General features: G+C 40.7%; 3 protein-coding genes across 4 annotated transcripts; all 3 read right to left on the bottom strand.

The window, feature by feature from the left end:
- Positions 1-1,172: 1,172 nt before the first annotated feature.
- Positions 1,173-213,041, bottom strand: LOC102797264 (protein unc-13 homolog B-like). Of its 2 annotated transcripts, XM_087849490.1 has the most exons (58): positions 212,780-213,041; positions 196,647-196,676; positions 181,710-181,809; positions 168,470-168,587; positions 165,671-165,794; positions 161,512-161,570; positions 161,032-161,089; positions 159,844-159,879; positions 159,235-159,427; positions 140,098-155,772; positions 138,544-138,831; positions 137,948-138,035; positions 86,413-86,462; positions 85,864-85,939; positions 83,486-83,491; positions 76,779-76,853; positions 71,148-71,367; positions 70,838-71,065; positions 63,099-63,240; positions 60,860-61,029; positions 60,598-60,713; positions 59,303-59,466; positions 56,632-56,782; positions 42,686-42,754; positions 41,431-41,520; positions 40,559-40,699; positions 39,584-39,822; positions 37,992-38,077; positions 37,824-37,859; positions 37,019-37,060; positions 35,099-35,225; positions 33,506-33,602; positions 31,196-31,339; positions 27,095-27,172; positions 26,730-26,807; positions 25,773-25,793; positions 25,413-25,451; positions 24,853-24,885; positions 24,710-24,724; positions 24,545-24,574; positions 21,905-21,931; positions 20,049-20,093; positions 19,464-19,478; positions 19,347-19,367; positions 17,032-17,058; positions 16,825-16,845; positions 16,114-16,134; positions 14,084-14,110; positions 9,665-9,753; positions 9,373-9,510; positions 7,205-7,328; positions 6,650-6,694; positions 6,271-6,342; positions 5,927-6,074; positions 5,763-5,819; positions 5,177-5,260; positions 3,657-3,816; positions 1,173-3,569 (listed from the first exon to the last, which is right to left on the bottom strand). In XM_087849490.1, exons 1-58 carry the CDS (start codon positions 212,799-212,801, stop codon positions 3,287-3,289), a joined length of 20,958 nt encoding a protein of 6,985 aa, XP_087705616.1. In that variant the 5' UTR covers positions 212,802-213,041; the 3' UTR covers positions 1,173-3,286. The 2 variants fall into 2 exon arrangements, with proteins under 2 accessions (XP_087705616.1, XP_087705618.1); XM_087849492.1 differs by lacking the exons at positions 14,084-14,110; positions 16,114-16,134; positions 16,825-16,845; ... (25 more) ...; positions 196,647-196,676; positions 212,780-213,041 and having other exon boundaries at positions 76,779-76,850.
- Positions 213,042-219,568: 6,527 nt separating this feature from the next.
- LOC102796671 (uncharacterized) lies at positions 219,569-220,778 on the bottom strand. Its single transcript, XM_006797764.2, has 3 exons — positions 220,547-220,778; positions 220,414-220,466; positions 219,569-220,315 (listed from the first exon to the last, which is right to left on the bottom strand). The coding sequence occupies exons 1-3, from the start codon at positions 220,558-220,560 to the stop codon at positions 219,705-219,707; spliced, it is 678 nt and encodes a 225-aa protein (XP_006797827.2). The 5' UTR covers positions 220,561-220,778; the 3' UTR covers positions 219,569-219,704.
- Positions 220,779-224,151: 3,373 nt separating this feature from the next.
- LOC148100343 (uncharacterized) lies at positions 224,152-225,982 on the bottom strand. The gene is made up of 3 exons (XM_087848798.1): positions 225,966-225,982; positions 225,826-225,878; positions 224,152-225,746 (listed from the first exon to the last, which is right to left on the bottom strand). Exons 1-3 carry the CDS (start codon positions 225,980-225,982, stop codon positions 224,152-224,154), a joined length of 1,665 nt encoding a protein of 554 aa, XP_087704924.1.
- Between the last annotated feature and the right edge of the window lie 6,949 nt (positions 225,983-232,931).

Genomic DNA, 232,931 nt, shown 5'->3' with positions numbered 1-232,931 from the left:
ATTGGCAATCAAAACACTTTACATAACTTGTGCATTCACCCATTCACACCAGCACATTGTTCTAAGTAACATTCACATACATTCATACTCCGATGGATGCATCGGAGAGCAATTTGGGGTTAATATCTTGCCCAAGGATATTTGGGAAGCCAGGAATCGAACCACCAACCTTCCGATCAATAGATGACCTGCTCTACCAGCCTCAGCTCCTTTCTTCTGGGAATTTGCTTCACCGGTTATTTTTCTGAACGTGATCAAAAATCTTTTAATAATCATTAAATTAAGAAAAATAAACTAGTTTTTAAATTTTTTTTTTTTACTAAAAATGTAACATAAAATAAGGATGGCATCCAAAAAGGAAGTGGATGTAGGTGTCAGTCATTCAGGTCTGGGCTCATGTTTTTTTTTCCTGTCACCTGTGGATTACCTTTAAAACAACCAGAAAAAAGCATCAACATAAGGTAAATTGGAATCAAACGCCACAGCAGTATTGCTCACCTGATGATTCACGCTGTGCTCATTCGAACGTGTAGTAAACTCTGTGCTGTGACATCTGGGGAATAGTCAGTTATTTTCTCTTGAGGTTATTTATTTCTTCCAAATTATAAAAAAAGTAATTCAGACTGAAATGAGCAACTCTCCCTGACTGTATGTTCATCAACGACCGGCTGAGCAGGATTACAGTATTAATGCATCATAAAGATGAGCTACAAATCAGACAAAATTAGAATCGACCTGCATGTATACAGCGCTTTTGCAGTCTTACTGGCTACTTTGAGTGATTTAGACTACAATACATTTACCCACCCATTCATACAGCACTTTATGCAATAAGTACTTTAAGTACTTATCCAGCACACAACCATTTAAAATCACCAGTGCACTTAACAGTCTCTGAGTACCCAGAATAATAGAGCCTGCACAAGCCACACAAAACATCCCAAGCACCGCTTCCCCAGAACACCCACAGTACCCGGGGCCTTGTGGTTTGTGCTCTTTAGTTTAAACTTTTTTTTTTTCTGTGAATTTTTACAGCTAAACCAACAGTTACCGTGATGAAGACTGAAGGTGTGTGTTTGCAAAGACAGAAAGATTAAACCTGGAGAGCAGGTAAGGCAGGAATCGCTGAGCGGGAACAGCGAGCTCTGTGACCAAAGACACGAGGCGCTGACTTGATTCATAAATATTTTATGTACAAAATAATGTTACAAGTATATTCAACATATGTCACATTAGAATAATGATAAGTACTTTACATACAGTCTTCATATTTCACAGTACATACATGGGAGGAAAGAAATCACAATTCTAGCTGATGTTTACAATAAATACATGCTCTGGATGTAGGCATTGGTTCATTTCTTACAAACTTACAGTGAAACAGAGTGCAAGAGTTCGGGTGTAACTACAGATGTGGCTCACTTCTACAGTTGCTTTCGTGCAGCCAGTTTGGAAAAGTAAAAAGTGGGATGTCTGCAAAGGCCACATCTGTCAAATACAACCCGAAACATGAGAGAAAGCTGAATGAGGCTCGCTGAACACGGAGGTCCTTGGCACATAAACAGACAAGAGGGTGGAAAAAACCCCACTTACAGTCAGCCTGTTTGCTCTGCCTGTATTTTCTTTTAAAGTTTTACGTTAATGCAAAATGCCACCTCGTGTTTGGAAACACAAGAACAGTCAAATATGTGACGGTGCACGCACGGCGAGGCTGCAGCGGCTGATTGTATCTGTCCTAGTTTGTAAAAACTGTTAAAGTAAACAAAAAGGAATGATCATGTTTGGTCCTATATTCGTGTTCACGCTGTGTAACACTTAAAAGGGTTTTTTAGCTGTTGTTTCCATTCACAGCATTTTGTCACCATCACAAATTAGCATTAAATCAAAACCTCAAACACCCAACGGCCCAGCAGTCAGTCAGAGCTTTTGCTTCTGAATAACATCTTTTCTTTAAATTTACAAGTCAGTGTTGTCATATTTCAAGTCTCTTAAAGCAGGCTAGCTTCGTTAGCTAACTCATCTGCTTATTTTAAGGCAACGCAATCCATAAAAACTTGCTACAAAATCAAACCACAGCCCGTATTAGTGCTCCTGCAGGTTTCATAGGTCAGTCTGAAGCTAACATCAAAGGGAAAAACACGTCTGAGACATTTCCTGTTTAATTACCTGCAAATCATCAGGATCCGACGCTGTATCACAACATTTCACACTGTTAAATTTGGCTGCAAATGTGTGACGCTCACTCTGTGGATAATGCATATCCTGACTACTGTGTGATGACTTTCTTAAGTTGTGTTAATTAACATATGTTTGTTACAGTTACAACTTCGTCTATGACTAAATTGTGTATCAGTCTTAAATGTTTCGGCTTTCTGCAACAAATCAAATAAAGTAAACAAATAAATTTGTTCACTTTAGTGTGTTTTCATGACATCAGGTTTTGGATCCAGAGGTTGTTCCAGAGTCACACACGAAGTTTAAAGGCCTCAAAGGCTCAAACATTATGAGAAGAATATGGGCTCGTGTAATCTCAGTGATACTCACAGTCAGTTCACCAGCAAGGACTACACCCTGAAACACATTTAGTTTATAGAGGGTGAGCAAAGACCTACAGGGGTGTCGGCCTCACTGAGGGTCGGCAGGGGCCCCTGGAGTCATGAAAAAACAGAGGGAGGTTGTTTATAGACGCATGAGTGAAAGGGGAGTGTTTGAGCTGTCGTCCTGCTGCTAAACTTCAGAGGTTACTGTTTAGGTCTAGTTTTAAAATGTGTCGCGCGGTCAAGTATCTCAGTGGTATTTGAAAGTCAGAATGATTTTATCCAGATTAACTCACTAAAATATTAAATTATGAAATGACACCACAAACAAAAGCAAAGTTAACTGGATGGATGCTATGCTGAGCTTCCCTTCACCTGAAACGATCACAGCAGATGGCTGCCGTTCCTGAGAACGTTTCCAGAAGTTTCTTCCTGTTAAAAGAGTTTTCTGTCGTTGCTAAGAGCTTTCTCGTAGGGTTGGTTGGATTGGTGATTCTCTCTAAAATCATCATCTGATATAAAATCCACTGATAGGACTGTTTTTTTTTTTTACATTTTGAGAGACGATCTCTTCCTCAAAATTTGCCCTTTTTAACAAATCCATTTTTCTCATTCCAACTCTGATAAACTCGTTGTACGTCATCAGGCAGAAGGGTCTCCGTCAGTTAAGGATGAAGGTGAAACGCTGCTCACAGAAAACAGACAAAGCTGCGCTTCTAAACCTCGCTTTCAGTAAAGCCCGTTTCGGCTCATCTGCCTTCCTCCGCGGGACGAGTTTCCGATTTCAGCTTGACAAACTCTTTGGCCACCTCGTCAGCAGGACGCTGGGACAGGATACGCATCACCGTCATGCCCGTCTCGTCGGTGTGAATGCGTGGCCCGAGAGGACACCAGCACACGCAGCTCTTGCGGTCGGCCACGTCGCGCAGCTGAACGACGGCCACGCCGACCACCCGGTCCGCCCGTCCGAAGCAGTAATCCTTCACCGTCACCTGCAGCTCGTAGCAGTCTGGGGACTCTTTACCCAGGACGCTGCGAGCAGAGGAAACAATTAACCATCTGCGGTATCTCGACCCACTCAACAATCTTACTTGCTGCCGCTTCAGATTTCCAACTCACAACTGGAAAGCCTCGTTGAATTTAGCCGTCCAGCTGTTGTTCTTGGATTTTGTGGTGAACTTGCGCTTCTTGTCAGCGAGGAATGGACCGACCATGGAGACGTCGACGAAAGGCCGAAACATCCCAGATGTCTGCCACTTCATGTCGTTCACCACGATGACTGGAGGGGAGATGAGAGAGAGGGTGAGCAGGTAAAGGACAAGAGAGACAAACACAAAGCAGTGGGGGTGATGCTACTGCATGCACGCATATCTATTAGGGCTGCCACAAACGATTATTTTGATAGTCGACTAGTCACCGATTATTTCTGCGATTAGTCGACTAATCAGATCATCATCCATTGGTCATAAAACGTACAGCTTATTGCACCAGCAGCATCTGCTCTTATATAACTATCATTAGCTTACAGCTTTAAGTGTTTAAGGTATGTGCTAACTAAAAATAAAGACAAGATGATAGTTTATTAAATTTTAATGAAGTTTGCAGATTGTTTCGGTGAAGTTTAATAAACTCCTTGCTATCTAAAATATAACAGGACACCGGAGTAAATTCTCGAGCATCTCACACTTCTGATAATCAGCTGTCTGCTTGATGTTTATTCAGCTGTGTAAAAACTATAACTTTAATCTCAGCCAAACCGATTTACTCAGGAACAAATAAAATACTAAAAAAAAGCCAAACAATAACATTTTTAAGTTATCTAAGTGACTTATATATCATGTTTAACCTGAGTAGTGAAAGACGGCGGTGGGTTTGAAAACAATTAGCCGGGAGTCCGGTGTTCTCACGGCTCTAGTTAGCCTAGCCCCCGGCTAACTATCGAGCTAGTGGGTAACAGACGTCTCTGAAAACGTCGGAGCGCTTTTGAAAATATGTGGCGTCTTGATAAACTGAGCAGATATTTGAGGTTTACACAGCTACATTCTCGCCTGAAAATATGTAAAACGTTTATTTTGTGACCCAGAAAGAATAATAAGAGTAACATTAAAACTAACTAGCTGCCGCCATTGTTGGAAACTAAGCTGGGCTGCGCTATGAATTCTGGGACACAGCTTCTTCTTCTTCGGGGTTTAACGGCAGCTGGCATCCTTGTACATGCAGTGCTGCCATCTTCTGTTTCAGTCCGTTATTACACTCTTAAATCCTACTACTTATTCCTGCGTCTTTTGTGATCTTACAAAGCTTCAAACGACGCGTCGACTATTAAATCAGTCGACGACGATTTTGATAGTCGATGTAATCGTGGCAGCCCTAATGCACGCATGTAGATCTACAAACACATCAAGTCACCAAAAATGTGTGTGGTGGTTTCTTTTGTTTTGGACAGCCTGTGCTTTGGACAAGAGTAAAAAAATGATAAGAAACTATTTAAGATATAAGAAAGTATTTCGAGTTCACCCCAAGTTTACTTGATTTGGTCAAAATTTGTTCCTCGCTATAAGTTTAAATTCAAATGTTTGAACAGATCTGCTTCATGTGTCTGTTGTTGTCATTTAAACACGTGTATGCGTGTGTCTCACCTTTGACGTTGACCTTGCGCTCTTTGCCGAGCAGCATGTCGATCTGCAGCAAGGCCTCTCCGATCGGCTTATCTACCCCCGAACCTGCACGACACAGCCGGAGCGGTATCACACATTAACACGATTAAACACATCTTTAAACTTCACTCACTGTGTAATTCACTTCTTATGGCGGCTTCAGTGACCCATTTTCATCTCTTTATTTCAGCTTTGGGCAAGCTTGTTAATTTAATCTCCACAGAAGCTGGTAATGGAGAGTTGGGTGGCAGAAATGTTACACAACCAACAACAGCAAATCACCAAAGTCCAGTCAAATACAGCGAGGAGGAGAGGAGGCATGCGCTTTGCTTCAAGGGTACAAAAGGACCTTTCATTAAAGCTCATCGCTGTGATAGCAACATTTCCAAAATTCTCCAAACTGTTCTCATTATTTTCCTCTTTAATATTAACTGTGAGCTGCGAGGGGCTGCAGCTCTACATGAGTGTGAAGGTGTTGGTTCTGTTTCTGTGCTGAGGAGCACTCCACCTCCTGGGGTCTGTTTTACTCGGAGTTTAGCGAGTTCTTCTTGTATCAAAGAAGACTTACCCCTATCAGGTCTGATCTTCTCATTGGCGGTGATTCTGATGCCCATCCCATCATGCACTGAGAGGACAGGGAAGAGGAGAAAAGTTTAAGGTTTGAACCACAGAGAAGACAAAAATCATCCACACTGTGTGTGCAGCGAGTGGAGTTTGTGTGTGTGCGATCACCTTGGGAGTGCTGTGTGGTGACGAAGGTCTTGATGAGAGCGTCGGTGCTCTGGGAGTAGAGGGAGAGGGCGTAACGCAGCGATGCCAGTTCAGGACTTTTCTCGACGAACGCCTTCTTCAGCCCATTTCCTCCTGCGTGGAAATATTGCTGAAAGGAAAGGAAGTGGCAAGGTGGAAGTGAGGAAATGCTCACTTTAGAGGAACATCTCAATAAAATACTGAAGAGTAATGAAGAGTAATACAATTTTCTTCTTAACCCTAAACTCTAAGCTCATCCGGGCACTTCAAATACGGCAGCGAGACGGAAAAATGAAGCTGTAACAGAGATGCAGGCGTTCACCTACCTTGATTGACTCGAGGCTTGCATCAATAATTATGCACTGCTTGGGCGTCAGGGTTTTGGCTTCACCTCCTCCCTAGTTACACATCACAGATACACAAAAGCAGATCATGAGCACACAGCACACATCAGTAAGTCCTGATGCTGGACAATAACTACAGCGAACTATTATAGAAAGTCTGGAAGTTTGCAGTTATGAGCTGTGAAGGTGGTAAAATGGATTTGAATGTACTGCGACTTGTGCAGGTTTACTGACTTTATCTACGATTCAAACTGCAGATTTTACTGAACCGTTAGCGAGCAGGGTTATTATTGAACTGTAATAACAATTTACAATGAAACATAAAGGCAGCTTCGCCCTTTATCGACAGTCTGTGTGTTACCTTCAGGTTAGAAAGTCCTTTAGCTGCTGTGAGGAGCTGAGCTCCCTGCAGAGACAAAGACAGAGAGGCGGAATATATGAAATCTTAATAACCTTCATTTTTTCATTATTACTGCAACATTAAAGAAATCTACCAGCAGCAGTGATTTTGTAAAAATGCTGACACTAGATGGCAACACAGGGCTGCATCTGCGTCACGCTTAAAGCATGGTCATGTATAAGCTCGCTGTAAACTCTATTTACTTTGTTTTTTTCTGTAAAAAATTATTTTTGTAAACTAATTTAGTACATTTAGGAAAATTAGTATGATGCCGAGAAGACAGAAAAACATAATAAATACAACTGTCTCTAAATTTGGTTAGATTTGACCCCCAGCAAGAAACAACTCAGACATAAACCAAAAAAGTTTTTAAAAGAGAAATCAATACAAATTGGGACAAACTGTCCTGAATGGTTGTACTTTCATAAATGTCCTTTCCTTTACTGTCCCCAGAGTAAAAGTATGTAAAAGCTGGACTTTTTAAGGCCACTCGGTTGTGCTGGTAAATGTGCTCACCAAGCTGTCATTGCTCTGAGGCAGCACGATGGTCTTCTCCAGGCTGCTCAGGACGATCTTCCACAGATCCTTTAAGATCCTCTTCAGCACCGTCTTCTCACAGATGTCAGCAAAAATACTGAGACTGGATTACAAGTAAACACGGAAAAATGTGAGGGACCGTGTGCAGAGATTGGCCTTAAAGCATTCTGAACTCACTCTGCAGCCTCTGTGCTGCACAAAAGACTGACACAAACACAAATAAACACACAACTAACGAAGAAAAACTAACATGATGACAAAGGATACATCTGGCTTCTTCAAAATGAAAATAAAAAATCCAGATATTCCAGTGAAACAGATAAGAAGCAAATATCAAAATCTTTTTGTTCTGATTGTACAGCTCAATCTGTCTCATAGCTGAGGCCTCATTAATCGAAATTATTTGATTGCTATGGAAGCAAAGATACGGCCTGATCAGGTGACGCAAAAAGATGAAACATTAAGATGTCATGACGCTGGATTTCTGTTAAATCTCTCCCTGTTTTATTTAATAATAATAATAATAATAATAATAAGTTATATCATTAATAACCATGATATATTGAGAGCTGTGCAGTTCTAAACAGATGGACTTTGAGGCGCGATTTAAAAATAGAAAGTTGGTCTGGAGATCTGGTGGAAGTGTCCTCCAAAGAAAAAACTAAAGGCTCTGAGTCCTGCAGTAGTTCAGACGAGCAGACAAAACAGACAAAAAAAAGAAGCTGAAGAGGAGTAAAGCATTCAGCTCATTTGATCAGAGGTAGTGATGATAATTCTCTCAGGATGAACACAGAAGCATTTTAACTTTTCTGTTTCCATTGATTTTCTACCACTTTGTCCAGTTGAGGGTCTCTGAGGGACCGGAGCATATTGTAGTGAGTTTTGGGATTTGGGGAGCATGGTCATTTTTTAATGACTCATCTGTTTTCAGTCAATGAGCAAACGGTGGATAATCCTCCTTTATTAAACTATAATGTTTTATTCTGAAATGAGTGAGACCTTCAGGTCATCAGGAAGGTGTTTACATGACCTCACAGCCAGCTGTTCTCCCAGACACAGGTATTGCCCCCTAGTGGCCACTAAAAGAATGCAGCTAGGTCTATCTTTTCTACTGTGTACATGTTTTACATCAACTTCTTTTTAATAAGCTCTTGTAGTGGATCTGTGTGACATCAGGTGGGGCAAAACTTAAACACCAGTCTTAAGTATTATTAAGTTGTACTTTTCAATTTTTCAATTCAGTTTGATTTAAAAGTGCCAAAACACAACAGTTGTCACCTTAAGGCTCTTTATACTGTAAGGTACAGACGCTGTTCAGCTTAAAGACACTGTAGGACACGCCCCTTTGTTACCAACAGGCCCCTCCTCTTACTCCATACGTTTGTACTTTAAAACGCTGTCTGTAATTTGTCACACAACGACTTCAATGAAGGCCACAAGCTGACACAAACGCACGCTGGTTGATGGTCAAGTCGTTTTATATACTACAAGTGTTTCTGGAGCTTTAACCGATTCAAATTCCCCTCATTCAAAATTGAAATGTCACCAGTCGTACCCAGTAATCTATCTGCCCTTCAAGCCAGTGACTCCCTGATCTTTAAATTCATTGTGAGATGTCTCTGTGTTTAAGGCTGCTTATTGTGCAGCGCTCGTCCTTTCCATCTCCACCTCATCTGGGTCGTCCTGACTCCATCAGCCATCTGTTTACACTGCTCCACCAACACAAGTGTCTCCGGTGACTTCAGTCACTATCTTGAACCTTCGGCTGGAGCCTTTGCTCTGTATCACCACTTCAATTTTGCATACTCATATTTTGAATCTATGTTTCCCCCGTACTGCAATACTGTTCATATGATATTCCAAACAGCACACTGTACCAATAAATAATGAGACAAAACACACATATGAGTTATAGCAGCTTGCAGCCATAAAATATTAAGGTAAAAAAAAAGTTTCTACCTATGAGCACTGCGGTACCGCAAAGCTGGATCGATTTTAACTCGCAGAAAGTAAAAAATCATTTGGGTTAATGGAAATACACATTTCATTTAATCCATGAAATTAATGACTTAAAACTTCAAGAGTACATTCAAGTTAAGACAATCACCCTGGTGGTGAACTCTGATATAATCTACTAAGCTACTTACTTCCCATCCAGAAACTCCATGAGGGGCCTCAGCATGGTGTCAGCGTCTGCCTCAGCGGTGCTGTGGTTGGGGGGGCCTTTCATCTGGTAGAGAATCTCAGCCATCTGACGCATGCAGCCGTTAATGCGAGTCTGGAAACTGGAAGCAGAGGCCGAGGCAAACTTAGAGGAAAAGGACTTCTGCAAAGGCGGTGAATGCTCAGTCATTCAACTGTGTGTGTGTGTGTGTTAGGTTCCAGCTTAGTCAGGATAAGGTTGGCTTGATTAAGAGACCAGGAAATGAGCATTTTTACCTCTTAGCAAACACGGTGCTGAAATTGTCCAGGACGGTGCTGAGCTTCACCTGCAGATCGTTCAGGTTGTCAGCCGCCTCAGTATCCAGCTGCAGCACACATAAAAGAGCCGGAGCAGAAAGGAAGAGGAAGAGGAGGTGTTCACAGGTTATTTCAAACTTTTATTAGCAGTTCCACAGTCTGCTCGATAGACTGCAAAAACCTCATGCATGAATGGGATGCAGCTTCATGGCTGAGTATCCTGTGCTTCTGCAGCACGGCTGCCAAACTCGTTTTCATTTAACGAACTAGAAGGAGCCCAGTTTGATCTCGAGCGGGCCGGATCGCTAAAGCCAACCCGTAATAACCTTAATATACATATATGCTACATGTATGCATAGGAAATATAAAGAAGTACATTCAGAAATCATTTACATGTATTGAGTCATAAATTTATAAACAAATGATAAGATTGAAATGAGAAAAATTTAAATGAATCCAATAATCCATGACACTGTTACAACCTGTGAGCCAGGCTCAGTAAATATGTATGAACCAGACTGGAGTTAAAAGAAACGCGTGCACGAGCTCTACTGCAGGAAGCGTGCTGAAAAGATGACGAGCTGTGTGTAGCGCCACATTTCTTTCACGGTAGGTCAGACACTGATGACTGCGAGCGCGTGAGTCACACAGTGACTTGTAGTTTGGGCGTATTTGCAGTTTGATAGGTAGGCAAACAGGAAGTAAATGCTGACTAAAATGCACATTGGAAAGGCCGAGTTGTAAAGAAATCACATATGTAATGGGCGATACGGATGAAGAGTGCCTCTTAAAAGCTGTTTACCAGCGTGAAAGGAACACTTCGAGCTGTAGAGTGCACGCCACTTCCTTAAGTGTAGAGAATATATGAATACACCTCTGAAGTTTGAAGTCTGTAGTAAAAACTATTTCACCTTTTCTTAGCAGGAAGCTGTCACCTGTTTTTCATAAGGCTTCCCATGAGTCAACTTTGTGAGGATACAAGTGTTTTGAACAAAACAGACGATAATAAACCTGATGGCTGACGTTTAGAGCAGAAACAAGGAGGAAGCTGCAAACACAGCAGCCGAATATTAAATGACTTTTACACACTAATGTTGTAATGATGTAGGATAAATGTTATTTTTATGTTGGTATATTTACTCCCAAAAATTACTCCTTTTGTGCTTATCTCCTTTGCTCTTTGCTTCAGAGCATCTCCAGATCTTCCCAGTACTCAGAGTCTGGAGTGGGTTCACTTTAGCACTTGACTGGAGCGTGTGCAAGAAGACCTCTGGGCAACAACGCACTCCACGCTAACCTCTCTTTTAAATGGACTCACTGAAATACGAGCGCTGCACATTTCTGGGTTTCAGTTGCGCCCTGTAGGTAAAGCAGCCATGATTTAATTTGAAAAATAAAATAGATTTTTACTGTTTTGCCTCGAACACAGAAACCAGTGCGCGCACAGTCGGAGGTCCGTGCTTTCGAAAAGTGGAACTCTTTTAATATTTTATGTTTTCTATGTTCTCTTTTAAGCTTCAGCAAGTACGTAACTAACATCTGTATCTAATGTGTGCCATGTTTTCAATTTGCACACATGTAAATGGCAGAGAAATCTGCAAAAAATGACCCTTAACTCCAACCCAAATGCCACAAAAAACGTAAATATGCGACTGCTCGAAACTACCAAAAAACCCCCCACAAAGCACAACAATTTACTGTTGCTGCGCATCACACATCTGGGCACCCTCACAGGTTAACACATGAAAGCTAGCTTTTAAAAGGCCCTACGGACTCGTGCATTTTTATGGTTAAACCTGTGTGGCGTGTGTGGACTGTGTGGGCGTGTCCAGACCAGGTTTTGAATTGACACATCTCTCTTCTGTTGAGACCATCGGGGTGGGACTAATTAAAAACCAATAAATCTTATGGGAGTTTGGTGACATGACATAAATTTCAACATAGCAAAGCAAAGGTCTCATTAGGCTGTGATTGAATAACTGTGGCTACAAACCCTCAGCAACAATCGACTGTTTCGACAAAAATGCAGAGACTGAGCCTGCAAGATAAACTGGCCTTGAGAAGCCTGGTAACAGTCCTTCAATAAAACTAAAATACAACCTGAAGGTTTAAGCCCATTAGTATGCTGGACCTCAAGCATTCACCGCGTGTTACACCAGTCAAGTGGCTAGACGACTACAAGATAAGGCATCCCATCCCATCTTTGCAGAAAGCGTGCCATCAATAACTGTGGAACTGTGTTATTAGCTAGAAGACATTGGGCATACTGCCAGAACATATAATTGGACTAAAGGAGGGTCACGACTTTCAAGTGACAGTGTTTTAGCGTTTTGCATTTTAATTGAGAAATGTTGCAGTGAGTGAAGTGAAAGGTTGGACTGCAAACTCAGGCCTTTCAGAATAAATCTGTTCTGGTCTGAATCCAAAACGTAAATGCACCGCGGCGTGGACGTGAACGCTAAAGTGATGCACATAAACATTCTGACAGAAATTTGTAAGTGACCGTGCACATTTGAGATGTCCTTGAAAACTCCACGACATCAACAATCCTTTGTAATATTATTAGGCAGTGTAATAAGCGGAGAACGTGTAATGACTAAAACTGGAATAGTAGATAATAACGTTTATATGTGGTATATAAAGTTGTTAAATTACCATACAATGCACTCATTAACAAGGTAGCAAAGCATATCCTGCTTTATGGTTTATGTTCCTTACTGTAATTCATAATTTACCCAGTGAACATCATGCTATAGTAACTCAAACTGAATAGGCCACAGATCAAGCCAGCATCAAGTCATTTTTACACAGTCATCTATGCAAACACACTTATTTGTTCGGGCCATTAGAACAACACTGGCTTTCATTTATCAGACCTGGAAGCTGTGCTCGTCTCTTATATACACACTTAACCCTCTGCAGAGTGCTACCATCATTAGCTTAAAAGAAAAAAAAATCAATATTAATCTCATGTTTCCTGCCAAATTTTGTGTGTTCAACTAACTGCTAAGAATGACATGCTGTGTTTTTACATTACATTTCGCATTTACTTTCTTTACAAACCCAACAGCACTGTTCATCATGTGTTGGTGTCATCTACAAATCATCAATTCTCTAAGTATAATTCATGTGAACTTTGGGAGGAGAAAGAAAGTAACTATGAGGAAACTTGCTTTCAGGTTAGAAAAGTACCTGTAAGCTTGAATACACGCACGCACGCACACACACAAGTCAGGTATTCATGTCTTGTGGGGACCTCTAATTGACATATTTGACCTAAACCATGTAAAATACATTCCTAACCCTCAACTTTACCCTAAACTAGGGATGCACCGATACCGATACTGGTATCGGGTATCGGGGCCGATACTGTAAAATGTGTGTGTACTCATACTCGTAAAAGTTAACCGGTACCATGAACCGATACTAACTTATTTCATTAATCAGAGGGTGGCTTGTCATTTCTGTTGTAGTTTTTTAGATTGGCCACTAGGGGGACATCCCGCGCTAAACAGGCACAGGGTTAGGCGAGTGAGACTGGCAGCTCCAGATAAAAAAGAGAAACTGGAGGCTGCTGTAGCTAGGCTAAACAAAATGTCAGCAGTGTGGACCGGAACAGCCAACTTTAACTCAGGTTTTGGAAAAGCGATGAAAAATGTCAAGAGAAAATCCACGGGCAGTTAAAATAACAGAGACTCGACTCATTTTATCGCTCTGGATGACCAGCCAATGCCGGTCGTGGAAAACATAGGATTGAACCGTCTTCTCAGCATACTCGAGCTGCGATATGAAATATAATAAAAAAACAGAAGTGTTTATTTATTATTCTGAAAGCTCGAGACAGTGCCAATAGTTCAGTGATATTTTGTTAAATTATAATGTGGAGACTCTGCAATAATTTAACAGAAGTGCTTATTTTTCACTTGAAATTTTTTTGTGGTCATTTTTATTAAGATATTCTTTTTTATCGGCAGAGAATAAAATAAAACCTGTCTTCCAATTAATTGCATTTGTGTGTGTGTGTGGTAGAAGTATCGTTTTTTGTACTCTGTATCGGCAAGTACTCAGATCCAAGTATCGGTATCGTATCGGTTTGAAAAAATTGGTATCGTTGCATCCCTACCCTAAACCTAACCATAACCCAACCCTGACACTAAAACCACATTTTGAGTCTCAAAAATGGCTTCAAACTCATGAGGACAGGCACTTTTGTCCTCACAAGTGACTGTTGGTCCCCACAATTGGTGGGCCCCACAAAGATGTCTAAACAGGTACACACACACACACACACTCACAGAAACACTCCTCTCTATAGAGTCACAGCCTCAAATTAGAGGTGTCCTTTACAGGCACTATGTGTTTGTCAGACTCTGATCCTTCTCTCACACCCAGCCGTACCTTCTTGGTCGCAGTGGTAGCTTCAGTCTTGCCAGATAGACAGAAAGGCAAAATGAAAAGGAAAAATACAAAAAAGTAAAGAGAATAATCACACAATAATGTGCAGGAGATTTAAAACACAAAGTACACAAACACAGGGCTGTGTTTTTACCTCATTATTATTATTATCATAGCAGGTAAAAATAGGGTTTATTTTGGGTGGGCTTTTGTAATGTCAAGTGGATTGGGTACGGATGAGTGGGTGATTTTAATAAAAGCTTTTACTTTATTGCCTCTGGTTTATTGGGATGCTACAAGGGACGCAAAAGAGGACACTGACATTGAAGGTAGGAGTCCAATGTTTCACTGCTGTCTGCTCAGGTACGCTGCTCAGTGCCTTCTTTTTTTGGCAACTCATATAATAAATGATATCCGATATTAGCATACTGCGAGTGAGGCCTTATTTCTCCCAGTGTTTATTTGAAGCCCCACAGAAAACATATATATACTATGCACTTAGACAAACAACAGCTGCTATATGTTACCTGACAAAATCTGAAGAATATGGACTAGATGGCAGATTTGAGCAGAATAAATGCTTGTCGACTTTAAATACACAAAGTAGACATAATTCACATGCAAAATGTCGCTACAGGGAGGCCAATCAGTGCTCTTAGTTTTGTAAAAAGGCTCCCAAAATTTCAAGATACCCAGGAGGTAGAAGAGAGCACACTAAATGTTTTTCATCCTCTGTTATTGTAGCACACGCCGTAAATTTGTTTTAAAAAACAGAAACTGTAGAATAAAGCCACGTCAAACGGGAGAGGCTACAAATGAAATAGATTGGTAAATATATAGCACCTTTCTAATCTAACTGAGCACTCAAAACGCTTTTTATTACAAGGCACTATATTTAATATTCGAGGCATTTAAGCACTTTCTAACATCACACACACACAAAATGATGCACTGACGACAGCTTAGAGTAAAGCAGGCGACCTGTCTTACTTCCTGAGCTACAGCTTTGACTTACAGATATCTAAGTAGTAAATAAAATTAAATAGACCACTCTTTGTCACATCTCTTTGTCGTACTTTGAGATCTATCAATCAATCAATCAATCAAAGCTTTATTCGCCACATGCAGGTTGCCCTGCAGTGAAATGGGACCCCCCCCCCCCCGACCTTACACACACAACACAGACATTACATGGGGATACAAGTCGGAGATCGGTAGCGTTACAGAAAAACACTGAAATATACACTACAATGGGAAAGTACAAGAGGAAAAAAAGAGACCTCTACTCATGCCGTGCTTCCATGGTAGGTAGATATCTATCTATCTATCTATATATATATAGATATGATTATATGAAGTGTGACTGCACTTCATATAATCTATATCTATAGATATATATATATCTACATATATATCTATCTATATCTAAATCTATATCTATATATATATACACACACTCACGATGAATCAGAGCTTCCATTATGAAATTAGATGAGTTCAGGTGGAGCACCCCCCCATTCAGCTTGGCATTGTTTAACAGTTTCTTGTCTTCCTTCCAGTTTAACCGCTTTTGAAGTCAAATATTTTTCTTTTTTTATAGAAGAAACAGTTTTGCTTATCTATGCAGGTAGAGAGGTTAGGTCAACTGGTAACTCTGAATTGGCAATACATGTTTAGCATGTGTATATTAATATATGTTCATTTGTTCTTCATAATGTCCACTTAAAGCCTAAACTTTCACACATACTCTGTAGCACTGCTGCTTTTTCTGGCCAGTGAATCAAAATACATAAAAACCCCTGAAATATAAAAAAAAAAGCATAAAATATTTATTCGCTCTGGAAGTGTCTGCCTATCCTTCACAACAGCAAGCTCAATTCTGCTGTCACTACAGCAAAATAAATGTTGCATGTTGGGACAACTATGAGGCAGGGATGCATATTAGCTACGATTTTAAAGTCAGGCAAGGCATTTTGGAGGGGCAGCAGAGGACAGAGGTCTACAGGGGAAAGAGGACGACTGAATAAACAAACCTTGTTTACTTCCTCCTTTGTCTATGAGGAAAAAAGCAAAAAAACATCAAACTTTTTTTTTTTCATTTGGTTTCCTGCACAAACACAAATCTGCTAGCCAAACACTGTCAAATATAGGCTGTTACACACACACACACACAGTCAGTATAACACACACCTAATTTTGTAAGATGCGTTTGCAGTTCTGGACTTGTACAGCATAAACAGCTAATGTAGGTTACAGCTGTCTCAGACCGCCTCTCCAACCATTAAAAACAAACATCAGCCAGATATGAATTTGTGAAAGTGGTTCCTTATATTGACACACGTCCATTTAAATTGAGGACAACTCAAAATGCTCTCTGAATTAGCTTAATGAATATTCATTAGGCTTAAAAAGACCCAGGAGGCAGAGCTAGAGTTCAAACATGTTGATTTGATGTTGATTCTCTGTTGTTTGTTTAATGGCTCGATTCCTGCTGTTCTTCTGCTGGGTAGCTGCACTTTAACCAATTTATCCTCAATTTTAGGTCCAATAACTGGCTGATGTTAAGTACAAAGTGGGCCGGAAAACCAGCATCCATGCCATTTAAACAAAGCAGGATAAAGAATCATCAGCGCTGCCACTCTTTTTGAATATTATAAAGCCCTGGAAGACTTCCAGGTCTTACAAATCCCTGTACTCACTGCACTGGTTGAGCCAAAGACATAAGCTGTGTTTTAAACACCCACCTCTTTGCTCTTGGAGTCGTCCTTTGGGCAAAGATGAAAAAAGAAATTAGGAAAAGAAAGTCGACACCATTAATCTCTCTTTTTTTAAGTGAATTATTTTTTAAATCTGAACTTCGATTGTAGTATTTTCAGTAATGTAAATCTGAAATGTTCACATAGCACAAAGTGGAGATGAAGGGCGATGAGTGATATTACAAACGAACCAACCTGCTTCTCTTTGTCTGTCTTTTCAGCCTGCAAGGATACACATTTGTGAGTGAGCTAATGCTTAAATTCACACACTAACCCTGCAAAAAACACACTTGTTTTTACATTTGATTAGATTCATCTCACTTCTCCAGGCAGACTCACATATTCATTGCTGCCTACAGGTAAAACCCTCCCAGCTGGACTTTTGCCGATTCACAATTTTCTGTCCAGACTCCTCTAAGCTGAAGAGTTAAAACGAACCCCGAAATTTTAAAGGCACAAGGTGTTTCCACAGTATTATGCATGAGCTCACACAGGATTAAAACCTTCAGCTACCTTCAGATAGACCCTGTCATTATCATAATTTCAACCCCTTTGATCATTTTAGGATCATTAACACCATGTACGCAGATAGCTAGCCCCCTGAGATTTGAACACACTTAAAAGTCTAGAGCTCTGAAGTGTCTGCAGTCTCTCCTCATAAACATGAAATCATTTCAATAATTACATGCTCCCTCTGTGCTTGAAGGTGTGGTAATGTGGAAGGAGTTGAAAGGGAAGCCTGCAGACTCTTGGACCTTCATGGCACATAATTGGACCCCACTGGTGTGTACTGGGACCTGTGCACTGTCCAGAAACTTCTACTGATGAGGAACAACTAAGTCTAACAGCAGTTCATTTAATGGTCACAAAGTTTTGTTTGTTTGTTTTCATGTTTGTGGACACATTTTTCTTTTCTTTTCTTTTGGACGCAAAAAATGATCTCATACCAGCGCTTCCAGTTTGAAAGAACAACTAAATCCATTTAATCAGGGACATGGTATGCAGGTTCTGTAAGCTGCAGGATTTCGTTCAGACGATTGAGGTTTAAATGCCAACAGTAACTTTATTTTAGTCTTTCACTTGTTTTACTTTTATGCTTCCATTGGTTAGTTTTGGCATCACAGCTAATTGGTTAAGTTTGGAACAGTTTTCATATAACGACGGAGGTATATGTGCTGGTCAAATGATCAGGCTTCCAACTGATGTCAGTGAGAGTGGATAGAAAGATGGAGCCGAGTAAACATCACTACAGGTCACAGTAAGATAAATAAGAATTATGTTGAGCTCTGAATCATGAAATGCTACTTTAGCTGAGCCAAGAATAAAAATGGCTTTATAAATGTGGATAAATACATTTGTATATATGTGTGTGACTTGGCATGCTGGTACATTTTAGGCCCATGAAGGTTCTTATCTATATCAGATATTATGATGTCAACATGTTGCCTAGTAACTGTGTAGCAGTGGGCTAATATGACCTAAATGTAGTATTTATGCACCCATCATACCTTACTAACCATTGCATAAATTATATACACAAAAACTGAATTATGCACAGTGTATCATGAGGCCATCAGGTTGCCTGGCAACCATCTAGCCACAGGTTACAATGACCTGTTTTTAGCATTTATGCACCTGTAACACCCTTTAACGCACTGTATCATTTTAATGCCACGGCCAAAAGAGCATTATCTAAATGTGCTTTTTTTAAATGCACATTTATTTACATTCATTTTAATATGGGGTTATTAAAGAAGAGCTCACTGAGACATAAAAATCAATAACCAAACCTTTATATTAGTATACATGAACGTGACTATTTCATAAACTGCCATGAGACCGGGCTGATTTACCACTCGTGTTAGCCACCGTGGTCTTTGTCTTCCACAAATGTGGGAGTTTCAAGACAGGTATGATTTTTTTTTCTTCTGTAGTTTGTTTTCTTTGATCAGCTAATTGTGTACAGTCAGTACGCTTCACATTAACTTTCCATTATTAACGCTGACGGCCATTCTGACCTCCTGCAGCTCCCTTCAGCTAATCTTTCAGGAACCAAGGTACAGACTTTTAAGGCCACTGACTCCAGTTCTGTGTAAAGCATCTCTCCTAAATATAAAAGAGTAAACAAACACCACTCAAAACCTTTTTTTAAGGTGGAAGTAAAGATAAATTATACAATTTGGGATTTTGGCGAGAAAAACAACACAGCAGTGATATGAAAATGCTGCAAATTAAAAGGTTTACAACATCTTTTTATTCATGTCTGCTCTGAAGCAGCATTAACTTGTGTGTTTATGTTTCTAAATGAAGGTCAAGTATTTACTTTCAGTTCTCTGTTTTTTCTCTTCATATCTCAAAATATCTTGTTTGGCAGGTTTTTTTTAAAGCCTTTTGTAACTTATTTTTTTTTATATAAAATAACAACTTAGGCTGCACAATCACAAATGAGCACAAAGACAAAGTACTTTAAAAAAACAAAAAACATGAACACAGTTTAGTTGAAAACACACCTTTTCCTTCTTGGACTCAGACTAGAGAGGTGTGAAAACAAAAGAAAAGGCAAATAAGACAAATGTTAATGAAATAAAAAGAAACTGAGCTGTCATGTGGTTCTTGTTATGGCTCACCTTCTCTTTGTCCAGCTTTAGAACAAAAAGCAATAAAAATATATTTAAAATTAAAACAACAGAAAACAAAAAAGGCCGGGGAGACAAAAAGTGAATGGTGCACAAGGACGTACTTGTATGTATACATACGTGGATCATATGTATACCCGCTCAGACATAAACATTAACTCGTACACACAGGAATGGTAAACTAACTGGAAGGCTTATGGTTCAGTCACACAAGAGTAAAAACAGGATGGCAACCCCCTTATAGAAAAACTAGGGAAACAAATCAGTGACTAAAAACATCTGATTTATAAACACAGACAGACTGACAGCACATTGCAATCAGTCTGTCTGCACTGATGAGCACAAACTGTCTTTATAATAGTGAACTCGAGTGGTTTCAGACCAGATCCCCATCTTTACAGCAACAATTTCTGAGGTAATAAGAGTTTATAACACGAGTTGTAATAATTTTGGTTGTCCAGCAGTTTCCCAAATGTGACTGCAGCATTATTAACCATGTGTAATGATTTGAGTTAGTGATGTCTGTCAGCAGGAGAGGAGAGTTCAGTTATGGAAACACTGGACATAGAGCCAAACCTTCTCCTGCTCCTCCTCACTGTCATCATAGGCTGAGGACTCATCCTACAGGAGCACAGAGGGTAAACAGCTGCTTTAAAGACAACACAGTCACAAACTAAAACGTCTACTTCCAGTACAAAGTTGCTCTCTCTCCACAAAACTATTGAAGTGTCAGCTCGGTGAAAATGACAATTAATGGTATATCTTTGCTGAACAAATGTTTTTTACATTTCAGTGTGCTGTCGCCTTGTTTTGAAAAGGGAAGGCACGCCGTGTTGCCCCATGAGAGCTCTGCGTTTTCATTTTTAGTGCTGGTTTAAAATATCTCATGTTTTCGCTTCCCACTCCAGATTTTCAATCTCGTTGGCTTTAATAGCAGGAGTCGTGTAGCACCCCGCGCTTTTCCCAAAGCATCTTTTTAGTGCTGCTCGATGGGAAAAAAATAGACATCTGGTGGAAAGAGGCACTTAATGCATCGTCACCAAGAGACTAATGCAGAGAAACAGATGTGATGGAGCATCTATGGTGTGTTTGATCTGTTAATGACTTAATTCTGTAACAATCTAACACCCAGTTTCATTTGTGATTTTGCTGGAATAAATATTTGATTGTTTTTGCACAAAATCTGCATCTAAACTGCTGCAGGCAATATCTTAAAGAACATCAGTGCAAAACACTAAAGGCGACGAGACTGTTTTAGGAGACAAACTAAGATCCAACTGATTTTCCTGAATTAGAATCAAGAGTTGGATGCAGACGTCTGGGTGGAAAGCTGAAGTTAAAGGATTGGAAACTGGATTATTCTTCCTGGGCTGATGTTGGTGAATTTTCTTGCGTAGGGCTTTCTTTCCTCTGACTTTCATTTGGAGTTTGGTTGTCCACCTTCTAACATAAAACTATCAAAACGTTACACTTGGCCATGATTAGAGCTCCTTCAGTGTCACGTCTATGAAATGCTTTCAGCTCTCCTAAGTTTGAATCACTTCCTGGAAGTCCTGTTCTGACCACTTGCAAGTGCGTCTGTGATTTCACACGCATTTCAAATAAAATGAACCCAGAATTTGTGTTGTGAGAAGTCAGTCGAGTCTCCAGCTACAACTCAGAGACCAAAATGAAGTTTTCAGTATAAGAGCCTGAAGGCTTTGCAGCAGGTGAAGCGTGTGACCAGAAACATGACTTCCACGGGGCTGTGCACCATGTTGTTTGTCACACGGGGTCAAACTGTCTACTATAACCTCCTGAGGTATCCAAGTTAGAACAGTCAGTGTAAATACACCTGTACTATGCAAACGTGTGACCACTCACAGCAAACTGAAAAGGTTGGTCGAGTTCTCTGACATACTAGTTCAATTTTCAATTCAATTCAATTTTATTTATATAGCGCCAAATCACAACAAAAGTCGCCTCAAGGCGCTTCATAGATACAGAGAAAAACCCAACAATCACATGACCCCCTATGAGCAGCACTTTGGCGACAGTGGGAAGGAAAAACTCCCTTTTAACAGGAAGAAACCTCCGGCAGAACCAGGCTCAGGGAGGGGCGGGGCCATCTGCTGTGATTGGTTGGGGTGAGAGAAGGGAGTCAGATCTAGTCAGATCTTGTTCCTTACACGTTCTTTCTCTTCCCCAAAATAAAATCATAATGACGAGTCTTTGCTTTGGTGTCGGAGACTCACCACACAAACATGCGCATGGAAGTGGTCGAAAAGGAAACTCAGGGGCGCAGTGAAAAAAACAAAGCTAGTAGGAGCAGCAGACGAGGAAATTTGCAGGGAATCGTAGCTAAATGATACTTGATTTTAACAGGTGGAACTTTTTGATTGTAACTTCTAATCAAACCAACATAAACATACGGTCATTATGCACAAACTGACCTTTTTGTCCTTCTCTCGGTTGTCAGCCTAAGAGTGAGCAGGAGGAGTCAGAAAGGATAAATAGGAAAGGAAAAGGAAGGTTTTATCATTATAACGAGTAGATCAGAAGGAAAATGTTCCTTTTTCATAAGGAAGGAAATCCTTTAATAAAAATTTAAGGTTGGGTGATCCAAGAATGAAAAAGTCATAAAACTAATATAAACATCATTGGATTTGAACTGTTTTTACATCCTCGACCTAAATCTTAATATAATGATGCAGCATGCTGCCCTGCAGACACACTGCCGGCTGACTGAGGTTGGGACTCTGAAGATATCAGCCGAGACAGACTTTATCCAGCCTCACCTCTGACACGCTACTCTGTGCCACAAAGAAAACAGCTCCCTCAGACATGAACACATACACAAAACACACACTGACCTGACTATCAAAGTCATTTCAGCAAACCATTTAGTGGCGGCTAAATACAACATGTTTATACTCCATCAAATTCAATTATCTGGCAGCCCACTGTCTGGTCTATTATGTACTCACTGGAGGGGAGAGGAAGGAGTCTGCGTTAGGACACGGCTGTAAATGTGTAAAGAGCTTTGCCAGCATGTGGTATCAAAGACTTTAATGAATATTTTGGCATCACGTCTGCAGAGGGATTTATCACAAGTATTTAGGAAGAAGCACAATTTTCTGACAGATTAAAAACTACAGAAGACTGTATATAAAAGATGGAGCTGCCAGAATCGCGTTTTCAAGATTTTGGTTGTTTTTTAAAAAATATTTTATTTTGTAGTCAGAGTGATAAACTAGGAGTGGATCTGAGATCCTGAGGACACTGAATCTCATGCGAGCGGTTAAGTCCTAAAACTAGCTGCCTATACTGCCTGCACTCACTGGTTGCATTTCTAGGTACACCTGTTAAGGTAAGTGTCGGATCGGCCAATCACATGGCAGTAACTCAGTGCATTTAGGGATGTAGGCATGGTCAAGACAAGCTGCTGAAGCTCAAACTGAGCATCAAAGTCTGAAAGAAAGCTGACTGTGGCATGGTTGTTGCCAGCACACAGGCCTTGTTGAGGTCAGAGGAGAATAGCCAGACTGGTTTGAGCAGACTGAAATTGAACACTAACTCAAACAGCCACTCATTACAACCAAGGTATACAGAAGAGCATAGGGGCAGACAGACTCCTCAACAGTGGTCAACAGAAGAATAATGTTGGTTGGTCTGACGTGTCTCATTTGGATGGTTGTTGTATTTGGATGGTGAGCTCATAATTTGGGCGTTCATGTCCACCGTGGTTGCTTCCAGCAGGGGAACATACATACAAATCATCTCAAACTGGTTACTTGAACGTGAAATTAGTTCTCTGTGAATGGCTTTCCACAGTCACCAGATCTCAGTGCACCTTTGGGCTGTGGTGGAATGGGAGACCAAATTATGGATCATTAAGGACAAACATCTCTTAATAATGCCCCTTGTTGAATCTGGATAACATTGAAGCAGGTCTGAAGGGTCCAACCCAGTACTAGCAAAGCGTACCTAATGAAATGGGCGTGAGTGCATTTGACTGTATAAATGGTAATATAGGAAATACTGACAGAGACTAAAATCATCAAGGCTTTACTGGGGTCAGAGATCAAGTGCATTGTATCGAGATGAGTCGCCCCCTGCTGGACAATATACAGAGCGGCAGTTTTAGGAATTTAACCCTTTAAAACCGGTCGGAGCGGGCACGCTCCGTTTTGCGTAACTATTTTTAAATCCCGGTAGCACTGCAACCACGTGAGCTAGCGCAATAATTTTTTTTGCCTATGAAACCAGAGAAGTTGTACTTGCATCTTATGCCATCAGCTTGTCCTAGGTCACAGTTTCCTTCCACATATGGCTTTGCAAAAACTCATATTGCACTGCTGGAAATAGTTTATTTTGATGCATATGCTGCTTTTTTGCGAATTTGCATTATAATATTTATTTTCGTTTTTCCTGCAGTATATAAAAATTGGTGTATTTCAAAAATAAAACTATGAAGACACTCAAAATAAATTTCCTGTGGTGGGAAACTATTTTGTGCAACTTTTTTGTATTTACAGTTTTGAGGGATAAGCCTCTTAAATTTCTCTAACTAGAAATATATGTTAAAAAAACAAAAATGATTTTCAATTTTTTTGTAGTTTATTGCACTTTTTTGCAATTTATGTAATTACTATGCACTTAATGCAGACATATTATTAAAATCTGGGCTGTAATGGTTGTATTGATGTATAGCAACTTGAAATGCTCCCAAAAATGGCTCCACAGCATGTAAAAATATAATATAAGCTCTGGCGGACTTGGTTCTATGGTAGGTCTTAAAGGGTTAAAGGCTTTTCAAATGACGACTCCATCCATCTTTTATATACAGTCTGTGCGTTCACACCTTTCAAATATTACACCTGAGCTTGTTCTGAAACCGTTTTTGTCTCCGTTACATTGACTCTACATGACAACAAACTACCGACTGCAGTTTCAGCGATTGAGTCTACTTCGTCAGAACTGAATGTGATGATTGTGTTAACAGCAGTCAAATCTCCTGTTTTAATCTCATACAGATTTCTACTTTAATATCATCGCAGCTCTGAGGAAGAGTGTGATATTCTCCTCCTTACCTCAGATCCCTCAGAGTCTGAGCAGCCAGACTGACGTTGCCATCGACAAATTAAAATAGAAACATAAGAAAACGAGGTCAAATGAGACAAATGAGAGAAAAAAGGACATTTGAGGAAGCTATATGAAATATAAATGTTGGCTGTGACCTAGAAACCTTATCTCACCTTGGTCTCCACTGACTGTTAGCAAAAAGGATCAAACCCACACAAATGCGGTCATTTAAAAAACACAAGTAACATTTTATAATAACAAAAACAGACTAAAGTAGATTTCAGGAGTTTTTTATCTGCTGTTGTGGCCTACCCACCATGTCATCGCCGCCTTCGTTGTCAGAGACAGCCTGGTCCAAATATCATAAGGAAATAAAAAGAAGGTGCATAAAATATATGAAAAAAGAAAACGACAAACCCACAAAGGAACGATCTCACCAGGAAATAATCCTCTGCTATGGTTTAGTAAGGACATGGATAATGAACTATAACTTTCAGCTTGGGATTTTAGAAAAAGGTTTTTTGCTTGTCTATAGTTCATCCGGCTTAACGTTTCCCATTTAATTTAGCGTTTTATTTAATATGTAAGTGTATTTAAAGTGTTTGTCTATTATGTATATTATTTGTTCATATAAAAGCCTGACTACAGCCAGCAACAGCTGTAAACTCCATTGATTTAAACTGTGTTGTTCCCATCAAAAAACCTTCACAACAATAAAAATAAACTGGTCTTTTTTCGAATCATCTTAAATTAAAAAATAAAAATAATTGTCACAGCAAATATTTGGACTTTCACAGAAAAAAGCAACGACGACGGCAGTCAGACACAACAGGGGAACAGAAACAAATCAAACCAGTCAGAAAGAAGTCGACCCACCTCCTCATCACACTCATCGGGTTCCTCCTCATTCTCAAGCTTTCGAGAAAAACAAAAACACCACGAAGAGAATGTTTTGTTTTTTTAAAAACACACATCTACATCATTTATATCAGCTGGAGTTGATTTTGAGGAGTGAAAACTGGGAGTCTGGGAAGAAGGAGAGGAAGCTCTAGCTGTTCTCTTGTTTATGAGTAAATTGGGATCAATCTAAAAACAGACACACGCACTGCTAGGTGGAAAAAGGTTTGATGACAGGAAAGAGGTGTGGAGTGGGTTTTACTGTACTCAACAGATCGTTTTGGGTGGAGGTGGAGCCACAGGGAAGCAAAGCAAAAACAAAACCCCACTGAGACATACCATCTCCTCCTCAGCTGTTAACTGCAGAAAAAAAGACACACACTTAACTCTCGCCTTCTTAAATCTGTGATTATATACATGCAGGCTCACACTTGCTGCAGCTTTTGCACCTTTGTATTTTTTACACCTTGAAACTACAATCACAGGCTGAGCAGAAGGAAAGATTCCTGCATCCACAGAAGGTTCAGCTCTGCTGCTTCTCCTTGTGGTGACTGATGAACCCAAATACATACCAAATGGGTTCATTGTAGAAATTAGGTCACACCTGGAGGACGGGGAGGCGACCCAAATAGGTCCAGCAGTGGACTTCAACACACCAACAGACAAAATGGATTTCTTTGTGGCTCATAGAGCTTTCAGTGCATCAGTGCTCCACCAGATAGATTTTTAAACCTTCGTCCTATGTGCTTTTTGAGTATGACTGGAACTGGAATGCTGACCACATTCGACTGCAGTGTGCACCTAAATTAAGTTTGTAAAGTGAAGGTTCCCCTTTGTCTGTTCGGTCAACCTACGTTTGTAACACACTCTGTTCTGCACAGGTGTTGTAGCTCAGGAGATAGAGCAGGTCATCTACTAATTGGAACATTGGTGATCCCTGGCCGCTCCACTCTGCATGCCAAATATCCTTGGGCGAGATACTAACCCAAAGTTGCTCTGTGATGCATCCATCAGGGTGTGAATGTTAGAAAGAAAACACTTAAGCATAGAAAAAAGTTTGTTTGAATGAGGCATGTTGTATAAAGCGCTTTGAGTGCTCAGCTGGAGCAGAAAAGTGCTATAGATGAACCAAATCCATTTACCATTTTTCACTTTCACACTTCTGAACAGAAAAAAGTGTTTTTTCTGGCATTTTTCAGTCATGTACTTCATGGAAAAGTCTTTAAATCAGCATTTTGACCTTTTAAGTGATTGAAATCAGTGTGTGTGTGTGTGCATACACCTGTTAATGCTCACCTGTTTTGCTCCCATGGACTCAAACATCTTCTCCAAAAGGACTCTCATCTGCTGGATGTTGTTCATCAGCACACACGGCTGGAGGAAGATAAATCAGGGAGGCAGCGTTTGTAAGCAGACCAAACATAAATGATGAATTTAAAAAAAGAGGAAAAGTCAAGAATATAAAATTAAAGTAGATTAACAAGATAAAAGGGCGATGACAGGAATATTAAAGACTGAAGTTAGATGAGTAAGAAGCAACCACTGAAATATTCATCCACTCCAAAGAGAGTTTACTAGCTTTCAAAGTGTCTCCCTCCAAATCAGAGATGAGCCCTGAGGGAGGTGTTTTGGTAGCAGAGTGGTGACGCAGCAGTACTCACTATCTTCTCCTTCTCACAGTAGGAGGGGAAGCTCTTGGCCAGCAGAGCAGAGTACTGCAGGAGCACTTTGGTGATCGTCTGTGGAAACAAGATAACACTCACATGGGACGTGCTTTCCCTGGAACACTGATGTTTAGCCTTTTAGTCTGTTGAGCTGAGAGCACTGCTGTTTGAACTCAGGTAGCATCAGACACTCGCACTGTGCTAACTGAAAATGTCAGTCTGTCTGCCTTAAAGAGCTGCGTGTAGTTTCAGGACAACACGAGCTAATCTAACGTTAAAGATAATAAAGAAGATGCCTCATCGTTTGACTGATCTACTTTTTGTAAATATATGTCAGATATGTGTATGTCATGGAAATCTGAGCTTCTAGTGAGAAACCAAATGTCATATTTTGCGTGATTAGCCATTAAACAGTCTTCACGGCGCCCGCTTCATAATAACACCGTGTGATGTCTTTCATGAGCCCACCTGAGAACAGCTGCCACCAGTAGGCTCCGCCCAAGCACTGGAAAGTCACTCACACTGCACTGCATTGTGATATTTTGCATGCCAATATTGTATTGATACAGGAACACCAAATATTAATATCTTATTATATAATTTGCAAATATAAATGAAACAATGTGTCAGAGTTCATGTGACATTGTGTGATGCACACAGTGCCATCAGCTGTTGGAAGATCTTGCAGAAAATCGCTGCTGATAAATCAGAGACGTAAAGAAGCGCCCTTCCTCTGTTTAAGCACTTTTAAAAGGTGTGCAGTTGTCAATCACTGGCCTCACTGCATGTTTCTTGTTTAGTTATCGCATCCTTTATATGAGAAAACACATAATAATCAAAGGAAAGAGATGAGATTTGCATGAGCTTTATACTCTTCAGCACGCAGGCAGCTGGACTCTGTAACGTGCTCGATGAAGACGCCCTGCATGAATAAAAGCTGAAAAAATCTTTCTAACATTTATAATGTCCAGCCAGAGAACTGGTTGCTTTTTGATGGGAAACAATGAATGACATGTTTGCTTGCAATAAAAACTCAACAGGGCACTTTTAAATAAATCACAGAGTTAATTTGTCATCATCACAGTGGTAACTTGTGCCTCACAGCACCGTGGGCTCACCTACTTTCTGCTGACTCAGCAAGATTACAAACTATTGCATTAAACATGCAGCTTGATAGTTGCCTGCACGGCTTTGTGCGGCTTTATATCACTCAAGTTCTGCAGCCGTCTCTCTTTCCTCACACTTCTAATTATTGTTTCTTGCATAGGGAAGCAGAACAATGTGAAACTGGAGGGTGATGAAGAGATGAGGAAGAAATAAAGGCAGACATAGACGGGAAAGTAGGAACACAAAAGACAAGAGTCCCAGGATTGATGGGATGGGTAGAGATGAAAAGACTCAGGAGGAGATTAACATGAGCGGAGCGGCACAAAATGAAAAGCGAGTCAGGGGTCGGGGACAGAGAGATGGACAGCTCAGAGTGATGGCTTACATTAGCCTTTCTTTATTTAATGAGTCCCGTATCGATCGAGCCATAACACCAGACACGTGCACACACAGTTTCTCTGCAGAGGTTGGTTAGATTGAACGGCTCTGCTTAAAAGGACCTGCCTTAAATTACATTAAAAAAAAAACATAACCCTAAAACAGTTCAAACATTTACATGCGGATGGTGTTTTCGATAGTTTTCCCAACTTGTCTTCTCGTTATAATCTCCCTATCACCCATTTGTTTCGCTATTTTGAAATTCAAAATTTTGTTGCCAAGCGTTTCCCAAATTTCCCCTCTTTACCTCCAGAACAGCAGTGGGAAACTACGCTATCATTTATTCCTCATCACAGAGGAACCATTTCGAAACTCTATGATGCTATTCTGTCTTTTAGTAACCACTCTAATGTTAAGCTTAAGTGTCCATGGGAAGGAGAACTAGGAATTTGAATACATGAGGAGTCTTGGGAACAGGCTATAGCGAGGGTACGATCTTCCAGCTCCTGGACTTATTCAATTGAAGGTCATACACGGTGCATTTCTCTAAGTCTAGACTTTCTGAATTGTATCCAGAAGTGGAAAATAAATGTGATAAATGCCATGGTTCTCCTTGTCACCTTAGCCACATGTTTTTTCTGTGTCCTGAGCTACAAAGTTTCTGGACAGGGTATTTTGCTATTATGTCAACTGTTCTTGGGGTAACTCTTCGTCCTTGTCCTCTGATTGCTGTATTTGGGATTCCTGTTCGCTTACTTACACTTGATTCCACACAAAAGGATATTATAGCCTTCAAATCCCTATTAGCGAGGCGTCTAATATTGTTGCATTGGAAGTCTGTTAAGTATCCTACTATTTCCCGGTGGCTTAAAGATGTCATGTTTTTTTTTTAAACTTGAAAAAATTAAATATACGTTGAGAGGTTGCACAGCCAAATTTTTTCACAAGTAGCAACCCTTTATCTCTTATTTTTCTAGTCTAGAGGTATTGCCTGTTTAAATGTACTTCTGTTACTGTTATATTCCTCTAATATGTTTGATGGTTGTGTTGATCTGTGTGGGACTGGGGGGGGGTGGGGTGTCTTTGTTTTAGAATGCGTTGTTTTTTTTCATATATATATATATAAGTTTATTTACTTAGGAAAATGAAGAAAGGTTGATTGTATTTCGGTAACTGCAAGTACTGTTGTTTTCTTTTTTCAATAAAAAAAACCCCCCATAACCCTACACTTTACGCCCTGTTTGTATGTTTTACAGAGAAATACCTGAAACTCGTTAGTGAGTTAGAAATGATTCAAGAGACTAAACAAAGAAGACTCGAGTAAAGACCTCAGTAGGAGTCATGATCTAAAGCTGCACCGAGCAGGAACTTTCAGGTACAGAATCTCACCTCTGCACCACTGATGGATTACAGTCATGAAAAACTCCAAACAAACAACTGCACACCAGAGTCACATGCTAGTAAAGAAATAGACATGAAATTCTTTAAGTGCAAGAAAATTCTGATCTCAAAGCCTTCTGCAAAATAAATGTCTACATTTATACGACCTCTTCCCTTTGTATGATGTATCGGGGACGGCTGGAGCTAAACCAGCTAATATTTCTGTCTTGAAATCACTCAGAAACAATTCAGTTTTACTAGATTATAAAAGGAGGAAACCGTCTTCTAAAAAGGCTGATGCTTTTGAATAGAGTCAGATGATCTTCTTGATTAACTGATCAAACCACGCTACCCACTATCCCACTTTAACTTGTCCAAATATCCAAAACAAAAAATGTGTGTGTTATGAGCAGTGAGGTGCAGGGAAATTCAAATATTTGAAAGGATAGAGCAAATATGAAGTTTTTTCACACAATCTCTGAGCATGAGAGAACAGTCGCTGTTAAACCCGAGTCTGTGCTATATCAGATTGCACTAAAGTGCAAATAGTGCAGCAAATATTCTGGTTTCACTCTGAGCTAGTGGTCATCATCTCTGCGTATTTCCCCAAGTGCAAGCGTGCTTGACGTGAACCGACTCTGCTGCTGCAATACTCCAGAAATGTACAGAAACCTATTAGAAGGGTTTGAGAAATTACTGAGGAAAATTATAGAAAAAACACTTTTAGCTCATTAACTGGATTTAATTAAACAGAAATATTCTGTTAATTTAGAGTAAATTATGTTTACTCTTGTTTAAACTTCATTTCTGTCAGAAGTTTATCCAGTTTATTATGACAGGCCATGCTCGATGTTTTATAAACTGACAGAAATTCAGTTTTTCTGCTTTTCTTCTTTTGCAGATTTCACACTTTCAAACTGGGCCTCATTAGACCCATCGGTGGGAGGATTCTGGCCTCACTGGCTGCATGCGTGATACGCCTGCACTAGAGGTAAGAGCCAGTGAGTATTTTTGTAAAGCGCTCTTAAAGAGTAACCTGACCTATCAACAGCTGTTCTTGGAAAGCAAAAGGATGTTTTAATATGCTCATAATGTGAGTCATGGCCTCTGCATATGTTCACGTTTACCCAGAAAACAGAGAATTGAATAAAAAACTGTCAGATCTGAGATGTTTTTCAGTGCTCCAGAGACCAAAGTTACGAAATGGGCTCTAAACAAAGGCACAGGGCTCACCTTGGCAAAGCGTCTGTTGTAATGTGCCACCACCGTGGGGTCAGGGCAGTCCAGCTTCTTGATAATCTCAAAGCTCTGATTGAGCTGAGTGAAGATGTCCACCACCGAGCTGGAGAACAGAGCATGCTCAGATGTCTGTTGAAACTACAGACAGAGGAACAAGAGGACATTTTTTTACTTTGACACAAATAAAAAAACAAACAGTCTCCCTACGCTGTGTTCCTCCTTCCTGACTCGTCCTTCCCTTCTTTCATTTAATGCACCGTATTCTTCAAATACTAATATTAAACCTACACCTTTTCGATGTATTGCTCTTTTTGCATCTTATATACTCCACAAAAGGTTCAGCTCCAACTTGCAACTATGTAACCTCTTTTTACCACTTTCTTAATGATTTTTATGAGTCAAGATAAAATGAGAAAAACGTATCTAAATGCTTAATCTTTGCTGTTGTTGTCCTCTTTCGATGTTTGAAAATGCACATGCAGGCCAAGCCGTGTGAGCATGACTGAAAATAACCACCTGCTCAGGCCACAAAAAGGGCCAAACCTCCTTTAGGACACACAATAGCACAATAAACCAACAAATAGGACGGCAGAGTGCAGCTTGGGGATCAAGAGGAGGCAGACAAACACTTGTTCATCATTCTTCTAATCTACGAAAAGTCGGCCAAAAGCAGAAGGAACCAAAGGGAGAATTTGAACAAAAGGTCATGAGTCTGAAGCTGTCTTTTATTCTGTCAGTACTGCAGAAAGCTTTCCTTTTTACTGCATCGTTGTTCTACTGCGGTTGCACTCTGGTGCCATGACAACAACATGATCAACAACTCTTCCTCTGTGCTCTCAGCTGCTGGGCGCATCAAGCACAATCAGGTTGTATCTGTTATGTGATATTAGATGTGCTGTTTTGTAGGTTTATTTGAACAACAGCCTGATAATATATATTTTTAATCACAGGCACAACCTGCAACAGAAATGCTCACATTTAAGCAGCTTTCATGCGACCTTTTATCAGGATGTCTGAAACTTCTGGAGTGATTTATATTTGTGCTTTTTCATTTTTAAGATGTGCGTCACCTTCCACTTTACATCTCACGTCCCCTCCTCTGCCTCATGTAAGCACCGTGACCTCAGCAGTGTCCAAATGGCAAGAAAACATAAATTCATCACATTTAGGCAAACCTTGTAAAGTAATATCGCTCATAATGGACGAGATCACAAACATAACGTCTCATTTTCACGAGCGAGAAGCCAGCAAATTGTTCCCGTTTCCCATGATTCAATTCTGTTTTGTGGTAAAGCAATTTACAGGAAATACAGAAACGTTCACTGAAGCTTTATAGAATTAAATTACACATTTTCTTCAAAGAGGACAGTTTTTGATGCTCGGATAACGACGTTGTTGAAACTGACGAGAAAAACAAGGAATGCATAACTAAAAATCTCTCTTGTTTATTACACGCGGAGAAGTACGCATACCTTTATTTAGAAAGCGTAGCCATGACGTTCATAATGTCCCCACATCATCAGTTCTCATTCACACGGCTTCACTAGCAATAACATCTCCCCCACCAGCTCCTCACAAACAAACAGGATCGAGAGGCACACCTGAACAAAGGCTGGAACCCACGTGTACGCTGTGCCAGTGCTCAGCCCAGATACTCGAATGTGCCCGAAGCCTCAGCGTTTTGACTTTCAGCTAAGGACAGTGTGGGAGATCTCTAAGGGGTCGGGGGCTGACAGTGAGGCTTGACACAACGAAACCGTGTAGGGCTAAAAGCTCTGACGTAAGCCTTTGTTCAAAAACAGCAGCAACAAAAATAATACGGTTGTTGTGCACACACACATCTGATTTTTGAGCATGAGCATCACGACAACGACGTGGAAAAAAGCAAGATCAGGATCAGAGCTGCAAGATGACGTTTTTGTCCACAGATTATTAAACAGTTTGTGTTTTTAAAAAAATATTCATCCACTTAGCAAAAAGTCAAAAATGATGCTGGTAAAACTGGTTTATGTTTACATAATCAATGGACTTTTTAGCCAGATCAGCCCATCACAGCCAGCCTGCTGATACTCCACCACCCCGAAGATTTCTTCAAACATGACATGAAATGAGCTCTTCTGGATTAAAAACCCGTGTTTGACCGAGCACTACCTCCTCTTCCCTGCGTACATCTTCATTCAGACTCTAACAGAGAGCTCTGACGATAAACTTGCTTATTCAAAGGAGTCTGTGACACTTTTGTTTTGCTCACGATGACGTGACAACTTTCAGCAAACAGAATAATTTCTCCGGAGTCTGACTCACCCCTTCTCTCTTGTCTCTCTCCAGCGCTCCGTGCATAAACTCCATGGATACCTCCTCATTCTCAGCGAGCCAGGCAAGGACAAACTGGAGAAACCATCTGAAGGAATAATAGGAAACAGACAAAGCTAAACAAAGTTTAATCTTCTCTTTGACAGCCTGAAAAACTGGAACGTTTGCAGATTGAAAACGTTTTCAAAGCTCATCTGTCCATGTACGATCTGAGCCTTGAAAAGATCCGATATGTGATTAGTAATAACAGCGGTAAGTTTTACAAGGTGTGGGGGCAATTCCTGAAATACTTTTCCAGCCTCCAGGTTGCGAACCTGACTTCCAGCATTACTCAGTAAGTCCTCCCCCCCCTTCTTCTTTTTTTTTAAATTTTTTAAATTTTATTTTTTTTTTTCTAGTCATGTGTGTTTGTCTTATTTTTGTTGTGGTTGTATTTGCAATTTTTTTGTATTTTTTATTTTCATGTGTGTGTGGTTTTTTGTTTTGTTTTTTGTTTCTGTTGTTTGTTTTTTCTTTTTTCTTGCTTTGTTTATTTTATTTTTTTCTTTTTGTTTTATTTTGTTTTATTTATTTTATTTTTTTCTTTTTGTTTTATTTTGTTTTATTTTGTTTTATTTTTTTATTTTTGTTTTATTTTGTTTTATTTTTTTATTTTTGTTTTATTTATTTATTTATTTTTCTTTTTGTTTTATTTATTTATTTATTTTCCCTTTTTGTTTTATTTTGTTTTATTTATTTTATTTTTGTTTTATTTATTTATTTTTTTTCTTTTTGTTTTATTTTGTTTTATTTTTTTTTTCTTTTTGTTTTCTTTTGTTTTATTTATTTATTTATTTTTCTTTTTGTTTTATTTTGTTTTATTTTTTTTTTCTTTTTGTTTTCTTTTGTTTTATTTATTTATTTATTTTTCTTTTTGTTTTATTTTGTTTTATTTATTGTATTTATTTTCCTACCTGGCCTGAGGGATAGGGGTTCTAAGTGGTATGGGTAGGGGGTAAACTGATGTAAGCAATTACAAGACATGTGAGTGTGTCATTAATCTGTATTCTAATATTTCAGTTCAAACAGTCACTGTGAAACTTACTTGTCTGTTGTTTAACGGTTCTGTGTGTATCTGTTTTTCTTTGTTGCTTTAAATCAATAAAAATATCTTTGAGAAAAGAAAAAAAAAAGCTCATCTGTCCAAAAGTCATTTCATTACAGTTCTAATTTACCTGATTTGTTTGGCGTTTTATATTTTACATCCACATGTTATAGTTTGTAGAATAGAAATAATTAAGTGTAAAAACGTCTTGTGCCTTTGTATTAAAAGGTCATTTCTCTGTGAGCCTATTGAATTTTGGTTATCTAAACTGTGAAACAGAGCAAAGGCCTTGGGAAAAAACTGCTCGCTGATAACTCTTCTGGCTAATGTTATTATTCTGTCCTCCATATTTCTAGTGTCAAAACCCAGAGAGAAATGCTTCGAGTGTGTGTTTGGTATGCAACATCACACCAAATCTAATTGGAAAGTCAGAAAAATCAATCAACAAGAGCTCTTCTTTGTCTGAAGGAGAAATAATGAGAGAGAAAACATGGTCTCACGCAGGGTATTCTGGCACAGCGTCGATGAAGGCGGGCAGCTCCTTAACGTACTCGTTGTGCAGCCACTTGACCTTAAAGTGCAGGTTCATGTAGTCAGCAGTCTTACAGAGCTTATGCTTCTCGTGTTCTGTAAAACAACAACAGCCACAACAGCAGAAGTAAAGACAGGTTTAAAATCTATGAGGATTTTGATAAAAGACTAACCAAACTCATCCGAGAATCTTTTATTTATTCTGAATACCTTTAAAGATTTTTTTAAAGAGTGAAGTGAAGAGTGTGAAGTCTGTTGTTCAGGAGCCAGCAATAAAAAAGTGGAGCCTTACTGTGCTTCCTTAAATACATCGTAGATTCTTAATCTTAAACAGAGATAAAGTCCTTCCACGTTTCCATGAAGTTCATCACATACTCTAAAGCAGCGGTCCCCAACCCCCGGGCCTCGGACTGGTACCGGGCTGCGAGAGTTGAGGCTCAGGTGTGAAATGTATAGTTTTCAGGGTTTTTATCGGTTTTCAGCGTTATTTTGTTATCGTTTTTATCGTTAACTCGGTTTTCCTGGGTCTTTTCACGTGTGTTATGAATAAATCTTTTTTTTTTTTCCGTACTGGTACTAGTTTTATTTTGTTGTATTTATCCGCGACACCTTAAAGGCTGGTCCGTGAAAATATTGTCGGGCATAAAGCGGTCTGTGGCGCAAAAAAGGTTGGAGACCGCTGCTCTAAAGCAGTCTTTGTCCCCAAAGACTGCTTTAGAGTATGTGCTTTTAAACGTACTTTTAAAAGCAGCACTGTAATCCATCATAATCCAAATGTCATTTGTATGAAATGAACCAACCAAAAACAGCCAAAGACTAAAAACTGTGGTTTCAAACACTAATTTCACTTTGTACTTTATTTGTAGAATCACCATTTAAAGTAAATAAACACTTGAAAAAAGAGTCAAATTAATAGAACAGCTCCAGCAGTGTATTCTACTTCCACTGTATACTCACGTTAGCTTTTTCTACCTGTGAACTTTCCATCTAACATTCAGCCTCCTGTGAACACACAGGAGAGCAGCTCGGGGCGTCCAGACTAGACCCACCAGGGACTGAACCTCCACCCTTCCCATTAGTAGCGAGAGCTGCTCTGCCTCCTGAGCTACATCCACTACACAATATACAACAGCTGTATCCTGTTTTCAGTCTGTGACTTCTAATAAGAAGCTTCATTGTCTCATATGTTTGGAGCCATGTTATGGCCATCTATACACAGTACAACCAATGAGAGCTTTTTCATGTTAGGATATCTTCCTGGTTTGTCCAATTACACCCTGTGGAAACGACCCAGTCAGCTAGACGTTAACAACGTAAAGGTGAGAGAAGCTGATTCAGACTGTAACCTTCACACCGCTCGTCTTAGATTCTCGGCATAATTCTCAATAGAAACGCCGTCAGAAACAAACATTTTCTCATTAAGATCCTCACACTGATTACGTTACAGAACATTTGATAACATGTTGAAAATTAATAATTATACCAGTATTATAGACTGTTATAAGCTGTTTTTACCGGGTTGAACGTGGAGATGCCTGCTCTTTTCATATCAACACTCCAATACTCAGACTGCTACACATGTGTTAGTAAAATACGTCCACTAGGCTAATAGTTTTCATGATTGCAAGTTGATGCACTCGTTTTTCTCCGTTATTGTCTCACTCCTAAAAAAAATGGATAAATTATACAGAGAAACAACATCTGCATCATTTATGAAGAAGGATGTACACACATGGATCGAATAAAGGGGGAATGTTTGTTCTAATTTAATTAAGTAAAAGATAAATGCAGTTAAACAACTTTTACTGGTGCAAAAACAAAAACCCTTAGTAAAATATTGAAGACAAAAGAAATGTGTCCATGCACACTCATCACAAACACACTCTTACCAGCGTAGAAGTCAACTTTGCGGATATGAAATGTGGCAGGAGCTGAGATGGCAACAGAAATATGACAAAAGCAATAAGAATAGAAACTGAAAGAGAAGCAAGTTTGTGGCAGCAATAACTGAGATGAGAACGGCTTCAGAAAAACACGTTAGAAGAAAAATACTAGAGGAGCTGGAAAGTACACTACGCACAAAACAGAAGGCTGGAAAACCAGCCACCAGTCAAATTTGCTACTAAAGTCTACTTTTTCACAAGTTTCTCTTTGTTGCTGAGAAACAACTACAACACTAAACTCAACACACAGGGTTACAGCCAAGTTTTAAACACCTCACTGCTCAGGTGATGTGTTTTAGGACACTAGCTTTTACAGTTTCAACAAGTCTGACGTGAGACACAATCAGAAGTCAGAATACTGAGCAGCTAAGCAGATCTCAGCTGACTGTTAGGTAGCGAAGTTAGCTCATTATGAGGACTAACCTATATGCACTTATCTTGAAAGTCCACACATTTCTAAAGTGGAGGCTCCTGGGAAAATCACTGATGTTATAAAAATATCAACATAACACCTGCTTCCTGTATTTTCCCCTTATCAGCAACAGTCTCAGAACTTTGCACACACTTTTATTTGATATTACGATGAACATTTCTTACTCTCTGATGCTTACTGTCAGTGTGTTTTAGCTCAGTGCTGAGAGGCTTGAACATGTTTTTATAGAAATGGTCTCAGGAGATGCTTAACCCTATTCTGGAATCCTGATTACTGACTTTTCTGACTGTATCTCCATATTTTTGTCTCTAATCTCACCATTCTTCCAGTGGTAGTGGTCAATCTTATCCAACACTGAAGGAGATGATGGATTGAAGAAAAGACAGTGTGAATGCAGAAGGGAAGGAGTTGGTTTCTCTGAGATGTCTCTGTCACACACACACACACACACATATACTGTCCAAGTATGCAAAGATATAGTCTCACCCTCTAGGGCATATTTCATGTCTTGAGCGAAGAGCATCCACATGACCTCTGCGCTGACTTTACCCACATTGAGCTCTTGAGGAAACCTGGAGGAATAAAGAAGTAAAACAGTAAAAATACTCGTTACTCTGCAAGTAACGGGGGTCACTGCAGCCCCTTTCTCTTCCAGTGTAACTGGAATCTGAAGGATTTTTGGAAATGTTGTTAAATGTTGCCCTTTAAACTTGTCTTGATCATCTGGTTGGCTGCTGTTACTTTGCTTATGCTTCCACTGAGCCCAAACATACGATTGCGGGTTTATCCAGGATATCATTTAATATCTCAACTTGAACACAATATCTGTTAAGCTCTAATCCAAGCTAACAGCTGACCAAAAAATAGTTATTTGAGTTTAGTAGCACCCACAACCTGTTGGTTTTATCATCATCATCATCGTTTATTTATATAGCACTTTAAAAACACACCTGGGAGACCAAAGTGCTGAACAATACAAATATAAACATAGGAATAAAATAGCAAAAACCAGACGGAGCAATAAAATGTCAGTTACCCACAGAGTTAAAAGCCAGGGAATAAAAATAGGTTTTTAATAAGGACTTAAAAACTGGCACTGATGGAGTTTGTCTAATATGGAGAGGAAGGTTATTCCAAAGCATTAGAGCCACAACAGAGAACGCTCGGTCCCCTCTAAGTTTCAGCCGTGACTTAGGGACTGAAAGCAGCAGCTGCTCAGCTGACCGAAGCGAACGAATGGGGACGTGGGGCTTCAACAAGTCAGACAATTAAACAGGTGCCAGACCATTTAGAGATTTAAAAACCAATAAAAGGACTTTAAAACGGATCCTGAATTCAACTGGAAGCCAATGTAGAGAAGCCAAAACCAGAGTGATGTGCTCGAATTTCCTTCTGCCAGTTAAAAGTCGTGCCGCAGCATTTTGCACTAGTTGCACGCGTGCAAGTGTTTTATGTTGTTAACTATTAAACCTTATTGATCAAAAGCTCTGGTTCAATCATGGCCATGTTGGTTTTTTTAAAATGTTACTTCCCTTGATCTATAGCAAACCAGAAGTAGATTTACCCGGGACTTGTCCTGGTTTTGCAGTGCCTTGTGGCAGTAAAAATAGCTGAATAAATAAAAATAAAAAAAGATTGTTTATAACAAAAGAAAAGATTCTGTTGCAACGTACAAAGCTTTTGTGTTTTGGAGATTTTTTTAATCTAGCACCTCCACAGACCACACAGTTTGCTCAACAATAAAAGTGTTATTTATTTTGTTATTATATTTTTTTATTAAAAAATACTTTAGTTCCTAGTTGATCTTTTATACTTTTGTAGTAAACAGTCTTTTTTTTTTTTTTTTAAATGTATTTAGCTGTTTTCACTGCCTTAAGGCAAAACCTACACAGGTTCTTATGTTTTTATTTTGTGTTAAGCACAATGAGCTTACGTATGAATAAAATGTGCTATATGTCTTTAAAAATTCATTACAATAGATATATAAGTTAAAAAATATAATACACTTGATAATTCTGCTCCATGAAGACAACTTTTGCAACAACACATTTCCCAGAAGACAAAAGAAAACCACTGACTGGTTAATGATGGGCGTGTACGAGTTCTTATCCTCCTCAATGATGGACACAATGAGTGTGATGAGTTTAGGCCAAAAGTCCAGATTCTGGATGCTTGGGCCCTGCTCTTCCGGTTGACTCTCCTCTTTCTTCTCCTCCTCTTCCTCCTCTTCTTCATCCTCCTCCTCTTCATCATCATCTTCAGCTTCCTGACCCTCTGCTTTTTCCTTCTTCTTCTTCTTCTTCTTGTCTGGCTCGGGCTGCATACGTGAAAAACAATATGAAATAAAGGAAGAATTGACTTGCCTGACATGTTTCAGTTCTACACAGAAGCTCAAAACAAAACAAGTTCAGAAGTTTGCTCGACAGTTGAAATTTCGATGAATAATTTATCATTTTTTTTCTCTATTTTACTAATATGACACATTCTAAAAAATGTTCTTGCTCCATATTTATGTGAGAAGGTTTTGTACACTCCACGAAGCTGAAAATGACACCATTAACACATATTTTTAATTTATTCGGGAACTCGAATGGTTTAATGACTTTAGACACACTAATACAAAAATCTTTCTTGGCAAGGTTAAAAATTTCGCTTGTTCTGGAAATATTTCTGTGGCTGCTACAGATAGGGGCTCATTAGAGCATCGCTTAAACCAGGCTGCAGTGCAGATTAATGTGATTAATATTGAAATTTGAGGAGTTGATGTAGAAACTGAGAGTTAAATCTGGTGTTTGCTTGATTTAAATATTGTTAAATCAACCACAGAATAGGGAGAAACCACTGTAGTCACATGAAAAGTAACTCATAGATAACATACTACAACACTGACAATGATAAAGAGCAAACTACTGCTTTCTATCACTCTAACAGACATATTGTTTAGGGTTTGGTTGTAGCTGATGGGAAATACTGTTGTATTATCACTTCTCTCAGTCAGAAGATGTATTGATCTGTTGTGGAAGCTTTAAACATGTCGATACTTAGCCACTCACTGCTTGGACGGCGGGTTGAAACTGGCGGTTGAAGAGCTCCAGACAGTTGTTAAAGATATACTCGTAGGTGGAGTTCAGGCAGGCCTTGACGCAATCTCGCACCACGTTGGCTGCACGGGGAGGACTCTGCAGTTCCAAGACCTGCGTGAGACCGGGCATTGGAGTGGGAAGACAGAACACAGTGGGTGAATATCAATGTTATCATGTTATTAATCTAGAATATAAACTTGTCTGATAAAAAGCAGGACGCTATAATCTCCAGAGAGGAGACGTGGGGTGGCAGTGCAGTGTTTCTGTATAGTATACATTGTTACTGTATTTTACATTCTTTTCTTTATTTTACCAATGCTTTAAATTTTGTGTTTGCAGCTGCACCGTAGTACCAGCAAGAACTAATATAAGGCCCTTGGAGGAGGGACAGCCTTCCCAACAAGAGAGCGAGGAAGAGACAGAGGAAGGTGTAATTAAAATTATAAGAAAATAGATGGAAGGACATAATTGGAAGAGAGATTCAAGTAAAATAATTAGCTACTTTGACCATGCGCTACTGCTAACAGCTAAAGTATAGCTTTTAATTGTCGCATGCTGCACTACAGTGCAACTATGATGTCCTAATCCAACAGCAACCCTAACAACCTGATTACAAAGGGAAAAAAGAATGTAAATTTCATATAAAGTGTATCAAAAACATCTATTTATCCATCCATCTACATCATCTCTATAAACAAGTTAAAATCTATAAAATAAATTTAATAATTTGAGTCAATACTTCATCATTAAAGGTATCTAACCTTATAATATAACAGCAGTGTTTTATCTGTTTGGTTTTAGTGCTATGATATTAGTGATTATACACTATGAGCTGATTCTACCTTCATTCTGAAGAAAGTGATGCTGGTGAGAAGATCCACAGTAGACTTGAGGTCACTGAGGCGAGCCTTGCTGCTGGCTGGGAAGTTATTCTGCACATAAACACACATGAACACTTGGTTAATTATGTTTCTTCTAAAATGCATCAGGCTATTTAGGTCAGGCTCTTCTAGGCTCTTATATTCACAAGTAGGGCTGCCACAAACGAATTAGTCGACTAATCAGATCATGCATCCATTCAATGTAAAAGTACAGCTTATTGCACTAGCATGTATCTGCTCTTATATAACTATCATTAGCTTACAACTTTAAGTGTTTAAGGTATGTGCTAACTAAAAATAAAGACAAGATGATAGTTGATTAAATTGAATTATATATCATGTTTAACCTGATATGCGAAGGACTGCGTGGGTTTGAAAACGATTAGCCGGGACTCCGGTGTTCTCACGGCTCTAGTGAGCCTTGCCCCCAGCTAACTATCGAGCTAGTGGGTAACAGACGTCTCCGAAAACGTCGGAGCGCTTTTGAAAATATGTGGTGATAAACTGAGCAGATATTTGAGGTTTACACAGCTACATTCTCGCCTGAAAATATGTAAAACGTTTATTTTGTGACCCAGAAAGAATAATAAGAGTAATATTAAAACTAACTAGCTGCCGCCATTGTTGGAAACTGAGCAGGGCTGCGCTATGAATTCTGGGACACAGTTTCTTCTTCTTTGGTGTTTAACGGCAGCTGGCATCCTTGTACATGCAGTGCTGCCATCTTCTGTTTCAGTCCGTTATTACACTCTTAAATCCTACTACTTATTCCTGCGTCTTTTGGGATCTTACAAAGCTTCAAACGACACGTCGACTATTAAATTAGTCGTCAATGATTTTGATAGTCGACGTAATCGTGACTAGTCGACTAATCGTGGCAGCCCTAATAACAAGCAAAACGTTTGGCTACAAATGGAAACCAATGCTATATTCACAAATTTCTGTAGGTCCAGAATTAACTTAAAATTAAGAAAACGGACAACAGCTGGGTGATTTTTTTTATTGTTATTTTTGGCAGGAAATAAGGAAACTGCCTTACAGCAGAAGGGGGTGAAATATGTAGTAAGTAGTCCGTGCAGTCTAGTTTGACTTCTGCCCTCTATCATGTGCTATCTTGTGAACGACTGAAAACACAAATTCTCCTGAGATCCATTGAAGCCGTATTCTCTGTTTGCAGTTAAGAAACTATTATCAGCAGCTGGAAGCTCCGACTCACTCTGTACATGGAGAGATCGATACGCAGGGAGTTGTGCAGCTGATCCAGGAGCTTCACAAAACGGTCTTTCTGTTGGGAAAAAGAAGGAGAAACTCAGATTCTTGTACTTCTGTCAAACAGTGAGGAAGACAGACATGAATGTCCTCAGTCTGTGTGTCTCTACTGAACATACTGTATACAGAATTTGAAAGCAGAGAAAGAAGAGATGTGGAGATAAAAGAACGATGCGTCTCACAAAAGTGTCAAAAAGGAGATGTGCTTTTTCTATGCATGTGCAAAATACAAACTGAGCTGCATGAATATATTTGCAAGTTGGAAAGTGGGTTTGGCACTTTCTGGTACTTTGTACTTTATGACCTCTGCTGAATCGAGGAAAAAACTTGGATACAAAAATTGATTGGCATTTATATCAGTGGTTATATTAAACCACTTTATTCATTCACATACATATTCACATATTCATGGATGATCCATATGTCGCTCCTGTACTGCAGGAGCCAGGGATCATACCACTCACCCATCAATTAATGGACAACGCTGCTCTACCTAATGAGCCACAGCTAACCATAGCAACAACCATTCAGGGACTTCCTCCTCTCTTGTTGAAAATACTTGAGACGTACAGTATAAGCAGTATAAGTACATAAATATAAGACTTCCTGTGCAGCCTGAGAGAACGCAGAACTTGTTTGTGATCATCCTATGAGATTCTCCAGCAGAATCAGAACTACAGGCAGAGGTTTTCACCTGGTGAGCATGAAAAGGAATTTACAGATGATCAGATACAATGTAGGAGATGACTGAGTAAACTTATTTGCAATGTGTAGTTACCACTCAGGGAGCAACGCATGCAGCGTGAGGCAGAATTCACAGGATGGTGAAAGTGCATATTTTCATTCTCCTGAGAGTTTTGAACTTTGTTCGGAGAAAGTTTCACATTAAATTCTCACAGGTGAGTTTGTTTGGCTGCACTTTTAAACAGACGCATCTGTTATTTCTCTTCTTTTGCATATCAGACAGCTACTCAAGACATATGTTCCACCCCTGCTGTGGACTACAGTGCGTTCTGGAGGATCATTCTGTTATTAGGTATTACCGAATACACCAAGAGAAGAATTTACTTGCTCTGCATCTTAGTTAAATACAGGAAGACATCTGGACGGGAAGAGCCAGGAATCAAACCAGCCTGTGATCGATGGCCAGTCAGCCAGTACAGGCATCCCCAATGCTTATTTTTAATTTTTCACCTCTATCTTCCTTCACATGCTTTGGCACCAGAGATGTATTTACATGGAAAGGCAATAAAGCAACTTGAAACTGGGAGAGGGACAGAGTCCTCTGCTGTGCTGGGAGTCACGACGTGGCTGATAAACTGAGGAGGTGAAAATATTGAGTTTAATCGAGAGAAAATGAGGGGGCAGAAGAAAGAAGTGCAGGGTTTCTTGTTAGTCATTACAAATGATTAAAAAACCCAAACATTTATCTAACAGGTAAGGACAGAGGTGGATACTAAAACGGGTGCATTGCGATTGTGTAATGATTCTCAGTGTTTCGTGTCCTAAGAAAAGCAAACCCTCATGTTTGCATAACAGCTGAATTGTTAACATACTGCAAAGGGTTTCCCTTTGTTTTAATCCTGGGGTGCAGCGATGGACAATAGCCAACAATAACTGGCACAAACGAGCAATTAAATAAAAGTGACTGTGCGTTTCTTTGATGGCAGGAGCAACAAAAACAGTTAATGACTATGTTTGAAACAGAGACAGATACACAGTGTGGTGCAGCTTTGTGAGTCACAGTTAAGAAAGTAAGAAGACGAGTTTGGTGATGAAGGAGAAAAGATGAAGGAGAGGGAGGAGAGAAATCCACTAACTAGTACAAATACATACCCACGATCCAATCTGACTTAAAAAGCTTCAGCCTGCTAATATTATTTATTTTTACTTTCCAAAACTCTATGAAATAAAACATTTTTGTAACTTTTTCCCCCTGAACCAAAGAGCTGTCGTCTACTTTTAAAACCACTGAGCCATATGACACATCCCTTCATTAGGAACATTGTTTTCAGTCATTCCCACACAGACCCTCCCGCTGCTGTAAATACAGTTATTTGCTGGGGAAACTTGGATGCACCAATTTATCTGTGCAATACTATTAAAATAACCTAATTAAGACGCCAAATACTGAACCCACAAGAGCGCATCTTGTTTCTCCAAAATAGATTTTCTCCAATTTAACATAAGGTCAGCGATCAGTCGGACGCTGTTCAAATCATCTTTTAAAGCCATGGTTGCCAAGGTGCTGGAGCCTAAACGAGGGAAGGGAAGGCTCGAATTAAGAAGCACTGCCTCGCTGCGGTGCACATTAATGATATCTGCTTATAGTAATCCTTATGATGATTAGATTTTGGAGTTTTATTATATTGGTGCTCCCCTGGATAAGCCTGAGGAAGTGTCTGAGGGGGAGGAGGTCTGGGCTTCTCTGCTCAGGTTGTTGCCCTGTGACCCAGCCCTGGATAAATAAAAGCAAATGGAAGGACTGATGGATTAAATCTGCTGAAAGCAAGAAAATTAAACCAAAAAGTGCCAAATACATCAGGTCCTTGTGGCTATTTCCACAGATGAGTCAGTTCCCAAAGCCTCCCATTTTAAAATGTCCAACTTCAATCAATCAATCAATCAAAATTTATTTATATAGCACATTTAAAAACAACAGTTTTGATCAAAGTGCTTCACAACTAAAAAAAGAAAAAGAATAAATAAATAAAAATAAAATAAAATAAGACAAATACAACGCAAGACGAGACAAACATAGAAACCAACCAAATGATAATCAAACTATCTTACGTCAAAGCCAGAGTAAAAAGATGGGTCTTTAAACGAGATTTAAAAGACTGAACAGTTTCAGAAGAGCGAATGACAATAGGGAGGCTGTTCCACAATCTAGGAGCTGCAATAGCAAAGGCACGGTCGCCTCTGGTTTTCAACCTAGACTTAGGTTGCATTAAGAGCATCTGATTAGAAGATCTTAGTGCTTTTACAGGGTTATACAGATGAAGAAGATCTATTAGATAGCTAGGGGCAGTGTTATTTAAGATTTTATAAGTGAATAAAAGAATTTTAAAATCAATGCGAAATTTCACAGGGAGCCAGTGTAACTTGGCTAAAACTGGAGTCATATGGTCATGCATTCTGGCACCCGATAAAAGACGTGCAGCAGCGTTCTGTACTAATTGCAACCGGTGAAGAGAGGAGTGGGGGAGGCCTAAATAGAGGGAGTTACAATAGTCCAGTCTAGAGGTAATGAATGCATGAATAAGCTTTTCAAGGTCCTTGGGGGAGAGGAAAGGCTTAACTTTAGAAATTTGACGTAACTGATAGAAACCGGATTTAACCACAGTAGATACTTGTTTCTCTAATTTGAAAGAGCTATCCAGGAGTACCCCAAGGTCTCTTACAACGTTGGAGAGGTAGCTAGCAAGTGGGCCAAGGGTAACAGTTAGTCGGTTCAATGGAATATGGCTGTCAAAGACAATAACCTCAGTTTTACTGTCATTCAATATTAGAGAGTTTTGAGATAGCCAGGTTCTCACATCATGAAGACAATTAAACAATGTATGCAATGGATCTGTGACATTCAAACTCAAAGGGAAATAAATTTGAATGTCATCGGCATAACAATGGAAAGAAATATTATATCTTTGGAAAATAGATCCCAAGGGCAACATGTACAGAGAGAATAGCATAGGGCCCAAAACAGACCCCTGGGGCACACCACAGAGAAAAGGAGCCGAGGAGGAGGAATATTGCCCCATAGTGATAGAGAGCGACCTCTCTGAAAGATAAGATTTAAACCATGATAAGGCTGTGCCCTTAAGGCCAACTACTTGCTCTAACCTTGATAATAAAATGTTATGATCTACTGTGTCAAACGCAGAAGTCAGATCCAGTAAGACTAGAACCACAGAGCAACCTGAGTCAGTGGTTAAAAGGAGATCATTAAAAACTCTTAGCAAAGCTGTCTCAGTACTATGTCGAGGCTTGAAGCCCGACTGGAATTTTTCAGAGATACCATTGGAATCTAGGAAGGTCTGAAGTTGTTTACAGACCACTTTTTCCAGGATCTTTGACATAAAGGGAAGCTTAGAAATTGGTCTATAATTTGAAAGAACACTGGGGTCGAGATTAGTCTTCTTAATAACGGGTTGAACAACAGCATGCTTGAAGGCAGACGGTACACAGCCCGAAGACAATGATGCATTCAAAATTAATAAAATACAAGACCCAATAGTATTCAACGCTTCCTTAAAAATACGGGCAGGGAGAATATCATGCGGGGAATTAGAGATTGTTAAGTGGTCAATTATTTCCTTTACATCAGAAAGAGTCACAGGCTCAAACTGCTGAAAGACAGCAGAGCATTTAGAAACTGAAACTTGATGTGGAACTACCGATAAAAACGGGGTTCTTAAAATAGTGATTTTTTCAATAAAATACCTTAAAAAACTTTCACAAAGAGCCGGAGAAACTTCCTTGTGTGCTGTAGCACGAGGATTAATCACGGAGTTAAAAATCTTAAAAAGAGCGTGGGGCTTGTGACAATTGGTCGAAATAAGACCTGATAAATAGGCAGATTTAGCAGCTTTGACGGTCTTCTGATATTTTGACAGACAATTATGGAAGATTTCCGCTGACACTACGAGCTTATCCTTTTTATACTTCCTCTCAGCACGACGACATTCGCGCCTGAGAGCACGGGTAGTATCATTCAGCCAGGGTTGGCATGACAACTTAGTACGCTTAGTCTTATGTGGAGCCACAGTGTCCAGAATAGAAGAACATGTGGAATTAAAAAGGTTGGTAAGCTCGTCAGTCGATAAATCCACAAGACAGACGGAGTCGGGGAGCGCAGAGTTGGCGAAAAGAGTAGAGAAGTTGGTAATGGTTTCAGAATTAATCGAGCGCATCTGACGGAATGGACCCTGGCTGTTAAGCTCCATATGTCGTAGCACAACATTAAACATAACCACGGAATGATCAGAGATCCCAGAGTCCTTGATATCCGTTATACAAATATCCAGACCGTAGGACAAAACTAGGTCAAGCGAATGACCTTTTAAATGCGTTGGTTCACTTACCCATTGCGTAAGATTAAAAGTGTCAAGAAGGGCAAGGAAATCCTTTGTTAGTGTGCTTGCCTCACAACAGACATGTATATTAAAATCGCCAACAATTAAAACACGATCGTAGCGTAAAAACAGGCTCCCTAGTAGTTCAGAAAACTGAAAAATAAAGTCCTTAACAGATTTCGGGGGTCGATACACCACAGCACAAAGAATTGGGGGAGCACTGTTCAGTTCCAGTAGCTGCACCTCGAAGCTGGTGAAAGAGACGGGTGGTAGTTCCCGGCATCGAAATTTGTGTTTAAAAATCGAAGCCAATCCTCCACCTCTGCCAGAGATCCTAGGAGAGCTAGCAAAGGCACAATCTGGGGGAAGAAGTTCTGAAAAAGCAGAAGATTCCTCAGGACGAAGCCAAGTTTCCGTCAGATAAAGAAAATCCAGCCCAGTTGAGACGAAAAGGTCGTTTAAAATAAAAGTCTTGTTTGCCAGTGATCTAACATTTAGCAAAGCCATCCGAAGTGTAGTCGGGTTGTTGTTAGTTGGAACAGATCTCAGCAGGCGAAGATTGCTGTAGTTCACACCACCTCTGGAAAGCCGCACCCAGCTCCGAACCGGTGGGCACTCGGTCAGGGAGTCTAGGTGAGCGTAGTGTTCAACAGGACTTATCCAGCGATGGCAGGGCAATCTATAGCAGAAGCGGCCCCAGAGAGCATGAGAAGAAGATAGAGTGTTTACAAATACGTGGTAGCTGGTCGCATCAAGTGAGTTTAAGTAAGCCTTGAGGCGAACACGAATACCGCTCCGTTTACCCCGTCGCCTATGACGTTTCCTAGGTGGAAGGGTAGCTGGAAAGCGGCGTAAATGATCAGAGATATCCGTCGAAGTTGAGAAAAAGTTCCCTGATTGCCACTTGAAACCAGGCGTTTGGTGAGTCAATGGCTGGAGATTCAGAAGAGTTTGACGATCATAGGTAAGAAGCGCAAAGGCGTCAGGATAACACAGAGAAAATAGGATAGCAGACAGTAGACAAAACTCGAGGAGACGGCTTGCCGCAAACACTGGCGCCATCTTTGGTCGATGTTTAGGTGCAGTAGTGCACCTAAACATCGACCAATCTTCCTTCTGGAATGGAATTATCTTCCATAATTCTTTACAGAAGAGATGAACACGTTAGCGTTTAAGCGCCTTGAGGCGACATTTGTTGTGATCTGGCGCTATATAAATAAAATTGAATTGAATTGAATTGAAGTTAACAGGTTGGTCCCTAAAGCTAATTTTGCCATTAGGTCGTGGCTGCTTCTGCTGACAGATCATAATCACAGAGGAGCAGCAGCAGGCAGTCGTCTGCGAGGCTTCACCTCAACTAATTCAGCTGAACCTGACCTCTCAACTGTGTCGGAGCCTTACTCTGAGCTCAGCTTCACTAAAAGCCTGTTTTGGTGAGAGAATTCTAATATTTCAACATTTTAACAAAAACAAATAAACCCCCAGCAGGTTTCTGTCTCTGTGTGTTGTAGCCAGTCTACAGAGACACCAAGCTATCCAAGCTGCCACTGATCTCTGCACACAACCTTCTCGTACAGCTGTAACCAGCCTAGACCTTAACTTAAAGTGATGAACATGCAAAATGTCACCGCTTTGATTGTGTGAAACACTTTTAAGCTAAAAAGCATGAAAAAAGGACAAATCTTAGTTTTGACCTTTAAAACATCCCACTGTCCCCACGGTGTCCTTCCCCAGAGCAAACCCATCTTTGTCCTCCCACCGCACTCGCACAGCCGCTCGTCCTCTCTTGGTAATGATTATAATGTGCGCCTTGTTATTGTAGCTCCTCCCCACATGCTGAGGGGCAGGTTAACGCCTCCCTGTCCTCAGCTGCTGTCACAAGTTTTTCTGATGAAAACAGACATATGATACATACGTAATACATTTGCATTGTAATCCATATTCTTAGAAGACGGCCGTGTTAGCCACTGTGATATTAAGGTTTTTCTGTCATTTGTATTATGACTGAAACTGTATTGACCATATTTGGTGAGCCTGTTTTTTCTTAGATCACTATTATTGCTTCTGGGGTCCTGTGGGACATTCAGGTGCTGCTCAGCTGGAGACCTGTAGATAAGTTGCTTTGAGTTCTCCTGTTTTTGCTTATTTATTACTTTAAATGCAGATATTTAATTTTAAACTTGTAACACTGTAACGGTGTGACGTCTTGACAAAGAGGCGTTAACCTCAAAGGACTTCCTGGTTAAATAAATGTTAAATAAAGAAATGACACTTTTGTGTAATCAGATATGGAATAACAGCACGGTTTAGAAATCTCTCAGTAACAGTGAGATTAAGGTTGCAGACAGCCATGAAAATCACAGCCACGAAGCCCATCACAGTCCTGACTCTTTATTAACAGTAAGTGTTACAACGAGGGTTACTCTGTACTCGCAGTATGAACGGTTACCTTCTGTTAGAAGATGAAGAGCTTCTCTGTGCCTTGTTCAATCAGTGATCTGTGCAGCAGTCTGTACTCACAAGGTCACTGAGTGCAGCATAACAGTTATACTGATGTTTAGCGTTACTCAGATTGTGGTTTGTTGTGCTTTGCATGTATAATGTGGCTGTACTGTTTGGAACTTGGACCTTTAAACTAGAAATACATTTCCTCTTTGGGATCAATATTCTATTCTATTCTCTCTACTGAACCCTTCTTCTTCCTGACCAGCAGACGGTGTCCTTCTTCTGCTTTCGACCGAATCTTGGGAGGTCTGAGAAAGTTTTGTGTAAAAACATTATTTTTGGTAACTTTATGACTCATGGGGTTAATCAAAGTGATCAATCTCAGCGTTATCTATATATGATATATTCCTCCTTCTGAAATTTCCCCACACATTAATGAAAACCGCTGCGAGCCGCTTTCAGCACCACAGCTTCTGCTTTTCCCGTGTGGAGCAGCTGCACGCTCACCACGAGCCAATAAAAGGCACCTTAAACAAGTTGCTGCAGGCTGATGACATCAAATTATCTTGGAAGGAAAGTGCTTGTATTGCTCTGGTCGTGCAAAGACTGTCGCCCAAAGCAGAAAAACACTTCAATAAGTCTACAAGCCAAACAGAAGTTGGTAACAAACCATGAATAATTCGACTGCCAGACACGCTCGCAGGCTTATTTAACCCTAGACAACCTGACGACCCATGTACAGACTGCTCTGTATCGTGCTGCTAAAGCTCCACCGGTCACCCTTTTCAGATATAATGGAGGCTTGCCAGTGCACTTTACTTCTGTAATCATTTTGAAAGAGTTGCAGAGGAAAACTGAAAAAGGCCCTGCAATGATGAAAAGCCGGGACATTTGTTGACATGAACTGATTGACAACATTTTGTTTTTCCCTTTGGGCATTTATCTTCTGAACTACACGACTTTGGTTTAATAACACAAACAAACACACCGGGAAGTCACATCCTGTTCAAAAACTGTGGAACGATGATCCCACAGCACGTTTCCCTGTAAGGAACCAGTTTTATTTGTTTGCATATTGTAAGTAACTTTTGCACAATCAAGCCTTACTAATAAAACCAACATATTCAAGTGGTTTTCCTTTTTCTTCATTAAATACACACCAACAGCAGAGCCAATCCACAGAGAGCTTCTTCACCTTCAGCCAATTGGCTGCAATTCCCCTACAGGGCGCTCAAAAGATAAACAGGAGCAAATGAAGATTAATTATTTGACAAAATAGACCACATTGATGGTGTTTTTAAAGTTCAAACATTGCCCTGTTTATGTTTACTAAATAAAATGAAATATTAATAACGTGTGTTTTTGTCTGACCCATGAAATGATACTTAACAGTAGTTCTTCCAGGAAAACTGCTGTTCTATAGACTGTTGTATTTTAAGCCCACAGTGCCTCTGCTCCCACTCACATCCAGCCACACTGAGGGTCTAAAATGGCCCAAAATGACTCAGAAAAATCAGCATGAAAGAACCACTTCAGAGGAGCGAATGTAAGTTTTGCCATTATCCAGTAAATTTGCAGATAAAACATTTTACACTCAGCTTACATGAACCTATTCAATTTCCCGTGACCTGCTCCACTGCAAAAGTGCTTTTAAAGAGCAGGAATTGCTCATCAAGTTTGCTGCTGCTCCTTAAGGTTTCTTTTTTTCTGATTAAAGTTCTTGTCAAACAAGATATTCACAGCATCTTCAACTTTACGGGCTGACGGCCGGCGAGATCCCAGATGTGAACATGTATAAGAGCTTGGGGGGCAAAGCCAAACGGGAGCACACTGTAGATGCTCAGTAATTGTTCCCCAGGAAAGTTGGTCTGTGTGAAAGCGAGCAAACAAAAACTCCAGCGAATCCTGTTCCCATTGACAGAATGTGCAGCTTCACCCGCAAGAAACAGGTGGGAGGTGTGAGGCACCAGCATGTCTGTAGATATTTGTACCAGCTAACACACACACACACTCAAGGGCACAGCCACACACCTGCTCTTCTCAACAATGGCATTAAAACTATCAGCTGATGACATGATTTCAGAGATGAATTACAGCAGAAGCAGACGGGAGGAACCGATCGATACGATGGTATCTGTTTCCAGACGGAAGCAGGTCAGGTAGAGAAAATAGGAAAGAGAAGATGGAGACGACGACGTCTGGCCCGTGGATTATGTTTCAAAGATGACAGCGAACGGGTCTTGGGGGGTCTGACACGGTGTAGTTCCCAGAGCACTTCCTCCTTTTTGCTTTCTTTGTATCGAATGGAACGGCTCAAGTGAAGTCGTACAAATCAGAAAAGCACCTCATTGCCATGGCAACAGGTGCTTTTGGACTGGCTAAACATTCAAGGCAACAAATAAATAAATAAAAGCAATAAAATCCCAGGAAACGGAAGGTGGAGGTAAATAATGCCTAAGTTTTCAGAGTGCTGCGTATCTTAGAGGAAGCACAGCAGCACTGCAGAGGGCAGAAACACAAAAAAAGCTCCAGCAAATGAAAAGAGGGCAAAAGACACGAGTGTCACCGAGCAGATGGTTTATAAAGAGAGAAAAAACAAACAAAAGAAAGTTAGTGGTGATTGTGGTTCAGTCTAAAACTACAAAAAAAGAAAGAAAATAAATAAATAAACAGAGATCAAGTCGATGCAAATAATTAAACACAGCGACTCAATGATTTCAAGAAGATGTGACTCATTAATAAATGCATCTCTATCCTTTAAATATATATTATAAATCTAGACATACTAACCGTAACTGGATATTCAGCAGTGAGTGTGGAAACATGATGGGGCGAAACCATCGTTCATTCAAGGCAAAGGTCACCAGCATGTCACGATCCCGGGTCATGTGACCCAGCGCTTTGAGTTCTAATATATTTTGATGTTTAAGTTTAAGTTAATTAGTTTATCTGCACTCATTTGTATTATGTTTAGGTTGCCGTCATAGTTCATGTTTCTTAGACGCCCTTTTTGTTGTCACCCCTGTGTTTACGTTTCCTTTGTTTATTCTAATCAGCTGTTTCTCCGTGTGTTTCCTGCTCACCTCCTGCGTGTTTTCACTCATTCCTCGTCGTCTGTTATTCTGCTATGTTCATGGCATGTTTTCCAGGATTTTCATGTACTTTTGCCAAGTCTTCACAGTTCAGGTTTTTCATGTTCACGCTCAGGGTTTTTTTTTATGTTTAGCATTAGTTCACCCAGTTTAGGCTAGTTCTTAGTTTTGCCTTGTTTTGTACAGTTGAAACCAGCCTTTAATAAATGGCTCACTTTCAGTTAATATTACGTTTGTTTCTGCGCTTTGTTTTGGGTCCTTTATTCTCCACACAGTCGCTGTCACACAGCAGGAATCAAACCAGGGGGCAGTGAGATGCCCAGTGCTGGGAATACATGAACAGGACAGTTAATATTTTTATATTTATAGATTTTTATTAATACTACTAGTAATAATAATCAGAAATGAACCAGAAATGCGGGTAAGGTCCAAGACCACCTCCTCCTCCAAAAAAAAAAAGAGCCCCTAGACATGGATCAGAATTGGTCTGCAATTATTTACTTGAGAAGATCGAGACCCATTTTTCTTAACCCCCCTTTTCATTTGATATGTACTTGTAGACTTAATTTGAAAAAACTATTAAATCTCAGAGGTCCTGTCTCAGCTTAGAAAAAAAACTCATCCAAATCCATCCACACAAACCATTTGGAGTCAAAGAAATGAACCAATCACACGCAGCCACTTTGGCTGAAGTACGAATGGTCACTAAAACACCTTTTATTCAGTCCCCAATGAGAAGGAAGCTGCAATTATATCCGCTTCAACCAGCTGTTTTTGGAAAACTGAACACTGTATGTGCTCAGTCTCATCAGTAAAGCAGAGTTTGATATGATGTGCTTTACATTTGTGGTTGTCATATCAGTTTATTTGTGCCTCCTGTTCAGTAGCTTTAAAGCCTTGTTAAATCTTTTTAAAGAAATTTTGCAACCACCTGCAATGAAGTCGCCTTATTCAAGCACTTTGATGAATTTAGACGAGTTAAATTAAGAACCTTCATATTTATGTACGAAGCGAACATTTTAATAGCAAAACATTCATTAGTGCGAGTTGCAGAGACTCGACTGAATATTCCATGCACAAATTCAAACTTTAATATTTCGCCGCTGTGCATCAATTACTGTCAAGTCCTTCAAATATTACTGACGCCCTCTGTCATCAAACAGGGAGAGAAAACAGCCTAATGAAACATTCTTTATTTGATACCCACACAGAAAACGAGTCAATTTAGTGAAATTAAACGAGATAAGTAAACTTTACCAGGCTGGCAGCTCAGAAACAGACCTGCAACGCCGCGGCCCACAGTGAGAGCAGGTCTGTCTGCTTCCCCGGACCCTTTAAAGTACGAGCACTCAGCCTGAGGATGCTCGTATATCGTTAGCGCCCGAGCGTGACCAGTAGGAGATTCGCTACTTGGCAACCATCCCAGGAGTCATTAAGCTCGGCCTCTAACTGTCATTGTCCCCCTGCCTGTGGCTCCTCTGGGGTCCACGAGCCAAATTTGTGCCACCTCAAAGTTCAGAGCCATTCCAAAGGTCCAACAGCGATATGACATTACCTTTTAATGGAGCAGATTATTAGCAGAATAGAGATAAACCTGCTGGGTTTGTACGGCCGCTCTCATGGATACATACATGAAATAGACTGCGAGGCTTCAGGCGTTACCTGGGTCACCTTCTGTGAGAAGACTTTGCTCACTTTAGGTCAAACTGTAGCTTTAAAGCTACATCATCAAATACCATCTTAAAAGATTAAACTGCAGTCAAGATTCTCTAAAATTCGGTTCTTTTGTTGGTTTTGTATCTTCTTTGCTCTTTTTGGTGAATATGGTTCACTTTTTACTCCTAAAATGTTATTTTCCAGTCGAGCTCACTGAGCTCCTGCACCAGAGTTTGCAGAGAGAGAGTTCGTTTCAAAGTCGATGCCAACACAGCAACTACAGCCGGTGTTGATCTAAATAATCCTGATCATATGTGGAAAAAGAAGCACACTGTAGACATGATGTGGTGGGAATTACTGGAATAACCACACTGGCACTTTTGTTGGTGGCTATGCAATTACTTTAACTCATTTTCCCAGGCATGTTTAACCAAAGTGTTCAAGGAAATCGACACTTAAAATAATAATAATTATTATTATAACCAAGAAACTGGAGTTAAAGTGATGGCATTGAGCAAGGATGAAAGGGCTGATTTCATGGTTATGTAATACGTTTGGCACATGCATTAGTAAATAAATGGTTTCAGCCTTGTGCAGAATATTTGCTTTGAAGAGCAATAACAGAACCAGCCGCCATTTCTGAATTTGTTTGAGTGACAACAGCGATCTGTGCTACAGCACAGGATGTTTCAAACATGTCCACCTCATGGATTACTCACTACTTGACAAACAGGCCACAGCGCTTGAGACTGAGCAGTGGTCCGACTGACTTGGTGATGTGCAGTACCGGAGCCCCTCGGGGGACTGCGCTGTCTCTACTCTCTACTTTGAGCACAACTTCAGGTCAAACCACCTAGAGTGGTCGGACGTATTAGTGATGTGCAGGAGGAGGAGGTTGATTTGACTGACTGATCTGCTTCCAGACACCAGAGAGATGGATGTTGACCTCAGAAGGAGGAGGATGGCTACATGTCTTGTGTCTACCCTGTGACAGGATGCTGATGGAGTACACAAACAACATCGACATTGACAACAGGCTGAACTGAAAGACCAACAGAGGTGTTGTATGTCTGTGCAGTGCATCTACAGCTGTGGTCTGCTGGGGGAGCATCATCAGCTGGTGACACCAACAGACTGAATAAAGTAATTGGGAACACTGGCACATGTCTGAAGCTTCATGGATAATCCTCACTGCCTTCTGCAACACTTACTGGACAGTCAGCAGAGCATCTTGTCTAACAGACTGATTCAGCTCCACTACCACACGGACAGACACAGAAATAATACTCGAGCTCCATTATTATGTAACTTTTTGAAGAGAAACAGCTAACAAAGAGAAAACGAGCCAACGACTGCTACCCAATATTTGACACTTAGAATTACAAACGTCTCATCTCAGCCTTCAGCTTCATTCATTCTAAGCCTTTATTCTGAGTCATAGTGTGTGTTTAATCAGCTTGCCTCTCATTGAAGCTCTTGACAGTTAATCCATCATGTTAATAAACTATTTCTTTAGTCTTTTTTAGTTTAGCATGAGAATTACTGCAGTTTTACCGCGTCCCAAAATGTTCTCACTGGATGATAAACTTTACATTTATATTTTATCGTGATGGGTGTTCACTTACCCCGAAGTTGGAGGCTGCGAATCTGGCTGGAGCAGAGACGTTGGTGGAGGCGGTGGGGTGGGCGTAGAAGGCATTGATGTTGGCCAGCAGGGTGCTCATCACTGCCGGCACCCCTGACAGCATGTACTTAGAGGACAGGCAAGAGAATTGGCTGAGGAGGAGAAGAAATGTGGGGAAACGGGCAGGGGAGAAAGAGAAAGGAAGATTGGGGATATAAATGCAGTTAGCAGGTTAAAAAAAGGCAGAAGTGGTTATGGAGAGGCGGGAAGGAAGGTGGGTAAGCAATTAGGATAAGACAGGTGAGGACAGAGGGAAAGAAGGTCGAGAATGAGACATAAAGAGGCCAGAGGGGGAATCGGTGGAAGGAGGAGGAGGATAGAAATTACGGAGAAAAGGGAGAGAGTAATTGAAGTGGACGCAGGAAGGCAGGGAGGAAATAGCGAAACATAATGAGAAGGTGAAAAACAAAAGACACAAAGAGAGACGGACGGGAAATGATCAAAAAATTCAGTCAATGAAGATGAAGAAAGAAGGAAACTTCTTGTGTGGACCCGAAATTAATATTGCCAATGATGATTTAACATCATACAAACAGTATTTCCCTTTGAAGACCCAAAAATAAGCTAAAGGAAACTGGATATGGACGGACCAAATGGATTTGAGTTGGGTGCAAACATACCCAACCATTTTTCTGTCCCCATAGCTACATTTGAATCAGTTTTGGTCCACTTGGTCTAAATATCTTAGCAACAATGTAGCAAACACAGAATGACACAAAACAGGAAAGCTGATGCTGAAGGCAGGAGAGGCTGGAGAATGGGAACTCCTTTATTCGCTCTAAAGACTGGCCCCTGTATCCACGCGTCACAAGATGATCTCATATCCTTTGTGTTGTCATTTTGAATCCACACACCAGCAAAAGATGTGGAGTCATGCGAGGGGGTGGAGAGGTTTCAGAAAGCCACTGAACTGAAAAGATGCATGCAGCTACAGCAAAAACTGTCTTTGAGCCAAATCTCAAAGTGATGAAAGCAGGTTTCACTGTCGCAGAGGAAATCGCTCATTCAGAGGAAGATGCTGCAAAAAGAATATGAGTATTTGCGAGTGGAGGCTTTTTCTGAGAAGCTGAGGCTGTAAAGAGCATAGAAACTACATGATAAAAACAAACTTTCTCACACAGAAAGCAGACACTACACTGAGTTGTCATATTGAGGGGAAAATAATATATTACATTTAATTAAATAGCCAGTTGTAAGGTAACTGTGCGGCAACCTTCACGTAAAACGTAATCAGAATGCATTTTTTCAGTTGACTAACTTTTTTATGTGTTAAGTGGAGCATAATGTATGTGAACAAGCTTTTAGGGAAATTGACATTTAATTTCTTTTTCCTGAAATAAAGCATCTGAGAAGCTACAAGTGTCTGGCCCCTGATGTCATCGATGTTTCCCGGTGTGGAAGTTTGAAGCGGAGCCCTTAGAAGCTCACTTTTGCATCCCTGCTTTCCAGGATGCCAAATTGCTTCTAAACTTATCCACAAAATTATAAATTGTTTGGTACAAACAAATACTACGGAGCCCCGCAGGGGACATGGGAGAAAAAAAAATTACGATTTTGCGAGATCTCGCAAAACAAACTCGGGATCTCGCAAAACTTTTGCGAGATCTCGCAAAACAAACTCGGGATCTCGCAAAACTTTTGCGAGATCTCGCAAACGTTTTAGCCGCATTCTTCGGACGCTGGCTCGAAGCCGACCGGGCGGTCGAGGCACGATGTGCCGGGAAAGCGGTGTTCCTCCCGGCTGTAGTAGGTCTCGACCTCCCATTAGCTCGAAGCTAACGGGAGGTCGAGACCTCCCGTTAGCTTCGAGCTAATGGGAAGAATGCGGCTAAAACTTTTGCGAGATCTCGAGTTTGTTTTGCGAGATCCCGAGTTAGTTTTGCGAGATCTCGCAAAAGTCCGTCTTAATTTTTTTTTCTCCCATGTCCCCTGCGGGGCTCCGTAAAATACACACGTATCATTTAGAGTGTGAAATACTAGTCAGGGTCCTAAAAACAGGTGAATAAATTAATTTCCTCAACGGTGAAGGAGCTGTTCGGTTCACCGAGTTCTTAGTGAGACTTCTATAATGGCCACAGTGTTCTTGTATATTCCAATCACCACTTTCATTTGGCTGTGTCATTGAACGGCTCATATCCACATTTCCGCTGGGACAGAGTCTGGCCCATTTCTGCTTACAGCTTCACTTCACTCAATATTTCCCCACATGATTGCGTTGTGTGATTGCGCTCTTTTTCCCAGCACACAAAACCAACACACGTCCCTTTAAGCCCAAATTCGGACATTATTAATGCAATTAAACCAGGATGTGTGTATGAATGCTTGCTGAGTGCTTCTGTGCCCCTGCCTGCAATGATCCAACCAAACAGCAGGGAACTCTCTGAGGTCAGGGGTCATCTTTTCTCATTAGGTGAGATAAACTAATTTGCATGTTGTTTATAGTTCATGACATTAATGCCTCCCATCACATTAACATGCAGGAAACACACAGGTCCATAAATAATACCAGCGAGCACACTAATACAAAGCCCCTCCTGATAAATCTACCTCACATCACAGTCTGCTGGATGGACTGTAGTCAAGTGTTCGGTAAGTGTGCAAACAGAGCTTACGTCATGGCCTGGAAGATGGACTCAACACCGTAACGCATCGCGAACTCATCCACAACTTCCTGTTGCACTTCATCGAAGTAAACCTTCCACGCGTCGTCTCCCTGAGCAGCTGGGATCTTCACCGCGCCGCCTCCTTCGACATCCGTCGTAAAGTGAAACATATTCTAGAGAGAGGATTTAAAATTTAAAAATGTAACTAATTATTAACCACATGAAATAACTTTGTTTACTTTATTGAGGAATCTGTTTTGTGTTAGCAAACAGACTCAGACGTGTGTCTACTGATCCTCAAAAAGTATTTATGAATATTTCCATTTCAAACAGAAAGAGAAAGAGGTGTGAAAAATGTTCCAAGACTTTTCGCATAACCAAAAACAATCAAAAGTCCTTCAGTGCCCTCCTCTCCCCTGAAATCTGAAGGTGATCAGTCTTTCTCGGTTGCTGCCCCCAAGCTGATTTGTTTTTATTGATGTTTCCGTATTTTCAGTAAGAATGGAGTAAAAATGGCATCAGTGGTTTATCAGTGATTGCACAGATATTTTTCTATTTCAGCAACCAGTTGCAAAAAGCTGCAGTGACCAACTGATTGGCAGAGGTTGAGTGTGCAGCTCCCTCAGCCTCTGGGTGACTGGTGGGAGGCAACCTGCTTCCAAACAATCCAATCTGCCATCTGATCAATAAATGCAGACAGACTGACTGCGATGAGTCTCTTTACAATAGCAGACGTGACTCAGCTGGTTATATTCTGGTTGCATTCATATAAAAACAAGGTCACCGAGCGCCCGTGCCATTGCGCAGTTACACTGCGTCTCTATTTGTGGAGGAACTTCAGTTTCAAAGCTGTGAGGTTCTGGCTGGACTCTAAATGTAAGTAGCTAATTTGAATTTCTGTTTAATTCAAATTAGCTACTATTAATTCATTTCTCTGTGTACACAGCACTGATTTATCACGGCTGACTGCAGCATTGTCACACACAGACTGCATGTAATTGTCAACCTGACCTCGTTCAATTGTAAACAGACTTATCGCACACGACCACAATCGTTTTGCTCGTGCCGCGGTCTCTAATCGCTGTTCTCTCCAGTGTGACTGCAGCATCCTGTTTATTCATGCACCTCTTTTATTATTTCATCTCAGTGTTTTTATATTATTTTACCTACTGAATAAATTTTTATGTGGTAAATTGTGGAAGCTGTTTTAACCATTTCTTTTTTGATAGCGTCATCTGAATAGAAACTATAGTAGAGCAAACAAATACAGTCAGTGTCCCCACGACATGTTTGATGTCCTTTACCTCATGAAGGCACATGTACTGCACGTGGTAGGGCGCCACCTTCTCCTCTCCCTCAATCTCCACGCTGATCTGAAGACGGATGGCACCAGACACCGCCGACTTGTCCGTCCTCTTCTCTGTAAGAGAAAAACACAGACACAATTACTCTGAAGTGAAACATCACTCAGAGTTGAATTTGAGATGCTCTTCAGGTCTTAGATGACAAACAAACACTCGGAGACATTTATTCCCATAATCCTCTGAGTTCTGAGTGACTACATACCCAGGTTATACCACACGTCCATCTCTCCGCTGAGCGTTCGGACCTCAATGATGCTCTGTCCCAGGAAGTCGTCCGACTCCCTCTTCAGACGCTGCTTCACTCGCGACTTGATGTCATCGTCCTCGTCCCAAACCCGCAGCTTGATCCGATCTGAGGAGTTGTGGCACTCGCTGTGCAGACAGGGAACAGGTGGGTGGGCTGTTGCTTTAACACATGTGGCAGCACGCAGCTGAGCTGAGGCATACGCAAGCCCAGAGCAAATAAACATATGTTTGAAATGATTTAAGAACCACAGGCTTTATCACTCTGCAGCCAGCAGCTCCTGACTCATTAATTTAATAATTTATTTCCCTTTGAGTTTGAATGTCACAGATCCATTGCATACATTGTTTAATTGTCTTCATGATGTGAGAACCTGGCTATCTCAAAACTCTCTAATCTTGAATGACAGTAAAACTGAAGTTATTGTCTTTGACAGCCATATTCCATTGAACCAATTAACTGTTACCCTTGGCCCACTTGCTAGCTACCTCTCCAACGTTGTAAGAGACCTTGGGGTACTCCTGGATAGCTCGTTCAAATTAGAGAAACAAGTATCTACTGTGGTTAAATCCAGTTTCTATCAGCTACGTCAAATTTCTAAAGCTAAGCCTTTCCTCTCCCCCAAGGACCTTGAAAAGATTATTCATGCATTCATTACCTCTAGACTGGACTATTGTAACTCCCTCTATTTAGGCCTCCCCCACTCCTCTCTTCACCGGTTGCAATTAGTACAGAACGCTGCTGCACGTCTTTTATCGGGTGCCAGAATGCATGACCATATGACTCCAGTTTTAGCCAAGTTACGCATTGATTTTAAAATTCTTTTATTCACTTATAAAGTCTTAAATAACACTGCCCCTAGCTATTTAACAGACCTTCTTCATTTGTATAATCCTATAGAAGCACTAAGATCTTCTAACCAGATGCTCTTAATGTAACCTAAGTCTAGGTTGAAAACCAGAGGCGACCTTTGCTATTGCAGCTCCTAGACTGTGGAACAACCTCCCTATTGCCATTCGCTCTTCTGAGACTGTTCAGTCTTTTAAATCTCGTTTAAAGACCCATCTTTTTACTCTGGCTTTGATGTAAGATAGTTTGATTATCATTTGGTTGGTTTCTATGTTTGTCTCGTCTTGCGTTGTATTTGTCTTATTTTATTTTTTAATTTGTGAAGCACTTTGATCAAAACTGTTGTTTTTAAATGTGCTATATAAATAAATTTTGATTTGATTTGATTTGATTTGAAGAAAAAAAAAGGTTTTGTCTTGGCTATATTTATAAATAAAAAAAATTGATGTCCTAACCAAAAGCTGAAATATAGCTTGAAGAAGACAGAATATATAATTAAAATCAATTTGAAGTGCATGTGACGCAACTTTACATCGTGCATATTTTAAACGTCTTAACTGCACAAAGTGACTGGGCTACCAATGTTGCACCAGGCAATAAAAGCTAATAAGACGCATTAGTGCTAACTGACCCACACTGGTCTGCAGCTGTTCAAATATTCCTCATTTATTAATCAAGCTCATGATCAGATTATATAATAAAGTCAATGAAAACCAAAGGAGGGCATACTAAATTCTATCTAACAGAACATCCACAACATTCGACCCACTGACAGGTGACGTGCTTAACATGACTGCTGCCTTTAAAAGTTGGATTTTCCTGGGAAACTTTGGTCTAGACATTGACGTGGGTGTTACTTTGAAACGTACCGCCCACTGCTGCAGCACAATCACACACCTCACATGTCAGGCCTCCCTCATGGAAACAATGTTAGACCACAACATAAAAACTTGATGAAAACCAGGCATTAATCTTCCCATATTCCGATATGATCCCACGACCACAACCCATTGGACCCAAAGGAACCACAGATACTGATACTACTGCTGTCCTCCACACCTTTACATCTGTTCCACTGGGCTCCATGTACTTAAAAAAGATGATGTGATCAGGAACAACACAGCAAAGATGATCACGAGGAATACTCTGTGCAAACCCACACAGTGTTGAAAAGACCTCTAACAAACCAAGTGAAATCATCTGTGTGGGTTTCCTATGGATGTGCGGGACCTTCAGGAAAACTATTACAAATCATCTTCTTGCACAGCAGGGTCACCGTGACAGAGGCACGTAGCTTTCAGCTCCAACTACGTTTTAAACCTGGAGGAAAACAGCAACTTGCACTTACAAGCTGAACTTTTCCTCCCAGACTGGGTTCAGGTTGCCGTAGATCGTCTTTGTTCTCTTCTTGGTTTTACCCACTTGGATGGTCACATAAGGATCGCTGGAACCTGTCCTGTCCTTGGCCTGGAGACCCTGGGCACTGACGACTGACACACACACGCACACACACACACACACACACACACACACAAAAAGAAAATGACTATGAAAATTGCATAAGAACAACAAACACCTACTCCCTACCATCATCTTTCTGTTTCTCATTCACACACACATCGAAACACACAATATCACCCACACAGTTATGCAAAGCCTCGTAACACAATACTCGTGACTCACAGGCAGATGTTGGGTAACATTTTTTACTAAATATCTTAAATAACCGCGAGGTTCTGTGCAACAAGTGGTGAAAGTAGGCTTTAAAAACCCCTGAGGCTATGATGTGGTCCCACTGTTGCACTAGAGCGTAGTGAAGCCTGCAGTGTCAGCAGCACATGGCATGCAATCTTTTTTATCTCCTTTCTGCACATTGCATTCTGTTGCTGTATCTGTAGCTTACTCTCCTAAAACAACCAAGCAATACATGAAAAGCCGTTTCTGTGACGCCTGGCTCTGTTTGGCTTCTCTCCAGTCAGCCAGCACAAAACTTTTTTGATAGACGGATGATCTGAATTGTGTCTGGAGACATTTATCAACAACGGAAGGTCAACAGGTACCAAGGAGGGACAACTTCATTTCTGCCATCCCTCACTGTCACTTTAATCCAGGTGAGAAGGCAAGCGGGATTTCTGCAGCACATACTAATGAGGGGAACTATTCATAGCTGCAGACTTTAACGCGAGCTGAAGCCTGAGGACAAATAAACTAAGCAACATGCACATTTTCTAGGACCGGGAGGAAGGTTATTGACAGAAATTCGACATGCAGGGTGAGCTCAGGGTGAGTCTCATCGTTCAGAATGTAGCAAATGAGGCCGATTTCACAACCTGTGTGTGTCCGAGGCCATAAATAGCTGTTGCTTAACAGCAAACACTGACTGTAGTTAAAGAGTGTGACATGTTTTCCGTGTCTAATATTTGAAAAAAAGCCAGTTTGTGCATCAGATTGACAGATTATTGGGGTATGAAATGTAAACAGGTGATCACATCTGTTTTTAATTTTAAAAATAGGAAAAAGAATAACACATTTATGCCATTTATGAATATCTACACTCAACCATTTTATTAGGTACACCTGTTAGAGTGCTTGTTAATGCAAATGTTCAAATAGAGCAATCACATGGCAGCAATTCGATTCATGCAGGCATGGAGACATAATCAAGATGAGCTGCTGAAGTTCAAACTGAGCATCAGAAAGAGTAAGAAAGGTGATTTAAGGGACTTGGATGGTTGTTAGTTGTGGACAGGCTGGTCTGAGGATTTCACAAACTGCTGATCTGCTGGGATTTCCTGCACAGCTTCTCTACAGTTTACAGAGAATGGCCTGAAAAACTAAAACCATCCCACGAGCAGCAGTTCAGCAGAAAAAAATGCATTGTTGATGCCAGATTCACCAAAAAAGCTGGGACGCTGAGTCAATTATGATTCAAAACAGAATCTTTGACAATCGCATACCCAGATTTTATTTATAATAGAACATAAAAAACAAATAAAATATTTGAGCTTAGAAAATGTACCATTTTAAGAATAAAAGAAAAAAAAGGTCATTTTAAACTTGAGGGCAGCAACACGTCTCCAAAAAGTTGGGATGGAGCAACAAATGTCTGGAAAAGTAAATGGTGCTAAAAATGACAATCAGGTTAATTGGTGACAGGTCACTGACCTGTCTGTGTATAAAGAGAGAGGCAGAGTTTTTCAGAAGTAAAGATGGGCAGACGTTCACCACACTGCAAAGAATGATGTCTAAAAATTGTGGAACAAATTCAGAATGATGTAAATCCCATTATTAGTGCCTAATATCACTGAAAGATTCTGAGAAACTTGAAAAATCTCTGTGCACAACGGGCAAAGCCTTTTAACTGCATTCACGTGCATGGCTCCGTGGGCTCAGGAGGTTTTAGCTCAACATCTGCTCCCAGCCAGATGACTTTCTCCTGCTTCTCTCCAGGGAAGGTTTTGTGTATTTCAGCAAGACAACAACAGCATGGCTTCACAGAAGAAGAGTCTGGGTGCTGAACATCTGGATCATCGTGAAACTAAAACTACAGCAAAGAAGACCCAGGACTGTGAAGCAGCAGGAATCTTCCATCAGACAACAACGGGACAACATTGTTCTCCTGTTAGTCCAGCAGGTGGTCTCCTCACTTCCCAGATGTTTGCACACAGTGGGAAACATGATGTCATCAAATTGAAAATTACCCAATTTCTTTAAATGGTCCGTTTTCTCACTTTAAACATTTGTTTCCTGTTTTTTCCCAAATAAAATGACGATTAACGAGATGTACGTTCGAATGTACGATTAATATGCTGCTATGAGCCATAACGTTCCAGTCATATATTTGCCGTCTGTTCATTTAGTGGCCACGTCTCTGTGCTAAAGAGCATTTTGAATATAAATCGGTTATTCCCCACTGGAATCGAGTGACTCTTCAAAGAGCTCTCTGTGAAGCATCTCCTGTCAGTCCAGAGGGGTTCGAGTTAAAAGCGCTTCGAGTTGTATTTCAGACGGATGACATGACTGACGTTTTAGACAGCTCGATCAGTTTATAGACATGCAGCCTTTTTTTTTAATCATGTTTAAAAAGTTCACTTGTTTAAAGGGTTTTATCCCATTTACAACTACAGAGAAAAGCTTTTCTGTGCTTACAAGCAGCCACACTGATAGGAGGACTACTGTGCAAAGAGATGCTTCCAAAGCTTCTGAACATGTACTTTTTAAAAATTCTATTACTGTAATTGTCGGGCTATAAGCCGCTACTTTTTGCACAAGCTTTGAACCCTGCGGCTTTTAGTCAGGTGCGGCTTTTAGTCAGGTGCGGCTTTTCTAAGGATTGTCCATGATTTTTGTCATATCGTAAGATTTGTTTTGTTTGTTCCGCTGTTGTATGGCACTACGTTGCCTGGTGGAAGGACATGTGATCAGATACAGAGTATCGGGGTTCAAGAGTGGTATGTTGGTCACATGTCCATCCGCCAGGAAACATAGTGCCGTACAAGTAGCGTGAAAAACAAACTTCAAAGTAGCGCTACGTGTTCAGCTGGAGGCGTGGATGACGAGCGGCGATAAACTTGCGAAAAGCAAGTTATGCTCAACTCCACCAGTGGATTCTGACAGCGTGGAAAAGTGTGAAAACATCCACGATCACCAACGGATTTCGAAGGGCTGGACTGCTGCATGATGGAGAGGAGGACACCGCCACGGCCCTTCAGAGGGTGTTCGACTCTGACACTGACAACGAGGATTTGTTTGGTTTTGAAAGTGACAACGAAAGAGAGAAGCAGAGAGTGGATGACGAAGCCATCCTGAGCCTGTTCTTATCCGACACTGGAGAAGAGGACTTTGGTGGTTTTAGTGCGCAGGAAGAAGAGAAAGATGGTGGTGAATGACTGACTTTTCTTCTTGTTAAAGCCGTGTCACTGCACCTGAGCCTAAAAGGTAGGCCAATCTATTTTTCTGGTGTGCTGTAGGTTATTGTTATGTACTACATTTGTTACTCGTTTATGAAGCACAGTACATGTTTTGTACTTGTGCATATACCTAAAACGTTATGCAAATATGTACCCATAACTTGTTTTTCAAAATATTAATAAAAGGGGTGTGTCTCCAAACAGCCATCTCTTTCCTGACAATTCCCTTTGTGCATATTCTCTTACATATGATAAGTCAACATTGAAACACCTGCGGCTTTTAGTCAGGTGCGGCTAATGTATGTACAAAACAGGATTTTCCCCTGATTTTAGCTTGTGCGGCTAATATTCAGGTGCGCTTTGTAGTCCGGGAAATACGGTACTTGGGTGGGCACGGATCTGGGAGACACAGTTTACCACAACTAACTCCAACATGTGGCGGGACTTCTGCTGGAAGAACATTATACGCTATTTCATAACGCCTAAACAGAAGTCTAAATTCAGTGCCACACCTGCGTTTTGCTGGAGGAATTGTGGGGAAGACATGGCTGATTACGGTCATATATTCTCACTCATACGACCCTTCTGGACGGAAGTTGTAAAGATAATTACAGAGGTGTTGGGATTCCACGTGTCTTGTACATTTACCTCATTGTATCTGGGATATTTTACAGACGATTTAGTTGCAGATGATGTTTATCTTCTGAAAGTTCTCTTGGCTTCTGCGAAGAAGGCCATAACAAAACGCTGGCTCTGTAGAGACCCTCCCACTGTAACACTTTTTACCTCTACAGTGGAAGACGTCAAATTGATGGAATGTATGACTTTCACTCTGCGACTGCAGGGAGTTCTGGGAAGGAGACGATGGAGAAAATGGCTGGACTTTACAGCTTGTGGCAGCAGCCTTTAATGCATAGAATTAGTAATGCAGACTTGCTGACGTATGTATATGTGGATGTGCAGATGTATGTACGGGCGTATGTTATCTTCCCATGACCTCATGCCCTGGAGGACGGGGCAGTGGCCCCCCCACACCCTCTAGCAGATCATTACATGAAGGAACCTTTTAAAAAAAAGCGCATCCATGCTCACAGGTGTACACATGGGTGATCACACACACACAAACGACACCCTTTTTGGCTGCTACCTCAAAGCACACTGTGCTGTCGATCTTACGTGCTGCACAATAATGTTTAATATTTAGTATTTACTGTCATATTCCCATATATCATTGTGATGTTGTTTATTCTATTACTCTCGTTTTCTTCTGCTTGTTTTCTTTTTTCTTTCTCAACAGGTGATCCAGGTGATCGATATATGGATTTTTTTTCTGCTTATTCTGTTGGTTTTTGTTTTTTGCCCTTCTCCCTGTTCCTCTTCTCAGCTGTTTTTCTTTCCCTCTTTCTTTCTCCCAGTCAAGTCTGTCCCATATTCAGCAAGTGAAAATAAAATAAACAGTAAAAGGTGAATCAAATGGACCAATACGGCAAAGCTGGGATGGTCAATTTGGTAAAGTAAATCCGTTGGGCATCTTTCTTCGGCTTTAGACAATAATTTTGATGGCAAAAGAGCCAAACGGGACAGGCAAAAAAAAAAACTTCCCATAACCTCATATTGTTTCTGTTTTTTCTTTTTCTTTTTTTATTTTATCTTGTTGCATAAAAATGTTCCTAAACAAATAAAAAGTGTCAAAAATAAATAAATTCTATTACTGTCATGGTCCTGGGTCGGTGACCCAGCGCTTTGAGTCTATTATTATTATTTTCTAGTTTATTCTGATTTTGTATTAGTTCTTTGGGTTTGGTTGTTGTGTTTATCATCCCTACCTGTGTCTCCCTCTGTGCTCTGTTCGGGTTTTGTGTTGTAAAACAGTTTGTGTGTTTCCTGTTTTACTTTACTCTTACTGTAGGTCTGTGTCTCGTTATGCCCATCAGTTCCAGCTGTGTCCCCTCCTGTGTGCTATTTCCTGATTACCTGCTGTGTGTATTTATAGTATGTGTCGCGTCGTCTGTGTTTCTCTGTGAAGCTTCTGCATCATTTTGGTATATCTCCGTGTCTCTCTGTTCTTCGCCTCATGTCCTCTATTTGTGTTCGTTTTCCCGGTTTAGGTTTATATTCAGTTCTGTCCTCACCTGGTTTTTCACTGTAAATAAATCTCCACCTGCATCTCTGCTGCCATCTGCATCTTGGCTCATTCATTCCACCACACGACCGCCGCCCCAGCCGTGACAATTACTGCATATCAAGAATCGGTCGAGTATGTTTGTCAGACCTCGTTCAGCAGAAACGTGAATGACAGCCATCAGGTTATGAATGATTTTCAGCAAAGCAGCAGCTCCACGCCCGTCCCTGTATCTCATCTTTAAACGAGCTCATCTCTGCTGATTGGGGAGACAAGGTGTGATGGCTGCTATGGAAACACTGCTGCCAATATATGGTGTGATATGTCTGGTTGCTTTGGTAACAGTGGCAGTCCTGATGATGTGCGGCGAAGAGAGGTGGGGATGTGAATCCGTTCAAATTAGTAACTCCTTCCTATAAACAGTTAAAGTTTCAGCACAGCTCAGGAGACGGTGTGAGGAAAGAAGATGCTTTATGAATATGGGTGGAGATTTTTTAGCAACTGTCGCACTCCGGCTCAGCGACGCTCTGCTTCACTTCTACACAGCTGCAGGTTTACACAGGTGTCGACGAGAACTGTGCCAGCTTTCCTAACACTCATCGGATTTGAATATGCATGAAAAAAACTGCTTTGCTTTTCCAACTTTCTAACACCCACAGTCACTCTGTTGGGAAAGTGTCGGAAATTGTGCACTGAGGTCTGGTTGACTAATATTTAGGCCTCCTTAAAGGCACTGTGTGTTTTTTGCATTTACCAGGAGAATTTATTTACTAACGGACATTAATGACACCTTGGGGACTCAGCCAATCCCAGGTGATCCCAGCCTATGGCTGTATCCCAATTCAGGGTCTGCAGCCTTAAAGGCCGCATTTTAAGGCCAATTACGTCACAGCGACGCGACGAAGGCTGTCCCAATTCAAAGGCTGCTCGAAATGCGGCCCTCAAATGCGTCCTTCATTTCCCTGAATTTTAAGGACGTGGCGGTGTAGACTTCGTGGCCCAACATATCCCAGAATGCATAGCGCGGCGGTGGGTGTGAATAATTTTGCCAAAAAAAAAAACAGCGGATGAGGGGCGCCGAAGAGTAAACTTTAAGTAAGTACTGAATATTATGTCACTTATTTATGTGCAAATGTTTAATAACGAAGATCATTAAAACATTACTGTTGGCCACATGTCAGCAAAGTTATGTGACATTAGTGACGTTTGTACTAACTTGGTTTTAAAGCCTTTACTTTAAAATATACGCCGTTCAATAGCTGAGCTTAATCAGAGAATGATCAAAGCTCATGTAGAAACAAACAAATGAACAAAAGATTTTCTCCTTCTTTTCTGTCAAACAAAGCTGTATGAAACGTTTCCAGCTGTTAGTATCATGGTTGCTAGGCAACCTGGGCAGCGCGACGGAGGCTAGACCGTCCCATTTCACAAGCCTCGCACTTCCGGCCTTAGCGGTCTTTGAGTACGCGGCCCTTGAGGATCGTTGAGGCTGCAGACCCTGAATTGGGATACAGCCTATGTTAGCTGACACCTTAGCTGAAACCCATTAGCCTGACTAAAGCTGCCTCTGCAAGACACTTTGCAACCCACCATCCAAACCACTTTCATATTTGTCACTGATGCCTGTGGAGGTCTTGCTGGTGCCGTAACTACTGTATACTTTCCACGTATAAGCGGAGATCCTTTTTGACTAATGTGGGGCCTAACTAAAATACACTAAACTAAATGTGGCTGAAGTCAGTGTTAATTATAAAAAGGGAACCTTCACATTTTACTAGAGTGAAAAGAATCTGGGAATTACTTTTCCTGGATGTCTGCCAGAAATTTGCTCCGAACAGGAGTCTGAAAATGTTGGGGAGAGTTTGTGCAAATGTGTTTTTATCTTTCAATAACTGAAAGTCAGACAAAAACGGAGGCAGATTAAAGATGCCTTGTAGTGAAATGTGGCATTTGCACTCCAGTTTAAAACTACTTTAAACATTTCAATGGTCTCTGTAGAGAAAATAGGCAACTGTTTATGTTTTTAACTTTAAGTAAGAAGTAACAAGTAAATACCATTGATGGTGATCTTGGCTGACCACTTGGAAGTGCCATCCAGCACACTTTGCTTAATGTTCTTCATGTTCTGGGTGTGGACCATCTTGGAGATGTTGAACACTTTACGGATCTCCTCAAAGATCTCTGGCTTGTTCCTCTCGCGGATTTTCATCCGGTCTTTCATGGCCATGATGATGTGCTGCGTCCGGTCCTCCGCCCCGGTCTTGGAGCTCTTCTCGGCCGCTCCTGAAGGCGATGCAGCGAGTTCACAGGAAGCAATAATAAATATGACAATTCAGCTGTCAGGTAGTTTAATAACTTTACTTACTTTGCAGGCAGTCGGCGTTTAGCAGCTCTTGGCATTTCTCATGCACTTTGACCCCGCACTCTGCACAGCGCATTCCCTGCCGGGCGATGCCCCACAGCAGACCCTCGCACTCGTAGCAGTAAGTGGGTGTGGTGGCGGTCCACACTTCAAAATTGTGCGGCGTGGTGCAGGAGATGGGGTAGATGAGAGCCTGCAGGGTCTTCTTGTATACGTGGTTTTTCTGTTGGAGGGAAAAAGAGAGAGAGGAAGCGATAAAGAGAAGGTCAGTCACAGCCAGAGCGTCTGAACGAAGCATAAAAGCGAGTAGGACTGGTTTTTAAAACATTTTCCAAAGAAAGTAAACGGAGGGAGCAGAGATGGAGCAAAAAGGCGAGGATGCATAACAAGGCAAGACAGAGGACGACGAGGTCAGTGACAGAAATGCACAAAAGACTATTCGCACTTAGTAATACATAATTATATAAAAGTATATATTAGCTAGTTGTGTTCACTGTACTCTGATTTAAGTAAGGTCTGCAGAAGTAATTCAGGAAAGCTGTGAAAATTAACCACAGCGTAATTTTACGGAAGTATCATTTAAAATGACAGCGAGCTTTGATTATGTACAGCAGTTAATTTGATTGAAATTCTACGACTTTCCTCTGATGAACTAAATTCTGATGTTGTGGGAGGAGCGTGGGAGGAGGTGAACAATCTACACAAGACCAGAGGACACTTTGACAAGAAGCCCAGTTTGATTTGGTGAATTTTGTACAGAGGGCAAGTGAGTCATTATTATTATTGTTAATGCTCTCTTTATTCTTTTCTTTATAATTATCATGGTAGAGATGCTGGTGCAGTGGAGTTACTAATAGAAATGACTGTTTTGTATCAATAATTTCACTTTTATTGATCTGACCTTCTGATTTCACTTTGTTCTTTTCTGTGATTTTATCACCTTTGATTTCCATTTGTCGGCGACTGTTTTTGGTACTTTTTGGCTGTTGATGACCAAAAAGGACGAACCTTTAGCGGCACATTTTTAAAGTTTCTTTTCACACTGTCTGACTGAAATAACAGAACCGTCAGCATTGCACACGTTGTTTATCTCAGTGTTTTTCTTTTCTTTTCTATGAACCCCTTACACCATGCACACCCACACGAACATGTGCAGAGTACTCTTCTATAAATGTTTATGTAGGTCTGTATTTTCAAGTAATAATTAAATGCATGCTCTAAATGACCAGCTCACTTTTAAAGCCTGCACATCGTTGGGCTCCAGGCTTTCTGTCTGAATTGATGAGAAACATAAACTTGGAATCGGAATCCAACAAAATAAAAAGAGTCTGCAACACAAGTCATGACGGTTCATATATTGTAGGAAAAAAGGTGAGAGACCATCAATACGGTTCAGTCCACCAACACAACCTATGGCCTTAAAACTAAAGTCACTCAGTTATAAGGCGAGCCGGTATTTATTGCATGGTCTACTTTTAGCATTGCACTTGAGCTGCACATGTTTGTGCACAAGTCTTCTACACTGTAAGACTTTTTTTTTTTTTTTTTTTTTTTTTTTTTTGCCTGTCCCATTTGGTTCTTTAGCCGTCAGAATTGTTGTCTGAAGACCAACAAGGATACCCAATGGATTTATTTTGCCAAATGGATCATCATGGCATTGCCGTATTGGTCCATTTGATCGACCTTTGTTTTTATTATTTATTTTATTTTATTTTCAGTTGTTACAGACGGGACAGACATGAGTGAGGGATAGGAAAGGGAGAAAGAAAGAGGAAGGAAAAGAAAAACAGAAGGGGAGAGGGACAGTGAGAAAGGGGGGAAAAAAATATCTCCGGGATCACCTGTTGAGAGAAAAAGAATAGAAAACAAGCAAAAAAACAAAACAAAGCAACATACTAAACACAACACCATCGCATTAATCTAGCTAAGTGTAAACAGCAGTAAATACTAAATATTGAATGTTGTTGTGCAGCACGCAGGACAGACAGCGCACAATGTGCTTTGAAGTAGCAGCCAAGAAAGGTGTGATTTAAGTCTACAAACAGTGAACACCTGTGTGCACACCTGTGTGGATCGGCGCGCTTGTATTCAAATGGTTTCCCCATGTAATGGTCTGCAAGAGGATGTAGAGAGCCATAGCCCTGTCCCCCAGGGCATGAAGCAGGCATGGAGGAGATCCAGGCCCCAGACATCCAGAGGTCCCAGAGTGCAAGAGCCCAAGGAGGACCACCGGAGGGGCATCCGTGCCACCTTCATGGGAAGGGCTGAGGATCCCCAGACGAGGGGTCACCCAGTAGCCACCGGGCAGAAACTAGAGGGGGCTGCACCGGCGTGCCCGCCGGCTCCGCCGGCAGCCAGCTGTGCCAGAGTGAACCGAGCCGCAGGCACAGAGGCCAGAGGCCCGAGGGCCCCCCGCGCCCCGGAAGAGGCCTGACCGAGCAGCAGGCGCCAGGCCCCGCCAAGTAGCCACCGGGAGTGAGCCGGTACATACCCGAGCGCCCAGCCCCGGACACCAAGAACCAACAATGCACCGACCCCTGAGGGCATCAGTCACCGGCAGGGAGTGTGGTGAGGGGAGATAGGCCTCCACACTTTGGAGGGCCTGGGAGTTCCCAGAGAGGTGGAGTCTAAGACCCGACCTGACATATAGACACAGACAAACAGGCACACACAGACACAGACATGCATTCCCACCCTCATGCACACATATACAAACACTCAGCACTCACCCAACGTAGGAATAAACGTAAATGGACACGTACACACAATCACACTCCCCAAACATACTCTATACCCCGGGTCCAGGTATCCACCCCCAGAGATGGAAACGGCACCCAGACCCAAGAGATGTTACCCTTCCCTCCGGGGTGGAGGCTAGCAGACCGCCCCAGGCTCCGCAGCAGCAGGGAGGCCAATCGGACAGCCAGCATCTCTTCCCAGCCCCCCCGCCCCGATGGCTAGCAGAGAACGGGGGTGTGTTAAGACCCCATACCCTCCTCCTCCCGCTCAAGTGTAGTGTTGCTGCGTGTTGCTCTAAAGTGTATTTAAAACAAGGGAGAGCATGGTGCTGCTGCCAGAGAGCAGCAGGTGTTAGCACGGCCCCTCCCGAGAACCCTCAATGTCTACATGGATTTAAAAATGAGAGGTGGGCACCGGCGCCAGAGGTAGGTTTGAATACACAGACCGTCTACTGGACGCCGTTAACGTGCCCACCCTCAAGGCCCTATATATATATATATATATATATATATATATATATATATATATATATATATATATATATATATATATATATATATGTGTGTGTGTGTGTGTTATGAGAGTGTAAGTAATGTGGATGTCTAAGTTGTGAGATAAAATTGAGGCACAGGTGGCCAGAAGAGGACAGAGGGGGGGGGGGAATGTCTCCCCTGCACCCTGGTGACACACCCGCACCCCAAAGCCCTACCTGTGTGGGTGGGTGTGGTGGAGCGGGAAGAGGGAGGCAGCCGGGGATGGGGAGGAAAAGAAGGGAGGGGAGGGTGTCCCTCCCTAGGGCCAGCTCCCCCGCTGACCCCAATAGGCACCCCCGTCCTCTGGTATCCACCAAGGCAAGGGAGCCCAGGCCCATCCAGACCGGGGCCTACGGCAGCAGCACCGCCAAGCCCCACAGGACCCGGGGCAGCCCACCCTACCCCACCGCAGAGGAAACTGTACCCACCCCAACATTCAATCATCTCCCAGACTACACAAGACACAGACACCCAGGTTAAGTTTATTCTCCACCTCTCCTATGTCTCTCCCCCACCTGCAGAGTGGACTCCTGCAAAGATGGAACAACCTCCCTGCCAGTTGAAGAGCCCCCCGGTTAGGCCGATGCACAAGAGGCCCCCTGCGCCAGGGCTGAGCCCCCGTGCACCCACCCGCCCACAACCTCGGCGACACACCGACGAGGACCGAAGCCCCCAAGGCCCAGCCAGAGCCCCAGCACGGAGGCGAAGCACCCCCGAACCCCAAACCCCCACGCCCGCCCCGGATCCACTCAGGGGCAGCCAGGCCACCAGGCCAGTAACCTACGTCCGCCAGCACAGACCATCCTCCAGCCCCGCTGCACGCAGCCACGAGGAGAACACCCTCTGAGAGCGACCAGAGCCACTAACCAGGTTATGAACACAACCCCCGGGTTAAGCCCTCCAGGGATAACGTCTCTAGGGGTCCTCCAGGTGCCCTAAGCCCATCCCAACCTCCACATCAACCACAATAGCCAAGGCGGGACCAAACCATGACCCCCCAACCCCGCTAGGTGATGGAGCCGATCAAAGGAGCCCAGAGGGATTGATCTAATGTGGTGGCAGAGGCTATATCGAGACTAATGTGATCTATTAGATAGTTTCTATATTGGCTAGAATTAAGATTATTTTTATTTTTCCAGTTCATGAGGACCGTTTTCTTGGCGATGCATAGGGCAGTAAAAACCATGTGGACTGTATTAGTTTCTGTAGTGACATCATCCAAATTTCCCAACAAGCATACTAAAGGGGAGGTTGGAATTTTACATTTCAGACACTTTGATAAGTCCTCACATATCTCGTGCCAAAACTTCTGCACTGGTGGACAGAACCAAAGAGCGTGGATGTAATTGTCTGGTGTATTGCCTTGACAGTGTGAGCAGTTGTTGGCGGATGTAAAGCCCATCTTGAACATTTGATGACCTGTATAGTGCACTCTATGCAGTATTTTGTATTGTATTAATTGCAGATTGGGATTTTTAATCAATTTAAAGGTTTTTAAGCACATCTGAGACCAGACGTTTTGGTCTAAGCTGACTGATAAATCTGCTTCCCACTTTGCAATAGGAAGGGATATTGATTCATCTATTTTAGAAAGTGTTCTGTATATTTTAGATAATAGTTTGGGGGATTTAAGAGTAAGAAATTGAACCACACTTGGTGGTGTTTGTAATTCAACTTGACTGAGGTTAAATTTCTTTTTTACTATGGATTTAATTTGTTGATATTCTAAAAATCTTTTCTTGTTGATCCCATATTGTGTAACTAGTCTGTCAAATGGAATAAATTTTGTTCCTTCTAATATATGTTCTAAGTATTTAATTCCTTTACACTGTAAGACTCTAGTAAACTGTGTTTCATCCAAATAAGAGGCTCTTAATTTTTCATGTGTAATTATACTCTGAAAAGAAAATCCCAACCCTTGAATCTCCTCCTGTCCTCTGCTGTATCGTTTTCTGCCAAATCCAGTGACCTATTTTATGCACTTTAATTATTAATGCTTCTTCTGATATATAATGTAATCACCATCATGACTTGGCACAGCGAGGCATGGAAAAGAATTGCAAAATGAACTATAATAAACAAACATGAAGTCTGCCCCTGCCTCCATTAAAACATGAAGCTGTCTGAAGTTGACTCAGCAAAATCCAGAGCCTACAGTATATTGGATCTCCAACAAACAGATCAACAATATGGCTGCAGGATAATGACAGCAGGAAAACAGTTGGAGGGAAAAAAGTGTGAAAAAGTGTGTGTGACTGTTTGTAAAAATAAGTTGAGCTTAGCTGGCATCGAGGTAACTCACACTTTTATTGTTTGTGTGTGTGTGTGTTTATGTGTATGGCATATGCACTTGGCCACTCACAAGCTCTTCGTCTTTCAGGGAGGTCCGTGTGGCCAGTGTGTGGGCGAGTCCAGCTTTCCTGGACTGTAGCATAGACTAGAAATGAGAGAGAAAAGAGAGAAATCAGGAATTCACAGCCACGGAGAAACACGCAAACAAACACGTTTAAAAGAAAAGACAAAGACAAAGAAAACTTTCAGCTTTAAAATTCAGGGAATCAATAGTTTGTGTGATGTTGGGCTTTTCTTTGAAAGCAGTGAAAGCTCAGCATCACAAGAACAACACACGCTTTTGTTCTCCTTTTGTCTTTGAGGCACACTTTCTGAAACACACTACTCTCGTGTATTGTCTCCTTGAGGACGAACCCTCACGCACGCTCGCGCTGCTACAGTTGTGAGGCTCTTTGTGATGTACAATTAGCAGGAATCTTTCAAATTTGCTCTGCAGGTTTGTCGAGGCTAGAGGCAGAGTTTTCAGTGGCACAAAGGTGGTTATGTTTTACCTTCTGAGACGAGCAGATGAGCTGATAATATTCACTATGAATGATATTTTCATATCACATGTGTCATATATGAGGCTGTTAAGTCATAGGTTAACCCTTTAAGACCTACCATAGAACCAAGTCCGCCAGAGCTTATATTATATTTTTACATGCTGTGGAGCCATTTTTGGGAGCATTTCAAGTTGCTATACATCAATACAACCATTACAGCCTACATTTATAATATGTCTAATAATATGTCTGCATTAAGTGCATAGTAATTACATAAACTGCAAAAAAGTGCAATAAACTACAAAAAAAATTGAAAATCGTTTTTGTTTTTTTAACATATATTTCTAGTTAGAGAAATTTAAGAGGCTTATCCCTCAAAACTGTAAATACAAAAAAGTTGCACAAAATAGTTTCCCACCACAGGAAATTTATTTTGAGTGTCTTCATAGTTTTATTTTTGAAATACACCAATTTTTATATACTGCAGGAAAAACAAAAATAAATATTATTGTGCAAATTTGCAAAAAAGCAGCATATGCATCAAAATAAACTATTTCCAGCAGTGCAATATGAGTCCTAAGCATCCCAGAAACGACACAGAAAGTCATGAAGTCAAACATAACTTTTAAAAACACCAGTATAGGCTCATGAGGCCCTGATGGTAAAAAACTGCATTTCCACGAAAATGACGTCACTTCCGGTTTCGAGCAGGTCATGGAGGACATGTGAAAGTTCGCGCTAATGGACGTAGGAAGTGTTATGAACAGCTGATCAGATCGGCAAAGCGTGTTTCTGGAATATTATGTTTTTGTTGCTGCAAGTGCTTTTTATGCAGTTTTTGCAAAGCTATATGTGGAAGGAAACTGTGACCGAGGACAAGCTGATGGCATAAGATGTAAGTACAACTCCTCCCGTTTCATATGCAAAAAAAATTATTGCGCTAGCTCACGTGGTTGCAGAGCTACCGGGATTTAAAAATAGTTACGCAAAACGGAGAGTGCTGCTCTGACCGGTTTTAAAGGGTTAAGGCAATTCAGGGGGGCATGGAGTAACTGCCCACAGATTTACATTTTATGATTAAGTGTTTATGGATCTGCTGAAAACCATTAAGTGTACAAAAAAAGATACAAAAATAACAAATGCAGATAGGATCATGTGAGCTGTTGCTCTGCCAGTATCATCAACACACAACTTCACAATACAGCGAATCTGAAAAACATTGTTAGATAATTGTCAACACTGCAAGATCTTACTATGAACCCTGAAATGATACAACTATACGTATTTATTCACTGTATTTGTGGTCATTACTATTGGCTAACCCTGCTTTTTTACCCTTTTATAAATTTCTTGGTCACCACAAGTTGCTTATCTTCACTAACCTGACCTTTTGGTCAGTTTTGGTTAAAAAAAACAAACACATAACAACAATAAGTTTTGCAGTTGGTCTTCAGGTTTTTGTTACACATCTGGAATTTCAGCAAATTGAGCAAAAATGTAAAAAATAAGAATATGTTTAAATTTTAGGCCTCTGTTGTGCGGCTGTAAGAAATAAAAATAAGCACTAAAGATGCTCTGAGAGAAACATCATATATTAACTTTTCTGTGGCACTTCTCTCGTGTCTCAGTTGGAAATGTTATCGTTATCCTTCACATCTCTCTATGACCTGTTCTTGGCTGGAGTAGGCGGCACTCGATTATTTAAATCATGTGTCAAACGAGCACACGCAGAGCCTTAAGCTGAAAGCTTTGTGCAAGAAAACGAAGCTAATATCATTATTGGATTTTGATGAGTCTGCTAACACAAAGGAAGCCTGGTTATGTTGAGCTTGCTTTGTGCTCCGCCCCTCTCTGCATCATTTTCACTCTCAGCATTTCAACACTCCAGTTCACTGAAGTTGTTCCCCTTGCTTCCAGTCTTTGTGCTGAGCTCAGTTAATTTCCTGCTTCTTGTTGGTTTACATTTAATGTGAAACTATAAGAAAGTTATTGACTAAAAAGGAAGTAAATAAAGAGAACACAGGTAGAAACCACTAAAGCTGAAATGTGTTTCCATTTCTCATTTGTGTGACGCACCTGAGAATATTCTTCAAATACATGCACAGATTTCTTAATCCTACAGTGACGCCTCTCACAGCAGCTTGCTGTCAGTTATCATCATATTAAACTGATCAAAGTCATTTATTTGCAGAATGAGTCGTTACGAAACTCTTCACTTGAAGAAGCAGTGTTTTGATTGAGTGCAATGAAGAGTTTTCTGATTGTTAGTTGCCTGTATTTAGTTTAGCTTCCTTCATTGGAAATTAGTGAGAGGGAAATCAGATCACAGATACTGAGAGATACTGATTACTCTCTTTTTGTGACATCAAGGGCTAAAATTTATTAATTTACAATGTCAAAAATGGCCCATTATATGGAGTGAGGTTATTATCGTTAACGAAAACTAGAAGTGAAAAAACATTTTCGTTAACGGAAATAAAAATAAAAACAAAAAAAGGAAAACTAACTAAAACTGGAATGAGTGTTCACAAAACTAACTAAAATTAACTGAATTTATAGCAAAAATGTGTTTAGTTTTCATTGATGTGTGCGTGTCATACAAGAGTCAAGGGTGAAAATGAAGTTTAGTTTCCAGATTTTTTTCTTGCTGTGTCTCATTATGCCAGCAGGTGGCAGTACGTTAGTCGAGTCGTCTGTGTTGCTGCTCCGTCCACGCGCAGAATCATGTCAGGAAAAGTCGGAAGAAAGCGCCAGAGTCCAATTTGGGATTACTTTGAATATGACTGTGTTTTGGATAAAGCAAGTGTCTTGTAGTGGAAACAGACAAATTATGAGGGACGTTTCTAAAGGGAAAAAAATCCCACAAACCTTGAAGTGCACTTGAAAAGTTCACACAAGAAGGCTAACCTAGCTTAGCTTGAGAAGGTAAGGGAGCACACTCAACCCTCATCCCCAGAAAACAGAAGCTAACCCCAGGCAAGGCAGCGTGATGCATCCCGAGACAACAGGACGGGGATATCTACACAACTGTGTGAGTCAATTACCTTCAAAAAGTTTATCAATTCACTTGAACCAAAATTACGAACACCCGGTGCTGCGAGAGTTAATAGTCTCATTGGGGCCAAGATATACATTTTATAGTTGCCTGGTATCAATGGTTGTTCATCTGCCTTTATTTATTTATTTATTTAAAGAACCCATAGGTGGGAATATGAGTTGTCTGTCTCTGCGTGTTAGCCCTGCGACAGACAGGCGACCTGTCCAGGGTGCAGTATGGTAGCTGGAATAGCAACATACCCAAGGATAAGCAGAAGAGAATGACTGATATGATGAAACTGGGATTTTGTTACACTTAATTATTGCAAACACGACTAAAACTATAACTGAAACTAATCAAAACTAAACTGAAACTAAGGATTTTCAAAAAAATAAAAACTAAACTAAACTAGCAAACAAATGGTAAAAACTAATTAAAACTGATATAAAATTGAAAATCTGAAGTCAAAACTAAATAAAAATAAAAACTAATGAAAATTAGTTTTTATTTTACAAAACTATTAAAACCCTGATATGGAGTGAGGGTTTTGTGGAGTGTAGATTGTACATATACACATTCAAGGTCTTAACCATCTATATCAATAAACCAAACTTTCACTGGTTCTGTCTAACCTAACAAAGGTAATTACATATCGTAGCTTTAATATTAGCCTGGCATTGCATCACACTGAGCCCTGAATTTGTGCTCACATGAGTGGAATGAGCTGTTTCACATACGTGTCACATTCACTGAAACCAGGAGAACCATCAGTATGATCAGTTTATAATCATGCATGTGAGATAGATATAAGACCTTTTGCTTAGTCACGGTTTTTCTGATGATTAATCACATGCCAGTGCCACAACCTCCTGTTATTTTTAGCGCTGTCGATTCAACTAGTTTGTTGTGTTCGTGTGAACTTATCAGTGAAGTGAGGTTATCGAATTCTCTGAACAGTCATTGCGAGCCCTCTTGAAACACCCTCGTCTTTCCTGTTAGACCTAACTGTTCAATAATTTGCTGTAATGGTCAGTTCTCTGACATACGCCTCTCCAGCTGAAGTGCATCAGCCTGAAAGGTATTACCAAGCATGCTTAAAGAATTAAACCCTCTCCAGCTGTGACTCAATGGAAAATTTCTTTTTTCTTTCTAAATGCTCAGCTTCTCCTAATCCATTCTGACAGCTAAGCTCATAGAAGTGGATACGATACCACTGGACAGGTAGACAGCCCAAGGTGAAATATCTTTAAAGTGCCAAAAAGAGGTCAGTCGATGCTGGAAAACATAAAAACATGTCCGTGGCCCAGTAGCACAGACTGGAAGCTCCTGTCTGTGAGCAGGGAAGGTTAAAAGAGTATCTAGAATTTATATCTTCATATCTTTTGTAGAAGGATGTCCTAGCAACAGGATGCAACGCAATTATTTTATTCTATGCCAGGGGTGGGCAACTCCAGGCCTCGAGGGCCGGTGTCCTGCAGGTTTTAAATGTGTCCTTGATGCATCGCAGCTGATTTAAATGGCTAAATTACCTGATCAACATATCTTGAAGTTCTCCAGAGGCCTGGTAATGAACTATTCATCTGATTCAGGTGTGAGATCTAAAACCTGCAGGACACCGGCCCTCGAGGCCTGGAGTTGCCCACCCCTGTCCTAAGCAAACCTAACCCTAATCTAAATGGAAAGAGATCCATAACTTTAATTTCAATAACACCAGGGTATAAAAAACAGGACTGGCCATCAAATGTTATTAAAAAAACAAAACACTTTTAAGGTTTTATGAATTTTTAAAGTGATATTTGTCATGGTGAGTGCTGTGTGGGAGGCAGGATGAAGGACCCAATTGCAGGACTCGGAAACAGAAAGTTAAACTTAGGGCGTAGCTAACGCTACATAAAAATTAACTTAACAAACGCTAACTATAATGTCAAACACAAAAACTAGAATGTAAACTGTACACTGGAGACTAAACTGGGAAACACGAGCTAGGGAATTCCCGGAACACGAAGGGAGCAAACACAGCACGGAGAGTGTAGGTTAACAACGCCACAACGACCAGGAGAAGACTGAGGACTAAAACACACATCGGAGAACTCAGAGAACGAAACAGGAGGGAAACACAGCTGGAACTGATTAGGCAGGACGTGACAAGAGAAGCAAAACTAAACACGCTAACAAAGCACACGTGACTATCAAAGTAAAACCGGAAATACGGCACGCTGCAGCTCAGTCCACATAACATCACAATCAGCCAGAACCAGAAGTCCACTACATCTAGTCAATATGTATCCCACTGTATCTATGTGTGCATGTTTCCTGGTTTGGCTGCATTACTCTTTGGTTGGACACCATGTTGCTCCTAAAAAGCTCTCTGCTGTAAGTGCGATTTGCATTGTAAAAATAGCAGCAATTTTGTAATTATCTTATTTCTATTTATCTGAAACTTTTACTCTTTACAGGTAACATCACAAACCATTGTCTGTTCGCATTTTTACTCTTCTTTCCGAGTTTCTGCAGTTTTATCTTCAAACTACTTTAGTTCTATCTGAAAAGTTTCTTGTTCATCCCTGGACATCATCTCCTGTCTGGGTCACTTACTCTTTATGATTGATGAATTGACAAAGCTTGATGAAGTTAGATGAGCTTGTTCAAGAATCTTTAGATCCCTTCAAACCTGATCTGTCACATCAGCCATTGAAAGAGTGACCTTCACCCTGGAGCATCACTTTAAATCAAAGGAGACGAGTTTCTTTAATCAAACAAGTCTCAGGGACTGAATATTCACAGCTGCAGCCAACGGATCTACGTCTGAGCCTCTCCAAAGTACTCAGCAGAAGACTGAGGGGAGAAAGCCACTACTTACCTTAACATTTATTAGCGTTTTTGTAGAGTAGTGGATGTGTTATGTAAAAAAAAATGGAGCGAAAACAGTTTAATCGAAAACACAAATCCCCCTCAAAAAAAGGCAAATCTGAAAATATTCACACAAAGTTTTGTCAGCTTATTTTGAAATAAACGGATTTATATTTGACTCGTATGTGCTGCATGTGTGTGCATGCTCACACTGAATGTATGAAAACCCACAAAAGAAAAACTCTCACTGAGCAGATCAAAATGCTTCGCTACAAAGCAGAGTTTGAAACAAAGCGCCTCAAACAAATAATAAAGTACAGCAGCTGAAATCTCTGGTCTTTTACTCACCATCGCCTGAGGGCCGACAAAGGCAGGGAGACATGTGCAAAGAAAGAAAACAAGAAGAAAGAAAAGGTTAGAGACAAAACAAACAGGTTCCCCTCTGAGAGGACCAGCAGCTTTTACCCTGAAACCAACAATTCACTGCTTGCAAACAAACTACTACCCAGCGAGCGCTGCTGTACGAGTGCTATTTCAATATCCTGCATCTAACCTGCAAATGATCAATCTTTAAGAATCAAATCAGGTGATTGTAGTATGTACAACTGTTGCATCAGTTTTTTTTAATTGCCGCTTTAGAAACTGAAGGACTTTAATCGATCATTACAGCTGAAATCCATAAGTAAAGTTATGGCAAAACATCTCGTGCACCACAGTTACAAAGAGAAACAAAAACTATGCACTAGACAAAACAGCAACATGGAAAATCCCCGTAATACATATTTGTGCAATGGGTACATGAAAAAAACAAGCAAATGAGAGCTACGGTTGCTTTGGTGACCATCGCTAGGCCAACAGTGTGTACTCCACCAAAGCTCAGCACTGAAGCTCATGAATCTGAAAGGGGGACTATTATGCTTTTATTTATTCTCTGACTTGTATGTATTGGTACTGTACAGGTTAGTAAACCCTGTGAACCAAAAGCTGAACCTTCAGACTCCTGTGAACGGATTCAGCTTTTTTTACCTTACACGATAACTTTGAGACGCACTTTTGGCTGTGAGCACAGAAGCCCCACCCTTCCTTTGCTGATCCTCTGCTGCTCAAACCTTTAGTTTATGGTAGCAGCCAATAAGAAGAAAGTTAGCTTAAAAGGGGAGGAGCTTAACCCTTGTATGGTGTTCGTATTTTTGTTACTCAGCCAGTGTTCATGGGTCTGGTGGAGTTTTGGCTTTCCAATTAACACTATCAAACAATTTTATGTTAAATTACTCAACAGATGTTTACTTCATCCCAATTACGAGCCATGTGAACAGCAAACACGGTTAATTTTGTCCCTTTACCTTTGTTCGATCGCATTTATGAATTAATGTGCTTCTCGTTTTTTTCCAATAAAATGTTATAAAAACAATAAAATCAGTTATAATCAAGTGTACATATCTTTAGGTTTTGATGGTATATACTGCCTAAAGGGGCAGCAGCCTCTAAATGGCATGGGTCTCACAGACCCGAACACCATACAAGGGTTAAACAGGAAATGAACATACTAAGTCCCCTATGATCTATACTGCCTTGGCTTTATTTCGGATATTTATCAGCAGTTTCTTTAACCCAAACGTTTCAACTGAGTGATCAGGAATGGAAGCTGCAGATATTAATTTATTTCACACTGCTGGTTTGGTGCATACGATAAAAATACTGTTAACTAACCAATAATAAAACCTCCCGTTCTTAATTCGACCCACCTTTTGCTTCAACAGTTTCAACTCTCCTGGGAAGGATTAGGAGTGTTTATGGGAATTTTAGGCCAAACTTCCAGAAGCACATTTGAAAGGTCAGACACTGATGTTGAAGGCCTGGCTTGCAGTCAAAGGTGTTCTACTGGGTTTAGGTCAGGACTTCATGCAGACCAGTCAAGTTCTTCCACACCACAATCTCTCATCCATGTCTTTATGGACCTTGCTTTGCGCACTGGTGCACAGTCATGTTGGAACAGGAAGGGTCCATCCCCAAACCGTTCCCAATATAAGCATGGAATTGTCCAAAATGGAAGAGTTTCTTTCACTGGAACTAAAGGGTGGAAAACAGCCCCACACCATAATCCCCTCTCCACCAAACTTTACACTCGGCACAATGAGTTGCTGTGATCCCAGTCACTTTCACTTTGTTATAATACCCCAAACAGCTGACTGTGGAATATTTAACTGATTGGAAATTTCACTACACTGCTGGAATTCCCTGAGCTCCTGGGAGCGACTCACTCTTGCATGTCCGGCTGCTTTATCTTATACACCTGTGGCCGTGGAAGTGATTGCATCACCTGATGATTTGGATGGGTCAGTGAAGACGTTTGAGAATATAGTTATATAGCTAGACTTTCACTTTGTCAATTATTAGAAATGCAAAATAATTTTAGATATAATCACATATGAAATTCATGTTAGCTGGGAAAATTTAATTAAGCGAGTTGTTCATTATTCACAGCAGTGCCACATGACTCCATCATTGCAGTTAAATGATAAACCTGTTTTATTGCTCTCATGTGGGAGATTGTTTAGCTCGCTTTGTCACGATTGACTGACATTTTCAAACTGGTACATCTGCATATTCAAATACAAGTCAGTATGAAAGGTGGCTGTCTTTATTTTCAATTAGCTGATCAAGTTTAGGGTCAGAAAGGGTCAAAATTAAAATGTCACAAGGAAAATGATTGAGTGTTTGCTTACCAGCTCACTAACGAGGGGAATGGGCCTTCTCTTGCGGAGATCTGGCATGCTGTCGATGCCAAACGGTGTGTTCCCCCTGTACACAACAATCGAATGTGGAAATGTATTGATCAGTTTTTAAATAAGGAAAACCCAGAGTACAGCGTACCTTCAGTTCATGGCCTTTTTTTTGCAGATTTTTCCTTAGACCTAACTACTCACAAAAACCACAAATATCCTCCGCAATCTTTTGGGAGGAATTTGTAGCTTGTGCTGGGGGCGGAGATTTGTAAGTAGCCAATCTGAGAGCGTTTTATATCTCTGCTTATTGCATCTCCAACATTCTCGTGTCATAGCAGTCTTCTTAAAGCCCTAAGATGGCGCCCAAATTTAGGGTTTAAACCATAATAACAGGAATTTATATGCATTTTATGACCACACCCAGAATGCAGTTTTTCACTATTCACGGGTGCTCTAGAAACGTGACACCTGCAAATTTCTAGGGTCGACTGTATCACACTAACTCGCTTGAACGAACGAACACACACACATCAGAAGACCTTTACTGACCCTGGCTTGGCCCACGGGTGCTTGCTGAGGTCACCATCTTGATCTCGGCTCTGAAAAAGAAAGTCACAGGTCAGGCGTTCAGCTACTGGGTCTGGCTTTACTGGATTCATCACAGTGGTGCATGCACATGCACAAGCATGAGCAATAGAAGAAAGTGAAAAGGAAATAACAAGACAGAAGCACAGCGACTCAAATGTGTTGGTTGAGTTTCAGTACCGCATGCCAAACAGGACTCTGCAATCGATTGAATTGTCGTCATGCATATATGAGCCTCATTAATGTGGTTTCCCCTTGTACAGTAAACACAAATAACATGTGCTCCCAGAAAACACAAACCAAATATTTACCATGTTTTTGTTTTTTCTTCTAACGGGTATTAAAGGAAATACCACAGTGACTAACACACGTCACCACTTTTATGTCCTAATCAGTGCGGGCATTATTGCATATACATAACTACATATAACTGAACATCTAAGTGATATAAATGCAAAGGGAAAATTAAATATAGACACAAGCATGATGGAAATGTATAAATACAACAGAAATAGAATCATAGAAAGAACAGTTTCTTTAAAAATACTGCGTTTGTCATTTTAATGGGGGAGAAACCACAAAACAAGTAACCTGATCTCCATCTTGACTTCCATCTGTAACACAGCACAGAAGAAAAAAGAAAAACAAATGGAAAACAGTCACAGACTAGTTTGTGAAATAACAAGCCGCACCCTGGATTATTCATTTTGTTGTTAATTCCTGAGTAATGCTAAAAGCAGCACAGTTGCTGAGCTATCAGATAGATGAGGTCCGAGGTCATAAATGTTTCATTAACATGTATAATTTATCATGAAAATGACTCCTAATATTTCGCTTCTCCTTCCTCTTTAATGTGAGGCTAGCTTTCCAAGGAGATAATTAATGTTTTCTAATTCAGCAAATGGCCACTGCCTTAAAGGAGTAAGGGACTCTTGAGTGGCAGGTGATACATTACTCTCACGGGACAAGAAAAGTGTAGCGCCAGCAGAAAACGTTTGGTACGGTAAATACCCAAAGGAACCTTTTGGTACTGGGGCTCATTCATAACCTCTGGGTGAGGGTATCTAAAGAGGACACCGGTGGTTAAGCTTTCATCAACGAAAACGATGCACTGCAACCAGGACAGATCAAAGAGTTTCAGTAACGGGAAGAGGCTTTGATGACAGGAAGCGGGGAAGGAAAAGTTTTCCTGTTTGTTCTTCTAGAAACACTTGTGTTGACAAAAAAGTTAAATGATGACTCAGTTACCATTTATAGACGTCTGAATGAATTAAAATACCCATTCTCCTTTACTGAGAAGATGAAGTGTGTTCATATCGCTCTTCAGTTGAAACATTTTAATGGTTCATCTGCTCTAATCACAAAAAAGCAAAAAAAACCCAAATTAAAACGTGCATTAATCAGATATTTTTATCCAGTCCTGACTCAAAGAGTTAAATTAACTGAATCAGTTTGATCAATTGCTAAATTCTTCGTTAACACAACACATCTCAGAGTGTAATACAGCTTAATAAATCCAATATTCTCCGGTTAATGACCGGTATTGGCTGTTATTGTTATTGGCCGCCATTGATACTGAAAAAGTTGTACAACCAAATAAAATGCAAACAATAAAACAACAGATGAGCCCAACATTAAATGTCATGTAATGACTACCTTGCTCAAACTCCTCCTGAGAGAAGGTGGACGCACTGGCAAGGCTGCGCCTAGTCTCTCTCTTCTCACGAAGAATCTGCTGAAAGCTCCTCAGACACTTTAGCCTGCGCTCATCCATCTGGCTGATCTCTGTGGATAGCTCTGCTGCTTCTCCTTCTGGTTTGTCCTCGGAAACTATAGGGGTGTCCATGCTAGTTTGTTGTGGCAGTGGGACATCAGTTTGCCCTTGCTCTTCCACGGCTGCAGGTTCGTCAGCCAAAACCGAGGCCGACAATGAATCTGCAGTGGTACATTGCGAAAGCTGAGCTTCTTTAATGCTCACATCTGCAAGAGTTTCTGCATGTTTTTCTGTAAGGCCATCAGGTTGAGGCAGTTTTGCAGCACTACTGCAAATCACGTCAGGGCAGACTGGGAGTTCCTCAGGACACGGTGGGACAATGTCAGAAAAAGGGTGTTGGTAAGTTTCTGTAGACCCCAATGTAAGGCTGTTGATGGCTTCTTTAAGCATAGGCTCCACATAGAAAGTATCTAATGTATCTACAGTGCTGGTTATGCTTTCCCTAAAAGCAATATCATCACCACCAACCACATCACCTTTTTGGGTTATATCAGATGCTTGAACCAATTGTGTCTCATAGCAAAAAGGTTTTGAAGGCAACTGAGTTGTAGGCAGATCTGAAGGCATTGATATTTCAAAGTCTGTTTCTTCTTCAGGATTCACAGCTCCAGGTGCTTCAAGTTTGCGCAACGCACCCCGCAAGGCAGAGCTAAAATCAAGTACTGCTCTACCTATGCGTTTGACATTGAAACCCCCAGCTTGGGGATCTGCATTGCCAGGGTGAGAGAATTGATTTCCTAAGCTTTGGTTACTGGCGTCAGTCACGCAGGATGCCTCGGTCCACGTCATTGCTGTAGACTCGTCATACGCTAAATACGTTTCAACTTGACAAGTTGTTGTAAAGCTCAGATCAGCTGAATGCCTAAAGTCTGATTCCTCTGCTTCAGCATCATGCCCATCGACTGAGTGGTAACCAGAACTTTGCGGGTAGGACAAATCAGCAGCACATTCATATGCTACAGTGGAGTTTTCACTGGGATCTGCCGATCCATGAATCCCAGACTGGTTCTGAGGCCGCCTCCTTCGCGGCTGCCATTCCTCTCTGCTAGAACTGCTGGCGGGTGAGTTGTAATGCTTTCCAGAATGTATAGAGAGATGTTCTGAGCTTGCATTAGAACACTGCCCAGATGTACCATATCCCGTCGCACCACTGTATTGTTCCCAGCTCCCAGCTCCTTCACAGCAAAGAGGGCTCACACCTTCATGCTCCCTTGTGTAAGCTGTTTCCCTATGCCACACGGATTCCATAGGTCCACTGTGTGTTGGTACAGCATCCGTCCAATGTTCCTCCCCATCACGAGTCCTCTCTTGCTTTCTTCCATGACTAGATGATGGTCTTTCTATGTCTGATTCAGATTTGGAACTATGACCAGAAGACAAAGAGCTGGTGCTCAGGCAGTCTTGACCATCCTGCCTATCAAGGTAGCCAAAGCTGAGTTTTCCTGCTATAGCGCCTACTGGGATATCAGAGCTATGCTCAGAGGTATCCTCTGGTTCCTCTAGTTCCTGATGATCCACGGATTCAGCGATTGGGGAAACTGTTGAGTCTTCTGGCAGTAATTCTCTATGTATGCTATGGCGCTCATTGCATACTTGAGGGAAACAATTTGACTCTGACTTTGGCACTGCACTACCTAAACTGCCATACGCACTTGCAGGCCTCCTGCGGCAGGATGGGCCATCTTTGCACCCTACCCCTGACCAAGTACCTGCATGGGCTCCAGGCTTGTTGCTAGAACGAATGCCCTCAATCTCCAACAGAACAGCATCTACACACGATGATACTTCCTCAACTGACCCTCGAACTGAGGTCAGGTAATCCCTGAGGTCGGAGATTTCCTCCTGGATCTTGTTGATTCCCCTCAGCTCTTTTAGAATGTGCTCGATGATGGCACTCGACTCCTCCTCTTTATCTTCATCCTCTTCTAGCAGTGTACCAGGGAGAGCTCTGTTAAAATTGTAGTCAACACAGTCACCAGTAGAATAAGGTCTCTTTGGCCGAATACGGGGTGAGGCAAAATTCCTTCCTGCTGTTGATACAAACTTCTTGCCATTCACGTCTGGACCAACCGGAGCATAGTGTAGGGGTGGCCGTAATTGCTCCGGAGCATCCCGAAGTCCTTCTTCGAAGGAGATTCGTTTAATATTTGCTGGTGATCTACATCTTTTATGCTGCAAAGTGCAGGGTATTCTTATACACCCCTCTCTGTTCAGTTCCACCTCTCCTACACATGGTGGCCCAGATGCTACACCATGCGTTTTAGTGTTTGAAACTGTGGGGGAATATGCTTCTGCCCTTGGGCTAACCTTTGGGTATATGCTCCTGTGCTCCTTTCTGCTCTCATGTGTTTCTCTCGCCTCGTCTTCCTCAATACCTGAATAATAGAGGTGGGAATCTGGGACATGGTGGTCTGCAGATCCTTGCAATAAACGATGTATTTTGCCCCGAATAACTAGTGCTACCCTTGGGTTTGGAGCCCTCTTCTTAGGTGGGTGAACTTTTGACTTTGCGCCTCCTTTAGGGGAAACACCTGCTCCGTGTTGTCCATTGAAGCGATTCTTGGAGAACATATTCTAAAGAGAGCAGTCTGTCCTTATCTAGTTCCCCACATTATCAGTGGGAGATGTATATACATGATGTATCATAGTTCATTAATAAAGCCTGTCAGAAGCTTATCCAGCCCAGCCACTCAAAGTCAGTGGCCCATGGCTAAAATGGGAAGACAAAAAATAAAATGTGTAAAAATTAAAAATACTCTGTCATCATTAGATAAGCAAAGATGTCACAAGATAATCAACCTGTACTCTTTAAAAAAGGCGCATGCACACTTATTCATGCACAAAAAAAGCAATGCTCTGTTCCCAACACATTTCCTCTCCTTGTTCTCCACGAGCCTTAAAACGTGTCCTCGCTGTACTGGAACGATGAGGTTCAATCAACCCTTCAGAAAACAACTGTTATGTCAGAACAGCCTGACCGAGTCAGATCAATCTGAAACACAAATTTCCAGTTCGGAACATCAGAAACTAATTACATTTGCTATTTATCAAACATTTATATGTTCAAATGAATACGATTAATTTGATTATTTATTTCGTAAATGTTACAAGAATATCTGAAAAATGAGAATGGCACGAACTTCAATTAGGAAAGATTATGACGTAGTGATGTAAGTTCCAGCTCATTTAAAATCCTTCCAGCTTCAAGCGCTTGCACCAAATATAATAACGAAATGGTTACTATTTAAAATTGCAAAGCTCCTGGAACAGACAGACCACGTTGTTGCAATGTATGATAACTGCTCTTTCCTAATCCACTGCATTCACTACAACTTGACATTACTCAGTGACTGACGACTAAAGATGTCAAAACACAGCTTGTGTCTTTCAAAGACGCACATTCAGCAGCAGACTGACATATGTTGTAAAATTAACAAAGCCTTCTGTTCAATATTCAGGTAACTCAAAAAGTACATTTCAAAATAATGGGCAAAGTTGTTCAACCTCTGAGATTTCTACATGTTTAATCTTATATTTACAAATATTTTTTCAGTTGTTGTTGAGAAAATATTGAACAGAAGAGGACTGAACAGCATTGGGACTCTTTGGCCTATCACCCTCAAACTACAGACTTCAGATTCAGATGCGAGCACTTCACACTGATCGCAATTACAGCAAATGAAAGTGTCAACTGCAAAAATCACATATGAACCCAGTTCCCCTACATCAACAAACACACTCACATATCAGCCACCCAGCACATCAGCTGTTCTCCTTGTTACCATCTGGCAGACGTTACAGGAGTCTGTCTGCTCGGACTACAAGACTTAAAAACAGTTTTTACCACCAAGCCGTACGACACCTCAACCACAACACTTAAACACACACAACACAGCACTCAGAAGCTGCAGCTTCACAAGTACTCTGTTTAATCTGCACTGGTCACTTCACTTTATTGTCATTGATATTTATATTTAAAAGTGCAATACTGTAATTTTCTGCTGCTCATTCCTGTGCAATATCCCGTCTGCCCTCCCGTCATATTTCTTTTCAAGATTTTCTTATTAAATCACTAGTGTACATATATTTATATTTATAGATACATATATATTTAGTCTTCTTTTCTCTTTTACCATGTGTCTCTAATATTTTGCTCTTTACTATTTTTTTTATTTTATTATATTTTATTATATTTTCTCCTACTGTATCATGCTGCTGAGTGACTGCTGCTCGTCAAACACATTTCATTGCAATGTTGACCCTGTGCTAACTTGCATATCCTCCTGAGACCCAGGGAAAAAAAAGTATTTTGATTTTGATTTTTTTCAGATAAATCAAGTGTTGGGATGGTAAAAAACACATTACAAAAACAAAATTGTTTTTAACTAATTTTATTTAAATTTTACAACATGTGCACTCCAGTGTACAAGGGGACTTCATTGATCACGAATGTGAAACTAACAAAATTCAAGACCTATTTAAGAAAATTAAATGCTCCACTGAAATTTTTGTAAGGAGGATATTAAAACTTATTTATATAACAATATCATAAAAATGTAGATCATGGGTCAACTTAGAAGTCACTGACACTTCACTAGCTGTAAGCCATTGGTTCAGGAACAAGTGATTGCACTGGGCTTTCTATTTCACAAAAGTCAATTAATTTATGATATCTGAGGAAGTACTGTGATTTTTTTATTTGGAGACACAAAGGAACATTTGGCACTTCCCACATCTCACATATGTTTTACTGTTGCACCCAACCATTCTACAACTGAAATGCCTTGGACTGTTAACCATTTCAGGCAAGTGGTGTGAACCATATTTTGTTACACTCTCATCTGGTTGGGGCTTCCTTTTCTTGATTTTTGGAGAGAACTCTTCATTACTGGTATTATTCAGGTCTTGTTCACATGTTTGTCCCTGGTTTCTCAGCCAAGAGGAGCTTGAACTCCAGATACTGTGAGTTCTTTTGGCACATTGAGATCATTGACAACTTTCAGCAAAGACGTGATCTTGTAGAAACAATCAGGTGTCATGGATTCAGCTATAATTGCGACTCTTGTTTTTTTACTTTACTGGAAAACATTTCTGCATTTTACCCATATTTTATTTTTAACTCAAAATCAAAAATTCCAGATTCTCCTACATGTTGGTTTTGGACCAGATAGGACGACAGATTTCAGGTGGCCCTGTGTTTTTCTCTATTACATCTGCCACTGCATCTCGATAATCTTTGTGTGGCTCCTCCTGGGTTCTCACCCTCTCCTATCTGGCTCACATGACTCTCATCTTCTGAAAAATCTATGTTTGAATCTCCCTCAATTATTCTGTTAAGAATTCTCTCTGCCTTTTTCAAAGAGTTGTCTACTAGGAAAAAGTGAAATAAATACAAGTACAAAGTCCCGACGTGCACTAGAGTACACATTAATAAATTAGTCATTTCCTCTGTGAAACTAAATAAGCTTAATTCTTAAAAACCCCTCAAATTATTTACTAGATGTTTATTTTTGAAAATTAATCAAAATCTGATTTTAAAAAACATTTTAAATGTAAATATCATGCTTACCTTTCTTTCTCCCATAAAATGTGCTTGTGGGCATGCCAGCCATTTTGAAAAGGTGGGAAAAAGACAATTGGCAAGGCCACACCCCCACACATGTGATATCATTTTAAAGGTACTGTTGTCCTCTCTAAGAAACATCAGGACTTAGAAGAGTGGCAAGTAGAGTATGAGAGGTACAAGCAAAAACTAAATGTGTACTACAGTGCACAAAAATGAATTGCTGGGTCTCAGGAGGATATGACAAATAAAACTGAAAACTGATATAAAAAGATGAGCCATTGTTTAAATGCTTTCAAAATGGAAGCTTGTGCTTTTTTTCCTTATAATTGATCAAATCCTAAATGCTGAAATCTAAAAATAAATGTTATTATTCATGAAAACAGACCAAGCACATGATGGTTGTTGCTTTTACACGTGATGAATGTTACAGACAGGCTATATAGGATTACAGGGTAATTACTTGATATTTCAAAAAGGGGAAACTATAAGTCAGCCAGCTAACAGGAAAAATGAAGATTTATCTTAGAAGCTTTAACGCAATCGAAATGTTCTTTTGACCGTTTTAGAGATAATCCTTAATATCTTTTTATTGCAGAACCAACAATGAATTCTTATGAATAAACTTCTAGCAAGGACGAAAGAGCACATGAACACAAGTGCCCAATAAAAACATTATTGTTTAGGCAGTATGAATATCCCTATAATGACAGAGGAAGCATTAAAGCCTAATTAAAGGTCATTAGAGAAGGATAAATGAGGACAGACATGGAAAATTTCAGATTCAGTAAAAGTGCCTCTCTCATAGCAGAGACAGCCTGTTTTCTGCAGCTTGGTTTAGAAACTGACACAACTGACTGACACTCATTCTTAGGTTGGGCTTTGCTGAGCTTACAAAAAGCTGGGAATATTCTCAAATGAGCACCACACTAAAATAACAAAACCAAACAAAATGAGAAAGTCCAGTAAAAACCAGTCTCTTTGCCATGGTTTAAATAAATATATCGATTGATGAACTTTTGCTGAGTATACCACGTTATCATAAACAGTTAATTTGCTATTTTATGTAAACATTTAATCAATTAATCCCTCCACCTCTTAGAAAACAGTGACAACTATCCATCACAAATTGACGGGTCCTGTTTTGGTCTACCAACAATCCACACGGCTGTCAAACCAACTCTTACGCAAGTGAAAGAAAAGCACCAACAAACAGGATAACAAACTGCATGAACTACCTAATTACTTCATTATACTATATAATTAGAACAATAAATATTAGCTACTCACAAAAAGCTTTTTTGAAACTTGTACACGAATTATTCTTTGTTTTGATGTTTATTTACATGATGACAATGAGGAATAAAGTCAGTGACAACCTTTACTGAAACAGTATGGCCATTTTCAGAGTGAAAAATCAAGCAAACGGATTTTATTAAACCAATGTGAAAACACCGAGCACTGTTTCAGGCATGATTATAAAAGCTAGACCCTGAGATTTGTCCTGGCTGTAGAAAATATCTGCTACCGCTGAGCTCAGACAAACCCAGAAGAATCAGAACAGAACAATTGTTTCCTCATTCATTCCTGCATGTCACCGAGCTTAGGTCTACTAAAAGAAACATGGAACAAAGATGAAGGATTCCTAATGTCTTTTAAATATACAGAAGAAGCTCTAACAGCTATGCTATGCACACTCAGTTTTAAAAATGGGGAAGAATAGAGGAAAACACATAGCAACCAAAACATAAATCATTCCCCTGGCAGTGTTTCCTTAATCTGCTTTTTACAAAACACAGACAGAACCATCTTGTTATTTTGTAACATTTCTGTAACGTATCATATTTTTAAGGCCAAGCCTTACTTTGTTTGAAGAAACAAACATGTAGTGTCATGGGGACCTGAAGGATTGGCAGATATGTAATCCACAAGGAAATATTTGAGTTTGTGATTTCAAAAAAATAAGAGAGAGAAAGAAGCTCCAACTCCAAATAAGACATTTCAGTAAAAGGCACCTGTTCTCCAAGCTTAAAATGACGATGTTTGCACAACGAATTGGAGACGACAAAGAAAATGTTTTGTGCAACTCCAATTACACAATTATACTTTGTTTTCATGAACTCATTTTGTAACCTGGATCATTTTTGGATGAATTTCTGTAACAGTAACTTTTGTTGCCATTTGAATTTAATTCAAATGCCAAAAAAAGCATCTGATATGTGCTCTAACTAGCTTCTTCTCCTTGGCGACAGCAGCTGAGACTCACGAATATATCACTAAAAGGCAGAAAAATAATAAAGTTCAAATAATTAGAAACAATGACAACAGCATAACCTAAAGTATTTGTGCTGAGTGTAGGTGGAGGAGTGTTTTGCTGCTTTCCTGATTCAGTGACGAAAACCACGTCACTTATGGAGGCAGGTTTGTAGATATTCTTCTTCCCTTCTTCTATACTGTTGCTCATTTAATGCTGTAAAGAAATAGCATCTGAAACCTCCTGTCACTCTGAGTTCATCTAAAGATGACATTTCTATGGCAGAATCCCTGTTTTCACACTGGTTGTTTCTTTTTTCCCCCCCTGGAGCCTGGAGGAGAGCAGCTGCCTGATGGCAGGTTAGAAAGTCCCATCATCCCCATCCAGCCATACTGATTAGTAAGCTGCAGGGTGGATGGGAGGAAGCTCTGGGCATGTCAAGACTCCAAGTTTTGGTTTTCTTTGGGGTGACTCATTCATTCTCAAAGCCCTTATTATCAAAAGCTACCATTTGGATATAATTACAAAGATCCTTTTTATAATTTAGTTTATTTTCCTGCTCATCCTTACTTCTGTCTTTCTATTGGCTATGCTCCTCTTGCTTTTGCTCGGTGTCATTTCACATTGGACTCGACCCAAAGGAGAAACTCACGCTTGAGCCAAGGGGGAGATTTTCTGAGTGTCTGCTTCAGTGCCAGCAAATGACAAGGATTACTTTGGAGATTTACCTGTTCCTGTCTGCTGAATGATCCTGCAGCATCCATTCATGTCACAGCACAAGTGGGAGAATGAGATGTCAAATTCAAAAATATTTATTTTTACCTTGCTGCAATGACCACTTAAAAAATATGAAATATATTTAAATATAGTATAAATACTTTTATTAGCAATTTACAACAAAACTAACCTATTATTATTCCTTTAATGATCCAGGACAGGCAGAAACAGCACCTCATAATGGTAAAAGCATTATGACATCTCAGACTTGCCAATATCTAGTGTGTTTCTACTCCAGAGTAGAAATTTGTTACCTTGCTGTCACTTCCAAGTGCACTTCAGTTTTATGATTTGATGCATTTGGGCGTAAAACTGGGGTAATATAAAAACTGAAAAAAGAGGAACAAAGTTTGGAGCAAGTTGTGATTTGGCTTCCAAGAGAATTGGCCTTCTTCCTTAAATCTTTTAGGACTGTAGCGTGTCCACAGGCCGCGGTCAGCGCAGCCATTTAAGGACAGCACAGAGGTTTGGTAACAGCTACAGATGAAGGGTTCTGGGTTTCCATGTTGGATTTAGTGGGTCAATGTCTACAGAGAAAAGGTAATTTGCAAACAAAAGTTGTGAACATACTGTAAGCACAAGCTTAATTCGACAAAGATTTAGTTACATAGTTGCTTCTTAACTAAAGTATGATTTAACAATTCTAAGCTATTAACCCATCTTACCAACAAAATAGGCCACATGTCCTTTCTGATGCCACAGACTAAAGTTTGTTAGTAAAAGTGAGGCCCATTAGAGCTGCTGGAATCAAAATGGAAAGATTTTACATACATTGCATCTCTGCTGGCTTCCAAATAATTGGACACCAGTGTAGCGATGCAAAGACAGGTGAAAGCTGGTGACTTTGGAGATATTTATTGCGCCAGTAAACAGAGTGTTACAGGAGTCACAATCTGAAGTAATGAGTGCAAGAGTGATACCTCACCGAGTCAGGGAACCAAACTAAAGAAAAAATGTCTTATAATTAGAGGAGCTACATTTAGCTACTTGTAGGAGATGTGAGCAATCTCTAGCACACAAAGTCATTTTCTGACTAACGTGTTTTTATTGCAAATATATCAGCACAAAAATATTTACTTTATCAGCCAACCTGTCTTGCTAAATGGTGGGAAATATGTGCGATATATTAAAGGCCTTGATTACCAGCAATGAACTTATGCTGAGCAAACCACGATTAACAAGCAAGGGGGAAAATGCAAAAGATACTTGTCTCTTGGACTGGGGGTGCTCTCAGCCCAGGTGCATCATCTGTAAGGAAAGGTTTGCTAATGCTAATATGGTGCCACAAACTAAAGGACTTGGAAAGCAACTTTTCCTTATGATGACAACTTGGCCTCCTCAGGAGCCCTGGAACCAAACCAGAGGCTGCAGGAACATTAGTTAGATTGTCTGAAAGTATCTGACAAGACGACGTGCGAGTGGAGTGGTGACACTCTTGCATAAATGATTTCAAGTGTCTGTGAGTAGATGCTGTAAAAGCTGTCAGAAGTCCAAAGAAAAGAAGAACTGATATCAGCTATGTTGCAAAAATGTGAATACAGATGTGCTTTGTGGATCCTCAGCCTAAACATCTAGAAAACCACTGATTTATTCCATATTATCAAACACTAAAATACATCGGCTGCACTTTGACAATGACAGTGGATTGCTTTTTTTCACTTCATCTTATCTGCATCGACACATAATAGCCAGCTAGGCTTTTGAGCAGACAGATGTTGAATGGTGAATTTATAAACTTGAACCATTGTCCCTGTGATTGTTCTGCCAGGAGTCTGACTGAGCTCATCTGTTTAGACAAAGCCTTTTGGTAATGGCTTTCTCCTCGGCTGGTGCAAAGGCCTGGTAAAAGCTCCACAGCATGCTTCCTATTCAGAGGCTGTAAACTTATTGATCAGCATTTTAAATTCTCCTCCGTAACCAAGGCAAACAAAACCTGCCTTCTGCCAATATCACACACAGGCTATCAATCAAGGCCAGCTTCAGTAGCCAACATACTGCAGGTTTCCATGACACCGGGCATCAAGTTACAAGCTACACCGGATAACCAATCAGAGGTAATGAAAGAGGAGGGTTTATGAAGGAAAACACAAAAGAGGCATGCCGTTTCTATTAATGTAAAATACAAGCACTTCATCCATGAACCAACCATCCACATAAGAGACCAGCAAACAGCACAACCCTTCCCACAGTCAGCTAGAAAACACGACCTCTGATTGATACAGACTTTTCAATCTGTCGTGTGATTCAAACCGTTTTTCTTTGATGTTGTTTCTGAGTTAAGGGTTCATAGTTTCATTTCTTTGCTGCTGTAGTTTCTTTTGAGTTTTAAGAGTATTTAGTGTTCAGGTTCCTTCTGTGTTTGACGGTTTTCGTCCCTCCATCTCGTCTCTTGTTAGGACCTCTTCCTCTGCCTCTGTGTCTGCTACGAGTCTGATTTTTTATTTATTTTTAGCTGTGCATCATCTCATTTCACCGCCCATTTCTTGTTCCCAGTGAGCTCTAAGAGTAGTCCCGTCTTCCCTTTGCCCTTTGTTAATGTGTCTGTTTGTGTTCCCTTGTGTGCAGCTCCGTTTGTCCCAGTTTTCCATGGATTTATTTCCTGCCTCATGCCTTTCTTACATTTTGTTCACCTGATGGATTTTATTATTATTTATTTCTAGACTTTTGTATTGCCTGTTCATTCTTTGTCTACCTTGCAGTCCTGCATTTGGCTCCTCACTCTACATATTGTGACCCTGATGTTGGAGACTAATATTGGAACATAATAATCATTTTAGTATAGATTTGATTTAATCTCATCACAGTGACTAACAAAGAGCAGCTATGACTAACATTTTTATTGTTGTGCTGTTTTAGTGAAGATGAAGAAGAAGAAGTAAAAAAACATGGAAATGCTAAAACAGCTAAAAAAACAAATTAATCTCACTGCATTCAAACACTCACTAAACTACTATGGACATCCTTCTGCTTATCTACAGGGGAAAAAAACAGGTATAGCATACCCAGGAAAGTATATAAATAAGGCTGATTAGTAACAATTCTCTGGGGAGTGTTAGTGTGAAAGAAGTGTATGCTCACAAGCATCTTTAACGTGTCAGTGTGTGTCTAATGAGCCTGCTATTCTGTTTGGGACAAAGACTGCCTGACAGAAAATAAATACCACTACTAGGAGGGGGCATGAATCCTGTGAAAAGAATGACAACCAGATGAATAGTGGCAAGCTGGCTGAGAAAGGGAGACAGTTAAAAGAGAAAGCACCGAGAAGAAAAGTGCGATAACAGCTGTTTCCAAAGAGTGACAAAGTAGACGGCAATGACAGGCGCAAATTTAGGCAGTAAATAGATGGAGTTAGTATAAGGGGAAAATAATAATAATAATAGCTTAAAGACAAGATGCTCAAGGAATATGATTTGAAATAGAATTGAAATAAAGAAAAAGCTCTACAGTAAAGGGCAGTGATCTGCTGTAGTCTAAGGCTATGTCCACACGTACCCGGGTATTTTTGAAAACGCAGATTTTTCTATGTGTTTGCACCTTTCGTCCACACGTAAACGGCGTTTTCGGTCACTGAAAACTGAGATTTTTAAAAACTCCAGCCAGGGTGGATATTTTTGAAAACTCAGTTTTTGCATTTACGTGTGGACGAGAAAAACGCAGAAAACGCAGCGTCAAAGGTGTGCGCCTTTTTTGACGTCCCACTGTGCGCCACGTTATTGTTTCGGTGAAATGAATTTCTACAATACTGTTACTGTTAATTGTACTCTCTGCAGTGTTTAAATGCTTACATATACACACACAGTTACTGTCCCTCCACACATATGACTCGGTTCTGCTTCTATGCCCCAGCTTTGTTTACTTTTTCCCACCGAGGCTTCTATTTCTACTTCTACTTCTGATTGGCCAACATTTCTGCACGGTTAGGAATATATCGCCACCTGTTGCTTTAGCATGTTCCTAGCAGCGTTTTCCTTCATTTCTGCCTCTACGTGTGGACGGGATTATTTTTTTTAAATAAAAACGGAAAATCTCTGTTTTCAAAAATACCCGTGTACGTGTGGACGTAGCCTCAGTGTGGACATAGTCAAGGGTCCTCCTTTCTTCTCAGTTGTTAAGTCTTTGAGGCCAACCCCAAACTCATTTCATTTCAAGTGGGAATGAAAATCCTACAAAAAAGGTCTGAGATCAAAACCAGTTCAACTCAAGTTTAGGATTATTTGAGTTTCTTTCTTTATAGTCCAGCGATCAGCCAAATTACAACAAGAACAAAGCGAGTGTAAAAACGAAGAAAAGTCCTTCTTAATCTAAGACGTTGCTTTGAGCTAAAAGCTAACATCCTGTTACACGACATGCTGATTCTTAGCAGTCTCTGCATGCCCACAATCACAGTTTCACATACAAAACATTTCACTGTGTACATGAAGTGAGCCTGCAACAGACTGACGACCTGTCTAGGTTGTTTCCCGCCTCTCGTGCTGTGGCAGCAGGGATAGACTCCAGCACCCCCTCGACACTGACTCGAGTAAGCAGAAGAAGATGGATGGATGGAAGTGAAGACAGCTGATATGAAACCAGTGAACACTAGTGAATATGGATACGCCGTGCAGCAAAAAATAAATAAATCTACTCCAAACCATCTGACAGGTGTCAGAACATTTCTTTAAAACCAAAAATGTCAGACTGATGGAAGGTAACAGAAAACTCAGTGAATACGGTTCATCCTCTGAGAACCATGAATTTAACATCAGTGTTGTTTTTGTCTGCATCTTCTTTTTATGTGTTGCAATCACTTTTAGTCCAGTTCTGGAATAAACTACAGCAGCTTTATTATATCTCATTAATTACTAAGACACTCTTAAGGAACAGTTTTTAATCTTTTAACATCCAACAACTGGCATCACTTCCTTTTTTTGCTATTTGACGTCCCCATATGGAAAACAGCTGGACCAAACTGTGCACGTATGAGAATTTATTAGAAAGAGATCTTCAAGCTGCTGAAAAACAACAACAACCTAAAAACATCAGAAATTAACTTTAAAAAGTGTCCTCAAACTTTTTTTAATCTGTCAGTCAGTTAACTAGATCATGCATTATGCAAATCTCCAAACTTTCTGTGTGAAATTTCAGATCTCTAGCACAGACCTCATGGGAGACGGCAGCTTTTTCGTTTTTGGTGTCACTGGTGTCGTTTGACTATCATTCAAATCCTCGATGGCTTCGCTTTCTTCTAATTATGCTGCAGGTCTCTGCTGCGTAAGAGACAAAGTTTCCCTACTAATTCATGTCATTATATTTCATACAAATAGAATAAATAAAAGTTTGGTAGCAGCTTTAAATCCACATGGCCACAAACGGTGCTCATCAGGTTTATCTAAAAATGTAGGCGGTTGTTTCTGTTTATGCATCTTTTACTGAAATCAAATGATATTACAGTTCCCGATCATTATGAAACCCTTGTTAAATTCTTTGCTCCTGTGTAGGACCCAGTAAGAGCACACATGTGCAATCGTACACACCCACCAATAAGATTGAGTCACAGCTGAGTGGGACGCTGGCCCTGCTGTCACCTTCATTAGCCTAATTCTCTTATGCACTCTAATTGATTTATCATCGCCACTCCAACGCCGTCCAATTTCATCAGTCAAATCCACACACACACACACACACACAAATAAAAATATATAATCAGAAAGACATAAGAGTCCTTCTTTTCCATTAATCAAACAGCACCAGCAACAAAACTTGGTCTGCAGCATGAACTGATGTAAATACGAGGTAAAATGTTTGCGCTGGAGGCTCAAAGCTGCAAAAGCAGCCAAGAGGAACACTCTGGCAAAGTGTGCCACAGCCATTCAGCAGCTAACGTGTGGACCAGCAGGGAGGGGAGGATGTTAGGTAGAAGGTTTAATCACTTTCCTGAGCAAATCAAATAAGCCGCCCTGCTGCCTCTCCTTCCTCTCCTTCCTCTTAATCCTTTCCTCCCCGTTTCCTTGAGTGAACGTCTGCTCCATGAACCGCAGCTGGCTGCTTGCCACTGGTAACCCGATGCGAATGACAATGCACTGCCTCTTGAGGCTAATTGATTTAGCTTACTCTCAGCCATTTCAGAGATGCCAAACCATGATGCTTCTTGCTGTTCCTGCCAATTTGGGAGAAAACCATGGCTCTTTACAGAAAGCTTTCTCCCTTCTGCTGACTGTAATAAATTGATGCTGCCTGGTCCTTCAGCCACTGCAGTCGGTGATTAAAAAGAGTCCAAAATGATTCAGATTTTTAAGTTTAAATATTTCTATCCTATAATTTTGCTTCAGGGACAATCAGACATAAAATGATAAACTTGCTGTAGGTTTGCGCCGTCTCACCATCTTTTTAACGTATCTCCAAAAGAATCTGACAAACGCTCCCAACTAAAGGAGCGACGGTGCACAAGTGAGAAACTGGGCAGGATCTGAGCTTCTCTCCCAAGATCTTATTTCATTCTTTACAAAATTACTTCTGCGCCATTTTCTGTCTATGAGGAATAAAAATGGGACCATTATCCCAATTTGTGCAGTTCATTAAGTTAAAGCACAAATGTTCTGTAGAAAGACTGATTGGAAAATGAGATCAGCAAACGAGGAGATCAGGAGTCTTTTTGTATGACTGTCAAAGTTACTTTACCTAAGAAACGTGCATATTCTTCTGTTTCTTTGCAGCGATGATGGCGGATCATCAGAAGCACTTACTGATCTTCTTGTTTGAACGTAACGCGTTTTCTGACCAGTGCTGAAGCTCCGATTGCCGTTTTAAAGCCGGCATTCCCATTGTGTGGAAATCCCTTTGTTCCATTCTCTTTGTGCTAAATCACTGAACAGTTGGTGGCACGAAGGAACAAATAAAGCAGACACACACATTCAGTGGGAGAAAGCCTTGTTTCAAAGCAAAAAAAAAATCCACTTTGCAAGTGTTCAAAGATGGAAAAAATTCACGCGCACAGGTACGAGGCACGATGCGTTTCACGCTTCGTTGTTTGTTTACGAGATAATAACACAGGGCAGCTTTTAACAGCGAGAACTGAAGATTAGTTTATGGCTGTTAAACCCATCCAAACAAACGTGAAACCCCAAACAGCATTAAATTCAGACGCTGTAGCTCCACATCAAACAAAACCTTTCCTGTATTCAACACTTGGTATTTGTAAGTGCAAATAAATAAACATGTATATCTGAGAGTCTCTGTGGATTTCACACACAGTGCTGTTGTTTTGCTTTTTTCCCCATGTATGTGAAGTTGTTGCCAGGATACTATAGACAATACTTCTCAGTAGCATCCTCCCTCCATCAAAGCGCTGCTTAGATATAAAGGTGGTCTCGTGTTGCCATTTCTCCTCCATCACTCCATCCATTTAATGCTGCGGCAGGTCTGTACACAGTGACCCTTGCTGTCTCTATTTCCTTGCTCTGTCTGCTTCAAGGTATTCAGCTCATCCATCACTTGTCGTGTCTGGGCTAAACTAGACATACCACCAGTAAACACACACACACACCACCCAGTGTGACTATCAGCCACTAAAAGGCCTTGACCACATCCTCGTGTTAAACACTGGGCCTAAAGGAAAAATGACTTAAAACACACAAACACGTGACGTATAAATATGTTCAAAGGCTTTATTTTTTGTGACGTTTTGCCAGGAACAGTAAATTCCCACGTCTGACTATCAACACTTAGCTTGATGTTAGTGTACAATTTTTTAATTTTATCAACTCGAGTCTAAAGCCACCAGTGACATCGTTAAAACAGCTCATTTCACTTCCACAGCAACTCTGCACACATGCATCCTGAATAGACCTCCATCCACTGGCAAATATTATAATCTACATGAAATATTGTTGTTGTTAAGTCAAAGCCACAGTGAGAACTACTTTTAAAAAAATCAGTCACCTCCTGGCTGATAGATTAAGCCAGTTAGTAGTGCTAACGACAGTGAGTCAAGCCCATAGATTTGCATGTTTAGTTGCTTTACTTCAGACATGAAAATGTACATGTTTGCATGTCTAACATAGTCATTGTAAAGCTAACATCACCGATCGTGTGTGCAAAATTAATTAAAGGTTATAATTTGCATTTGGCAGAGCATGGTCACTTTGACTGGCAGGTAGTATCCGACATTTCATTGAATATGACTCACTGAGCTGAACCTCTTGACTCCGTTTGTAGTGTTTCTGCCTTAAATCTATTATCTGACAAATCCGTGTGGATTAGCTGAGTGAAATCCAGTAATTTACTTACCGCTAATTAGCAGGTATCTGTGCGACACTCATCTAAATATGTGCACGTGAGGTTTAAAAAGCCCCAAGACAATGACAGCAGCCACAAGACTGATGATAGCTACTATTGCCTAAGTCTACTGTTTAACACACAAAATTAGTTCACATCTGTCTATTCCACCTGCAGCTAATATGCAGCCATTAATATGCTGGTGCAGACATCTCACATTTACTTTTCATTTGGAGTATTTTTAATAAAAGTATTCATATAAAGTCAGTGTATTCAAAGTCACCGCTTCCCATAAGGTTAGCACTGGAGATAATAATGTAAATATTAAATGAAGCTCTGCCCTAGCCTGAAATTCATTATTGTCGTTTTTAACCTTCAAGTCAAGACTTAAGTAATCTACACTGCCGTCTGCAGAACCCAGTGTTTCAAGCTTAAAACGGTTTTGCCCCAAGGTGAGGGGGCTACGCACAGCACAAGCAGGTACAAACTCAAATACAGAGTATTTTTAATGAGTTTACTCATTTGCACGTAAAATGTCAACGTGTCCAATGCACGAATGCCTGTTAAAACCTCAGGTCATGCACACATTACTTGAGTGGCAGCAAAAAATCACCGTGGCCTTTAACTACATCAGCCTGCCTTCAGGAGGGAGAGCCTACAAACAATTAACAAGGTCAGGACTGGTGTGCTCGGTGGAGATAATTTTAATCACACGTCAGTCCAAATGTAAAGAGGTCAAGACCCAGGTAATTTGTTTTCTTTTTTTGCTACAGTCATGAATTTTTATTCAGATCGTCTATGAGTCGCAAGTTCTGTCTGAAACTGGACAGTGTGCTTGTTTAAAATAAAATCTGATGCATGTTCTTGTGAGCTGTCTGCGTGTCAGCCATCAAAGTGATGCTGCACCAGAGTGATCAAAACGTTCCTATTGATTTAAAATGTCTCATGGAAACATTTCAGAAAAATATCTTGACATGCATTACAAAGTAGATGTTTCATACGGAGCCCCGCAGGGGACATGGCAGAAAAAAAAATTAAGACGGACTTTGCGAGATCTCGCAAAACAAACTCGGGATCTCGCAAAAGTTTTGCGAGACGGCTCGAAGCCGACAGGGAGGTCGAGGCAGGATGTGCCGGGAAAGCGGTGTTCCTCCCGGCTGTAGTAAGCCTCGATCTCCCGTTAGCTTCGAGCTAACTTGAGGTTGAAGGCTGAAGAATGCGGCTAAAACTTTTGCGAGATCTTGCAAAAGTCCGTCTTAATTTTTTTTCTCCCATGTCCCCTGCGGGGCTCCGTATGAAACATATACTTTGTAATGCATGTCAAGATATTTTTCTGAAATGTTATTTTTTAAATTTTTCTGCGAGATCCCGAATTTGTTTTGCGAGATCTCGCAAAAGTCCGTCTTAATTTTTTTTGGTTATTGGTTATTGGCTATTGGTTTAAAATGTCTCATGGAAACATTTCAGAAAAATATCTTGACATGCATTACAAAGTATAAGTTTCATACGGAGCCCCGCAGGGGACATGGCAGAAAAAAAAATTAAGACGGACTTTGCGAGATCTCGCAAAACAAACTCGGGATCTCGCAAAACTTTTGCGAGATCTCGCAAAAGTTTGTTTTGTTTTGTTTTGCGAGATCTCGCAAAAGTTTTGCGAGATCCTGAGTTTGTTTTGCAAGATCTCGCAAAAGTCCGTCTTAATTTTTTGTTTTTTGTTTCAGGAGCCACTGAAAATGTAGCAGTTATAACTTTTATCACTCACTGTTGCTACAAACCTGACATGACACATGTTGTTTTAAAGTTTACAACCAGACGCGAGAAATCAGTTTGTGACGGTGCCATGAAAGATGACAGAGAGATGTCCTCCCCCGTTACCTACAGTAACTGCAAAAACAAAAAGTTTCCAAAAACTTTTCAGGCAATAAATAAAGAATGCACTTCCTGAATCTGTCTTCATTTCAAATCACAGTTAGTTTCGAAGTTTCTCCTCATGATTGTTAAGTGTCAAATCTTCCCAGATTTACATGAAAATCTTACCTGATCAAATATTCCAACTTCCTGTGGGCTCCCTCAACTTGTTCTCGCTCCCTATGTGACTATGAATCTTTGTAACCACTCTTGAAACAAATGGGAAATCAACAGATGGCCACAGGCAGTATAGACGATGGACGTAACCACCACGATGGCATCCATTCATCGACCTTTGGCCATCACAGCATTGATTTTTGAAGCCAGAAGCAACTGTGCATGGATGAAAAGGTGGAGTGCTAATTTATCCCTTAACGCCAGCGTGGTGCACCTATAAACTGTACAGGTGCAATGAACAGACTGAATTTCACTCAGAAAAACTGTCTTGACATCTGTTGATGAATGCAGGCCACCCCCCATAAAAAAATGAAAAGAAGCAAATCTTGAGTGGCCACTAGGGCTGCCACGATTAGTCGACTAGTCACGATTACGTCGACTATCAAAATCGTCGACGACTAATTTAATAGTCGACCCGTCGTTTGAAGCTTTGAAAGATCACAAAAGACACAGGAATAAGTAGTAGGATTTAAGAGTGTAATAACGGACTGAAACAGAAGATGGCAGCACTGCATGTACAAGGATGCCAGCTGCCGTTAAACACCAAAGAAGAAGAAACTGTGTCCCAGAATTCATAGCGCAGCCCAGCTCAGTTTCCAACAATGGCGGCAGCTAGTTAGTTTTAATATTACTCTTATTATTCTTTCTGGGTCACAAAATAAACGTTTAACATATTTTCAGGCGAGAATGTAGCTGTGTAAACCTCAAATATCTGCTCAGTTTATCAAGACACCACATATTTTCAAAAGCGCTCCGACGTTTTCGGAGACGTCTGTTACCCACTAGCTCGATAGCTAGCCGGGGGCTAGGCTCACTAGAGCCGTGAGAACACCGGACTCCCGGCAAATCGTTTTCAAACCCACCGCCATCTTTCGCTACTCAGGTTAAACATGATATACAAGTCAAATTTAATAAACTATCATCTTGTCTTTATTTTTAGTTAGCACATACCTTAAACACTTAAAGCTGTAAGCTAATGATAGTTATATAAGAGCAGATGCATGCTAGTGCAATAAGCTGTACGCATGATCTGATTAGTTGACTAATCGCAAAAATAATCGCAGACTAGTCGACTATCAAAATAATCGTTTGTGGCAGCTCTAGTGGCCACTAGAGGAACTGCAACGTTTGCTATGACCAGTGGCTTCATTTTTAGCTCTGGAGGTTGTCCCTTTACAACAGGGGTGGGCAACTCCAGGCCTCGAGGGCCGGTGTCCCTGCAGGTTTTAGATGGGTCCTTGAGCCAACACAGCTGATTTAAATGGCTAAATTAGCTCCTCAACATGTCCTGAAGTTCTCCAGAGGCCTGGTAACGAACTAATCATGTGATTCAGGTGTGTTGACACAAGGTGAGATCTAAAACCTGCAGGACACCGACCCTCGAGGCCTGGAATTGCCCACCCCTGCTTTACAACATCATGGCTATAAATATGTCTCCTGTCCACTAACAAGCTAACAAGTTTGCTTCTAAAATGATCTGTTCAGTTTATGTCTCGATGGAAAAAACCAAAGAACAAAAAAATTTGTTATAAAAACAAAATTTTCCCTCTTCCCCCCTTTACACCCCCCCCCCCCCCCCCAAACCTATTACTGCCTACAGCTGGTAACTCAAACTCAACCCTTCAGTCACAAGCTCCTTTAATCATAATTGCCGGGATTTATTCAACTACTCTAAGCCCAAAAGACAGCCACAATACAGCCCGCAGGACATGGACATAAGGATGATGAACTTTGTCTGAAATATTACTTTTAATTATTGCAAGAAGCTCTGAAAGCTGCTAAATGGCTCATATGAAAAATGCATTCACCGCAAAGATTCAAAAGAATGATTAAATCACTTCCAAGTTAGAAATTACTCATATCAGTCCTCTAGTCGCCCCTCAACCTGATGAATGTCCTGACCTGCAGGTTCAGAAGTAATGTAATGAAGAAAAAATGCTAATTACTCTCTGCTATTACTCTTCTAAAAAAATGTTTAAAGCTCGAGCTTCAGGACACGCCCCGCGGCGCCAAAGCCTCGACACGTTCACACCCTCAACACGACACGAGTTGGGGATCACGACTTGTAAACCCACACAGGGAGCTGTTCTGGAGCGTCTGCACAGAGTTGGAGGATGAAATACTTTTGTCTTTTCCTGTGAAGCTCAATGCCAAGTCAGACTGGCGGGGATGGAGAACAAGAGGCAGAGACGCTGTATCGCATCAACAGAAAATTATGTATCAGCACAGCCGGAGGACGAGACGGAAAGAAAGTTTGATTTTGTTTCAGCAACCTTGGAGAAATGTGAATTTCTAACATAAGATCTTCACAAGAAAAGGAGAGGAAATGCGTTTCCTTTATGAACACATGCTTCAGCACTTTGTGTCACACACATATCTGCACACACACAGCTTAATCAGGAGGTCATTAAACACATTAAAGTTCTCCTGAGTCACTAAATGTAGTTTATCCTAAACAACAGACATAATTAATTCTATTAATTCTAACTCTAATGATATTTTTGCATTCCTGCCGTGATTCCGTCCTGAGTGAAAACTGAATACCTACCTCATGCAGACTGAAAATGAGCCAAGGTGGTAAATAAAGAATCAAAGTCTGACAGCAAAATCCAAGCATCCGACAACAGAGCGGCTACGATCCCAAGCGAACACGAACAGAGTGATTACACCTCTTTACATCATTTTCAAAGATGTGCAAGACAAAAGGCTTTGACGTGATAAGCTGGGAAAACTAATTAACCCCCCTCGTAGCGCGATCCACTCAGCTCCACAATAAATCAGAAGACATTAGCAGATTAAACATTAATCAAAAAAGAAGAAAAAAGTTGGCGAGCTTGTCCTTTGCTTTCGCCACGTCGGGCGTGTCAATCAGCGCACTCTGTCACTTTCCCTTCGTTTCCTCTACTTGTCTCTGTGTCGATCACAGCGCTCAGCGAGTCGCCTCCCAGCAGTCGCTTTCACCTCCGACTCAGTCTGCACACACGGCGCTGTCTCCTCCTCCTCTCCATCTCTCTCTCGTTCTTTGGTCCTGCCTCTCCATCTCACACCCCTCACATCTCCCGAGCGATCTTTATTGCTTCCAGGCTTTTCCCTCAGCTCACCTCTTCCTATTAGCTCCACTGATCGCAGCTTGTTGCACGGCCAACAAAAGCACCGCTTCTTTTTGCGTTCACTCTCCTCTCACTCGCCTCTCTCTGTTGCTCTTTTTCTCTCATAGTTTCTGACAGCCGCACGTTACTCAGCTACATCAGCCTGTCCTCAGCACAAGATATCTGAAGGACTACACTCGTATACTTTCACATAGACACAATAATTATGCCAGGAAGAAATTAATTTGACCGCTTCATCCTTTAACCCATCACAGAAACCACCCTTTTAATCTCTGCTTTGAAGTGATTCACATTTCTAAAAATAAAACATTTTTAATGGTTAATTTGGAATCATTAATTAATGTTTTGCTACCACTGAAGAGTTCCCATTAATTTATAATTAATTAATCTCACCAGTATGAAAATTAAGAAGTACTTTAAATAGTTTGTTTTCATTTGCAGGGACAGCAAAGTGTGTCTCTCTGTGGGTCCAATCATCACTTTAGTCCAGACGCAAACATGTCCAGACTGTCCGGGGGTTGGGAAGCGTATCTGTAACCGGAAGGTCGCCGGTTCGATTCTCGGGCTCTCTGTCCTGGTCGTTGTGTCCTTGGGCAAGACACTTCACCTACCGCCTACTGGTGTTGGCCAGAGGGGCCGATGGCGCAATATGGCAGCCTCGCTTCTGTCAATCTTGTAGCTGTGGCTACAACTGTAGCTGCCTCCACCAGTGTGTGAATGTGAGAGTGAATGAATAGTGGCATTGTAAAAGCCTTGAAAAGCGCTATATAAATGCAATCCATTATTATTATTAAACTTGTGGAGGAATTTCTGAATTTCTTTTTTAAATCTATAAAGTTCTGTTTGAGTCTGAATGTCGTAGCTGAAGTGAATTTCTGTGAGTGAAGACAACATATGTGCAAAAGATGGCAGCAGATTTGACATTTTTGTCCATTTATCTCAGTTAATCGACGTATTGGCGCCAACAGATGGAAGGTAGCAGATCTGAAGGCAGATCAACAGTCTTATGCCGGGCTCACACTGTGCAATTTTTTCAGTCGCGCAATTCAGCTCCTGCTCAAACTGCACGATTCACTCGCAGGGGTTAGAAGTTCGTAGGTCACGATGCAGGTCTCACACTATACGACCCGATGCTCTGATGCGACCCGAGTGCTCACACTGTGCGTCCATAACATGAAGGCCCTCCCTCTCTGTCTTTCACTCACACAGACACACCACCACCATCAACTTTGCTAAATTGCTAATGAAAAACATGATCAGGCAGCTGTGATTGAGCAGCAATGTCCATCCAACTATTTTCACGGTTGTTGTGGTCGTGATAATTTTGTGAGGCCACATCGAAAAGGCTCGGATGAGCTTTCCAAAGTTCTACAAGTGCCTCCATCGCTTGTGTCCAGATCACACGCTGCACTACCGTGCTGCGCCGTCTTTTTCGCTGACATTTGTGTTTGCGCGTGCGCAGTGTGAGAAACTGCGGTGACACCCTCGCGACCAAGCGATTGATGATCAGGAGCTGGTCGTGAGGTGTTAATCGCTTCTCGTTACCCCACGTATACTACACGATGCGCGACGAAGGCCAAAATCAGGCTGATCGCCAAAACGGTCGCACGACTCAAAAATCGGCTCAAAATGGGCCAAAAATCGCACAGTGTGAGCCCGGCAATAGTGCTGCTCTATGGCTGTGTTGATACAGCAAAGTCACGCTGAAGACAAACTATATCGCGCTTTAAAATGTTGTGTGAGAGCTCATTTTTAATGAAAACTATTTAAACAAAAAGACTTCTACCTGGAGCAAAAAACAGAACAGCTGAAACAGTGATGTGGAGAAACTGTTTTCCAAACCAAAGACTCATCATGTGTTGATCTAATTTTCATGGTTATCATCATTAATTTCCTAATCATGTCAGCACTGCTGTAGAGTTTGTTTCATTTTGCTGTTTGTTTCCAATAAGAAATTCATTCTAATTAATTTCTTCAGGGTATGAACATCAAGCAGCAGATTATTTAAACTTGTGAAATATGTTTATTTTTAGTCATGCAGGTGGCATGACTCCAGGAACGTCAATCCCCACCTGTGACTGAAAAAATACCTTCAAATAAATAATATCGCATCTGCAGTCTGTATTTACACATGTGCTACCAGTGAAGTCAAAGTTATAGATCGAAATGCCATAAAATTACAAGTGTAAGAATGCAATGTTCCTCTGGGAAGCCTTGAGTCTTGGCATTCCTGTAGATGTTAAACATTATTACAGACCATGCACAGCCTCATGATAACAGCACATTGGCCTTCATTGGCAGACCAATGCAGGTTGTCACATATATAAGATATTTTCAGAAATGCTTCAAGGAACAAAAAGCCAGAGGTGGTGACACTGCCTTAAATCACCTCTGGCCTCAATCTTTTCATGCATTCAAGGGAGAACCAGTGCAAGCCTCACACGCTGAATTCCCACTGATAGTCAACATATCCTGGTGCAAGAAGACCCCTCCAGAAGTCCCGTCTCCACGAGGAGTCCTGGAGGGACAATGTTTCACAGGCGGTTTGAATATTGTGGCTGACGTGTGTAGAAATGTAGCGTGTGCCGGCTTAATTTCTCAGATTTAACATTTGTGAGAGCTCATCTGTAAGACTGACAACAATATGAGTAATTCATGTCAAAAACACAATAATGTATTCAAGTTTCTTTACTGATGTGGAACCATCGTCTTTGAAGCATGAAGGCATCCACTTTGTTATGGATGATAAACGGGAACAAAATGCTTTGCAGCGAGCGGATAGGGATGTGACTTACGGCTCATTAAAAAGCCATTAGCACAAAAGAGCATCAAAGCCATGGCCAGTGGCTCCACAGCCTCCGGCCCATGACACGGCGTTCAGCCCTGAAGGCGAAGCTCAAAGGAAAGGTCATATTAGGCTTTAAAAATGAGGGCCTATTAAGTAAGGAACCAGCCACAAATGACTGCAAAACACACTTCTATGGCAGAAAGTCACATAATTAGCACCTCTGCCTATGTGACAAAGACAGACATCTTTTCCAAGGCTTGGGTGTTCATTGACAGAGTGAGAAAACATCACTAAAGAAGAATTTCCGTTCAATATTATGAAAGCAAGGCCCACATAACACCTGACAGGCCTTTATTTTGCATGTGCTGAGATGGTTTTTGCGTAATGCTTTCTGCTACACGATGCTTGGTTGAATTAAATATGTGCTCTGGGCAAGCAAAGCCCACAAGAGCCTTGAGCCATAGAAAAAACAAATCGCACTTGAAAAGACAGGAATCACACTGCCAGCAGACAGTCGGAGGTTCGATTTTTCAGCTTTTCAGTCTTCTCAGAGAGCTTCAGTGTCAAGAGGATGGGTACCGGTATCCGCTGCCATTATGGCACCGGTTCTGACATAAACGGTAGTAACCAGACCGAAAGGAGGAGCACATTTTGGTGCTTTATTTCGGTGCTTTTTTTTCCTGAGATGTGATACACTTCAGATTCTAGCCAATCATTTTACCTTTCCAAGGATAGTAGGCGGGTCCAGGTACATAGTTCTTTTAGAGCAGAGCTACAGATTAAAAATGCCCAAGGTGAAGCAGTCAAAAGTTTGGCTGTACTTCACAGCAAAAGATGCAAACTCAGCAGCCTGCAACAAGTGCTTTAAGCTGATACTGTGCAAAGGAGCAGGGCTCGCAAAATCGCTAGCCCGACGTCCCGGGGCTACCGATTTTTCCAGTCGGGCTACCAAAATCTATCTCTGCCCTGCCCGTCGGCCTATCGTAAGAAGGAAAAATATATGTCAATGCTTTTGCATTCTTTCGGAAATGTAGCTGGGTAATGTCATTGGCATCGGTGAGCCACTGTCAATATGTGACATATTGAAATGTATAATATTGTAAAGGAAACAAAACATCAATCAAAAAATTGCTCTCTTTTTTATTCGGGCTACTTAAATTTATTTTGGGCTACCAAAAACTGAAGAGTCCCTGCCCAAAGGGCTACCAGGGATTTTGAAATTTTGCAAGCCCTGAGGAGGTAACACCTCGAATCTGATGAAACATCCGGCGACGCATAGCGGGTTTTTTTTAAAGCCGAGAAATGCACCGTACCTACTGCGGGTGGGTTGCCTGTTATCGGACCCGGAGTTAGCAACATCCCCCAAGAACCGGAGGAGTAGAGTCCTGGCCCCTAGTCCTGCCAGTGTAGCAGAAATGATGATGATGATGACGCAGCAGCAGCCGTTCTTCTCTGCGTTAGTAGCTTATTGGTGTTCATGTGTAATTTACGTTGAGTAGGCTAACCACGTTATTACATTAATGCATGTAAGGTGAACTAGCAAACATCATCATAGCTACATGCGGCTGTCTTCTTGTTTGATGGCAGATACTCCCTTCACTCTGGCCAAAAAGGCTAAAATGACCAAAGAAAAATTCGAAAACAGCTAAACATGAGAGTTTTTGGACAAAGTTTGTGTTTTTTCCATTGTTTAAGCTGCTTCCAGCCCAGAGTGATACCATATATGCCCCATAGCTGCAGAAAAGGCTGACATTGTTATCTTTTTACAAAAAAACAGCTGAACATGAGAGGTTTTTGGACCAATTTTGTGTTCTTGATTCTTTAAGCACCGGTTCGAGCACCGTTTAAGCACCGGCACCATTTCAAAAGTACCGGTTTGGCACCAGTATCGAATAAAACCTAAACGATACCCATCCCTAGTCAAGAGTAGTAATTTTTAAAGGCAATAAAATGCAAATCTCTCATTCCAGACATGTCTCAGCATTTTACTTTTCACAACAGCCATTGTTGACTTTGTTTGCAGAGAACAAGAGTTACTGGGACCATTTGCAGTAACAGAGAAAGAAATCTTGGACTGTGCAAAACTCAAAGCAAATCTGAAGTGCCTCAGGGTCTCTTTTATTGTTTCTAATAGCCAGCAGGAGGTGACTCATCTTTTTTCCAACTAAAGTTAGATTTTATAAAAAAGAGAGCCAGTTTACTCCTCGTTTGATTACCTCTGTAAACCCTTCTCTGGTGTGTTTATAGTCTCAATCACTAGTTTTAAGTCTAATTTAATACCAGATAAATTATGTTCCCATGTAGTACGTTAGACGATAGAGTGTAATCATATGATCATATTGCAGTTTCCACAGTTTTTCAGTGAGACTGACCACTCTTTCAATTGTTGTTTCCTTGTGTTTTCCTTGAGGCGACTTTTGTTGTGATTTGGCGCTATATAAATAAAATTGAATTGAATTGAATTGAATTGTGTTAGAGGAGTGAGACATTTAGTGCTAATTCTCTACGACACAGCTGTTGGAGTTTTCTGCATTTTTTCTTCCTCAAGATTTTTTGGCTTAGTTTGTAGTGAAACACTGAGATTGTCTATGTTGGAAAGCAGTTTCTCTGGCATGCTAGTTATTAGGAAGAATTTCTGTCATGTGCTGTGCAGTGAGGAACCCAACAAAAGATGAGCCTTTATTAAGTCTGATTAAGTCCAAAACAATAGAAACAGAAAGAGAAGCAAACAAAGTTCCAAATGCAAAGAAATAAGTACGGTAGAAATACAGCAGGGAAACAGAGCATGATGCAACAAAGATACACATGAGGCAACCAGTGGAAGTGGACACAGGAGAGACAGGTGAAACTAATTAAAACGAGACAAGGAAGTAAGATAAATACAAGGCACAGGAGACAAATGACTATCAAAGTAAAACAGGAAGTGAGTAACTGAAAACATTGAATCTCTGTACAGTAGAATATAGAGAACTTGACGTGAGAAGGGGAAGGAGTGCAACAGGAATGAAAGGAACAGCCCTTTATTGTCACTGTACATGTAGGGGAGACCGGGGATAGTTGTAACGTGGGTCAGTTGTAACACTTCCAATTTCTCCAATCAGGGCTAGGTTTCAAATGATGTGCATGCCCAATTCAGTTCTGCTATCACATGTGAAAAATCAGCACATTTTGTCAAACACAGACAATTTAACACAAAAATGTTTTATTTGTATGTCTGTGGGGATATATCCTGTGTAGGTCTTTAGTGCTAATGTTTTAGCCGTTGGCTGTAATGTTAGCTAGTTCATGGCTATAGGAGTCTGGGTCAGTTGTAACAGTAATGCAGATGTTACAACTTACCACACTATTACTTTGACTTATATTAAACAAGTTGGGGCAACGACATCAGCAGAGAGAGGTTCACTGGTCGCTTTTGTATATGCGGTTAATGCCATTGGCAACACAATTCCTCCACTGTTTGTGTTCCCACACATACATTATGCAGACCACTGTGTCAGAGATGGACCAGTAGGAAGTACTGGTAATGGAAATAAATCAGGATGGGTGCAAGAAACAGATTTCCTCATCTTTCTGAAGCACTCTGCAAACCACACCAAGGTAAGCCATGATAAAAAGTAATGGAATTGCGATGCTGGTGAACAACTACATTTTTTCAGCTTCATTGTTATGTTCAAAAGTTGGTGCAAGAGTTGTAGGTTATAATGCCCACTGAGCCAATGAGGCCAAACTCAAGGAAGACCAACCAAAATGAATGAAATATTCAGTTGCAGAAAATTCCATAATTTGTCTTTTTTGGGGGGTTGGAATATGTTCAAAAGCTAGATTTCTGCATTCTGTCACACACACACACACAGCTACATAAATGGCTCTAAGTGCATTCATGTGTTGAATAAACAAAGATTACATGTTAATGTTTTGTTAGTACCCTTATTTCATTGTGTTACATTTCACCCCAGGATATGTTACAACTAACCCAGACTATGGGGTTAATTGTAACATTTCACTCTTTGTGTTTGAGACCATACCATGCAATGGGTAATTGTGCTGAAGAGAAAATAGCTGCACTATTTAATAGCCGAGACATGTAAATACTTTGCATTACATTTTGAATCCACTACCTTAAAAGAGCTCTAATTTACAGACAGAAATGTCAAAAATGTTACAACTATCCCCGGTCTCCCCTACAACAAAATTGTGGGTACTCCACCTGACTGTGCAAGAAATATAAACAGCAAGACAGCAGGATTAATAAAACAAGGGGAATATATATACAAAACTAGAGGAAGGCACAAAATATAAAAAGAATAAGTTGGTCTGTGTATAGAGTCCGTGTATGAGTGGCTTGAGGGATGAAGGTTACTCAGATTGGTGGATGGGCAACAGTGGGTGGGTGGGTGGGGGCATCGTGGTTGTTTGCAGCAAAACACAGAAAGGTACACAGAACAAGAGCTCATAGCAAACAAACTGTAACAAAGACTCAAAATGTAAAGAGCACAGAATACAAGAAAGCATCAACGCCTGGAACCATGAAACCATAGCGACTAATAAAAAAAAGGAAATAAAACCCGAGGAATAACTAAGCTCAACTACAGATGGCAACTGCAACTAAGCACCAGAGATAAATACTAAGGAAAAACACAAAGATAAATTAGAAACAATCAGCATACAGGGAATCAAGCAGAAGATAGTTAATTATAAGTCCAAGAACTCATAAATCCTGGGCTTAAGTCCCAGGACACTTTTATTTATTATTACTTTCTTTCTTCCTTATCAGTGTTTTCAGTGAAGCTTTCCTGTTGTGAAGTCATGCACAGGTAATTCCAGATAGCTGAGAGTAATTAAGTCACTAAGGTGCTTGTAATTATTAATTAGAGGGACAGTTTTCCAACAGCGTAACAGGAATTTTGAGTGCACACTAAACCAACACTCTAAACTACATATATCCAACTTATTTTGGTGTCAAAACAAGAACATTTTTTACGTCCACATAAACTAAGGCAGATTTCCAATATGTATTTGTCAGCTGCCTAAAATGCCACGAGCAAGAACAAATGACCTCAAGCATCACTGTGACAGAGTCGTGTGAAAGAAACAAAAGAAAAGGCACCGTAACGGTCAACAAGTCGGGCGACAAATTTGACATCCACGTCTGCTCTGCTGTCAAGAAATGAGCAAGTCAGAAAATCTACTTTACTGACTAATGTACAATATCTGCTGCCTCTTATTGCAGAGTACCAGAAACTAATCGTGACATGATTTATGTAAAACGCTGTATGATGTCTGTGAGTGCAGTCATTTCACCTACTACACAGGCTGTCGGCAGGAGAGCAACGCTTTCATACACCAGCTGCACCTTTCACATACTGAACAGACAAATGGGATCTGGGTATAGGAGTCGTGGTTATCTGATACGGCGGCTGGCAGAGCTGACAAATAAACCCAGCATCCTGCCATTGCCTGGAATTAACTTCAGCCCCGGAGCGTTTAAGACGCGATATAAAGAATTTCATTACTGATAAGGACGTTTCGTTTTTAGTGTGAAGAGGAATTTAATCTACAATTTAGCTATACAAGTATCACATTTAAGGCGTGTTATTCTTGTAATCTTTTGTGATGAAACATATTTCATCAACATATTTTAGTGTGTGTGTGTGAAGGTATTTTCATAGCCCCTGTATTTAAGCTAGGTGCAGTCGCTCGGAGCAAACATCTAATTTAACACCAGGATTTATGAGGGCATAAACGAGGCTCCTTACACTTCCTGTAATACATACAGACATATTCACACAGGCTGCCCACGGGCCAGATTTCCACAGTGACTTTCAAGTCATGGAGCAACATCAGGCTTCGATCTCTCAGCGAGGCGGGTCGTTAGTATATTGGACAGACTCATGATCGTCAAAACATACGAAACAATTCTCCCCTCATTTATCCTTCCTCCTCCTCTTACTCACAGTTCTGTTTCCTTTTCCTCTCATGTGTCCACGTCTCCTGCTCTGGCTTCAAATGAAGTTTCACCAATTAAGATAAAGATTGCCACCAGTTTGTTTTGTTTTTAACGTGCCTTTTAAATCAATTTTTGATTGAAGGTAAAAAGAACAAACAATTTAAAATAACTGTTTTCTGTAAATGTCTCAACAACAAACAGCAGAACACAAGTGAAACTTTTCACCTGTTGACACTTTGCAAATCGGATTGGTGTAGTTAAAAACTAGGAGGGTCTGTCACTCCCAACGACACATGGACACTTGTGAAGGTCCACATTTAAGCGCATAAGTGCAGCATTAATGTAGCACAGGAGCACATTAACATAAACCTTTTCTTATACCTGACTAAGAAGATTTTGTTGCTTAAATCTAACACGCAAGTCAATGCAAAAGTAAGAATTTTGTAAAAATTAAGTTGAGTTGAGTGTTTTCTAAGGCTACGTTCACACTGCAGGCGAAAGCGCATCAAATCCGATTTTTTTGACCCTATGCGACCCAAATCCGATCATGGTATGACAGTGTGAACGGCACAAATCCGATATTTTCAAATCCGATCTGGGTCACTTTCGTATGTGGTACTGAATCCGATACATATCCGATGTTTTAGAAAGCGACTGCTGTTTGAACGGTCATGTCGCATTAAATCCGTCTTTTACGTCACTGACACAAGACAGACGCCAATTATCAGCGCCGGAGAAGCGCCCGATAAGACATCGCGAACGCTTCCTGGCCATCCGGTGAAACTGTTGGGAAGACAACGTTGGAGAAACGTGAACATTTTATTTGTTCTGTATAATCTGCAGATTCTGACATAAATCTGCAACTATCCTTTGAAGCAGCGCTCCTCTAAAACAGCAATAAGGATCATTATTAGGTTATTTACATTATTATGTAAATAACTAAATAACTTAAAGCAAAAATTGGGAAACGTGAAGTCCAAAGTCTTTATATTAAGGTCATCAGTCAAACAATACTGTTGCTCTGGGTCTAAACAGAGCGCGCTGTGTGTGACGTCTTCTTTTGCGCATGCGGGCCGCTTTGAGCGTTCACACTAGAGCGCGTTTGCTGTCGCATTTTATTTGTAGTGTGAACGAGCAGACAAAAAAAATCGGATTTGATCAAAAAATTGGAATTGAGCATCAAGACCTGCAGTGTGAACGTAGCCAAAGTCACCATCTTGGCGCCTTGAACCTGAACAACAACCACGACAACCACAGTATGCAGAAAAGCATCTCTGAATGGATAACTCATCAACCTTAAAGCAGATGGGCTCCAACCAGAGGACTCCTGTTAGCTAAAAACACACACGGGCTCGAAAAAACTGGGAGAAAAAGTTTGGAAAGACGTTGCCTGGAACGATAAGTCTCAATTTCGGCTGCAAGATTTCGATGGCAGAGATTGAGTTTGAACTAAAAACATGAACCTGCGGCTCCATCCTGCCTTCTGTCAACAGGCTGATGATATTGGTGGAATAAGCGGGGGGATTTTCTTGGCACACTTCAGGCCCTTTAGTACCAGTTAGGCATCGTTTAAACACCACAGCCTACCTGAGGTTTATTGCTGTGTACCCATCTTCTGATCACTGCTTCAGCAGGATAACACACAAAGTTCAAATAAGCTCAAACTAGTTTCCTGAAGATCAAAATCAGTTCCAGATGTAAATCCAGGAGATTCTTATCTTGGATGTGCAGCTGTTGCAAAACTGGGGCACCTAATAAAGTGGCCAATGAATGTATCATTTCTTTTAATGCGCAGTTGTCTACTGTGAAAATAAACATCATCCAAGCCCGATAAATTCTGCATAACACTCATTAAAATCAGTCAATAAAAATCACGGTGCTTTAAATTCCAAATGTTTCAAAGATTTAAATTAAATCATTGACTGGATGAAAGGCATTGGCAGTAATAAACACAAAGTCTAGAATGTGAATATGTCATTTAGCCTAAACTTCACAAAGCCATTAAAATGATAAAACAAGATGGACTGCATTAGCAATAAGGCAGCGCAGCACATTTATTAAGACAGATGTCCCGGTGTAGAAAGAGCTCTGGGCGTAAAGAAGCTGCCTGCTTCCATTCGCTCGGTTTGAAAATTCACTCACTAATTTTCTAATCAAAAGAAGAAGCGCGTCGGCCCCACCTTATTGTTGACGCTCCGAAATAAAACAGTTCACATCTGAGTGACTTAGATAACAATTTCTCCACAATAGGAGCTCCAGTACATCACAATTCAGTGGAGCAGCACGACACTGAGTGTTTTGTGTTTATGAATCACTGCAAATGCAACCGCAGAATATTTATGAAGTGCTTAATAAACCATCTGTAACAGGGAGCAGGAGGTTGTTCCTTTGGATCCTTGGTGAAATGCTACAGAAATGCCATTTCAAATAAATATATATCCTTAGACTAGTCTGAGAAATACAGTAAACAAAGCTTTCTCACTCCCCATCTTTCTGATTATTTCCCCACCTTTCATTCTCACTGCTCGTCTTCATCAGGACCCCTGGACAGGCAGTCGGGAGGTGGTCCGCTTCTTACATATCCAATTATGTCTGCATGTCTCCCCTGTCGATAATGACTTATCACACTGCACCCTGTTCCATCCAACGTGCTGTTTCCTTTTTGTTATAAAGCTGCTTTCAGTTTTTCCCCTGATCTTACTCAGAGACATCAGGATCAGAATCCTTTATTAATCCCAAAGGAAGCGATGTGTTCACTTCTTACTGCTCCAAAACAGTGAGAACAGTAACTAACTAAACCACAATAAAGAATACAATATATTACAAATTACAATAGATGACAAAATAACTCTAATATATGGTGGAAATTGAGGTAGATGCATAAACAAGGTAAATGTAAAGTCGATTTAATTGCGCAGGTTGAAGGGATCAAAGAGACATGAAGCTTATATCTGTGCTCATTCCTCAGTCTTTAGAAAATAATAGGGCCAGAGTGACAACAGGGTTCATTTGACAGTGAAGGAAAGCAGAAGTGATGTGAAACACAGACTGAGCAGCATCTGTCCCTTTACTTTAAATTTCATTGATCTTCTGTCATTCTGCCTTTCAGACGGCGATCCAGCTCCACCCCACCTCCACCTCATCCTGGCTAGACAGAGATCCTGGTCCAAGTCTCCATCTGCTTCATCGTCTTTCTACTCGGTTCTGCTTCATCAAAGTGTAATCACCGAATAGTTTATTACTCAATCTCTGTATTTCAATGAATCCTGTTCACTTACTCTAAATGAGCTCTCCTTACTGAAATGGCTTTCACTAAGCAAGGCCGTTCGTGTTGAGTTTGAGGCTACTTGTACTGCACAGGCACAAGCAGGCAGGTAAGGTTTAAAAGCATCAAAGCAAATAAAGTGAAAACTAAAAGCCAATGAAAATCTATATTTTTTCATAAGCCTCTGAATGTTTATCTGCACACATTAACACTTTCACCTGTTAGAATTTTAGATATACACTCACCAGGCTCTTCATTAGGTACATCATAAATCTATCTAATCAGCCAACCCAGGCTATTAAGGCACTGGGTCGCCTTGCTGTGGTGAGAAGACAGTGGCCGCACTACCTGCATATTGCTGCTGACCATGTCCATCTTTATGACCACACTCGACCCACCGTCTGATCCTTCTTCATGTCATGTAACAAAGCTCACGTCATCTCAAACTTGCTATACCTAAATACTAGGGGTGCAACAATACTCGTATCGATATTGAACCGTTCGATACAGTGCTTTCGGTTCGGTACACATATGTATCGAACAATACAAAATTTTTAATTTATTTTATGAACTTCCCTTCTGACGATGCTGTCTGTGTTGAGTGCTCAGTGGATCTGCGCTCGACAGTGCAGCCTAGACGGAGTAGTCGAAGGCAGATCCACTGAGCGCAGGGCAAGCTAGCAAGACAGGAGTTAAGCTCTCCTTGCAACATGGCGTTTGGAACTATTTTGGTTTTCATGTGAAGTATGACCCTGAAGGTAAGCGCGTCATGGACAAAAGTAAAACAGTATGTCGGATGTGCCACGCAATGCTCAATTACATTGGTGGGAACTAGTGCGTTAGCGCAGTTAGCTCGTTAACGTGTTGACGCCGTCCAGCCCCACGCACGGGGCGATCCGCGGTAGCTCGTTAACGGAGATTTGCCGTGTTGTGGCGTTAACGTCATTTCAGATTAACGCTGACAGCACTAGTGGGAACACAACGAATATGACTGCACATTTACTCCGACATCATCCTCGTGCAAAGACAAGTGGAAGCAGACAAAAACAACAAGCACGCATGCTACAAACTTTACCCGAGTCATTTAGACAGCCGTTAGCACATGATTCTCCTTATGGGGACCTGATATGTTTAATATGCTGCTGAGAATATAGCCCAGAAGAAGCGTATAGTATAGCTTTTATTTTGGAAAGAGACATTTCTCTGTAATAAACTCTCTTTTCCAAAGATGAGTGATTTCTCCATCAGATTTATTTTGTTATTACTTTGTTGTTTCAGCAACATTAAATTTAAAAACTGTATTTTTGAGTTAAAATATATATTTATAATTTTAATAAATGACAAATTAAAAAAGCATGAACATTTTTTTTTGTATCGAAAAAATATCGAACCGTGACACCAAAGTATCGAACCGAACCGTGAATTTTGTGTATCGTTGCACCCCTACTAAATAACCACCTTACTTACCAGATCTCAATCTGACGGGTCACCTTAGGAATGTTGTGGAATGAGAGGTTTGCATTGTGGGTGTGATGCTTCATGTCAGTATGGACCAGAATGATTGTTGAATCTATGCCATGAAGATTTAATGCAGGTTTGAAGGAAACAGGGTCAAACTCACTACATACAAAGTAAAACTGGTGACGCGGCTGATGAGTGTGTTTAATCAGCTATTTCACTACCTTTTCATTTTGATATGTTCTATTGACAGCAATTTCAACCACTTATCTATTACATTTAATTAAATAATTTCAAACTGTTCAGGTTGACTCAATTCTTTAATTAAGTTGCCTTCCCTTGTTATTTTCAGAACAGTTATTACTTCGAGTACCCCCAGGCTACTGTGAAAGTTCAGAATCCCTTTCCTACAGGTTGTTTAATAAAACCTTATTGTCAGTTTCAGTTCAGATTTATAACGACACGCGTCATGACACAGTCTCATCCTGCCTGTTAACAGGGTTTGAGAGCAAACCAGTGACTCCCTTTGAGCAACCAAATGATGACAGGTCAGTGTGTATTTGTATTTTACCATCTACCAAATAATGCAAAAGTGTTTGAGGACAGAAATCTTTGTGATTATGTCTTTCTTTCTGAGTTAATGATTAAGTTACTACGATTGTAATAAAAGCATTTAAAAAATCAAATTCCCACCAGTTTTGCATCAATAATTCAAAATATACATTTATGTTTCCAGATTTTCATTACTGCTATAGACTGTGTGGAGCTCTGGAAGAAGAGTTGATATATTTAAATAGAATATTTGCATTACACCATATTTACGGGGTGAAACGTCAGTTCTGCAGGTTCTGAGTCGGCTGTACTTTAGAAAGTGAGTCTGTACAGCGACTGTAACAACCTCAGGATCTCCTCATCTCCCTCCCCACAGTCCTTTCTGGCTGCCCCTCATATTCTCTGATGCTTGTTTTGATGTCTGCCCGGCCCAAAGAGCGATCTCATCTGTTAAAGCCTCTCTTTGGTTGCACAAATAAGTGTGTGTGTGTGTGTGTGTGTGGTTGTGAGAGTGTGTGAAGCACTTCCAAGTACGAGGGAACATCTGTATAGTCCTGTAACCTAAAGTACAGTTTCCACAAATTTCCACAATAGCAAATACTGACTGAATGTTTCTAATCTGAGTTCCCTTCAGACATTACCTCATTATCGGCATCTTTTGAACAGCAAACACTGTTTTTGGAAAAAACCTGCTGCCAGTTTCAAAATCTGGAAATTCTGCACAGCTCATAATAGAAAGTTGCCCCTAAAAGCATCTTCTACTGAACACAGGACCAAGGTCCTGCTGTGGCACCGCTACAAATGAAAGCTCTGACTACAATACCTTTACTTTCTTAAAGTGTTACGTTAGATAAGGTAGTATAACAACTAGAGGTGGGAATCACCATACATCCCACGATACAATATTATCACAATACTTAACGCACGATACGGTATTATTGCAATTTTTTAAAATATTTTGCGATATTCAGATTCTGTACATAAAGGTAAACTTTATCAATATTCATTTATCTAATATCAAAGTCTCACACTCAGTCTTTCTCTCATTTCAGTTTGATTGTTGACAAACTGAACGGTTTGTATTACAGTCTAGTCCAACTTAACTGAACGCAACCATCTGGTACAATTATAGCTATTCTGAACTATGCAGTTTATGAAAACTATGCAGCCCCTTCAGCAACTGAAGAATTTGAAAATAAATTAAAACAAAATATAATTTTACATTAAATAAAAAAGTTTTAAACTTAATTAAAATAAAACATGTCTTAAATTAAAATAAGTAAACTGTCACATTTGGACAGTGAAGGAATGTCAGGATTGTTGCTCAGAAAAAGGATCAACATGCTCTGAAGTCAGAGCACAAAAACCTTTTTGTAACAAAATATCAATTTCTGCTGTCCCTGTATCCATACATTATTAGCAAACAAAATATCACCATACTACACAGTATCGATTTTTTCCCCCACCCCTAATAACAACATCACCCCGTCTTTGATGTATTGCAGTTTTGTTATTGAAATACATCACAGTTATGGTGCTGTGTAATATTACTGTATTGCAGCAAAGTGAGGTCTTGTTATTTTGGCATATACACAGCATTGCGTGTCCTTTGGTGTTAGTCGTTCATAGTCGTTACATGTACACACTTGTAAAAGAGCTCTTGGCATCATATTTACATGCATGGAGTAAAATTCTTGTTTCAACATGAAGAGACACATTTGAACTTAAACCAGGTCTTTTCTCCAAACCGTAGTTTTTCAGGCCCGACCCTGCACTGCAAGGGAAAATTATAATTATGAGATAAAGTGAAACAAGCTTCCACAGACATAAACTGCAGGCCAATTATCTCTTGGCATACAATATTACCACGACTGGTTCATCACGGCACAGACAACAAAGGGCATCTTGTATAAATCTCTGCTGATGGCAGCTTTATGGGCCAAAACGACAATATTTTTCACCCAGTGATTAGAATTTATTGCATATGCTTTAGCTCCCCAATCTTTACCGCTTTCGTCTAATAAACTGTTAAATTCAGGTAAAAACAAAAGAGATTGAGATCATAATTATGCTCATCTGTAAACACCGTCAAAGATCCATGACCTGTAAACTCTGCTGCTGTGACATCTGCACACATGAAGACACAGTTGTGTCATAATTTTGTCTGACAGACAAAAATAACACTTAAAAAACTAAACTAACAAAATAGGCTTAACGAGAGGTTCTGATCAGATAAGCAGGAGCACAGTGCTGTTTGAAGCATCCCAGTGAATCACAGCACTGTCATCTTTCTCCCGACGACAGTCTGTGTGCAACATACAGCTGGAGCCACATCCATCAACACCAATCCACAGAGCTGATCAAATGTGGCAGGAGAAAAGTGACGGGCATGAAAAGACTCTTAATCGTCTCCTTAAATTGAAGAGAAAAAAAAACAAAAAGAAAAGAGAAAAGCCACGATTTGACTTTATAGTTATAGAAGTTACATAAATATATAATCTTCGTCTCGGCAACGCTTTTATTTTTAATGCAATATAATTATTTAGCCAGACTTTGGTGCCATCCCTTGAAGTGCATATTACATGATTAAGATGAAGATCTTTCTTCGTTAAAATGTATCCAAAGTTAAAATGTATCCAAATGTTTGTGTTTGCTGAAGGCGAGTCTGAGCTCAGTTTTCCCCAACATGACAATTCACAGCTACACTTAACTGTGCGTGTTACCCTCTGATATTCACCAGCAGTTACATGTTAGTTGTTCTGTTACTCAGATTGTTCTGCCAAAATGTCATGTGCTTCATCGCAGCAAAGTATGAAATATGCCAACAGCAAAAAGCCGTAGATGCAAAGACGTTTCCCTAACTGCAGTTAATGAGGCGTTACATGTGAATAATGTATCAGTGGTATTGTTTTAAATACTATAAATACTTCTGTCTCATCATTATTTTGTTTTTGGATATTCGTATATTAAATATACAAAAAAATGTTACATAACTATACAATATGTAAGTTTATTCTTCAGTTGAGAGTAAAATATTAAAACTGCACACATACATATAAACTAACAGTTGAACTGAACAAAAGTTCTGACCCAAAGTAGGTCACATTAAAATAAAAAGTATATATCTGACACAGAAACTCCAGCACCAAGACTCATCTAGCACAAACTTACTGTACACAATACTGCTCACATTAAAAAGTGGAAGAGCTTTACAGAAACTTTAAGCCTTTCAATATTCCCCTTATGGTTTGTTTCATACAGCTACCGCTTGTGACAGCGATTGTCTAAAACGCACACTGGCAAACTTTCAACGTGTTCAGTGCCAAGATTTTAACTAAGTGATTTTTTTAATTTCTCGAGTCAGAATTTCTCATCTTTGCTCACATGTGATCACACAAACACACTCGTACTTAGGGATGGGTACCGGTATCCGGTGCCATCATGGCACGGTGCTTTATTTTCCTGAGCTGTGCTACACTTTAGATTCTAGCCAATCATTTTACGTTTCGAGGATAGTAGGCGGGTCCAGGTACGTACGTTCTTTTAGAGCAGAGCTACAGATTAAAAATGCCCAAAGCGAAGCGGTCAAAAGTCTGGCTGTACTTCACAGCAAAAGATGCAAACTCAGCAGCTGCAACAAGTGCTTTAAGCTGATACTGTGATACTGTCAAAGGAGGTAACACCTCAAATCTGAGGAAACACCTGGCGACGCATAGCGTTTTTTTAAAAGCCGAGAAATGCGCCGTATTTGATAGCTTGCTGCGAGACCTCACACCGAGCACATCTACTGCGGGTGTGGTGCCTGTTATCGGACCCGGAGTTAGCAACATCCCCCAAAAACCCGAAGAGGAGAGTCCTGGCCCCTAGCCCTGCCAGTGTAGCAGAAATGATGAGGATGATGATGCAGCAGCAGCCGTTCTTCTCTGCGTGAGTAGCTTAATGTTGTTCGTGTGTAATTTACGTTGAGTAGGCTAACCACGTTATTACATTAATGCATGTAAGGTGAACTAGCAAACATCATCATAGCTACATGTGGCTGTCTTCTTGTTTGATGGCAGATACTCCCTTCACCCTGGACAAAAAGGCTAAAATGACCAAAGAAAAAGTGGAAAACAGTTAAACATGAGAGGTTTTTGGACAAAGTTTGTGTTTTTTCCATTGTTTAAGCACTGCTTCCAGCCCAGAGTGATACCATATATGCCCCATAGCTGCAGAAAAGGCTAACATTGTTATCTTTTTACAAAAAAACAGCTGAACATGAGAGGTTTTTGGACAAAGTTTGTGTTCTCCATTCTTTAAGCACCGGTTCAAGCACCGTTTAAGCACCGGCACCGTTTCAAAAGTACCAGTTTGGTACTGGTATCGGATAAAACCTAAACGATACCCATCCCTACTCATACTGCTGCAGCTTTCACTGCTGCATGCAGAGTGTTAAATATCAAGCACATATTTTGCCAAATGGACAAAAAAGAAAGCTTTGAAGAGATCTCAGAAAGAGTGGAGGAAACTGCAATCAAAGACATGAATCAGTACAATATGTGACTGATTTTTGATGGTAGCTTGGCTCCAGCTCCCCCACAACCCTGAATTGGATAAGCAGAAGAAAATGGATGAGTGGATATTTTGCCTTTATTTATATATATATATTGCATTAAGCATCTGCATCCACAAATATTAATATTTTATATCAGTTTTTTGCATATTGATGAAAGTCTGTGTCAGATTGTTTTAAAGTGGTTAAACATGAACAAAGCAGCATCATCTGCCCTCTGCTTTGTTACTGCCTACAGCTTAATTTTATCACATAAACAATTTATTAACACATATTTGTTGCGCCTCCTCCCTGTCATGGTTTGTATCATTCAACTGTACAGCAGGTCACATTTTTACGTCGAGGATAAAAACCCTTGTTAAACCTCGACCACAGCACTCCTGGCAAGCCTCCTCTCTCCTTGGTCCCCTCTCCTCTGGATCCATTTTAAAAATTGAGACATTCTTCAAGATGGTGCAATGAAATTGATTTCAAGGTCAACTGCAGGAGGACGTGTGACATAATGAGAAAAAGCCTTTGTTCCGGCTTTATGTTTTCCCTGCAAGTCTGCTGGTTTTAGCTTTTACTCGATCCTGGGTTCTTGTCTACTAGTTGTTACAAAAAACTGAAGATTTTATGATCAAATTTTCCTGGACAGAAATAAAATATACATAACAAAACTGATGCAGCAAAAGCATTTACAGTCATTGCATCTGACACTAGAGATTCTCTGACATACAGAGCTGCAGCACATACTGCCGGCTGTCTGGCGACTTGATTCTGTAGAAAAAGAACCGAATATTAATCTTGCACGTTGTCCCTACTCATTACGTACTGAGTGCAGCATAATGCTGTTGAAAACATCCGCTTGTGATCATATTTTTCCCAGATCATCAATAAAATCAGATTAACAATTTTAATGGACAGTTTGTATTCCGGTGTGAGTCATAAAGTCAACAAAGAGCTGAAAAAAGCTCAACTTGATTTATTTCATCATGCAGAAATTCATCCTAATCATAAACAAGTGTTGGAAGGTTGTGTTTCCATAGAAATGCGACATTGTTGCCATGCTACAATGCTTGCGAGAGTGATAAAATACTATTTTTGTCCTTAATGGCATAACTGCTGTCCAGTGTCCTAGAGATATCTTTAGAGATAAAGACCATCTGAAAAAAATGTTTGTTTTTTTAAACAATGCTAGCATATCTATACAGACTTCTAATCTGAGACTACACACACTAAGTACAAATGATAATAAATGACTATATCTCAATTATGTTTTACATCAGTGTGGAGAAGTTGCTTCCTGATGAAGATGGATGGGTGGAGTAAGGGTTGTTGGATAGTCAGCTATACAAACTGAATTTAAAAGGATGTGTTATACTTTTATTCTTCTAACTCCCTTCTGATTGGCTGCCCCTTGTAAACATAAGGCTTGAACAGCAGGTCGGTGAGGGATGATCTGATATTGTCGTGTTGGTGTTGTTCCCAGATCATCATGAAAATGTTGTTCCAGGTTCAACATTGCAAGTGACCAATCACATTATTGTGACGTTATTCTTTTGCGCACCAACCCATTCGTGCATTTATGAAATTCCAATGTTGCAAGGACAATATCAATTCTGCTTAGCGTTTATTAAAGGGTCAGGGTCAGGGTTAGGGTCCGTTGATCGGCGGACAAAGGCGGTTTCTCGCAGCTTAAGTACAGTTTTTTGTTTTATGCCGGTTTTTCCCGAAGTCGCAAAAGTATGACATCACAACATTCTGATTGGTCACTTGCAATGTTGATCCTGGAACAACCTTTAGTATGATGATCTGGGAACAACACCAACACGAGGATATCAGATCGTGAGGCCTACCTGCCAGAGCTGTGTACCTGAAATCACCATAATAAGAATTTACAAAGAGAAAAACCAGGATCCCAATATTTGGAGCATTTACTTTTTCATACACTGACGTACTTATTTAAATTGATGATGGTCGCCTAACTATGACAGAAAATGAAAAAAACCACAATAAGGCCACTTTAAATAACAATATTGTAACTGACAGGACATATACACACATACGTATGAATACATGAAGTGCACTGTTACTACCCTTATGGTGTACTTGTCAAAACCGTCAAAAAGATGTCCACCTTTCACCTTGACATGTCACTATCTGGGCTTTGCAGTGGAAAAAGAGGGACAAACAACAGTCAGTCAGTGGGGAGTGATCCACTGCATGTGTTATGAAGCCATTACATATTTATGGATGATAAATTGTTGGTTTCATTGAATATTTCCCAAACTGTGGGGCAAAGAACCAAAGCAGGTAAAAATACGGAGTGCAACTCCACTAACAAAGGTTAGCAGTCTTTATTTTCACAACCTGGGTCCTATTTTATTATTAATATTTGATAAAAATTAAGTCTTTGTCGGCTTCTTTGTTTGAGTGCATGACAGAAAACAGATGTGTTTAGTACTGAGAGCATCTCAGAAGAAAATGTGGCAGCTAAATATGCTGTCAACATGAAAAATGCCAGCCATGATTCTGCTACGTGCACAGTTTCCCACGATCAGTTAGGAACACTGTACTCAAATTCAAGCAATGCACAACTACAAAGAGTAACATAATAAAGTAAACGTATCTAAACTGAGACATGGCGAATGAACTAACACCAGCAATTACATCTGGAAATATATGCAGCTTAGCGTTGTTTAGGAAAAGGCTACAATTTTGGCAGATTTCTGTTTGCAGTGTTAGCACCTGATGGTTCAGCCAATACCCTTCAACGCATTCAGAGGCAACTCTCATTTTCTAAGATGCTCTGTGCACAGTTGATGCTGCCTCTTTGCATCCCATTTCCATCCAACATCTCAGTTTTCTTTCCTATTCTGACTTAATCAACGTCAAATCTCTTGTTACTGACGCCTTCTCCGTCTGTCCTGGGGTCGTACCACTGATGCCCTCACCTCTGGATTTCCACGTGTGGACGTGAAAGTGGTGAGGTCTCAGATGTGTTCTGACATATTGCCTTACAGTGAGATACAGTTATTAGCTGCTATAACCAGTGAAAGGAATTGATTGCAGTTTGTTCAGCCGTCAAATCTTTTCTTCGATATCAAACAGGATTTCTGGCTAAAAACTGAACATTTAGAAGCTACATTTAATCTCCAAACAGAACTCCCAAGAACACACGCTAATGAGCATCAACTAGCAGCACAATACTTGTGTAATTGGCCACGAAAGGTGAAGGATCTGATGTGCTTTCTCCTCTCTGTTTTGCAAAAGATCAAAGGTGGCATTTAAAGAAACGATCTCTTGTTGATAAGCCGCTCGGGACTGGATGAACTAATTATTCTCTAAGAGATAAGAGATAAGATAAGATAAAACTTTATTAATCCCTCGGGTGGGTTCCTCTGGGAAATTTGTTTTCCTAAAAGCACAGCACCGACAGAAGTTACAGAGTTAAGAATATTATATATATACATATATATATATATATACACATATATATACATATATATATATATACATACATATATACATATATATATATATATATATACATATATACATACATATATATATATATATATATATACATATATATATATATACATATATATATATATATACACACACACACACACACACACATATATAAATACAAAGACATATATAGATAAAATATACAAAGGGGATGAATAGAATAAATAGGAATAAAAATAAAAATAAAAATAAAAATACAAGTGAATTGCACATTTAAAGTATTGAGGTCTATTGCACCGCTGATTATTAACAAAAGTATTGCACAAAAGGTGATTGCACAGTGAAGAGAAGAGGCACTACAGCTTAGTTGTTCCCCCCTCCTTTGTCCTCCTGTTTCCCCTCCCTCTCCCCTCCAGAGAGGAGTTAAACAGTTTGATGGCGTGAGGGACAAAGGAGTTTTTAAGTCTGTTGGTTCTTGTCTTTGGGAGAAGCAACCTGTCACTGAACAGACTCTTCTGGTTGTTTATGGCCGTGTGCAGAGGATGCCCAGCATTGTCCATAATGTCCAGCAGTTTCTTTAGTGTCCTTTTCTCTGCCACTGTCACCAGAGTGTCCAGCTTCATGCCGACCACAGAGCCAGCCTTCCTGATCAGTTTTTCCAGCCTGGATGAGTCCTTCTTTGCTGTGCTGCTCCCCCAGCACACCACAGCATAGAACAGTACTCCAGCAACCACCGACTGGTAAAACATCCTCAGGAGCTTCCTGCGGATGTTAAAAGACCTCAGCCTCCTGAGGAAGTACAGTCGGCTTTGGGCTTTTTTGTACAGGTGCTCTGTGTTGTATGACCAGTCCAGTTTATTGTCCACCCACAGCCCGAGGTACTTGTACTTGTTGACCACCTCCACCTCCTCCCCCTCTATCTGAACCGGCAGTGGACCTGCTCTGGACCTCCCAAAGTCCACAACCAGTTCCTTAGTCTTTGAGGTGTTGAGTTGCAGGTGGTTTGTGTGACTCCATGCTACAAAGTTCCTCACCAGACTTCTGTACTCCTCTTCCTGGTCATCCCAGATACACCCCATGATGGCTGTGTCGTCTGAGTCTTTTATTCTGTTTGCACCAAACACAAATGAAATAGATGACTGGAAAAGCAGGTCCCAAAAAATATATCTCACAAAGGGAGGAGAATATTAATACCTTCAAAGCTTTTCCACTGGAGCTTTGACACTGTTTGTGTACTTATACATTAAGTACTTGTCGCACCTCAGAAAAAAACTAAACGCGGAAAGAAAGGCAGGACCTTTAGCGACTAGACTTCTTTCCTGTGGAATCTTTCATTCTGAAATGCATCGAGCGCCACACTTTTCAGTGTCTAAGGTAGTCTGATAGGGTTCAATAGTTCATCGCATCTAAAACAGGCACAGACAAAAGTGAAATGATGGTGTCAACACTGACATAAGACATGTAACAGATATGTCTGAGAAGGCTTTTTTGCCTTTATCTAAAATAAAATAGTACGTTAGTGTGTAGAGTATGATATATGATCGTGGCTCAAGAGTTGGGAGGTCGCCTTGTAATCGGAAGGTTGCCGGTTCGAGCCCCGGCTTGGACAGTCTCGGTCGTTGTGTCCTTGGGCAAGACACTTCACCCGTTGCCTACTGGTGTTGGTCAGAGGGCCCGGTGGCGCCAGTGTCAGGCAGCCTCGCCTCTGTCAGTGCGCCCCAGGGTGGCTGTGGCTACAATGTAGCTGCCATCACCAGTGTGTGAATGGGTGGATGACTGGATATGTAAAGCGCTATACAAATACAGGCCATTTACCATTTAGAGTCAGAAAAATCACAATAAGGCTAAAATATGTGGAGAAGGAATTCTTGACCGAGCGTCAGGAGTGAGAATGTGTTAGTTTAATCTTAGAGCCCAAAGGTCATTTAGAACCGTGTGTTCAAATATATTAATTTAAAATGAACTTGTCTTTTTTCCTGTACTGTGTGCTTTGCCTGTGTGCTCTCTCCTTTTGAGTCTCCCGGCTCCTGTTCTGTATGTTCCTGTTCTGCAGCGACCTGCTCCAATGTGCACACATTTAGTTTGTTTCTTCTTTACTTTGTTTGCTTTTCCTTCACTTCAGCCGTGGAGACAGATGGCTGCCCTCCCTGAATCTGGCTCTGTTGGAGGTGTCCTCATGTTAAAAGGGAATTAGTTCTCTCCAGTATTGTCAGGTGTTGTTCGATTTCTCCCTGTGATATTTTTAAGTTTTTGCCTCAGAATCTAAAGTACCCACAGTTGCAAACTAAGAGTATGAATATATATGAATAAAACTGAATTTAACCTATTTTCTAATCTTAGCCAAGAACTTATCAGTGTTAGACAGAGCTGCTTTTAAAGCTCTGCAATAATGTCTCATTGAAACCCTGTGACAGTAACAACCTCCACATTAAACCTAATATAATATTGTAGGGTGTCATTCCCATGCTAGTTGAATCTAGTTTAAAACTGGCATTAATCTAAATTCATAAGATAAGAAACATAACAATGGAATTTAAAAACTAGTTATGACTAAAATGTCTGCTGCTGGCATCAGAAGAAGGTGAAGAGAGGAAATAAGGGGAAAAAAAGACTAAAACAAACCTGTGATTCAAAGAAATATTACAAAAGTGGGCAAGGACCTCTAATCTATGAGGACAACTTGAAGGTTTCTTCATATAGAAAGCACTGAGGTGACTGTGAGCCACAAACATGTCAGTTCAAAGAGAAATTCCTGCAGCGGGGCACTAAACGGAACCAAAAACCATTTCTTGTTCTTTTTCTGACATTTTCAATAGCTCTTTAACTTCCAATGCCAAACTAGAACCACTAATTCCAAGTAAACACACACCTGTAGTTGTAATAGTTCAATGTCGCACTGAACTCACTTAACAAAGCAGCCACTTTGTGTAAGGTCCCAAATTTACCTCCTAAGAAGTGCCGTCAAAAGACAGATTTGATTCATGAACGAGCACTGATGAGCTTTATTGTTCAAGGAGACAGAGTCACAGATGGGAGATGAGATAATTTAACATAAACTTAATGGCTCCTGATGGAAACTCCTCGCTTCTGTCAGCCTCCTGCCAGGTAGGTCAGTAAGTTAACTGGGATTCTGTGTTTTGCTCAAGGGCTCTCCTCTCAGCACGAGGCCGTGAACCCACTCGAAGCCAAAGTGAACTAAGCTTGTAGTATTTAAGAGGCCCAAGAAACAAATCAGAAATGAGAATGTGAAATAACCCAAAGAAAAATGAACACAAACGCAGATCTCAGATGTGACTGTTTATGAGTGTGAGTGTAGATACTTATTTCCCATCTAGGGACAAATCTATGGACACCACAAACTAACTGTTAGGGTTAAAGACTGTGCTGTAGAGTCCAAAATTACAGGAACACTTTTTAACACGTCTAAGAGTATAACAACAAATCAAATACATTTCTGGGACGTTGATCTGAGCAAGTAGCAGAGGGAAGTGTTAGTCTGTTTCAGCTGCTTTGATTTTTATTAAACTAACAACACCAGCAGTAGAGGGCCAACGATGAAACTCCCAGAACAGAAATGATTTTGCAGGTGGACATTTTTCCCCTTCTCATCTTTTCTGTCTGTTTTTCACTAGTTTTGAGGGTCAGTGTCACTGCTGGTAGTGGCACAGGTAGGCCAAGAAGGTGGCCTGAGGGCCTGATGTCATGTAGTTAGCCCTGTGTTCACTGCCCAGCACCTTGGAGCTTGACTGGTATTGCCAGCACCAGAAATGAAATGGAACGCTGAATATGTGTGACAAACACGAAGGGGTCTGAAGGGCAGTCTCACACTGCCTGTAACATTGTTCAGTATGACTGGTTTGTTGCTGGGGCAGGGGGGCATATCCATGGACTTATCCACAGCCTTCTGTAGGGTAGGAAACATCTTCATCTCATCCATATATTTCCTGATACCATTGTTCATATTTTGCACTCTTCCCATTGTAGAGCACTTAATGATATATGGACTGTGTTAACGTTTATTTAGTCTTGCTGCTCGATCAACTCGATTTATTAAGATCACACAGCCTCACAGATTCTCTCATTACATACTGGAGGTTTCAGGACGTAGAGAGCAGCTTAAAGCAAACACAAACAAATTGAGATGATTATCACTTCAGGTGCTCATCAAATTTTCTTCATTAACTGGTCAGTGAATGGTAAACAGACTGGTTCCTATATAGCGCTTTTCTACTCTGAGCACTCAAAGCACTTTCCACAACTTGCCTCCTTCAACCATACAGAGCCATTCATACAAGCAGCTTTTCTAAGCTTTTCTAAGCTTTTTCTATGCAAGTGCTTTCTATCTACCATGCACGCACATTCATACACTGATGGATGCATCGGAGCAACGTGGGCTTTCTAAATCTAAGCAGGTTGTTTTCTATGTATGTTTTAACCACATTGATTTTTCATGTAATCTATAAATAAAAATAGTCAAATTGTAAAGCAGCCACATTCACTGTGTTCACATGCTTTTAGGTCACAAAGTGAAAACAATATGAATATTACAAAGCAAAAGCTCAGAGTGTTTAGACAACAGCTGTTTCCAACTTATATTTAATTTACCTGAGTTATTATGAGAATCACTGGTAATAACTAACTTTTCTAACTAATCTAACAAAGTCACCTGATGTGCAGTAGAACTAAAAGACACTTAATTAGAAATTAAATGCAAGGAAAATGTAATTACAATACATTAATTTTCACAAGTTTCTTATAGTGAACATTTAAAGTAAACTAGAAATGTATCATACTAATTAAGCCTATGCCTGTGATAAAAATATTTTGTGTGTGTGTGTGTGTGTGTGTGTGTGTGTGTGTGTGTGTGTGTGTGTGTGTGTGTGTGTGTGTGTGTGTGTGTGTGTGTGTGTGTGTGCGCGCACTTGCAGAAAAATTACGAGGCTACAATGTCGTCCTTAGTCTAAAGTCTGATTTTATATGTACAAAACTATATTCCCTATTAGTTGCTTTATTCAAAAATAGATTTTATTGCTGCAGTTATATTCTCCAGGGTTTATGTCTCTGCACAGCCTAAAATGTACTTCTTAGCATACAGTGATTTAAGGCAAGGCATATACACACAATCTCCCATCATTTGAGGACTTTCAAAATGACAAACAGGCCAGAAATTACATTTGCAGTACTCAGACCCCAGTCGACCGCAAACCACCCTCAGGTGTTTGGTACTATAATAATGAATCTTTTTAACTTGCAGTACCATATCTTGGAACTAAAACCTTTCTGTAACAGCAGAAGTGATAGCTAGATTTGAAGAAGCCAGTGAAGAAAAGGAGTTTCCCAGATCAAAGCAGAAATCCTTAAGGAGCGCAAAATTGGTGCAAATTGCTGTGGCATGACTTGAAACTCAACCAACCCAGAGCAGTAAAGAGGGAGAGAAAGCATCATTACATGAAAGAAAGTGGAGAGAGAGAGGGGGGAAGAGGAAATGTTAATGTGTCTGTATCTGTGTTTGGGATTTGGCTGTTTTGTATTTCTTGTGCTCTCTAGGGTTGAACCTCTACTAAATACAATGAACTGATTCTAAAATGTAGGCAAGGCATGCAATATGTTTTTGTAGTGAGTGTGTAAGAGCAGCGTATAGAGACAGGAGAAAGAGTCTTCCTACCTCGTGCAGTTTCACTCTCACTTTGTTGTAGGCTTTCAGCCAGCGAACTTTGGACGGAGAGCAGGGTGGAGGGCCATCTACGAAGAAACTGAGGACCAAGAAGAGATCAGCTTTTGGACACATAGACAAGACCGAAATCAATCAACATAAAATTAAATGTCTTCTTGGCTAAATCTGGTCAGCCAGTCATATATTTAGTTTAAAAATAATCCCTGAAAATTTGGCTGTTTTTATTCTGGCTCAACTGGTCCCAATTTAGCCCAGTTTGAGCATCGTTTTGGACACTATGTAGTCTTAATACAGATCCAGCAAAACTCATTGAAGACAATGTTGCCAGATATATTGGCTGTCTGAAAGATGAAAGGACATCTAGAAAAGTCATAGCTGTAAAGGGTTAGGGTTTGCCTCTGGAAAAGTCTTCTTTTCAACAAGTATTTATTGGGTTGGTTGTCGTCACTACTTTGTTACTAAAAGCCAATAATTCCTACTGGTATCTCACAAACGAAATGCTGTGTACAGTGATGGATATTTTGGTTAGGATTACCAGCTCAATTACTTTACATATTTTTAAAAATGACAATGCAAGACCCACATACCCATTTGTCTGACTCTTGTTATCGCAGTTGTCCAAGGTTGGTTTAGGAAGGATGTCTGAAGAGTCCTTTAAATCTTTCTTCGAACCAGGCTCTGGCAGTGCATGCACGTCCTTTTCAGCATCGTCCTCTTCTTCCTTGTTCCAGTTGGACGGCTGGTTTTGGAGAGGAGGGCGAGGCTTACTGGGGTGGCAGGACTCGACATGCCGGCGCTCTTCAGGCTCAGAGCTCAGCTGAGAGCTGACTGGGCTGAGGTTGCCTGACGAATCAAAGTGGCTGCTGTCTGGAGGGCTGTAGACAGCAACATCACAATTTAGAATACAGAGGTGATTTAGACAGAAAAATAGTATAAACGTCCAGGTTTTATTCCAAAATCAATATGGAAATCTGCAATTTACAAAATGGTAGTAAGGAACTGATTGATTGTGGACATTTTATTTGCTTTAATACTGAAAAAAAAAAGTTCAGTTTGCAATTGCAGACATGATTTTGGAATGAAACATTAAAGGATCAAAGGGGAATATAAGGGTCAAAGGATACGCTTTATCATATCACAAAGAATATCACACACAACAAGGAAAACTAAGAGGGTTCAGGAAGATAAGTTGATTAAATACATTTCTGTAATAGTCAGGTCAAGAGAGGTTCCACCAGGATTGCAAAGTTGATGGTCATGAGTATGTGACTATCTGCCATCACTGGAAACTTCGTGCACTTTTGGTTGATGTGTCATTTTTACTAATTTTGCAGTCTGCTTCTCCTTGTGGCATAAGCTTTCTGCATGTTGCTATCTTTTCTGACACCACCACTCGTTAAAAATTGTGCACAACTTTTAAGAGCATGTGCAAGTTTAAAGCAATGTTGGCATGTTAGTAAATAAAAAGTTAACCTGTTTAAGTAATAGGGATAAAACTGATAAATCTCATAAGTCATTGACTCAAGGGCTGGAAGACTGAGACTCCTGGCTCTGTGCTTTAACTTGCACGATTTACTTTCTGTTGGGTGTGGGCCAAACCACTTCTCCTTGCTCCTTATATTCCAGAGTCCAGCCTGCCTCTACGGTGTACGCTGTAATGCCATGATAAATCTATCAGCTTGATTCATATAAACAAATTGGCTAAGGTTTGGAAATAATTCAGAGAACTGCAGGGGACAGAGGAAGGAGGGGCTTTTTAACCACCTCACCAGTGGAATGGTAATAAATAAGAGCCGCCGGTTTCTTCATTCATTTTGCTTCCATCACTGTCACAAAAGCTATTACTGAGGTGGTGTAAGCACAAAATAGCTGCAGTACATTTACACTTGATGGTTAGCACTTTCTAAACATGTTATCATTTCCTGGGCCTCGATCATGTCAGATATCTGGTAACTGGTTTCCATGTATGGTTATGGAGCCATACAAGAGTTGCAGAATGAGAATGGGACTGGAGTGTCCTAATGAAAACTAATTAGGGAAAAGGGGGAAAATGGGAAAAGAAAAGCGGGAAAAGGGCTGAACATTTATCTATGCTAGCATGATAAATGAAGAATGCCATTTATCATGTACATTGCACTAGCCTTTTCATAGCTTCCTTCGTTAACTGTTCCTTTGGTTGATCCATTTCCAGTTCTGCATGCACGACATCAGGTGTGTTTATTTCACTCTTATCTAACTCACATGGGGTGACCATTAACTGAGGTGCATCCAAACTTTCTATTTGGGAAACTGAGTGCGAAGGAACACCAGACAGAGGTGACTGTGCTAAGCTGTCACAGCTTCCTGTTTTTGAAGTTTCTGTTGGTCCTTCTGTATCACTGCCATCTTCACTTTCAGTTTCTCCAGAACCTGGGGAAGGTTTGTCAGGTTCTGGATCCTCACATTCAGTAGGTTTTGGAGTTTCAGACTGAGGCTCTACGCTGACCACAGGAGGGGTGGATTCAGGTCTGGGAGAGTCAGAGTTACCAAACATTGAGGTGAGTTTCATGCCGAACACAGACGAAACGGATGCTTCCTCCTTCCCAGTTGACTTTTCATCATGGAAAATACCAGCTGAAAGGCTTTTAAAACCAGAAAATAGACCACCATCAGTTTGTTGTGTCTGAGGTGCCTTTGAAGCAGTGGCTGGAGATGTTGAGGTGGAGAAAAGGGATCCAATCGATGATGTACCTTCAGCAGCTACAGACAAAAAGCCTAATTTTGGGGCAGTGAGACCTGGAATTTCAAAGATGCCCTTGTTTTCTGGAGCTGTGGGTGGTGCTGCTTTGTCAGACACTGCAGTAACTGGCCCTTCTGAATGCACTACATGTTCATCATCCCCTGATTGTTTCTCAGTAGTTTGAATAATAGATTCAGTGAGAGAATTTCCTTCTGATTCCGTTTCTTTTTGTTCCGTCTCCTCCACCAAACCTTTTTCAGGAATTTCAGATTCTGTGCTCTTGACATGTCCATCTTCAGATAAAGGTATCTCTGGTTTTTCCGTGATTGCACAGTCTGTCACACTAGCAGAAAGCTCATCAGGTCCACACTGTGTACCAGACTGTTGAGTTTCCTCAGGTTTTGTTGTCTCGGGACCTTTGAACATACCAAGTAAGTCACTTGTAAGAGATTCTGAAGCAATACTACTTGGAAGGCCAAAAAATGAGCTTTTCTGTTGTTGCTGTTGCTGTTGCTGTTGCGGTTGTGGTTGTGGTGGTGGCTGACGAGGCGTAGGTGATGAACCAAAAAGTGAGGCAGCTGAACTTGAAAAAAATCCACCAACAGTTGGTGATTTACTTTGTGTATTTGGGGCAGAGAACATAGACATAAACCCAGAAAATGGAGCTGGTTCAGGTGGCTTTTGTGGCCCTGGCTGTCTTGGACCAGCCATTCTTGGCCCACTCATTCGTGGTGCTCCCATTCGCGGCCCACCCATTCTTGGTACTCCCATTCCTTGGACTTGTGGACCAAGAGGCCTGGTCATACCTGGCCTAGGTTGTTGTTGTGGTGGAGGAGTTGAAGGAGCAAGAGGTGGAATTGAGTTGGTACCAATGGTTTTTTCTTCATTTGTTGAAGAGGCCACTCCTGCCAAAGGTGAACTTTCAGATACTTTTTCTGCAGGTTCTGTAGTAGCATGCTCTAATTCTGCCTCAGTTATTTCTTTTATTGTCTCACTAGATGTGATTTTTGAGTCTTCTTGGTCAGCTTTTTCAGAATCTGAAACTGCAGTAACTACAGACTCTGCAGTAACTGTTTCTGGTTTTTGTACCACAGAATCAACTACATTAGTATGTTCAGTGGATTTTTCCTCATCTGTCATTACCTTTTGTTCATCAGCAACTTTTTCCAGCTCACTAGTTAATTTTTCAATAACTGCCTTTGCTGTATTTTCTTCACTAGCATCTTCTGAAGTGTGCTCAGTTGATTCTTCTATTTCCAGAACAGCTTTTTGTTCAAAGCTGTCAACTTTCAAAGGCTCTTCCGTTAGTTTTTCTACATCTGCAACTACTGCAGCAACTTTCAAAGCCTCCTCAGATGTTTTTTCTATACCTGTAACACTAGTTTCATCTGCATCAGCAACCTTCAGTAGCTCCTCACTTGGTTTTTCAATCTCTGAAATTGCTAGCTCTGCATTAGTAATAGCCTTATCTTCAACTTTATTTGAACTTGGGTTCTTGTCAGTAGACTCACTAGAAACTTGCAATGCCATTTGCATAGTGTCATTTTTCTCTGAAAGACTTTTGATATCACCTGTCTCTGCTTCGTCACCTGTGGACTTACTTTCACCTTTCAAGCTATCAAGTTCTAATTCTGCAAATTTTCTCTCAACATCTACGCTGTCTTTTATCTCTTTATTTTCTTTTTCAGTTTCTGACTCTGCCTGACAAACTTGTTTTTCAGCCTCCACAAGTGTCTCTTTAGAAGTCGTGATATGAGTGTCCACAGTGGAAGCTTTAACCGTGTCTGATGCGTTTTCATCAAAGGGCAATTTCTGTTGTATTGTGGTTTTATTTTCTATATCTCGATCTGTCGAGGGAACAGACATTTTAGTAACATTTTGAGTGATGTCTGCAGTTGAGTCTTTGACATCTTGGCATGCCTGTTCTATTTGAGATTCCATCCGAATTGACGATGTAGAAAGAAGCTCTGGGGATATAATTTTTTTGTTCTCAACACAGTCACTCTTTTCTTGTTCTGAGTCATCCTTTGTGCCTTGAGGTTTCACTTGTTCTGAGGCAATTTCCTCCTTATCTGATGATACAGAAAGAGGCTCTGGAGAGACACTTTTTATCTTCTCAACGTGGTCATTCTTTCCTTCTTCCAAGTTATCCTTTGTGTCTGGAGGTTTGACTAGTTCTGAAACAATCTCTTCCTTTACAAAAGCAGTTGTTTCTTGTTCGGGTTTGGTTTCCTCCAAGAAAGACATCCCAAATAGACCAAACCCAGTTTTAGATTTGTTACTATCAGAACTCCCACCAAGTGAAAACACAGAGGAAACGTTGAAACCTTCTGATTCAGGTGGTTTAGAAACTGGTGATTGTGCTTCTGATGCTTGTTGGCTTTGTCCACCAAACATCGAAAACAGTCCTTTTCCTGTTATCTCTGAACTGCTGGGTCTTGGTGGTGTAACAGTTGGCCCAGGTAGGCGTACTCTAGGACTAGTTTGAGACTGGGCACCAAGACCACCAAACTTTGAAAACAAACCTGCTCCAGGGGTTTCTTTATTTGTAGTAGAACCAGGGAGGATGCCACCAAATATAGAAGATCCAGTAGAAGGTGCCCTCGGTGTAGCACTACCCATAGGTTGACCTCTGGGACTGGGTGGTTGCTGAGGTGCAGATGAACCAAACATGGAGAACAGACCCTTTCCTGGAGGTTCTTTGGGTGGAGGACCTCTAGGTCGCACACTTCCAACAGTTGGACCTCTTGGAGCAGGTGATGCTTGACTACTGGCTCCACCAAACATGGAGAATAAACCTTTTCCCTGTGGCTCTTGTGGCGTTGGTGTTGTTTCTTTGGATCCAGGTGAAGATGGGGTACTTGACCCACCAAACATTGAAAGCAATCCTGTCCCAGGAGCGTCTTTGGCAGATGAGCCAGGAAGAATACCACCAAGTAATGATATACCAGGGGAGGAAGTCTGCTGTGAGTTTGGAGTAGAGCCACTAAATAAAGAAAATAATCCTTTACCTGCTTGTTCATCCTCAGGTTGATCAACCTTGCCAGCAGAACTGTCCTCCTTGGAAACTATTATTTCCTCTGTGAGAGGTTTGACAGGACTGGGCTTAGGTTCAGACAAGGAGACATCCTTTTGAGTTTCGTCATAAAGTGGTTGGACTTTTTCAGGCAATTTTGCATCTGAGACTGAGGGTAATTCTTCTGGTGACAAATTTTCATGTGACTTTACTCCTTCAGACAGTACGATTTCTGAAGATGTGCTCTCCCTCTTATTAGCTAGAGCGTCAAGTGTTTCAGGAGCATTGGAGGATTTTATTACTGAAGTTGTATTGCCAACCTGGCCAGACAGTTCACCGAGTTGTTCAACCACATCAAGTGTTGTATTGTCTGGAACTGATAATTTTGCATCCTTGGAAGTCAGTTCAGTTTGTGGCTCGTTGGCTTCAGTACTCTCTGATATTCCTTCAGCTCTAGAGAGCACATCATCTGTAGTTGAACATTTTTCAGTCATGATATGCTGTGAGTCTCTCTCTGCAAGAGTACTACTTTCTGAAGTCAGTATAAGTGGCATTTCTGGTGAAGAGGTCTTGATTTGTTCTAATTCAGTGGATAGCTCTGTGCTACATATTTCTGTAGCGCTAACCTCCTTAGATATCTCAGACTCTGAAACAGAATAATCAGGTAAAGAATCTTTACATTCTGCATCGGGAGCAGTTTCTTTAGAAACACTGGCCTCTGGGATTTCAGGCGTGCTACATTCACTAAACTCATGCTCATTTGTCTCTTCTTCTGGTGAACTTGCTGCCGAGACAAAAATATGGGGCAGCCTGATATAAGGTTTTGGGTCACCTGGTTCAATTTGTGTCTCAGGTATTTCAGAGCCAATGCCAATGTAAATTGACTTTTGATGTTGACTTTTATCCTGTGATCCATTAGACAAAGAATTTTTACCACACTCAGTAGTGCCATCGGAAGACTCTGTGGCTACTGTTTGTTTGGAATGCTCTAGAATCTCATGCATAGATATGTCTGATTCTGGTACAAACATTTTATCTGTGATGACAGAACCCTCTTTGCCACCTGCTTCTGATGTAACTTCTGACGGTGTTTGCGAAGGTTCTGCTGAACTGTCAAAACTCAGAATTCCCTTGGGTGGCATGGTATCTGATGGCTTTGTTAGTACCTTTTCAGGAAAAGGCCTTTCTGTATCTTGTTTTTCTCTCTCTGGGATTGCATTTAGCATTGGCGGTGGTTGCTGATATTCTTGAGAAAGAGATGAAGGCAAACCATGTACTGGCAACTCACTAATGTTGGAAACCATAGGCAGTATTACTGGTGACGTTTCAGAGCTTATATCACTTAAAATGGAATCATTGTTTCTGTGTTCCGATTTGCTTATTAGTGATTGGGTCGGATCTAGCTCTGTCCGTAGGGCTCCAGATTGATCCTTTGTTGATTCAGATGAAAAGGAAGCCGTTACTTTATCTTTAACCACCACTGATCTAGAGTCTTCAAAAGATTTTGTTTGTGTAACTGGATAGGTAATTTCTTTCCAGTTTGATATGTCATTATTTTCACTAGTCAATCTAGAACCAAAGTTAGCTTGGTCAGTAACAGGCAGAGAACTTGACACAATAAGACTTTGTGAGCTTAAAGCAGTTTTTTCTTGAAGCCCAGCAGGGGTTACTGGGGTGGTGGTCTGTTTAATATCAGCGGTCATCTGTGTTCCAGTAAATTGCGTCCTTTGGTCCTCGGTTGTAGACATAAGCTGGTGGGACAGAGCAGCAGCTGGCATTGTACTGGCAGATGGTTGCGATCCAGCACCGCTGAATAATGAAATCAAACCCTTGACAGAGGTAGACCTTGCTGCTGTTACAGATACCTCTGGTTGTTGCAATTGAGCCCCAAAGTCTTGGTTAGGAAAGCTACTCTTTAATGGTTGTGCATGCACAAGATCACATTTTGTAGACTGTTGGGATATAGATGTGCTAATGTTCAAAGATTCAGTTGGTGTGGAATATTGCTGGACAGTGACATGTGTTTGGGTTTGAGTATACTGTTTTGATCGTTCAAGAGATGCTGTCACAGATGCCTCTGGTTGTTGCAATTCAGCCCCAAAGTTCTGGTTAGGAAAGGTGCTCTTTAATGGTTGTACAGGTACTGGATCACATTTTGTGGATGGTTGGGATACAGATGTGCTTACTTTTAAAGGTACGGTTGGTGTGGAATACTGCTTATAAGTGACAGAGGTTTGGTATTGACTAGAATGTTTTGACAGTTCAAGAGGTCCTTTTGAAAAATCTTCTGTTGCCATACTTTGTACAGGTTGTATGCCAGAAGACTGTGGAGAAGGTTCAGGTCTAGGTCTACCATCTGGTTGCTGACTAAGTGAAAGATTATGAACATTGTGTGTGGTGGGATCATTTTGGATTGTACCATACAGTTGATAGGTAGATGCAGAAGGCAATGCATGTCCATTACTTGATACTGTTTCACTATTTGGCAGGATTTCCTCAGTGCTCTCATAGCTGTCCACAGTTGCCTGCTTAATAAGAATTTTGGGTCTAGATATAATGTCAAACTGAACACTTGGATCATGTCTTTCCACCTTTAAAGGTACTGGCTGAGATGTAACAATTGCTGGAGTCCAACCAGTTTTAGCACCAGAATGTTGATATTGCACAGCAGAATGTTGGGTTTGCTGCTGCTGAGACAGTGGATCATGGTTTTTGTAATCAACATTTGCACAACTGATCGGTTGATATGCATTGTTTAGTGGTGATCTCTTGGGTTCCTCTATAGCCTGGGGAGGCTGTGTCTTCATTTGAACAGGTACAAGAGATAACACTGAAGTAGTCAATGACTCAGAGTTTATTCCTGTTCCCAACTGCCATCTAGAATTTATTCCAGGTTGGATGGTAGAGTTTTTATCAGGTAAATATCCCCTGTATTGCAAAGGCTTCTGAGTATCTTCTTTGATATCTTCAGTACTGGCTGCAGGTGTGTATGGTTGGTGACAGTAGATACCATTTTGAGATTGTGATGAAATATAAGAAGAAGAAAGATCGTTTGTATTTTGATCTCTAACCACTGTGATTTTGTTTTGAAGATCTACAGTTAGGTTCACAATACCATCTGGTGTTTCCCTTTCTAACGGCCTTTCGGTTTTCCTTCTTTCAAACATTTCTTTTTTTGCTTTAACATTTGAAAAGTTCATGGGCTCTTCAGCTTTTGGCTCAATTTGATTACTTAAAGCACTAGGCTTTAGGCTGTCTTTTGCTGAGAAGTTCACTGGTTTATTTTGTTGCCACATATCCTTAGAGATGGCATTTGGCCCAGAAAATACATCATTACATTGGTAGGGAAATATATTTGTGTGCAATGTCTCAGTTTTGCTGATTCTACTCAAAACTTGTCTTCCTTGTTGATTTGCAGATTGTGTCACTATAAGTGGTACACCAACAGAACCATTTCTTATCATATTTGCCTTGTTTTTGATCAGTGGCACAACTCCAGTTGACAAGGTATCAGGCACTGTTTCAGACCATTTCTCCTGTGGTTTTGGGGACATGTCTAGGTAACTTTTGATAGAATTAGCAGGTGCAGATATTTCTTGACATCCACTTTGAACATAGCCTTGTTGTATTGGCACCTGTGAGCCAGCCACTGTTGGCTGCCTTTTAGTTTGTATCTGAGATAGGTGGGTTTCCACAATTAGTGGTACACCAACAGAATCCCCTTGTGAATATGAAAAGCCTGACGGTCTTATCCTCACCAGTGATACTGGATCTGAATAGTTTACCATCGCATCTGATTTACCTGTCTTTGATGACATATCTAATGTGCTTTTAATAGAGTTTGCCGGAGATGTAGCAGGGGATTTCATTTGGGTAATGACTGATAGCTGTGAAGTTATCTGATTTGAATGGAGAAAGGCCTCAGATTTTCTGTGCCATGGTTGTTGACACAGAATAGAACCTGAGTGATTTTGAAGCTTACTCATAGCTGTTTGCTGGGCATTTGCATTTGAACTTCTTAAGTTACCAAGAGGTACTTCAGATGGGCTATCAACAACCAATGGTATGCCAACAGAATTATTTCGTACAAATTTATGTGCACTTGGCTTGCTTCTTGTTAGTGGTAGAGCTTCAGAAAGAGTATCATTTGTTCCCACTTCTAGATGTGCCTCAAATTTGGCAGAAGATTTAGAAGTCATGTCTAGTGTGGCCTTAACTGCATTGGCTGGTGCTGTGGCTTGACAGAGTGTTTTGCCAGTTTCAAGAGATTCTGTAAACTGTCCAAGAAGAGGTCGCTGCCTTGGTAATAATATCCTCCTATCACCACATGAAGTCTCCTCTTTTGTGTTAGAAGATCTTATTTGAATCGTTCCAGCAGTAAGAGGAAGCATTTTCTCAACAGAAACGGAATTATTATACTCTATTGTTTGTTCCGTTGGCTCTTGAAATTCTGCCTTATTTGACAAGTCAATGGATTCGTGACAACTGAGACTTTTGTCTGTCTTTTCAGAAGGTAATGTTTTTCTCTTTGTCAGTGGCAGTGCCTCACAGATAGGAACAGTTGGCACAACAGTTTGCTGAGTCTGCTGGGTTGTTTTCTTTTTAGACATATCTAATGTAGGTTTAATTGAGTTTGCTGGTGAAGTGCTCTTCTGATATTGCTCAGCTGTTCCATTAGACTGATAAGGAGGAGTTGTGGATATCTGTGGGCTCTGCTGCATTTGCAGGCCCACACCAACAGAGCAATTTGGTTGTGGTTCCTGAGTAGCTACTTGTTTTCTCAAAATTGGGCTTAATAGCGGTGAGGTACATACAGGTTGTGCTGATTTTGTTTTTGCAGTTTGTTTAAGACCACTATTGAGGCCAGAGGCTTTACTAGAAACATCAGTAACTGAAGAGTTAACACTACTGTGAGAACTCTCTGACAATTTGGAGGTAGAAGACGGCTTGGGTGAACTGTCTGCTTCAACTTTAGTGCAGTTTGTCTCAGTCATTATATGGGTACTCTGAGAGCCTGGGAGCTTTTGGATATGAACTACAGAAGTTACATGGCTGGTTGTAACTTCTGGCCTGGACAATCTTCTCTCTGATTTCTTGTGAGGATCAGCAAGCCTGTGATCAGTCTGAGAACATGTTGGACTTTGCTGTAATGTGTTCATAGTGCCATATTCTGAATCAGGCCATTCAACTTCATCTTCCTCAGTTTGTTTGGTAAGATCTACAGCAATGGTAGTCTGGCCAGTCAAGTCAGTGTTTGCCTGGGTATCAATGGAGTGTTTCTCTTTGAATCTTTTTAACTTGTACTTTGTGAAGTCAACAACTTCAGTTCTCTGTCTAGACTTTACACTGTCATCGGTTGCACCTTTTTGTTTGACATTTTTGATTTGGTTCATTGTGGCAGAACAGTCTATGACTTTATTGCATATTTGAGAGCTGGCAGTGGTTAAAAGTGATGTCCGATTTCTATTGTAAAGGTAAGCTTCACTGTATGTATCCGAGCTGTCATTTAAAATATGTAACTGGGGTGTAAGTTGCTGAGAGGATTTTTGTGGTTGATTTTGAGACAGGGAAGCACTTTCATCAGTTGCTAAAGAACTGTTCACGTTGCTAATGCTAGACATCCCAGTGACTGTGATTTGATTTGGTTGTGATAATACTCTGGGTCTCTCTGCTTGAGAGGGCTGTCTTGTAAGCCTATGTCGCTGTGGTGAAACTGAAGGTACAGTTGAGGTAGATGTTGTGGATGAAATCTTAATAGAAACTGCCTGTGATGGAGATGCTGCAGAGGTGACACCTGTACTAACAGCTGGTGGTGTTGGGAGTTTCCTTCCTGAATGCACAGGTCCTGGTATTTTTTGAGCTGATGGGCTCCCTGAAAGAATCCTTGATGTCTCTGAAACCTTGTTAGACACTGGTGGTGATGTAGCAGGTGTTGATGACTGTATTCCACTTTTACTTGTATCAGTCTTAGAAGGCCTTTTAACAGCTTCTCCAGCAGTTGAAACTATAGAGCTTGACTTTTGTCTTGGTGGTTCTGCAAGTACATCATCTGCAGGTGCAATCCTGATTTCAGGAATTTGGGAGTGTCTATTTGGAAAGATTTGTGTTGAACGATACCTTGGAGAATGTGCTGATGAGGTTGTATTTACATCTGCTATTGCCTGATTCTTCCAATATGGCCCTCCATGTCCACCTTTCAGTGACTTTAAAGTCATATCAGCGGCCTCTATTGGTTCCTCTTGACAGTCATGAGTATTTTGTAACGATTCTACATTGATCTTTTTTAGCTTGTACACAGAAAAGTCTACAGGTTGTTCTGCTTGGGAAGATAGCGATTCCTGAAACATTTGAGAAAAGCTTTCCAAATTCATGTTCATTATTTTCTCACCCTTTTTGAGTGCAGAGGTTAGGTTCACAGGAGCATCAGAAAGAACTAAACCATTCTGCTGGTCACCTTGAATCCAGAAGCCTTCATTTTCAGAGTAAAAGGGGATTTTAAAACCACAAAGGGTAACTTTATCCCTTTCTTTTTGTTTCAGAATTTTAGCAATATTTTCAGTGATATTTCCTAGAGCTTGTACATCCTCCGGTGTAGCACAGGCATAGAGATGTTTACCAGCTCTGTCAGTTAAAAGAGAATAAATGTAATCCTCATCTGTATAGACATAATATCCACAGTCCCCAGCCTCAGCTGGCCACCACAGCCCTTGTTCCAAGAGTAAAAGCCATTGTTGATACCACTCAGAGTCCTTAAATAGCATTTGTTCTTCTGCATCTCCTGTAATGCCTGCAGATCTGCTTAAATCCAGGGCACCACGTCTTAAATCCATTGGACCCTTTTTTGTGGCAAGTTGTTTTAAAAACTCAGTTGCTGATTTCAAATCAAAGTCTTTATCTTTTAAATGACTAACAGTAGTTTCTTCCACCGTTTTGCTAAATTCCTGTCCTCTGCATTCAGTGAGCGACTGGCATCTACTTAACTGGGTCTTTGTTTTTGCCGTAGACAGATTCAGCGCACTGCCACTAACGATCCAAGGTTTAGCATTTCCAGCAAGATTATTCAATTGGTCACAGCTACTCCAGGATTTGTTATCTCTGCAGCTCATGTCAAACAGAATAACATCTTCACCTGGCTCAAGGAACCGATTTCTGCTTTCAAAAAGCTGGGCAGCAGAATCCCTCCAAGGATGTGAGGGTACATTAAAGCCACTAATGTCCATTTCTTTAGGTTTCAAACATGTTTGATTCTCCCATTGAGGTGGTCTAACTGTAGGAGCCATATGCCCTTGGAATGTTTGGTAGCCTTCCTGGACTTGAGTTGCAAGGGATTCAGCAAGGATATAATCATTGAGTTGTTGCCACAAAAGAGCTTCAATAAGACACTGATGCTCATAGAGGTCTGGTGGAATAACACCATGCTCTGTAAAGTTGTATAAAAGATCCTTGTAACCATACTCATCTGCTGTTCCATACAAGAGACGTTGTATTTCCTCAAGATAACGTTGCGTTGGAGAAATTGTAGGATCTTGCAAGCCCTGAGAATGTGTGGCTTCTTTACAAGTCTCAACAGTGGAAGTGACTGGACTGCCACTCGTTAGAGTTGCTGTACTTGAATGGATATCCACCTTACTCTTTGGTAGTAAATGATCGAAGCAGCCTTTTTCATTTTCCTTTCCAGGAGCAGAAGTACTGTCATTGGTGCCTGTTTTTAAAATACTCGATAACAGACTAGGAGACCTGCTACTTGCGCTGGTTTTTTGTTCTTCCTTTCCAAGTTGAGGAGTAGATGGCTGCTGTGTTTTTGATGGTGATTCCTCAGTGACACTAAAAAGGCTTTTGAGAAAACCTTTTTGAGAAGTACTTTTTAAGTCCTTATCTTTATCTCCCACATCTTGGGTGGAATGCATTTCTACAGGTTTAGTTCTCTGAATCTGAGGTCGGCCCTGTCCTGTATGTGGCTGCTTTGGTTCCTGTATTTTCTGATCAGGAGGTGGGGATGGCGACTGTTCCACAGTACCTGAAATTTTGTTTAAAATGCCAGAGAATAATCCCCCTGATTCAGACTGAGCTGGAGTTTGTCCAGGCTTATCAGATGGCTGACCTCCCTGTACAGGTTGAGGAGACGGTTGTTCCTGTGGTACGCTGTCACCGGATGCAAGCTTAAGAAAACCTGAGAGCAAGCCTCCACTTTGACTCGGCTGCTGAGTTCCAGTTTGTTGAGAGCCTGTTTTACCAGATTGCTGCTGCTGTTGTTGCTGAGGTGATGTTTGACTGAACAGACCAGACAAAAATCCTCCTTGCTGACTTGTTTGAGATGACTGTTGACCTACAGGTTGGCTGGGTCCAACTACATTTGATTTATTGCCTTGTTGAGATGCAGTCTGTGGGGTGGGCTGTTGTGGTGCATTATCACTAGCAGCCAATTTATTAAAAAGCCCTGACAATAGTCCCCCCTGTTGTAGCTCTGGTGCAGAGGCAGCACTTTGCTGAGGTATTTGGTTTTGTCTCCGGAGAGGTTGCCTGTTACCTTGTTGTGGTTGCTGTTGGTTTCTACTGACAGGTGGCTGTTGTTGAGGTGGAGGAGCAGGACCTGTTGAAAATAACCCAGAGAAAAAGCCTCCCTGTTGACTAGATGCTTGTTGAGTAATGTTAGGCCCTGGTCTTTGTGCTTGTTGCTGTTCAGGTTGACTCCCCACTGTAGACTGTGGAGTAGCTGCATCTGTAATTTTGCTAAATAATCCACCGAGCATCCCTGCAGGACTACTGGGGGGTTGCTGTGGTGGGAGTTGGTTTTGCCGTTGTAGGTTTTGCCTATTGGTGGGTTGCTGAATGGGCTGGTTCCCAGGTTTGACAGTCCGTGACTGGTTTTGTGAGTGCTGGGTTTGGTTAGCTGGAGCAGAGTCTTGAGCTCCCATTCCAAAAAGACCAGAGAGGAAGCCACCTTGCTGAGGAGGATGTTCTTGCTGGGAACCAGTTTCTGGGAATTTTAGCAAACCTCCAAACAATCCACTAGGTTGTGGTGTTGTTCCTGTTTCTGTTGGAGGTGGTTTGGGGGGTGTTTGGTCTGTCTGTTGCTGCTGTTTGCTTGGTTTCTGGTCTGAGACTGCAGGCTGTTTTAGCTGTGGGTCAGATGGAGTCCCTCCTGACAAAATCCCTGCTGACTGAGTAGGAGTCATCCCTTGGCTCAAATTTTGATCAGATCCTTCCATTTTTGCTATATGGTCAGCCACTTCTGGTTGTAACTCATGGCTAGCAAGATTTGGTTGAGACCCAGACACTGTGTCTGTGGCTTTTTTTAAGATCCCAGATAACAGTCCTACAGATGATGGCTGTGCGGAAGTAGGCTGTTCTTGCTTTGGAGTTGAAATTTGACTAGATTGTCCTCCTTGTAACGTGGATGAGGACTGATTTGTAGAAGCAGAGACATCAGAGGCAAATTTTAAAAATCCAGACAAGAGTCCTCCTGACTGCTGTGTGGCAGACGTTTGCTGTGTTTGGGGAGAAGACTGGGAAGGTGGTGAAAATAGACCTGAGAACAGCCCACCCTGTTGAGGCTGAGTGTTTCCTCCTTCAATTTTCATTACAGAAGAATCAGAATCAGTTGATCCAAGTTTCAACAATCCAGAAAGAAATCCTTGAGTCTGTGAGGCTTGGGGTTGCGATTCATCTTGTTCCACAGATTTGGGAGGACTTTGATTTTTAGATGTCACAGTTGATTCAGACTGAACATCTGGCTGGGAATCTTTTTCAGATGACATTTGCTCTTGGCACAAAGGTTCTGTTTTGCAAACGGTGCCCTCTGTGATATCAGACACTATTTGTTCAGTTTGGTCAGTAGGTTTGGTTAATATCACGGTGGGAGTCATTTGTTGCTTCATGGGTTCCTTAGCTGGTTCATTTGGGGTTACTTTAAAAAGGTTTGAAAACCACCCAGTTTCAGTGTTTCCTTTGGGTAAACTTTCAAGAAGTGCTGCACGACTTGGAGAGGGTGTTCTTGTAGGGGTTGGGGTTGGACTCTTTGGCGTGGCACTGGCATCTTCACCAGATGCAAACTTAAGAATCCCTGATAGCATGCCCCCTTCTGCCTTTGGTGGGGCTGTTGTTGCGGAAACATTTTCTGAGAAAAATGGAAGTTTGAGTTTGGTACCTAAAAATGACTCATCTGCAGGTTTGGTGTCACTCTGCTGGGAACTTTCTGGAGGAGGTGTTGACATTAGTGAAGAAAGAGACTTTTTAAAAGGACTGAAAAATCCTGCTTCCTCTGAACTGCTTTCAGGTTTTGGTTCAGGTACTGGTGAAGATTTTCTTTGCTGAACATCAGGTAGTTCACCAGAGGACTCTGTCTCTGGAAGAAGCTCTACTGACCCACTACCAGTTTCTTGGAAAAGCTCGATTGATCCACTTCCTGTATCTGACAAAAGATCAACTGATCCACTGCCAGAGCCCGTTCTCATTTCACCTGATAATTGCCGGTCTGTTTGTGAACCCTCTCTAATAGTACTCACTGTTTTGTTTACAGGCCCTTGCTGGGAGTCACTGATTGGAGCTGATGCACTTCTTTGCTCTGATGGCTGAGGTGATGGGTCTCTAGATGGTGGTGCACTAGAAAAAAGTCTCAAAGGACTAAGTCTTCCTAACATGGATTCAAAACCAGATGTAGCTTGTTTAGAACCGCTTCCTTGTGAATCTGTACTAAGTGTCGCCGTCTGACTGGCGTCAGCTTGCTGGTTGGATTCGGAAGACTGAAATGGCAAAAGAGACTGAAGGGAAAACTTTTTTTCTGATGTGGGTTCCTGAGAGGCAGGTGGAACTATAGCTACGGGTGGGGAAGTACCACCACTTTTGGGAATAAATGAAAGCAGCTTTGAAATGCCTGACTCAGGTTGGGGTGATGATTGAGAGGTAGGTGGTTCTGTGGCAGTAGCACCAGAGGTTTCTGTGACTTCAGTATTCGCTTTGGGGATCAAAGAGAGAAGTTTTGAAATACCAGAGTCCGCTTGGGTTGGTTGGGGAGATGGAGTTGTACCAGGAGCATCTCCCTCAGTGGCAGGCTTTGATCCTGTTATTGTACTAAACAATGAACTCATTGCATTCTTTACTCCAGCTATGCCCTGTTCAACAGCATTATCCTCCTTAGTATCAACTTTGACATCGTCATTACTACTCTCTTTAGGTTGCACAACTTTAGCATCAGTTGGCAGTGCTGGGAGTTTTCGTCTAACTGGTTTAGGCATTGATTCGTAGTTGCTGATCTCCTCTTCTTTTACAGCCAAGTATTCCGACACTGAGTGAACTAAACTCTTTAGTTCATCCATTGGATCTATATATTCTTCACCTGGTTCCTTCACCGGCGACAACATAGGATCTTGTCCATAACTTGACCTCCCTTTACTTGAAAAGTCTTCTCCGTAAGGTGGCATATACTTGCCAGGGTAGTAATAACTTTCATATTCATAGCAAGTATCTCCCTCAGTGAATGTCAGGTCATCTAATTCCTCCTCAGAGCCAAAGGAATACTGCATCTCATCTGAACCAACTGAGTTATATTCCCCTCTCTCCCTGATCCTTTCAGCCTCTTCCCGAGCAGCTTCCTCCTCACGAAAAGCTGCATAGTTCTCAAGTGTGTCTTCTAAAGCAGTTTTGGCCCACAGTCTAGTTTTGAAAAGTAGACTCTCTCTATCTGACAGCTGTCGTAGCTGTTTAGCAGAGGGTATTATATCAATTTCAGGAGGTGACGATTCATCCTCAAAGCTGCCGGCTTCCTTGTAGACTAACCGCACTTCTCCACTGCCGAAGGCACGCCTTCGTTTGTGTGTCCTGCCATCCAGCTCCAGCAAGTCCTCTGGGAAATGTGCATCACATTCCACTGTCTGATAGAATCTGCTGACTCTGGACTCGGATGGACTGTCACTAATTTTATAGATGATGCTTTTGTCCTCATCCTCCCACATTTTCTGCTCAGCATCCAAGTAATCGTCCAAGACACCAGAGTCAGGCACTTTGTATTTACTCTCCCAGTCCTCCACACCCATACCTGAATCAACAGGGATTATTTTTACTCCACCCTTACTGTTTGATTTCCTAAAAATAAAGTTAAAAGTACCAAGTGGGAAGCAGCAGAGGACGATGCAAAGAAAAAAGAAAGAAAAAGATATTAAGCATTAGACATGAACCAAAAGCAACAGATCATGCAGAAAAGAAAAGCACTGTAGAATACCTTTGTAGTAAAAAAAGAAAAGAAAAGACAAGAAATACAGACAGAGGAAAAAGTATGTGATAGTGTGCAAATTTTCATGGTCCAATTTTTTGTCAGAAAGGTATGCTTTGACATATGTCAGTTGTGATTGAGAAGTTTTCTGTTTTCGCAAAACAAGTTGGGTATAATGGCTTTTCTCCGATTTTGGCAATACATTATATAAAAAAATATTGGTTTCCCATGGCAACACACTCTTTAAATAGAGTAAAAAAATGAAACATTGTGCATCTTATGAGCTACAACACTCATAAAAACCTTTCCTGATTTCAACCTTTACTGATCTGCCTTTCAAGGTCACCTTATTGTGCGCCTCTGGACTAGTTCCAGTGTAGCTGCCATTTACAGGTCACTCTGTGGAAGTCCTGCGATCACTATTTGCTCATGCACATTTGCATTTCCATCATAGAATTCAAACAAACATCTGTGTCAAGGGTCATTACAGGTGAGGAGAGCTGTCTACAATGTGAACGCAAAATAGCACAGTCAGGTCAGGAGGTCAGATACACACACACACACACACACACACACACACACACAAATCCTAGCATGTCTTTTGTTGTGTGTGTGTGTGTGTGTGTGTGTGTGTGTGTGTGTGTGTGTGTGTGTGTGTGTGTGTGTGTGTGTGTTTCACAGGGTTATGCACCCTCAATTTGTCCTTCATTGTGCCACTGTCAGCTTGGCTTTCTACTGTGACATGCTGAGGCATCCATGGGGAGACATTTGATGAAAACAAAATTAACTGTGGTGCTTTCAGGAATGCCGCAGCAACACCATCTTCAGTTATCACTGCTGCACTTGCTATAATTTCTTTCCTAGATTTTTGTCCTCTTTCCCAAATTGATATTCAAGTCAGTGGGACGCCTTTTGAGAGAGATGTAAAGTCGGAGTGGTCAGCGAGAGATTTAATTGAAAGGGCTATCATTCATTTATATCAGATTTGGCCAGATTTGGCCTTAGGCAGTGAGGTACTCAAACATAAAAATGTTCAATCTATTGACTATGTGCATGTTAGCATATGCTACTTCCGGTGCGGAAACTCCTGTGGGGAGCTTTGTTTCCGGTGTCCTATTCACGCCCTGTTTACGATCCAAAACAAGTTAAGCAAACGAATGAATGAATCAAGCGGCAATTTACATTTCTATAGATGTGTTGGGCATTTACCCAATATATCTGTAAATGATGTTCATCGACGTCTATATTTTTTCCCCGCGCCTCAGAGCAAAAGAAAAAAGGGATTCAAATGTTATATTTCTCAGCTGTCCCTCGTTTATCGCGGGTGTTATGTTCTAAAAATAACCAGCGATAGGTGAAATCAAGTAGCCAATTTTATTTTTTGACGGGGCAAAACGTTTGGTGGACATTGTGGACATACAGCACTGCACTTCAGAGTCACACTGCTAGCATCGATGCAGCGATTCTGTACTGTACAGGAGAGACGTCACGGAGGAGATCGTCTGCAGCGATCAGAACGCAGGACACAATGTGACATAAAAAAAATAAGCCTGCAAACTTGCACTAAAAAAATCTGCGAAACAGCGAGGTGAAAGGTGAACCGCGTTATAGCGAGGGACCACTGTCATTTTGAAGGTAAGTCACAACATACCCTTCGTAAATACTAATGCATAGAAACCCTTACAAGCAATCGTTCATTTTTTGTGTGGCTTTTTTTCACGATTTGTTAACATGCTGTGTAGGTGTGTACTTGACTAGCTGATCTTGACATAATGGGGGAAACATCTGGTTTGACTATTGTTCACCTGTAGTTTGAGTGCTGAACATTTGCCTGTTTAAATCATGAGACCAGTCACTATACAGAGATGTGCTTCTGAATGTGGGCGATGTGTCTTCTGCTGCAGTGATGCAGTTCTGCTTGTGTTGAGTGATGTAAACAACTGATCGATCTAAACTCTTTAAACGTCAAAACTGATCATTAGATTTTTTATGACACAACAGTGGTGAGTGTTCCCACCTTCTGCTCTTTGTAACTTAACGCAATCTTTCAGTTTTTGAGTTGTGGACATGGTTTTGGAGAATATCTTCGCAGTAGCGATTGACCGCAAAGTAAAGCTACCGGAAATGTACAACCCCACATCCGGTCTCAAACCAGGAAGTTAGCATTTTCTCGTGCACAGGGTCAATTAGACTTAATATACTTCAGTAAAAAAAGTTTTGACAGAAGACAGTATTTTTATATATGCAGTGAAAGCATAGTTCACTCAAAAAGTGCCACTTCTGCTATCAAACTGTTGCCATTTAAAACTGGGGGGTAAAACATAAGGCCTGGGGCCCAGAATCAGCTCAGCAAAAATTCAAATCTGGCCCACTTGATGTCTTTGGAAAATGTACAGAAGGGCATAGACTTTAGACTTTTCATTACAAAAGAAATGAAATAATAAAGAATCAAATTACAGAAAAGTTCCTATTTTTCACTTCATCTACTAGTGAAATGTTTTTATTGTGCGTCCACAGTAAAACGAATAAATAAAACAGGACAATTTCTGTCTAAAGTTCTAAAAGTTTGTTCTTTATAATTACAAGATAATCTGCACAATGAGCTATTAAGAAGTTATTCAGTAATTTTACACATTAATTTCTTTTAATTTAAGCCCAAACAGTTGTGCTGATGGATTTCTTTCATTAACTAAAGCAGCACATCATTTATCATGCAAAAATAAATAAATAAATGAAAAATAATTGAGATGTACTGTTAAAATCCCAGATGTCAGGGATTACATGTACACTTAAACAACTTTACTGACAGAAAAGGGACGTTTCACTGGTCCAGCCCAGTTAAGATCTGTCCTGGTCGTTGTGTCCTTGGGCAAGACACTTCACCTACCGCCTACTGGTGTTGGCCAGAGGGGCCGATATGACAGCCTCGCTTCTGTCAGTCTGCCCCAGGGCAGCTGTGTCTACAACTGTAGCTGCCTCCACCAGTGTGTGAATGTGAAAGTGAATGAATAGTGGCATTGTAAAGCGCTTTGGGTGCCTTGAAAAGCGCTATATAAATCCAATCCATCATTATTATTATTATTATTATTCTTAAGCTAGTTAACATCCCTGTTTTAAAAACATTAAAGGATTCTTAACTATTATTAATATTAACTACATCACTAAAACCAAAGGCACAAGGAAGAGTAGTGGATTACTTTGAATAATTAATTTAGAATTATTTACTAGCTTTAAACTGTATTTGGAGGCAAAGAGTGACCATGAAAACATTAACCTCTAGCAGTGCTGCAGTGATGTGCTTGCTTATGAGTATTTTTAAGTGAGCATATATTTACCTGGGCCCCCTCATTTCTAGCTCATAGCTATGCACAGAGTCAGACTCCTTTGACAGCGTTTGATGTTGAACCCTGCGCATCATGGGATACTGATGCACCGAGGAATTTGTTTGGGAAGTGTTGTGGAAGGGTGGAGGTTTGTTTCCAGTTTCACTGTCCCAGTCGTCCACTGCACTGTCATGGTCATCAAAAGCTGGGTGGAAGACAACAAAAACACAGTAAAGAATAAGATCATGTCCACCCTCTGCAGAATGCTGCCTGCACAGCCAAACAATGAAAATATTTGAGTAAATGGCTCCCTCTTGGGGTAACAGGCATGTATTACAAAGTGAAGGAAGTTAAAGCCCAAAATGACGGGAAATGATGGGATATGTTTGCTAACAAACATATCAAAGGGCCACATAACAGAACAACATGCTAACAAATGAGGGACTCACATTTTATATTTTGACCAAAAGAATTCAAGACTTTTAAAATTCATTTACAGCAATCATAAAGAATAAAGAGCTAACATGCAGTGGTACTTGTTTTCAGTAGGTACCATCCATACCATGCAGTCATAGACAGAAAATACAAGTGACAGAGGGGAGGAAACACCGCCATACGTACTCTGTTGGTCACTCCATCCAAAATAATTCCAACTGCCTGGTGGCATGGAGGCAAAAATTAAACTTTGTTACTGCAGAATGAAGCCAGTAAGTTTTCTGATGATGGCCGAATGAGAGTGTAACATGGTACTGAGCACATCCAAAGAGAGATGGATGAGAACTATGTGAAGAAACGCGGTGAAGACGAAAATGAAGTAATGTGATGACTGAGTTAAATCACACAAAAACAACAAAACAGAAAAAAGTATTTACAGTCAGTAAGTTCATATCCGTGTACAAGTAACTACAAATTTATACTTTAACTACTTATTATTATCAGGCGGTGAAACGGCTTCACACCCAAAATCCAGCAGAATTTCTCATAGTAGCTGAAAATTATTGCTCCGCTCATCTTACACAGAGTGAGATGACTTTGTCCAAATCAAAGGCTACGTTCACACTGCAGGTGAAAGCGCATCAAATCCGATTTTTTTTTACCCTATGCGACCCATATCCGATCATGGTGTGACAGTGTGAACGGCGCAAATCCGATATTTTCAAATCCGATCTGGGTCACTTTCATATGTGGTACTGAATCCGATACATATCCGATGTTTTAGAAAGCGACTGCTGTTTGATGGTCAAGTCGCATTAAATCCGTCTTTTACATCACTGACACAAGACAGACGCCAATTATCAGCGCCGGAGAAGACATCGCGAACGCTTCCTGGCCATCCGGTGAAACTGTTGGGAAGACAACGTTGGAGAAACGTGAACATTTTATTTGTACTGTATAATCTGCAGATTCTGACAGAAATCTGCAACTATCCTTTGAAGCAGCGCTCCTCTAAAACAGCAATAAGGATCATTATTAGGTTATTTACATTATTATGTAAATAACAAAATAACTTAAAGCAAAAATTGGGAAACGTAAAGTCCAAAACAAGTCTTTATATATTAAGGGCCATCAGTCAAACAATACTGTTGCTCTGGGTCTAAACAGAGCGCGTTGTGTGTGACGTCTTCTTTTGCACATGCGGCCGCTTTGAGCGTTCACACTAGAGCGCGTTTGCTGTCGCATGTTATTTGTAGTGTGAACGAGCAGACAAAAAAATCGGATTTGATCAAAAAATCGGAATTGAGCATCAAGACCTGCAGAGTGAACATAGCCAAAGTCATCCTCAGCAGGGAGTGAAAGTTTCATACTTACAGCACTGGGAAGGCACAGATGGCATTCTTCTTCTCTGGCCCTCATCTTGTGATGGATACTGCAAAGATAAACAAAACATAGAGGAGAATTAAAAGCATTAAGATATCAAAGAAATGCCTTTATTGAAATATGAGCTTGTCACTGCAGTTCCTATAAACCCCTGCTGCTGTTTCCCATCTTATGTCACTAGATGGAAGCAGAGAAACAAAACGAAGTGCCACGTCACTGAGAAGCCCACACAGTGTGAAACAATATGATATTAAAGCACAGAGTTTGTAGATGAAAACTCAAGCAGGTAAATATCACAGTTGTGCAGAATCATGTGATATTTCTTTATAATACAAACACAAAGATTTACACAGAAGAATGAAAGCTTCATACATTCTGTAATGCGCGCTTGCCAAAGAATTACTCAATATCTCTAACAGCTGATTAATATATAACACAGTAACAGGAAAACAGAATATGCAGTGAAGTTACCTCATTATGTATCCGCTCCAGTTTGCTGGTCCAGTACTGAGCCTCGTCTTCGGGAATGTCTGGATCAACGTATGGGACAGAAGAAATATGGAGCGAGTTAAAATAGTGACAGGCGACTACAAGGTGGTGAAAAAGAATGTGTGGAAGAAATACAACCGCATGGAAAAGGGGGATTTAGGATTAAATACATAACGGGAGATGACAGAATACGAGGCAAAGTGCAGAAAGAAATGAAGGACCATTTCTTTAGCTCCACCCTTCCATCATTTGCCACTCCTTCATGCTCCCTGCTCCATCCCATCCTATTCTGTCTGCAGGTTGATGGGGTTTCCTTTCAGGAAAACCTTGTTTCAGCAAAACCTTGTACAAGCAGATTTATGACCATACTATCGAGAAAATTATCTAGATCCTCATACTCATATATACTCATATTTCATGCCTGGGTTTCTAAAAGTTAATTTTTATCAAAATAATTTTAAATGTTAGTAACTGGGTAATTGCCTTGTAGATGATATCACACTCATTGGCTGCAAAAACATATCTTTAAACTAAATTCTATTCATCTCAAATTGAATCATCAGTTGGACTTCAATCTATGAACAAACTACAGGTGATAGCTTTAAAATATATGATGTATGAGATTCATTTCACAAACGCTACGTCCACACGTACCCGGGTATTTTTGAAAACGCAGATTTTTCTATGCGTTTGCACCTTTCGTCCACACGTAAACGGCGTTTTTGGTCACTGAAAACTGAGATTTTTTAAAAAATCCTGCCAGGGTGGATATTTTTGAAAACTCAGTTTTTGCATTTACGTGTGGACGAGAAAAACGGAGAAAACGCAGCGTCAAAGGTGTGCGCATTTTTTGACGTCACACTGTGCACCTCGTTATTGTTTCGGTGAAATGAATTTCTACAATACTGTTACTGTTAATTGTACTTTCTGCAGTGTTTAAATGCTTACATATACACACACACTTACTGTCCCTCCACACATACGACTCGGTTCTGCTTCTATGCCCCAGCTTTGTTTAATATTTCCCACCGAGGCTTCTAGACTTCTGATTGGCCAACATTTCTGCACGGTTAGGAATATAGCGCCACCTGTTGCTTTGGCATGTTCCTAGCAGCGTTTTCCTTCATTTCTGCCTTTACGTGTGGACGGGATTATTTTTTAAAACGAAAACGGAAAATCTCAGTTTTCAAAAATACCCGTGTACGTGTGGACGTAGCCTAAATCTGTCAATCTGTGCCAAAACAGTAAAATCATTACAGAAACACCACAGCTAGAATTCAAAGAAATACGTCAGTGTGGCTCTTTGGCTTAACCATTGTTCAGTGGTGTAGCGGGTCAGGGGTGATGCCTTTTCTTAAGAAGAAAGCTGTTAAACGGTGATTCAGACTTTGCACAATGATATTCCTGCAGAATACAGTTAAAATTCCAACAATTACACCTTTCTTCTCTGCACTTTCAAACTTTTCACCCACAAGCTGAGTGTGCGTTACAAGAATATTGAATTAGCCATAATCAGGACCTGGTGGCAATTTTATGTTTGTTGGATGTAAAAGAAAGTGGATTACTAGATTACTCTGAAAACGAAGAAACACTGTCAGACAGGATCTGAATTTCATCCTCCATTAGTTACTGTTTACACATTCACTTGGCAAAGTGAAAAACCTGCAGAGCTACCTGGTGTGGCGACAACAGAGCAGCTGAAAGTAGCTGAAAGTAGGGAAAAAGGTCACAAAATCCCAGCACTGTAATTCATATATGTCTGGTCAATGCTCAAGTATCAATGCAAACCGCAGCAGTCAAGTTTCAGTCAGTGCTGCAGCTCAAACTGCTCAGTGTTGAACTTTTTGGCTGCCAGGTTTCACACGTCTGCTTCACCTCTCATCCCTGCATCTCAGCCCGCAGCCTCCCCTCAGCTCAAGCTGTCTCACCAAGCAGCTGTGCGTTACAATTTAAATGTTGTCAATGTGTTTTCTAGATGATGTTGTGTTAACTGATGAAAAATAGAACTAATCACTGATTAGAACCTATGTTGTTAACTGCAGGTCACATATCTTCTCCTGTTTTTGAGGATTTATCAAAAATAGAAACTCTCCATCTTTTTTTAAGTTGAGCAGACATGAACCACAGTTCCACTGTTGACAAACAGTGAAGGTGGACGGAAAAAGGCAGCTCAAGGAGACACACTTCAGACAGCTTCTTGAGATTAATAGCTTGCAGATGAAACAAACTGTTCCACAGTCGCGCTGCTATTTCAGTCAGAACACTGATAGTGAAAAAAAATTATTTCCATTTGCAATAATTTACATTTGTATTTACGGCTCTGTTTAGAGCTCATCTTCCTGCTGTCCAGTGTGCACAGGTGGAAGTGTGGAGGCAGCAAAACCCCAGCATAGAGCAGAGCAGGCCTCAGCGACAACAGATATGATGTTAATTGGGTTACATGCAGCACTGGGAGGAGGAGGTGGGTAACAATTAGGGGTGGGGGAAAAAATCGATACTGTGTAGTATGGTGATATTTTGTTTGCTAATAATGTATCGATACAGGGACAGCAGAAATCGATATTTTGTTACAAAAAAAGGTTTTTGTGCTCTGACTTCATGTTGATCCTTTTTCTGAGCAAGAATCCTGACATTCCTTCATTGTCCAAATGTGTTTAACTTTTTTATGGCAGCAATAAACATGACAGTTTACTTATTTTAATTTAAGACATGTTTTATTTTAATTAAGTTTAAAACTTTTATTTAATGTAAAATTATATTTTGTTTTAATTTACTTTCAAATTCTTCAGTTGCTGAAGGGGCTGCATAGTTTTCATAAACTGCATAGTTCAGAATAGCTATAATTGTACCAGATGGTTGATTCAGTTAAGTTGGACTAGACTGTAATACAAACCGTTCAGTTTGTCAACAATAAAACTGAAATGAGAGAAAGACTGAGTGTGAGACTTTGATATTAGATAAAATGAGTATTGATAAAGTTTACCTTTATGTACAGAATCTCAATATCGCAAATATTTAAAAAAATTGCAATAATATGGTATCGTGCGTTAAGTATTGTGATAATATTGTATCGTGGGATGTATGGTGATTTCCACCTCTAGTAACAATGCGGTTTGCAGATGCAGAACTACTGTGGGCATGCTAACATCAAAAGTGCCCCATATATGAAATCTCCCAGCTGGATGGTCACAACACTATCAACTGCTGACCTGCCAGAATTGCAGCTTTGCTTGGTGACTGCACTGCAGAAATAAAAACAGCAAGAAGGACAACAGGAGAGCACGCACTCCAGCCACTGCTGTGTTTTTTCCCTTTTAAATACATAAATTCAAATTATCCTGAGCTGCACAAAAATGTACCATCTTGAAAAATGAGAGGCAAGCAAATATTACCATGCACAATTCTTCACCTCAACTCTTCCATGGAAGAGGAATAAAAATAGAGGACTGAGGAATATTTAGGAGCGAAATGTTACAGTGAATAAATCTTTCATAAAAACTTTATGAAGCCTAATGGTTCCTCCACAAGCTCTGATATATGAGGGATTCTACAGGAAGTCTTAGAGGATACAACATGGCACAAGTAAAACTCCAAACAGCTATATTTAGTGCAATGTTTAGAGTCTAACCCAGGGGTGGGCAATCTCAGTCCACGAGGGCCGGTGTCCCTGCAGGTTTTAGATGTGTCCTCGAACCAACACAGCTGATTTAAATGGCTAAATTAGCTCCTCAACATGTCCTGAAGTTCTCCAGAGGCTTGGTAACGAACTAATCATGTGATTCAGGTGTGTTGACCCAAGGTGAGATCTAAAACCTGCAGGGACACCGGCCCTCGAGGACTGAGATTGCCCACCCCTGGTCTAACCACTCTGAAAAGATCTCACATGTTGCTAAGTTGTGGATAGTTGTTTTGTTCGGGTTTTATTTTGAAGTTAAAATGCTTTAAATAGTTATTATCTTCAAAATTTTAATTGTTATTGCTCTCACCCAGCATACATTTTCTTAACCACTGATTTAACTTAGAACAGACAACGACACAATGTCACATCCACAAATATGGCCGATTCAGAATCACATATCTTTGGACACAAAAAGATAAGTTTTCCTTTTTTAAGAAAATGTGTTTGCACAAATATACAGACCAAAGGGCAACTCAAAGCGAGTGTCCATCAGCACTTGGTGCGGAGTTGGGTTGCTGGTGCCGCAGATCTCATCCTCCCTCATTAACACCTCAGAGTCCAAAGACATCCACTCTCCTGGTCCCTCCTAGAAGACAGAAAAGCAGATGCAAAAAGAAAGGTAGTCAGGAGAGAGCCAGGAAGACGAAAACAAAGAAGATTAGAAAAGCAAGAATGCCAAACATCTGCTTTGTGGGAAACAGCATCAGCAGAATAATGGAGGCTGCAGGAGGGATTATTAGGAATATCATCCACTGAACCTGAGCAAAGAGGAAAAGATGAGGAACAACACTGACAGTTCAGATGTTGAAAAAAAAAGGAAAAAGAAGGTGAGTGTATGCTGTGCTTCATACTTAGACGCCAAACATTATTAATGACTACACAGGAGCTGCTGCCTCGCTTTAAAACTGCAGAAAAAGCAATGAGGTCTACAGGCGAGCCCGGCCTGCCCACAGTCCGACAAAATGACTTGGCCAGTGCTTCACCTGTGAGAGGGCTTTTTAAGACTAAGCTACAAGGGAAAGATGGAGATTTAATAAGTAAGCACTGCTTGGCAGATGGTGTGTGTGTGTGTGTTTACTTTAAGGGCTGTTGCTAGCATAAGTAGCCTGAGCTGCAGATACGCCAGATCTAATTTAACTGTAATGGTAAAAACCAGTGTAACCATCTGTCCAGTTCAAATATAATCAGATACAAATAATAACCCGAACCCCAAAATTAATAATTAAAACTTTATCAGTAACTTTGTTATGATGTGTGATCAGTTGCATCTTGTTGGGTTCAATTATGCTTGAGGCGTGTCCCGCTGTGGCAGATTCACTGTTTGGACCACAGCTGACTGGAAGCTACACTTCCAGTTGGTAGTTGACTGATCAAATATTTCAAATTATGCTTAAACTGATTCATGCTTTGCAGTATTTATTTGAATTAAACCTGATCTCTACATTAACCGCAAACGAACCAATGCATTCACAGAAGGGAGAGCATCAAGTCTGCTTTATCAGGTATAAGAAGTACTAAAAAGAGAAGGTCTGTCCAGTGTGTAAAAATAACAATCAAGTTCCCATTTGTATGTTGAAACAGGTCCTGGTTGTTATAGTCAGTCTTGCTGTTCACACAGCCCATTAAAAAGCTTGAGGGACAAAGTGTGAGGCTATCAAATCAAGAAGATGTTTTCTTTTGTGTAAACTAAGGGGCACAAATTAATGCACAAACCATGAGCACGGCTCATTTATGTTTAATGCCGAAACCTAACAAGTGAGTGGGAGTGAAAGAGAGTAAACAAAAACAAAAAAGGTCTCAATGGGACGCAAACCAGGGTCTCCTGGTTGGAAAGCCCGACACTTAAATCCCCCGACGCAAACCTTCCAATGCAGATTTTGCATGTGTTTAAAATAGGGCTGCCACAAACGATTATTTTGATAGTGGACTAGTCACCGATTATTTTTGCGATTAGTCGAATCAGATCATCATCCATTGGACGTAAACCATACAGCTTATTGCACCAGCAGCATCTGCTCTTATATAACTATCATTAGCTTACAGCTTTAAGTGTTTAAGGTATGTGCTAACTAAAAATAAAGACAAGATGATAGTTTATTAAATTTTAATGAAATTTGCAGATTGTTTCGGTGAAGTTTAATAAACTCCTTGCTATCTAAAATATAACAGGACACCGGAGTATATTCTCGAGCATCTCACACTTCTGATAATCAGCTGTCTTCTTGATGTTTATTCAGCTGTGTAAAAACTATAACTTTAATCTCAGCCAAATCGATTTACTCAGGAACAAATAAAATACAAAAAAAAGCCAAACAATAATTTTTTTTAAGTTATCTAAGTGACTTATATGTGTTTAACCTGAGTAGCGAAAGACGGCGGTGGGTTTGAAAACGATTTGCCGGGAGTCCGGTGCTCTCAGCGGCTCTAGTTAGCCTAGCCCCCGGCTAGCTATCGAGCTAGTGGGTAACAGACGTCTCCGAAAACATCGGAGCGCTTTTGAAAATATGTGGTGTCTTGATAAACTGAGCAGATATTTGAGGTTTACACAGCTACATTCTCGCCTGAAAACACGTTAAACGTTTATTTTGTGACCAAGAAAGAATAATAAGAGTAATATTAAAACTAACTAGCTGCCGCCATTGTTGTAAACTGAGCTGGGCTGCGCTATGAATTCTGGGACAGAGCTACTTCTTCTTCTTCGGGGTTTAACGGCAGCTGGCATCCTTGTACATGCAGTGCTGCCATCTTCTGTTTCAGTCCGTTATTACACTCTTAAATCCTGCTACTTATTCCTGCGTCTTTTGGGATCTTACAAAGCTTCAAACGACACGTCGACTATTAAATTAGTCATCGACGATTTTGATTGTTGACTAATCGTGGCAGCCCTAGTTTAAAATGGAGCTGTTATCTCTCAACGGCCAATATTTGTGCAGACAGGGGGTCAGGGCGCTCACTCCAAAGGACGCCTTTTACTCAATGCTGAGATGCTGGAAGTAACTGACAGAACAGCGCTATTACAGCTCCTTGACGGGGAAGGTTTATTTTAGAACAAACCATTAAGTATTGATTAACTTTGAAAAATGAGTAATTCTATTTGAATTATACCTTAAACTTTGCATATTGAAATTAAACTGAAACCATGAATATGTGCTCATAGTTCATGTGCAGAACTCTGCGTCTAGTGACATAACGAGGTGACGCTGTTTTAAGCCGTTCGTGTCCACATGCATGTGAGGACAAAGAGATTAAAGGGCGTGTTACCTCGTCAGACTGTCGAATGGAGCTGAGGGGTATCAGCGCCGTGCCGATCATCGTGTCCCAGATCAAACCTTTGTTCCACAGCTCCACCACCAGCCCGGACTCCAGGTGACTGATCTCACTGGGAAAAAGACAAACACATCACCTATATTACAGCCAAAGTTAAAAGCTCTGTACCAGTGTATTAACCATAGAGATTATTAACTAGAACACGTCTGTGTAGTTGTTCAGGTATACAGTGGCAAACTGCTGTGAGTAACTTCTGGTCACAGCTTCAAAACAAAGACACACAACTGTTCTGCAGGCTTGAGAACATTTGCAAACACACTCAGGTTCATAATAGAACATTATTAATATATAGCTTTGGTGGGAAATCACATCCTTCACTTTTCTCTTTGTACCGTTGTTGCACACTGATGTGACTGTCAATCACTGCCGTGTATAAACAAAGTAGGAGGTGTTGTCTCGCTCTGAATTTGTCGAGCTGTCGTATAAACTCCACGCAGTCTTTGGTGATGTCTCGTATGACTTTATTACAAATGTGAGAGCCGTGGAAATCAAAACGAGGCAGGGATGAATATAGGGCCTTATGCTGAAGAACCCAGAGTTTACAACTTGATTTATCAAATATCACAAAAAATCCACAATTTCACACAATTAGCTACAACAATCGTCACGATTTGTGACAAATGGACATCAATAAAAGTGATAATGAAGATTTAGAAGATGGTAGTGAGACCTGTTACAATTTATGGTTTGAAGATGGGAGCAGTGAGAAAAAGGAGGCAGGGGTGGAGGGGAAAGATGCCCAGGTTTTAGAATAGAATTGAATAGAATAGCCCTTTATTGTCATTTTGAATGTACAAATAAATTGTAGGTGCTCCACAACAACTGTGCTGGAATAAAATATAAATAGCATACAGTAGAAATAAATGGCAAACAGGATCCTGTCCACCAGGATGAATAAGAGATGAGTGCATCAGAGGGAGTGCAAAGTTAGGAGGCAAGGCTGAAATGGTGTGGACATGTGCAGAGGATGAACAGTGGATCTGTGAGACAAAGGGGGTTGAATCTGGAGCTGCCAGGCAGGAGGAAAAGAGGAAGCCCTCATCGTATATTCATGGCCATAGTAGAGGAGGACATGCTGAGTGGCTGAAGAGAGCAGCTGCAACAAACATCCCAATACGCTTCATCAAGGGATTAAAGACAATCCCAAGTTCAGTTACATCAAACATCTATTATACTGTAGTCAAAAGAAGACTGTCATGTCAATTAGGGCTGCCACAAACGATTATTTTGATAGTCGACTAGTCACCGATTATTTTTGCGATTAGTCGACTAATCAGATCATCATCCATTGGACGTAAAACGTACAGCTTATTGCACCAGCAGCATCTGCTCTTATATAACTATCATTAGCTTACAGCTTTAAGTGTTTAAGGTCTGTGCTAACTAAAAATAAAGACAAGATGATAGTTTATTAAATTTTTATGAAATTTGCAGATTGTTTCGGTGAAGTTTAATAAACTCCTTGCTATCTAAAATATAACAGGACACCGGAGTATATTCTCGAGCATCTCACACTTCTGATAATCAGCTGTCTGCTTGACGTTTATTCAGCTGTGTAAAAACTATAACTTTAATCTCAGCCAAACCGATTTACTCAGGAACAAATAAAATACAAAAAAAAAGCCAAACAATAACATTTTTAAGTTATCTAAGTGACTTATATATCGTGTTTAACCTGAGTAGCGAAAGATGGCGGTGGGTTTGAAAACGATTTGCCGGGAGTCCGGTGTTCTCACGGCTCTAGTGAGCCTAGCCCCCGGCTAGCTATCGAGCTAGTGGGTAACAGACATCTCCGAAAACGTCGGAGCGCTTTTGAAAATATGTGGTGTCTTGATAAACTGAGCAGATATTTGAGGTTTACACAGCTACATTCTCGCCTGAAAACATGTTAAACATTTATTTTGTGACCCAGAAAGAATAATAAGAGTAATATTAAAACTAACTAGCTGCCGCCATTGTTAGAAACTGAGCTGGGCTGCGCTATGAATTCTGGGACAGAGCTTCTTCTTCTTCTTCGGGGTTTAACGGCAGCTGGCATCCTTGTACATGCAGTGCTGCCATCTTCTGTTTCAGTCCGTTATTACACTCTTAAATCCTACTACTTATTCCTGCGTCTTTTGGGATCTTACAAAGCTTCAAACGATGCGTCGACTATTAAATCAGTCGTCGACGTAATCGTGACTAGTCGACTAATCGTGGCAGCCCTAATGTCCATCCATTCATTTATCCAATTTAGGGTTGCATGGACGCCGGAGCCGTCATAGGATGAGAGGCAGAGTGCACCCTGGACCAGACTGCTGCAGGGCTAATGCAGAGAAACAACCATTCACACCAAGGGCTACATTAGAATCAGCAGTTAACCTAACGCCACTACATGCATCTCTTTGGATTACGGGGAAGAGGCCGGAGAGAATCCACACAATCACGGGGTGAACATGGAAACTCCAAAAAAATCCAGATGGTGGATTTGAGCCCGTACTCTGCTACCCACCACACCACTCTGCTGCCCATGCCAACGGTCATTTCCATCTGTAGCAATTCATCTGCGGCACATCTGTGTTCAGAGCATACCTGCCTTCCCTTTCATATTATATGACTTTCACAAATTGGGTGCACAGAAACTGACTGGTTAATCCATCAGCTGATGCAGGCCGACACTGAGATCAGCTGACCTGCTAAGCTTGTCTCTGAGCTCAATTCTGTGGCCTACCTGACTTAATGCTACCCTCACTTAGTGCTTACTTGTTATTTGTCTAATAACAACTTAAATAATTAGTGATTATGACACAACAGTTGTTTGGTTCAAGGCTTATCATTATATACTCTGTGTGTGCCACTAACCTCAGCACACTGCAGTACCGCTCTCCTCCCAGCAGGTCTGTAAGTGGGCCAGTATTATCTCAAAGAAGCGAGGCTGAAGGGTGACAGCCGTCGTTTTCTGACAGATCTTTTAAAAAAGACGACGGCAGCCAAACCGTCTCCGCTCCTCATCTGCATATTCATATTCACAGTCCCATTCATATTCATCTCGCCTCAGTTTAGCTGTCAGTCATCCAAGATGACACTTCACAGCTGGGATGATGGAGAGAAGAGGGTGTGTGGGAGATGCTATGTGAAAAGTTTGCACTTGTGTACGTGTGTGTGCTTGCACGTAGCTCCTTGCTGCCTGATGAAAGCAAGTCAAACCAAAATGGTGATGTTCCTAAATGTTAGCATGGTTAATATTAAACACTGATGTGTTTGGCGGTTTGCTATTCCAACTATGTAAAACAGCGCCGTTAATGACGCTCTCATTGAGGAAAGCAAAATGGCCAGAGACCAGTGGATGGAAAATTCTGACTTTTATCTGTGAATTTTAAACAGCAGGAATCAATTCAGCTCCACAATATAACTGACACACAAAAACATTCTGCACATATTAAATCTTTCACATCATGCATGCTCGTAAATGTAAACATATAAACATAATGTTTGTTGACCATTTGTCATGAATAAGAAAACACTGATGACATTAAAATGTTTTTTTTTTTTCTTATTTGCACTTGTAATGTATGTGATCCAAAATTAATGTTTTAATGAGTTCATTATATGCAGAAAACCAAATAAAATGATTAATACCTTGTTTGGTCCTTTAAATCAATTCAATTCAAATGTATTTACTAGGGGTGCAACGATACACATAATTCACGGTTTGGTTCGATACTTTGGTGTCACGGTTTGATATTTTTTCAATAAAAAAAATGTTCATGCCTTTTTAATTTGTCATTTATTAAAATTATAAATATATATTTTAACTCAAAAGTACAGTTTTTAAATTTAATGTTGCTGAAACAACAAAGTAATAAAATAATAAATCTATCTGATTGAGAAATCACTCATCTTTGGAAAAGAGAGTTTATTACAGAGAAATGGTTCTTTCCAAAATAAAAGCTATACTATACGCTTCTTCTGGGCTATATTCTCAGCAGCATATTAAACATATCAGGTCCCCATAAGGAGAATCATGTGCTAACTGCTGTCTAAATGACTCGGGTAAAGTTTGTAGCATGCGTACTTGTTGTTTTTGTCTGCTTCAACTTGTCTTTGCACTAGGATGATGTCGGAGTAAATGTGCACTCATATTCGTTGTGTTCCCACTAGTGCTGTCAGCGTTAATCTCGTTGAAATGACGTTAACGCCACAACACGACAAATCTCCGTTAACGAGCTACCGCGAATTGCCCCGTGCGTGGGGCTGGAGGGTGTCAACACGTTAACAAGCTAACTGTGCTAACGCACTAGTTCCCACCAATGTAATTGAGCATTGCGTGGCACATCCGACATACTGTTTTACTTTAGTCCATGATGGGCTTACCTTCAGGGTCATATGTCACATGAAAACCAAGATAGTTCCAAACGCCAGATCTGAATGAGGGTGGGGGAGGTTCAATTTGCCATGTTGCAAGGAGAGCTTAGCTTCTGTCTCGCTAGCTTGCCCTGCACTCAGTGAATCTGCGTTCGACTACTCCGCCTAGGCTGCACTGTCGAGCGCAGATCCACTGAGCGCTCAACACAGACAGCATCGTCAGAACGAAAGTTGATAAAATAATTTAAAAATTTTGTATTGTTCGATACATATGCCTACCGAACGGTTCAGTATCGATACGAGTATTGTTGCACCCCTAGTGTTTACATAGCAGCAAATTACAACAGCAGTAAGGTGAAGACCCTACAATAATAAAGAGAAAGCCCCAACAAATGGAGCAAGTACTTGGTGACAGCTGGAAGGAAAAACTCCCTTTTAACAGGAAGAAACCTCTGGCAGAACCAAAGACATGCTGTTGAAGATGGCCACAGATGTGACGTGTATAAACACAGTGAGTGGAAAAAGGTGAGTGAAGAAGAAACAGTGCATCATGGGATTCCCCCCAGGAGACTAGACCTATTGCAGCGTAACTAAGGAAGGATCCAGGGTCACATGATCCAGCCCTAACTATAGCTGTGTCCCAAAACGTAGGCTTCATCCTCCTGAGGCGGCATTTGTAGACCGATTACATCACAGCGATGCGACGAAGGCTGTCCCAATTCATAGACTCCTCCAAATCCGGCAGACAAATGCATCCTTCTTTTCCCCAGATTTGAAGGATGGGTCGGGTGTATCCTTTGTGGCCATCTATATCCCAGAATTCATAGCACTGCCCAGCCAGTTCCAGTTTCCCACAATGGCGGCCACTATTAAGTTTCAGCTGGGTTTTCACACAGCTGAATAAACGTCAAACAGAAAACTGATTGAACAGAAGTGTGAGACGGTCGAGAATTTACGGCACGGTTCTCCGAAGGATGCGGCCTAGGTTTTGGGACACATCTTATATGCTTTAGCAAAAAGGAAAGTCTAATCTTGAAAGTAGAGAGGGTGTCTGTTTCCCAAATCCAAACTGGGAGCTGCTTCCACAGCTGCTCTTTTGACTTTCCCAGTCTCCCTTGTTTGTAGCCAAAGTGCAAAAACACCATTTGGACTTTTTCTGGGTTTATCGCTATTGAAGTGATCTGTTCTTGGCAGATTGTGTAATTTTCGAAGGTCCAAAAAGACCAAGGTGAACTCGACTAATGGCAAGTAATGCATTGCATAACGAGAGAGTCAGCTCTGGATCAACGGGCTTAAAGAAAGGGAAAAAAAACAAAAGTACCTCATGATCTGCTCATTTTAATCTGAGGGATTATTCATTTGATACCATAAAATCCAAATTTTAGAAATAAGTCTGACGTTGCCCTTCTGTGGAGCCTGTCTCCAAACTATATGACTCATAGCTCAGATGTGTGTTTGTGTGTGTGTACATGTGCCTTAGATTTACATCTGTTTCTGGCATATGCCCTCCATCAAAGCCCATCCATTATTGAGGGAATGGTTTGTGGTAAAAGGGAATGAAACGGTGTATTTTTAACACTCAGATGGGAGTGCGTACATGTGCAGGGATGTCTTTGAGTGCAGTTTCTGACAGAAGAGACAGAAAAAACAGGAAGGCCAGAGAGGATGTGTAAGTATATATTTTTACTGAGCATAATGCTTGATGGAAATTACGTCCTGTGAGGGAGAGACCGGAGCACCGGAGAATAACGGATAAAGTCAGCGGTGAAGCAGCTTTTTATTTGTTCCTGTGAGAAAAGCTTTACACAAGCTGCTCCTCCAGCTAAGAATCAGTGCTCCTGCTCAAATTTACAAAACATTTTCCCTTTATTTGACATCACCTGCACAAATCAAATCATTTTTTAAATGCACTCTAACAAAAATGCTCAAATATCCAACTACTGCTTTCTTTAAAGCCAGACGTGGGCGGAAAATACTCTTTCTAATAAACAACACCACTGAGACAAATGTTAGATGAGTGCAAAAGAGGCAAGGAAAAGGTTACGATCAGAAAGATGTTGATCAGTCCTGATATTATAACTTGATAAAATCGGTGGCCAAAGACTAATAAGGGTTGATGTGAAAAGACAGAAAGGTTGCCCCTTTTTTTGATAGTTAAACACTTAATTGACAGAGAACTTGAAGGAAAGGCCACACAGTCTGACCCAAGGAATCGAAACAAATCTATTTTATGTGCGCGTTGTCTTACACTAAGGGGGTTTCAGATTGAAGAGAAAAATGTGTAAATGTGTAACGTTAAAAGTAAACTTTTACTGAATCCGCCTTCACAGCAGACCTCTGAACTGTGCCAATAATGAGATCTAGATTTAAGCGAGTGGGCAAGTCAGATTAAATAAAACAGCCAGATTCAGCAAAGAGCCAAAGCAAGCGGAGACATACTGAAAAAGGAAATGGAGACAACGAAGCTAAGCCACTCCCACTTACCTGCGATAAAAGAAAAGAAAGACAAGAGCAAACCGAGCTGGAGGGTTTAAATCCTCACATGCACGAGCAGAGGCCAACAGGCTGAGTCTCATGAGTCTGTTTAGAGGCATCAACATTCAACTGCTTATCGTCTCATATACCAGCCCACCAAGCAGCCATCACACATATTTAACAGATCAGACACGACACAAAGAACGAAGGAGGCTAAGATCGCACAAGACAGTTAGCGATAGCCGAAGGAAAAATAAATATTAGACTTTGCAATAAGATGCTAGAAAACAAACTCAATTTACAAACAACAAGAAAAAAATGTCATAAATAATGCAAATGTGACCTCTCAAATACCCAGCTGAGCATCTGTTCGTACATAGCCTGATGACTACGAGTCATTTGGTAAGTATGTATACTTTTTACATATCATAGATTGCTTGTGTGTGTTGAGATTGAGAGGCAGTGTCACCTTTAAACTGCTGCTTTATTGTGATCTCACACGCACACCCGGCTCATTTTTCCTCTCATCTCCAAGAAAATGTGTATTTTCTAAGCCAAACTTCATTACAGCTCAGCCTGGTCCTGATGGAGCAACATCCTGATCATTTTGCCATCACCGTATCTACAGCAGAGCTAAAAAAGAAAGAAAAATCTTCCTGCAGGAAATAAATGGCTTAAATTAGAATCTCTAAAATTTCGAAAATTGCTGCAGCAGTGATGTGTAAAATTGGTTCCTCTTGAGTTTTCAACAGCAGCTTTTTATGGGAACCTGTATTCCTGTGTAGAAGGACGCCCGTTTGTGTGACTGGTGCTCATCATGGGTTTGCCCTAAATCTCTGAAAGGCTTAGGTCGCGTCTGTGGACAGAGATGTTTTAATACTTTCAAACTGTACTGTCGAGGCCGTCGTCTGTGACGGCCAGTTTTCTCCCCAGAGGAATATCCTGCAGTCAGACCTCATCCTGCTGACTGTCCTGAAAGATTCACTCCAAAACAGAGCAAAACCACACACAAGCAAGCCAAACACAAAGGTTACAAATAAGCATAACAATTTCTAAATCCATAATTTTTGAGTCTGTTTTCTTTTTAGGACAAATGTCAGAAGTTAATATAAACATTCAGTATCTACAGAGAATAAATGTGAAGATTTAATCTATTTAATGTCAAAGAATGCAATAGTGGCCTTTTGCAACTAAGCTGAATCTCAAAGTAGTTGCACTGGTACTCGGTGACATGCTGCTCACCAACACACTGCTGGACAGACTGACCCACGGAGAGAAGTCAGGATTAGGTACACTAAGTAATTAACTGATCTTAGCTTTCTACTGATAGCTCAAGCATATAAGGCACAGACGACACAGGAGAACTGGTATGAGACGGTTTTCAGCGTCAGACCTTTAGGTGGGATCCTTGTGGTTACTCCAAAGTTAAAGCATGTCTCCAGAGGTGACCGTGCCGTGGCCACGAGGACACCTCAGCTTTGAAACAACCTCTGCTGAGCAAATCCAGCTGGCAGTGACCTTTAAAGCAACATGTTTGTCTATACATTTGTATTTCCTTCCTGATGCTATTACTGCTTTCACTCAAAGACTGCTATAATACAGTAGTTTAATATTTGTGTTTGTATTTTTGAGTCAATTTGTGTTGTTGCTGTTGTTGTTTAACTTTTTCCTAACTTCACTTTTTGATTTTTTTCATCTTCAAGTATGTCGCAGGCTGCAGTCTGTCTGTGTGAATGTGTGCATGCAAGAGCGTTTTTGAGTTACTCTGTGACAATAATGAAACAGATTCTTACAGGATAATTTTGTTGATGAATTCCACAATTTCATAGGACATGTACAATGACAATAAAGGGCTATTCTATTCTATTCTATTCTATTCTATCCTGATAAAGGTCCTTGCCAGATGTTTTTACAGTATCTCCATCTGTGACGTTACTCGAGGTTTAACTGAGAAAGCTCCGGTCTTTCCAGAGGTATAGGCTCTTTAGAAAATACACTCATTCAGGCCATTACTACTACCACTAAGATTCAGCTAAACCTCACCATTAGTCCTCGCTCACCATTATGTATAATGGTATTATCCTGTGCACAAATATAAATATAAAGTTGGGCTTTAAAAGTGAAGCCAAGTGCCTCAAACCTGCATTCTTTCTGATGGCCAGCAGGGGGCAACTTGTTTGGCTCCAAGAATGAGTCAAATTTAATGAAAGTCTTTGAGAAAACAGCCCCGTATTTATCGTCTGGATCATATTTCATATTTAGCACATGATGATGTTCATTTTTGGAAATTATGGATCCATTAAGAGTAAAGGAGACAATAAAGCAGGGTGAGTGTTGGAGTGTCCTTTGGTTTCTCAGCCACATCTATCTGCTGCTCATCACAAAGGGTTAAATTAACGCTAGTGACCAAAATGCTCAACTGGAGGCCTTGAAACTATGTTACAAGAATAGATGACATCAAGGTGGCTACATCCATATCTACAGTGTAACCTGGATGCAACGTAAAGACTATTGATTGACACACAAAATACTTCCAACAATTGAAACGTGGAAAAATACTGACTGTTTACTTTCAAAGTAAGCGGATCCCCAGATATCTTGTAGAACAGATATCTTGTGGCTTTCAGAAATCAGGATTTCAGAAGGTTGCAGAGTGTCAGAGAGAGAAAGCGAATGCAATCAGCAGGTGAGAGATCGAGTGTGAAAGGATGGCCTAAGTGCAGCTGGCAAAGCGGTTACTGTTCCCAGCTTTATTTTTAATTTTGGGCAGGAGTGAAAGGTTTGGCATGACGGTTGAGTGCAAGCTAGTATCAGTCCAAACTCATCTCTGACTGACAAGATACCAGCACGCCACAGTGAAGCTGGTTATCCCACCACTATGAAATCTACTCCAGATCAACACAGATGCCCAGTGTGACATAGGCATGCTAATTCCTATCTTCACTAACACACACACAGTAAACATGAGCACACAAACATTGTGTAAGCTTAGACATCTGCCATCCCTGTTTGTATCTGAACGCACGGTAACTTCTGTCTGTAATCATCCGTTTAAAGAACCTTGAGAAGAAACAATATAAGAATCTAAAGCCACAGATGTGCCCGGTGCTCCCAGTGAGGCCTAAGAGTCAGACTGCACATCTGGCAGGGTCACTATCCAGCTGTGAGGAGGTGACTTCTTCACTGTTCCTGAGCAACGCAACCACATTTAGAGTGAGTCCTGCTGGTCATACAGTTGATATTTACAATGCATCACACTGGAAAATGTCATTTCAGTACAAAAAGAAGAAGATGCATGCTAGCTGTGAGGAGAACGTGTGTTTTTAGAGAAAAACTTTTGGACTATTGCATTTACTGTGTTATATACTGTGGGTCGAGAACAGCTGCAGATCTGTATCACAGCAACACCTCGAACAATATCTAGAGTCACCAGTTTAAACCTGAGTGCAGAGGCCCACCATGACTTGAAGCCAAGCCCATGTAGTGAATGCTTATTATTTAAAAAATATTATCATTTGTGTTAGTTCCTTGGTATGTTGTGATTTCATCCATTAATAAAACACATAAAAACACATTTCAGGAGGTCCTACGACAGATATGACCGTCTCACTGAAACCTTGAAATTCCTTCTCGATACCTCGAATGTGGCTCAAAGCCAGCGCACTGCTTCTGCGCCCCGCTGAGCATAACTGCTGCTAATGAGACTCAGGAGTTAATTAGCCATTTAGCTACAGCATGGGGGGCTGTGTGGTGCTTTTTTCAACAATTGAGGTCATAATATCTCGATGCACGCTCAATCATCCAGGTAAGGAAATCCCAGAAGGATGATTCTGTTCATCTGATCGCAGCGTTTTCAGTGGGAGAAACGTCTGTCACTCATCCAGGTGACCTCTTACATCCAGATGAACAGAGTCAACTTTTTGGGTAAGGTCATAAAACTTAATATTTTACTTAACTAAAAAAAAAAAAATCTTCATACTCACTCTGGAAAACTAATTCTCCCAAGAGAGAAAGGTGGGAGAAGTGAGGATAACGGTCTAAATGGATGTGAAAGAGCACAGAGTAACAGGTAAAGAGTGAGGCGAGGAGACGGTGTTATATAATAATGTCCATTCTCTAATCAAGTCTAGAGGGATCAGTCTGCAGGAAAGATCAGTATCCCTTGTACAGCACACAATGCACGGCTGACAACTGTGTGTGCGTCTGACAAAGACAGACGGGGAGAGGAGGGAGATTAATGTGCGATACTGGTGCACGCTTTACAAGCTGCATTCAAATACCAAACTGTTATGTAAAGAAAAATACAATTTCACACTGTTGTACTAGTGAATCATTTATAAACATGTTTATCTATCACTTTAAAATTTACCCCTCATTCACTCACGCTTTCTCAAGCTAAGTGCTGACCTGACACTCGGGATTTTGGGGTTCGCTGTTTTGTGTAAGATCATTACATTCACTACATGCACACGGAGATCTGTTATGTTATTCTCCACAATGTGGATGCAAAACCACCAGTGTGTGAATGTGTGTGTGAATGGGTGGATGACTGTCCTTAGGGACTAAGTAAAGCGCTGTACAAATACAGGCCATTTACCATTTGTGACGATTGGTGATTAGTTTGTTCGTTAGTTTAGCCTGTAAATACTCTCACAGAGCTTCTTAGCATATCTGTGCAAAGAACTGAGGTACAAGACATCCTTGGTGATCCTAGCCTGACCCATATGCATTTATTTTAACTGTTCTCCCAGTCAGTGCAATCAGTGTATCAGTGTACAGCAGTTACTGGCAAATAGAATAAAAATGCCAAGAAAGTCCTTATTTTGTGAACCCTGCATGTATGTCAGCACACGTAGGGTTTAAAATTAATAACTAGTTACATGATACACAAAAAAAGAAAGTGGCACACAAAGTAACAAATTACTTTCTACAGTAAAAGCACATGCACATTTAATATTTACTGTAGGAATTAAAAAGTAATGTGCCGACACAGATCTCAAGACATATACAACTGAAATGGCAGCTGCTTAACAGTTTAAAAATGGGTTTTGCATCCACACCAATCAAAGAGTACCAAGAACACTTCAGGAATCACAATAAAAAAACGTAAAGTAGGATTCGAGCTATTTCAGCTGCAGCTTCACCCCCTCTACTGTTCACATATACTCAGACCTGGCTGGACAATTCATTAGATTTATCACCAACTCGTCCACTTATCTGAGCTGGGCATGTCATTTCGCTTTCTATCCATCCTACCTGCTCCAACCACAAATTCCCATTTAGTAGCCTGTGCCCGACTGGAGTCCCACAGGCGGCTGGTGCTCTTTCAATTTCAGCAAGCCCTATTAAAGCCAGCTAACAAGTCAGCTTGCATTGGATACCTGGCCTGCATTCATCCAAGGGCTGACACATACTCCTGAAGCTCCAATTTCTCCCTGCATTTGCTTTAATACATCCCAGGAGCTTAGTGTCGTACTGCTGCCAATAAAAGTGACAACACTGAGCCAAAAAAGTAAACGAGGAAAATGTAAGCCAAAGCTAGAGTCAGAATAACGTGACTGATCCTCGGTGCAATGCGTTACAGCATAGGTCTTATAAATGAAACCAAAACTAAATATGCCTCCAATACCAGGAATCTAACGTGTGGTTGGACGGTCCTGCCTACATTTGGTTAAAAAGTGCAAGATGAAGTTTTCTTTGAACTCTTTCAACTTTAAAGTCTGGATTAGTTTGGTTGATACTGAAAGTATCAACATCAGGCTCAGCCCATTTCGGAAATGCAGCTTTTCTGTATGTTGTCAGACAGAAACAAAGTTCTGGGTTTGAATCTGGTGGCAATTTACAGAGACGTGCAGGAGGAGGAGACGGTCTTCTACTTTCAAAGCTAAATCAGACTTTTATAGACAAATGAACAGCCAGCTTTCACTTATTGACCAAATCTTTATTTTGTTCTCAAGTCTAGCAAAGACATCTGTTCAACGAGTGTCGTCAGTGAGTTTCTGCTGGGTGGAATACATTACTTCAGCCCCACATTATTCAATTTGAATACTGCAAATCTGTACGCCAGAGCACAGCACCGCGTTGCAATATTTAAACCATAAAAGAACACGTAATCTTTCAGTGGATGAAAGATGTATGAAGTTTCTACATAAAGATGTATGAACTGTCATTTTATATTTAAGCTATTGTTAAGCTTTCTACTGCTAAAAAATGCTGCAAGAAGCAGGGAAACTGAATTAAATGTAACAATTTAAATGCATTTTTTACATTAACATATAAAAGTGATAAAACATAAAAACTATACACTGAGAAGTGAAATTTAGAGCAAAGCAGTAACAGGGTTTGAGGTACTCACAACATGAAGTCTTGTTCCCAACATGGCCGGTCCCCTCGGACTGTGATAGTTGTGCTTTTCACATTCTGCACCTTTAAAGTCACGTAGGCGTTGAATTTGTCTGGAACAGCAAATAAAATGTGAGACTTTGATTATTTGACACACAACATTTTTCATTTTATCTCAAGCCTTTTATTGAAGGTTCAACTACTTTTTGCTCTTTTCTACCATCGCGAGCTGCAGTGAACCAGCACACAGCCTCCTTACTTCAGAGCCGTATGATTAACAGGCATTATTTTTAGAGCACTGCAGTCTCATAAAGAGTTCAGTAGAAAGATGAAGGCGAGATAGGAGAGGCAGAAAACAGACAGAGGTATCGGTGTATCTGGCAGACAGCAGGGAAAAAAAAGAATAACCTGGATTTGAAACAAAGACTAAAGAACACACGTCCAGTTAGATGGAGAATTCTGTGTAGAATTTACTATTACAGAAAAGGTAAAGCCATTATCTGCTACCCACTATAAGATAAAGACCTACCTCATCGTATAACCTGGAGCAGCTTATGCTTGATATAACCAATCAGGTCTTTAGAAAACAACGTCACCATTTATTCCTCAGACCTCAGAGGTTTTTATGATGATTCCTAGTGTCTAAAATCTTTGTTGTTCAATAATGAGCATTAGAAACCAAACCAAAGACTATGACATAACAGTGAAAGGAGATGTTGTATTTTCTAAAAATTAATCCCAACGGCAACATGTACAAAGAGAAAAGAGCAGGACCGAGCACGGACCCTTGAGGCACACCACAGTAAATAGGGGCAGAAGCCGAGGAGTTTTGCCCCATAGCAACAGAGAACGACCTCTCTGAGGTAGGATTTAAACCAAGTTAAAACCGCACCTTTGAGACCAACAACATGTTCCAATCTTGATAGAAGAATGTTGTGGTTAACCGTGTCAAAAGCAGCAGATACGTCAAGTAAAACTAAGACCACGGAATAGCCACAGTCAACAGTTAAAAGAAGGTCATTAAAAACTCTAAGTAAGGCTGTCTCTGTGCTGTGCCGAGGTTTAAAACCAGACTGAAACTTTTCATTAATATCATTTGCATCTAAAAAGGCCTGAAGTTGTTTTAGAACTACCTTTTCCAATATTTTGGAAATAAAAGGGAGTTTGGAGATCGGCCTGTAGTTAGTGAGACCATTAGGGTCAAGATTTTTCTTTTTCATAATAGGTTGCACAACAGCATGCTTAAAGACAGACGGTACACAACCTGATGACAATGATGCATTCAGCAGAAGTAAGATACAAGGACCAATAACATGTAAAGTTTCCTTAAAGAAACGAGAAGGAAGAATATAATGCGGGGAACCAGAGATTTTGAGATGATCAATTATATCTTTTAAAGCAGAATAAGACACTGGCTCAAACTGTTGAAAGACAGTCGAGCATTCAGAGGCTGGAACTGGGTCTAAAACTGATGATGAATGAGATGGATGAAAAGCCCTTAAAGCTGAGATCTTTCCAGAAAAATACTTTAAGAATTTATCACAAAGAGCAGGGGAAGCATCCCTATAAGTGGTAGTGCAAGGGTTTATCACAGAGTTAAAAGTATTAAAAAGGGCTCGGGAGTTGTGGCTATTAGTCATAATAATGCTAGACAAAAAGGCAGATTTGGCAGCTTTAACAGACTTTTGATACTTAGATAGACAATTATGGAGGATGTCCAGAGAGACGTGGAGTTTGTCTTTCCTCCATTTTCTTTCAGCACGACGACATTCACGCCTAAGGGCGCGAGTAGTATCATTTAGCCAGGGTTGTGAGGATTTGGCACATTTAATCCTCAGAGGTGCCACAGAGTTAAGAATGACAGCGCATGTAGTATAAAAGAGGTTAGCAAGCTCATCCGCTGATAAAACCCCATTACAGTTAGCATCAGAGAGGGGAGAGTCAAGGAAAGCATCAATGAAGTGGGCGATTGACTGGGAGTTAATTCAGTTGTCACTAAAGGCCATCCTGACTTTAAGAGAGTTTAACCCACACCAAATATCTTCCTTATTATTTTCAAATTCTTGATTTTATGGGCCTAAATGTACTTCAAAAACAAAACTTTATAGCCTTTTAATGGTTTGGAAGGCAGTGACAAATGACACAATCCTGAGAACAGCGGTGTAAGAAAATAACTGCACGTGATACTCTGGTGGAAAATTTAAAAGCACTTATTTTGAATTTTGCATTTCTTAGATGATCTTCTTTGTCATTTTAACCTACTAATCTGCTCTTTTACTAAACTGAAATTATTTAATCAATTTACTGCATAAATGGTATAAATAAATACATAAAAATGTGATTTGATGTTTAAAAAAACCACACACACAAAACCAATGTGTGTCTGCATATTCGGCAATAACGGAGGAGGTCTGAGCATCCAGCCACCTAATCCCTGCTTGATTACCTGCCTCAAGTAGCCACTCTACACACAAGAGAATCCACTCAGTGTTATAGTGTGTGTGTGTGTGTGTGTGTGTCCTTGTATACTTCTGCGTTCTCCATCTTACAATTACTCTCTTTTGAAGAGCAGCATTAGTGTTTCTGGGGTGAAGATGAGGTAAGGGATGAGCTCATTAATCTGCATGAATGAATACATTACAGCCATTGCTCGGTTCCAATATCCAGGTTTCATTTGAATCTATGCCCAAGTTTCTAAAATATACCTAAATCCCAAATTCTAGATCACATCAGTCGGCGCCATGCTTCGGTTATTTTTAGGGGTGTGTGTGAGTTTGAAAAGGCGTTTCAAAAATGTCTTTATATGAAAAATGGGCCGGTCAAACAGCCATGCAGTACAGGAAAGTGACCTTTCCTGCTAGGTGACCTTTAGATGCCATAAGGGCTGTGAATACCTGAAAACTACATATTCTTTGTGAAAAGACATCATTGGCCAGCTGTTTAAAACCTGCTTATAGAAATTAAGTGGTCAGTAGTGTAATGTAGAAATAGAAAGCAATTTTCCCTGTAACAAAGGTTAATGTGGTTCATTTTTAAAAAGAATCCATAGCATACTGCAGAAGCTCAATGATATAAGTGGGGGCCTGTCCTCATAAAGACATCAAAGTAAGAGTGAGGATTTTAAACTGATATCTGTACCCAACCGGAAGCCAGTGCAGGGACTTTAACAAGGGAGTGATATGAGAGAATTTATGACTGTGGGTTAAAAGCCTTGCTGCGGCATTTTGGACCGCTTGAAGGTGATTTAAAGAAGCCTTGATAGATGGGAAACGAGTGCATCACAATAATCTAATCGGGAGGAGATGAAGGCACAAACAAGCATCCCCAGTTCACCTTTGGAGACAATAGTCTTAAGTTTGGTAATATTTCTTAAATGAAAAAAGCAAGAACGGGTCACAGACTTGACTTGAGCATCAAAAAACAGAGATTGATCAAGAATTAACCCAAGACTCTTTACCGCGGATGAGAAAGGACCCAGATGTTGCCTGATTTGGGGCATGATACTCTCTGGAACGAGAATTAAACACCCAGTCTACTCTGCGTTCAGCTGCAGAAAATTGTTTGTCATCCAACCAATAATTTCCTTAAGACAGTCCATTGGAAGTGGATTGGAAGTTGTCCAATTCACAAGGTTTAAAGGAGATGTAAAATGGGATATCGTCTGCATACAGATGGTAGGAAATAATTTTGAAACAACTAATGAGAAGGCCTAAAGGCAGATTATGCAATGAAAAATACAAGGGGCTTAAAACAGATCCTTGTGGGACACCGCATGAAATTTCAGCTCCATCTGACTGAAAGTTTCCCACTGAAACCAAAAGTGTTCAATCAGCCATAAATGAGGACAGATCCACATATCCCTACTAAATGATTTAAGCAGTGGATTAAGATCTGATAATCAATGCTATCAAAGGCTGAGCTAAGGTCCAATAGCACAAGGCCTGAGCAATCACCCCTGTCCCCGGCCTGTTCGCGGCCATCAAAAGGTCATTTGTGACTTTAAGGAGAGCTGTTTCTGTGGGGTGTAACTTTCTAAAACCCGGTGGGTCTCTAGCTTGTCTGTAGTGTTGGATCCAGGCTAGGCTTTTTCAGCAGAGGTTGAATAACTCAATGTTTAAAGTACCCGGGGACAGAGCCAGCAGGGAACCATTTATCAAGGTGACCACAGTGGACCCAATGGCGTCAAAAACATTAAGGAACAGAGAAGTAGGTAAGACATCAACTGGACTCGTCGAGGGTTTCAAATGTCTGCAGGAGCCATTTCTTGTACATCGGGTCCAGTGCTACTCTCTACTGCCATGTGGAATAAAGGCTAAAGAAAACGCTGAAAAAATCATTTAAAAATATGACTCACTTCATTAGCCACATTCTGATTCTCTACAAGATGCAATGCTACTGAAAAATATGTTAATGGAGTTTAGATCTTTACAGGTATTTGGCATTATAATAAATTATATATCCTCAGCCGGAAAAGGGTGGAATGTCCACTCCGGGTCAGGGACGAGTGTAGAAGTTTAAGTATTTCGGGGTCTTGTTCACGGCTGAGGGGAGTGGGTACTGGTCTGTCATAGGGAAAACGGAGCTGAGAGTAAACGGGAATCTACGTCCCCACCCTCACCTATGGTCACGAGCTGTGGGTAGTAACTGAAAGAATGAAATCAAAGATACAAGCAGCAGAAATTAGCTTTCTCCGAAGGGTTGCTAGTCTCTCCTTTGGAGATGGGTTGAGGAGCTCAGCCTTCTGGGAGGTGCTCAGAGTAGAGCCGCTTTTTAAAATATGCTTGTCTGAAACAGGTCTCACTTGTAAATGAGACATTGAGTCTCAATGGGACTACCTGTATAAATAAAGGTTAAATAAAAATAAATAAAATAATCCTCGACATGGAAAAGGAGCCAGTTGAGTTGGTTGAGGCATCTGACAAGGATGCCTCCTGGGCGCCTCCTGGGTGAGGTGTTCCAGGCATGTCCCACTGGGAGAAAGGCCTGGGGAAGACCCAGGAGACGCTGGAGAGATTATGTCTCTCGACAAGCTGGAGGAGGTGGCTGGGTAGAGGGAGGTTTGGGCTTCTCTGCTTAGGCTGCTGCCCCCGCGACCCAGCCAGGATGAGTGGAAGAAAATGGATGGATGGATATATTTTTAGTTTGTGGTGCTAAATCTGAAATAGTGAAACTCCAACACTGAACACCCAAAGATTTAAATAAATAAATAAATAAATGTATGACTGATACAAAGCTTCATGAAAACAAGCGCCATAAACATGGCAATATTTTAGTTAACTACCCTGATGAATAAGCATAAACATTAGCCTGATGAAGCCCTTTGGCTCCCTGTACCAGTGCAGGTCTCCATATTCGGTCACTTTAAAGATTTCTCTCTGCGTATTTTCTTAGGTTTTCCATTTTTTATTTTTAACGTATGATTTTATGCTAGAATGTACGGAGCCCCGCAGGGGACATGGGAGAAAAAAAAATTAAGACGGACTTTTGCGAGATCTCGCAAAACAAACTCGGGATCTCGCAAAACTTTTGCGAGATCTCGCAAAACAAACTCGGGATCTCGCAAAAGTTTTAGCCGCATTCTTCCCGTTAGCTTTGAGCTAACGGGAGGTCGAGACCTACTACAGCCGGGAGGAACACCGCTTTCTCGGCACATTGTGCCTCGACCTCCCGGTCGGCTTCGAGCCAGTGTCCGAAGAATGCGGCTAAAACGTTTGTGAGATCTCGCAAAAGTTTTACGAGATCCCGAGTTTGTTTTGCGAGATCTCGCAAAACTTTTGCGTGGGAAAAACTTTGGCGAGATCTCGCAAAAGTCCGTCTTAATTTTTTTTTCTCCCATGTCCCCTGCGGGGCTCCGTAAGAATGAACACAAATACAACACAACATATTTATCAAAGTATTCTGGGAATGGTTTTAAGATCATTCCAGTTACTGGTGTGTCACATAATGGCATTTTCAAAAGTCACTGGCATTTCTCATTTATGCATCTAGTGCCCTTTAGAGACAGTGCATTAACAGACCGGGTTATGGCATCAATGTTACGCTGCTGTCATTCCCAAACATGACTTAACCCTAAGCAAGTGTTCTTAATGCCTAGCAACTAAAAGGTACAAAGAGAATAAAATCAAATGCATCATGCATAATGAAGAGTGGACGTTTTTTTACCATTTACTTTTACATTTTTTGCAAAGTCATTTAAAAATATTTTGCACGAGCTAAGAAAAATCGACTGGACTTCTTTAGGTTAATTGAACACATTTCCACTCTCATCCAAAAAGCTTCTTCTGTGGAGGAGACTTAGTGGAAATTGTCCCTTAAGGGGGTCGTGACCCACTAATGATCACGCACCACATGGGCCAAGGTGTGCAAAAGCGTGTGGGTCATTATCGGCAGAGGTTTTGGGTGAAACCAGTGTGAGGCCTTGCCCCACACTAGTATGTCACCCACTGTGCTCACATGACACAGGGTGTGAGTGGGGGCTCCAGTTGCATTGTACTGTAGGTTGCAGTTGGTGTCATGAGCCACCCCCAGTGTCCAAAGACGGTCGTTCACAGTGGACATAGGTGGCCTCTTTCAAACCATGTCTTCTCTGCCCAAAATGGGAATATTGGCATCCTCAAAAGAATGACCTTTGACCTTTAGATGTAGATGTACAGCTAAGTCTTGTCCCGTCGAGGTGGCTCTTCTATGTTGAGCCGTGCATTTATGAAATGGCTGAAAGTGATTTTTCTGTCATACTGTAGTGGAACAAAAGAAAGAGTTTGCCATTCATAAATCACTGTTCTTTGTGTGCACGTGCGTGCATCAGGTTTAGGTGCAATAGATTTGTCCATCTATAAATAATACCTGTCCTTTTATGAAATAAAATAAAACGAAAATGACGTCCACTGTCTATGTACAGAGTTTCTCTTCGCCAAGCACAGCTCTAGAGTGAAAGGGGGCAGGAGGGAAAGGGTTACATTGGGAATAATCCATCATTCCTTTAAGACAGTTGCCAGGTCTGTGATTAAGGGAACAAGGTGACTGGCAGGGCTGAAGGCAGCCCAATTTACTGACAGCTACTAAGGGTAAAGGGAAAAAAAAATGAGGAAAACAAACAACAACTGGATAGGCAGTGAATGAAAGAAAACAACAAAAATAACCTAAAACACATTATAGTAAAAATGTAAAAGTGTGGCATCTATTTCCTATGACACCTCCACAGTTGTCATGCAAAATATTGGCATCAAAACAAATATCTGAAAGACATTAAGCACATCTCCATAAATGGTTGCAGTAAAAACAACAACAACAACAACCCACAAACACCTTCATCTTGTCAACAGCGCCTTGCTAAAGACAAATCCCAGCATGCAGCGGGACTCTCTCAGGGGGCAGCCAGCGTCATTTATAATTAAGCAGCAATGACTTATGAAAATAAATAAGTTATATTCAGTTATACATGGATGTGTAGAGCACAGCCAGGCAACATGACATTTACTAGGCAGTCTACAGTAATGAATACTCTATTATGGGTGTCAGGGGAGGTGGCGGGGCTGGAGGAGGCTGGAGAATGTGGCAGAGGAACGGGGAGCTCGAGCAGAGACGAGCTGTTGGTCGATGAGGACAGCTTACAAAAAAAAGAATAAATTCTTCCATAACAAACACAAAGCAGCATTTTGTTTCAGCTAATTACATTTAAAATATACAATATATTTAAAATTCTTTGCTACTAATTTAAATTTAAAAAGTATTTTCTGAGACACCGGTGAAGAAAATCTTGGGGAAGTTTACTTCTGGAGCTTGAGCCTTTAAAAAACAAAAAGAGAGTGGATGTTGCTGATGCACTAACTGTATTAGGCTAAGCGTAACAAAACTGTGGGCTCATCTGGGATTTGGATCTGAAACCTCTCGCACTCCAAGCAAGAATCAACTTTGACCAGATCCCAACACCGCTGGCTGAGAAGCAGATCGAGCAGCGGCCCCCAAGCTCCGTGCCGCGGACCGGCACCAGCCCACGAGTCGTTTGGTACCGGGTCACGAGAGTTGAGGCTCGGGTGTGAAATTTATGGCTTTCAGGAGTTTTTTTTGTGATTAATATTTTATTGTACTTTTAGAACACTACAGTCCACTGCAGAGACAGATTACAGCACATTAAAAAAACATCAGCATAGCAGCAGAACAGTGGAGAATACCAAACCAAAATGAGGGGGGGGGGGCGAACAAAGCAAGAGATAAACAAAAACAAGAAGAAAAAACAACAACAAAAAACAAACAAAAAAGAAACCAAAACAGCCAGCCATTGACTATATGGGTCTTACTGCATGCCACACTCTGACATCCGTGAGAGTGCTTCGTCAGAATTCCAACGTCTATTCCACTCCAAGTTCTAGTCTGTTCATTTTATTCTGGACAGATATGCATCCCACTTCAGATGGAAACTCTCCACTTTATTCAGGAGCCTGTATGAGAGTTGTTCTAGTGCAGCGAGTCTCCCTAGTTGAATATGCCATACAGAGACAGGTGGGGTGGAAGGAGCCTTCCACTGGGAGATAATGAGTTTACACCCCAGCATCAATGCAGTCTGTACCCACTCAGCAGCCTTAGGCGGAGCATATTTAAGGAGTGATGGGTCCCCCAAAACAAATAGCCTTGGTGAAAAAGGAATATCCCATTGTATGGTTGATTGGCTTTCAGGAGTTTTATTGTTAACTCGGTTTCCCTGTTCTTTGTAGTTGTGTGTCTTATTTACATGTTACCATAGCAACCACAGAGCATTAAGGGGCAGAGAGGAGGATGTCACTCTCAATGTTGTTGGTGCATTTCAGGAGGACGCTGCTAATAAAGTTACACAATTACACAGCGAATTTATTTATTATTATTATTTATTATTATATTTACAAAATACCACAGTTTTTGTCTTGGTCTTGTCATTTTATTTTGTTTTATTTATGCGTGACACCTTAAAGGCCGGTCTGTGAAAATATTGTCTGACATTAAACCGGTGTTGCAAAAAAGGTTGGAGACGCCTTTATAGATGGTTTTCTCCTGACCTCCTCTATACGTACTGACTATGCCAAAAGGTTGATTCTGTTCATCTGGACGTCGCGCTTTCAGTGGGAGAAACGCAAATTGTCACGACCTGGATGACTGAGCATGTATCAAGAATGACTGTCATGATCCAAGCAGCCAGGAACACACAGGCACAAATCTAATCTTCAAAAAATGGGTTTTATTATACCCCCAAAAAGGACAAGATGATTACAAAAATTCCAAATAACAAAAATAAAGTTTTTAAGAACCAAGTGGGCCCATAAAAGAGGTTAACTTAACAGAACGCTACTCAAAAGTCACTTAACAAAAACATAACTCAACAAACTGACCTGCCCAAATGAGAAACAGCTCCAGTTATATAGCAAATGAATAAACCATTATATACACCAAAGGTGAAAACTAAAGAGATAACAGCTAACCATCATTCAAGAAGAACCCCATCCCCCCTGCATGATCACAATAGATGGTCCAGTCCACTTTATTGGCTTCTGCATTTAAACCAGCTCCACCCTCAGCCTCCTCTTTCAGCCAAACCAGGAAGGACTGGAGCGGAGGTCAGGTAGCTCAGAAAGAGCAGAAATATAATCAATATAACCTATATAAAATAACAAACAATGCAAAGCAAAGTCTATGCCACCATTTGGGCTATAGCTTAGTGCTGTCATGCATTACAGGTAAACTCAAAGTATCAAATTAGTTATCTTATGATCACAGAAGCTTTAGAGCCTAACGTAAACATAAGACAAAAGACCAAATGAATATTATCTAAGTATCTCAATTGTGTGGTTGCATGCAGCCATCACACTGACTATGAATTGAACCAAAAATGTCACATTATTCACTCCATCAGACCTGTTGTCACTGATTTTCAGTCCAGTTCTTGTGTAGTTTAGCATACTCAGCCTTTTCTCTTTCTTGAGATTAGCTTTTTGAGACCATTTCTGATGATGCTGCAGTGAGCAGTGGATGGATCGACCAGCTGCATCTCAGTCAGTGTCAGGTCTTGGATTTTTTCTTATTTCTTTGGGCATGAATGCTTCTGCTAGGAACAAGGACTTCATCAAGTTAGGTGGTCGAGTTAGTAATGATTGAATGACTGATAAGTCGGTGTTAACAGGCTTACAATAAAGGACAAAAAATAAAAAAAACACACATACAATATTTCTCTGAAAATGGTCAGGTACAAAGACTGGACTGGAAATGAGTGAAAAAGCAGCCAGTGCCCAAAGAGAAACTTCAAAAAGCCTGAAGAGTATTGGTCAAGACCAGGAAATGACAGTGAAGTCTGAGTCGTCCTTGTTCTTCCTAAGCAAACTCTTTTCTGTGCATCAGCTTGTTCTGGAGTTCGTCTGCCCTCCAGTAGAAAAACTTTCCATGCCTGTTTGTTTAACCGACACCGTAGAGCCTTACTGCACGTCTTCATTCTGTATTGAACCTAGATTTCTTTTTCTAATAGGGAATAATACCGTCCTCTGGGGCAGCTATGCAGTTAATGAATAAACTGTTAACTGGGAGGAGCTGCAATAAGTCAGACAACAGGTTCAGGCTGTGCAGAGACAGGCCTGCCTCATTACACCAGCACTATTGACTCATTAGGGTGAGGGATTCCTCTGCAGTTACAAGGCAGCAGTGGACCATCACAGCTATATAGCCACTTCTGCTAATGAGCAAGCTGTCAGATATGGAAAAGAACGTGGCTCGAGACGAGTTTGTGTTTAAACAAATCTGAAAAAAATAGTCTCTTGTTTTGAGGGATAATGATTTCTTTTAACAAGCAACACCTAAATATTTTAACTGACTCAACTTCAGCTGAAACGTAAAACTAAAAACAGGTAAGATGGACAACTAACATTTTTTTTTAAAGATGCAGGAAACCATTTGATTTACTATTAAACTGACACAGTCGCTTTTAATTACTTGTGTCATGAGCATTACTCTTACATCCCAAACCTCTAACCCAGACAGTAAGTAGTGCCAGGCCCCTCAGTATATAATAAAAATAAATCAAAATAATAAAAACCTGCTGTCATAGCAGATGTTTGAAATTCTGACATTATTTAAAAGGGAAGCATTCAATTTAATGAACTGTGTAATGGTCCATGTGAACATCTTAAGTGACCTCTGACTCCATAACACCAAACCATCGTTTATTTATATACCACAAACAAAACATGGCCGAACAAAGTGCTGTACAGCAGAAAATATAAAAAATACAATAAAAACATAAAAATACAATAAGAATAATAAATACAGTAAATAAATAACAATAAAATAATAGTGTCGGTTACCCACTGAGTCAAAGGCCAGCAAATAAAAATGACTTTTTAGTCTGGATTTAAAAACCAGCACTGATGTAGATTGTCTAATAGGCAGAGGAAGATCACTCCAAAGCCTCGGGGCCACAATAGAGAACGCTCGGTCTCCTCTAGGTTTCAAACATGATTTAGGGACTGAGAGCAACAGCTGCTCAGCTGACCGGAGTGAGCCAGGGGGGACACAGGGCTTCAGCAGATCGGACAAATATACAGGTGCCAGACCATTTAAGGATTTAAAAACCAATAAAGGATTTTAAAATAGAGCCTAAATTGAATTGGAAGCCAGTGTAAGGAGGTCAGAACTGGAGCAATATGCTCAAATTTGCTCAAACACATCCAGTAGAAGACAAATAACACTGCAGTTATGCAAAAGTGCTTTCATGTGTCGCAGCTGAACTGTATGTCTGGAGATAAAGATAAAAAAATAAAAGAACTACAAATATGTTGGAGGTTTGTCAGCTAGGGGGGGACAGATCAGTTCTGTGAACTTTATTTCTTCTTGTTTTGATTTGGTAATTTTTTTAATTTTTACTTTTTGTTTGTTTGTTTTTTTTAAACTTCCTGGTTATGTTTACAAATCAACTGCTGCTTGTGAACCTTTACAAATGGTGCTCTCAGCTTATGCATTTAAATTTGACTCTGAGACTGGTTGTTGCTGAGCAAGAGTACCAGCCCAAACAACTGACCTGCTTATGGCTCTGGATGAAGAAAAAAAAAAACAACCCAATGCTTGCTGGGTGCTGTATAGCTGAGATTAATGTCTCCAGAGCCTAAAAACAAGATAAAAGTTACATCTTCTAAACTAATAAAGTGACACAAATCAGCTAACATCCCTCAGAGGTCATCCACCCATGAGATTTCAGGAGGGCCCTGGGACAGCAGCCAGCTCCCCCCAGGCAAACAATCTATTGCTTCTTACTATTAAGATAAAATCAGATCATGTTTTTAAAACTGGGGCATTAGAGTGGGACAAACTCATGTCGCCCGACAGGAAGCAGCCCTGCGCTTATTCTCTTTCACTGACGTGACTGGGTGTTACGGCTGGGGGGAGGAGTAGGTGTCTGATTTCAGGTCATTCCAATGAGAAAATTACAAGTTGTGAACAGAGAGCTCCAGTACTTCCAGTGTGCATCAGACAACTTCCAAAATGAGGACTATCACAATTTGGCACAAAAAAAAACAAAACAAACAAACTCTGCTGGACTGTCAATCATCATAATGTATAACAGTGAAAAACAAGAGAACAACAGACCCTGTTTAAGCAGGCCGAGATAGGAAAAAAAGACATTTTGTGAACTAATGTGTTTACAGTGTCCTACTGCAGGTAGTTCAGAGGAACTACAGGACACCACAGGTGCCACCGACACAACCACCCATGTCCCATTTCATGCACCCCGGATTCAAATCTCGCCCTCCTGCTCGTCAATCAGAGGCCAAAGGCAGCCAGTGACAAATCGCTCGTGTATGGAGTCTGTCTCTGTCTACTAAAGAAACAGAGATTTGTCTCCATCGTCTCCTTTATGCCGGGATGACACGTAGTCATTTCAGGCTAGCAGGTGGCCCTTTGTCTGTGATGATCTATTGATTTCCTTCTCCAGTCCTCCAGCTTGATTTCTCAATCTCCCACTCTTTGCTGTTGTTCTACCGTCATCATCGCCTGGAGAGGAGATGGAAGGACAAACAGCTGCAGCCAGCAAAACTGTTTAAAAAACAAAGAACAAAAATGTGCGGGAAGAGGGAGTCCCACTCTTGGCTGGCTGCTGAATCGTTGATGCTTCATGCGTGAAAAAGAACAGTTTGAAAAATGTTTTTTCAGCTTTGTGACACGTCTGTGCAGCCACAGAGGGATTCAAACAAGCGTTTGGCTAACATCTGGTTAGCAGATCAAAATGTACCCTTTTTTTGGACTGACAAACTTTTATTTCCACATTTTAATTCAACTTAAGTACATGACTCCGGGTTTGAGCCCCCTCCTGGCCGGGGCCTTTCTGTGGGGAGTTTGCAAGGGTTCTCTCCGGGTACACTGACGTCCTCCCACAGTCCAAAGACATGCCGTTAGTGAGGATCGGTTAGTGGCAGTTCTAAATTGCCCATAGGCAACTGAACTCCACTGTTGCCTCATAGCAACCATCTGGGTTTAAATCCACTGGCCGGCACTCTGACTACTATGGCGTTATTTTTGTGCCACTATTCTGAGCGCACGTAAAAAACGTTTGCAGGTGCAAGTGTTGTATTTTGAGGAGAAATTTATTGTGAGCGAAGAAAAGCTGAATTTGAGTGAACAAAATTCATTGCTGCGTGCAAAAAATGTATTTCAGTGTTTGCTATTATCCACACACACACACAACAGCCCCTCTCGCTCAGTTTTTGCATTTGCGCTCGCTCGCAATGTGCCCGTGCGCGCTCAACTCTTTGTGTACACCATTATATTTGTGCCACAAAAACCAGCCAATCACAGACTTGAAATGACGAAATGCAATATCCCAGAATCCATTTGGTCCAAAACTCAAACGAGGCAGTGGCAGAGAAACACAGAGTGGCGGAGTTTGAAATATTACTCTTTCTGGGTCACAAAATAAACTTTAAAGATATTTTCATGCGAGAATGGTGCTGTGTGAACTTCAAATACCTGCTCAATTCATCAAGACATCACATATTTGCAAAAGTGCTCTAACGTTTTCAGAGATGCCCGGTTTTTTGGTGCCAGAAGTGACTTTATGTGGATAAAAGACTTTATATGGAGTACTATCAGCTAACACTAGTAAGCTTGGTTAGCAAACTGCATCCAAAAAAATGTGTTTCATATACATATTTGCCCAATAAAATACATTTACTACCAAAATATTAACTTTATGAACAACAAGCTACAATATTAGTCAGAAATTTCCATTAAAGTTGCTCCAAATGGCACCAACAGGATAAACATATTAAAGTTCAGTGACTCCAGTTAGCAGAGATGAGGCCTCCAGCCGTCTATGGCAGGACACCAACGCCCCCACGTCCCGTCCAGTGTCCAGGTCACCCCGCTCAGAGACAGTTTAAAGGTTTAAAAGGTGAAAAAAATCATCAAGGCCAAACTTTCTATCTGTTGTACTGAGCTATGAGCATGATTTCTGATGCTGTCAGGCATTCAAGGTCACTGGAGGACTTTTAAACATTAGGACACCTCTTGCTGTTTTTCAAACATCTGCTCAAAATATTCAATTTTTGCTTATTAAATATCTTCAAAACTAATGAGAGCACCGCCAGCCTCAGCTGTGCATGATTAAAGTCTTAGCATGCCTACAAACTGAAGACTTCTAACACTGGTGCAAAACCTCAGGCTGTGAGAAAAAGGTCAAGGTCTTAAAAAGAGGACTCTGTCCAACCTTAAAGAAAACTGTTTATATTTCTTTTTTTGATCTCTAAGACAAAACAAAAAGTGTGATGAGTGGATACTGTTTTTCCTGGATGATAAAGTTCTCTGTATCTTGGACACAGACACTGCAGAGTCAATATGTCTGTATCAAGTTTTGGAGATGACTTACTGTGAAATAATGTAGAAATACAAATAGCATATACAAAAAAAGTGCAGCAGAGAAAGAGCCAAAATAATACGCTCTTACCTGGGGGCCCGTGGAGTTTGGCTTTCTTTACTGAAAGAAGAAGAGAGAGAAAACGTATTAGTCCCAATGTGATGAAGAGGATGAAGAGGATTCTGTGAGTCATCGGGATTATATGCTCTTAGGTATTTCAATGGAATTTAGTTTTGAGGGACTGAACAATGTTCTAACCCCTCTACACTCTTATTCCTGATTGTTGATGTACTTCAAAAATAAAAATGTGCAATAAAATTGCATAAAATTAACCCTAAGCCTATCAAATAACAGTTCAATGTGTTGTATGACTGTAGGAAACAAATACAGTTTTTATATTTGATGTATATTATTGTGGTTGAAACAGTATTGGCACTGTTGCAACAGCTGCAGGAAGAATGGACTGTGTGAATCAACAATCAGCGAGTTGTGAAAAGACACTGACACAATCTGCTAAATCCATAAATATTAACCTAGAATAAGTTAACCCAGCCAAACACTGGAACCGTTCATAGAGATCACACATCCGTGATAAGAAACAGTTCATAGTTTATCTTGTGGGTGGAAAGATATGAGACACATTTCTCACTGCATACATCCTACCGGAATCTTTTCAGTGACTTCACATAATTTACCACTGTGACTGTCATCATGACATTAAAAACAAACCCCATCAAACATCATTTAAACATTAACCGTATAATCATCCGTCAGCTTAACTTTATCGTTTCACTATAAGCCATAGCTTCCACCTTGATGAACGGCTGATGGTACTTTGGGTGCTTTCTTATTTCCAATCAATCAATCAATCAATCAATCAATCAATCAATCAATCAAAGCTTTATTTGCCACATGCAGGTTGCCCTGCAGTGAAATGGGACCCCCCCCGACCTTACACACACAACACAGACATTACATGGGGATACAAGTCGGAGATCGGTAGCGTTACAGAAAAACACTGAAATATACACTACAATGGGAAAGTACAAGAGGAAAAAAGAGAACTCTACTCATGCTGTGCTTCCATGGTAGGACAGCATGAGAACAGGAAACAAAAAAACTCCTCTGCACAAAAAGCACATAAATGTCCACAGCACAACTTTGTGAAAGACATGACAAGCCACAGGATTGGGTGGGGGGTGAGGAGTAATCCGAAGCGAACACAGCAGCCGCCCTGCACAGCGCTACCATTCCAGCGCGGCACACAGACCCGCCGTGTTTGGAAAGGGAGGGGGATGAGTGTGTGCTTATCAGTGTAAGTGTATGTGTGCATGTCCATAGTTCAGCTGAGACAGTGGATAAATCTGCATGTTTGATTTGGAAGAGAGTTTATTCCTGATACAACCCTTCCTCCCAGTAGAGTTTTGCTTTTAAGAAGGTTTTGGTTATTATTTCCATCCTGGTACTGCACACATAATACTGCACGCAACAAAACAAATCCATCTTCTACCAAACAAGAATGGGAAAACATTGCATTCTCAAAAATCTAACAGCTGCTCTGTTCCCAGATGTTTCTGGACTGTTGTTAAAAAAAAGAAAGAGTGCATGCTACGCAGTGGTAAACATCACCCTGTCACAACTTCTGAAAAGTATTGCTGTCATCAAATCCAGAATAGACTAATACTTTTCCTAAAATGGTACATTTTCTCAGTTGAAACATTTGATTGGTTTTCTATATTCTATCATGAATAAAATGTGAGTTTATGAGACATGTTTCTGTTTCTGTTACATGTTTACTTACTTCTTTGCTAATCAGTAATCCTATTAGCTACACTAGCGCCGCAGTAATTGGTGGAATAAAGCAACTGTGTTACTAGTTCAAGCTGCACCTGTTGGCACGGCAATCCCAAATGTGTGCCAATGGAGTTCACAAACTTCGTTGGCCACGCCCCCACCCGCCTTACCAGCGGGCTGATGTCAGTATTCCTCAGCCTTTTACGACTGAGGGGTTTACAACATTTAGCCAAGCAAAATAATGTATTCTGATTACAGTTTTACAACAAACCTGAACATGACTGTACAGCTCGCTCACTTTCAAAGAAACATGCTGTAGTTACATTTCTCCTCTCAGTCCAGCAACTTTCTGAAGCAACCGTTCTTCATCTATGACGCCGTAACTTTGCTACTATGTGGATTCAAACAGAATAATCGAGCAGAATGGAGCTCTCTTTGTGCTCTACACAGTTTCCCAGCTCAGTTGATACATTTAAGAACCTAAAGTGATACACAGGCCTTATTAAAATGTATAAAGAGCCTTGAGTTTGACACATGTCATCTGTATACACATTTTTGTGTGGTTCGTTGGCTTTACTGTAATGTTGCATTTTAAACTTTTGCTGAGCAAAGCATCAAGCAGCGACTTTTGTTTGCACAACAGGAACTATGTGAAAAGTAAACCTTATGTTATGTTCCTGATGGTGTTGCAATCAATGTATTTATTCTGGGGATTAAATATTATTAGCCTCTAAAGAGCAGCATGACAAAAATCAAATTTGAGAAACTGCTATTATAAGCTAGCATTTAGAGAAAAAGGGGTTATTTTTTTAAAAACAGAGCTGAGATTTTAAATTTACTGAGACCCAGATTGCCTTGAAATTCACAAGAGAGTCTTGAAATGCCAACATGTTCTTGGCTTCAGGCTAGAAAGTCCCCGATATTGATCTGCAGTTCAATCAGGCCTCCCTTAAATCTGTTGCAGTCATTTGACTATGCAGCAGCATCAAAGCTTATTGCCTTTTTAGGGCTAATTCAGTTATTTAAATCCAGTTTAGACACATGTTCTCACTGAGGAAGATCAATATGCTCATTCAATCACAGTCAGAGTGAGAGATGTGATAAGAAAAACAGAGAGACAGAGACTGTTAACAGGTCATTTATCTTAGGCTGTCAGCACAGCTTGCTTTGTGTGTCAGTCGTGGCAGCTCGGCAGAGGCTAACAGTGGCCTCGTTGGTCAAGTGCCAACTGGGCTCTGATGCTACCTGTGTGAATGACCCAACACTGTGAGAGAAGATGTGATTTAGTCTCATTCAAAAATAAATAAATGTGAAACAGGTGACTCAAGGTTAGCGCCACTGCTTTATATTAAATGTAAAAAGTGTTCTGAAACTTTAGCTCACATGTTCTGAATTTACTTAATTATTTAATATTCAGTGTAAAGTTGGCTCTGTGAGCCACCTCTCAGAATCACAGCTCCTAACGGAGAAGCGTTAAAACCAACATTAAAACAACACAGCTCATATTTGTAACTGTGTGACAACAGATGGCAGCTGTCAGGTGTTAATCCTGAGTCCGATGTAATGCACAGCGCAACATTGTTTTGATTCAAGGCGATAAAACCGGATCAGCAGCTCATTCAAATTAAAATCAAAAAGAGCCTTATCATGACACACATGATTGGCAGCTTCGGACATGTGACTTGTGCAAAGTTTATACTTAGACGTTATATAACGTACGAAGGATTTAAAGCCCTACCAGATGTGATGATGTGCGTTTGTGACATTTGAGCACAGAGTCGTCTCTGAAACAAGGCACCAAGGATCAAAATGATGCAGCACAATCAAAAAATCCTTCAAAACCTGAGAGCAACAATGCAACATCAGAATGAGTTCTGAACTTTTGCTTGGTGGAAAAATGCATCCTCTTCCCTTAGTCTGATGTGTATGGAAGCCTGTTTCCGCCACTAGAGAAAAAAAAAAGGATCCATAACTCGAAATTCCGAGTTATTTTCTCCACATTTCACCTTTTTTTCTCAATATTTTGACTTACTTGAGTTAGTTATTAACTCAAAATTTTGAGAAAAGTGACTCAAAATATCGAGTTGGCGCTGCCAATCAGTAATCTATGTGAATGATGTCATTTCCTTGTTACCCGGAAGCTGAAGCCCTCAGGTACAAATGCTACAGCTAAGCTAAGGTATTACAACCAGTCATGAATGCACAGATTGCTGAGTATTTTCAGCGTGGCTTCAAAAATGATGAAATCCTTGTGTTATTAGCTGAATCACATGGCGTTACTATCAGCAAACGTACTCGCGAAAGCGCCAATTTGTTGCAATCCGGTTTGGAGTGTGCGTTGCTCTGCGCCATATGCTTCCGGGCCAGTGACCTCAAGAAAGTGACCTCATTCACATATATTACTGATTGGCAGAGCTAACTCGAAATTTCGAGTTAATAAGTTGAAATTTCAAGAAAATAACTTGAAATTTCGAGTTATGGATACTTGTTTTTTTTTTTTTTTAGTGGCGGAAACGGGCTTCCATACACATCTATGGAAGCCCGTTTCCGCCACTAAAAAAAAAAACACAAACAAAAAAAAGACCAGGTGTCCATAACTCGAAGTTTCAACTTATTAACTTGAAATTTCAAGAAACATAACTCGAAATTTCGAGTTACTTTTAACTCATACTTTGAATGAGGTCACTTTCTTCTTACCCGGAAGCATATGGCGCAGAGCAACGCACACTCCAAACCGGACTGCAACACATTGGCGCTTTTGCGAGTACGTTTGCTGATAGTAACGCCATGTGATTCAGCTAATAACACAAGGATTTCATCATTTTTGAAGCCACGCTGAAAATACTCAGCAATCTGTGCATTCATGACTGGATGTAATACCGGTAGCTTAGCTGTAGCATTTGTACCTGAGGGCTTCAGCTTCCGGGTAACAAGGAAATGACATCATTCACATAGATTACTGATTGGCAGCGCCAACTCGATATTTTGAGTCACTTTTCTCAAAATTTTGAGTTAATAACTAACTCAAGCCAAAATTTTGAGAAAAAAAGTTGAAATGTGGAGAAAATAACTCAAAATTTCGAGTTATGGATCCTTTTGTTTTTCTTTAGTGGCAGAAACTGGCTTCCATAGAGGTGGGATGTGGTCTACATGTCTATAGTGACATTCGTAGACATTCTCACTACTTCCCAGTGCTGTTTGGTGGACACCTCTCCGCCTCCTACAACCTCACATACCAGCACAAATACTGATCTGCACCTGAAGTAGGCGTCTGCTCCTGGATTACAAACCCAAACTAACACGGATGGCTGGTATCCAAACTTTCTCTTACACTGCAAAAACAGTTAATGTTTAATGTTTTCGAACAATATCAAAGATGAGAAATTGGACATTCAGCACTTATATAAGACTGGCAGTACATCGCTTAACAGTTTTTCAGGAAGTTACCACAGGTGTTGGGTAGCACCAGATATCCTGATTTGTTTAAAGCAGCCTAAACCTCAACTTCATGCAAATGAAGCGCAGCCAATACAATGTTGTCTTTGAAGACAGCAACGAACAGGAAGTGCTGACAAACTGGCAGAAAACAAAGGCTTGTAATGAAAAAAAAAAAATCACCTAAAATATAAATGCAAGTGCATCGCTACAGCAGACAGAAGCACTCTTTAAGATTTGGACGAATAAAAATGCGAGTGTCACATTTTAGTGCTTGCAGAGGTCAGCGTCCATCTGGGCTACAGGGCTGGTGAGGCTGATCAGAGGTAGTAAAGCAGGCACGTGTCTTCTGGAGTGATTGTATGACAGGATGTGTGCTGCTGGTGACCGCATGTTTAGCTGGTGGGATAATCCCTCCAAGCTAATGCTTTAAGCGGGGCTGAAATCTACCAGACCCTGCTACATTGTACTGTGGATGAATTACAAAAGAGACATAGGAAAGCAGAAAGACTTCTTTTCATTGGTCAGTAGCTAACTCTTGACCTTTTTTCTTTCTTAATATCTGAAAAAAATAAAGAGACTGAGAAAAACCATTTGGGGAAAAGAGCAGGCTGATGTTCGTGTGATGACAAGTGCACTGGATTAAAGCTGCTACTGAGGAACACTCAAACGCACATCTGTAATGTCTCCATACGCAATGGAGGACGTGGATGACAAGGCATTGTGCTTTTGCACAACAACATGATGCTTATAGTGAAGCTTATATTCAAGCACAGCAGGCTTGCTAATATATTTGGTTCTTTAAATGCCCAATTTAAAATATATAATTATGTTTGCTTAAAAGCAAGTTTACTGAGCAATTACAGCCATCTAGTATCTATCCCGAACTTTCAGGGTTTGCATTATATTGTCATTTTAAATACAAGGCCCAAAGAGAGGGAGGTCATCATTAGCAGGACAAGTAGGTTTTTATTTTAATTAAATCGATACAGCATGGTATCACAATACTATTGCAAAATTGCAATATTGTATCCATTCAGGGACAAAGTTACATTACTCTAGGAATACTACAAACATGCATATCGTCCTGAGATAACGGTAGCCGAGTAAAATTAAATTAAATGGGCTCAAAAAACAGCGAACAAAAAAACAACTGGACACACTTAGCTCGACAAATTCAGAGCCAACTGGTGCCTGACTCGACCTGACTGATCTCGCTCTCAGAGAGATTATCAAAGGTTTAAAAAAGATTGCTGTCTAATTTACAAATGCAGTCAGATTGCCGACATGTTGCCATCAATCTGAATGAGTGTTTGTCAGTGAGCAAAGGCAGCTCGCTGGTTATATTCTGGCTATATTCCTATATAACAGGAAGGTTGATGAGCACAAATGTAATAGTTAAATGTCCATTTCTGTCAACGTGGACGGCAACAGATGCGGGATTTTTAATGATTTATCACAGCTAATTGTTAGATTATCAGAAACATGCCTAAATCATAATGTGTGTTATTTCAGTACTCACATATTGCTAAATGTTAAAAAGCACAATTATATTTTATTGCGAGTGAAGTATGATAATATATGATAATAATGATAATATCATATCGCAGGGTCTTTGAATGTTTCCACGTCAAATCATTAGGTCAAACTAAACCTAACAGACAGGAAGCAAAAGTGCAATCACGAGACATCTTCATGGAAGGAAATACAGAAGGTTTACAACAAGGTGCAAACCGCCGGTTACACTGTCGTCAATGGCCAAGTCAGTCACCTAATCTCAACCCACTGGACAAGTTTTCTCAAGGAACCTCAAGGAAGCAACACCCACAATTGGTGATCTCCAGAGGTTCCACATTTCAGACAGACACTGACTACAAAGTTAGATGTTTTTAATACAAAACAATCTTTATATTTAACATCCTGTTAGTTTGGACAATTCATTTTAAACCTCTAAAAAATGGAGTTATGTGTATAAAAATGGGTGTAATTTCTAAATCGCTCACACATTTTTTTGAGTAAAGCTGAAACTGTGGTTGCGTGCAGAAGAAAACTACAGAAACTGAGTCAAATTATGGGCTTCACTATATTTAACTTACAGATATGCATCATTCACGTAAGTGTTAAGTTTATTCTCCATATCACATGTAAAATTCAACAAAATACATTTTGAAAGTAAGGCCTAAATGTTTGTTACGTTGCTCTCACCAGGAGTACAACATCTATGAATTACATGAACAGTGAATTTGTAACCGATATCCAAAACAACTATCCAAGACTGAACTTTTAGCCTGACATGGGAGAGAAAAAAAACAACATCTGACAAAATCTGAAAGCTAAAATGATTTTCTGTCATCTCCTCTGTACACCGATGACATTCTTCTCTTTGTTGGACTGCAGCTCTGACTGTGACCACTTACAATCTGCTCTGATGTCTCAGGTTTGAGCTCTTTGAAGTGACAATGAAAGTGCAGCTTTGAAGCTCAGGGTTGGAAATGTTGTCTCGGTGGGGAAATAAAGACACTTGAGCCTCTGGAGCGTCACGACTTTAACTCTCTGGAAGCTGGCCGTGTAGCGGAGAGCCCTGGACAGGATCCACGACCTCTAATCTGTGCCCGAACATTCACGAATCGTTCTTCCCTCAGTTTTGTCATCAGTGAGTGAAAGACATGCTTGATTGGGTCAAAGGTCAGGCGACAGTCTCAGAAAATTTGGTGATCTTATGGTGATCTTAGAGGTTTTGGGCCACTTTACCTCTGTCTTGTGAAGCAACACCTAACCAGTGTTATCATTGGATTAAGCTACTTTTATCAGGAGCCACATCATCACCAAGTTCTAATGTCAGCATTACAAGTCCAGGTTAGCACACTTGTACTGACATCCCTTTGGACAACTCTTAAACCAAACTCAGCACAAACGCCTGGAATCAGCTCTACATCTTTATTTCTTTCATTTGTCATGAATTCATTTTAAAAAAGAGAAAAAAGCAGACCACAGCTGGACACAAACTGTTCATCAGGCTGGGAAAACATGGCTGTAATTCCTAAATAGTCAAATGCAATATTTAAACACCCTAAATTATACCTGAAAGTCTACACAAGTTGATTGCTTCTTTCTGCCAGCTGGTGTCAGTTTGTGATAACCTACAGGACATCTGCACCCCTCATGAAACTTGAGCATATTTATTTATATTTGGCAAACTTTGGGGGTTTATTTCATTAAAAATAAAAGATGGCACCCTTTTACAATGATGTGCTTTTCATCTAAAGAAATGTTGCACATATAATATATGATATTCTTTTACTTTGAAATATAACATTACCACACAATCACTCAGGTGTAGAAACACTTAATAAAATGTGTTGAACAGGAGCAGCAGACCTGACATGCTCAGCAGCCAGACAGGCGTAGACTATAGCAGTGTCATTACGAGGGGCCAGACTGTGCCTCTATTTTTAGCTCCAGTCCTCCAGCTCGTGGTGGGTTTGAGAGCGTACAGGTTGCAAACCTTTTGGCCATGTCATTAACACCCTCTCACTTCCATTAATGTACAGCCCCCGTGGACCTCGCCAGGCCGAACTAATAAATACAACTATTGTGGATCTAGCATGGGTTGGTCAGTATCCTCTGACTGAAGTATGTTTGATCATTTTACTCATGTATAAGCTTCTGCTTACGCTCGGGCTTCATGCTAGCAGCATATATGGCTGTAGGTTTGTGTGCAAACACTTCAAATTCAGCTTACGGATTAACAGAATTTCTCTGAACTGTATCTAAAGACACTTTATATTGCAAGATAAAGCTGTAATATATATATTCTGTGTATAGTTCAGTGTTGTGAGCATACACATTACTTCATTTAATTATCTGTTTCAATGCCAGTGCCTCATTGTGTTTACATTAGCATGTATACCACATATTATCCTGCATAAACGCAAATTAAAAGAGACCGTCTCCCTACCGCTCCACGATAATGAGCCAATCAGAGAGATGCTACTGAAAGTCCACGAGTGATCCAGTATGAGTGGATCATGGAACGAGGGCTTTATAGACCATGACATTACCACAGACAGTTGCACCATTACCTGAGTGCTTGTCTTCATCTGTATTCATCACAAACACAAATTAGAGTCCCAATCGATCAATATCTGGGGTCTAAAACAAATCAAAACTCACAAAATGTGTTTTTCTAGGACCTGCATCCATAACAAAATGACACTTATGGACTTCTGCATACCTGAGTTACATCCAACGCTTTTTCCTGATCAGTTTTTGCACAGTGATCAGACCTTCATATAATAAAACCTGCAGAGTTTTGACCCTTCAAACCTCTGCAGGTCTATTTTTTTTTATTCAAGAAAATTGAATTATTAAATTAAATTAAATTAAATTAAATTAAATTAAATTAAATTAAATTAAATTAAATTAAATTAAATTAAATTAAATGATAAGAATCAATAAAAACAATGACATTAAATCAGTTTTATCAGTATCTAACCTTTGTGGTCACTGTGATGAGCGCAAAGAGAATACAAAATCCAGGAGTCATAAAGCTTCATCTCAGAAGCCTTCATATGTTGATTTTTTCCCGCTTTGTCTATCTTAGGTTTACAGCGATCCCGTCCCAGCTGTCACTGAGGGAAGAGGCCATCACATGGCTGAGCACAGAAAGACAGACAATCACATCTACACCCAATTCAGAGTCACTAATGAACCTAACCAACACTCCACACGTACAGCGTCAGGTAACCATAAGGTTTGAACCCAGGACCCACTTGCTGTGAAACGGTGGTGCTAACCACCGCACCACAACGCTGCGCCCTAATTGAAATATTACAACTTTTACGATCACCTATGTAAAATATGAGCAGTGCACATGAACTGTTAAATACTCTTCTTGTTTGGTTTTCTCTTTAGGGGCCTCCACAGTGGATCATGTACTTCCATCCCTAGCATCCTCTGCACAGCCTCCTTCAATACAGCCATGAATCATTTCTGTGGTCTGTAACTTTGTTGCCAAACAGCTTGACCTGAGCTGTCCCTCTGATGTACACATGTCTAATCTTGTCCTTTCTGGTCACTCCCAATGAAAAGCATCTTCAGCTCTGCTACCTCCAGCTTGTCCTCCTGCCTTTTGTCAGCTCCACGGTTTCCAAATAATAAACCATAGCAGGTCTCACTGCTATCATTCTGTCACAAATCACCCCGACACTCATCTCCACCTACTCCACCCTGCCTGCACTCTCTTTCTCATCTCTTGTGCACTGCCCATTGCTTTGGATGGTTGAGCTATTTAAACTCATGTACTCTCACCATCTCTACTCCTTGCACCTTCACTGTTTTCAGCTGGGAGATTCAGAGGGGAGACCAGAACTCTTTGGAGAAATTAAATATATATTTCATCAACCTGGGAGCATCTCGGGATTTTCCAGGAGTAACTGGAAAACAGTGATGTTAGGAACGTTTATAGCCTAATACTGATCCAATTCTGTTTCAGATAAGTGCAAAAAATGGATGGATGCTGGTTTACACATATTTGTCATTACTCCCAAATGTGCCAACTGATGTTTATACTGCAATAAGAATCACCAATCACTATCAAAACTCCCACCTTTGTAAGAAAAAAGAAAAAGAGAAGAAAAAGTGCTGAGACAGCACCAATTTCTGCAAAGAGCAGAAAATCAGGTGAACGCAGTTTTGTGTCTGTATTTTCTCTGCATTTCATGTCACAATCGTCTTGGAGTCTACTTCTTTGAGCACTCCTCGGCCTGAGTTGAGACAAGTGGCCAGTAGCAAAGATTAAGTGTAAAGAGAAACTGTTAGATTGAGCCAATGCTCGTAGCAGGAAATAGCTTTATCACGACGGGGAGGGAAAGAGAAGGAGGAAGTGAAGTCCACTGGCCCATGTGAGCTGCAGTCCAACATACACACATGTATACAAGCATAACCACGCAGGATAGGAAAAGCAGCAGATGGCATGGGGATTATTTCCCCTCTATCCCCACCCCCGCCTCCACAGATTGGCCGCTGAAGCTTTGCTTGCATCCCTGTCATTCCACTACAGTGTGTCCCGGTGCACTGGCTGACCTGGTCTGCCCTCACCTTTTGCATCTGGTGGCCTACAAAATGGTTTTAGTTATCACCTTGAATGCATGAATCCAAACCAGGCCATTTAAAAAAAACATAAATAAAATCAGCACAAGCTCCAGTTTCTGTGCCGATCTGCTGAGGCTGAATGCCACGCTGCTATCTCCAAATGCCTGACAGTCGACCTGCACGTATTTATCTTCTATTACTGCCGGATAATTTCATCTAATGCAATTTCTTCACAGTAACCTTACTCAACACTGAGCAAATTATGCAATGCCATCAGTGTATGCATTTATTCCACTGATAATTGCTATCCAGAAATAGCTAGGAGTGGGTACAGACTGAGCTGTCAGAAGCTGCGTCCTCCCATCCTGCTTTCGTTTCTGCAGCCGTTCACTTCCTGCAGAGATCTGCAGGCCACCATGCAGGTTCTGAGGGCGCTCAACACAACCAGGAATGAGGAAATGAGCCTCTGAAAAGTATCACAGCTTCCAAGAAGAATGCCACTCGTCAGGTTTTATATCAGGCACTTCCTTTAAGAGATGGAAAGACTGGCTTCTCTGATAGCATGTCAGGTACATCATAGACAAGAAAACTGCCAAAGAACACATTTACCACAGGCAGAGAGAGCATTTCCCAGCTCATCACACAGATACATCTCTTGTCCCTGAACAACCTGATGACATCATAAGAACACAATTGGTTAATCTGTTATCTGCTGGTGTTGTCAGTGTCTGACGTTTTACACCAAGAAAGGCTCTTTTTTTAGTCCAATATAATCACTTTAAACTACACCAAGACATTTTTAAACCCTAAAAACAGGGAAAAACATAAGGATTGTGGAAATTTTAAAGCAGCTAAATTTACTTTTATGCAGAAATTACCTAAAAGCAGAGTAAAGAGCACACATTACAGGAGGTGGGGTCATCCACGTCCAAGGACTGCTCTTTGACAGCGTGAATCTTAATACTATAGACTGTTTGTTTTTGTTCTCTGCTCGTTCCTGTGAGGTTATTTCTCCTTATTTGCTTGTAGCTCATGTTTCTCACCTTACTGTCTGCATATGCAAGGAGATACTAGGTATGGCTCCAGGTCTATTATTAGCGTTACAAAGAAAAGAAAGGGAGATTATCTCAGGAAGAATTCAGGTGACATTATAAAGCACTGAATCTGCAAAGAAACAATGATGGGCTGGACAAGTTAACAAAACATTAGCTTTTCACATGGGAAACTGTGGTTTACTTCCTCTTTCTGACAGTGTTGTTGTTTACTATTAAACCATTCTAGTCTGCCGTCTAAAAATATATTCTTTATTAAAGATTTGATGTGTCTGTGAAAGTCAGATGATGAAATATTTCAGATTTTTTTAAAAGGGAAAAGAAATACAGTTTAAAGGACAGTCAGATGACATATTATGTAGATTCACTTGGGAGAAACGTTGAGAATCACACATCCACTCATATTTATAAGATGCATTTACTTCAGTTTGAGTCCATCCTAAGTCAGACCTGCAATAACTGATATTTATGGCCTCATCTGGGCAGCAGAAACAAGTTGCAAGCACTCACACATCTGCACTTTATAAAGATGATGTGGTGAACAATTCTGGCGTATATGTCCAGATGTTGTGGGACAATGTCATGACTGATTTGAATCCATATTTCTGTCCTTCTGAGTGAAACAGCAAAGCTTAAAAAGCTGAGTCCAGGGTTCACGCTAACCTGAACAAGTAACAACTTTTATGTGAGCATGAAGCACACTTTCTCAATTCCAGGGCAAGCTATGAAACAAAATTAGATTATTTTATAATTCCACTTGTCTGAGCCCACTGCGACCCAGGTGTGCTTCACTCGCTCCATCTCCAGCCTCACCCTCATCTCATCATTCTGTAATAGGAGTTGGGTGGAGGTGGTGGTGGCCTTTCATCCTCAGGCAGCACTCACACCCAAAGATGAGAAATGGTCAGAAATGATCAGTGAGAAACAATACACCAGGGGCTGAGAGCTGGAGATAGCCAGACAATAGTTTGATGGTGTGAAAAATCAATCAGCATGTCTGCGAGAGAAGAGCAATTTGTGATCTGGAAAGGAGCCAAAAATGTTAATAAACTGGTGGTGAGGGGAAGCGCCGGCTTTTTAACCTTTAATGAATCAAACTTTGTCAGACCCGATACACATGCAGGTTTTCAACAAAAATAAAAAAATAAAAAAATCATTTTTTATTCTTTTACTTAGACATTAAAATCTCACATCGCTCATCAGCTTTAGTTGAACAACTGCAGATCAAGTGACTTGCTTCAGGGCAACTCGGGGGGCAGTTCACGTGGAAAGAGACCGCTGAACGACGAAGAAGGAAGTGCACATTTTATTTTTAATGTCCCTGCAGAGATCTGTAACCTGCTACCTTAAAGGGGTCAGTCAGCTTTAGGGCTGCCACAAATGATTATTTTGATAGTCGACTAGTCACCGATTATTTTTGCGATTAGTCGACTAATCAGATCATCATCCATTGGACATAAAACTACAGCTTATTGCACCAGCAGCATCTGCTCTTATATAACTATCATTAGCTTACAGCCTTAAGTGTTTAAGGTATGTGCTAACTAAAAATAAAGACAAGATGATAGTTTATTAAATTTTAATGAAATTTGCAGATTGTTTTGGTGGAGTTTAATAAACTCAGCTGTCTGCTCCTTGCTATCTAAAATATAACAGGACACCGGAGGATATTCTCAAGCATCTCTTTAATCTCAGCCAAACCGATTTACTCAGGAACAAATAAAATGCTAAAAAAAAGCCAAACAATAACATTTTAAAGTTATCTAAGTGACTTATATATCATGTTTAACCTGAGTAGTGAAAGACTGCTGTGGGTTTTAAAATGATTTGCCCGGAGTCCGGTCCTCTCACGGGCTCTAGTGAGCCTAGCCTCCGGCTAGCTATCGAGCTAGTGGGTAACAGACGTCTCCGAAAACGTCGGAGCGCTTTTGAAAATATGTGGTGTCTTGATAAACTGAGCAGATATTTGAGGTTTACACAGCTACATTCTCGCCTGAAAATATGTTAAACGTTTATTTTGTGACCCAGAAAGAACAATAAGAGTAATATTAAAACTAACTAGCTGCCGCCATTGTTGGAAACTGAGCTGGGCTGCGCTATGAATTCTGGGACACAGCTTCTTCTTCTTCGGGGTTTAACGGCAGCTGGCATCCTTGTACATGCAGTGTTGCCATCTTCTGTTTCAGTCCGTTATTACACTCTTAAATCCTACTACTTATTCCTGCGTCTTTTGGGATCGTACAAAGCTTCAAACGATGCGTCGACTATTAAATTAGTCGTCGACGATTTTAATAGTCGACGTAATCGTGACTAGTCGACTAATCATGGCAGCCCTAGTCAGCTTAAGGATAAAGACCTTAAAGTACCAAATGTCAGCAAATACATAAAATGTGTTCTTGCCACAGCAAATTACAAAGAAATAGCCACTGATTAATCTATTTTTTTTCCTCTCAATCTATTGAGGATGTGCAGTGTTAATGGTCAGGTGAGAGTATACAGTCCTAAGTTATGTTATTATGTTATGAATCCAGTTTTAAACTATTTTAACATGAAGTATTGACAGTTTTCGGGTTCATGTCATTTAAGAGTATAAGTGACCCAAATGTAGGCTGCTAAGAATCCACCTGAAAGAATCAGGAAACCGAGCTTTTACCGCAGCTGATGTAGCTCCAGATCACAAATAAAGTCTGAAAACGGCATGGAGACGTGTTCCAGCCTTGTTTGCACTGTAGCCGAGGATATGCACAGGGAAAATGGAAACATAAAGGGAAGAAGACACAGCTGAACTCAAACTACTGAGACATGAGGCACCTGTAGTAAAACTAAGGTGAAGAAAAGAGACTGACAAAATCAAACAGGAAGTAGCTAACTGGACACAGTGACAAGCCGCTGACACTCAACTGAACACCGAGAGACACGGTGGAGGCTACGATCACCAAAAACACCAAGGACCAAATATAATAGAACTCAAAGACTACTTGACCTATAATGATCATTCTAAACAGGCTAATGCTAAAATAATCATAGAATCTCAGATAAATGGTAATCCAAATTAAAGTTCAACAATAATAATGACAAGCTAAAACAAAACAAAAACAAACAAACAATAATCATAAAAATATGCCGACAAAATGGGTAAAAATCAGGGCCAGAAGACCTTCTATCATAATCAAGCATATGTTACTATAACAGGAAGAAAACAAACTTTAATCATTTTGTGAGCATTTTTTCATTCAGAAAAACGTGTCTATGATTTTTAATAGTTTCAGAAATAAATGTCCCTCATATGTTTGGGTATAGCCTAACAGACTAAATCAATCCTCATTTAGATACAAAGCTAATACTTTAACAGCTGAAAACTGAGAGTGCTCTTTGGTGAGCATTGGCATTGAGCACTGATTACTAGATGGCTCGATTTAACCAAAGCCTAACTTTTCAGACTCGCGATATCGGACCATAAAAAAGCAACAAAACATTAATGCACACATATCCATCAATAATGACCAAACGCTGTCACTTAACTGTGATTTTCCTTTTTTAAAGTCAGCATCCAGCCTGAGTGTTACACTAAACGTCACTGGAGGCAAATGAGGTTTAAATTCACCTTTCAGGGAAACACTTAAAGTTTATGTTATGCTCTGTATCTTCACAACTGGATAGTTTCAGAATAATGTTACAGTATTGCCCTCAAATATTCTGCCTTCCTTTTTTCTTTCATCTAAGTTTTTGTGTTTTTATATATAAAATCTTTTCCGTGAGAACTTCGCCCGTTTAAGAAACCCTCACACGAGCAGAGCCATGAGTTCTCCTGTTGAAACGATAACCTGTAGCTGTGAAGTGAGAGCATACCTCTAACGCACAGCAGAGACATCGCAGCGGGATTTTGTGCAACAGTTCCTCCGACCAGCCTTCAGTGAGTTTGCAGCCCAGTTGCCTGTTGCACAGAAGTCATTTAGACTGCTCCTAAATGTCGCTCAGTTTCCGCTTCATCGCGCCGCGCGGTGAGGAAAGGGACAGACGTCGGGCAGGTGGACAATCCAGGAGGTCCTTAGGGTTTAAAGGGATGACTGTCACTGGCAGAAAACGAGTGCCTACCGGCTGAAATCCGGTAGAGCGGGGCGGCACTTGTGCTGCGTTCACATGTCACAGGCAAAGTAGGAATCTGGGCTATCAGCTCGAGCATACAATTGTCCTCCTGTGGTTCATAACACTTTACACCACATTTGAAATGTTGAATTCAGCTTGCCATGCCCAAATCCTAGTTTCCTGCTTCACTGACAAAAAGAAGGGAAAAAACAGCTCAGTATTAAGTGATGCCAAAAGAAAACCTGGCAACACTTTATGATATGGCTGCGATTAAACACGTAATTCCTTTGTAATTAAATTAAACTTCATTGTATTGTATTTAAAATTACAAAGTAATTATGTTTACCTACTAATACTTAAGGGCACGTACGCTAAAATAAGGGGTTAACGAGAAAAGTTTTTACAAGAAACAAAGAATAATTATATATTTAATTAAAGTAATTAAAGAAGTCTGTAAGTATTTTAATTGATGCGTAAGTCATTTTTGGCAGTGCAGAAGTCATTTTAAATATTGCACAATTTGAGGTATTTTACAGAAGAGGAGAAACAAATTATACAGTAAGTAATTTCAAGTACAGCATAATTTTGAACATCAATTATGCTCATTAAGATAATGAATATTAAATGCAGATGTAAAAAAAAGGCAAGATTTATTTCTACTCAATAATATGTTATGATCTAAGATGGTTTTTTCTTGTCTTTTTCTTCAAAATTACCTTACAATATAATTTCTTTGTTTCCTAACCTGACTTGTTACCTGCTATTCTAGTGTACCGGCCTTTAGGTATTAGTAGGTAAACACAATTGCATTGTAATCTAAAATAAAATACATTATAGGGGAATTACACCCTTGGTCACGGGCCTTATTACAAAGTGTTACTGAAAACTTTGAGAGGCTGACAGCTCTACAGAAACATGAATCAATGGCTCTCCTTCATCAAAACATTCTTAAGCGATTTCTAAGAATCCCATTTGCAATATGGAACAAGCCTTGAGATTTCCCCTGATGCATTTGAGGGTTTAGAAGAACAATGGACCAAAGAAAAGAAAAAAAAATCCCCTATTTAGGCAAACATGAGATTGTGTTAATGGTAGAGGAAATTGAAGCCCTGCAACACATTCGTTGAACTGCATAGCTTGTTGAAAAGGCTAAAAACAGAAGTGTGGCTGATAGGCATTCATGACTACAGCACCTCTACATATACATACAGTCACTGTAAAAAGAAAGTACGCAATCTTTCAGCTCTAAGGTATCAGGAGATGATTTGGTCTTTAGCAGGTTTTAAAATGAAGTAAATTTTAGAACAACACTCAGATGAAAAACACTCAACATATTACACCACACTGCATCTGCAAAACTATAGATTCAATTCAATTCAATTTTATTTATATAGCGCCAAATCACAACAGAAGTCGCCTCAAGGCGCTTCATAGATACCAGTAAAGGCATCACCAGGAATCACTGGGAGGACTGAGTATTCATCAAGTGGTCAAATCAAATTAGCAAGAATGTCACGATCCTGGTCTTTTGACCCAGCGTTTTGAGTTTTAGTTTATGTTTAAGCCCTTCAGGTTTTCTAAGTTCATTTTTTATCATGCCCAGGTTGTTCTAGTTCTTTGTTATTAGATTCCCCTTGTGTCTTCCACCCCTGTTAAGTCTCCCTTGCCCTTCATGTGTTTCATGTCTGTATCTTACGTTGTCAAGTTCAGGTTGTCATGTCTGCGTCTTATGTTTCCTGTTTTATTTTGAAAGTCCAGTTTTCATGGCATTGTGTTTGAATTTACATTTCTTGTGCATCGTTATGTTCATCCTTGTCAGTTGTTTCCTCATGTGTCTCGACTTCCCCTGATCACCTCATGTGTGTATTTAAGTCCTCTGTTTTCTGTGTTTTGTTGTCAGGTCGTCTGTTTGCATCCCCATAGTGTTTCGTCATAGTTTACTCAGTGTTCATTTTCACTGAGTTTCTTAATCCTATAGTTTTCCGAGTGTTCTTAGTTTTCCTAGCTTTATGCTTTTTCATGTGCCAACATCCAAATAAAGGATCGTCTTCTGTTCAGCCAGCAACTCCGCCTTTCAGTGTCTGCTTCTGGGTCCTGTAAACTAAACTTATCGGCGCACCCCGCCGTGACAAAGAAAAAGACTGAAACAAGTGAGGATGTGCAGAGCATTAGGCTGTCTTTGTTATAAGTGAGGCTTCTAATGCAGTTCAGAGCATTTGCTGAGCTGTGGATGGAGGCATTCTGCCAAAGCACCCAGTATGAAATCACTGACTGGCATCTTTTCAGTTATCATTCAGTTAGTTTAACAAATAAGATGAGTGTGCTCTGAATCACTTACATCTGGAGTCAGTTTCAGGTGCATTAAAGCTTGTGCGTTTTTGAATTTTGCCTTTGAATCATCCACACACACCAAAGTAGAACAAAATTAATTTTTGTTACTCTTCAACTATAAGATTTAATTAATCTCCAAGATATCATCCACAGTTGCACAGCTGAAATGAGTCACTCGTTCTAAAAGAGTGAAAATCACAATGTTATCACAACAAAGCATCAACTTTGCACTATAAGCTACAATCGTGTTCTCTGAAATCTCCCCTCTGAATCCTTATGCTTGGCCCTTTTCAGTCTGGGCCCAGCACACGGGTCTGCAGGAGGTATTGAGCTGCTGGCTGGGCGCACAGGGTCGAGGCTTTTAAAGAAGTCACTGCGGCCTTTGTTGCAAAAACACATTCGTGGAAAATTGGTTGGCATGTTGTAGAGCTGTGAGTGGAGAAGGTGAGGAAGAAACTAGGAGCGAGAAGTTGCAGCAACAGACTTAACTAAATGTGACATTCCTACCTCTGAGCCAACATTTTAAAACTCTGTCAAATAAACATGAAGTTTGACACAAGCGCAACATAAAATATTATGTTACAGCCAAACTACAGTTGTATTTCCTTTTTGTTCATCTCAGGTGCAGCAGTGTTCATGACAGTTTTGTATTTTGGCTCATTTTTAATTCAGTTCTCAATTTGCTGCACATAGTGACAAGATATATTTTCAACCACACACAGGAACAGTAAAGTACAAAGTTTGATCACCTTCAATAACCAAGTCAACAAGAACAACTAGTTGGTTTTGTAGTCCTCCTCTAACTGTGTTTTGTAAATTCCACGTGGTCTATATAGCTTGAAAGTAAAAATACTTCTGCAAGTGATACAACTGTGAATTGTTGATTATAATTCCTCTGGCAAGTCTTCTCTTGCCTCCAGATACATTTTAAGAATTGAGACATCCTTCAGCATGGTGTACTGAGATTGATTGCCAGGTCACAGATGAGAGAAAGTAGGATAGAGGAGATGAGAAGGCACAAATTAGAGAACTGAGAAAAGGCTTAAGACTCGTAGCTGGGTACCTTTAGCTACAGATGCTGAGGTTCTGGTTGGTACCTGGGGACTTGGTTTTAGTTATCAGGGCTGAGACGGTCAGTATTTCAGTCAGTCTTTTTATTTAGGATGCAGCGTCTAATACAAAGTCCAAAATGAGAGCAAACAGAAATCCCAAACAGCAGGTGAACACAGAAGGAAGCACAGAAAGCCCTGTGACAAAGACGGAGGGGAAGACCAGACCACTTATACACGAGGGGGAGCAGAATCAGCTAAAGGAACGAGATGCAGGTGTGGAGAACCGTCAAAGTAAAACAGGAAATAACCCAAAAGATAACTACTCAACACAAAGACATGAACACACACTGAAACATACAGAAGGAACACAGGAGGGGAGGGCTGGAAGGAAAGACAAACCCGACAGCAACAACATTACGAAACAGAAAACTGATCACCAGAGGTAACGTAAAGCTCAGTATTAATAATAAGGGGAACAAACTCTGAAAATATAATAAACACAAAACTCCTTCAACCTCATGTACAGGAATATTCAGAGAATCAAAACATCAATTCAAGATAAACAACATATCAACTGCCTTTAAGCATATCAGCAGGAATTAGGATGAAAGACATATGAACACTTCCTAAAGGCAGTCACTCAAGCGCCCCGTGGAGTGGAGGTTTCAGTTAATGACGTTAGTTCTTTAAAGATATGAAGCATAAGTTCAGTACGGAAAATCTGTTCATTCATCTGCCTACTTTCTTTTCTTTTCTTTACCACTTTCGCACCCTGTCCGTCTCAATACTAACATCAGTGCTCTGCTCCAATCATCTTCCTGCCCAACTTCTCTGAGCCAATAAGCCTCCACTTTGCGTGGTTTAAATCTATGCCCTCTGTTATTCTCCCTTTAAGACTCATTTGTGCAACCTAGGCTTACACGCACCTCAGTAAGAGCCGAGACTCCATCCTGCCATGATGGCCCATCGGAATCTAATCGCCAGATACGTTCATACGCTCAGTAAATCACGTTCAGTTCTTCCAGCTGATCTCTCCTTATTGTACTGCCTCAGTCGGCCCGACTCTTCCCTGAGAGGTTAATAGCTTTTCTTTCAGCTCAATTCTTACTGGACAAAGTTTCTGAACAAAGCAAAATACAAACAATTCAGACTTGAATAATGAAACTTCGGCATTCTGACCTGAGACAGTCATTCTGCGTATAAATTAAAACCAAGTCCAGAATAAAATAAGAAGTTTGAAAGGACAGCAGTACACCACGAGCCAACTCGAACAGCATTTTACAGAAGGACACACAGCATTTACAGTTTTGCACTTTCATTCACGTTACATATACAAACGTGTTTTTTCATAATCATCTTAAATAATCCACCATAATATTTATCCTGTTTGCATACATAGCTGCCATGATCCTTATGTCACATGATCTTCTCCAGCATACTGACAAATCCATTGGACACAAACTCATCTCAGAGGTTTTGGATGAGGCTCATTTGTGATCTAGTCATTCTCCACTTACAGCACAACAGGAAAAAAAAAATCTTCCAAAACAGGGATACAAGAGCCAAAGTTCCTCTGAAAACTTCCTTAGCCACCTGAATTTTCAATTTTCCCCCAAACGGGCAGGTTTTTACAGCAGAATCTACAGCAGTGGATACACTGTAGAGGTTTTACTTTTGGTCTTTAATGCTTTTGACTGCAAGTGAGTCAAATTTATAACTACAAGATGTTTCAGAGCCACATTTTTCTTGCATGTTGCTTCACTGGTTCTACCACAGCTGCTTGCTTGACTGCAAGCTAATGTTAAAGATCAAAGTAAATAAAATAGTGATGTTATTCAGTTGTCTCTTCCCCATATTTAACACCAAATTAGCTGCATTTAGGATTATATTTAATTATATGCTCCACTTCATGTCTTGCTTTTATTTCTTCTCTTGGCCTTGAAATTGGGTTTGCTTGAACAAAATCATAAATACTGCTTACAAGGAGGGAGGTGGACTCCACTTAGAGAGGTCAGGTCTCTACTATGGTACTCTTGTGGTTAGTCTTCAGGGGCCACCCACTGACATTGGGGCTCAAACAGTTGTCCGTTGACTGGCGACTAGACTGTCACCATTGAACTAGTTGAAAATTGAACCCAAGCAGAGTTTCACTCGTAATCGTCTGTGAGAACTCGAGTTTCTCCATTCATGTATTTTCTGTGTTCTACCCTCTCTCGTAGTTTAGCTTGTTTCAAGAAGAGGATAAGCTAAAGAGCCCCACCAGTCCAAAACAATTTAGAGTTGGGAAGAATAACAGGTCTCCTTTAAATACCCAAAATCTGAGAAACAACAACAAAACAAACACCTTTTTAAAACCTTGCAGGACAGTTGCAGGGCAGACTTTTCCATTTTGTCAAGTGGCAGGGGAAAGCCACAATACCCAAACGTTGTGTTAAATGCATCACAAGGAATGCATCAACTTAAATTTCATTGATTCATGAAAGGCAGATATTTCAATATTTCAGGTGGTAAATGGTTTGTTAAGAGAAACTTTAAAACTCTGCAGAAAAATATCACTAAACTGATTTTTGTTCCACTCTTGATTTTAATTAGAAGTCAGGGAAGCACAAAGGTTAGACTATTCATGATCAAACCCAAGCACCATCGTAGGTTTGCTTGCTTTGTTGCAAAACTCTAAATACTTCTAGGAATCGACATGTGGGTGACGAAAAAGCCAACCTTTTAGGTTGTTGGCCAACATGTGAGAACAAAACAGCTTCAGGGGCCTTTGGAAGAGACTCGTTTACTCTTTTTGGTGGTGGGTCACCCTTTAAACCAGCCAAACCCAACAGTTTTACTTTGTTACAAAGACCCTCATCTAAAAAAGGGGGAAATTAACCTAAAATATGCTAGGCAGTGCTCCGTCCCAACCCCACCCAATACCACACTCTCCATCTTCCTTCACTGTATGGAGTCAAGACAGTCATCCTATTTGAGCAGATACACGTGTCTGTAGTAGGTGCAAGCTTGTAAAGTACATCAGCAGTTTGGCCTCTGAGACAAGACTTCAGTACAGTATGTACATAAGTTCTCAATTCCAGGACTGAACTATAGAGATTTGCTTCACAGCAAGAAACAAATAGAAGTTTATTACTATTTTTACAAAGATCATTTTAATTGGGTCCAAGTAGTTAAAGATGCATTTTCTGACATATCTGAAATGAGAAAGATAATTTAGGGTGTCGATCTTATGTTAAAAGCACAACAGTAGATTAGAAAGTAAATGCCATTCTTACCTTGAGCATCCTCATGTGTTCTAATTAAGCCTATTTCCAAGCTTGATGGTTGTCTATGGGAAAAGCCCTGCCCCTAGGATAAGGCCATGTTCTGCTTTGAGGCTGAGTCTGAAGGATATCCTGGGAGCCCTGATTGTGGGTTTCAATCTGAAGCCTGCGCTGAGAGCCCTGCCTCTGGGTACGTGTCGGAAACTTGTGCTGGGAATTCTGTACTTGCCTCCAAGTCTGAGGCTTTCTCTGTGTGCCCTGACTTTGAGGCAGGGTACTGCTTTGGAAGGCCTGATCCTGGGCAGGAACCAGGGACCGAGGCCAAACCTGATACCTGGAAACCTGGGACGGCAACGGAGCCTGGTAGTTGGGAACCCGGTGTTGTGACCTAGGCTTGCAGTTGGGAATCTGGTAATGTGACCAAGGCTTATAGTTGGGAATCTGGTAATGGGACCAAGGTTTATAGCTGGGCATCTGATAATTTGACCAAGGCTTATAGGTGGGAACCTCAGAACGCAACCAGGACTGGTAATTAGGAATCTGGAAATGCGACCAGGGCCGGTAGTTGGGAAGCTGGAGCTGAAGGTTGGACTGGTAACCTGAGGCCTGCTGAGGTTTTACCACATGCGCAGTTACAGAGTCAGGATACAAAGCTGAAAACAGAAAATTTCAGATCAATGCCACAAGTGAAATAGTTCTTTGGTCATTTTCTACTTAAGCTGTAGTTTGAGTCAACATGCTGTAGTCTTACATTTTACATTTGCTTGAAGCTCCCCCACACAGAGTAGCCACGGCAGCACCGCACTAGAAAAGAATACAGGTTTAAGTAACCTTGTGTCCCTTCAAATGGACATAGCCATTATATGGGGGCACAAAAATAGTACCATAATAGTTTCATAGCTTCAATCAGTGACGTGACCTAAATGCATGCAGAAAGGCAGCTGGACCCAAAAAACAAAAAATCTGCTTTCCTCCTTCGGTGGTGCAGTGGTGGGAGCGGTCCAGTGCACATAATTTATCTTCTTTTGACAGCCAGTCAAAGTTCTTGCCCTCCATCTGATTGACTGGAAACAGGTGGATTGATTGCACCTGGACCAGATTCATCATGATTCACAGGTGTTGTGGGACTTTGTTGTGTAAAAACTTTGAACAATATCAAAGCCACAATCTTATTTCAAAATTGCCATAAAGGACACGACACATTCTGGTAGCTTTGCATTTATTGTTTGAGTTATTTTATAATTAAATACTTAGTGGTCACTATGCCAACCAGTTTGATTCACAGAATGGTTGTCTAAAGATCTGTGTTTGAAATTAATGGAGAGTTTTATTATTGTTAGTTAACAATAACACATCACTACTGGCAATGAAATTACTAGACTCAGAGTCAATGCAATATTGCATGTAAAGAAGCTAATTAAAAAAACAAATATACAAAAATTAAACAAAAAAAAATTAATAAGAAATCAACTAAAGAAGATTGGCTTACTAAATATATTATGCTGTTAAATGATAGGATCTGGTGACAAATGGCCTAAACTAGACCAAATACAATTAACTGCGCAGATGTTCGGGGAGTTCTTTGGACACTGGACTTCATAGTGTAGCATGCAAATTGCATGATTTAACACCAGTGTTGGGGAGTAACGGAATACATGTACCGCCGTTACGTATTTAAAATACAAAATATGAGGAACTGTATTCCGTTACAGTTACCGTTTAAAAAGGTGGTATTTAGAATACAGTTACTTTGTTGAAATAAATGGATTACACGGCGGTACTTCCCTGTTTCATATTGTGGCGGGTCAGGACTGTTTGGGTTTTGTTTGACAGCTACGTTCTGTTGTTCCAGGCGGCAGCGTTACGGTTGTCATGGTTACAGGGTGACGGTCTCTCTCTCTGCGTGTTTCCTGGGTGAGAGAGGCCTTTTTGTTGTTGTTGTGATAAGCTAATAGGCAGAATGCTACAGGTATAGCTCTAAAGAATGTAGCATCATGGACAGTGTAGTCCGTGCTGCAGGGAGAATGGACTGCCATACACGTTATGTGTCTGTGAGCGAGGGAGGGAGAAAAAGGAAAAGTAGGAGCTGTCATCCAGCAAAAACGGGAGCTGGAAGCATGTAAATATAATAATAACCACTGCAGCTAAAAAGAGTGCCTGACGATCCCAGTTGTAAGTAAGCTATTAAGACTCGACTGTACACTGTGTTCGCGTTTTCCTCCAAAAACAATAAGTTCAGTTGCAGCAGCCTTTCAACGCCTCTCTCTGTCTCTGCTAGCAAAGTTGACCCAGACAACAAAGTAAAGCTAGTTTTCGGCCACGAGCCCGACACAGAACCCACCATATTAACCAGAGGTCCCTTTACTACGGTTCGGAGCCGCGGACCTTCAGTAACAGTAATAAATCACAGCAATAGTACATTCATGTAGTTGTAAACAGCATGATAATATATTAAGTAATCCAAAGTATTCAGAATACGTTACTCTCATTGAGTAACGTAACGGAATACGTTACAGAATACATTTTGGAACATGTATTCTGTAATCTGTAGTGGAATACATTTTAAAAGTAACCTTCCCAACACTGTTTAACACTAACATAACCAGTTGTGCTTGTAGTGACTATTGAAACAGAAACCCTTCTGGAGACTGGCAGTCTTTATTCAATGCAGTTAAGTTTTATTTATATAGCACCAAATCCCAGCAACGGGCACCTCAAGATTAAAAATACTACAGAGGAATAACACCAATGTTCAGACAACCCCCTATGAGCAAGCACTTGGTGACAGTGGGAAGGAAAAACTCCCTTTTAACAGGAAGAAACCTTCAGCAGAACCAGGCTCAGGGAGGGGCGGGGCCATCTGCCACAGCTGGAGTGAGGCAGGACAAAACAATCACTAGGCTCGCCTCTTCAGCCCTCTGGCCTTTCTTGCAGGATCAACCTTTTGCTGCAGTGACTCAAGCTGCATTCACAGCTGCCTTTTTGGTGGCTTAATGTCAGTTTTCAACTGTATTTTTTAACCTTTTAATTTACTCATATATTATATATATATATATATATATACACACACACACACACATCTGAGCATTAGTGTGACCGGAAATTATATAACTTTTAAGCTGCAGCTGTCATTACTTGTTACTTTGTTGTTACTTTAAAACCTTAAAATGTGGCTGTCATTTTAAACAGGAGATATTGAAGAATTTTAACTCATTCTAATATACCATTATAGCACAAGTTATACTTCTGAGACAGCGTAAAGTCATTTCAGTTAAAAGCAACTTTCTAGAAAGCAGTTCCTTTTTCCACTTTTGCCATTTAAAGGAAACTGGTTTTGTAGTTTAAAAAAAAACTATTAAAATGTTCTAGTCCCAACATGTCCATGACAGTCTCAGGTTTCATGTCAGATGGTGCCACCTAATGGCAGAACATAAGCATGGACGTGTAGGAACAATGTATGCTGGATAGGAAACAGTTGATAGATTAAATGTGCTGTGAAGTTCAAAAACATGGAATGTCTCTGCTAAGGACTTGGAGGGATTGCCAAACAAAATTGAATTAGTCACAGGCCTGCAGTCTCCACATCGCAAACCAATTTAACAAGATCCACCGAAACCACAATTTGGACAAACAGCATTTCATCAGTCAAGGGAATTATCAGAGACATGCACATTTTCATACCTTATAATGAACAGTCTTTTTTCTACCACCTATGTTATAGCCATACCTCCTGGAGGATACTTAACTGATAAAGAGATGAATTTGGTCGCTTTGCTGGTTGTTGAAAAGGAACATGGGAGTTAAGCATTGCGAGACTGCATGCAGCAGTTTTCCATGAAGGCCTGTTTTTTTCCTTGCAGTTGCCCAGTGAATTTAGAGGTGCACCTGAGACTCGTTTGTCTCTGGTGCACATCAAAAATCTGACTTGGTCTAGTAACCAGACTGAATACTGCTCTGAATCAGTTGGATTTTCTCTTTTCAGTTAACAGCAGTCTGGAAATAAAAAGGTGTGCAAAAAAGTATTCAAGATTTCATACATTTTCAGTTAGATACTGAAGAAAAAAAAAAAAAAAAAAAATTCCAGTTGAACTGGGTCACCAGCAAAATGAAGAGCAGGTCATTACGCATCACTTGTGCTTTCAGAGCAGGTCTTTGCCTGCCGTAGATGCTGCACATGAATGGCTTCAGTTTGAGCTAAATATTTGAAACATGCACCACCTGCTCTCACAACTGTGAGATATTACTATAAAGTACAAATAAGCTAGCCCACACACAGACTCATCTAGAAAGATTTATTTACATTTCCCCTAAAGATCAGTTTAATTGTATCCATGCAGTTAATGAGCCATCTTCTGATGTTGGACCTAGAATGAGAAAGATGATTAGTGGTGTTGAGCTTATGCAGGTTCTAAAGGGAAAGAGAAAAAAAAAAAAAAAAAAAAAAGGACAAAGTAAACACCAACTAGTTTTATGGAGTTTACCTCTTCGGTTAAGCCCCTTGCAGAATCTGGTTTGTGCCAGTTGCCCTGACCCAAGGCAGAAGATGAGGTCTGTGCTGGTAACGCATCATCCAAGGATGCATTTGATAGCTGCGTGCCTGTATTGGGATTTGAGTCTGATAGTCAGAATGGGCATGTGGATATGCTGGATAACTATGAGGCTTTGTCTTGGCCTGAGCATGATGACTGCGAGGCTCTAGATGGCCCCGCGACTGAGAACTGCTAGCATGCAGCTGGTCTTGGGGCTGAGCCGGAGAACTACGAGGTTGTGGCAGTGAGTCAGCCTGATAGCGTTCAGGCTGAGAGCTGAGAGACTGCAGCTGGGTCTGGATTTGGGCCCGAGGATGGGCATGGCCCTGAAAGCTGCTGGGCTGCATTTGGGACTTCAGCTGGGCATGGGAATGGCCCTGATTGCTGCGAGGCTGTGGCTGGGTCGGCAGCTGGGTCTCAGGATGGACTTTATGGCTACGAGGCTGGGTCTGGGGACGGACCTGGGGATGGCCGTGAAAGGTACGAACCTGAGGCTGGGTCTGGGCATGACCCTGAAAGCTGCGAGGCTTTGGCTGGGTCTGTACCTGGAGATGGCCTTGATGGCTACGAGGCTGTGGCTGGGTCTGGGGATGAGCCTGGCCTTGAAAGCTGCGGGGTTGTAGCTGGCTCTGGGCCTGGGCATGGCCCAGATTGCTGCGAGGTTGTGGCTGGGTCTGGCTCTGTAGCTGGGTCTTGGGATGGCCTTGATGGCTACGAGGCTGGATCTGGACCTGGGAACTACCCTGAAAGCTGCGAGGCTGTGGCTGGGTCTGTATGTGGGGATGGCCCTGAAAGCTACGAGGCTGAAGCTGTGACGTCAGCTGAGCCTGGGGATAGCCACGATAGATGCGAGGCTGCGGCTGGTAGGAATAGCCATGAAAGCTGTGAGGCTGCAACTGGTTCTGAGGATGACCCTCAAGCTGGAATTGGGGACGGCCCTGAAAGCTCCTGGGCTGTGGCTGGGTCTGCAGCTGGGTCTTAGTATGGCCTTGATGGCTACGAGGCTGGGTCTCGGGACGGACCTGAGGATGACCCTGAAAGTTGCGAGGCTGCAGCTGAGTCTGGGGTTGGCCCTGAAAGGTACGAGGCTGAGGCTGCATCTGGGTCTTGGGGTGGCCCTCAATCCTGCGAGGCTGTGGTTGGATTTGGGGACGATTCTGAAAGCTCCGAGGCTGGGTGTGGGGACGGACCTGGGGGTGGGCCTGGCGGGGACCCTGGGTCTCAGGATGGCCATGACTGCGAATCTGCAGCTGGGGATAGGCCTCAGCCCAGTAACTATTAACCTGTGGCTGAGATTGATAGCTGCGAGCCTGCACCAGGGGCTGTGACAGGGGCTGGACTTGTGGTTGAGAACCATGACCTTGCAGCAATGGCTGGGGGAGGTAGCTGCGAGACTGGGGTTGGCCCTTGGGCTGAGAGCTAGGAGCCAGAGAGCTCCGAGGCTGAGGCTGGGCCTGGTCCAGGCGCAGAGGGTGGAACCAGTGTGGCAATTGATGAAGCTGGTCACCCGAGACCTGCTTACTGGCATCAAGATTTCCAAAGCCAAGATAGGAAGCTGAAAAGAGAAAAAATTTAACAGCGAATAACCATGTTTGTCATACTTAACTCAAATTCTAGCTTCACATGAGACTTACGTTTCATACTTGCTTGGAGCTCCCCAACAAGAAGTACCCATGGCAGCAACACACTAAAACACAAAAACATATTTGAATAAACTATTGTGATCACATCAAATAAAATCATAAATCTCAAGAAAAGAATTATTTGAAATTACCAAAATATAAAGCTCATTGCTTTAAGCAGAAATAATATCAGGTATAAACTTGAGAAGCCCCAATCTAGCGTCTGTTAGCCCAAAACAACTACAACTCTGCTTCCCTCCTTCTGCAGCACAGTATCAGGTAGAATCAAGGCACCCAATTTATCTTCACTTGACAGCCAATCAAAGTTCTCGGTTCCAAAGCAACTGACAGGAAACAGACAGATTGCTTGCACCTGATGCAGATTCATTATGATACACAGGTGTTCAGAAGAGAAGAGACTTCTTTCTGAACCAGTCAATTACTTAGTGATGCCAATGTGTGGTAGGGGTGGGGGAAAAAATCGATACTGTGTAGTATCGTGATATTTTGTTTGCTAATAATGTATCGATACAGGGACAGCAGAAATTGATATTTTGTTACAAAAAAAGTTTTCGTGGACTGGAACATGCTCTGACTTCAGAGCATGTTGATCCTTTTTCTGAGCAAGAATCCTGACATTCCTTCACTGTCCAAATGTGTTTAACGTTTTTTTGGCAGCAATAAAAATGACAGTTTACTTATTTTAATTTAAGACATGTTTTATTTTAATTAAGTTTAAAACTTTTTTATTTAATGTAAAATTATATTTTGTTTTAATTTACTTTCAAATTCTTCAGTTGCTGAAGGGGCTGCATAGTTTTCATAAACTGCATAGTTCAGAATAGCTATAATTGTTCCAGATGGTTGATTCAGTTAAGTTGGACTAGACTGTAATACAAACCGTTCAGTTTGTCAACAATCAAACTGAAATGAGAGAAAGACTGAGTGTGAGGCTTTGTTATTAGATAAAATGAATATTGATAAAGTTTACCTTTATGTACAGAATCTGAATATCGCAAAATATTTTAAAAAATTGCAATAATATCGTATCGTGCGTTAAGTATTGTGATAATATCGTATCGTGGGATGTATGGTGATTCCCACCTCTAATGTGTGGCGCTGAAGACTGACAAACTTTAACTTTCCAGCAGCGGCAGAGTGTGCAAAGTTTGCAGTGAAAGTATGAGAGACCCGGCCTTCTAAAGAGAGCCCCACCTGACTCCACTCACTCTGTGCAAGTGGCATGTATGATTGTGTAAAAAAATATAAATCCAATGACACCAAGATAAAAAGAAAGATGAAGAAAAAAGAGGAGAAATGAAAGCAATAGAAGCAATAAATCAGTGAGTTAGGCACATAACAATGAAATCTAATGGTAAATAGTCTATCCTTAAATGTTGGGGACACTTGAATATTAGCTTCCTGTAGCACGACATTATTTATTTCCTTTACTCTGACTTTGACTTAGCTAACAGAGCATCCTGTGTGATGTGATTGAGCATGCAATCTTTCTGTTGGTGTCAGATTATTTGTAACATAATGCTGATGAACACAGTGATGAACCCACCGCATCCCTCTGTGGGTTTTTCCGAGATCCTAACAGAGTCTAGAACAGCCACTGTATGTAAGTGGATAAAAAGCCAAACCATTGTTCTAGAGCTAAAGTTAGAAGTGCGAGTGACGTATTGACACGTATTGATATGTGAAGCTTCTCCCGCCTTAAAATTCAGTTACAACAATACATGATTTTGTACATATTTGAACAGTTTATATTTTTGTTGATGTTAAAGAATAACATAAATGAAATAAAGACAAGTGGGAGCGTTTTTTTTAAGGGCTTGAATGGAACTGAAAGATAGCTGGATAACTAACTGACATCATCTTTATCCATAGAGCTCAAGGCTGTACAAATCAGGGCTTGATTGGAATCGGGCCAATTCACATTAACGTTATGTCAGCTTTAGTTCCTGTGGGTAACTTTGTCTTGGGCATTGCAATAACATCAGGAAACCAGTAGGTGGCGCTCAGCATATGCAATTCCCACTCAAACTCAACTCGAGTTTAAATCTCATCGGGAAGGAAAGTGGACTGGTTCTTGTATAGTGATTTTCAACTCTGGTACTCAGAGCACTTTATACAGCATGTCTCATTCACCCGTTCATATGAGTTTTTTTAGTTCTACGTTTAAATGCTTTCTGTCTAACATTCACATTTAAATGCATCGAGCAACTCGAGGATCAGTATCTTACCCAAGGGTACTTTGGCATGCAGAGTGGATCAGCGAGGGATTTAACTACCACCCTTTCAGTTAGTAGATGACCTACTCTAGGCCCTGAACCTCAGCCATTCTGAACGTAAATTGTCCTTCAAATTATGCTGTATAGTACTATAGTATAGTGTAATATAGTCTAAATGAAATAATCTTCTGCAAAATCCATAAGAGGTTTGTTTGTCTCTTCTCCACACCTGGCCTGGCAGCGGCATTTGAGTGGGAGATTGCATGACCTACAGTCTTTTGTGAGGCTCATCATGTTGTTATGGCTTCTTACCTTCATCAGACATATTCTTATTTCAACCTAAGATGTTTGGTTGTTGACCCTCATCTTTGTGAAGTGAGATAATGATGTTATAGAAAGTTGTGCAGGTTGGGCAAGCCGCATGAGAATGAAGATGCCATAAGTTTGCTTTTCAACAAGTACAATTAATCAGACAGTTTCAGGCAATCATTGCAACCTGCACAATTTTGCCATTTGTTTATAGTTTATATCTTTGTTCAGATGTTGGGGGGAGGGGGGTCCCTTTTTTTGCACTTTTTAAACTAAACCTCTTCCATGCATGAGAAAAAAGAAGATTAGAATAAACAAAGTTATGAGAGTCCCGTTAGTTATGTTACACAACAAAATTGTCTTTTGTTTAATAAAAAACTCAAGTTTTTTTATTTACAGGTCAATTATTTCATATTATTTGTTTGTAGCCAAACATGTAATATTTTAGTTTATGGTATAACTAATTTTAAACCTGCTTTAAGAGATAATTTGCAGGCCCAGGCACTAATTTCATTTTAATTCAACTGATTTTTTTAGTTACTGTATTCACATATCAGTTGTTTTGTTCCATCAAGTTACAGGATGTAAAGATTCAAAGTAATCTGACTAAAATAACACAGTTACAAAAATGAAACAAACATAAAATCCTTATTTTCCAGATTTTGAATGAGGGGGAGATCGTGGCTCAAGAGTTGGCAGTTCGTCTTGTAATCGGAAGGTTGCTGGTTCGAGCCCCGGCTCCGACAGTCTCGGTCGTTGTGTCCATAATGACCAAGACTGTCAAGACACTTTGCCCGTTGCCTCCTGGTGGTGGTGGTCAGAGGGCAGGGTGGCTGTGGCTACAATGTATCTTGCCATCACCCAGTGATGCGGGCGGTTGCCCGGGGCGGCATCGTGGTGGGGGGCGGCATCACGGGCATCGGCAAAAAAAATAAAAATAAAAAATTGCTCGGGAATGGCATAGGCACCGATCGGTTTTTTATCGCCCATTTGCTGGGAGTAAGGGCGGCCTCCGTTTGCAAGGTGCGCCTGCTGCTTGCGGCACAGAGAGGAGAGGGCGGGGCGGCGGGGGATTCTCTGGCTGGAGCAGCATCTAATAACCAACTTGCAAAATAAAACAAAATAACAACAAACACAAAAACATCAAACATTATGATACAGACTTATAATTTGCACCGATGTTTTTTCGAAATTTTATACGTGAAAAGTGAGCGTGAGAGCCCTCGGTGCGCCTGCTTTTTAGTCTTTTTCAAAATCAGAATTCTATAAAATCCGGTTATTTTGGTGCATAAATACATTGCTGTGACTGAGTGCAATGATAGACTTTTTGAACAAACATAAAAACTGTAATTTAAAATAAAATTGCTGCAAAAATGCTTCATTTCAAGTCTGAACTGAAGCGTTTTCATTTTGGCATTTCTTATTATTAATATTGAAAGTTGAGAGTTTTTTTTCCATCCTGTGTTGCCTATTATTATACTTACTGTTATTGTTGATACTAATATACAGGTTATATAAAGTAAAGTACAGAAAATCATATCATATGCAATAACTTTGCAACACAACAAATCAGCTTGTCAAAACATAGCACAGAGAGCACACAATGACAGAGATGGTGAAAATAAAGGAAATTTCCTGTCAATTATGGAACTACGAGCAAAGCACGATCCTGCTGTAAGAAAAAAAAAAGACAAGTCAGAGAAATGTCACATACCTTGGACATGCTACACAAAATGAAATAATGGATTGCCTGGCTAAAATGGGCCTTTCCTCAATAATTAGTGAAATTACACAAAGTGAGGCTTTTATTATAATGGTGGATGTAACCAAAGACCTCAGTAAGAAGGACCAGATGTCTTTTGTAATAACATATTATTATAAAGGGTCAGTGTGTGGGTGCTTCCTCAACTTTAAAGCTGCAGAGCATCTGGATGCTGCAGCACTTTCACAGAAAATGATATAAATGCTGCAGAAGTATGGCCCTGACTACAGAAACCACCTTGTGGTTTAACACTAACCTTGTAAATGATGGGGCCTCAGTAATGAGTGGAAAGAACACAGGTGTGCAGGCACGCGTTAAATTTGATGCCCTGTTAGCTTTTTATGTTTGCTTTAATGCACATTGTTTAAGTTTAGTATTAGTTGACAGTGTGAAAAGCATTCCTGAAGCAGACTGGGGTTTTTTGTCTTTTTTCCAATAGCTTTATGTTTTTGTTTCTGGTACCAAAAGTGGCTAGAGGTACAAAGGGCAAATTTTTAAGGTCCACCTAGAGAGTTACAAAGGCTGATAGAAACACAGTGGGTATGAAGGTACAATGCTTACAGAACAGTGAGGGACAGACTACCTGCCATTGTACGTCTGCTGAAAGAGTTATCTGAGGAAGGAAATGACAGAACTGTAGAGACAAGAGGTCTGTTAGCCTAAATACATCTAAATGTTGTCTTCTTATAACTTTGTTTTGCGTTTGGTGAGGTCAAACATCTGTCTGATATTTTGCCATCCCCGCAGCTCAGTTTAGTCAGCTGTTATTGACGCTCTTGTTGAAACACTGGTGGTAACACTGGTGATGCACCTCCAGGCCGTCACGTCACACCAAGCTCTGGCTTAGAGCCTACTATATTTCCACTCCAGTAGTTCAAAGACAGATCAGCACAGACAAGGAATCATTTCAAACTGGTACATTCCTCCAATCACTGACATGCTTCGGTCTGAGATGAAGAGAAGATTATTATCAGGAAACTGTTATTATGAAAGGTATACAAGCTTTAAATCTCAAATTTTTCCATTTTCTGCACAGTACACACACAGCAACATCAACAATCGGAAATACGAGATTCTCCAACTAACATAAATTCTTGAAAAAAAAAAAGAGCGACTGTAAAACATAAACACAAGTTTATTAGAGCTTATCATGAGCCACATAAGGAGCTGTTTCGTGAACTGTTTAAACCGTGCAAAATTGCACTTCCATTACCGTGACCAGTGTCATGTGAGCACAGCTTTTCAGTGCTCACATCTTCTCACCGACTCAGCAGTTTGAGGGCATTAAGCACTGAGGCAAGAAGGGCTAGAGCCATGAACCTTGATAATTTTGTGGATGCTTTAAGACATGAAAATGATGGAGCAAAACTGTTTTGAATAAATGTGATGCCAAAAGATGGTTTTGTTTTGCACCAGTAAACACGTAGCATGGAAACTCGTGAAAGTCTCTGTGTGGGGTTTGAAATTTCAAAGTCGTATTTCCAGTGAAATAACTACTGATCAAAGTGATGGTAGAATTTGTTTACTATATTATTCACAGGTATGTGATCCTGACAGATCACTGTTGCATCTCAGGGCCAACACATAGACAGACAACAGTTCACAGTCTTACATGATCCAACACGTGTCTGTCTTTCCTGATCAAGTTTACTCTTAAAGTGAACTCCATTCTTGGAGAGGGAATCTTAAGCTGCTTGTGCTCAGCTCTGCTGAGAATCATTAAAGCGGTGGTTGGGACTTCCAGTCAATCAAATAATCGATTAAAAACAGATTATTATGGATTTCAAAATCTTATTTGGTTTTCATTAGGGGTGCAACAATACTCGTATCGATATTGAACCGTTCGATACAGTGCTTTCGGTTCGGTAAGCATATGTATCGAACAATACAACATTTTTTGTTTGTTTTATCAACTTTTCTTCTGACAATGCTGTCTGTGTTGAGAGCTCAGTGGATCTGTGTTCGACTACTCCGCCTAAGCTGCACTGTCGAGTGCAGATCCACTGAGCACAGCGCAAGCTAGCAAGAGAGAAGCTAAGCTCGTGGCAACATGGCAACTGCCTCAATGCTACCTGAAATTGAACCTCCCCCACCCTCATTCAGATCTGGCGTTTGGAACTATTTTGGTTTTCATGTGAAGCATGACCCTGATGGTAAGCTTGTCATGGACAAAAGTAAAACAGTATGTCGGATGTGCCACGCAATGCTCAATTTGTGGGAACTAGTCCGTTAGCGCAGTTAGCTTGTTAACGTGTTGGCAGTCCAGCCCCATGCACAGGGCGATCTGCGGTAACTCATTAACGGAGATTTGGCGCGTTGTGGCGTTAATGTTATTTCAACGAGATTAACGCTGACAGCACTAGTGGGAACACAACGAATATGACTGCACATTTACTCCGACATCATCCTAGTGCAAAGACAAGTTGAAGCAGACAAAAACAACAAGCACGCATGCTACAAACTTTACCCGAGTCATTTAGACAGCCGTTAGCACATGATTCTCCTTATGGGGACCTGATATGTTTAATATGCTGCTGAGAATATAGCCCAGAAGAAGCGTATAGTATAGCTTTTATTTTGGAAAGAGCCATTTCTCTGTAATAAACTCTCTTTTCAAAAGATGAGTGATTTCTCTATCAGATATTTTTTTTATTACTTTGTTGTTTCAGGAACATTAAATCTAAAAACTGTACTTTTGAGTTAAAATATATATATTTAATTTTTCTTTCGCTCCTTTTCCCCGTATTTTTCAGGTAACCTATATTTCACAACATCATAATAAAACTGGAAATTTTGTTTCTGCTGTGCCA

This window comes from Neolamprologus brichardi, chromosome 12 (assembly GCF_056152115.1).
Source record: "Neolamprologus brichardi isolate AB-2024 chromosome 12, ASM5615211v1, whole genome shotgun sequence".
Lineage (NCBI taxonomy): Eukaryota > Metazoa > Chordata > Actinopteri > Cichliformes > Cichlidae > Neolamprologus > Neolamprologus brichardi.
Note: the sequence above shows the minus strand (reverse complement) of the source record. Positions and strands in the feature narration are given on the sequence as shown.

Excerpts from the sequence above, each read along its gene's own strand:
- LOC102797264 (XM_087849490.1), bottom strand. The coding sequence starts at position 212,801 with ATGTCTCTGCTGTGCGTTAGAG. Across the intron at positions 161,090-161,511 it reads TGGAGCGGATACATAATGAG|TATCCATCACAAGATGAGGG; the intron begins GTAACTTCACTG and ends TTATCTTTGCAG. Across the intron at positions 39,823-40,558 it reads TTCAACCCGCCGTCCAAGCA|CCCGAGCCAGACAAGAAGAA; the intron begins GTGAGTGGCTAA and ends TCACGTATGCAG.
- LOC102796671 (XM_006797764.2), bottom strand. Across the intron at positions 220,316-220,413 it reads GCTTCAAGCAAATGTAAAAT|CTTTGTATCCTGACTCTGTA; the intron begins GTAAGACTACAG and ends TTCTGTTTTCAG.
- LOC148100343 (XM_087848798.1), bottom strand. Across the intron at positions 225,747-225,825 it reads GCTCCAAGCAAGTATGAAAC|CTTCCTATCTTGGCTTTGGA; the intron begins GTAAGTCTCATG and ends TTCTCTTTTCAG.